Raw genomic sequence first — 243,793 nt, forward strand, 5'->3', positions numbered from 1 at the left:
TAAACAAACTGAATGAATCACCCTTTCTTTCTATTCTCATTGCTGCCTTAGTTTAGGCCTATCTAACTGCAAAGTTCTAATTCCCCCTCTCATTCATTCTCTGTAATACAACCAGAATGATTTTTCCAAAGTGCAAATCTTCTGGGCAAATAGTAATGAAATTGTTGGATCATATATGTTAAGCATCTGTTTAACTTTATAAGCGGTTACACAACTACTTCTGCACAGAAACTAGAAAATCCTAGGACTTCACTAAAAAAACAATGAATTTTACGATATATAAATGTAAGTGAATAAAAAATCTTTAAAAAAATTTTTAAATAAATTCGATGGTACATTCATGCTTGAAGCATTTTAAAGAGGACATCTATGGGGCACCTGGGTGGCTCAGTCGTTGAGTGTCTGACTCTAGATCTCAGCTCAAGTCTTAATCCCACGGTTAGGGGATCAAGCCCTGCAGTCCAGCTGGGCACTAAGTATGCAGCCTGCTTAAGAAATTCTTTCTCTCTTTCTCTTTCTCTTTCTCTCTCTCTCTCTCTCTCTCCCCCCCCCCTGCCCCTCTCCTCCACTCACGCTCTCTCTAAAACAAAAATTAAAAATAAATAAATAAATACTGCCGCTCTAAGAACTCAAATAATCAGAAAAGTCAAAAGACTGAGGACAGGAAATAGCCTATGTATCTCAAATTTCTCTTGGCCTACAGTGGGTAAGATAATACTCTAAAGTTGGTAAGTTTAGACACAGAAACATAAAGTATTTAGATTTATGATAACTATTATACCAGTGACAAAGTAGGGAAGGTCCTTTTACTATCCAACTTAATACCCTTTTCTACCTTTTTTTTTTTTTTTGCTTACTACAGAAAAAATAGTTTTTGCTAATTCAAAAAGTAAAAATTATAAAGAGCCATCTTAAAATTAAAAGGCTCCCTTGAGTCCTAAAGCCGTTGAACATACTGTTCCCACACCCTTCCACTGCCACCCCTCCCTCAACTTCACAGACCACCCAACGTCAACACTAAAGCAAAATTAAGCTGTCCCTCCAGTTCTGCCCCAACTGCAGACATTGCTCCCCTACAAAGCGCTCCCGGCACGGTCCCACAATTATTAGCTTCTGCCACCAGGCTGGCAGCCACTGGGAGCAAGGGCTTTGTAGCCACTGCTGGCACAAAGTAACCGCTCGACCGCTCGATTCATCAACCTGCCAGGTCCGCGAAAGGGTGGGTCACACCAACGCGTCTAGGCTCGGACTCCCCCGCCCCGCCAGCCCGAGGCTCCTTACACTCCGAGGTGCGTGTGAGACACGATCTTTCCGCAGGCAATGGTGGCCGGGCCTGGCTCAAAGCCGAGCGCCTGCAGATACATCCAAAGATGCTCCTTCTCGAAAGAGGTGACCCAGACCGAGCTCATCTTCGCGGTAGGCAGTATTACTGCAAAGGAACTAAGGGCAGGCCCAAACGACTCAGAGGCCCCTCATGCTCCCTCCCTACGGGCAGCCTGAGGTAGTGGCGGCCCCTCCATTGCCACCGTTTGTTCCTCTCTCTCCCGGAGCCATTTCACCTCAAACGGCCGTAAAGTCTCAGGGAAATGAAGAACCTAAAGGTACTACGGTACAACTACCTAAGCGAAGGTAATAGAGACCAAGACTCCCGCGCTTCCGGAAAGGCGGTAAACGCCGGCGCTGCCCGGCTTCCGGGGGAGGAGGGACTTCCTCGGCCGACTATATCTCCCGCCATGCAAAGCGCCCTTCTCTCCCTCCCTTTCCGTCAGGCCCAGACGAAACACTACAAGACCCACACTGCATTGCGCTGCCAGCGAGTCTTTTGCTCTTGGGTAACTGCAAAAAGTATCTTGCAGGGTTGTCCAGCTTCGCGCTTTGTGATTTTTAGTATCTCTCATTCTTTTTGCTCATGTAGGTCTGTTTCATTGGCTAAAAGCCGTAGATTTAGGACTCTGACTCGGTGTAGTGAAAAAGCATTGGGTTCCATTTTCACCTGTCTCACTAGCTGTGAGATCTAAACACATCTAACCACTAAGCCCCAGGTCTATTATTAGTAAAATCTTGTGTGCCCTCAAATGCTAAATGTTCCTTTCTTCTTCCTGCTGTAAGAAATCTGGCTCTCCCCAAGTATACAGCTTCCTCCTGCAACCCTCTCTACTGATGACTGTTTTCTCCCTCACACCCCATATACAACAGTGCCTGGAAATGGGGGGGGGGGGGGGGGATATAATACTTATTTCTTATTATCACCTCTGGCAATTATTGCCTCACTAAAACCAGCTGCTTTGAATTTTATGCTTTCTCCCACAACTCTTGCTTCCAGAGGTCTTGTGTAAGATTGGGTGCTGGACCTCATTTTTTAGATTTAGACTTGCTTGTCTCTCCCACATTACTCTTGGGATAATTTTTGCTGATTTCAGTATCCACTTAGATGACCTTACAGTGTCCTGGCCTCTCAGTTCCTTGAACTCTTCTCAATAATCCGGCCCCTTTTTCTCTTTGCCAGGTTTATCTGGCAGAACCCAAGTCCCTATTGCATCCAGTTTTCTGCCTATCCCACAACTGCAACTTAGCCCCTAAACACAACCATGATGCCTGCTGTCACTGAAAATTCATGACACCTCCAATGGGCTCTTAGGCCTGCCCCTCTCCACCCTATTTACCCCAAACCTCACTCTCCACACAATTGTACATATCTTCTTCCCTTAAATGTCCAATGCTTCCTTTCTCCTCCTCTCGATGATGTCTTTTGTCCTTAGTTAATAGATGCTTCCAGGAAAGACCTTCAATCAACAGTTTACCAACCTGCCTGTATCTTTGCCTATATTAATCTTATTAGTCTGGATGAATCAAGGTGCACCTCCCTAAGATTAGTCCTTTGACTTATTCAACAGGTCGTATTCATTTTCTCCTACTCAAAGAGTTTGCTCCAGCATCTGTCCTTTATTCTCTCCTGCATTACCAATTCTTCCCATAAGTATACAAACATGCTGTGCTTCCATTGTTTAAAAAAAGAAAAATCCATTGACCCCAATGCCTTTCTAGCTACTACTCCACTTCTTATTACAACAAAATTTCTCCCAAAAATTTTCTTTTTCTTTTTTTTAATGTTTATTTATTTTTGTAGGAGAGAGAGACAGAGCATGAGCAGAACAGGAGCAGAGAGAAGGGGAGACACAGAATCCGAAGCAGTCCCCAAGCTGTTAGCACAGAGCCAGACACGGGGCTTGAACTCACAAACTGTGAGATCATGACCCTAGCCAAAGTTGGGCGATTAACCGACTGAGCCACCCAGGCACCCCCTCCCCAAAGTTTTCTATACCCACTTCACTACTAATAGTAACTTTCCAAAGCTACTCGTATCAACTGGCATTCTTCTTTCGTAAGCATCGAAACTGCTTCTGAAGGAGTTTTATTCAATGGGTAATGGGTAGCATAAATAAAGCATGGAAAGGCCAGAGAATTACGTTCAGAAAACAGCAAATTCATGTGCCAATCCACTCAAGATTTACATGCCAGCAATCCAATTTACTTTCTAAAAAAATAGCTTAATGTATTATTGTAGGTGAAGCCCTTGTGACCACCACCAAGGACAAGAAATAAACTTTTCCAGCCATCCCAGAAACCCCTCACTTCCCCAAAAATAAACACTATTCTCACTTTTATAGTAATCACTTCTTTGCATTGTCTTACAGTTTTACCACCTAAGTGTACTTATCTAGACACTATTTGTATTTCCCTTACCTTTTTCTTTTTTTTTTTTTTTTTTCAGTCTTTCACAGGGTTGGGTTCTTTTTAAATAATATCACTTAATATACAGGCTTTCCTCCATCCTCCCCCACTCCTTTTTTTCCTTACAATTTTTTCTTATAATGTTTTCTTACAACTGCATCCTTGCTGCAGTTCAACACGTTCTTCTCTGTCTCTATCTTCTGTATTTCCTTCAAAATGACACCTGGATCCAGAGGATTGATGACATTCAGATATGATCCCTTTGGCAAGTTTAGATGATAGTTGATGTATTTTGTCTCAGGCAGTACATAGCTTCATTTATGCCATTGACAGGCGTTGATGCTAAATGCCTAGGTCTATTAATTCCTTGGGGATTGCAAAATGAAAATTCTAATTTATTGTTTGTTATGAACTGAATGTTTGTGCCTCCCTCTCCCCCCACTCCATTCCTATATTGTAATCCTATTCCTCAATGTGACGGTATTAGAAAGCGGGGTCTCTGGGAGGTAATTAGCATTAAAAGAAGTCATCAGGGTAGAACCCTCCTGAATAGGATTAATCCCTTAGAGGAGTCACAAGAGAGCCTGCTTACTCTCTCTCTCTCTCTCTCTCTCTCTCTCTCTGCGCTTTCTGCCATCAGAGGATACAAAAAGAAGTGGACTCTGCAACCTGGAAGAGACTTCACCAAAACCCAATCGTGCTGAAACATCTCAAACTTACAGCCTTCAGAACTGTGAGAAATAAATGTTTGTTTTTTAAACCACTCAGTCTAGAGGCACCTGGGTGACTCAGTCAGTTAAGCTGACTTTGACTCAGGTCATGATCTGACTCAGTTAAGCTTCTGACTTTGGCTCAGGTCATGATCTCACAGTTTGTGGGTTCGAGCCCCATGTTGGGCTCTGTGCTGACAGCTCAGAGCCTGGAGCCTGCTTCGGATTCTGTCTCCCTCTGTCTCTTTGCTCCTCCCCTGTTTGTACTCTCACTCTTTCTCTCTCTCGCTCTCTCTCAAAAATCAACATTTTAAACCACTTGGTCTAAGGTAGTTTATTATAGCAGTCCACACTGACCAAGATACCATTTTTTATTCTGTTAGTAGCAATACTTTTATGATAGAAATTTTCCCTCATGGTCTAGTTTATCTCATGGTAAAGATACAAGGAAGGATAGACTGTTGATCCTTTCTCTTTATTTTACCAGTTAATTGGTTTGCTATCATCCCCTGAAAGTGACCAATGAAATTGTTTATATGTATAACAATATATTTAGACATTTAATGGGATATATTTAGATATTTAATGGAGTTCATATTTGATTGCAATTATTATCTTCATTGAAGTTCAAATCGTCCTATCTCTAGTCAATGGGAAACCCTTCAAATTGGCTTCCTTGCTATCTGGAATAGCAAGAAGTTCAAGGAGCATCTTGTACATTTTCTGCTTCAAATCTGAAATCAGCCATTTCTCCAAGAAGCCCTGATTTCTTTTAGTGGAAAAAGGTATTTCAGAACCACTATTTTGGGGCACCTGGGTGGCACAATCAATTGAGCATCTGACTTCGGCTCAGGTCATGATCTCATGTTTCGTGAGTTTGAGCCCTGCATTGGGCTCACTGCTGTCAGCACAGAGCCGCCTCGGATCCTTCGTCCCCCTTTCTCTCTGTCCCTCCCCTAGTCACACTCTCAAAAAATCAATAAACATCGGGGCGCCTGGGTGGCGCAGTCGGTTAAGCATCCGACTTCAGCCAGGTCACGATCTCGCAGTCCGTGAGTTCGAGCCCCGCGTCAGGGTCTGGGCTGATGGCTCAGAGCCTGGAGCCTGTTTCCGATTCTGTGTCTCCCTCTCTCTCTGCCCCTCCCCCATTCATGCTCTGTCTGTCTCTGTCCCAAAAATAAATAAACGATGAAAAAAAAAAAAAAGAAAAAAAAAAAACAAAACCAATAAACATTAAAAAAAAAAACCAAAAACTACTATTTGGACACTAGGGACGCTCATAGCTACTGGCCTGACCATAGTTTCTACAATTTATTTAACACTACTCTGTGCCAGGCATTGCTCTAAGCTTTTCACAAATGTTAATTTGTTTATTCTTCATAGCAAACCTATTATTATCATCAAACTAAATCCCGATTTTACAGATGAGGAAGTTGAGGTACAGGGAAATTATGTAAATTGTTTAAAGTCACACGACTCGTAAGTGGCAGAGCCAAGATTAATATCCACAATCTTTACTCATCTTGATATACTTCCTCCCAGTTGACCTGTTTTCAGATGCCCACCCCTAGGCTAGGAGAAGGCAAAAAAAAACCCTGACCTACAGACCCACTAAGACACCCCTATCCTGGGAGGCCAAAAATAAAAACAAATACAAATGTCCATTACATTAGTATATTTAAAAAAAAAAGTCACTAACTCAAGATTATACAGCACCATTTTTATTATAGGCATTTCAATAATTAAATTTTGAAGAATCATATAAAATGATATATGATACAGAACGAGGTTCTCTTACAAAAGTTTAGATCAATCAGTTTCATTACAATTAAGACCAAGCAGCCAAAGAAAAAAAAGAATAGATTAACCCACAATAGATTAATCCCCAAAACCTCAGGAATAAACACGTAAGCAAGCTTGAAGTTTACTGTGACACAAGTTGTGTATTCAGCCAAAAGGAGTATTTTCTTGTTAGTTATTCAACATTTGGCCCTGAGAGGACACGGGGCCATTAGCATGTGAATGATCTGACCCATCCTCCTCTTCCAAAGCAATAATATCTGGAATTTCATCAGTCTCAGATGTCAAGTCTATAGCAGTGAAATCAAATACCTGTAAAAGAAGAATCTTGGATATTAAAACAAACACTAGTGAACTGCACTGTCCTCATGGAGACCCTGATTACTGCATGTGAATGAGCCTCCCTTTCTCCATAGCCATGCTTCCTGAAAGGTGTTTAGTCATATTACCACAGTTCACTCATATTATAAAACTTCTCTTTAAAATGAAACTAACTAGGGGGGAACTTACTAAATGAAAGTTTTCTTGAAAATACAAAATGTAAGGCATTTCCAGTTATTCATCTATTAATCTATTCTCTTAAAATCAGTAGTAATATTCCACTTTTCCAGAAGTCTGACTTACAAATATAACCCTTTTGGGAAACGTCTAGGAACTGAGGAAGGAAAAGGTGTTTTAATAGTTGAAACAGCCATCCCAAAGTCCTATTCTTCTCTGCATAGGAAAGGCTTTTAGGGATAAGAAGTTCTATTAGCTCTTACTTTACATACAATTTTGATAAGCTATGCGATGTTTCTTAGGCGACAGCAGATTAAAAGCAGAAAATTAGTAAGGTATAATAAATTACTAAAGGCTGGAATCTTGATAGCAGAGAAAAAAAGTTAGCTAATTATCTAACAGAGGCAAAACAACAAAAATCCATCAAAATGCAGACAACAGGAGGGAAGAATGAGGAGTTACCGTTTAATAGTTACAGTTTATGCTTGGAATAATGATAAAGTTCTAGAAATAGAAAGTGATAACGATGGCACAACATGGTGAATGTACCTAATGCCATTGAATTGTATGCTTAAGAATGGCTAAAATGGGGGTGCCTGGTTGGCATAGTCAGTTAAGCGTCCGACTTCAGCTCAGGTCATGATTTCACGGTTTATGAGTTTGGGCCCTGCATTGAACTCTGTGCTGACAGCTCAGAGCCGGAAGCCTGCTTCAGATTCTGTGTCTCCCTCTCTCTCTCTGCCCCTCCCCCACTCATGCTGTGTCTCCGTCTCTCAAAAACGAATAAACATTTAAAAAAAAAAAAAAAGAATGGCTAAAATGGTAAATTTGATGCTGTGTACATTTCACAATTAAGAAAGAGTAAAAATGAAACAAGAGGAAAAACAGACAAGAAGAGGGAATCATGTTTATCTTCCCCAAGAACTCAGGTGCTCAGAGAACTGTCTGGCCTGAGGTACAAACTTCTACCATTTATTCTTGAGGCTCTCAGTTTGGGTAGATCAAACTACATTCTAGCTATTTATCAATGTTCGCCTTGCAAAGATTCGATCCAACCTGACATCCACCAAAGCCAGCAATGCTTATACAAATTGATTCAGAGCATCAGTCAGACAAGCCAACTATTGCAATTTGGGCTTTAGTAGGTTAAAAGATACACCTTATTTAGCTCTCTCTTCTAAACTATGTCTGTTAATAGTATGTTTTAACATCCAATATGACTTTGTTTTTAACAAATATAAAATAGAACAGGAAGGTACAACACAAGAAGATACAGGCAGAGAGATTTTCTGGGCCCCAAAGAGGCAAGCTGCAGTTTTCTCTTATCAGAGAGCTAGAGTGCTAGAACAGAAAAAAAAAAAAATGCATGCACTTTGACAACAGTAAGACATCAAACTAAAACCCCATCCTACCACCCACCTCTTCTCAACCTGTCTCCTCACCTCTCACATGAGGAAGATACCTGATTTGGTTACAGATGAAGAATGAAGGTAGAATGAGCCTAACTTATAAAAGGTGCTCAGTAAAGAGTAGCTTTTATTTTCATATGTTCCTTAAATACCATCACACACACACACACACACACACACACACACTACCTCCAAAGTCACCTAACTTGTCCTATCTTTGCGGAAGGTTGGGGATCCCAAACTCAGAATTTTTGGAGAAAAGTTTTCAGCACCACTATCAAAAAAAAAAAAATCTCTAGTACCTGAGATGCTTTACAAGAGTCATGTGAATAATTCCCCTTCCATATATCCAGAATGATCCAGAGTGTATAATGTCCATTAAATTCTTGGCTACCAGTAAAACTACTTGGAGGCTGTGAATAGAGGGTAGGACAACTAAGAGGTAGTCACAATCCATCAAGTTTCCATGGTGAGTTTAATGTAAAATGTAGTGACTGTGCCTGACCATCTTCATGAGAAATGTGGCACAAGAGAAATCATTTCTCACATCTATAAAATAAATCCTTTTTCACTGACATGAGCAAGTGTAGTTTGGACCATTGATGGAGTGTAAGGAGTCTCTTTCAGAGAAAACCCATTCAGGGATAGAGGCCACACTCAAGAATCCGGTACTTACTATGGAATTAATGAGATAATCATAGTCCCCCCCCTCCCCGAAAGGACAGGAAACCATCAACACATGCTTTTCAGGAAACCAAGTGACCATGCTAGGATTCCTGCAACCTGTTGTTCATACAACCTCTGGGGCACCTTTCATAACATAGACTTCATTGATTTGCATATTTATTATAACAACTTTCCAGAAGGTGGCACTATAAAGTGCCATTTTCTAATTTGCCTAACAGTAGGCTAGTGCTTGGTGGCCTGGTGCCCTGGCTAAGGTGAGACTATTACAGAAATAAAAATAACATCTGTGGGAAGGTAACTTGCTAGTAAAGGTGTATATGCAATGCTGATATGACACAGAATCAGGAAAATTGGTTTATTTTGAAATAGAGTAAGTATAGAAGCGCTAATGTAGTGACAAGAAGAAACTGAAATTTAAGTTTGTATAAAAGTAATTCGATTTCTAGGGTTATGAAAGGATCATGCAAGAGGTAGTGAATGACTAGCTCTATCACCAAATACATAAGATAAACCCTGGTGAGAGTTCGATTTAGCACAAACGTCTCACCACCCAGAACAGATTGCATATGCAGCTTGTTTATGTGCTTGTGAGCTACAGAACTCTGTTTTACATGAACACTGTTCTGTTTTACATGAACACTGAGTACCATCCCCTGGTGCACATCACCTTCCCTACTGTAGAAACACCCTCTTGTACCCTGATGCTTTGTCCTCAGCCAACAAGAGTCTGTGGAAGTGATTAGAACTCTTAGCAAAGGGAGCAGGTTGACACCGATCACAAAGTGATCCTTGGTATGTATCCATTGCACAGCATTCAGCTAGTCACTGTTAACTCCTGTGTATTCCATTCGTTTGAGCAGGTAAATCAAGCGTAGGTCTTAGGACACTTTATGGAACCCACACTGGGAGTCTTGTTTGGAAAGAAGGAACTATAGGTAACCCTAGTCCTGTTTCCTTTGCTTCTCTAACAGTATTCAGTGGGTCACCTACAGTAGAATCACTAGGGATGATGCTTTCTATTTTAAGGGATGCTTTGATTTTTTTTTTAAGGGATGCTTTTTTCTTTCTTTTTTTTTTTTTTAATTTTTTTTTTAACGTTTATTTATTTTTGAGACAGAGAGAGACAGAGCATGAATGGGGGAGGGTCAGAGAGAGGGAGACACAGAATCTGAAATAGGCTCCAGGCTCTGAGCTGTCAGCACAGAGCCCGACGCGGGGCTCGAACTTACGGACCGCGAGATCATGACCTGAGCCGAAGTAGGACACTTAATCGACTAAGCCACCCAGGCGCCCCTAAGGGATGCTTTTAAAAACTGCAGATGTCTGGTACTACCACCAGACTAGTAACCAGATTCTCTGGAGGTGGAACCCATGAATCTGCATTTTGTCAATTTCTCCAGTTGATAATCCCTGGCATAGACAAAGAGGGCAGAACACTCCCTGGTGTGCTGTTAACCATGCCAAGAGTTCATTTTATACACGGGAGTCTGCCTGATTGGTCCATTAACTACCTCCTTAGCTGAGTTTTCCTGTGCTCTAGCCTGTGCAGACAAAACAAAAGTTGAAGTGCTTCATTCACACCATTCAACATCTACTCTTATTAACGCTAAGCTTTAATTTAAATGGTTGGATAGGGGGGCCTGGGTGGCTCAGTCAGTTAAGCATCTCAGTTCAGCTCAGCTCAGGATCTGGCAGTTTGGGGTTTTCCAGCCCCACATCGGTCGCTCTGCTGTCAGCATGGAGCCCGCTTCAAATCCTCTGTTCCCCCCTCTCTCTGCCCCTCCCTTCCTTGGTCTCTCTCTCAAAAATAAACATTTTTTAAAACCTTAAAAAAATAAATAAATAAGTGGATGGATGGAATAAAAGCCAAAATACAAGTGTTGGTGAAGATGTGGAGCAAACAGAATCCTCATACCTTGCTGGTGGGCACGTAAAATAGTACAGCCACTTTGGAAAACAGTTTGGCAGTTTCTCAAACAAGTGAACACATGGTGTCTATGACCTACTCTCCATTCCATTCCCACACATATACCCAAGAGACATGAAGACATAATTTAAGTGGTAACTAGTTCTCCAACACTACCTACGTAAAAGTACCATTTAATCTATTCGCTACTTTTGTAAGATGTAGTTAACACTTTCCTTTTTTTTTAGTTTATTTATTTTCAGACAGAGCAAGCATGAGCAAGGGAGGGGCAGAGACACAGAGAGAGAGAGAGAATCCCAAGGCTCTGCACACTGTCCAAGAACTCATGAACCATGAAATCATGACCAGAGTCAAAACCAAGAGTCGGACACTTATTTAACTGACTGAACCATCCAGGCACTCCTTTCCTAAGTTCTAGAAGACATTAGAACGTTTTTTTCCCCTCTCACAGGAAATATCACCTAAGTTAGCATTCCCTTTTGCTTTGGTCAATAAAACTGAAAACTCAAATTGTTGCCCTGCCATTCCTATACTGCCTTATGCTGAAGTGTAATATTTTGCAGGTTAACTTTATAATATGGGTAGGGAATTTTTAAATTGGCAGCCTGGAACAGAGTGAGGGATAAACAATGTCCTATACCAGGATATTACTTGAATGTTCATCAACAAGCTTCCCCTAAGACCATAAAAGTCTCTTGAGCAAAGTTTCTGGTTTTACCATTTTCATCAGGGCAGAATCCATGCCTTATACTACTAGGAACTCAAATACCAAATTAAATCACTTTGTAACGCAGCTACATAGATAGAATAACATAGCCACCTACATCTCATGAAACCATCATCCATGCAGACTCAGTACTAGGTCACTCTTGGAGCTGGGACAGTCCCAAGTCCATGAGAGCACAGGGAGATCAGGGAGATCAGACCGGCAAAAGGCCCTCCTTTCCATACCCCCACATCTGCTCTCCCAGGCATCATTTAGACTCCATTTCCTTAAAGACTGGTGCACAAGTATCTATCCTGCTCTTTATTCCTCCTTCCCTCACCAGCCACCTCTATGAGCTAAATGATATTCTAGAAGAGAGATTTCAGACAGACCAAATTTCAGTTTTTCCCTTCTCAGTTCATTAGCTCTTCAATACCTACACTGCACTTTCATAGTAGATAGATTTTCCTAATCACGTCCTGATATTACACCTGGACTGACAACTTAAAGATGCTGTATGTCACTGCCCCACAGTGGTGTCCCCCTATGGCTCTAGTGCAAAACAGAAAGACATCCCATCCTCAAACATTTCACTTTCATCTGTTGAAGCGTCACTAATTTTACATTACAGGTGAGAATACTAAGGCTAAGAGATGAATGGCTAGCACACCATATTCTTTTGATTTTTTTACCCAGAACTAACCAGAGTCCATGTTATTACAAAGGAAAAAAAACCAAAAAACAAAAAACCTTTGAACACTCAAGCATGCCACGTCAGCCTTCATGCAGCCAAATGTTTAAAAACCGTCCATAGTTAGATATTGTGCTTAATCGGCTTTTTTTCTCACTAGAATTGTCCTCCTTGGGGAAAAGTCTGTTAAACCAAACTGCCAGTTTATGCAACAATAAAGCTGTAAGATGCAAGAGCATGGATTTTGAGACATGTTGACAACAGAATGGAATGCACACGGGCACAAACTTGAGACACAAAGCCAGACAAAACCACAAGTGAGCACAGCTCATGGCAAAAAAATGAGGGCTAGTGCTGTTTTTCTGGAAGCTAAGTAGTCTTGTTCATGAATAGCTTTGAGAATGGTCTCCTTTCCATAAACAATTCAGTTGGCCCTGTAACTTTCATAATGGGAAAACAAGTTTATGTTCAGGGCAAGAAAGTATGTGTATAGCTACGGTATGTAATTTACCAACCAATTAGAACAAACCACAAGATAGGAGCCTTGGAGTTTTGAGGGGGAGGGGCGAGGTCATGTCAAATTAGGATGAAGAAGTTAAAAAATATTTAAGAGTCAGTTGCTCTAGAAAATGCCAGTTCCTGGGACCAGGCAGGCAAGTGAATGGATGGGTTTCCATCCCGGAAGCCCATGGAATTGTGGCAGTCCACCTTCCCAGTAACTAGATACTTCTTGGCTTCAAGTATCTCAGTGAGTCTCTCCCCTCCAATTCATCTCACCTGTTTACGGATTCCTGGAGTTACCTCAAGGGGCAAAACTTAGTTCTGTCACTTTGTAAGCTTTGATGGTCTCATTCACATCAAGGGCACATGCGGTTACGCGCGGCCTCCTTGTTTTCTTGGGGAGAAAGGGGAGGGAGGAACCAGAATATAAAGAGACAAACCTTAGACTTCAGCTCTAAAGAGCAGCCTTGCTATCCTTTTCGTGGGGACAGGCAGAAGTATGTAGCTCTATTTGACAAGTTGTTTTTTAAACAGTTTGGCATCCTGCAGCTTTGTTACAAGGAGATTCATGAGATTTCCTCCCTAGTTGACCAACACTGAGGGACTAGAAGTCTGAACACCCTCAGGTGGAGGTAAGAAGAATCCTTTCCTACAGAAGGATCCAAAGTCTAAAAGTCTTTCTATTTCTAATTATTCCTAAAGGTATCTCCCCAACTATTGTTAGTGACTTTCTCCCAAAGTGACAACATGGCAAGTCAAATTGAGCTGAGACTGGACACTGACTAGTCTCGGTTCAGGGCTCTCGCTTTCAACAGCCCTTTACCAAGAAAGGCATACTGCCTTTACAGGAAACTGATGCCAATTGCTTCCTTTCAGTTTTGATTCCTTTTCAGCCATAAGTAGCCTTCTACTGGCCTAAAACCCCCCTCAGAGGTTGAGTGAATGGGGAGATAAAGGCAACAACTGTCACCTTGTAAAAATTCTGGTATGCACATTAGCTTTTAATTTGTTTAAGACCTGTTGTGAAACCCTCCATTTTTAGCACTAGCCTTCTAATGTTATTACCCTGCCAAGTTCCCCACTGGGCCAGTTGGAATTCACAGATGTGTGTTAATAACCCCATCATGCAGGCCAAGCAGCTCTATGAAAGCAACACACGAAGCACATGGAACACACAGCATAAAATCGATCTATTCTGCAGTGAATTTTATTGAATTCATAGGGGACATTCCTTCATGAAAAATAAAAAACTGAAGTTGTACAGGCATGCTTGGTGAGACCAATCAGTGACAAAGCCTGCTCAGACCAAACCGGAGCAGACACCAGTTCACACCACAGCCCACACGAAGGTGTTTTTATTCAATACAAATAAACAGCAACAAGGCTAACACGCTGAGACCATAAAGCACTGAAACTTTTTGTGAGTTCGACCAATGTATCATCTAGCATTCTTTTCTTACCAGCCAGGTAAACAATAGAACGCGTCTGCTGATGCCAGAAATTTTAAAGCTCTGAATCCAGTTAGAAAAGACTACAACTGGGGACGTTTTTCCTAGCTAGCTGCTTCCCCAATTCCAGGTTGTCTAGCAGGTTAATTTCAACAGAACAGAAAGGATCATCTGGCTGGCTGAACCATCTACTGGTGACAAGGACAGGTTTAATGTGTTTTGTGCTGAGGCTGCTGGGCCTGACTGGTTGTGTCCTTCTCTGCACCTTGGTCCTGAGCATTCTGAGACTCGGTCAGCTGAGGATAAAAGGGACCTACCAGCCAGTTGAGAGGTGTGTTGTTAACAAGATAATCCATCACATCATCTAAAGACTCCTTCATTTTCTGCAGCTGCCCCTTGCTAGAAGTGAGGAGGCTGTCAGACACTTCCTTAAAGGAGGCAGCGTTGCGGAACACTGAGTAGATGTCACCAGCCATCACCCCCACGTGACTGGCCTGATCCTGGATGTTCTGTGGTAACCCCTGGATGTTGGACAGCAGGGTGTGGCACGTGGTCTGGAGCTGCTGAGTCAGGTTGCGGGCAATAGCAAGAGTACGTGACTCAATGTGCTAAAAATAAAGCAAGTTTAAAAATTAGCAGTGAATCCAACAGTGCTATTTAGCAGTCAGTTCAATTACAGTAAACTGGGTATGTGTCTACCACGTATGTGGATTCTTTGACTTTTCAAAATCCTCATTAGCACCCAAGAATACAAGAGCAGTTCTGTCCACTTTTCAGTAGGCATATGAGCTTTGGGAAACCAAAGAACCACTTTTTAGGACTACAGCATGGTATTTCTTCTGTCTGGAACATCCGGGCCTTTACTGCCCTTTCACCTAGTTTATTCACCCATTAGACCTCAACTTAGCACTCCTCTCTTCCAGGAAGCCATCTGACTCACCCATCCTTTCTCTAAGGCTGAGTTACGTTCCTTTCCTATACATTCTCATAGCACCTGTGTTGATGCTAGCAGAAAGCACTGTGGCAATAAAAATGCCATATCACCTGTGAGTCTGTGCCCCTTATGAGGGCAAGGCCTAAGTTTCTCATTTAGTTGTATTCTGATACGGGCAAGACGTGGGTCTGTAGGTTAAATTACTGCACATTTTGCTTTTCTGTCACTGAACAACCTATGTACCCAGTATTGTTCAAACTTGTGATAGAAGACAGTACTCTAAGAGGAATAATGGGAAAATGGAAATGAAAAATAAGAACATCTTCAGAAACTGTACTGGATGACTCTCCCCAGTGTCTCACCTCAGCACAGTGGGATTCATCTGTATCATCATGGCCGATGCTTCTCTTCCATTCCACCCAGGAGAGATAGAACTTGTCCTGAGCACCTTGAATTTTCTGGTTGGCACTCTGCACATTCTTCCTGGCAAATTCAATCTAGAATATGTTGAAATAACACAAAGGAACAAACCAGTCAGACATGCATTCATATTAACCGGTTCTCAGAGGATATAAATCAGACAATATAAAAAACAAGAATTTCCATGAGAGTTTAAGGAGAGTTGTCCCCGCTATCATTGTTATTTATTACCAGTTTTTGTAAATCAACCTAGTAATCATAGTTTTTTACTGCCTCTATTTATTAAACCACTGTCTCCAAATTTACATCCACTTTAGCACAGGTAAGGCAACTCAAATTTAACATGTATTTACATAATACATAAAATTACAAAAGGAAAAGGAATTAAAACCCCCTCTTCCCTGTTGCCAGCTACCTCTTTCCCCTTCCAAGAAGAAACCAGCTTCTAAGGGTAGTACAATACAGACTGTTCTGCAACTTGGCAATCTTTAATGGCTACACAAGTCTTTTATGATGTATCAATTTAATTCGTTTCCGATTAGTTGACAGGCATCGTTTATAGTGTTTTGTAACTCTAAACTTATCTGTGCATCTATAAAGAAACATTTTTTTTTTAAACGTTTATTGTTGGCAGAGAGAGAAAGAGCATGAGCAGGGGAGGGGCAGAGAGAGAGGGAGACACAGAATCCAAAGCAGACTCCAGGCTCCAAGCTTTCAGCGCAGAGCCTGACTTGGGGCTCAAACCCACAAACGCTGAGATCATGACCTGAACCAAAGTGGAACGTTTAACTGACGGAGCCACCCAGGAGCTCCTACAAGGAAACATTTCTAAAAGTAAAACTGCCTAAGGCATAGGTGTGTTTGTAATTTGCCCAGAACAATCCCTCGTATCCCCCAGAAAAACACAAGTACAGGCACACCTCTTTCTCTTCCTCACTGCCCACAGCATCAAATTTTGCCACTGTGATAGGCCAGGGGAAGCATCTGGAACTTGGCCCCTTAGAAGAAGACTAACATCGCTTCATGTATTTCAGCCATTTATCGTTCCTTTTCAGTGAGTTGTCTGTATAACTCTTTGCCCATTTTTCTACTGGGTTGTTCACAAGATTAAAATTCCTGGATGTCATGATTACATTTCTCTCATCCCTCCAGAGGGATGGGCTCACTTTAGCTACCTTTAAATGAAGTTCTACTCACCAGGTTAACAGTGGAATGGAGCTGAGAAATGGTCTCTTGGCTTTTTTGCTTGGCTTCTTTAACCCTGCTGAGAGCCTGCTGGTAGGCACGTGAGCGGAGCTTGGTAGACAGGGATCCCAGCCTAATGTAATAACTTGGCTTCTGAACCGTATCAAACCCTTCAACCTTTTTTGCTTCTTTTTCTGAAATTAGAAATAAAGGAACAAAAATCCTAAGGGATCACACCTAGAAGTGATGAGGCCTGGCCTCTAACCTGGATCTTACCTTGTTGATTCTACCCACCCACCTAGCAATTATGCTCTCATTCCCCCAAGACAGCTCGTGTCTGCTGCTGGGCTTGACCACCCAAAACATACATATTACTGCATCTGACATCTTCATCTACACGTGTCTCAACCCCCCACCCCCCACCCATATCAGTGAGCTTCTTGGGCAACACAGTATCTAGCACATAGGAGGCACTAAATGTTTAATGATTCTGTAAAGCAACCCATTGAAAACAACCCATTTATAGAAAATTTCTCTAAGTTAATTTCTCCCAAAGTTTCCAAACTTACTATGTAGAATTCTATATGAAACAACTCAGAATCAAACAGGTGACTTTTGGTGTACGAAGTAGATCTCAATGAAGCAGTTTTAAAAGACAGATTTAAGATATAAACTATGAGTTCAAGACAAATATCCAATTACCTAGTTCTTTCTCAGTGAGAGGGAGGTACTGGTCTACCAGCAACTCGGATTTGGTGAGTGCATTCTCTACTCCACTGCTAACCAGCTGCATCATCCGACTTCCCAAGACTGTGTTAATGCCGCCATTGACCACAGACTTGGTCTTCTGCACACTGCCAGTCACTGCTCCTTTGGTCTTGTCCATCACCCCAGTGATAGTGCTGGCCATGGTATCCTTGGCTCCAGTCACAGTAGTTGTCACAGCATCTTTTGCCCCAGTCATAGCACCTCTGGCATTGGCAACAACCTACCAGTAAAAAAACAGATTGCTTGGCTGATCAGAAACACAGGCGTAAATATAGAATTATAGTCTTAACGAGGACAGCCTCATTGGAAGTGCTTAACAAGGAATCTGGCCCTTTCACTCTCTAGCTTTAGGTCTTAGGCAAATCGCCAAGAGTTAATAAGCATCAATTTCCTCAGCAGATCTATCTGCCACCACTCAGGCGTTGCTGGAGGAGCCAATAAGGTAAAACGATACAAAATGTGTCAAGGTATTTCATTTGAACTAGGATGAACATGTAATAAGGTACAAAAGATCCTCTAGAGAAGAATGGCATTTTCCATGTTGACATGCTCACAGTGAGAGCAGCAGCCCAGGCACACCTAGGAGCACAGACAGGTGGTACCATGCCCACCTGGCCCTAGAAGCACAGCCCCAGAAGGTCAACACCTGGGCAGAGACGTCAGTTCCCCATCCTAAAGGATGGGCTCTCAGACACCGTGAGAAAAATGTTTATATACCACCTCTTGATTTATCTAATACCATATGGGAATCAGTTATTTGTGACAGCAATATCATCTACAGAGGCAAAGCCACAAATCAATAAAGATCATACTAAAGCATGACAACCAAAGGGGGCAAATTCATCTTGTTCCTTAGAGATAACCTGACAGTAATTCAGCAAGTAAGGGAGTGGCCATCGCTGTTTCAAAAATACATTCAGGAGGAGAATTTATTTCTCCCGTTTATGGCATGTTCATGACACGCACAGCCTGGGCTAACCAGACAGAACATGAAGACGTGTGAGGCAGCAAGCCTTGGCACTCTTGCCCAACCAAGCTCACCTGGTTTGTTGGCTGATTCAGAATAGGCAGTTTCTCCTCAATCCTGTCGAGCCCCTTACAAGCATAGGTATTAGCAACCGCAACTAGAAGAATTACAAATGAAGACAATGTTAAGTGCAGATAAGAACGTATGCTATTATACCTTGGACCTTTGGCATTTTTATTAAAAATTGGAAGAATGTCGATCTTCATTTACAATACAACGCATTGCCTAGTTTCTCTAGCTCAGATGGAAGAGGCTTAGCAGGTTGCTGGCAATTGTCTTCTACAGACGGGGAAATAAGGAAGTGGAAGGGAGCAGCAGGCAGTGGCAACGCCGTGCCAGGTAGGAAGCTGGCTAAGAAGCTTCTTCCTCATCAACTGGTATCTAAGATTAATGCTAAGAGAAGCCAGGCTTCAACTGAACCCTCATTCAGGGAATGAGGTATCTGAAAATTCTAAAAATTAGCACTTCCTGTCCAGTTTAATCCCTACCTACACTTAATTCAGTAAGTGGCACTGTAGTTTGGGTTATTAGCAGGAAAAAGCATGTTAACAGCACCCTGAACGTCACCAACAAAGCACAGATTTTAGTCCAAGCTTCCCTTCCAATGATGGCCAAGCCAAGCACTAGTAACAAATCCATCTGGGAAGAAGCAGAGTTGGAAAATTGGTCCCTAACAGTTCCTTATAATCCCAGAAGGCCATGATTTAACCATTTAGAGGAAGTATCTAAACCTTTACTCAAAAGCAGTTAATAACATGAAAAAATGGAACCCTTCCTACACTACTAGTGGGAATGTAAAACGGTGCAGCTGCTTTGGAAAACAAGCCGGCAGTTCCTCAAAAACTTCAGCAGTTAACATATGACCCAGCAATCCCACTCCTAGGTATATACCCAAGACACCTGAAAACATATATCCACACAAAATCTTGTACACGAACGTTCACAGTAACATTCAAGATTTAGCATCGCCGAGAGGCGCCTGGGTGGCTCAGTCAGTTAAGCGTCCGACTTCAGCTCAGGTTACGATCTCATGGTCCGTGGGTTCGAGCCCCGCGTCAGGCTCTGGGCTGATGGCTTGGAGCCTGGAGCCTGCTTCCGATTCTGTGTCTCCCTCTCTCTCTGCCCCTCCCCATTCATGCTCTGTCTCTCTCTGTCACCAAAATAAACAAACATTAAAAAAAAAATTAAAAAAAAAAAAAAAAAAAAGATTTAGCATCGCCGAAAGTAGAAGGAACCCAAATGTCCATCAACTGATGAATAAGTAAAATACAATCTATCCACACAATGGAAAATGATTCCACAATAAAATAAGGCACTGATACAACACGACATGGATAAACCCCAAAGACATTATGCTAAATGAAAGAAGCCAGTCATGAAAAACATTTTTTATGGTTCCATTTATATTAAATGTTCAGAAAAGAGAAGTCTATAAAGACTGAAAATAGATTAGTAGTTGCCTAAAGGGGTTGGAAGGAGATGGGGAGAGACTGCTAATGGGTGTAAGGTTTCATCCTTTTTTTTTTTTTAATTGTAGCAAAATACAAACATACACTTCACCGTTTTCACTATTTAAAATGAAAATGGTTTTACCTCTGCATAATTCAGAGGCATTAAATTCATTCACAATGGTATGAAATTATCGCATTATTTTCAGAAATTTTTCAACATCCTAAACAGAAACTGGTATGAGGTCCCTTTCTGAGATGATGAAAAGGTTCTAAATGGATTATAGAGATACTTGCACAACTCTGTGAATATACTAAAAACTAGTTAATTGTACACTTTAAGTGGGTGAGTTCTATGGTGTGTTAATGGTACATCAAAAATATGTTACTTTTGACAATAGTTCATGCATATTGTGTGATCCCAAGGAAATCAGTTATTTATTTCACCCACTAGCTCCCCTTGTGATCTCTGCTGACAGAGGCATCACTGGAGGACTGTTTAACTCTCTTGAATATCTGCTATTGTTATGAGGCAGACGCTTTCCATAACAATAAGGGCCACCTGGTAGGGCTTTTTTTTTTTTAAGTTTATTTTTGAGAGAGAAATGGAGAGCAAACAGATAGAGAACAAACGGGGAGGGTCAGAGAGATGGAGACAGTCAGCACTGTCAGCACTGAGCCTGATGTGGGGCTCGAACTCACAAATCGTGAGATCACGACCGGAGCCAAAGTCAAGAGTCAGACACTCAACCGAATGAGCCGCCCCAGTGCCCCTACCCAGCAGTTAGTTTGTACGTAAAGGCAGTATGTACCTAAGGAAAGGCAGAGGGGGTTCCCTGAGGCTGCCTCTAAGTGCTAGGGGTCTAAGGCTGGCTTTCACATATTCTAGACAGTTCCTGGCTCACCCCTGCCCAATCCCTTGGACTGAATCTTGAGGAAGAAATCAGAACTCACTTTGTGGCTCCAGTTTCTGGATGATGGGTAGAGCACTCGTCACAGCCACAGAAGTGATGGTCTTCACACCCTTCTCCGCCATCTCGCACACGGACTTCAAGCAAGGATACTGATCCTTTGTGCTGATGTAAGCCGAGGAGACGAGGTCGTATGTGGAGCTCACCAAGGGTAGGTTAGCTACCCTAGTGACCACACTCTGCAACCAAGGCAGAGGAAATTGTTAATTCCTCAAAACACACGGGAAGGAAAGGAATCAAGAAACTGTATTGAAAGGTCATACCGGTTGTGGATTAACTGCGACTGATGCCATTTTTCCTCCTGAAGAAAGAAATCTGTGGAAGAGAAACTTCTTTCAGGATACCAGGGTAAGACTCTCCCAGACTCAGTCCCCACTCAAGTAAATGTTAATTGCAAGAGAAACAGGCAAGATACAGTAGGTGTGGTCTTCTGCATTTCTCCCCAGCCTCAAGCTGGCAGCTCTCCCCTAGGCAAACACCTTCTGAGGCCTGCTTCCAGAATTTATGGGTAAAATTCCAATAGAAAACAGGGTCCATAGGAAACAGCAAAGTTATTGGGATGTTTGTCTTGTTCTCCACCAGGATATTAGGAATGCCTTTTGAAGAGGAACATCTGTTCACAAAAACTGTGGAACCAAGTTAAAATCCATGATAAAACTATAGAGAGGGGTAATTGGCTGGGTCAGTCAGTACAGCATGCGACTCTTGATCCGGGGTTGTGAGTTCAAGCCCCATGCTGGGTGTAGAAATTACTTAAAAATATTTTTTATTAAAATTTAATGTTTTTCTGTTTTCTTTTTTGAAAGAGAGAGAGAGAAACAGCGCAGGAGGTGCAGAGAGAGAGAGAGAGGCACAGAATCTGAAGCAGGTTCCAGGCTCTGAGCTGTCAGCACAGAGCCCCAGGGGCTGGAATTCACTAACCGGGAGATCATGACCCTGATCTGAGCCGAAGTTGGACGCTTAACCAACTGAGCCAACGTTGGACGCTTAACCAACTGAGCCAACCAGGCACCCCTAAAAGTAAAATATTTTTTAGAAAGATTTCAAGTAGAAGACATCTTTGACAGGACCATCTGTGATAAAATGAGGCACCGATAAATACCTCATTGATAAAATGGAGCACTTTAGGGGAATTTATTCCTTCCTTTGAAGGGACTGCAACTAGTCTAGGGGAGACTAAAGCACGAGAGGGAAGGCGGGCTCCCAGGAATTGAGAAACATTCCAGGAGGCTTTTAAATGTTCATTTAGTTCCTCCAACGACTATACACCCACATAAAACTGCCTCACTGCTAAGCAGCAGACCTGGGAAGGAAGAATCTATCTGCACGGCCCGCTGTCCACCACTTCAGGGCTAGTCAGTCTACCCTCCGGTCGCCGAGGGTCCCAGTGACACAGGAAATGAGTAAGAGCCACCCCGAAGGGGCAAGTCAGGCGCCAGCACCCACAGCCTTGCTGTCGCCGTGAACCCCACAGAGTTGTGCCTGGAGACGATTTGCTAGCACATTTCTTTTCCGATAATGTACTTTCGGGGACAAATGGAAACTGTTACCGCGCAACCAAGCCAAGAAGCTACACCCGCACTGAAGCTGAAAAAAAAAAAAAAAGCAGACTGGAAAGCGCAGGCCCAGGAGACCGTCCCTTCCCAGCCCGGACCCGGAAACCGCCCCGAGGCCGCGAGGCGGGCAGGCTCCGGGACCACCGCCCAGTCCCCTAGCCTGGAGCCCCGCGGGGGACCCGGGCCAGGCCGCGGGTCACAGAGGGGGCGCGCACGTACCAACCGATATTAGCGTAGAGACCAGGGTCCGACGAGTCCCACGCGACGTTCAAAACCTGGCTCTGGCCACCAGGCTATATACCCCGCCGGCCCCGCCCCCCGCGCCCCCGCAGCACGTGACCCGCGGCCCCGACGCGGAGCAGCCGCAGCCCCGCCCGAGGGTCGGGCTCCCGCCTGCGTGGGCGCCCTGCCCGGCGGGTGGCGGAGGTCGTGGTTGCGCCGGCGGCCACGCCGGTTTTGCAAAAGAAGTCGGCGGAGTCGCGTTACGAACGAACCGTAACCTGTTGATTATCGTCAGTCCGCAAAACAGAGCTGCCTTTAAAAGCGGAAGCGACGGCTTCTGGGATTATTTTTAGCGAGTAAATGACTTACAACGTTTGGTGAAATTTTAACCTGATGGCGGTCCTGTAGAGATTGTTTGATTGTTCTTTTGTCTTTAAGGTTAGTTTTTCAAATGTATTTCTCATTTATTTAATTCACAAGAAGGGCTTTAGAATGCCGTCGGTTGGTCTCCTTTTTTTTCCCCAGGAACAGTTATTTCCAAATCACTCCAGGATGGTAGCTGCCTGTGCTTATTATGCAAGATGGTCTGTAAAAAAAAATTGTTATGCTTTTTCAAAGAAAGAAAGGGTATTTACATCGTCAACATTTGCGTCCCAGTTTTTTTCGTCTTAAAAGGCAGGGACTTGAACCAGATTATCTGAGCAAACAAGTTGCAACGGCCCCGGGCAGGGTAGGAGCTCCGTGGACGTGTCCCCGAACAGACCAGCGACAGGGGATCCCCGCGTGATGTCGCCGCCAGCCTTTGCCGCCTCGCGCTCTCTCACGGGGAAGGCAAACAAGGGACAGGTGGAAGGGGAGCTAGCGCCCGGGACAGCTGCCAGGTCATGGCCGCCTCCCGGGGCCTGGCGACTGGCTGTGTCAAGCAGCGGCGTTTCAACTGTGGAAAGCCCTCAAAAGCTCCATTACTTAACTTATGGTGCGTGCACATAGATACTGTGTATCATATCTGCAGCTCCAAAATGACCATTAAAAATGTATCCCGTACATTTTTAATGGGTGGCTGAGTCGGTTGAGCGTCCGACTTCGGTTCAGGTCATGCTCTCCCTGTCCGTGAATTCCAGTCCCGCCTAAGGCTCCGTGCTGACAGCTCAGAGCCTGGAGCCTGTTTCAGATTCTGTCTGTCTGTCTGTCTGTCTGTCTGTCTGTCTGTCTCTCTCTCTCTCTCTCTCTGCCCCTCCCCCACTCATTCTCGCGCTCTCTGTCAACAATAAGTAAACATTAAAAAAAAAAAAAAAGCATCCCTTATACAAGACCGAGGCCTTGCATCTAGAGGCCCTCCGCAAGAGAATACAGTATTTCTCCCTCCCTTCGCACCCTGCGATTCAAAATGAAACACAATACTAAACCATAAGATAAATGTTAGGAAGTCCAAAAAGGTACTGGGTTGGTTTATGTTTTCCCCCACTATGTTGACATTTTCAATGCTTTAAGCAATCAAATTCTTTCTCTCTCCTTTTTTTTTTCTTTTTTCTTTTTGTTGTTCCAGCTTTGTTAGGGCTATCAGCAGAGGTTTGGTGTGTCAGTTGTTAATCGAACCCCTGCTGTGATGTAAGATGGCAGGAATGTATTGAATTTTGGGTAATAAAGAGTTGAGTGGTTTTTTTTTCTTTTTTTACTTCCCTCTAATCTGACCTCTCATTTTGCAACAGAGAACTCTTGCCCTTTCACCTACAATGGCTCCATTTTGTCCTCTTTTGTTTTAAACCCCTGAGTCACTTGTCCTCCGTAAGGCTGAGCATGCTTCCTTTTGCTTTTTTATTTCTGTAAAGGTGAGGGCTCCAGGGACTAATCTTGAATCGGTTAAGCATCTGACTCTTGATTTCATCTCAGGTCCTGATCTCACAGTTTGTGAGTTCACTCTCTTCTCCACCCCTCCCATGCACTCGCGCTCTCTCTCTCCTCTCTCTCTCCAAATAAATAAACTTAAAAAAATTCTTTTTAAAGAATTGTTTTTGTGTAGTGCGGTAGGGAATTAGTGCATTAGAATCGCCTGGGTACTTGTTAAATATTCAGCCTCCTTCCCCAGACCTACTGAATTAGGATCTCCAGGGAGTGAGGCCCAGGAGCCTGCATTTTTAACAACACCCCTTTTGAATATCACCCCTTTACTCTTGACATAGCACATTCACATATTCCTCACATTTGAGCCTCACAACAGTCTGGAAACTCAATGAAATGGGGATTGTTAACTCCCATCTTCTAAATGAAGAACAACTTCAGACAAGTTATGAGATTTGCCCACAGTCTTACGACTTAGCAGCCAGCCAGGCAAGATTAGATCATAAGGGCATGACCTGGACTCCTTACCTGATTTCTCTTTGTCTTAGTTCCCTCATCTATAAAGTGAAAATAATAGTCCTTCATGCTCTAAATAAAGGGTATATAACTGTTCACTGTACTAGTTTTTCAACTTCTGGAGCTTAAGATGTCTCAACATACACAGTAGAGGAAATAATGTAGCAAAGAGAGAAAATGAGCGGGCCTGTCATTACATGCAATGTCGTGTAAATCAAAGAGGCTTCAGACAAGTAATACTGTACAAAACAAATTCAGTGAGCTCTGCTGTTAGAAGTAAGGATGGTAGTTGGTTTGGGGGCTGAGGAGGACTGGTGACTGCATGGGACCACCGAAGGCCCTTTGGGTGCTGCTAATTTTGTTTCTTGTGCTGGGAGCTAGTGACTGTGCTCTTTTTGTGAAAATTTATTGAACTAAAATAAATTTAGCCCCCCCACCCCCACCCCGGGGTGGCTCAGTCAGTTAAGCGTCTGAGTTTGGCTCAGGTCATGATCTCAGTGTTCATGAGTTTGAGCCCATGTTGGGTTCTGTGCTGACAGCTCAGAGCCTGGAGACTGCTTCAGATTTTGTGTCTCCCTCTCTCTCTGGCCCTCCCCATTTGCACTCTGTCTCTCTCTCACACTCAAAAATAAGCATTTTAAAAATTTACATAAATGTATGTTGGTATAATCTTATATAATATTTATTAATATATATAATAAAATATATTAAACTTCTATATATTTTTGTATTTGTTATACTTCTCTAGAAAAGTTTTGAAAAGTTGAGAAAAGGAAAAAATATAGTTGTGCTTACTTCATAAGGTTTTTGCAAGGATTAAGTAAATCAATACACTCAACAGAACAATGTCAGGTGCATAGGAATGGTAGCTATTATTAAGGTTTTCTAACCACACCCAGAGATTTTTTGTCCAAGAAAACCATGCTGGGCATTGGGTGAAGAGAACTCAGCTCACAGAGGAAAAAGAGAAGGGATCCCAAGGGACCAGCAATATCCCAACTCCTGCCCAGCCTTCCTTCCTGGACTGCAAAGTAAGGGAGACCCTGTTGACCGAAGACAACTGTCCTAGAGTTGTAACAACTCAGCCTTCTTTGAGTATCTTATTGATACAAAGCAATAGTGAAATAGGAAGAAAAAAAAAATGTGGCAATGAAGTGTCCTCTGGAAGGGCCAGGGCAACAGGTTTCCTCCCCCACTATTTCTCTTGGCTGACCCATAAGGACTGTGTGCACCAGCTACATCCATCCACACAGGCTCCTCCTACAGGCTTCTCCCCCTCCCCTCCCTTGCTCTTTGGACATACCCTCAGTCTCTTGGTCTGGAATGCCTGCCCATCTGGCAAACTCTATTCACTCTGTGCGACACAGCCCTTCACCTCTGTGAGGCCCTCCTCAACCCCAAAGTCACACACTGGTACATGGCAAGACTGAGCCTCAAACAGGTACGTCAGGCTCCAGTATCTATACTGCTTACCACTACTTGGTATGTGCTCTTAGGCAATGAGTGAACTTGACTCTCATAGGCCTCAGTTCCTGTAACATGAAGGAGTTAGATGGTATCTAGGGTTCCTTCCAGCTGTATTGTCTTAATCCAAAAAATAACAATACCTTACGTTCTTTATGGCTTTATAATGTTCTTTCTATAAACCTTATTCCAAACCACATGGGGGCCTCTTCCTATACCCTTATCATAACACAGACCTGTCCAAACATAGGAAAAATAATACTATGCTCTTCTTTTCATCTAAGCTTGAAATTAGATAAAACTGCTTTTCTCACGGACCAGAGACAAAGATAATGGATCACAAGTAATAAGTAATGAGGCCAGATGATTTCTGTTTTGACCAGTTCAAACTGGTCACCAGCAGGAAAAATTTCTTGGATGACCCAATTAATGTACTTTCCTAATCATGCCCAAACCTGATCCTCTGGCATTCTTCTCTTATTCTCCTACAAATAGTTTGGAGAGAAAACAGCAACTCCTCTTTCACATGGACTTTATCTTAACTTAGTTTCCAAACAAATCAACCTCCTTCTCCTTCTAAAAGAACTCTATAGGGGTGCCTGGGTGGCTCAGTTGGTTGAGTGTTTGACTTCGGCTCAGGTCATGATCTCATGGTTCATGGGTTCAAGCCCCACGTCGGGGTCTGTGCTGAACATTTCAGATTCTGTGTCTCATTCTCTCTCCCCCTCCCCGCTCACACTCTGTCTCACTCTGTCTCTCAAAAATGAATAAATGTAAAATTAAAAAAAAATTTTTTTAAAGACCTTTATATATTTCAGCCTGCCAGGACCCCTTCTCTTCTTTGTTTGAAGTAGGTAACCTCGGGTAGAAGCATACAAAAGATAGATCTCATCAAATTTCAAATCTATTTCTTGTCTGATTCATTACTATTTCTCTCCATCTTGTAGCTAGTTATAAGTTTGAGATTTTATAAACTGAAATTATCATGGACTATCACAACTTCATGTATTTTCTTTTCTGAATTAATGAATGCAATTATTAAATGAGTTCATAATACAGCTTTTTGTTATTTATATCCAGTTTATTCCCTATCACACAGAAAGGACTTAAATTGCCTTATAAAATGCATAGAATAAGAATATATTTTAAATAGGTCAGAAAAATAAGGTAAAGAGTAATTAAAATGAAGCTTACTGTTTGTTTGTTTGTTTTTTAAGTAGGCTCTGTGCCCATTGTGAGGCTCAAATTCACAATCCTGAAATCATGAGTTTCATGTTCCACTGACTGCTCCAGCCAGGTACCCCTGCTTACTGTTTTTATATTGTCATCATCACATTAGGTAATTAATGTTCACAATAGGAGAACCTCTGAAAGGATGAAGAAACAGTTCTTAAAATAGCAATCTATTGTATGAAGATAAAGGTGCCAGCACTAGAGCTTATCAATTATATTAAGTTCTGTAGTTTCTTACTATAGCCTGATACTGTGGCAAAAACAAACAAACAAAAAAAACATTGACTTTGAAACCAGAGTCCCAACTTTTTTTCTCCAGCTTTATTGAGATATACAATAGACATGTCATATTGTTTAAGGTATACAATGTAGTTATTATATATATGTGTTTATATATATATATATATAGAGAGAGAGAGAGAGAGAGAAGGATTACCACAATGAGGTTAGCTATTACATCCATCATGTCACGTAGTTATAATTTGTGCATGTGTATGGATGAGAACTTTTAAAATATACCCCCCTGACAACTTGCAAATCTATAAAATAGTACTGGTAAATATAGTTACCATGCTATACATTACATCCCCAGAACTTATCCTTCTTTTAGCTAGAAGTTTGTACAAAGTTCCAACTTGGAATCTACGCATACTATGCTACTAACAGTAACACCTAGCTCAAAGGATTATTGTGCAGAAAAATAAGACAATGGGTATAAGGCCCCAAACAGCACGAGGCAAATAGGTTCTTAGCCAATGTCATGGCCTTTCTTCTTTTAATTTCACGTTGTTCACAGAAAATAGAGCTAAGTAAAATCCAGGTGATGAACATGAACAGAATTTTAGAGTAGGAAGAGATCCTCATGAGGGTCCTAGCCAGTGAGTCCCTGTGTGCATGACAACTGGCCTGGGGCACTTGTTAAAAATACAGATTCTGGGACCTCATCCCCAGAGATTCTTTTTCACCAGATTTAAGAAATAGTTCAGAAATGTTTAAGGAGCCCAGGTCAGTCTGATGCAGGTAATCAAGAACTACACTTTGAGAAATACTGCATTCAAACCAGACTCTTGTGAGTGATTTGCCTAAGGCACCGCAGATGGCAGAGTTGAAACCAGAACCCGAGATGCCTGACTCCATGGCCTTCCCACATAGTGTACAAAAGTATAACGCAACAGCAGGTCTGTTTCATTGAATCATTTTGACACAAAGAATTGACCTTTAGGCACCTGGGTGGCTCAGTTGGTTGAGCGTCTAACTTCAACTCATGATCTCACAGTTCGTGGGTTCGAGCCCCACGTCAAGCTCTGTGCTGACAGCTCAGTGCCTGGAGCCTGCTTCGGATTCTGTGTCTGCCTCTCTCTCTGCCCCTTCCCCACTCACTCTCTCTCTGTCTCTCAAAAATGAATAAACATTTTAAAAAATTAAAAAAAAAAAAAGAATTGCCCTTTATAGTATATACAGTTGACCCTTAAACAACAAGGGCTTAACTGCATGAGTCCACTTATATACAGATTTTTTTCAATAAGTGCAGTACAGTACTATAAATATATGTTCACTTCCTTATAATTTCCTTAATAACATTTTCTTTTCTCTGGCTTATTTATTGTATGAATACAGTATATAATACATTTAACACAAAATATATGTTAATTGACTTTATATTATAAGGCTTCTCAACAGTAGGCTATTAATAGTTAAGTTTTGGGGGAGTCAAAACTTATATGCAGATTTTTGACTATGCAGGAGGTCAGCATCTCTAACCTCTGTGCTGTTCAAGAGTCAACTGTTTTTATTAATTTAAACTTGAATTTGGGTGCCTCAGTAGCTCAGTTAGTTAAGCATCCCACTCTTGATTTCAGTTCAGGTCATGATCTCATGGTTTGGGAGCTTGAGCCCCACATCAGGCTCTGTGTGGACAGCACAGAGCCTACTTGGGATCGTCACTCTTGCTCTCTCTATACCCCTCCCCCTCTCTCTCTTTCTCTCTCGCTCTCAAAATAAATAATTAAACTTAAAAAGAAATCCAAAAAACTCTAATTCAAGCTTACTGGCTAGCCCCAGTGCTAGAAAGAGAACCAATTCCTAACCTCAAGGCCTAATAACCTAAGAACTTATGATTTGGGGGTTCCTAGAGCATAGCAGTTTGCAAAATGAGTGGCCTTTGTCCTGAGTAACCTAAGCAGCTCCACCTGAAGGTCACAGTCCACTGTGTATCCAGGTCATAACAATCAGGGCTTGACCACAGGAAAATTGAAGTGGGCAAAGTATTTTCTGAGGGCCCCTCACCTATTCATTCAGCCCATTTTCTCTCCTTAAAGAATCTCCCTTTCCCAAGGTGGTTTAATGTTCTTTGTCTGCTTTGAGTCTCTCTACTGAGGTATCCTCTCCCAACACACCCCAATCCTGACAAGCCTGCGCTCTCACCAAAAAAGTCAAATGCACTTTATAGGTGAATTCAAACCAAAATGCTAAAGACAAGTTTATTAGGTCCCCATCCCTAGGGGCATCTACAAATTAACAAATATCTTTCTACTTTTTAAACAATTTGCAAAATACATTCTCACGGGAGTAGCAAGGATATGCTATTCCCATTCTGTGTTCTGACTCAAAGTCACTTGTCCAAGCTTATCAGGTGTGGAAGTGATGGAGTTTGGGTCTCAGATCCTGTCTGCAACCTTCAAAGTCAAATTTCTTTCAGCTATGTCATGCTGTCTCTGAAGAAGAAATGTCTGAAAGTCCCCAGTAAATGTCTGTTGAATGAATATTAAAATAAAGAGCAAGATGGGGAATCTGGGTGGCTCAGTCAGTCAAGTGTCCACCTCTTGACTGCAGTTCACGTCATGATCTCACAGTCATGAGATCAAGCCCCACATCGGGCTCTGCACTGGGGGTGGAGCCTGCTTAAGATTCTCTGTCCCTCTCCCTCTGCCCCATCCCCACACTCTCTCTCTAAAAAATAAAAAATAATAAAAATTAAAAAAATAAAGAGCAAGAGGGAATGAACTAGTAACTAAGAGAAACAAACAAACAAACAAAGGTGAAGGCCATTTCCTTAGACCAGAAAGGAACTGTTCTTGGTAGATAGGGAAGAAGGTTATGTTATGCCCAGAATTCATGATCCCCAAAGACCACCAGGGAGCCGAGTCCGATGCAAAAGCAAAGAGCCTTTATTCGAGCTAGCTTGAGCTCAATCCCCTACCTGCACCAACGCAGCAGTGAGATGCCAGAGGGAGAGAGCGAGTTTCAAAAGCACAAAGGTTTTATTGGGGTCTAGGGGCAGTTGGTGAGGTAATGGCTGTGGCCTCAGCTGATTGGCTGGGGAAGGGTCGTGGCCTCGGCAGATTGGCTGGGGAAGGGTCGGAGTCCCGTTTTGCAGGTTGCCGGGCGTGTTTTGATCGGGAAGTTTGAATGGGTGAGCGGGACGTTACTCAAGGGGAGGAGGCGTGGTCTGAGGTTCCTGTGATTTTGCTGGAAAGGGGGCATGTCGGGGACACAGTCACTCAAGGTGGAGGACACAGAACAAGATGGAGTGGGCCGGCGTAGGTCCGCCCTTTCAGTTACACGAAGTTAAGAAAGTCTGCCCCAAACACACATGCACATACACACACACGCCATCTCCCATACACTACCCATGTGTCAGTCCCCAGGCTTGAACAGTTACCAAAGGACATTGGGCCTGTGGTAACCATGTTTATTTCTTTTTTGCTTTTTCTCAGGAATTAAGAATTATGATCAGGTCATTTTAATTTGGGGCCACAAAGCCCAAATAACCACAGAATTTTGCAGCAGGAAGAAACCCTACTCACTATCTAACCAGTGGGTCTCTCTGTGCTTCTGTGTGCATGAAAATGGGCTGGGGCACAGATCCTCAGCGAAGTGCCTTCTCAGGTGAAGCAATTGTGTCAGAGGCAAAAGCTGTGGTCAGCCACCCTTGGGAACCTGTCATTGTGGCCTGGCTTCATTTTTGTGAAGATGCCTGAGCCTTCCACTTCTGGGGGTCCTCCTATTGGTCAAGAGCAAGGAGGAAGTAGGGGCAGGAGAGGAGTGATCTGTTTTGGGGTTTTGTTTAACTATGTTAATTTTGGAAAGATGACTGAACCAAACATTTCAGGAGTGACTTGGCTGTTATGTTCCCTGTCATTCTACATCCTAGCTCTGGAACGTGATTTGGCAAACATTCTTTTTCCTGGCTTCTGACAGAGCCAAAATTAACGGTCCTTAATGACTCAACAAACAACTGAGAAAGTTAGGGGAAACATGACTTTACGAACCACTGCCAGTGCCATTTCCGGAATTGCCCTGCTCTCTGAGCTACAGAACGAAACCTCCAAGGTCAGGTTCAATTTGCGTCAACCCAGGATGAGTCATTCCTTTTATCCCAGCCAATTAATTCAAGTTCTACATTCGATTTAGTATTTTATTACAGAAAGATCCAAAAGGCTTCAGTAAGTGAAGACAAAGGGATATATCATGATCTCCAAAGTTCAGCAGATATGCAAAAGCACACTGCTGTAAATGCTGTGAAATTCATCCAGATTTCAGAGTTGATCTTCTAAAATTTAAGACCATACTGGGATTGAGTAATCCTGACGTCATTTTAACAGATCTGTAAAAACAAACAAAGCAAAATCAATCTGTCTTAGATAATCTTCAAATGTTAGAACACTGAAATGAAAAAAAAATAGGCATGTAACAAAGTTATGCTTGTGAGAATGGCATCTACGATAACAATGTCGCTCTTCCAAGGCTATAAAAATTTTCACGTTTGGCTTTAGCAAACTAAAATCACTCTACTCTGCTGTTCCAGAAGAAAGGGAAAATCATTCTTCTGAAACTGAGAAATAGATCAGCTAGCCACTATACCTCCCCTCCACCATTTACTCTGATTAAATATAACTAACAGCACAGTAATGGAATATGGACTCAAAGACACATCTCCCCCCACCCCTTTCCACACAAAGGGGCTTTGGGCTGGTTTTACAGGTTGAAAGATGTAATCTTAAAAATGCAAATAATTAAATGCATATGTACCAAGGTAATATACAGCTGAATTAAATTGAATGTCATACATATAATACATGCTGGTGTTTTATTCCTCTTCCCACTCCACTCTTGCAAATTTTCTGCTTCTTAAACCATCCTCTCAGAGTTGAGAGGACACCATATAGCACTTAGTTAGATTAAAGTTTTAGATAAGAAGGAGAGGTATGGGGGGGGGTGGCGCCCAGATGGCTCAGTCGGTTAAACGTCCAACTCTTAGTTTCAGCTCTTCGTGATCTCACATTCGTGAGATTAAGCCCTGTGTCAGCCTCTGTGCTCACAGCGTGGACTGGCTTGGGATTCTCTCTCTCCCCCTCTCTCTGTCCCCACCCTGTTCTGTCTTGCTCTCAAAATAAATAAATAAACTTTTTTTTAAAGGAGAGTTATTGGGAGGGAGAATGTGTTGGAAATAACAATTTCCTTTTTTGAAATATCATTTTATTTTTGATCAATAAAGACTATGATCTTACTGTAAAATAAAATTGTGTTTAATTATAAAAATAATATATGAAAATGTAATCTATGCCTATTGAAGAAAAAAATTAAATGTAAACATGAATAAAATAATAATCACCCATGACTCTATATCACCTAGTGATAAACACTGTTGATATTTTAGATTATAGCATTTCCATATTTTTTCTATGTTAAGTGTATCTATCTAATCTTATACTTTCATAAAACTAGGTTTATGTTATGACTACTATTTGGTAGCTTGCTTTTTCACTAAATATATCCTGAACATTAAATATTCAACAGTTGTGTGTCCAGGTTGGCTGTTTACCCAGTGGCCCACATGACTCCAGTCTGAGTAATGTGACTCTTTAGTTGAATAAGTCTCTTTGGAGACAAAAGACTTATAAACACTGAGGCGGAGAATACAGAACCCAGGTTAAATTTATTTATTTTTTTAATTTCTTTTAATGTTTATTTATTTTTGAGAGAGAGAGAGAGCACTAGCGAGGGAGGGGCAGAGACAGAAAGGGAGACACAGAATCTGAAACAGGCCCCAGGCTCTGAGCTATTAGCACAGAGCCCGATGTGGGGCTCGAACTCAGGAATGGTGAGATCATGACCTGAGCCAAAGTTGTACGCTCAGTCGACTGAGCCACTCAGGTGCCCCAAACCCAGTTTGGATTTGGAGGACAGAAATGTTATAGCCTTTTTTAGATTCAAACTAAAGCAGTGCTAACCAAGGCCCAAGGACTTCAGTCTATAGTTCTAAAGCTCTTTTTTAAACATTATCTTCCTAAAAATGTATGTAAAAAAGAATTCCATTTGAACAGAATGTGTGTTTAAATAACCAAAGCAAACCAATTTTTTATTTGCATGTGAACTTGTAGTTAACACAATGATCTTCATACTTTCATAAAGAAATATCATTGCTCCCAGTGTCTTTATCTAGAAGATAAGGAAACAGGTACGGTATTTAAAACCCCCAAGGTTGTCATTAGGATGAATAAAAATAATTCATGGTCAACTGTTTTTGAAAAATACAAACAATATAGCAATTCTGGAGGGGAAAATAAAAGAAACATCATAGCTATCCCTAGGTTGAAATAAAAGGAGGAAGGAAAACTTCTCATATAACTATAAAATATCTATTTATTGAAAGCTTATTAAAGCATGGGAATTTTATTTTTTTAAGTTTTATTTATCTACTTTTAATGTTTATTTTCAGAGAGAGAGAGCATGAGCAGGGGAGGGGCAGAGAGAGAGGGAGACGGAGAATCCCAAGCAGACTCTGTGCTGTGAGGTCAAAGTCCGACGTGAAGCTCAAACCCCATGAGCCATGAGGTCATGACCTGAACCAAAATCAAGAGTCAGACACTTAAGCGACTGAGCCACCCAGGTGCCCTAAAGTATGGGAATTTTAGAAGGAAATATACAAAAATATTAATTATAGTTATCATTGGGTAGGAGGATTACAGTTCATTTTTTTCATATTGTTTATTCTTTAAAATGAACTATATCACAATAAATAAATAAAACACTTGTGATAGAATAAAAAGGTTTTTTTGTTTTTTTAAGTTTAAAAAAAAATTTTTTTAATGTTTATTTATTTTTGAAAGATACAGACAGAGCGTAACTGGGGGAGGGGCAGAGAGAGAGGGAAATAGAATCTGAAGCAGGCTTCAGGCTCTGAGCTGTCAACACAGAGCCCGACGCGGGGCTTGAACTCATGAAACGTGAGATCATGGCCTGAGCCAAAGTCGGACACTTAACCAACTAAGCCACCCAGGTGCCCCAAGGCTTTTTTTAATGATGATTTTTAAATTTTATTTATTTTAAGAGAGAGAGAGTGAGGGGGATGCAGAAAGAGGAAGGGAGAGAGAATGAGAGAGAGGATCCTGCACTGTGAGCCCAGAGCCTGAGGCAGGGCTTCATCTCATGAACGCTGAGATCATGCCCTGAGCCAAAATCAAGAGTCAGATACTTAACAATTGAGCCACCCAGGTGCCCCTTAATGAAGATTTGTATTAGATCGTACTTAATGCTCCAAAGCTAAACAACTAGCCACAGGAGTCCTTGATGGTTGCTAAATTCTATCTAGCAACTTGATTACAGAAAGCCAGTAACTGGACACAGCTTACCTGTTCTAAAAAACCCAACTGAACTTTACACATGTACTGGAGCCAGGAATTCCTATAGCTGCTTAGAGATGGCCATTTAGGAAGTCTCAAAATTGCAAATCTATTTCATGAACCAAGACATACTCTATCGAACATTCTGAAAAAGTTGGGTGTGGGAGCATACACTGAGCAGGGGCAGCAACAGTAGCACAGGACCCATTCCTAGACCCCTTTTGGGCCTCTGCACCTGCTTTCTCCAAGCAACACACATCCCCAACCAGCTGGCACCAATGTCTGGAACTGATTGGTGGTGGTACATCCCCAAAGGTACAAGGTTTCACTTCCAGGATGGGGTCTTCTAACCAATCACTTCCTTAAGAATTTTCCTTAAGTCTCCCCTCCAGGGGAAATCTAAGATATGGATTCTTCCCTTCATGTATTCATAAGAACTTCAAGGATCCTTGGGCAGAAGCCATACATAGCCCACCATGTTCTGGACAGCTGTCCAACAGGTGAGTGCATATGTGGGTCATAATTCATAACCAGTTACTTTGTTTATAGGTAATTCTCGCTAGGGCATTCTGTAACTGAAGTCAATTTTAACATATCCATGTTAAATAAATGATCTAGCCACCTAGTTCTAGCACAATTTCCCATGAAAGATAAAAATCAAGAACTGGAGAGCATTTCCCAGAAAAAGAGTAGGGGCGATTTTATCACATTTATTCTGTCTCTTTTATACACAACCGTATACACAGCTTGATACCTATACCCCAAACTACCAAGGAATCTCAGTTTGTGACGCATTTTTTTTTTCTTGGTCAGAGATGTGTGCTAAGGCATACACAATCTGCTTCAAAATCACAAAGAATGCCATCTTGAGAGACATACCAAATAACTGGCAATGACAACTTGGGTAAGTGGTTAGAGATTGAAAACACTCCCACTTTTCATATGATATATTTCTTGAAACATATGAAAATGTTTAATGAGCCTGTATTTCTACTTTTGTAAGCATAACAAAATTTAAAAACAAAAAGCATCATAACGTGAGCGATTTGAAGCTTTCCCACAATGATCGGGTACAGGGGAAGGATGTCCCTTCTCACCATTCCCTTTTAACATTCTACTGAAAATCCTAACTAATACATTAAGACAAGAAAAGGCAATAAAAGGTACAGTTTGGAAAGGAAGGAATGAATGGTTTTTGGTCACAGATGACATGATAGTCCATGTAGAAAAGCCTAAAGAATTGAAAAAAGAATTCCTGGAATAAGTGATCATAGCAATGATTATTGCAGAATACGAGGTTAATTAATACACAAAAAGCAGCATGGGTAACGCATATTTCCATCATTAGAGTCACAAAAACTTTCTTTTGAAGTCTGGCCCACCTTTGAGAATCCGTGGAGTCCCTGAGAAGACTTGGCAACTCCTCACCAATCCTCTGAATACATAGGAAATTAGACATATAAATCTTGGGAAAAGTGGAAACCCCCAGGCTTCCTTTTGCTGTGACTCCTCTTGGGTCTGCAGGCACTATCTCCCACCCCCACCCCCCCACCCCCCCGCCATGAGAATGAACAGTTTCCTTTCAGGTCCTTGCCCTTACCCCCCCCCCCCCCCAGCAACCACCACCACCATCACCCATAGCCCTCATCCTCCACTTCTTGTTTGTAATTGATTTCCCAGGCCTCTCATAAAATGGCTAATGGCCATAGGAGTCTAATCTAGTATTGCCTGTTGGCAACCACAGGCCTCATGCTTAGTCAAAGATGTGTGTTAAAACTAAACTGTTACATAGAGTTCTCAAAACGTGTGGACGGAGCATGTTGGAGATGAGGTGAGGAACTTCTGTGCTCTTGGGTATGCAAATCATTTAACACAGTGCATATTGCCCAGGGGGGCCAAGAACACATTCTTCCATGATGCCCAAAAGAACAATACATTGTATTCAAGGAGGCCCCAACTTGCAACCAGTGCAATAAATGGGGAATTCACGACCCCTACGCTTGAAGAGTCCCAAATACAGTTAATGTCTGAAGATTCTGACTGTTGTAAAGAGGCGAGGTATTATCGTTCCTGTGGTTCCTTGTGATTTCTTCACCAAATCAAGTCCTGCTGCTCAAGCTCTCACTTGCCTCTGGCCTTTCTAGCTTTGGCACTCTCCTGTTCTCCAGCCACACTTCCTATCTCTAGGGATATAAGAGCAGGAGGTAAGCATTATAATGCTCAGGTCGGCTGCCTATGAGGGTTGCTTCCACAAGACTGCTTATTGAAGTTGCTCAAAATCCCCTCTACCATCCTTACAATGTAGCCCTTCTTTTTTGTTTTTGATTTTTTTTAATGTTTATTTATTTTTGAGAGACAGAGAGACAGTATCCGAGTGGGGGAGGGGGCAGAGAGAGAAGGAGACACAGAATCTGAAGAAGGCTCCAGGCTCTGAGCTGTCAGTGCAGATCTGACATGGGGCTCAAACCCACAAACTGTGAGATCATGACCTGAGCTGAAGTCAGACGCTCAACCGACTCAACCACCCAGGTGCCCCCACCCTGCCTTTTTAATTTTTTTTTAATGTTTATTTATTGTACCCCTTCTTCTATGCATCCCTTCAGGGCCAACTACTCCCAGAACATTGGCCCCCTAAAGGTTCTTGCTTTCTTTCCTGGCCAAGCGCACTTTAGGAAGCAAGCCCTAATTGTTCTGACAAAACATTCTGTCCATTCAGAAGGAACTCCCAATGGAGTCCTTGGAACTCATGTCAAAGGCCTGCCAGATTGCTGCCAGCCAGTTCCAGGAAGAGCCTAGAAGTAAGAGCCTGCTGATTCCTGTACCTCCTCCCCTACCCCATATTATATGGTGACATGTGCACAGCTTACAATGTCCCCATTCTTCTAGTGACACCATTTTGATAGACTTAAACAGCTTCCTCTTTAGACTAGCATTTGTGGATTTATGACATTCTCTGCCAAACCATAAGGTGACTTCAAATGGTAGTTCTTCTGGCCTGTGTACATTTCTAGAATCTCTAAGTTGGCCAACATAATTACAAACCCCAGAATATTGATAAAGACAATGGGAAGGGAGATGGCGAATGGTAGATAGCAAATTATTACCAAAGAACAGCAACATGTGGCACCTGGCTGGCTCAGTCGGAAGACCACACAACACTTGATCTCGGGGTCATAAGTTCGAGCCCCGGGTTGGGCGTAGAGTTTACTCAAAAATAAAAGAATATGTGAACTCTTAAAAAAAAAAAATAACAACAAAAGAAACCTCGAAGTCTGCATCTAAACTAAACAGAAGCTTTGTGAAACTGAATCTTGTTAAGTTTACATGTGTAATTTAATAGAGCATAGGGGCACCAGCCTGGCTCCGTCAGTGGAGCATGTGACTCTCGATCTCAGGGTTGTGAGTTCAAGCCTCAAGATGGGTGTGGAGCCTACTTAACAAAAAAAAAAAAAAAAATAGTGATTGATCATAATTTAATAAAGCACAATTCCATCTTTAACAAGATAGAATTATTTCAACTTATATGCCTATGTAATATGCCAGACATAATCACATATACATAAATATTTTGAATAATGAAGTATTAAAAATGCAGCAAGCTGGTGGCAAAAAGGATGTGTCCATCTAGTGACTCAAGGTGAAATGAATTTCATGAAAAGAAAGACAATATAGTGCATTGATTAGAAGCACAGCCTAGGGGTTCCTGGGTGGCTCAGTTGGTTAAGCTTCTGACTCTTGATTTCAGTTCAGGTCATGATCCCAGGGTTGTGGGTTCAAATCCCATCTCAGGCTCTGGACTGAGCATGGAGCCTGCTTAGGATTCTCTCTCTCTCCGGGCGCCTGGGTGGCTCAGTTGGTTAAGTGTCTGACTTCAGCTCAGGTCATGATCTCGTGGTTCGTGAGTTTGAGCCCCACGTCGGGCTCTGTGCTGACAGCCTGGAGCCTGCTTCAGATTCTGTGTCTCCCTCTCTCTCTGCCCCTCCCCTGCTCATGCTCTCTCTCTCCCAAAAATAAAAAACATTAGAAAAATTTAAAAAATTTCTCTCTTTCTCTCCCTCTGTCTCTTTCTCTCCCCCTCTCTGCCCCTGTCCCCCACCTCATGCATGTGTGCTTTCTCTCTCTCTCAAAATAAAAGTAAAAAGAAGAAGTAGCACAACTAGAATCACCCAGATCTATGTTAGATGCCAAAACAGTATTCAACTTGCAGGAAATGCCTCTAAGAGAAAGTAGGAGGGAACCAGGAGAGTCTGAGAGAGCCATCAGACTGTAATGCAGGCCTGGGAGTGAAGAAGAGAAGGAAGGAAGGCGGGGGGGGGGGGGGGGGGGTGGAAGCATAATAGTTCAGTGTTTTCTTTTCTTTTTTTCTTTTTTTAATGTTATTTTTGAGGTAGAGGGAGAGAGTGCAAGTGAGGGAGGGGCACAGAGAGAGGGAGACAGAGGATCCAAAGTAGCTTCTATGCTGATGGCAGAGAGCCCGATATGGGGCTCAAACTCACGAACCATGAGATCATGACCTGAGCCAAAGTCGGATGCTTAACTGAATGAGCCACCCAGGTGCCCCAGTTTACAATGTTTTCTGAGGAAATTACAGCAAGGCTGTCAGGGAGCACTCAGGCCACCAGAGAAGTCCTGCGTCTCCAGAGAAGGAGCCTGCCCTCATATCTCTGCTGTACTCCATCACCGGCATGGGCAGCCGTTAGCCTGGCCGCAGCTCAAACACATGGGTGGATTTCAGAACACGGCGGGGCCCTCAGTCAATTGCTCCCTGTGGTTGGAAGGATATCTGAGATATCCCTGGAAAGATATCATGGCCACCACACTTAGCTTCCTCTTCGGTAAGACAGGGCAAAATCCATACTCACCTCCTAGGGCAGTTGTGTCACTCAGAGGAAGCAGTGGTTATGAACACTTTGTAAACAGTCACATATGTAATATGTAAACTATTATTCACACAGGACTATGCCCTAGTCATGAGTGTGGTTCCCATGCCACATCTCTGTCTGCCTCCTTCAATACAAGCCTATAGCTGTGGACTCTACCACCAGTCTGACTCTGAACCCCTCATTCTTCTGGGCTACCCAACCTGGTTACTTCCTGGCCCACCCCCGTCCGGAAGCAGGAATGGAAAATGTAGACCTTTGGCTCATAGTCAAAAACATCCTCAAATAGACAGAGCCAGCTTGTTGCTGTTGGGTTGGTCCGGCCCCATGATGCCCCATTTCATGAAGCTGGACGTTGACTTCTTTGCTTCTGGGCATGGCAAGTTCTGCAATTTAACACTTATTGTACTGAAAGAGGCAGACTCTTAGACTGTGAGAGGTCTACATCTATTTTTATTTTATTTATCTTCAAATAGGTACTATGTACATATAATCTGATGTACAAAACTTGCAAAAGGAAATTCAGTGAGAAGTTTCCCTTCCCTTCTTGACCTCTAGTTACAAACTTCCCCTCCCTGGAGGCCACTAATGTTACTATTTTCTTGTGTATCCCCTCATATATTTTATGTTTATTTATTTATTTATTTATTTATTTATTTATTTATTTATTTTGAGAGAGAGTGCACGCACACACACACACGCATCCAAGCAGGGGAGAGACAGAGAGAGAGGGAGAGAGAATCCCAAGCAGGCTCCATGCTGTCAGCATGGACCACAATGCAAGGCTCGATCCCACAAACTGTGAGATCGTGACCTGAGCTGAAAGCAAGGGTTGAATGCTCGACCAAATCAGCCACCCAGGTGCCCCTATGCTTATAATTTCTAAAACGGCTAAGAGAAAGTCCCTCAGAGGGCACCCACTGTTCAGACTAAGCTAACATTATTTGGATACATCTACTGTATTTATCTCATTTCTACCTTATGGAAACCACGAGAGAGGTAGGAAACATAATTTTTTCAAGGTTTTATTATAAATACTTTCAAATATGCAGGGAAGCTGAAAGAACTGTTCAGTGAACACGTACACGCCCACCGCTTAATAATTTGCTGTCTTTGCTTTAGTTATTGTTTCCGGTATGTTGTGGGGAAACCATCCAGATGGTCTAGGTAATTTACTAGAAGTCTGTTGACAGTGTGTGTTAGTACTTTCTTCATCTCATCACACGACTTTGCTAGGGGGGAAAGGTATTAATGGTTTGTTGCAAAGCCCTCAGATGCCATCTTGCCTCTCACTGACTCCTTTTCTAGTCCAGCATTTCAAGCAAAGTCCAAAGAGATCTAAGTTCCCTTGTGTCTGAATGTGGTCTGCAGATAAGCCCCAGAGAACAAAAGTTCTCTTTTTCCCTCATAATTTCCCTGCCCTTTGGTAGCACGTGGTGCTATGCTTCCCGACCTTAACCTCCCTTGGTTCAAGTCTCCATTCTTTTGAAGAATGAAGAACAGGAGCTTTTCGACATGCGAGAAAAGGAAACCAGTCAGGCCAGCATGCCCATCCATCTTCCTTTACGTCGACAGCCTACGTGGACCACCACCTTGCTACTTAGACTGTGGTTCATGCATGGATCAGCTGTATTACATCATTAAAGTCCAATCTCAGACCCATCCAGACCCAGTGGGTGAAAACCTGCATGTTAATGGTGCCCAGGTGATTCCTATCCATATGTTAGACCCCTACCTTCTCCCTTCAACCAGAGTTAGAAAGGAGACCAAAGTAATTTGCTAGATAAATCCCAGGTGAAGATGAAAATCAATTAATAGCATTTATCTTAAGAAATACATTTCCTCGGGGCGCCTGGGTGGCTCAGTGGGTTGGGCGTCCCACTTCGGCTCAGGTCATGATCTCACGGTTTGTGAGTTTGAGCCCCACGTGGGGCTCTGTGCTGACAGCTTGGAGCCTGGAGCCTGCTTCAGATTCTGTGTCTACCCCTCTCTGTGACCCTCCCCCACTCCTGCTCTCTCTCTCTCTGAAAAAATAAATAAACATAAAAAAAGAGAAATACATTTCCTCTTTTGTTTTATTTATTTTGGGAAAGAGAGAGCTGGCGTGTGCAAGTGTGCGTGTACACGAGCTGGGGAGGGACAAAGAGAGAGGGGGAAAGAGAATCCCACGGAGCTTCTACACTTAGCTTGAGGAGCTCAGCGAGGGCTCAGTCTCACCAATAGTGAAATCATGACCTGAGCCAAAATAAAGTCAGACGCTCAACCGACTGTGCCACCTAAGCCGCCCCCCATTTCCTCTTTTTTTAAAAATCTCCTTTGCCTCTTCACTCCCCTTCTTCACAATCTCCAGTGCCACTTATTGAGCCCCTATTCTGTAACAGACACATTATTTTCCTAACCCTCAGAGCATTTAAAAAGATATTAAGAAAAACATTTTTTTAACACTTATTTATTATTGAAAGACAAAGAGAGTCAGAGCGTGAGCAGGGGAGGGGCAGAGGGAGAGGGGGACACAGAATCTGAAGCAGGCTCCAGGCTCGGAGCTGTCAGCACAAAGCCCAACACGGGGCTCGAACCCACGAACCGCGAGATCATGACCCAAGCTGAAGTCGGATGCTTAACCGACTGAGCCACCCATGTGCCCCTTAAAAAGATATTTTTATTCTTCATGTGCACATAAGGCTCAGAGAGTTAGAAATACAAAGTTAAACAGCTGTAAATGTGCAGCATAGATGTGTCCCTTTCAGAGCCCTGCTGCTCTCTTTCCCCTGCATGACTCTGGCTCTCAAAGCCCTGGCAATTGCCCCTTCCTAGACCTTGCCCATCTGGGCCAGAGGCCTTGTGTTTGCCTGTCACCCAAGGTTTCTGGATTTGTCTCTACCTCTCCACCCCTTTCTCATGTCCCTTTCACTGCTAGCTTACCTGGAACTTGTTCTCTCAGCTCCTAAGCATCAAGCAGCTATTCTTATTATCTGGGAATAGCAGGAAACACCTGTGCCTTGTAACTGTGGTCCTCTATGGGCAGCAGAGGAGGGAGAAGTGAGAACATGACAGGCAGGTGAAGAAGTCCTAGGGCAGGTGGGATGCACTGTGCCAAGGCATGCCCTGTTTCAATCCAGATAAGGAACTCCAGTGACTGCTAGGCATATGGTACCCATGCTGGGTAGAAAGATCCCATAAAATGTGATCCCTGCCCTTAAGGAACATTAATACAGTAGGGGAGCTGGGACCTGGACACATAAAAGCCCACTGAGGGAAGCACCTAGAAGCATAGAGGAGACTGTTTCTGGTGGGTGAAATTCTAGAAGACTCCACAGAGCAAGTAGCATTTGAGGATCACCAAGTGGAAAGGCAGGTTGGGAAGGAAAAAGGGTGACAGGAAAGGGGAGAACATGCGGAAAGAGAGAAGAGAAAACGTCTTTGCAGAGTGGCAGGCTAGAGTCCTGTGTGGCTAAACCATAAAGTATGTTAGAGGCCAGTAGAAGGAGATTAAGGAGGTAGGTTGGGAATGGCTCATGGGAATCACTGAAGTTTGAGAAGTGATATGGTCAGAAGTGGACAATTATGTTACCACTTTGGCACCGAAAATGGATCAAAGCAGAAGCAGACAGTGACCAGCTGAGGGAGGTGACCGATATATACCTAGAATGAACCTCCGAGAACATGTAGATGAGTGGCTTTCAAACTTTTTGGCCATGAAACTGTTTCTGCAAATGAGATCTTGCTCAGCTGTGTAAACGAAATGGATTAAAGTTAAATTGCTCATTCCCTGTCATTCTTTCTCTCTGAGCGGATTCTGCAGGGGCTTCTTTTTTTAAAATCAGTGATCAACAGAAATCAGCAAACTATAACCAAATCCTGCCTGCCTCTTCTTTTTGAAAATAAAACTCTATTGGAAGACAACTATGCCCATTTGACTATATATTGTCTACAGCTGCTTTCATGCTATAATGACAGAGTTGAGTAATGGAGACAGAGGCTATTTGGCCATATACAGAAAAGGTTTGTCAAGCCCTTATCTAGAGACTTGCTACTCAAAATTTGGTCCCCAAACCAGCTACGTCAGCCTGCACTCATTGTCCCTCCATGCACAGAGAGCTCGGGGTAGGGAAGGTTGATTTAGGAGTCATTACCTTGGAGGAAGTAATTGGAGTTAGGAGTTGTGCAATTTGGTGAAGGGTCAAGAAAGAGTCCAGAGAGAAAAGAAAGGAGGGTTTTAAGGAGAAAACCTTAAAGAACACCCAGTTTTAGGGAACTGGCCAAAAGAGTCAGAAGAAATCATGGGGAAAGTGCCAGCTCTCACTGGCACCAGTAAATCTTGACCCATTGACCTTTCTAACGTTTTTGATGAAAAACCAGAACTCTTCCTCTCTCTTCCAAATGCCTTGAAAAGTGTGCATTTTAAGAATCGAGGACAAATGATACAGGATATATATACTCTTGTTTCCCATTGTATAAAATGCCTCTTTACACCTCTCTCTGTACCTTCTTCATGGCAGTGTTTTGAGGGGATTAATATTTAGTCTTCAAATGTAAATTCCTCTCTAAGATGAAATGTACATAATGCTGTGTTTATCAGACATCTGTAGAATATGGTCCATTCCTTGCCTCATTTAAAGGCATATGCTACTTTTTATTTTGACATACACATCAGGAAGATTACCAGACAACTCAGATGCATGAACACATTTTTACAATCCCCGTCTTTATGCACCTTGTCTGCAGACAACCTCTTACTTTCTTTTTTTTTAATTTTTTAAAATGTTTATTTATTTTATTTTATTTTTTTAATTATTTTTTTAATTTTTTTTTAACATTTATTTATTTTTGAGACAGAGAGAGAGAGCATGAACAGGGGAGGGTCAGAGAAAGAGGGAGACACAGAATCTGAAACAGGCTCCAGGCTCTGAGCTGTCAGCACAGAGCCCGACGCGGGGCTCAAACCCACGGACCGCGAGATCATGACCTGAGCCGAAGTCAGACGCTTAACCGACTGAGCCACCCAGGTGCCCCAAAATGTTTATTTATTTTTGAGAGAGAGACAGAGTGTGAGTGGGGGAGGTGCAGAGAGAGGGAGACACAGAATCTGAAGCATTCCAAGTCCTGAGCTGTCAGCACAGAGCCCAACCCAGGGCTCGAACAGTGAGATCATGACCTGAGCCAAAGTCAGACACTTAACCAACTGAGCCACCCAGATCCCCCAATCTCTTTCTTTTCTCCTTCAGGGACTGTACATGACAGACAGAAGGAGCTCAGAGCAAATGGGAAGTCCAGAGTTTCCAGTATTACTGGTTTATAAGAAAAAAATTTACCTGAGCACGCCTCTGAAATTGCTTTTACCAACTTTCATTATCTCTTGATTGAAAGATTTCTTTTTTGAAGGGTCAGGATGATGAACTGAAACTTGTTGGCCTTTTGCTGGGACCAGATTTTTAAGATGAAAGTACATATTTAGTTTACTCTATATACCTTTTTAAAAAAAACTCTATATATCTTGGAAAAGGCCCGCGGAGATCTGCCTTTAACAATCGTTAGTTGCTTTCAAGGCAGAAGATTCTGATTGCTGAGATTTTCCTCAAAGCAATTTTCTAACACATGTTTTACCAACGGCTTCTATTTTTCTCCTTATTTCTCTTCTGTAACCCTGAGTCACTGACCAAGTGTTGAATATTCCAAAGGGAAAGAGTTAACAAATATTTTCCAAGATGGTAGTATCGGTGTTAATCCTAAAGTCCTTGTAAAAATAATTTTTTAATGGTATATGTACTTTATTTGAACTCCACTGATCTTCTTAGATCAATGCTATCTAATAGAGTTTCCTGCAAGCGATGGATAGAAATATTCTATATCTGTGCTAACCATATACTAGCCACTAACCACATGAGTCTATTTAGCACTTAAAATGTGAATAATATGACTAAGGAAGGGAAGTTTACATCTTATTTATTTTTAATTTTTTTAATGTTTATTTATTTTGGGGACAGAGGTAGAGTGTGAGTGGGGGAGGGGCAGAGAGGGAGAGGGAGACACAAAATCCAAAGCAGGCTCCAGGCTCTGAGCTGTCAGCACAGAGCCAGGTGTGGGGCTCGAACCCACGAACCCGCAAGATCACGACCTGAGTCAACGTCAGATGCTTAACCAACTGAGCCACCCAGGCACTCCACATTTTATTTATTTTTAAATAATTTAAACTTAAATAGCCACCATACCGGACGGTGCCACTCTAGAATCTTTCAGCCACACCTAAAAGATACACCTTCATTATGAAAATTAAGGAAGTTGTATCATCTGTTACTTTGACTTACCTCAAAACAAATGACTTAGCAAATATTGCCTGGCATTTCTTTTACTTGTAAGAAATAGACTGTTCAGGGAATTTCCAATGAACATGATCGATGTACCAGCTACTTTAGTAGAACTTGCAGAAGGATGCAGAAATGAAATGGTGTCCTTCACCATTCTCAAGGAGCCTGGAATCTATTGGAGGAGAAAAGATTGTTAACAATTAAATCCACTACAATGAAGATAAGGTAATCTAAATAGAGAATCATGCCCTGAGAACAGAGCTGAAGCTGAAGCTCATTCAAACTGGGGGTGTGGTGCCACTAGGCACCGGGAAGCTCTCAGAAAGGAGGTGGTGTTGAAGCAGGGTCTTCAAGAATGAGTGAAGAACAAGGAAGGGAACCATATTGGCAAAATGCAGGATATATGTGGGGAAAGCTTAGTGTAGTGAGGCTGGGACAGAGGGTACACTGGAGGATGGAAGGAGATGAGGACAGAAAGGTAGATCTGTGAGCTCCTTGGAAAGCATACTAAGGGGCTGATCTAGAACAGAGGTGAGCCACTGCACTTGTGGAAGGGAGTGAAATGAAGGGTATTTGGTGGAGGCGGTGGCAGACAAAGAGGCCGGAAGCAGATCAAGGCTTGCTGCAATGAGCTCAACAGTTTAACCTTTATTCGTACAGTGATGCTGGGGAGTCCTTGAAGGAGATTATATGGTTTCTGGGAGCAGTGTGAAGGATAGATTGCAGCAAGATCACCAGAGGATTCAAGAAATATTTAGAAAGGGGTGTCTGGATGACTCAGTCGTTAAGCGCCTGACTTTGGCTTAGGTCATGATCTCACGGTTTTTGAGTTCGAATCCCACATCGGGTGAGCGCGAGCCCTACATCAGGTGAGATCATGCCCAGCATCAGGAGACCCCAAGCCCCACATTGGGTGAACTCGAGCCCTGCTTGGGATGAGCCCTGCTTCTCTTTCTCTCTCTCTCTCCCTTTCTCTCTCTCTGCCCCTCCTGGGATTATTTCTCTCTCTCTCTCTTTCTCTCTCTCTGCCCCTCACTCACTTGTGCCCTCTCTCTCTCTCTCTCAAAAAAAAATTTTTTTTTCAGGAAGGACAGCTATTTTGAAAGAAGAGCTAGTTTTGTCTGCTTTCATGGAAACCTTGAAGAAGTTTGAAATCTCTAGGAAGCCAGAGGTGGGAAAGCAAGTGTTCCTCAGTCTAAAACTTGTCTATACCTTCCTCATGCTGAATGTCATGGGTAATTCTGAGATCCTTCCTAGAATACAAACTTGTCCCACAACATAGTTTGACTTTCCTTACCAGTGTTTTTGGCCTCTACACAGGACTATGGCGCTCACTGGAACGTTCTTAACTAGCACAGAGCCATTGGTAATAGAACCATTTCCCAGTCAGAGAATCATGACTTTCTGGCACATCACTAGATTGGGTTCCTGGTTGCTCAACTCCACTTTGTCACCATTTGGCTAAGATGGTAGAGAGCAGAGGTGGTGATGGGTAGGAGAGAAAAACAGGAAGAACAGATCAGAAACGGCAGTAGCAGTAAGGCAGATAGAGGGCTTTGTGTCCTAACAAGTTCATGTCCAAGTGGTTAACAGTATGGGCTCCAAAGCTGGACTGCAAGGCTTCCAAATGTTTCCCTGCTGATAGCCATCTGGTGTAGCCTGCAGTGAATACTTAACCTCTGTGTGTTTCAGTTTCCTTGCTTAGAACAGGAAGAGAATGTAATAGAACCCACCTCTTGTGAGTACTACCTAAAGGGCTTACAACAATACCTAGCATATAGTGAGGACTCAATAAATATTATTTATCACTATTACCGCAGAATGAAAAAGATAAGCAAGTGCGGACATTTTTTTTTTTTTTTTGCAAGTGCTGTTTTCTCTGGCTGAGATTGGAAGACTGGTTCTAACTTCAAATGCATGCGCTGATAACATTTATGAAATGTCTGGATGTCTCAAGTATCAATATACAGTATTAAAAAGAATTATTAGGCCCAGGTACAGAACTATTAGTAATTTCAGGGAAACAGGTATCTAGGTGAAAGTTCAGAAAGGAGTACGTGTCATTGCAACACAAACTAGACCAAAGTTCAGAGCTAGATAGAGTTGCTAAGTTATCTGACCCGTTAACCTTTTAGCACCACAAGGTGGATGTAAAACTTAATAGGACGTGACTCAGATCTAAAACAAAGTTAGTCCCGCGCACGATCAAAAGTTGTGCAAGAGAAAAAGGATGAATGTTAAATGTCACGATGATGTGGTGATATATTGCTCAAGATACTGGTGTGCAATCTATCTTGTCAGGAATCACATCATCGTCTCACTTGAAAAAAGTTTTCCACTTCCCCTGGACACTTTCACCCCCCGGGTTATCTCCTGAAGTACATTTGCTTTAAACCAATAAGCAAAGAAAATCTTTCCCAAGTGCTCTGAGTTTATGATTTCCCTTTTCTAGACTCTGTCATCAGGGTCATAGGAGTGTGGATGAGGGTCCCAGATCCCCTGAGGGATTGAGTGTTTATGAACTTAAGAGGTGTTCAGAAGTGATGACACCTGGAGCCTGGAGCCAAGGGTCACAGGGTAAAGACAAACTATTCTCATAAAATTGAGAGGAGTTCAGAAGAATCACCCTCATGAAGCAGTCAACAACATACAGGGAGGCAGTGCGGTGTGGAAGGTAAGTAGCTTTAAGGTCGCATCCATGTAGGTTTTACTATTGGCTGTCACCTTTGCAAATGGTATACTGTATATGCAAGGTGATTCACTGCAGAACGGTTGATAATAACGGGTGACTGGAAATATATGAAGTGCCTACCAATGGGGGATCAATTAAATAAATTATGGTATGACCCCAGAGAAAGTTATCCAAGTGGAAAAACAAATTACAAAGTAGTGGGTCAAGCATGTTACCCTTTGTGAAAAACACAAAAAGGAGGATAGCATTCTCCATTTTATACCTGCTTATTTAAGAAATAGAATATCTCTAGGGGCGCCTGGGTGGCGCAGTCGGTTGAGCGTCCGACTTCGGCCAGGTCACGATCTCGCGGTCCGTGAGTTCGAGCCCCGCGTCGGGCTCTGGGCTGATGGCTCAGAGCCTGGAGCCTGTTTCCGATTCTGTGTCTCCCTCTCTCTCTGCCCCTCCCCCGTTCATGCTCTGTCTCTCTCTGTCCCAAAAATAAATAAACGTTGAAAAAAAAAAAAATTAAAAAAAAAAAAAAAAGAAATAGAATATCTCTGGAAGAATATTCAAGAATAATAAGACTGATTGCCAATGGGAGGGGAAGTGGGTAGCTGAGAAAAAAGATTGGAAGTAAACTATTTTTTAAGTTTATTTATTTATTTTGAGAGAGAGAGAGAGAGAATGCAGAAGGGGCAGAGAGAGAGAATTCCTAGCAGGCTCCGCATTGTCAGCTCAGAGCTCGAGCAGAGCCTGACATGAGGCTTGAACTCACGAACCCTGAGATCATGACCGGAGCCAAAATCAAGAGTGGGATGCTTAACCGACTGAGTCATCCAGACACCCATAAAACAATGGTTTTTAAAGAAGAAGTAAGGGGCTACACCTGGAGATAACAATAGGACCTATCACCTAGGTTTGTGTAGACATTAGATGATCAAATATAAATGTACATTAAAAGATTAAATTTACATTTATGTTAATGGTACTATGTCTGGCACAGGTTATATATATATGGCCTGACCTTCTACAATGGTCTCTTACAGAATCCCACCCCTCACATCCTATTCTATTCCTATTCTATTCTATCAGTGTAATCCTCTGCCCACAGCCCTTAAAGATGGCTCAACTCACTCATAGTAAAATCCAAAGCCTTTGAGACATCATCTGGCTACCTTTGATTTCAACTCCTACTCGTCTCCCCCTTATTGTGTTTGAGTCACACACTGGCCTCCTTGTCATCCCACAAGCATGACAAGCTAGGACATTATAACATATTTCAAAAAATGAGACCTCAGACCAAAAAAAAAACATTTTTAAAGAGTATGAAACTTGTACAACACAAAAACACTTTCTCAAAAGACTGAGAGAGAGAGCTATGAAACCAACAATTAGAGAGAAAGCATACTTTGAAAAGCACACAGGATCATTTAATAAAACTGACAATGTAGTAACCCAAAAAGAAGGTATCCAAAAATAAAAGATCCTAGATCCTCAGATCACAAGACAATAAACTGAAAAATTAATAACAAAAAGATAATTTTAAAATGCAAACCACCCATCCTTATATGGCTTTCTGATTTTCAAAAAAGGCACCAATTTCCTTTCACTCATCATAATTTCAACAAATTATGCTGAAATAACTAAATCTTCATGTGGAAAAATGAATCCCAACCCTTAGTTCACAACACACACACACAAATGTTCTTTTTTAAAACATTTTTTTAACATTTATTTTTGAGAGAGAGAGACTACAAGCAGGGGGAGGGGCAGAGAGAGAAAGGGAGGCACACAATCTGAAGCAGGCTCCAAACTGTCAGCACAGAACCGGATGCAGGGTTCAAACTCATGAACCACGAATTCATAACCTAAGCCGAAGTCGGACACTTACCTGACTGAACCACCCAGGGGCCCCTACACAAAAAAGATTCTAATCACAAACCTAAATGTAATAACTAAACCCATAAAGCTCTTAGAGAGAAACATAAGCATGACTTGAGATTAGGCAGAGGTTTCTTAGGACACAGAAAGCAATGACCACAAAAGAAAAATGAATAAAGTAGACTTAAGGTATTTTAAAGGGTGCCTTGGTGGCTCAGTCGGTTAAGCAGCAGACTCTCTATTTCTGCTCAGGTCATGATCCCAGGGTTGTGGGATCAAACCCCTTATCTGGCTCTGGACTGAGCATGGAGCCTGCTTAGGATTATCTCTCTCTGCCCCTCTCCCCCACTAGCACACTCACACTCTTTCTCTAAAAAAAAAAAAAAGAAAGGAAAGGTATTAAAAATATTTTAAGAAAACCTATTTGTAACTTTCCTCTGAATTTTCTTCCCATTGATCAGTAAACACAGAAAGCAGGCAAAGAGGAAAAATAGAAAAAGTTTTCCAAGGACAGAGTGGTGATACAGAGAGAAAAATAAATAAAGGGAGCAGAGTAAATAGCAGGGGAAAGGTATAGAAGTCAGAGGCAAAATATGAGGGGTAAGATGGGAAAAGGCAGGTTGGAGGAGGCGAATCCAAGCGGAAAGCCGGAAGAAAGCTTAAACAAGGTGATACATAAAGGGCGCAGGATATTGACTGACACAAAGGATACATAGTATCCAAATATATTTATTAACTATAAATCAGCTGGAAAATTAAAAGGCCAAGTATTTTATAACTGTTTATTAAATAAATGTCTAGTTGTTCTGGTGACATATAAAATGAATTGATTGTAAGTATTCTGTGCTAAGTTAGCTTTGCCATTTTTTCCATGATTCTATTCTTATTGTAGCCCACCATTGTTTCAGATCTATCGTTGAGGTAGCAGGAGATATTTAGGATGTAACTGGGTTTCTCTTTTTCTGGTAACAACCCCATGAGAGGCAAGTGAGAGCCTTTTGCTGAAGGGGTTTTTAAATCTTAAAAACGAGAACAATTAAGGGATGCCTGGCTGGCTCAGTCAGTGGAGCTCATAACTCTTGATCTCAGAGTTGTGAGTTCAGGCCCCAAGTTGGGTGTAGAGTTTCCTTAAAGAGAGAGGGAGAGACAGACAGAGAACAATGAAGGAATCCATGTACTTAATTGGCTACATAAAAATTGCAGGGCTGAAATTCAGTCTTTATCTAATGAAACCAAAGTTCACCATTATCACGATTACACTCGAGGTTCCGTACTGAAATGTGGTGTTAGATTAGACTGGAGCATTTCACTTCATGGGAAAGTCCGTGCCTCAGTTTCCCTGTGCTGGTTGTAAAATGCACAACCAATTAAAAATGATTTTAAAGCACTGCTCAGACATAAAAAGCAGCATTCTGAAGAATGAAAGGGGGTGGAGGTGGTGACTACTAGATTTTTTCCCAAGAGAAATATGTCAGAAGACGCCAAGTTGACGATCAAAAAGCCACCTACTGTAAGGTGGTAGGAATTACCCACTTGTCTTGGGGTATAAGTGGGCCTTTGATCACCCACCTGCCAGTTGCCATTCTTAGCACCACCCATCTCTTCTCAGGCCAACATTCCCCTTCCCCAACTCAAGTCTGCTGAAAACGCACTCAAGCTTTCTGTTATTCTTCCTCAACCCCAATCTTTACAGTTTACTAGCCTTGGACCTGTTAATCATTGACTTGGCATGAACTTTTTTACCCCTTGGGTTGCAAAGTGCATGTCCTATGTCAGCCTTAGTAAAGACTTCACTGGAATTTTCTGGAAAGCCCATCTTTGGCTGTCATATGGCAATAAAACAGAACAGAATTAGGGTGCCGGGGTGGCTCAGTTGGTTAAGCATTTGGCTCTTGGTTTCAGCTCAGGTTTGTGAGTTTGAGGCCCTTGTGAGGCTCTGCATTGACAGCATGGAGCCTCCTTGGAATTCTCTCTCTTCCTCTCTCTGCACCTCCTCCTCCTCTCTCTCTCTCTCTCTCAAAATAGGTAAATAAACTTAAAAAAAACAGAACAGGATTGTGACTGAAGGACTTAAATCATTTCTGGAAGTGTTTTATCTATAAATTGCCAGCGTCTTTTTGACTTATGCAACCTCAGCTCTTTTGCACATAAGATCACAAAGATGCTTCTGTGCAAAACGATATGATGAGAGAAAGAGGAATGAACATGCCAGGAACATAAAAATAAAATATACTTAAATAATTTTGTTGGTCACTATTTTCACAAGAAACAGATATAGCTGACAATTCTATATTATTTGAAGGACACATCAAGCCCGAGGCTTTTTATATTATTATAAGGAAATAGAATAAACTCAGTCATACCACGTCATTGGTAATTTGACAACTGAAGTATGTATAGTAAGAATTCTTGCCAAAAACCTAAATGTTTTGTTTTTGTTAAATTAACCCATCTAATACATCAACTTTCAGAGAGACCATTTTTAGTGCAATCAAGAAATGTGTCAACCAAGAAACTGTGTTCTCCAGAGATTTGTGTTGTAAGACACAATGCTTCCTCGTGAGATTCTTTTTAAAGTAAACTATTGTTTAAAAAAAAATGCAGGGGTATCTGGCATGCTCAGCCAGTAGAGCATGCAAATCTTGATCTCGGGGTTGTGAGTTTAAGCCCCAGGTTGGGCATAGCATTTACTTAAAAAAAAATTTAAGGGGCATCTGACTGGCTCAGTTGGTAGAGGGTGTGATTTTCGATCTCAGGATCATGATCAAGCCCCACTCTGGGCATGGAGTCTACTTAAAAAAAAAAAAAAATTAATTCAAATGATACAAAAGAGTATAAGAAGGGATTCTTTTTTTAAAAATTAAAATAAGGGGCGCCTGGGTGGCTCAGTCGGTTAAGCATCCAACTTCAGCTCAGGTCACGATCTCGCGGTCCGTGAGCTTGAGCCCCGCGTCGGGCTCTGGGCTGATGGCTCAGAGCCTGGAGCCTGCTTCCGATTCTGTGTCTCCCTCTCTCTCTGCCCCTCCCCCATTCATGCTCTGTCTCTCTCTGTCTCAAAAATAAATAAAACGTTAAAAAAATTAAAATAAAATTTTCATCCAAGTTAGTTAGCATATAGTGCAATAATGATTTCAGGAGTAGAATCCAGTGATTTATCCCCAACATATAACACCCAGTGCTCATCCCAGCATGTGTCCTCCTTAATGCCCCTTGCCCATTTAGCCCATCCCCCCACCCACAGCCCCTCCAGCAACCCTCAGTTTGTTCTCTGTATTTAAGAGTCTCTTATGTTTTGTCCCCCTCCCTGTTTTTATATTATTTTTGCTTCCCTTCCCTTACGTTCATCTGTGTTGTATCTTAAATTACACATGAGTGAAGTCTTATGACATTTGTCTTTCTCTGACTAATTTTGCTTATCATAATACCCTCCAGTTCCATCCATGTAGTTGCAAATGGCAAGATTTCATTCTTTTTGATTGCAGAGTAACACTCCATTGTGTATATATACTACATCTTCTTTATCCATTCACCCATCAATGAACATTTGGGCTCTTTCCAGACTTTGGCTATTGTTGATAGCGCTGCTATAAATATTGGGGTGCATGTGCCCCTTTGAAACAGAACATCTGTATCCCTTGGATAAATACCTAGTAGTGCAATTGCTGGTCATAGAGTAGTTCTATTTTTTTTTTTCAGTCATATTCATCCTTTTACTCATGTTCATTTACATGCAACATGTGATAGGTGTCGCGACCCGCGCGACAATCACTGAGGTCAGGGTCCTGAGGGTAGGGGAATGCAAGAAAAAAGAGAGAAGAGAAAGTTTGGGAACAGGAGGGTCCCCTGGGCTGATGGCCCAAGTGACGGCTTTATTGTTGCTGTACACAATCTTTTATAATATAAGACTCTTATGGATCAGGTCATTCTAAGAATAAACAGGTTTCACATGATCACTGCCAGCCAAAACATTTAGTTCTGTATACCTTGTGAACCTTGTGAACGGGTCACAAGACCTTGTTGATAGATTGCTAGCAAAACACAGTTCCCATGTTTGTTTCTATCTGACTCGGGGTAGAAAAAGGGAGATAGCATTACTGCCAACACCTGCAGACCACAGGCTTCAGGAATTAACTCTCTCAGCCTTGATAAGACTTTCGTATGCCCTTGAAAGTGGGGGAATGGGAGGGGGAACCACCGGGTTGGCTTGAGTCAATGGGGAACATTGCTCGACCCGGTCTCAGCCTGGCACCGGGGCCCGGCCCCCCACAGATAGGCCAAGCAAGATTCAGAAACAGAGCTCCCACGGCTGCTTCGATTGAGGTTTACAAACACACGTGTACATTTAGGCCCATGGCACCCCGACGGACACTCACACAAACATGCCACAACTGTGCCACGGCTGGTATTCAGAATCCCTCAGCTGTATGCAAAGTCCACCGTCATAGGCGCTGATCTGCCATGTCAGTTGTGTAATGTGACCAATTTTTCCCTTAAGTGTTTTGTCTCTTTTCACTGATGAACAGTTAAGTTCCCATAGGAAGTTATTTTGACAATTCTATTGATGAAAGATTCACAAGAAAAATGAAAATAAAAACTGAAGCACACTTCAAATTGCTGAGTGCAAAATATTGAATCATCTTTACTACCATGAAATTTCCAAGTTACTATTTAGTCCTCTTTTAGTACTCTTCTAAAAGTTGAATTTTCTGGAGTACTTTTTATTTTTATTTTTTATTTTTTTTAATTATATTTTTTATTTTTTAAAATTTACAACCAGATTAGTTAGCATATAGTGCAACAGTGATTTCAGGAGTAGATTCCTTAGTGCCTTTTACTCATTTAGGTTGTCCCCCCCCCCACCCCCTCCAGTAACCCTTTGTTTATTCTCCATGTTTATGAGTCTCTTCTGTTTTGTCCCCCTCCCTGTTTTTATATCATTTTTGTTTCTCTTCCCTTATGTTCATCTGTTTTGTCTCTTAAGGTCCTCATATGGGTGAAGTCATATGATTTTTGTCTTTCTCTGACTAATTTCACTTAGCATAATACCCTCCAGTTCCAATCAGGTAGTTGCAAATGGCAAGATTTCATTCTTTTTGATTGCTGAGTAATACTCCATTATATATATATACTACATCTTCTTTATCCATTCATCCATCGATGGACATTTGGGCTCTTTCCAGACTTTGGCTATTGTTGATAGTGCTGCTATAAACATTGGGGTGCATGTGCCCCTTCGAAACAGCACACCTGTATCCTTTGGATAGATATCTAGTAGTGTAATTGCTGGTCGTAGGGTAGTTCTATTTTTAGTTTTTTGAGGAACCCCCATACTGTTTTCCAAAGTGGCTGCACCAGCTTGCATTCCCATCAACAATGCAAAAGAGATCCTCTTTCTCCACATCCTGGCCAACATCTGTTGTTGCCTGAGTTGTTAATGTTAGCCATTCTGACAGGTGTAAGGTGGTATCTCATTGTGGTTTTGATTTGTATTTCCCTGATGATGAGTGATGTTGAGCATTTTTTCATGTGTCAATGGCCATCTGGATGTCTTCTTTGGAGAAGTGCCTATTCATGTCTTTTGACAATTTCTTCACTATGCTAACTTCACATTTGAATACCCTGAGAAGCCTTGAATAAAATACCAGTGCCTGGGACCTTCTCATCTAATTCACCTGAAATGGGCCCAGGCAACAGTAGTTTTTGTTTTGTTTTTATGTTTATTTATTTTTGAGAGAGAGAGAAAGAGAGAGCAAGCAGGAGAGAGGCAGAGAGAGAGGGAGATGCCAAATCTGAAGCAGGCTCGAAGCTGTCATCACAGATGCGGGGCTCATACTCACAAACCGAGAGATCATGACCTGAGCCAAAGTTGGACGTTTAACCAACTGAGCCACCCAGGTGCCCCTGGGCAACAGTAGTTTTAAAAGCTCTCCAGGTGATTTTAACATGCAACCAAGGCTGAGAACCACTGGTGCAGAATGGAAAGAAAATTCCTCTTCTATCCTTGATCTTTAGCCCCCAATTCTCCTGCTGGATGCAGCCAGCATTACCAGGTTTTTATAGAGCTCTGTATCTCCTACACTGCTACACATACTTGGAGTATAATGATTAAAAGCCTGTCTCCTGAAATCAAGACTACTGGGTTTAAATATCAGTTCTTGTAATTGCTAGCTAGCATTTGGACAAATTATTTAACTTCTCTCTGCCTCAGTTGTATCTGTAATGTGTTGATAATAAATGCCTACTTCCTAGGCGTTTTATGAAGATTAAATGAGAAACTCCACTTTAAAGTACACAATATGGCACAAAAACAGACACTCGGATCAATGGAACAGAATAGAGAACCCAGAAATGGACCCACAAATGTATGGCCAAATAATCTTTGGCAAAGCAGGAAAGAATATCCAATGGAATAAAGACAGTGTCTTCAGCAAACGGTGTTGGGAAAACTGGACAGTGACACGTAGAAAAATGAACCTAGACCACTTTTCTTACACCGTACACAAAAATAAACTCAAAACGGATGAAAGACCTAAATGTAAGACAGGAAACCATCAAAATCCTAGAGGAGAAAGCAGGCAAAAACTTCTTTGACCTTGGCGGCAGCAACTTCTTACTCAACACGTCTCCAGAGGCAAGGGAAACCAAAGCAAAAATGAACTATCGGGGGTGCCTGGGTGGCTCAGGCAGGTAAGCGTCCGACTTGAGCTCAGGTCATGATGTCACGGTTCGGTTCCTGAGTTCGAGCCCTGCATCGGGCTCTGTGCTGTGAGCACCGAGACTGCTTCGGGTCCTGTCCTCCTCTATTTCTGCCTCTCCCCTGCTCGCTCTATCTTAAAAATAAAATAAATAAAACATTAAAAAAATTCATAGTTTAAAAAAATGAACTATTGGGACCTCATCAAAATAAAAAGCTTCTGCACAGCAAAGGAAACAATCAACAAAACTAAAAGGCAACTGACAGAATGGGAGAAAATATTTGCAAATGACATATCAGATAAAGGGTTAGTATCCAAAATGTATAGACAACTTATCAAACTCAACACCCAAAAAACAAATGATCCAGTGAAGAAATGGGCAAAAGACATGAATAGACACTTCTCCAAAGAAGACATCCAGATGGCCAACCAACATATGAAAAAATGCTCAACATCACTCATCATCAGGAAAATACAAATCAAAACCACAATGAGATACTACCTCACACCTGTCAGAATGGCTAACATTAACAACTCAGGCAACAACAGATGTTAGTGAGGGTACAGAGAAAGAGGATCTCTTTTGCATTGTTGATGGGAATGCAAGCTGGTGCAGCCACTTTGGAAAACAGTATGGAGGTTCCTCAAAAAACTAAAAATAGAACTACCCTACGACCAGCAATTGCACTACTAGATATCTATCCAAAGGATACAGGTGTGCTGTTTCGAAGGGGCACATGCACCTCAATGTTTATAGCAGCGCTATCAACAATAGCCAAAGTCTGGAAAGAGCCCAAATGTCCATTGACAGATGAGTGGATAAAGATGTGGATAAAGAAGATGTGGATAAAGAAAATGTATATATATATATATATGTATGTATATGTACATATGCATATACATACATATACATACATATACATACATATACATGTATACACACACACAATGGAGTATTACTTGGCAATCAAAAAGAATGAAATCTTGCCATTTGCAACTACATGGATGGAACTAGAGGGTATTATGCTAAGCAAAATTAGTTACAGAAAGACAAATATCATATGACTTCACACATATGAGGACTTTAAGATACAAAGCAGATGAGCATAAGGGAAGGGAAACAAAAATAATATAAAAACAGGGAGGGAGACAAAACATAAGAGACTCTTAGTGAACAAACAGAGGGTTGCTGGAGGGGTTTGGGGGGGGGGATGGGCTAAACAGGTAAAGGGCATTAAGGAATCTACTCCTGAAATCATTGTTGCACCATATGCTAACTTGATGTAAATTAAAAAGTAAATAAATTATTAATTAAAAAAATAAAGTACTTGATAAATGTTGACTACTACAACTTCTCCCATTTTTCTGCATCTAGCCATTTTCTAATAATATATTTGCAGATAATTTTATGTTGACACCTAAAAATATACTTCTTTCTTTTAGTAGCTGCATGGTAATTCACTGTAAGATGCACAATTTAGGGGCACTTGGGTGGTTCAGTCAGTTGGGTGTCCGATTTCAGCTCAGGTCATGACCTCACGGTTCGTGGGTTCGAGCCCTGCGTCGGGCTCTGTGCTGACAACTCAGAGCCTGGAGCCTGCTTCCAATTCTGTGTCTCTTTCTTTCTCTGCTCCTCCCCTGTTAATGGACATTTAGGTCATTTCTAGTCTTTTGCTACCACAAAGAACTTTGCAGTAAATATCTTCTTATACGGATATTTGCACATGTGTGCAAGTATCATATATCACGAGGAAAAATATCTAGAAGAATTGCTGTGATTTCAAAATCTTTGACAGACATTGCCAAATTGTCTTCTAGAAAGCATAAAACAGTATACACTCCCATTAAGAATGTATGAGAATGCCTGTTATTCTAAACCAAATATAGTATCAAAACTGGATATTTGCCAATCTCCGAAGTGAAAATGGCTTCTCTTTGTAGTTTTATTTATTTATTTATTTATTTACTAATATATTTTTCTTGTGAAGGAGATTCAGAATCTGTTCAGAGATTTGTAGAGAAACACAACTTAAAAGTACTGTGACAAAGATTTTCCTGCAGTGCTCTGGGTTAGGAAAGAGGGTCAGATGAGGCTCCACAGAGGGAGTGGCCTTGAAGGACAAGGAAGAATTCTGCCATGGAGTGCCTTGATCGGGGCACGTAGGAAGTCAAATGCTCACTCACTCTGTGTTGACTGAAACAGCAAAATTAAGACATTTGAAAAACATATTTTCTGGATGGCTGAGGGGATTTGGGGCTCCATACAGCAAGGCACGGATGCACAAGTATGAGTCCATGACTAGGCAAACCACAGATTCAGACCCTGGAAAGGTGTGGGCCCTGGGGGACCTAACAGGGGTTTTAGAATACAAGGCTGGTTTCTTGCACTTCCTGGATGTTGAGCGACACCTAATGGCCAAATATAAAAAAGTCTATATTTCCATTATTTTATTTTCAAGGAAAAGTCCATTGTAACAAAAGCACAATAAAAATAAGTTTACCCTCAGATTTATGGAAAGACGGAAACTTATTTTTTCCCCTGTGAACAGACGTGAAAGCTGAACAAAAATTGATTTGGGGGGTCCAATGCATTGAAGGATATAGAAGGGGGGAGGGAAGGTGTTAAAATTGAAAAAAAACCTTAAACCAGAATCTAAGCTCTTCATTTTATCAATGAGAAAATTTACTTTCAGAGAGAAATAATATACCCATGTAGCTAGTGAATTATTGGAGCTCTGGTATAGTTACGATTTTGGTACAACAAAGAATAGTGAATGTTTACCCATCCATTTGCAAAACAGAAGATGAAACAGATGCTTTTGATTACATTAACACCTGTTAATTCACAATATGGGTGAAGTAGTCAGTTACTGGCCACTAGGCTCTTGCCTTGGGATACTTGAGTTTTCAGACAAGTAGTGGACAAAAGCGGGCAAGTTCCAATGGATGTCAGACTATATTGCAAAAAGTCCAAGTGAAGATTTGACCTCTGTAACCTAAGAGTTTCTTCTCTAATTTTTCTCTTTGCCTTGTACGTGACAACAGGCAAAGTTAGGGCAAGAGATGAGGATCAATCCACATTATTCAATAAACCAACCCCAAAACACGTATTGACCCCTTGTGTATTTGCACCATCACAGGGATTTTGGAGGCCACAACACGGTGCAGAGCAAGAACAAATCACAGTGAAATTCTCCAACCTGTTGATATGACTTAAGTCAAGGACAGCTTGAAGATGGAAAGGGTATAGAACTACTCTACGACCCAGCAGTTGCACTACTAGGTATTTATCCAAAGGATACAAAAATGTTGATTTGAAGGGGCACATGCACCCCAGTGTTTATGGCAGCACTATCAACAATAGCCATATTTTGGAAGGAGCCCACATGTTTATTGACTGATGAATGGATAAAGAAGATGTGGAATATATATACAATGGAATGAAATCTTGCCATTTGCAACAATGTGGATGGAACTGAAGTGTATTATGCTAAGTGAAGTAAGTCAGTCAGAGAAATAAATATCATACAATTTCACTCATATATGGAATTTAAGAAACAAAACAGATGAACATAGAGGAAGGGAAGGAAAAATAAGATAAATAGAGAGACGAACCATAAAAGACTCTTAAATATGGAGAACAAACTGAGGGTTGCTGGAGGGGAGGTGGGTAGGGGGATGGGCTAAATGAGTGATGGGTATTAAGGAGGGCACTTGTTGGCATGAGAACTGGGTGTGATATGTAATTGATGAATCACTAAATTCTACTCCTGAAATCATTACTACATTATATGTTAACTAACTTGGATTTAAATAAAATTTAAAAATTAAAATGAAATGAAGGCAAAATGGAAAACAAAGATCGAAAGGAATTTAAACAGTGCAACCACAACTCTGAAAAATATATTAATTAATTCATCAAATAAATATTTACTGAGCATCCGCTATGTCCTAGTACTAGGGATACTGCACTGATCCAGACCCAAACTTTCATGGAGATAATAACCTTGTAACTTTATGTGCTAACAATTGTGATAAGTACTTCAAAGAAAAGTACAGGTGCCATAATTATAAAACATAGCTAATATTTATTGAGTGCTTGCTGTGTCCCATGCACTATCCTTAGCATTTAATACGCATAAAGTCCCTTAATCCTCACAGCAATCCTATAATAAAAGTTCTTTATCCTCATGTTACAGATGAGAAAATTGACAAACAGAGAATGACTTTTTTTTTTTTTTTTTTTTTAACTTGCCCAAGGTTACACAGATGGGTAAGCATATCCTTGGCTGTGTATCCTTGGGCAAAAAAAGAATGTCAGGAAGATTTAATGCAGGCAGGAGAATTAGGTTGTATGTAAGAAGAAGCAGAATCCCTCCCCATCTTGCCCAGTTAAGGTTGATTGCACACACATCCCGTTCAAAACTCTACTGAGCTCCAGATCCATAAATGCCTTCCTATCAACTCCATCTGGATGTCCCACAGGCACTTCAAAATCAACACATCCAAAATCAAAGTCTTCCCTTCCCCTCAGGCTATTCTTTCTGTTTTCTTATCTCAGTTAACACACCGCTATCTGCTAAGTTACCCAGGCCATCATTGATTTTGGACAATGAATGAGTGTGAAAGTCAACACACAAAATGGGCACGTGAAATCTTTATGTCATTAAGAAACTAGTTTTGATTTTGTAGACCCCCTGAAAATTCTCAGAGACCCCATTCGTCCAGAGACTATACTTTGAAAACTGTTTTAGCTATTAAATCTCCTATTCGTTGTAGATGTTGCAAATTATCTTGCCAGTCTATCATTTGCTCCAGAGTCCAGCGCAATGAACAGGTGACCAATCACCTGACGTGTCCCCAGATCCACTTGTATTAGAATCGCTTCATGGGACGCCTGGGTGGCTCAGTCGGTTGAGCATCCGGTTGAGCGTCTGACTTCGGCTCAGGTCATGATCTCATGGTCCGTGAGTTCGAGCCCCACGTTGGGCTCTGTGCCGACAGCTCGGAGCCTGGAGCCTGCTTCAGATTCTGTGTCTCCCTCTCTCTCTGACCCTCCCCCATTCATGCTCTGTCTCTCTCTGTCTCAAAAATAAATAAACATTTTAAAAAATTAAAAAAAAAAGAATCACTTCAGGAGCTTTAGCAAACGCCTGTCCCAGATTCCATACCATACTTACTTAATTAGAAGGGGGAGAAGGGGGATTTGCATTTTAACAAGCTTCCTGAGTGATTCTTTTTTTTTTTTTTTTTTTTCTTTTTTAACAAATGGGGAAGGGGCAGAGACAGAGGGGGGGAGAGAGAGAGAATTCCAAGCAGTCTCCACACTGTCAGTGAGGAGTCTGATGAGAGGCTCCAACTCATGAATTGTGAGATCATGACCCGAGCTGAAGTCAGACGCTTAACTGACTGAGCCACCCAGGCACCCCTCTTTTATTTATTTTTTATTTTTTATTTTTTATTTTTTTATTTTTATTTATTTATTTATTTATTTATTTTTTTATATTTTTTTTAACATTTATTTATTTTTGAGACAGAGAGAGACAGAGCATGAACGGGGGAGGGTCAGAGAGAGGGAGACACAGAATCTGAAACAGGCTCCAGGATCTGAGCTGTCAGCACAGAGCCCGACGCGGGGCTCGAACTCATGGACCGTGAGATCATGACCTGAGCTGAAGTCGGCCTTATTTATTTTTTAAAATGTTTATTTATTTTTGAGAGAGAGAGAGAGAGAGAGAGAGCACGACTGCGCGCACAAGTGGGGGAGGGGCAGAGAGAGAGAGAGACAGAGGATCTGAAGTGGGCTCAAACTCTTGAACTGTGAGATCATGACCTGATCCGAAGTCGGAAGCTCAACCGACTGAGCCACCCAGGTGCCCCTTCCTGAGTGATTCTTAAACATTTTGGTCCCTTGCTTTCCAAAACCAGTCCTTTCAGAAATGCCTATTTTTAAGGCATTTGTGAAATCTTTTGTCTTTCCTTTCCTTTCCTTTCCTTTCCTTTCCTTTCCTTTCCTTTCCTTTCCCTTCCTTTCCTTTCCTTTTCTTCTGACTGGTCTAAGTGGCTTTATTAGAGAAAGCCAGAATTACAAAGGACTTAAAAGTTGGCTTCAGAGCTCTTCTTGCCAAAAGTGGGCCCAACATTGAGGAAGCACCAGTGTTCCTGCTTTGGCCACTGGTTCAGCCTGTCTTCTGCTTGGCCACCTTGGGAGTCTGACCTCTCATTGCCCCCTTCCCTCACCCACAGCACAGATACAATCAAGGGAGAATGTTGCAGTTTCCTTAGCTCCTACTCTTTCCTTATTTCTTTCTACAGTGACCCACTACACTATCAGAAACGGCATTTTGAGGAGGACAGGGGAAATATGGGAAGTGAGGACAAGGTGACATTAACAACACCCCTCTAACCCAGGACTGCCTCCTTTGGCATTCCCAATGAAGCCTTGTGAACTCTGGTTTCGCTGAGTTAACTTTGTGCATGAAAATGAGTTGAGGTACTTGTTAAAAATCACAGATTACTGGGTCCTTTTCTAGAAATAACGATTCCTAAATCTTGGTGGTTCTATTGTACGTGGCCCTTAGGCCACACTTTGCGAAACAATGACTTAAACCTGACTATTGACAGCTTCAAAAGTCTACAATAGATTACTGACTATTGACAGCTTCGTTTTCCCACCTAGTGAAAATTATCCCTGCTGGAAGGAATGGATTCATTTGGGGAGGAGTGTGTTCACTAATCTCTGAAGCACAGAAAACATTTTTTCCATTCTTGGTGTTCAAACAGACTGCTGGCCTTCTTCAGTGAGGCAGGCCCGGACAAAATCTCAGCAGGCCCTTCCGGGCAGCATTTTTCTGTAGATGAAATTAGGTCAAAGAGAAAATGCAAAGCAATTTGAGAAGGAAAAAAGAAATCTCCAAAATGCAACAGAAAGCTCGAAGGCACCAGTGAGATATCCCACCTGCTTGGTTTGCTCTGGTGAAGGCTGGTGGCTTGTCACATGAATCTCATGCCTTCCTGTTCCCTGCGGCTGGCTTCTGAGTCACTGTGGCGGCTGGGGGAGGGCCCTCTAACTGTCAGGGGGCGCAAAACCAACTCCCTGACCATATAACTTTTAGGTGAGGCCATTGTTCCAGGCCTTTGTGAAAATGAAAGAGCAAGTGTGTTGTTACCTAGGCTCGTTTATTTTAAGAAGTTCTTTAGTCTGGATTTGTCTACAACTGCACATTAGCAGAAGGTCCCCAAAACAAGCGGGTAAGTAGACTTCACATCTGGTAAGCGAGAAATGGTGCCAGTCTTATTATTCACTAAGATCATTTAAGAGTGGAGTGCACCAGCAGGACAAACATTAAACTGAAAACAACACTTCCTCGTAACATTGGGGTTTCCTAAGAAATCCTTAAAATGAAAACCTAGATGTGTAGGCAGGCAAATACTACAGTTAGAAAAGCCAACTTTTACTTTTCTCTTTCTACTGCCCTGCACTGTCACAGAATGGCATTGGGTACTCTATGCCCTGTGGATTAAGATTCTCTACAAAACATGTTTACACTGTAAAAAAAAAAAAATTTTTTTTAATGTTCAGTCTTTTAAACTGAAGCATTTAAGAACCACTCCAAGTGATAGAAGAGCCTTGAGGTATAAAGCATTTGGACTTAGAGTCCTGTCTCTGCCCCTCAGCCCAGTGCTTACATGTAAGAGGTGCTTAATAAAGACCTAACTGTGTGATCAACTTAATAATTGTAGAACAGAGTTATAAGGATTGATGTGCTTCTCTGAGACTCCATTTTTGCTTCTGTGATCAAGGAGGAAATGTCTGCTGCCTACCTTACAGAACTTTTTGGGATCAAATAAAATAAGGTATATTGAAGGGCACTTGGGTGGTTCAGTCAAATCAATCCAACTCTTGATTTCAGCTCAGGTCATGATCTCACAGTTTGTGAGATCTACAATAGTCTACATCAGGCTCTATGCTATGAGCATAGAGCCTGCTTGACGTTCTCTCTTTCCCTCTCTCTCTCTGCCACTCCCCTGCTCATACTCTCTCTCTTTCTCTCTCTCTCTCTCTCTTTCAAAAATAAATAAATACACATTAAAAAAGTAAGGTATATTGAAATATTGCTTTCTTATGTAAGAAAAATGCATTAAAGATCTCTGAAAGGATAGGGGTGCCTGGGTGGCTCAGTCAGTTAAGTGTCCAACATTGGCTCAGGTCATGATCTCATGGTTTGATTCATGAGTTCGAGCCCCACATCAGCTCTCTGTTGTCAGCACAGAGCCCACTTCAGATCCTCTGTCCCCCTCTCTCTCTGTCCCTCCCCCACTCATGCTCTCTTTTTCTCAAAAATAAATAAACATTAAAAAAAAAAATGTCTGGGTGCACCTGGGTAGCTCAGTCAGTTGAGCTGCTGACTTGGGCTCAGGTCATGACCTCACAGCCCGTGGGTTCAAGCCCCGCGTCAGGCTGTGTGCTGACAGCTCGGAGCCTGGAGCCTGCTTCGGATTCTGTGTCTCCCTCTCCCTCTGCCCCTCCCCTGCTCACGGTCTGTCTCTCTCTCAAAAATAAGTAAACATTAAAAAAACATATCTGAAAGGATAGATAAGAAAATGGGACTAGTGTTAATCTCTGGGTAGAGAAACTAAGAGATAGGGGTCATGGATAGGCAAAACATTTTCTTTTCACTGTATGTACAGTACTTTCTACTTTATGGGAAAAAATGCATGTGTAAGAATCATTAGTATGAAATTTAGGCTTCAATAAAATCTTCATGAAAATGCAGAAGCATGTTATTTCATTTACAATCAGATCTGTTATATTGACTGAAATGCCTTGCAACAGAATCTGAACTAAATGTGTTCCACATGAGAACTAAAATTATACAGTAGAGGGGCACTTGGCTGGCTCAGTAGAGCATGTGACTCTTGATCTCGGGGTGGTGGAATCGGGCCCCGCATTAGGTGTAGAGATTACTTAGAAATAAAATCTTAAAATAAATAAATAAATAAATAAATAGTAGAAAACAGCATACTTTGTGCGGTTACATTTGTTATCTGATGAAAGTCAATGCCCTTAAACTACTTCATACAATGGAACCATTAGTTCAGAGACACTTGAAAAGGCAAGACAGGAAGAACAGTTTGGAATTGATATACTGGAATCTGATATAGTACTTATAAACTTAATCATTTTTTATCCTGGAAAAGTCTGAAAGGCAGGATAACAAGACTACATGTAATAACCCGGTAGAAAATATACCATGAGCTTATTGTGTGCCAACAAACGTCAATCACTTAATATTTTGACACAACTAAAATCTCTTTTTTGATTAGCGCTTTGACACTGAAGTGGGTTCACTGAAAAGTAGAACCGTATCAGAGAATTGCATCTGAAATATACAAATCCTCCCGTGGATATTTCAGTACTATGGCAATAACTACCCTATAACCTTCTAAAAAATAATCTGAGTAGAAGTGATGGTGAAATCTCCCCTTGAGGTCCTCTTTCTCAATAAACCATAATTCAGCAAACTTGAATTTTCAGTTTACCCAGAAAATATTAGGTAATAAATGTAATCAAAGAGTAGATAGTCATCACCACTGTCCAAAAGAATATGCACTCCTTGAACAATTCAAGGGGAGACTAAGAAGCAAAAATGCAGGATTTGTTTCCTATAAGCAAGACATAAGAATGTCCATCACCAGGGGTTCCTGGGCGGCTCAGTTGGTTATGTGTCCAACTCGAATTCAGCTCAGATCATGACCCCAGGGTCTTGGGATCGAACCCCGAGTTAGGCTCTGTGCTCAGTGTGGAGCCTGCTTAAGATTCTCTCTCTCCCTGTGCCACTCTCCCTTTCTCTCTCTAAAATATATATATATATATATATATATATATATATATATATATATAACCATTACTGAGCACTAATCATTTGAGAATCTCCTCCCCATTAACCCCAAAAGATTATCATGTTTCTTCCTTAATGTCAGGAGACCTAGAGTTCGGTCCTGGCTCTGTGCCTGTAGTCATAAGCTGATCTTATCTTTAAAACTTTAAAACCCTTGTCTTTATTTTGAAACCAGAATAACAGAGGAGCACAGTGTGATTGTTGCAAAACCACAGAAGCTTGAGCTGAAAGAACCCTAAAGACTATCTCATTACAGTTATTTATTTTTTAGCCGAGCTCTTACTCAAACAAAAATATAAGGAGTATGAGGCAAGCTAAATAGCTTTGGTTGACAGACAGCGGCGACACAGCGCCTGGCTACTGGCCTCCCCATACCCTCCTTGCTGTCCTTCAGGGGAGCCCTACGTTCCACAGCACAACCCATTGCGAACTATTTCACAGATTGGTAGACTAGAGGAACGTTTGGAATTCACCGCAAATTAATAGCAGATTCAGGACACCTTGTTCCATTGTTGTACCCACTGTCATAGCAACAAACATTTATTGAATGACATATTTGGGCTAGGCACTACTCTACATTCCTTACTTCCATTACCTCCTTTATTCCTTACAATAACCCTCTGAGGTATGGGTACTGCTAAGATCAATGTCATCGTGAAGAAAAATAAGGCGGAGGGAAAATAAACAAATTGCCCAAAGTCACACAGTCACCATGGTGTCATCCTAGGCTTCAGTTGTTTCATCTGGAAGGAGCTGGATAAGACAATTTCTGAAATGCACCCTAATATGCAGCTCTAAAACTTTATCACCTTATGATTTCAACTTGTGGGACTTCCACCATGAATCGTTCCTTTAGAACCAATTACATTCCTCTGAGACTTGTAAATATTTGAGGTCTACAGACAGGCATTTTATTTTTTTTTTTAACTTTTTAAATGTTTATTTATTTTTGAGGGAAAGAGAGTGTGTGTGTGCAAGTTGGGGGGGGGGGTGGCGCTGGAGAGAGAGGAAGGCACAGAGTCTGAAGCAGGATCCAGGCTCTGAGCTGTCAGCACACAGCCCAATGTGGGGCTTGAACTCACGAACTGTGAGATCATGACCTGAGCCCAAGTCGAACGCCTAGCCAACTAAGCTACCCAGGTGCCCCTGCAGAGGAGCATTTTAAGATGCAATTGTTTCAATTTATCAACTAGTTGAGTCTGACAACCTTTCACCTGTGAGCAAGTATGCCATTGACCCGGTGTTTATTTATTTTATTTTATTTTTTTTTTAATTTTTTTTTCCAACGTTTATTTATTTTTGGGACAGAGAGAGACAGAGCATGAACGGGGGAGGGGCAGAGAGAGAGGGAGACACAGAATCGGAAACAGGCTCCAGGCTCTGAGCCATCAGCCCAGAGCCTGATGTGGGGCTCGAACTCGCGGACCGCGAGATCGTGACCTGGCTGAAGTCGGACGCTTAACCGACTGCGCCACCCAGGCGCCCCGACCCGGTGTTTATTAACGCAGTAGATGGTATGGTGGTTGATATATTGCTTTGGTCTTGGTCTTTGTGGTCAGAGAACAATGAAGTAGGAAGAGGCAGGATAAAAAGCTTCCTCTGAAATGATTATTTAGCAGTGGAAGCAGCAAAAAGATGCAGACCATGGTGCATAAACAGGACCCTGTAAGAGGAGTTTCGGAACAGGCAAGTGAGGGCAACAACAGGTAATGTGCTCACTGCAAATTTGGAGCAATTTTTTATCACACAAATGAACATAAATCCACTAAGGATACAGAGAATTTTGTTTTATAATCAAGTTGGCTAAGGTCATAACTTTTTGCATCAGAAACAAAACTTATTACCCAAGTAATTCTTCAACTGCTGTGATGACCTTGCAAAGAGGAGAGCAACATTTTTATAAACATAACCAGTTCTTGAACTTTGACCAATGTGTCACATATAAAGATGATTACGTACAACATCAAAGTAGCATAATCATTAACCTTCCGTATTTTATTGTTTCAAATAGTATTTAAACTCAAGGATAGTTCACTACTTCCTTTGGTTTAAATTTCCTGCACACAGGGTTAGAATTCTTATCTCTGTGTGTACGTGCCAACCTGAAGAATGTGTTTTTTTTCGCTCAAAAAGTAAAATCACTGTGATTTTTACAAAAGGAATTATGCTTTTGCTCTGCCTCTGACCTTTTCCTCCCTTCTAGCCTCATCCCCTCCCCGCTTCAGTGTCTCCTCTCCTCTAGTAATTCCCAATTTCTTATAGTTTCCCAGTACACTGGAGTCTGTCACCTTAGTACATGCTGTTCCCTCCCCACCAATTGGAACAGCTTCTCCTCTTTCTATTCCCAATAGGCCTAATTAATTCCTATTCACTGTCTTCCGTTCAGCTCAATTGTCATGTCTTCCTGGGGACTTTTAAAAAACTGCCGTGAATATCCTCGTATATATCTTTGCACATATTTCTGAGTATGCCTTTAGTGAAAATTATTAGAAGTGGATTTATTTTTTTAATGTTTATTTATTTTTGAGAGAGAGAGAGGGAGAGAGGAGGAGGGGCAGAGAGAGAGAGGGAGAGAATCCCAAGCATGGAGCCCCGCATGAGGCTCAATCCCATGACGGTGAGATCACGACCTGAGCCGAAATCAAGAGTTGGACGCTCAATTGACCCAGGCATCCGTAGAGGAGGGTTTATAGTGACAAAGATTATTGACATGCATAAGGGTCTTAGAACACAGAAGAGCTTGTTCTCTTAAAGTAGGAACAGTAAAATGTTTGTAAAGTCAATCAGTTCCTCACTTGCAAAGGACAAACCAGGGGCCGCTTCCGCTTCAGTCCTCTTGCCCCTGAGCTCTCCTTGTGCCGATAAGACTTCCTTTTCCTAAATGTTCCTGTTCCTTTTTCTGGGGGAGCCTGTAAAGATCTGGCCCAGCTCCCTTTCTTGGGTTAGAAACCTCCCCCTCTATCCCTCTATTGCCCTGGAGCTGTCCGCCTCTCCTACCCACCTCCTACCACCCAGCCAGACAGAGGCTCCAGGGTGTAGAATATAGATTACGAAGAGCCAAGTGGTCAAACTTCAGGGACTTCAGGAGGCCCTGGGGCTATGATTTACTGTATCAGCGGCTTTCAAGGTAACACTCTGGGATTTTTCAGTGGTGTTTTATGGGCCTGTAAAGGCAGAAACATGGGGTGCCTGGGTGGCTCAGTCGCTTAAGCGTCCGACTTCCGCTCAGGTCATGATCTCATGGTTCGTGAGTTCGAGCCCTGTGTCGGGCTCTGTGCTGACAGCTCAGAGCCTGGAGCCTGCTTCGTATTCTGTGTCTCCCTCTCTGTGCCCTGCCCCAGCTTGCACTCTGTCTCTATCTCTCTCTCTCAAAATAAATAAAACAGTAAAAAGTTTTTTAAAGTGAGAAACACAAGGAGAGAGAAGGCCAAAGCCAAAGCCCCAGGTGCCTCCTCCTTCACATCGATCAGTGTCCAGTTGGCCCCTTTAAATGTACTGTGTTAGGAGCCTGGGTGGCTCAGTTGGTTGAGCGTCCGACTTCCCCTCAGGTCCCGCCTCATGCTCTCTTTCTCTCAAAAATAAATAAAGATTAAAAAAAAAAATCTCGGGGCGCCTGGGTGGCTTGGTCGGTTAAGCGTCCGACTTCAGCCAGGTCACGATCTCGCGGTCCGTGAGTTCGAGCCCCGCGTCAGGCTCTGTGCTGACAGCTCAGAGCCTGGAGCCTGTTTCAGATTCTGTGTCTCCCTCTCTCTCTGCTCCTCCCCTGTTCATGCTCTGTCTCTCTCTGTCTCAAAAAAATAAATAAAAGTTAAAAAAATTAAAAAAAAAATCTCTAGGGGCGTCTAGGTGGCTCAGTCAGTTGAGCAGCTGACTTGAGCTCAGGTCATGATCTCCCGGCCCGTGGGTTCAAGTCCACGTCGGGCTGTGTGCTGACAGCTCAGAGCCTGGAGCCTGCTTCAGATTCTGTGTCTCCCTCTCTGTCTCTACCCCTCCCTCACTCACACTTTGTCTCCCTCTCTCTCTCTCTCTCTCAAAAACAAATAAACATTTAAAAAATTTTAAGTGTACTGTGCTTGAGTAAGGTTTCATTTGAAGAAGCAACAGAAGAAGAAACAAAAATAAAAACAAGACTCCAAGCCTTAGAAAAAAAAAGTCTTACTATGATTTATGAGTTTATGAGTTTACCAAGATTGAGTGGGGTGGCTTAGGAACCTCACCTCACTATTATGTTTCAACTTTGGTCTCTTTTGGAAAATACATGCATTCATTTACTCTTAAAGTGTCCAATTTACTCTGGTTTGCCTGAGACTTTCTTGGTTTTAGCACTGAAATTTTGTGTCCTGTGAACCCCATTGGTTCCAGGCAATGCCACCTTATTCCATTCATTCTTTCCACCCATTAAAAAAAAAAAGAAAAAGAAAATCACCGAGCAGTTACCATGTGCCAGGCACTGTACTAAACACTGGAGAATAAAGAAAAACTCTGACAAAGTCCTTGACCTTGAGGAACTCACAGAGAGTGGGTTCAGAGGACGCTAATACTGAACAACAACAACAACAAAAACTTGGTAAATGACACTACAGAGAATTCTTTAAAATTGTGTGTCGCCATCATAAAAGCATTGAGCATTCACCCAAATGTATTGTATCTATAAATTATACTCATGTTCCTAATAAGAACTAATGAGTAATAATAAAACTATATGGCACTACTAAGTGCCAAGCATTGTTCTAAACACTTTACAAATGGTGACTCAGTTAATCCTCACAACAACCCGAAGTAAGTACTATTATTATATCCATGGTGCAGAGAGAGAGAGGAAGAGAGACGATCTTAAGCAGGTTTCATGCAGAGTCCAATGTGGGGCTCAATTTCACAACTGTGAGGTCATGACCTGAGCTGAAATCAAGAGTCAAAAGCCTAACCAACGGAGCCACCCAGGTGCCCCATATAGAGGGTGTTTTAAAAATAGCTGCAGGGGTGCCTTAGTGGCTTAGTCGGTTAAGCGTCTGACTTCAGCTCAGGTCATGATCTCATGGTTCTTGAGTTGGAGCCCCACATTGGGCTCTCTACTGTCAACACAGAGCCCACTTCAGATCCTCTGTGTCTCTCTCTTTCTGCCCCTCCCCTGCTCATTCTCTCTCTCTCTCTCTCAAAATAAATAAACTTTAAAATAAAATAAAAGTGGCTGCAAATTCTTTGATATGCCTTTCACCAAGAGGTCTAATTCCTCATCTGTTGAACCTGACCTGAACTCCGTGATTTTCTTGGCTAATAGAATGAAGCAAGAGTGACATTTGGGGACCTCTGAAGTTATGTTATTAAATGCCTTGTTCTGGGGACGTCTGATGTCATGCAAAGAAGCAAGTTGGACACTGGAGAAATACTCGAAAGGCCCCAGCTGTTAAGGCCCTCCTAACTCAGGTATGAGGTACATGAGTGAAGAAACCTACAGAGAATTCCAGCCCCAGTCAACATATGACTGCAACCCTATGAGAGATCCCAAATGAGAACCACCCAGAGTTCAGTTATCCCCCCAAACTTTGGAAGATAATGAAGTATCAAGGCTCCAAGTCTTAGAGAGGTCCGTTTGCAACAATATCTACTTTACAGGTAAGAAAACTGAGACACTGAATGGTTAAGGAACTTGACCAAACCAAAACGAGAGAGAAAGTGGCAGAGAGCCCAGGCAGTGTAGCTTCAGAATCCACTCCAGTGTTCTGCCTTTGGATGAAAAAACTTACACACACACACACACACACACACACACACACACAGACACACACAGAGAGATAATACATTTAGAAGGGCAAGGAAAAAAAGTTCTGATTTTTTTCTTCTGTATCTATTAAGGATCACATGGGTCATTCCCCTGGCATTGCTATAGCTACAGAAAAACAATTATTAAGTCAGTGGGGGACCATCAGGCAGCATCATAGAAGAGGACATCTAAGCTGGATCTTGAAGGATGTCAAAGATTATTGTGCAAAGAATGAGGAAGAAGGCATTGGAAGTGCAATGCATTTAGATTGTGGGGAACAAGGAGAAAGGTGGCAGGGGTTGATGCAGGGAAGGTGTGCTAGCGTAAGGTAGTGAAGAACTTTTGCGCCAAACTGGGAGCAGCATTTAAAGGTTTTTCAACAAAAATATAATGTGCCAGATAAAGGATAATTTGGGTGGCAGCAAGGAGGCAGTTACAGAGGAAAGAAAGAAACCAAATAGGCAAATGCTACAGACCAGGTGCAAGAGGTTGAATACTAAAGAAGTGGGAGAACTAGAAGGAGGCAGGGCTGAGAGATATTTCTAGTGTGGCTCACAAGACCGGGTAGCCAATTAGATGACATAGATATTAGGCCACCCTCCAAAATGTCTCTAGCTTGGCTGACTGGTTGATGCTTCACCCACAACTCAGTAATTCTTCCAGAGTCAGCCTTTTGCCTTCTCGATAAAGACAAATGGGTGTTCAAAGCAAAACAGGTATTGAAAACAAAGATACAGATCAAAGGGGCTAGAGAACCCAATTACTGGTTGGAGCTAAGGCCAAAGCCTCCTCATTAGAATTACTTGAGCTAGCACTTGGGAATTTGTATTTTTATAAAGTTCCCTAGGTAATTCAGCATGGCCAAGCTAAAAAAATTACTGCTCTGAGTGTTCCTCTTAGTCTCTCTGTCCTTTGAAGATTGATGTTTTCCAAAAGGTCTATCCCCAACCTTTTTCTCATCCTATACATCCTGCCTGGCCCATCATATTAGTTTTGATAACTTCAACTATATTCGAATACTAAAGATGTCCAAATGTAACCCAGGTCTTTCTTCTGAGCTTTGTTCTATATTTCTACTCTTGGCCTGAACATCTGTACTGGGTAAGCATTGATATTCTAGGAATAAAAATAAATACACAAAATAAAATCTTAAGAAAAAAAAATTTTTTGTAGATATATAACTCATTCTTCAAATAAGATCTAAGTTGGAAATATAGCATGTGGAACAGATGAAAATATAACGGGAGCTCCTTTGGTTGAGGTCTGAGGAGAAGGAAGCCTTTGCCTCCATATCCAGTCCTCCAAACAAAAACAACTCAGCACAGCCAAGTCTAAGCAGCTTCTTACTGTTCCATGCAACACAGTTTAAACAGTGTGGGGACTCAGCCTACCAGTCTCTGGCAAGGGACAGACACCCCATGGGCTTCTGTTTCCTATCTGTCAGATGAAGGGGTTGAACTAAAACCTCTTAAAAAGCCTCTTCCTGCTCTCAAAGTCTATAATTATGTAGCCCTAAATAACAGCTAACACAAAGGCTAGTATCTATTGGCTTCCAAAATTTTTACCAATCACCCCAGAGCTCAAGGGATTTGAACAGAGATCAAAACAATAACCACCTTTTCCAAACCTATAAAATACTAAAACCAGTAAACTTTAGATGAGAATAGAGAGTAAGGGAAAGGTTTATATCAAAGTCAATGAAATAGTCTGAACAAAGGGCAGCTGTTTTCCATTAATCTTTATTATCTCTTAGATAAAGGTAGTTAATGGCCCATAAATACAAAGGGAGGGTGGCCACATTTCAAGGAGTAGAGCAAAGGGCCTCTACTGAGATGGGAAACTGGCCACTGGTCAGATGGCTGGGGGCAGGCAAACACTTGAAGTTTTAAGAAAAAGAAACTAGTTGAAAAGAAGCGGGGGTGAGCGGAGCAGAAATTTGTGCTGGCTGACGTGTGGCCAAGACAGGCAGAGGCCGCGTTGAAGATAGGACATGGCAGCTTTCACATAGAAGAGCCTCAACGGATCTTCTCCTGGAAAAATGGTCCCGACTCTTCAGTTAGGGTTTGTGCACCAGCAGCATGGGCAACACTAGTGAGTTTATTAGAAACGCAGACTCTCTGGTCCAACCCACACCTATTAAATCACAATCCACATCTTAACAAGACTCCTGGTGATCACGAATTCAAGTTTGGGAGTAGCTGGTGTGCCTGGGTGGTTCGGTTGGTTGAGCTTCCAACTCTTGATTTCAGCTCAGGTCATGATCTCAGGATTCGTGAGATCGAGCCACCATTGTGGCTTCCTCCGCTGAAGATTTTCTGTCTCCCTCTCTCCCTGCTCCTCCCCCACTCAGTTGCCTGTGCGCATGCTCACTCTCTCTCTCAGAAAAAAATGAATGAGTAACTAAATAAATAAAAGATAAAGTTTGGGTGTAGCTAGTATACTAGCTTCACAAAGACGTCAGCCAACCATGCTTGCTATACCTAGTGATAGGGAAAACTCTCAAGCACTCAAACTATTGTATCTGAATTCCATCAACCTTAATAAAGAAAAGGCTAAAAATTAAAAATAAAAACTTCGTGCTGGGGCACCTTGTGTGGCGACTCTTGATTTGATCTCAGCGTCCCAAGTTCAAGCCCCGGGTTGGACTCCACTCTGGGCATGGAGCCTACTTAAAAAAACAAACAAAAACTTTTTGCTAAAAATGATTAAAATCATCCTTCAGTCTTGGGGAAAGTCATTATAAGCATAGATTAATTCTAATTAATTAAAAAAATTTTTTTAACATTTATTTATTATTGAGAGACAGAGAGACACAGAGCGTGAGCAGGGGAGGGGTAGAGAGAGGGGGGAAACACAGAATCTGAAGTAGGCTCCAGGCTCTGAGCTGTCAGCACAGAGCCTGACGCGGGGCTCGAACTCACAAACTGCGAGATCATGACCCGAGTGGAAGTCGGTCGCATAACCGACTGAGCCGCCCAGGTGCCCCAGATTAATTCTAATTAATCCTGAATGTGATAAGTAAAGATGATCTAAGATTAAACAATCCTAAGAATTCTCATCACCAGAAAAAAATTCTTTTTTTCTTCTTTTGCCTCCTCTTTTCATTGTATCTGTATGAGATGATAGAATTTATTGCTATAATCATTTCACAAGATATGTAAGTTGAACCATTCTGCTGTACACCTTAAATTTGTATACTAATGTATGTCAATTATTTCTTAATAAAACTGGGGAAAAATTGATCAATGGAAAAAAAGAAGCTGAATTGTAGTATTTTTACTGTCTAGTAAATCTCCTATAAGATTTGGGTTGGATCTATATGTATTTCATTTACCTAACACATTGCCTTACAAATAACCAACACTCAACACGTATTTGCAAAAATAAATGAAGATACCATTGGTACTTTAAAGGGTAACTATCATGGTAGGTGAATTGTATCTCGAAAACGAAACAAAACAAAAAAACAAGAGATAATTGGTAAGGTGGCATGCCAGGAACATACCAGACTCTAAGCTCTATGAGGGCAGGGTGCATGTCTGGTTTGTTAACCACAACATCCCTGGCACAGATTTAGCATACCCCTACCACTTTGCTGAAGAAATATTTGAGTAAAGGAATAGGTGAATAAGTGAGTGGAAGACCGGTCAATTCTCCATGAACATCTCTAATAATGAAATAGAAAATTAGCTACTGTTGGAGAATCTACCTTTCTTTAGTCCAGGGATTCCCATGAAATCAAAACCAAATTTACCTGACATTGAAAAGGAGAATGAATACTATGTGAGTAGATATCACATGATGCATACCATCATAATTTAATTATTTTCAGTAGAATTTCAATGGTTTAAACTTCACCAGCGGCAGGCAGAGGAAAAAAAATTTTTTTAATCAACAAACTTTACCATAAAATGGGGATAAACTTTAATCTATTATGGGTCTAAGCCTAATATGGGTAATATGAGTCTGTCTTACACATTCTAGTTTTCTAAAATATTTTTAGAAATGCTACTTATATAGCAGCATTATCTATAAAAGAAGTTTCCCTGCATGAATCTCACCGTGGCAGGGCCTAGTAAATACTGGGAAAATAGAATTTTATCTTTGGCCCTTTCAGCATTTTCTTTTTTACACTAAAAAAAAAAACATTTTAGGAGCACCTGGGTGGCTCAGTTGGTTAAACGTTGGACTCATGGTTTCAGCTCAGTTCATGATCTTGTGGTTTGTGAGATCGAGCCTCCCATGGGGCTCTGCACTGAGAGTGCAGAGCCTGCTTGGTATTCTTTCTCCCTGTCTGTCCCTCCTTCTCTCTCTCTCTCAAAATAAATAAAACATTAAAAAAATTTAGTGTAATAATTAATATGTACAAAAGAATATGTGTTTTGCTTAAGAACAAGAACATTATCAACATAGAATATACTTCCTTTGGGGATCTTATATCTATTTTGGAAGGATTCTGGCTTCTAGCTATGAGGCATTAAAGTAAAAAGTCTCAGAAATATATATTCAATAAGGTAGTACTTGCTGAGAATTGCTTTAGATTTTTACCATTCTTGTGTATAAAAATTTTATAGCATTTTTTTCTCATAATAAAAGTGTATGTATTCATTGTAGAAATTTTTGAAAATAGAGAAACATATGAAGAAAATTAAAATAATAATCCCACTATCTCCGGATAATTGTTAGCATTTTGAAATATGTGGGCACACACATAGACACACACTCACATAAGAATACACTATTAGGTGTCTTGTGTTCCTTTCAAGACATAATGATATGAGTCTCTAACAGTGGAATTTCAGGCATTGTGACAGGCTGGTGGGAAACTTATCTGGGATTAAGGTTTTCTCCAATTATACCGAATAAAACATTTGTATTTACAAAAAGATAGCATTATGGTGATACCTCTCAGATACACAGTTATTAGGTAACCCAAACAGCTCTAGGTGCATGAGATGGGCGTTTGTAATTGAAACAAACTGGCATCACGTTCATGTACTCACAATAAGATAAGAGTATTAAGCTAAATTCATGCAAAGGAAGTATATGCCTGATGCCTCATGCATTCACATGTTCACAGATATAAATTTACCCAGACTGACGGGTGGAGGCAGAATCAGAAGAGTTTTAACAGTGAAATGATAACAGAACAGAACTAAGGTGCCAGGAAACCTTAGTTCCTCCTAGTAAACTATCCATGAACCAGACCAAACTGGGCAGGCAAGTGTGTCTGTATCTGGGATTTAAATGAGGAGATGAAAGACAGACAGGTTTCAAGTGTGTATCACATGAATGTCTTTTCTAACTGAGTGATGGCAACTAGTCTAGCAGGTTCTTCTTGTCCCCCTTGGGTAAAAGCCTGTGCAAACAGGTAACTCTTGCACAAGGTTTTTTGGATTAACAGATTTTGGTTTTTATGTGAGGACCCTCCACCTAAGAAGAGATCCTATCTAGAGACTAAAAAAGATGCTTTTCTAGGTGAGCTAATATTTCCCTGTTAGTTTTAGTCTCTGGGACTTAGGGAAACGATCTCAGTTTAAGATGTGTGTAGGTGGAGCTGGGGGGTGTCAGGTTCAGGAATCTGAATTGAGATACAAGCTCAGGATGGAACAAAAGTGAAAAAAACAGGCCAAAGGTAGGATCCAAAGTATGAGAAACCAAATAAATGGAAATTGGAGTCCAAAGCCAAACTCACAAATTACAGCGTCAAGGTAGAAAAGGCCAACAGTAAAATTCAGAATACAAGGAAAGTAGAGGAAGACTGGTGCCAAATAGTAAGCTTCTGTACATTTTTCTAAACAGGGCTAAAAATGTAAACAGTTGTCTACATGAGCAGATCTGGAGAGCTTGGAGGGAGATGAGATTCTAAGGCCAAAAGTTCGTATCTAGCAGCCAACCTTGATACCTGATTATATGGCACGTTATGGATTAAATCAGAAGGCATAAGTATTTAGCAAATAATATTAAGCAAATAAATTAGTATCCCTCACATTTGTTTAAACTGTTATATTGAGAAGTTCCTCAGAACTAATTTTCGGTTGTGATACTTGCAGATAGAAAAGATTGTGTGACTCACTTAAAAGAGGTCATCACTTGCAGATTTGTAAGCCCTAGCAAGCTATTGCCAAAAACCTAAAACTAATAGCCCAATCTTATAAAAGCCACTTGCCTGTTAATCATGTGCTTAATCGCTTTGCTGGGTTTGTTGTTCCTACTAAGGCTTTAGGTTTCAAATTCAGCGTTCTTGTCATTTTTGTTCATTTGGGTTTCATAGCTATAAATTATGCTTAATGTTATCTTGACTAATGTTTTGTTGTCCAAGCAACTGGACTTAAGGAGTAGTAATGGTTGAGAGGTAGATTAATACACATTTCTATGTTACTCTTCTGTCTAATATAAAAATACCTGTAGGGCTATAGCTTAATACTATATTTAGATGATGATACCTCCATCAAGCAAGATTTTATTGAAAACATAGACACAGGCTAAATATAATACTTTCACCATCTTTCAAAATATATCACATTTTGGTTTTATTCCCAGATGGAGTAGAAAGGCTTCTGTCTAACTGATCCTGACTGTAACTCTTTTAAAAAGTCTCCCACCAAGATAGTCCCCACACCTTATGCCAATCTAGTCTCAAAATTCCTCTGGTAACAAGAGCTCAATGAGATTTTTCTCCAGCTTAATGGAGTCCAGACTATTTTCTTGCTACACAAAATTACTTTAAGAGTTAATTGAGGTTTGGTTTTCTTAGTTCCCCCTACCCCCAGATCTGTTTAAGGTCTTTGTCAGTTTCTTCTGACTGCTTTGTTCTCTTTCCACTTGGCTTAAGAATAAAGAGATGATAGTCACAAAGACACATCCTTATACTGACAGAGTAAACTCCAAATCCGCAGGGAGTCGTTTGCTATTCTCTTAAAACAGGAGCAAACCTCCCTTAACCAATAGCAATCCAGCTGTTTGGTTTGCTTTTGTTTCCTTCATGGTTGACTTCTCATTGAAGGTCTTATATTTTAACTTATACCAAAGCACAATTTTCATTAAAACATTTTATAGTTTTTATTAAATGATTGTAATATGTGTTGATTGGAAACACAGTTAAGCAAATTGAAGGAAACAAATTCTCTGCGGCCTCACCAATCTTAGCGGTAGTGTTTTTCTTAGCGGTAGTGTTTCTTCTATCATGTGGATATCCACAGTGATTTACAAAGGAATCATCTGTACATATTGTTTTTTAGTCAGCACTTTTCCATATAAAAATATATTTTTGACGTTATTTTTTTTAATGTTTACTTATTTTGAGAGAGGGAGAGCGTGCTTGGGAGAGGGGCCGAGAGAAAGGGAGAGAGAGAACCCCAAGCAGGCTCTGTGCTGTCAGCACAGAGCCCAACATGAGGCTCGAACTCACAAACAGTGATATCGTGACCTGAGCCGAAATCAAGAGTTGGATGCTTAGCTGGCTGAGCCAACCAGGCGCCCCAAACATCATTCTTAATATGATGCATTACAGTCCATCTCATCGATATTCCACAATTTAGTTGTTGAATATTTGCTATTTTAAACTATGTTTCACTATAGGATTTAAACATTTCTGTAATGGCCTTAACTAAAATTCAATTACGATGTAGCCTCAGTTATTTTCTAGTTAAAATTTCTGCAAATGGACTCACTGGATAAAAAACTATACAGAGTTTTAAGGCATTAAAGAAACATAGTCAAACTACCCTGGCAAAAGTACATATGAATGAACACATCTTAGTTTATAACAATGTTTTTTCCCCAACACCAACACTTCCTCTTTTTTACATTCTTTTTCTTCCCCTCTCCTTGCTCATCTGCTGGATGAAAGGCAGTATCTCACTGTTGTAGTTTGTTTTATTCCCTATTACTAGTAAATGCAAATATTTATTTGCCAGATATTTACTTATATTTGTTTGCCATTTGTATTTTATCTGAATTGTCCTTCTTGTTTTTGTCCATTTTCCCCATGTATCTTATTTTATGTCATTTCTTATGTAAATGGGTTGTTGTGTTTTTACTATTGACTTGAAAGAGCTATTTATAATATATTAATATATTATATTGTATTATAATATACTAATAATGGCAAAACTTCATATATTTATTACAACTTTCTCTGTAATAAAATCTCCCGGGGCGCCTGGGTGGCTCAGTCGGTTGAGCGGCCAACTTCGGCTCAGGTCATGATCTCGCGGTCTGTGAGTTCGAGCCCCGCGTCGGGCTCTGTGCTGACAGCTCAGAGCCTGGAGCCTGTTTCAGATTCTGTGCCTCCTTCTCTCTCTGACCCTCCCCTGTTCATGCTTTGTCTGTCTCTGTCTCAAAAATAAATAAACATTAAAAAAAAATTTAAATAAAAAAAAAAATCTCCCAAACTGGAAAAATCCAGAATATACTTTAATCAGTGACTAATTCAATACATTAACATTCATTCATGTAATAGAATAGACAAGGCAGATGTTAAAGTAGCTCTATGTGTGCTGACAAGGAAAGCATCTCTTTCTCTCTCTTTTTTTTTTTAATGTTTATTTATTTTTGAAAGAGAGCACACGCGGGGGAGGGGCAGAAAGAGAGGGAGACAGAGAATCCCATGTGGGCTCTGCACTGACAGTCAAGAGCTAGATAGAGGACTCAAACTCAAACTGTGAGATCATGACGTGAGCTGACATCTCATGCTTGACCAAGTCACCCAGGTGACCCGCATCTGACTCTTGATCTCCTCTTGGGGTCATGAGTTTAAGCCTCAGGTTGGGCATGGAGCTTACTTTAAAAGAAAAAGAAAAAGAAAAAGGAAAAGAAAAAGGAAAAGAAAAAGAAAAAGGAAAAGGAAAAGAAAAAGGAAAAGAAAAAGAAAAAGGAAAAGAAAAATGCTAATCAAGAAAAATGGAACACATTTTCATTTTTGTGTAACCATATCTTTTCAGGTATGTTTGGTTTTTATCTTTGGCATCAGGTCTAGAAAAATCTTCTTGTGTAAAGATTACATAATTATTGAAAAAAAATTTTACTGTAACATTTTTATAGCTTTACTTTTTGTCATTCGCACCTTTAATCAATCATAATTTATTTTGCTGTGGTATGAGTCACAAAGCAACACTAATCGAAATCCATCTTTCCCCAATTCTTATTGTAAATTATTTTGTCTCCTTGAATCCATCTTTGAGTTAAATATTCTGTTCTACTGATATATCTTTTCAGTTGTACACTGATACCACACCTGTTTTGATCTTTATAACTTAAAATGCAGGTTAATGTCTGATAGAGAAACTAAAGACAATAGGTGATCTGAAGGGAAAATATTTGCCAAATGTAAAATGGAAAAGTAGTAAAGATCTCTAGTATGTCAAGAATTCCTTTGGGGCACCTGGGTGGCTCAGTTAGTTAAGGGTCTGACTTTGGCTCAGGTCATGATCTCCCAGTTCATGGATTCAAGTCCAGTGTTGGGCTCTGTGCTGACAGCTCAGACCCTGGAGCCAGCTTCAGATTCTGTGTTTCCCTCTCTCTCTGTCCCTCCCCTGCTCGCGCTCTGTCTCTCTCTCTCTCAAAAAACAAAACAAAGCAAAACACCCAAAACACTAAAAAAAAAAAAAAAAAAAAAAAAAAAAAAAAAAAAAAAAGAATCCCTTAAGATGCTTTTAGTAGCAAGTACCAGAAACTTACCTAAAACAGCTTTATAAATAAGGCATTTTAGGGGCATCTGGGTGGCTCAGTTGGTTGAGTGTCTGACTTTGGCTCAGGTCATGATCTTGCAGTTCATGGATTTAAGCCCCCATCAGGCTTGCTGCTGTCACCGCAAAGCCAGCTTTGGATCCTCTGTCGATTTCTCTCTGCCCCTCCCCCCCCTTGCATGCACTCTCTCTCTCTCTCTCTCTCTCAAAAATAAATAAACATTAAGAAAAAAATAAGGCATTTTACTGGCTCAGACATATGGAAGTCCAGAGATGAGTGGGGCTTTAGGTTCAGTTCAGCTATATTCTGGATTCATTCCCTGTGATTTTCTCCACTCTTCTCCCATGTGAATTGGCTTTGTCTTCAGACAACTGAATGGCAGGATGGCTTCCAGCAGCCAGTAGAGATTGTTTCCTCCCAAACCTCTCCCCCCAAACCCTTGCCTTCAGTCCAACTGTGCCAATTTAGGTGATTTGCTTAAATATGGGTCAAAAACTGTGTCCAGGGTTAATGGTTTGTGATGATGATTTGGACATAATTACTCTCTGGTGAGAAATAGGTAGCCCTTCCATCCCTGTTTTGAGTTACTTTTCTGTAGAATTCTTAAATCTTGGACACTTTAACTTAGGACACAGCTCTTTTTTCCATGCAGAATTTTTGTGAGAATTCTCTTGTATGCAGAAATAATTTCTCACTGTGGCTTACCTGTTTTGGAAGTCTAGAGAAAAGGCTGATTATGGCCTGGTTTCATGATAGAGCTGCTTTATTTTACTGTAACATTTTTATAACAGTTTCGTTTCTATGGCTAAATTACACTAATGTGATCTACTGACATCAAGAAAGCAGGTATATTTATTAACAATTTCCTTTCATATATTGTGATCTATGTCCAAATAATATTTCCTTACCTAAAGGTCCAAGTTAAGGGCATATCAATTAATATTAGCCGACATACTATAATTTTGAATTCCGAGTTACTATTAAATGAAATTTATTCAGTGTATTACTTGAAATTCATGAGGGGGGGGAGGGAAAACTTCTTAGGCTAACTGAAACCAATTTAGTTAAAAAAACTAATTATAGAATAATTCATTCAATGTTATAATGTTTGTCTATATTCAATAATGGAGCTAATAAACTGTTATTTTTAAAGATTTGATTTATTTCTATTTTTGTTTATTTATTTATTTGCGAGAGAGAGCATGAACAAGGGAGAGGAGAAAAGGCGGAGAGAGAGAGAGAGAGAGAGAGAGAGAATCTTAAGCAGGTTCCACGCTTGGAGCCTGACATGGGGCTTGATCCCACGACTCTGGGATCACTACCTGAGCCAAAATCAAGAATCAGAAACTCACCTGACTGAGCCATCCAAGCACTCTTTTAAGATTTGATTAAAAAAATTTTTTTATGTTTATTTATTTGAGAGAGAGAGAGAGAGATAGAGAGAACCAGCAGGGGAGGGGCAGAGAGAAGGGGAGAAAGATTCCTAAACAGGCTCCATACCATCATTGCAGAGACTGCTGTGGGTCTCAAACTCATGGGCCGCAAGATCATGACCTGAGCCGAGATCAAGAGTCAGACACCTAACCAACTGTGCCACCCAGGCTTACCCCTAAGATTTGATTTTTAAGTAATCTCTACACCCAACATGGGCCTCAAACTCACAACCCTGAGATCAAGAGTTGCATGCTCCACTGATTGAGCCAGCCAGGTGCCCTACAAACTGCTGTTTAATAATGACCTACAAGAGAAAAGATAAATATCTTTATATACCAAAACACTGAGTGATACATAACTCAAAATGAAATAAATTAGAATAGTGATATCAAAGGTGATTTAGGTATAACACTCTTGGGTAATATTATAAAGGCAAAGATCTCTGTTAAATGTGGTTGAGTTTTAGGTTTTTTTGATAGCACTCTGCATGTTCTATTTGAATAGGCTTATGACCAAATATTTTCTGTGATCAGAATGACATATTAAGAATTCTCTTGTGGGGCGCCTGGGTGGCGCAGTCGGTTAAGCGTCCGACTTCAGCCAGGTCACGATCTCGCGGTCCGTGAGTTCGAGCCCCGCGTCGGGCTCTGGGCTGATGGCTCAGAGCCTGGAGCCTGTTTCCGATTCTGTGTCTCCCTCTCTCTCTGCCCCTCCCCCGTTCATGCTCTGTCTCTCTCTGTCCCAAAAATAAATAAACGTTGAAAAAAAAAAAAAAAAAAGAATTCTCTTGTGTGTAAAAACATATTTGTCAGGATTAATGAACATTAATTTGTTAGAGAAATTACAATAAATAATATTTTTAATGCAGGTAGGGAACGGCAACTCTAGGTGTGCAAACTTTGGGTAAATGAGGGTCACTGGAAGTCATCTGCTCAAAATATCGGCTTTCACACAAAATGTACTAAACTCTACCCTAATCTTCTCTTGGCACTATCTTCCACCAGTCTTTAGTCATTTCATATGAAAATGTTCTTCCTTAAGAGAGCAATACTGATAACGAACCAAGGCTCCAGAATCAGATAGACCTGGGATCAAATTTAGGCTCTAAGTTCTCTGTGGACTTAGAGCCAAGTATTGAATCTCTGAATTCCAGATCATTTATCTGTCAAAGGGGGGAGATAATAGTATCTACCTATGGGGGTTCTTATAACTCTCAAATGAGTTAATATATAAAATGCACTTATCAAACCTTCTGGCAGCTATTATAAATTATTATTTATCAAGTTTTTATTCACATATAAAGCAACACAAAATGTTCCAAAAATAGTTGCCCTACGCCTGGGTGGCGCAGTCGGTTAAGCGTCCGACTTCAGCCAGGTCACGATCTCGCGGTCCGGTCCGTGAGTTCGAGCCCCGCATCGGGCTCTGGGCTGATGGCTCAGAGCCTGGAGCCTGTTTCCGATTCTGTGTCTCCCTCTCTCTCTGCCCCTCCCCCGTTCATGCTCTGTCTCTCTCTGTCCCAAAAATAAATAAACGTTGAAAAAAAAAATTAAAAAAAAAAAAAATAGTTGCCCTAATTGATCTTAATATAATCTAGTTTTCTAAAGCCATTCAAATTTTAATCAAAGTTGATATTCACTTATGCAAATTACTTTGATCTTTTCTGTATTTTAAAATCTGCTTGGATGTAAAATATAAATATATGCAAAGAATTTGATACATATTCCTAATAACAAACATTCACGAGGATCAAAGAGTCATGTAAATCAGTCATAAGACCCATATTTTGCTGAAGTTATACACAAAACCCAGCTAATAATCTTGCCACATATATTTACTTCCTGAAAAAAAGGGGAAGCTTCATTTCACATAGGCTTATGTAATTAATGACTTGAACTGATTACAAAGAAGAATCACAGCATTTCTGAGTTTTCCAGATGACAATAGGAAGCCAAGAAAGCTAAGTGACTGATTCAGATTGCATAGGTAGGCAGTGGCTTGTGTAGTTCTCCAAACCCAAAATTCTTACTCAGTTCTTTCCAGGATACTGTGCTAATCTCAAATGGAAAGAAATTCTAAGACGGATTCAATCATCAGTTTGTCTGTAATAGCAAAAACTATGGGAATTTGCTTTCACATGTATTCCATTTCCATAACTCATTAGAATTTACATTTTAAAAAGTTGTTTAGTTTTAATTTATTTTATTTTATTTTATTATTAAAATATTTTTTTTAAATCTTTATTTAGTTTTGGGAGAGAGAAAGAGAGACAGAGCGCGAGCAGGGGAGGAACAGAGAGAGAAGGAGACACAGAATCCCAAGCAGGCTCCAGGCTCTGAGCTGTCAGCACAGAGCCCGACATGGGACTCGAACCTGTGAACTGTATGAGATCATGACCTGAGCCGAAGTCGGATGCTTAACTGACTGAGCCACCCAGGCGCCCCGAGTTTTAATTTTTTTTAGAATTTACATTTTTTTAAAAAATGTGGGGCACCTGGGTGGCTCAGTTGGTTAAGTGTCCAATTTTGGCTCAGGTCATAATCTTGTGGTTTGTGAGTTCAAACCCCAAATTGAGCTCTGTTCTGACAGTATGGAGCCTGCTTCAGACTCTCTGTCTCCCTCTCTCTCTGCCCCTTCCCCATTGAACTCTCTCTCTTTCAAAAATAAATAAATAAACATTAAAAAATGCATCCGACTTGGACAACTACATGCAAAAGAATGAAACTGGACCACTTTCTTATACCATACACAGCAGTAAACTCAAAATGTATTAACGAGCTAAATATGAGATCTGAAGCCATAAAAATCCTAGAAGAGAGCACAGGCAGTAATTCCTCTGACATTGGCTATGGCAACATTTTTCTGGATATGTTTCCTGAGGTAAGGGAAACAAAAGCAAAAATAAACTATTAGGACTACATCAAAATAAAAAGCTTTGGCACAGCAAAGGAAACCACCAACAAAACTAAAAGACAACCTACTGAATGGGAGAAGATATTTGCAAATGACATCTACAATAAAGGGTTAGTATCCAAAATATATAAAGAACTTCTATAAATCAACAGCATGAAAACAAACAATCCAATTTTAAAATGGTTAGAAGACATATTTCTCCAAAGGAGACACACAGCCAACAGACACATGAAAAGATGTTCAATGTCACTCATCATCAGGGAAATGCAAATCAAAACCATGAGATATCACCTTGATATCTGGGTGATATCAAAACCGTGAGATATCACCCATGAGATATCTGTCAGAATGGGTAAAATTAGCAACACAAGAATAAACAATGCTGGTGATGATGAAGAGAAAAAGGAACTCTCGTGCACTGTTGGTGGAAATGCAAACTGGTACAGTACTCTGGAGAACAGTATGGAGGTTCCTCAAATAATTAAAAATGGAATTACCATATGATCTAGTAATTCTACTACTGGGTGTTTACTTAAAGAATATTAAAACATTTATTCAAAAAGATATATGCACCCCTATGTTTATTGCAGCATTATTTATTATAGCCAAATTATGGAAGCTGCCTTCATGTCCATAAATAGATGAATGGATAAAGAAGATATGATATATTGGGGTGCCTGAGTGGCTCAGCCGGTTACACTTCCAACTCTTGATTTTGTCTCAGGTCATGATCTCGTGGTTCGTGAGTTGGAGTCCTGCATCAGGCATGCTCACTCTCTCTCTCTCAAAATAAATAGATAAATCTAAAAAAAAAAAAAAAAAAAAAAAAAGATGTGTACACACACACACACACACACACACACACACACTGGGATATTACTCAGCCATAAAAAGTAATAAAATCTTGTCATTTGCCACAACATTATTGGATCTAGAGGGTACAATGCTAAGTGAAATAAATCAGAGAAAGGCAAATACCAAATGATTTCACTCATATGTAGAATTTAAGAAACCAAGCAAACAAACAAAGAAAAAAAGAAACAAAAAAAACAGACTCTCCTCTTTTTTGTCATTTTGAGAGAGAGAGTGTGTGTGAGTATATGCATGTGTGGGGGAGGGGCAGAAAGACAGAGAGAGAATATTTTTTGTTTTGATGTTTTATTTATTTATTTTGAGAGAGAGAGAGAGAAAGAGAGAGAGAGCGCAAGCAGGGGAGTGGCAGAGAGAGAGGGAGAGAGAGAATTCCAAGCAGGATCCCCACTGTCAGTACAAAATCTCATTAGGGGCTCAAACCCATGAACCCTGAGACCATGACTTGAGTTGAAATCAAGAGCTGGACATTTAACTGACTGAGCCACCTGAGCACCCCCCCCAAACAACATACCCTTAACTGTAGAGAACAAAGTGATGCCAGAGGGGAGGTTGGGGGGGGGGGGAAGGATGGGTGAAATAGGTGAAAAGTACACTTATCTTTTTTTTAAAAAATTTTTTTGAAGTTTATTTATTTATTTGGAGAGCGACACAGAGAGAGAACTAGCTGGGGAGGGGGCAAAGAGAAGGAGAGACAGAATCCCAAGCAGGCACTGTGCTGTCCGCACAGAGCCTGATACAGGGCTCAAACTCACAAACTGTGAGATCACGACCTAAGCCAAGATCAAGAGTCAGACGCTTAACCAACCGCATCACCCAAGTGCCCTGAAGAGTACATTTGTCTTGATGAGCACTGAGTAATGCATAGAATCATTGGATCACTATGTTGTACACCTGAAACTATTATAACAGTGTATGTTAATTTAAAAACATTTATGGCAGTTCTTTCTGTCCACAGGTCCTATCCCTGTGGTTTGATAAAATCACCTTGTTTGGTAAAAATAAATAAATAGATAGATAGATAAAAATTTTTATAATTTCAGTATTTTTTTTTAAATTTTTTTTTAATGTTTATTTTTGAGACAGAGAGAGACAGAGCATGAATGGGGGAGGGGCAGAGAGAGAGGGAGACACAGAATCGGAAGCAGGCTCCAGGCTCTGAGCCATCAGCCCAGAGCCTGACGCGAGGCTCGAACTCACGAACCGTGAGATCGTGACCTGAGCTGAAGTCGGGCGCTCAACCGACTGAGCCACCCAGGCGCCCCAGAAATTTTTATAATTTCAATATATTTCACTAATTAAAAAGCTCCAAAAATGCATCAGACTCAAAATACAAGCAAAAATACTTCTAGTGCTCTCCCCGCCCTTTTTACTTTAATTGAGTAGATAAAAAGCAACTGATAGGGCCAAAGGGTGGTGGAGATAGGGAAGGCTGGGTATGGAATAATGTTCTGTCTATGCATAAGGTCTTAAGTAATCAGATAACTGGGCAAGCTACCACCAGTCCCAACTCCTGTCTCTTGGAAGCCTCGTCAGGCTTCTAGTTAAGTATCTTGTAAGCTTCAAAGCATTTTTTTAAGGTTTATTTATTGTTGAGAGAGCGTACCAAAGGGGGAAGGCCAGAGAGAGAGGGGGACAGAGGATCCTGAGCGGGCTCTGCACTGACAGCAGAGAGCCCAACGCAGGGCTCAAATTCAGGAACGTGAGATCATGACCTGAGCAGAAGTTGGACGCTCAACTCACTGAGTCACCCAGGCGCCCCTACACTCCAAAGCATTTTGAAAAAATCAAGAGCATTCAAAGCTGACTGGAGTCCCTACTAAGAATTACAAATAGCTCATTGGCAAAAGCCCTCTCTCCCCTTACCAGTACAGTTTTTGTCTTATATTTACAACTTTTTACCATATTATATATTTTTCCTATTTATCTTGTTTATTGTCTGTTTTCCCTCACTAGAATATAAGCTTCCCAAAGGCAGGAGTTTTTGTCTGTCTTGTTCTTGCTCCAACCCTAGATGGCTGAGAACAGTGTAGATACCTAGTAGATATTCAATAAATACTTACTGAATGAGTGAAAAATTACCGGTCCTTTGTCTTTCCTTTACTTAACATGAATTGTAATTTAGGCATGTTTTCTGGCTGAATTATATAAATAGTTGTGGCCTTTCTCTGAAACTAAAATGCTTTATAACATATCAGCTCAAAAACTTATTTCCAGGGGTGCCCAGGTGGCTCAGTCGGTTAAGCGTCTGACTCTTGATTTCAGCTCAGGTCATGATCCCATGGTTGTGGGATCAAGCCATGTGCTGGGCACAGAATCTGCTTGGGATTTTCTCTGTCCCCCTCTCTGCTCCTCCCCCTCTCAAAATAAGTAAACTTAAAAAAAACTTATTTTCAGCACATCAGGACAACATCACTAATAGTACTTTGATTTTAGCTGCCTTCTGAGAAAACTAGTTTATAAGTCCAGCTCTAAAATAACTTTCATAGGGGCACCTGGGTGGCTCAGTCGGTTAAGTGTCTGACTTCAGCTCAGGTCATGATCTTGCAGTTTGTGAGTTCAAGCCCCATGTCAGGCTCTATGCTGACAGGTCAGAGCCTGGAGCCTGCTTCGGATTCTGTGTTTCCCTCTCCCTCTGCTCCTCCCCTGCTCATGCTCTGACTCTCTCTGTCTTTCAATAATAAATAAACATTAAAAAAAAATTTTTTTTTAAATGTTTATTTTTGAGAGAGAGACAGAGCATGAGTGGGGGAGGGGCAGAGAGAGAGGGAGACACAGAATCCGAAGCAGGCTCCAGGCTCCGAGCTGTCAGCACAGGGCTCAATGCGGGGCTCGAACCCACAAACCGTGAGATCATGACCTGAGCTGAAGTCGGACGCTTAACCGACTGAGCCACCAAGGCGCCCCTTTTTTCTTTTTTCTTTTTATTTATTATTTTTTAAAATTTTTAAATAACTTTCATATATTTAAAAAATGAAAGAGCTGAAGAATATTAGGATCAAGGCAAACTGGACTGAATCCAAACAGGTAAACTTAAAAATGCTTCTGAGTTTTGTCCCCAGTAGGATGGAATCTTCAGAAAAGTCATCCTGAGATACTGACTCTATGGATATTAAACAAGTTAGGACTCTCCTTAAAAATTCTGGAGATGCCATGACTTGCAAAGTACACAGTAAAAAAGGCTCGTGAACAATGAATGACAAAAAAAAGAAGTGAAAGGAGAATATGCGCTAAAGAGTCAGAACTCCCCTGAAACAACACTAGAGGTGGTTGCTTGTTTCGTTTGTCTGTTTTTAACTTTCCAGAAACCATGGTCCATTTAAATGACTTTCCTACAACTACAAAAATATTTTAAAAGATAGTGCTATCTCGGGGGAAAAAAACCAAGACAACCAAGAAAGCAAAAGCATATCAAAAAACATGACTAAGAACTTCTGACAGTATGGTTTCACTTTCTTTTCTTTTTCTTTTTTTTTCTTTTTAGCCATTATTTCCAAATACCTTTCTGTGTTATGGCCTATTGATTGCCATAATTCCAATAGGTTTAAAGAATGGAAACAACTTCATTGACAGAATTGCTGAATACCTACAATTAAAGCACTGATGTTTAAGACCTGTTCACTTCTGGCCTACAAAATTTACAGGTCAGACCATCAACTTCCACAGGCCACTGATTCTACCAGGACCTGGGCTTCTACCCAAGGTAAAGCAAGTGTATAATATGAATCCTTTGGAAATCGTGAAGCCAGAATATTCCACCATGTTTATCATGCTTGTTATCGTCTTTAGTCACTGTTCAAAATATAAGCACTTTTTGTCATGCCTTTTTGTGCTGCTTATACTTTTTCTTCCTTTTCCCATTCTTTACCTGCCACTGATAGAAAGTGTCTATGGGGCATTAGAGAGCAGATGCAGATCTCCCAAGATCTCCTTCAGTTCACTTCATCCATTCTTGGAATGGATAAGGGACATTTTTTCAACCAGCGAGACTCCTAAGTCCCTTTGTTATTAGACATTCTGCAGCTACCACTGCTTTTACTCTTCCTCTACAAACCTTTCCCCTCTGCTTCCTGAGCTTTTCCATGATAAACAGATTTCTCCTTTACATCCTTAACCTATTCACTGAGCACTTTCACCTGGCTCTCTCCTGAGCACTCATAACTGAATTCTAGCTCTTCCATAAGCACATTGCTTCCCACTTTCATTTGGGAGGCTGCTCATTCTGCAGTAGGCAATGTATCTGGAAGTCACAAATTAGGATTTCTATTCACTTCGATTTCCCCCCCTTTTTTGGTAAGAATCTTTGATCCTTTGGGACTCTAGTCATTTGTGACCCCCTCTCTAGATCTGCTTTTTTTTTTTTTTTTCTTGCCCTCCTGTTTGGATGCATAAGTAAATCAGATTAACTATTGTTGGTCTCCTAGCATATGAGTTGGCAAACTTTTTCTATAAAGGATCAAAGAGCAAATATTTTTGTTTTTGTGGGCCATATTGTCTCTGTCATAACTCTTCAATTCTGCCATTTTAGTGCAAAGGTAGCCATAGACAACAGTTAACAAATGGGCATGGCTGTGTTCCAATAAAACTTAATTTACAAAAACAGGCATCAGGGTAGATTTGGCCGAGGGGCTGTAGTATGCTAACTGCTGTCCATGTATGTGCCGTTCACTATGACAGAGGCTTTACATATATTATCTCAGGGGAAACTATAATGACAATTTCCCTATAGGGGCAGAGTAGTAGACAATGAAGGTTGAGTACCTAGCTTAGGGACTGGATTGATAGGGGCGCTTGGGTGGCTTAGTTGGTTAAGCATCTGACTTTGGCTCAGATCATGATCTCATGGTCTAGTCTGTGAGTTCCAACCCCAGGTCTGGCTCTGTGCTGACAGCTCAGAGCCTGGAGCCTGCTTTGGATTCTGTGTCTCCCTCTCTCTCTGCCCCTCCCCTGCTCATGCTCTGTCTCTCTCTGTCTCAAAAATAAATAAACATTAAAAAAAAAATAAAGAAGGTGCTTGATGAATGGTTGCTGCATATGATAATAATTAATCTTAAATGACTCTGCAAGATAAATATTTTATGCATGAGGAAAGAGGCTCAGGGACATTAAATAACTTGCTCATGGAGTAAGCAAGCATCCAAAAGTCTGTCTGCTCTACTCTTCCCCAATGACTATAATTGGCCTCAATTTGATTTAACTGTGGAAATCTAGGTGAAATGAGTAGTTAAGTCCCAGAAATGGAGTTTAGGGGAGTAGTGGGAATAGATTCAAATTTTCTGCAAAAACCTGCCTTCTCCTTTTAGTTTTCTAATTAATGATCCTCATTAAGAGCTATTAGCACATCAAAAGAGTATTAAAATGGCAATTAACCTTAGTGACTAAAGTAAACACAAAAACAATTTTCCCTTTGATAAGCTCAAAAGAAAATGCTCTAATAATTCTTAATGAAGGCAGCAGGCAGCAGTAAATAAATCATTAGGTTGAGAATTAACATGCCATTCCAATCTGTTAAGACAGGGTCTGCTAACTTGCTGTTGTTCTCTTTTTAGGCATTGTCAGCTAATGACTACTGCTACCATAGAGTTATGCACAACTATTTTTAATGCTCTGGACCCACTCAAAGAACTTTCTTACTTAGACTGCACAGGGAAGAAATAGGATAAGAGTCCCAGAGGCATATGCAGGATCAGAGAGATGGAGGTAGCCAGGTGGGGTTTACCTGGACTAGGGTTTCAGTAAAACCACGAATGGAACAATGACCATAAACATGAAGGCTGAAAATTGGTGATGAGAACAGACGCCTTAAGGGCTGTTAAATTATTTGATTGATTCACCAACAATATTTATGGATTATTACTGCTTTTCTAGCCTCGGATACATTAGTGAATAAAATAAAGTTCCTGTCCTATGGAACTTATATGCTGATATGATAGTAAACACATAAATATCCAGTAAATGTCAGTGACCAGAGTATGGGGAAAACGTAAAACAGGGCAAGATGATATAATGTGACTGTTGTTTTAAATAGGGTAGGCAGGGAACACTGAATTAGCAAATGCTAACCATTGTTCCTACCAGAAATATTTTCCTGAGAGACTTTGCTCACATTTGCTTCAACCAATCAACATATAACCTCATTTTATGTGTGTTTCTGTTTAAAGAAACCTTATTTAATATATATCATTGATTTATTAACATTGAACTCGTGGTCAAAAGCACTGTAAGTCATGCCTGAATACAGCTTATCTAACACATATTTTCTCTGTAAGGTGATGGTTTTATCTCTGCCCAGTCCCTCCCAAAGCTTTCCCTTCTATACCATTACTGTCTTTCTGGGTGTCGAGTCCCTCTGACCTGATCCTGGAAAACTAAAAAAAGCTGTTGTTTACATGCACAATGTGGTTAGGTGTTCAAATCTCAGGATACAGGCTTATATTCTTTTAGTCAAGAGTCACAGGGGTGCTTGGGTGGTTCAGTTAGATGTCCGGCTTTTAATCTCAGCCCAGGTCTAGATCTCAAGGTTGTGAGTTCAAGCCCTTAAAAAAAAAAAAAAAAAAAAAAAAAAAAGAGTCACGGCTATATGCAGGCTGATGCCAATGGAAAGACCACATGCCTCAATGGTCAGACACACAGCTGAGGTGACTGCTTCATTTGATGTCACATAACTGCCTGTTGTGTACCACTAAATGGCAACCAATGGTCTGTAGGCAATGGTCCTTTTGTGGCTCCCCCAGTACTGGCCTCTGAGAGTGCTGGACAGTTCTCCCAATGCTGATGCCAGCTCCATTTCTTCTCTATTTTGCCAAATGACATCTTCCCTAACCCCTAGTTCAAGTGATCCATCTTTGGATCTGGGGGTTGAAGAGGACATCATTTGGCAAAATAGATAGATTGTGGTGCCATATAATGAAATGAGGTAGCTTAAAAAGGAATATTTGGGGGGAGATGCCATGTAGGGAGGGAAATAAGAGTTGTGTTTTGAACATGTAAAATGTTAGATATCATTTAGACACTGGAGGTAGTTTGATGGCTAAGTACATAGCTCAGAGAAATTGGGCTAGAGAACTAGAGTTGGGAGAACAACAAAAAGAGGTTGAAATTATTCTGGTTTAGTGATAGCTTCTAGTATTCAGGTCATTTTCTCCTTTTCTGTGTGAAAGGAGCCATGAAAGTAGGGGAAAATTTGAGTAGGTGTTAAAGGGTATCGGCACCAGATCCCAATTATTTTTTTGCCAGGGCATGTAAAACAATACTGTGCTTATTAAACTCACATTAAATATAAGCTAGAAATTGGCTATTAATTTTGAGATTTTTTAGGCAGTCTCTGATTGTTATGTATTATAGGGTCTTTGATCTGAATAGTGAAACATCCTTAATAATTTTTTTTAAAGTTTGCTTTGAGAGAGAGAACAAGCAGGGGAGGGGCAGAGAGATAGAGAGAGAGACAATCCCAAGCAGGCTCTGCACTGTCAGCACAGAGCCAATGCAGGGCTCAAACTCGCGAAACCGTGAGATCATGACCTGAGAGGAAATCAAGAGTCCGACGCTCAAATGACTGAGCCACCCAGGTGCCCCATAATAAAGTAAAATATTAATTAAAATAATTTTTAGTGATGAGAATGGCCTTGTGCTTATGTTTTTTAAAAAGTCCTTATCTTTTTTTCTTATTTTTTTTTTTTTTTAGAGAGAGAGTCTGTGTGCATGCAAATAGGGCAGGGGTAGAGGAAGAGGGGAGAGAGAATCTCAAGTAGGCCCCACGCCCAGCACAGAACCTGATAAAGGGCTCAATCCCACAACTGTGAGATCATGACCTAAGCAGAAATCAAGAGTCGGCCACTTAACTGATGGAGCCACCCTGACACCCCAAAAAAGTCCTTATTTTTTAGAGCTACCTGCTGAAGTATTTACAGTTGAAATGAAATGTCAAGTATTTGCTTCAAAATACTTGGTGAGGAGAGGGACGTGAGGAAGGGGATACATGAAACCAAGACTAACTATGAGTTGAAGCTGGGTGATAAACACAGAAGAGTTCATCATACTATTAGTTTTGTTTATGTTTGTATTTATTGTTTTATTTTCTTTTGTTTTAAAGTTTATTTTGAGACAGAGAGACAGAGAGAGCGAATAGGCGGGGGAGGGGCAGACAGAGAGGGAGAGACAGAATCTCAGGCAGGCTTCACACTGTCAGTGCAGAGCCCAATGTGGGGCTCAAACCCATGAGATCATGACCTGAACCGAAGTCAGATGCTTAACTCACTGAGCCACGCAGGCACCCCTGTTTTTTTTCTTAATAAAAGTTTTTTTTTTAATTAATCTTTGAAATACAGAATACATATATTTCTTGACCTATGGTCAGGATGATTTGCTATGATGTGAGGAATAAAAGAATTAAGGCTCAGAAAAAGGTAAGCAGGTTAGAGTTGAACTCTAGTCAGGATAGGCAACAGTAAAAGTGGGAAACTAGGAATTTACCTGGATGGATGAATGTAGACGTATGTTAGTTAGGGAGACTAACCATATTTGGAGGTGTTGGGTGCTAGAGTGGTGTTCAAGTGAGCCCAGACACTGTTCCCCAGGAGTGGGGAAAGCCTGAGGGTAGAGGACTATGCCCTCGACTTAAAATCCTGTAGGGAGCCCATGAAATCCAGCCATGGACAGCTGGTCTTGTGTCTCAGATATTCATATAAGGTGTCTTCTTGTCAACCTCTCTACCCATTATTTCTTTCTCTGTTTTTCTCCCTTTGTTAATCCCTACTCTTCTTTATGATGTTAGGACATTGTTCTCAGGATCGTTTACTCCACTTTGACTCAAGACCAAGAGCCTTGTGCTCGTCCTTCACACTGCTAGTCCAGCTATGTTTGGCCCGTAGGCCTAGAAAGAGAATTGGATGAAGAATATGCTGAGTAACTCCAAAAGACTCTCGATGAGGCCATTCTGTGAATGATGATACAGAGTCCACAGCCAGATAAAGATACTGGAGGGGGGCACAAAGAGAGTGTGCTAATGCTCCCTGTGGAGAGTAGGACACACTGGGTCATTTAGATATCATATGAATAATGCAGATCTTGTGTTTGTTGATATCATTCTTACTTAAAACCCTTTCCAGAAGTATATCAGAGTGCCTGTGGGCATGAATCAACAGGCCTTCAAATCCTATGTTTTCAAAAATGAAATGAAGAGTAAGGGGCTGGACCCAAATAACTCGCCAGTGTAGAACATGTGGATTATACATCGGAAAGTAGAGATCAGGATCAGATTTGCATGCTGTGGAGTCTATCCTAGAGAATCGAGAGTTAATTTATTTTGACTGGGAAAATAAAGAGCTAAGAATTTATGAGTTTCTCCTCCATACTCAATTATGAAATCACCAAAGCTGATCTTGCCAGTGCAGAGTCTGATGCTAGGCTTGAACTCACAAACCGAACTGTGAGATCATGACCTGAGCCAAAATCAAGAGTCGGATACTCAACCGACTGAGCCACCCAGGCACCCCGCAAGAAATATTTATCTCACAGTTTCCGTGAGTAAAGAAAGCAGAAGCAGCTTAGTTGGGTGATTCTGGCTCGGGGTCTGTCAGGAGGCTAAAATAGAGGTGTTGGCTGTGGCCACAGTCCTCTCAAGGCTCAACTTGGCAAGGATACACTTCTGAACTCCTTCACAGAGCTGCCTGATGACATGGTAGCTGGCTTCCCCTAGAGTAAGCAATCCAGGAGGATAAGAGAGAAAGAATCCAAGAGTGAAGCCACAGGTTTTTTTAATAGCCTCATCTTGTTAGAGACATCTCATCACTCCTGATGTATTCTGTGTGTTAGAAGCTAGTCAATAAGCCCACCCCACACCCAATGTAAGGAGATTACACAAGGGCATAACGCAGGAGGCAGAGATCATTGTAAGGTACAATGAAAGGCTGCCTATCACATATGCTAAGTATTGATTACTAGACTGGTCTGTTTGACATTATAGCTTATTATAAATTAATAAATGATCTTACTTCTTGTGAATATCATTTTACCCACTTTACACATAAGGAACATTAAGTAACTTGCCAGAGAAGTGAAAGAAAGTGAGGGAACCATGATTTACGTCAGTCATTCATCAAATACTTTTTAAAAGTCTATCATATAATGGGGCACCTGGGTGGCTCAGTTGGTTAAGCCTCTGACTTTGGCTCAGGTCAGGATCTCACGGCTTGTGAGTTCGAACCCCACATCTGGGTCTGTGCTGACAGCTTAGAGCCTGGAGCCTGCTTCTGATTCTGTATCTCCCTTTCTCTCTGCTCCTTCCACACTCATGCTTTGTCTCTCAAAAATCAATAATTAATAATTTTTTTAAAAAAGTCGATCATATGTTGGCTATTCTGAATTTGAAAGAGAATATGACATGTGAGTACACATGTGACATGTGAACCTTGCTCTCACAGGCCTTACAATCTAGTATGGAATTCAGACATTAAGAAATTGCAAAAATAATTAATTACAATAATCAGAGTAAACTGCTAGATTCATAATGCTTCTGTTAAATATGGAGTTGAATAAAACAGATAAAAAGGAGTACAGACGTGTAAAGCTCTTTGAATAGTCTTGTGAAAACCAATGTTTAGAAGTTTTTCAAGGGAACAAACAGGAAGAGGACAATCACTTGGCAAGCTGTAGCACTGAAAAAATTTTGCTTATTTCAAGAAAATTTTCAGCATTTCCATTAAACTCTTTTGCGTTGCTCATCCCCAGAAATCTGCAGTGACCATGCCCAATCAGATGTCTGTATTCTCCTCTTCAATGGGCTGAGCGATTCTCCTATGCATTCCTGCATCTATAAAGGCTCAGCTGAAACCATACTATAAGGATTATAACAATTATGTTGTTATTGGGCTCTCCAGTTCCCCTCCCATGTTTTAGACTCAAGTATTTACATGTTAAAAATTAAAGTGAACTTATTTCAATTCTGGATACAAAAGATTGCAGTTGAGAAGGTCCTTGAATTAAGGACTTTCAGATCCAAGAAAAGCTACTGAAACAAAAATATTGGGCCCAAAGTATACAAGTTCATTCATGAAATTAAAAAAAAAAATATGTTTATTTATTTCCTGAGAGAGAGAGAGACAGAGTATGATCAGGGGAGGGGCAGAGAGGGAAGGAGACATAGAATCTGAAACAGGCTCCAGGCTCTGAGCTGTCAGCACAGGGCTCAAACTCAGGAACTGCTAGATCATGACCTGAGCCGAAGTTGGATGCTTAACCCACTGAGCCACCCAGGTGCCCCCATTCATGAAATTTTAGGTAGACAATGATAATGAAAATCTACTATACATCTATAGGGCAATTAAAATAATGAACAAAGTTAAAACCCACATTGCAAATTGAGAAAAATCTGTCAAATAAATGGAAGAGATACACTGGCTTCTTCCATTTTTTATTTCTGTGGTTGCAAAAACCAAGAAGAAAAAGACTATCTGTGTTAATGAAATCTACCCATTAAGACATCTTGTCTATATTAAATGCTTTTAAACAATTAATTAATATGACTTGAGAAAGTAAGGACAAGAAGTCCATAAGCTAACTGTTCAAGTCCTAGTTGTCCAGATTGTCAAAGATGGGTCCACTGGGCTCAAACTCACTCCAGACTATTACTTAAATTAGCATTATTTCCACTGCTATGCATTTCTACAGAATCAATTTGGACTGCTAATGTAGTTAAGAAAACAGTTTCCGGGTGCCTAGGTGGCTCAGTTAAGCCTCTGACCTCAACTCATGATCTCAGGGATGCTGAGTTCCAGCTCCGCGTGGGGCTCTGTGCTGACAGCTCAGAGCCTGGAGCCTGCTTCGGATTCTGCCTGTCTGTCTGTCTGTCTGTCTCTCTCTCTGCACCTCCCCCACTCACAGTCTCTCTCTCTCTCCCTCAAGAATAAATAAACATTAAAAAAAAAAAAACGGTTTCTGCTATTGGCTGCAAAACTCAAACCATTCGTATATACAATAAACTTCAAAAGTAAACGGACAACAAGGCGCTCATGACCGAGGTCTAATCTTACACTTTTTGGCAAAAGGGCAGATTGAATCAAGAAAGTAATTCTCAGGAAAATGATCATTATATATGTATATACTCATCAGATATACACAAATATTACCAGTTCTAAATTTGACCTGTCATGAAATCTGTGAAATCATTCGCCATTTACTTTTATTTTTTTTGCCAGGAGGTAAAAATCGTTTCAAACCACTTGCTTCTTCCTGAATAACTAATTGTTATTCTTTCTCACTGGAATAACTCCCAAATGTTGTCAAAAATATTTTGCAAAATTTGCATGGAGGCGAAAGGAATTTGCGTGCATCCATGTAGACACGGAGCCTAAATTTAGGAGGCAGGAGAGAACTGGTTAAACAACCCATTTCCACATTCGGAGTCCCCATCCCGAAATCTCGGCCCAGGTAGCGACACGGAGCGCGGCCAAGGACTCTCTTGGGGCGCTGCAGCCGGAAAAGGACTTCGAGAAGCCCCAGTCGGCGGGTCTCTATCCGGCCTCAGAGGCGCCCCCCGTCATGCGTGGAAATTTCAGTTCTCACCCCGGAAAGGAAAACTTCTCGTCCAGAGACGTGAATCCCGCTCAGCATTCTTCTCCCAGGGCTGAGGGACTCGGCGTCCCTTTCCCCGTTTTTGATAAACCCTAGAGGAGCAGCCGCCACCTGCCTGAGGCCGGGGCGATAAACCCACACCACACAGAGTCGGAGCCCCGCAAGAAGGGAAGCAGAGTAGCGCCCTGGGCCCTTCCTTCATTCCCAGCTCCTTTTCGGCGAGGGACCCGCGGAGCGAATGCGGAGGAGGGGCTCCAAGGGGGCCGGGCTGGGACCTCGCGCCCCGCGGGGGTCGCGGCGGGAGGCGGGGGGAGGGGAGCAGTGACCGCGCGGCCTCGGCCCTCCCCGGGGGCGGGACTCTAGCACTGCCCCGCCCCCGCGGCCTCCCTTTTCCACCCCTCCCCCCACGCCCTTTTCCACCCACCCCCGCAGTAGGAAAGGGAGAGGGAGGGGGAAAAGGAAAGTGCTGCTCTGTGGAAAAGGGCGGAAGGAGGGGGAGAAAAAAAGAAAAGGGAACAGGAATATGGCCGTCAGCTGTCGGGGCGGCACTGCAGCCGGCTGCTACTAGGCGACCCGCCGCCCGCACCGCCGGACCCGGGAAAGCCGAGGCGCCCGCGCGAGCTCGCGCTCCCGGCCGTTATCGCTGCATGCGGCGCCCCTCGAGACCGAGCCCGTCAGGCGGCGCAGGCGCAGATCGGGCCGTGGCGGCGGCGGCCGCGGGAGCAAGTCCCCCCGCCCGGCTGTGGCGAGGGCGCGCAGGCCGCGTAGCCGGCGCTTTCATGCCCCAGCAAGGGGCTGTGTCTGGGTGGCACTGAAGGTGGAGCAGGCGGCAGGTGAGTCTGCGGTGGAGGGCCTTTCGCGGACGAACCCTGCGGCGCGCCTCCACTCGGCCCGCGCTCCCGGGCTGAGAGGGCGCCGGACAGGTAGCAACTCGGAGGGTTGAGTTCCGATGGCCCGCCTGCGGGGGGTAGCCAAGGAGGCGGATAGTGGCCAGGGCTGGCGTTCCCGGCCTAGTTTCTCCGCTGTTTCCGGGGGCGGGGAGTCCCTGGAGCCTGCGGGGTGTGATGATGGGGGAGAGGCCGCGCCAGGACGGGCCTCCCCGCGCCGCCCGTCCAGGCTCCAGAGAGCCACTCGCAGGACGCGCGAGGGGTCTGGGCCCTGGGGACCTCCGGGGCGACGGCCGTCTGGGAGGGGGCAGGGCGGGGAGAGGGCGGGGATTGGGGCACAGGGGGCGGGGAGCTGGGGCAGGGGTCTGGGCGCTAGGAGAGACCTGGGGGCCCGGGCAGGTGTCGCAGGTGAATTGAGGGCATTTCCTCCTCTGCATTACCGTGGCTGAACCTCAGGGCTTCCTTGTGGGGAATGACTTTTCGGAGGACTGGTTCCATTCAACTCCGAGTGACTAAACACAAATAAAACCAACTAATGAGCCCCTAGAGCTGACTTGTGTAAAGAGCTGTAACTTTTCTACACCGAGGATGCTGTACTTTCTTTTTTCTTTGGATGTTTCGTGAACCTTTTTCCCTCCCGAGGACCGTCTCATCAGAACAAATAAGGAATGACCCAGTTTTTAAATAGTACCCCCGCCCGGTCCCATTATGTGTGTGTGTGTGTGTGTGTGTGTGTGTGTGTGTGTGTGTTTTTTCCCACACGGGAAAATTTAGGGCAGTTACCGAAGTCACTTGTGCAAATGTGAGGGTTAAGTGTCATCTCCAGTAATGAACTGTGTGTGTTTTTGCCGAAGAGAGATTGTCAAGCACTGTAATCTGGGAATTTGATTTACTGAGACTTTAATCGTGTGCAAACTCGTGTTAAGTCGCTAGACTCCAGTTTACGTGGGGATAGATCTTCCTTTCCGGTTTAGAAGGTGAAGGATATAGTAGAATATAGGAAAGAATTTTAGTGCTAAGACGCCAAGTTTTCTAGAAGTACTTGATCTGAGGCTATGGTGTGAAATGAAGCGCATTGTTTATGATGATCTGTGTGCACATGAGAGCAAAATCACTATCAAAAGGGAAACTATCTTTGAGCATTAAAGATTGCCCGTCAGTTCTTGATCAATATAACCATGAAAAAAAGCCCTTATATTTTATTTTCTGCCCTGTTATTTGTATTACTGTTAAAAAGTTGGTTAACTGTCTTGGTGTGAGACTGGAGACTCAGAAATGAATTTCGATTTGTATCCATGAGGATGATCTGCCTCATACAGGCTTGCTTTGACTCCTTTTTCTAGCAATGGCAAACTCAATCCACACTTTCCCCTACATTGATATCTCCTGTGGCAATTTTGCAAAAGAGTTGATTTTTTGTATTACAGATTTTAGTGAACTGATAATAGGCCAGGTGACTTTGGCCATGGTACCTCACTTAGTGTACTACTGTTTAGACTTGTTAATTTGGATAATAGAAAAGCGATGATGTTAGAAATGTTGAAGTTGTATCTTGGAGTAATTTACTCTTGTATAATTTGTAAATGAGAGCATTCTGTTGTTGAGAGTAAACATAGTATTTTGTAGTATAAACTTGAGTTTCCAAGCTGAAGAAATTGGCAGTAGAGATGGTGTGTGGAGAGTGTTCTTAAAACGCAAATGTTTTAAATTACAAGGAACTGCAGTGATGTGTAGGCTGTAAAAATTCACATTGCCAGACTTAGAAGGTTATTTGGTTGAGGTGCTCTCTATAAAGAAACATGTTAAGTATCTTCAATAAAAGCTAATTTGTAGCTATACACAAGGGATTTTTGCATGATAAAGAAACATAAAGGCACCGTTGCTCTTTATGTCTCTTTCAGTTATGACCAGAACATGTCATATTTTCTTTGGAGTTTCCTGCCTGGATAGTTACTGATTTTGCATTGGCTCTTCTTGCTGCTCAGTTAGAAAGTTAGGTTTCAGTCTTAGTCTATGTACAGGTTGAAAAGAAAAAGAAAGCTGCTGAGTCAGAGGCAGGTTGTCTTATTTGGTCTTTCTGATTTGCAGCAGGGAATTTCTGTTATAATTTCAATTTCCGATATAATATGCTTGCTGAAATTTGGTTAGTGAGGGCAAATAAGCTTTCCTAATACACGAATTAAAATTTCATCTTCTCTCAGCTGGTGCCAGGAGTTTTCTCTCCTCTTGCAGATGGTCGGTTTGACCGACTCAGTAAATGGGATGCCTTGTTGGGATGGAAGATTCCTTTGTAAGGGTTAAAAATTGGGGAAAATTTTACACAGTACAGCGAGCGTAAAAGTGTAGGTTTAGCATCAGATTGTAGGAAATTCCAAAATCAGATAATTTTATTATTTGAAAATTCAAACAGTATATTTTGGGATGAAATTAGGTAGTTTATAAACTTAAAATTTTTTTCTACTTATGGCAGTACGTAATACATATAAATAAGTGTAATAGAGCTTAATGTGCTGCTTGAAAACTTTTTATTGGAAAGAAATATAACATGATTAAAGGAAATTCCAAAGGGAAAAAAATTGATTCTCACATATCTTACATTTTTCTGTATTCTTATTCTATTTGTATAATATATTAATCAGTAAAATATACCAATCCTACCTATACTTGTGTATGATTCTGTGGGTAATATTCATATAGTTGTCTTTTTAAACATCACATTTTCCCCTGGTGCTGCATATTAATATTATTTTATGGTTTTGTAATAGTCCAAAGTTTTACTGTTTCACAGTGGATTTAACTATTTCTATGTGTTTTAGCATTTTACTAATTCCACTTTATTACTCTTAAATGATGTGATAATGAAATCATTTTGCTAATATGATGGTTCAAACCAAATTACTTTTTAAACTTTTGAGGGAGTAAGCATTCTTTGAACTGTTTCATTTGCAGTGGATTATTAGGGCTCCTATAATATAGTATTCAATTGAAAACAGAATTAAAGATGAAAAGCTGTAGATGTGTATGACTTGAATTTATTGAGTACATATCAAAATATAAATTCACAGTTCTCCCTATTACTGACTTACAAGTTTCTATGTCTACTAATTTTACTTTAAAAATATAATAAGTAATATTCTTATAGGAATTCTTTTTTTTTAAGTTTATTTATTTTGAGTGTACATGCATGCAAGTGAGGGAGGGGCAGAGAGAGAGGGAGAGAGAGAGAATTCGAAGCAGCTCCATGCTATCAGCGTAGAGCCCTGACCAGAGGCTCGAATCTGCAAACCACAAGATCATCACCTGAGCCGAAATGAAGAGTTGGAGGCTTTAGTTACTGAGCCACCCAGGCGCCTGCCCCTCTTATAGGAATTCTTTTTTTTTTTTTTTTTTGCAGGAATTAATTTTATTTTATTTTATTTTTTTAATATGAAATTTATTGTCAAATTGGTTTCCATACAACACCCAGTGCTCATCCCAACAGGTGCCCTCCTCAATGCCATCACCCACTTCCCCCCCCCCCCCCCCCCCCCATCAACCCTCAGTTTATTCTCACTTTTTAAGAGTCTCTTATGGTTTGGCTGTCTCCCTCTCTAACTTTTTTTTTCCTTCCCCTCCCCCATGGTCTTCTGTTAAGTTTCTCAGGATCCACATAAGAGTGAAAACATATGGTATCTGTCTTTCTCTGTATGACTTATTTCACTTAACACTCTCCAGTTCCATCCACGTTGCTACAAATGGCCAGATTTCATTCTTTCTCATTGCCAAGTAGTATTCCATTGTGTATATAAATCAATTTCTTTATCCATTCATCAGTTGATGGACATTTAGGCTCTTTCCATAATTTGGCTATTGTTGAAAAGGAATTCTTAATAATTAAAGTAATATTGTGAAAAATAAATAAAATAAAGTAGTATTGTGGGACATAAATGTTTTTCAGTGTATCTTATTTCAACCAAATCTACTGTTTACAAATCTAGATTTAAAATCTTTTGACTTATACAAGAGTAATTTTATAGGATTTTAAAAGTCTTTGTAATATTTTATATGATTCCTTGAATCTGGTTTTTTATTGTGTATATGCAGTTCATATATATCTTAATTTAGGGATTGCTTCTCGGCCTTTTGGCTAAGATCAAGTGTATCTTAATTTAGGGATACTTAGATCCTAAAAGCATAGATGTTATGAGTCTCTTTTTAATTATGGAAAAAAGAATCTGTTAAATAGGTACTGTGCTATCTGCTAGGGATAAAAGATGAATAACATACAGTCTAAATATTAATGGCTAAGGAGCACTTGGGTGGCTTAGTCGTTTAAGCATCCGACTTCCGCTCAGGCCATGATCTCTTCGCCTTTGTGAGTTCTAGCCCCTCGTTGGGCTCTGTGCTGACAGCTCAGCCTGGAGCCTGCTTTGGTTTCTGTGTCTCCCTCTCTCTCTGCCCCTCCCCTGCTCACACACTCTCTCTCCCTCTCTCTCTCTCTCTCAAAAATAAACATTAAAAAAGGTTTTTTTTAAATATTAAAAACTAGTAAGATAAACAGTCTTATAAATAAATATCATAGCTACAACATGACATATCCAGAATAGAGTAGACTTCTCTATAGGAGCAGGGGGAGGTCCCTAAACTGTGTCTGGTGTGGATTAGAGAGTGTAAATTTACATAGAAGGAGGCATTTGATTTAAAACTCAGAGAATGATATGAAAGGTACAAAGTAATGAAAACATGGTGGATTTTATTAAAATACAAGTAATGTAGTGTGGGGGCACAGGTAGTTTGGAGGGAAGTGGAGAGTAAGCTGGAGGGGAAAGCAGGGGCTATGTCATGAAGGGTCGTAAAAGTCAAATAAGAAATTGAGACTGTACGTTGTAGGGAACAGAAAACCATGTAATGATTTTAGGCTGTTAAATATCTTTGGCTCAATTGTATGAAGGATGGATTTGGGAAAGCAGCTTGAGTGAGGCTGCAAGTTCATCAGTCAGAAGATCTTGAGGGCATCCAGGTGAGAATTGAGAACAGCAGTGGTAGGGATGGAAAAAATGAATACATTGAGAACTATCATGTAATACATACATTTACTCTGGCTCAGAAGCCTTGTCTCTAGCCATATCTTCTCCTTGTCTTCTTGTCCAGTGTGTACCTGTCACACCAGCTAACTTTTAGATTCTTTCTCTTAGAGCCCTTGTTTATGCTATTCCATTTACATGTTAGTTTTTCTGAGCTGTTTTTCCTGATCACACTGTCTATTTAGGGGGAAAAGTTATTATCATTCCACTTAGTTATTTTATTCTGTAGAATTTCTTTTCTTACCTGCCTTCATATTTGTTTCCCTTACTAGTTTTGGAGGTTGTATATGATCTGACTCCTTTTTATTTTTTGTAAGTGTGGGTCTATTTCTAGTTTCTTTTTCTGTTCCGTTGGTGTATGTATTTTTTAAATATTTATTTATTTTGAGAGAGCGACAGAGAGAGAGCACGCGAGCGAGCTCATGCGCATGCACATGCAAACAGGGGAGGGGCAGAGAGAGAGGGAGAGAGAGAATCCTAAGGAGGCTCCACACTGGCAGCACAGAGCCCAGTTCAAGGCTTGATGGCAGAAACCTGGAGATCATGACCTGAGCTGAAATCAAGAGTCAGTTGCTCAACTGACTGAATTTACACAGGCGCCTCTCTTGGCCTAGATTCTTATACTAATACTATATTGTCTTTATTTCTTTATAGTAAGCCTTACAGTCAGGTAGCGTATGTCCTTCAACATTGTCTTTTTTCAACATTGCTTTGGTTATTTTGGATCTTTTGCATTTTCATATAAACTATAGACTAAGCTTGTCAGTATTTACGAAAAGTCTGATGAGGAGAATTGACATCTTAATAATATTGAGACTTCTGATATTTTAACATGTTATATCTCTCTATTTATTTAGGTTTCTTTAGTTTTTTTTCTCTGCAATGTTTTTGTGATTTTCCTTTTATAGGCTTTGTATATATTTTGTTCAGTTTATCCTGAAGTATTTAATGTTTTTTGATACTTTCCATTGTTAATGAAACTGTATTTAAAATTTTTTTCTTCAACTTTTGTTGATATTGTAAAAGATACAATTGATTTAGTTGTCTTACTAAATTCCCTTTTTTTAATTCACTTTTTAATTCTAGTAGCTTTCAAGTAGATTCCTTACGATTTTCTTCATACACAGTCATGTCTGCAGAGAAAGCCATTTTTGCTTCTTATTTCCAGCGTATGCCTTTTTTTTCTTCTTGCCTTATTGCCACTGCTAGATCAGTAGTATTCACTAGAAATATAATGTAATTTAGAATTTCTAGTAGCCCCACAATAAGAGGCAACAATAAGTCAGTCATTAAATGTAATACATTTTTTATGTCATTACCTCTAGCATATTATTCACATGTGTAGTAGTTTCCTCAGCACTGTCATAACAAATTACCACAAACCATGTGGTTTAACAGAACAGAAATGTATTCTATCTCAGTTCTGGAAACTAGAGGTCTGAAATCAAGATGTTGGCAGGTACATGCTCCCTCTGAAGGCTCTAAGAAAAATTCTTTCCTTGCCTCCTCGTATTTCTGATGGTTGCAGGCAATCCTTAGATACAGGGCTATTGAGAGTTTCTCTTTCTTCTTATTTCAGTTTTGGTAATTTGTGTGTTAAACATTTTGACCATTTCAAATAAGTTGTTGAATATATTTGTGTGAAAGAAAATATTTATAATATTTCCTTGTGATCTTTTTAACATCTAACAGTATACCTTTCATTCCTCATGTTAGTAATTTCACCTTTCACTTTTTTCTTGATTTAGAGTTATTGATTTTTTTTATTGCTATTGCTTGTCCATTTTCCATTTTATTGATTTCTGCTCTTTTTATTTTTTTCCTCTACCTTTGGTTAATTTGTTTTTCTTTTTTTAGCATCTTAAGGTGGACACTTATATCACTGACTTAAAAACTTTCCTGTTTCCTGGGGCACCTGGGTGTTTGTGAGTTTGAGCCCTGCATCCAGCTCTGTGCTGACAGCAAGGAACCAGCTTGGGGTTCTCTCTTTCCTTCTCTCTCTGCCCGTCCCTTGCTTGCATGCATGTGCACACTCTTTCTGTCTCTCAAAATCAATAAACTTTAAATAAATTAAATAAGTAAGTAAATAAATAAAAATTTCTTTTCTAATATAAGTGCTTAAAGCTATAAACTTCCTTCTAAACATTACTTTAGCTGCATTTTACACGCTAATTTCTGTTATTTTTTTTAATTAAAAAATTTTTAAATATTTTTGAGAGAGGGTCAGAAAGTGATCAGGGAGGGGTAGAGAGAGAGGAGATACAGAATCTGAAGCAGGGTCCAGACTCTGAGCTGTCAGCACAGAGCCTGATGCGGGCTTGAATCCACAAACTGTGAGATCATGACCTGAGCTGAAGTTGGATGCCTAACCGACTGAACCACCTAGGTGCCCCTAAATTTTTTTTTTTATAATTTTAGAGAGCACGAGTGGGGGAGAGGGGCAGAGAGGGACAGAGAGAGAGAGAGAGAGAGAGAGAGAGAGAATCCCAAGCAGGCTCCATGCTCAGCACAGAGCCTAACATGGGGCTCCATCCCATGACCCTGGCATCATGACCTGAGCTGAAACCAGGAGTTGGATGCTCAACTGACTGAGCCACCCAGGTACCCTAATTTCTGTTATTTTCATTCAGCTCAGAATATTTTCTAACTTCTCTTGTGATTTTTTTTTCTTTGACTGATGGATTATTTGGAAGAGTGTCTTTTAATTTCTGAATACTTATGGAATTTTATAAGATGTCTTCCTATCACTGATTCCAAATTTAATTCCACTGTGGTCAGAGAACATGTTGTGTATGATTTATATTTTTTAAAATTTATCCAGACTTGTTTTATGGGCCAGCATCTTGTTTCTCTGAGTGAATGTTCTATGTGCACTTGAAAAGAACTTGTATTTTGCTGTTGTTGGGTGGACTTTTCTATAAATATCATTTATGTCGAGATGATAGTATTCTTCAAATATTATGTATTCTTGCTGATTTTCTGTATGCTTATTCTCATTACTAAGTGAGGAGTGTTGGACTCTCTTTAATTGTGGATCTGTTTATTTCTCCTTTCAATTCTGTCAATTTGCACATGAAAAGATGCTCAACATCACTCATCATCAGGGAAATAAAAATCAGAACTACATTGAGATACCACTTCACACCTGTCAGAATGGCTAAAATTAACAACACAGGAAAGATGTTGGTGAGGATGTGGAGAAAGGGAACCCCCTTAAACTGTTGGGAATGCAAACTGGTGTAGCCACTCTGGACAATAGTATGGACACCCAAAAAGTTAAAAATAGAACTGTCTTATGACCCAGCAATTGCACTAGTAGGTATCTGTCCAAAGGATACAAAATTACTGATTTGAAGGGGCACATGCACCCTGATGTTTATAGCAGTATTATAAAAAGTAGCTAAATTATGGAAAGAACCCAATGTCCACAGACTAATGAATGGATAAAGAATGTGTGGTATGTGTATACATACATATATACATAGATACATGCGATGGATACATACATCAAAAAATGAAATCTTGCCATTTGCAATGACGTTGATGAAGCTAGAGTGTATTATGCTAAGCGAAATAAGTTAGAGAAAGACAAATACCATATGATTTCACTCATATGTGGAAAAAAATGTTTGTAATGTTTATTTTTGAGAGAGACAGTGTGCAAGTGGCGTAGGGGCAGAGGGAGAAGGAGACATAGAATCTGAAGCAGGCTCCAGGCTCTGAGCTGTCAGCACAGAGCCCAACCTGGAGCTTGAACTCATGAACTTCGAGATCATGACCTGAGTCAAAGTCAGTCACTTAACCGACTGAGCCACCTAGGCGCCCCTCATGTGTGGAATTTAAGAAACAAAATAGATAAACATAGGGGAAAGGAAAAATAAAAGGGAGGCAAACCATACGTGACTCTTAACTATAGAGCTTAAAGGTTTGGAAACCTCTGATCTCTTTTTACCGCTTCTGTAGTTTAGCCTTTTCTAGAATGTTATGTAAATGGAATCATGTAGTAGTTAGTCTTTTTATTTTTATTTTTTTTAGTTTGTTTATTTGTTGGGAGGAGGCAGAGGGAGAGGGAGAGAGAGAGAATCTGAAACAGGCTCCATGATGATGTGGGGCTTGATCTCAGGGACTGTGAGATGACTGCCTAAACCGAAATCCAGTCGGAGGCTTAACCAACTGAACCACCCAGGGGCTCCCCCACAGTTCTTTTCAGATTAGCTTCTTTCACTTTGCAGTATGCACTTAAGGTTCCTCCATGTTTTTTTTTGCATGGCTTGAGAACTAATTGCTTTTTTTCACTGAATCATCCGTTGTATGAATGTGTCACAGTTTGTTTATCCATTTATCTATTGAATGACATCTTCTTTGCTTCCCGTTTTTGGTGATCATGAATAAAGCTGCTATAAACATTGTATGTAGGTTTTGCATAGACAAAAGTTTTCAAACACATTGGGTAGATACCTAGGAGGCTGGCTGCTGGATCATATGGTAAGCTTACCTGTAACTTTGTAAGAAACCATTAAACTATCTTCCAAAGTGGCTGTTCCATTTTGCATACCCATGAGCAGTGAATTTCCTGTTTTTTCTATATTCTTATCAGCATCTGGTGTTAGGTCTTCTTTTTTTTTAATTTTAGCTACTCTAATAGAGGTGTATTGGTATCTCTTTTAAGTTTGCATTTCTCCAGTGACACTGAGCATTTTTCATATACATATTTGTCATGTGTATATCATCTTTGGTGAAGTATATGTTCAAATCTTTTCCGTATTTCTTTTTTACTTGTTGGGTTGTTTGCTTTCTTACTGCTGAGTTTTTTGCATATTTTGTGTACCTGTCATTTATCAGATATCTGTTTTGCAAATATTTTCTCACTCTGCAGCTTGTCTTTTTATTCTCTTCACAGTGTCTTTTACAGAGCAGAAGTTTTTAATAGATTCTACCTTACTCATTTCATGGATTGTGGTTTTGCTATCTAAAAACTCATTGCCAGGGACGCCTGGATGTCTCAGTCGGTTAAGGGTCTGACTTTAGCTCAGGTCATGAACTCATGGTTCGGGGATTTGAGCCCCATGTCAGGCTCTGTGCTGATAGCTCAGAGCCTGTAGCCTGCTTTGTATTCTGTGTGTGTCTCTCTCTGTGCCCCTCCCCTGCTCATGCTCTGTCTCTCTCTTAAAAATAAATAAACATTTAAAAAAATAGTAAAAACTCATCGCCAAATCCAAGATCCTACATTTTCTTCTGGAAGAAAGGTCTATGATCTATTTTATTTTACTTACCTGTTCATTTTTATTTATTTATTTTTAGAATATTTATTTATTTTGAGAGAGAGAGAGAAAGAGCATGACCAGGGGAGGGACAGAGAGGGAGAGAGAGAATCCCAAGCAGGTTACGTGCTGTCAGTTCAGAGTTGGTCGTGATGCTTGATCCCACAAACCAGGTAGGTGATCACGACCTGAGCCAAAATCAAGAGTCAGATGCTCAGCCTACTGAACCACCCAGACCCCCCTAGGATCCATTTTAAATGATTTTTTGTAGAAGGTATAAGATCTCAATCTAAATTTGTTTGTTTTGCATATGGAGGTTCAGTTTTCCACCACTATTTGTTGAAAGACTATCCTTTCTCCATTGAATTGCCTTTGCTGTTTTGTCAAAGGTCAGTTGTGTCTTTGTTTAAAACATTTCCTAGAGGTAGCTTAGAGTTGAGTCTTATTTTTGTTAACCCAGTCTAATAATTTCTATCTTTTATTATTTATTTATTTTAAGTGTTTATTTTGAGAGAGAGAGAGAGGGAACGTGCAAGTGCAGGAGGGGCAGAGAGACAGGAGAGAGAAACTCAAGTAGGCTCTGTGCTCAGCCCAGAGCTGAGGAGGGGCTCGATCTCATGACTGTGAGATCCTGACCTGAGTCAAAATCAAGAGTCTGTCGCTCAACCCACTAAGCCACTCAGGCACTACTCTGTTTTTTAATAGGTGTTGTTTGGCCACTTAAAATTAAAAAAAAAATCAGTTTTATTGAGAGATCTAATTTATACATCATAAAATTCACCCATTTAAAAGAAACATTTCAGTGTTTCTTAGTATACTTACAGAGTTTTGCAATCATCAGTGTAATCTATTTTAGAGCAATTTCATCACCCCAGAAAGAAATCTTGTGTTCATTAGCAGTCACTGTCTAATCCCTCACTCCCCAGCCCTAGCCCTTGGCAACCACTAATCTATTTTCTGTCTCAGTAAAATTTGCCTATTCTGGACATTTCATATCAATGAAATCATACAATATGTGATCTTTTGCAACTAGCTTCTCTCATTTAGGATAAGGTTTTTGAGGTTCATTCATGTTGTATAAGTTTTTAATTGTGGCAAAATTGGGGCGTCTGGGTGGTGCAGTCAGTTGAATGTGACTTTTGCTGAGGTCATGATATCACGGTTCGTGATTTCAAGCCCCCATATCAGGCTCGCTGCTGTCAGCACGGAGCCTGCTTTGGATCCTCTGTCCCCCTCTCTCTGCCCCTACTTCACTGTGCTCTCTAAAAAAAATCAATAAACACTTAAAAGAAAAAGACTTCATTGTGGCAAAATTCACATAACATAAAATTCACCATTTAACTGGGTGGGGGATGGGCGAAATCAAATGGGTGGAATGGGCCCAACCCCATTTGGGTCACCCTAAAATGGGTGAAACCCCAATTTCATGGGGGTGAAAAGTACACAGCATAGGGAATATAGTCAGGGGTATTGTAATAGCATTGCATGGTGACGGATAGTAGGTAGACTTGAGGTGAGCAGAGCAGAATGCAGACTTCTGGAATCATTATGTCGGGTACCTAAAACTAATGTAACATTGTTACATGGTATCAACTATAATTTTAAAAAATAGTAAAAAAGTCCCATTTTAACTATTTAAGAATGTACAATTCAGTGGGATGTAGTACATTCACAATGCTATACAACTGTTACCACTATCTAGTTCCAGAATGTTTTCATCACCCCCAAAGGAAACTCCTTTCCTTTTAAGCCATCATTCCCCATGCTCCTCCATCCCCAACCCCTGGCAACCAGTAGTCAACTTGCTTTTTCAATTGGATTTGCCTATTCTGGATATTTCCTATAAATGGAATTATACAATGGGCGCCCGGGTGGCTCAGTTGGTTGAGCGTCTGACTTCGGCTCAGGTCATGATCTTGTGGTCTGATCTGTGAGTTTGAGCCCCACGTTGGGCTCTGTGCTGACAGCTCAGAGCCTGGAGCCTGTTTCAGATTCTGTGTCTCCCTCTTTCTCTGCCCCACCCCTGCTTGTGCTCTCTCTCTGTGTTTCAAAAATGAATAAACATAAAAAAATTTAAAAAAAAGGAATTATACAATATGTGACTTTTTAAAATTGAGGCAAAACTGGCATGCAACATTAGTAGTTTTAGGTGTATAGCATAATAATTCAATTTTTGTGTACATTACCAAGTGATCACCATAATAAGTCTAGTTACCATCTGTTACACTGTGCAGTTGCTCCTCTTCACCCATGTCCCTATCTCCAACCCCCTTCCCTCTGATAACTACTGATCTCTGCTCTGTATCTATGAGTTTTAGTTTTGTTTGCTGGTTTGTTTTGTTTATTAGATTCCACATATAAGTGAAATCATATAGTAATTGTCCTTCTCAGTCTGACTTATTTCACTTAGCATAATACCCTCAAGGTGTGTCCATGTTGTCACAAATGCAAGATTTCCTTCTTTTTATGGCTGAGTAGTATTCCAGTGCATGTGTGGGTGTATACACACACACAGCTTTATCCATTCATCCATCAGTGGACACTTATGTTGTTTCCATGTCTTGAGTATTGTAAATAATGCTGCAATGAACATAGGGGTGAATATTTTTTTTGAACTAATGTTTTTGTTTTCCCAGAAGTGGAATAACTGGATCATATGGTATTTCTATTTTTATTTTAAGGAACCTCCATATTGTTTTCCATAATGGCTACACCAATTTATATTCCCATGGACAGTGGATGATCTCTTTTTTTCCACAGCCTCTCCAACACTTCTTTCTTTTTGATAATAGCCATTCTAACAGGTGTAAGGTAATATATCATTGTGGTTTTGATTTACATTTCCCTGCTAATTACTAATGTTGAACATCTTTTCATGTGCCGGTTGGCCAGTGACCTTTCTGTCTGGCTTCTTTCACTTAGCTTAATACTTTCTAGGTTCATCCATGTTAGACCATGTATCAGTAGTACTTCTTTTTATGCCTGAGTAATGTTCTGTTGCATTGAAATAACACATTTTGTTTATTGATTCTGACTTGATAGGTATTTGGGTTTTTTCTGTTTTGCCTATTTTAAGTAGTGCTGCTATGAATATTTGTGTATGTGTTTATAGGGACATATGTTTTCGTTTGTCATGGTAGACAAATTTAGTGAAATTATTGATAAGGTTGGGTTTGAATCTATTATCTTGCTATTTATTTGTAATTTGTCCTGTCTGTTTGATGTTCCTTTTTGGACTGAATATATTTTAGTATTCTTTTCATCTCCACATTGGCTTGTTAGTGATAGATAGGTTTTTTTTTTTTTTTTTTTAAGTAATTGCCTTAGGGTTTATAAATGCATCTTTAACTTAACCACAGTCTTCCTTCAAATAGTATTATACTATGTTGTATATTACCCAAGACTCCTCCCTTCTTCCTCATCATTAAAAACAGTAATACTAGTTCTACATTATTGGGTTATGAATGTGAAATGAGCTAATGGATGTAAAATACTTTGAACATAGCTCATGCTTTTATTTATATTGCAAATAATAGAAAAAAACTTCATTAGAATTTCTGGAATCTGTAGATTGTTTCTTTTCCAGCCTGCTTTAGCTGCCTACTTCCATGATCACAACCAGGACTGTTGGTTCTCAATTTGACTGTACATTACAGTTAACTGAGCAGCTTAAAAAATATTTATGGTAACATGCCACCCTCAAATTCTTATTTTATTGGTTTGGTATGTATTTTTTAAAGTGTTCCAGCTGGTTCCAATGTGTAGTTAGTGTAGAGAACCATTACCCTGGACTTTATGACCATAATCTTTAACTTAAAGTATTTTAAGCATCTAACTGACTTCCATTTCCTTTTTTGCCAGCTTATCTATTCTGGTACCCTAATTTGACATTTTTTACATTCCATTGAGATCCAGGGCATTAGCCACACCATTTTTTCACTGTTTATTAACCCCCTCATATAGTAATTTCTTTCCTTACCCAATTACATTGATTCAGTGAAAAAAAAAAAATTTAATGCCTATAGGTGTTTTGTACTATTTTGTGAGGTCAAGTTGTCAACTCCCTTGTTCCTCTCTTCCTTACTGTAATCGAGGTACAACTTCAGCCCTGATTAAATTCATTACTTTGCCAACTCTACTTCCTTCAACCTGAGCAGCTGAGTGTCACTAGAGAAAACAAACAACAGTGCTGATTGGTCTCACTTTAATTTATGGCCACAAGTTATCACTTGTGCCCCCACCATTATGTAGTCATTTTCCTGTTCCACTTTCATTACTAAGAAGACCATTTAATCTCTTTTCTTTCTATATTCTTGGCCATTATGTGTGCGTGTGTGTGTATTATGTGTGTATCTATCTATATGTATATATCTTCTTCAAAGAGGTCTTCCTTGATTGCACTACAAGATCAGCCCTTGCATTACCACTTTCTTTCCCTCTGTCTTGCTTTATTTTTCTTCATAGTACTTATGTTTTCTGAAATTATTTATAAAGTTATACTTGTTTACCGATTGTTTCCCAACTATGATATAAGATCCGTACAGAGAGGCATTTGGTGTTTTCACTGCTTTAATTCCCAGCATTTAGAACAATGTCTAAGGCTCAGTCATAGGTTATTAATAAACTAGCAGTGATTGATTAGTAAACATAAGAGCTCTTGCCCATTGGCCACAAAACTATAAAATACTTAGGAATAATCCACTCAAGACCTGGATGAAAGAAACTATGATACTTTGCTTAAAGGCTTAAAAAAAAAAAAAAGACTTGAATAAAATGGAGAGCCATACCATGCTCCTGAGTAGAGAACTTTATATTGTAAAGATGTCCATTCTCCTTAAATACACTGTTTTAGAGCAGTTCTAAAAAAGATCTCAACCACCCTCCCCCCTGAAACTTGATAAGCTTGGATGAATAAGTCTGAAAAATTTAAACTTCCTCTTTACTCTTTTTTTTTATCTGCCAGATCAGAAAATATTTAGAGCTACTATAATTAACTATGGGTGGTATTAGCTTGGAAATTGGCTAATGAAACAAAACAGAGGTTAGATTTTACAGGATTCTATAGGATATTAGTATATGAGAAAGATGAGAAGAGAATTATTCAGTAAGTTAACCTTTCCATAATAAGTAGATGACATGGTTATAAATTTTGTTCTGTACAGCATTTTTAAAGCAGTGATACCCATTTGGTATACTTGAGGTATGTGGACCTCTTTACTCTTACAGTTAGGAATCTAGTTAACTAGGCTTTAATCCTGAGGTCACCTTGTGTTTTATAAAATACTCCCCTCATTCCTTGACAGCTTAATTTTTTGAGCATGTTTACCTCTCTTCCTTTTTTTAAAAATATTTTTATTTCATTTTTTTAAGTTTATTACTTAAGCAATTTCTACACCCAATATGGGACTCGAACTTATGACCCTGAGGCCAAGAGTCACATGCTCTTTGGCTGAGCCCCCACCTCTCTCCCTTCTAATTTGTTACAGTTTCCACTATGTATTTAGTAGTCAAATAAACTTAATAGAATTTCTTATAAACTAACACTAAATAGACTGAATGAGAGACTGAAAGGCATCAAGTACGTATGTTTTACTGGTTTGTGATATCTGTTGTAGATCTTCATGGCTGATAGTGGGCTATATATGAATTGGTGAGGTTGCCAGGTAGTAGAGTTTTTGAAACTTGTGAGGTGTTAATTTATCCCACATTCACTTTATGTTCAGTGAATAAAGTTTAGGAATGATAATCAGCTTTTAAGGAAAACAAAGGGACAAAGTCCAGGGGGGAAAACTTTCAATTTATTGGGTGTTTGTTTTGCATGTCTCTTTCTGTATATGTATATGTATATGTATATGTATATGTATGTATAGACGTATGAGATATTTTAGCAGATTTTATGTTCTACTTTTCCAACTTTAAAATTTTTTTTTTTTCAACGTTTATTTATTTTTGGGACAGAGAGAGACAAAGCATGAACGGGGGAGGGGCAGAGAGAGAGGGAGACACAGAATCGGAAACAGGCTCCAGGCTCTGAGCCATCAGCCCATAGCCTGAGGCGGGGGCTCGAACTCACGGACCGCGAGATCGTAACCTGGCTGAAGTCGGACGCTTAACCGACTGCGCCACCCAGGCGCCCCTACTTTTCCAACTTTATAGAGCGTTGAGTTAAATTGGGAATATTCAGACTGGCAGTTAATGCTTTCCTCCCTACTTCTTGAGTTTATTTACCCTACTTCTTGAGTTTATTTATTTTTTTTTTATTAAAAAAAATTTTTTTTTTCAACGTTTATTTATTTTTTTGGGGACAGAGAGAGACAGAGCATGAACGGGGGAGGGGCAGAGAGAGAGGGAGACACAGAATCGGAAACAGGCTCCAGGCTCCGAGCCATCAGCCCAGAGCCTGACTCGGGGCTCGAACTCACGGACCGCGAGATCGTGACCTGGCTGAAGTCGGACGCTTAACCGACTGCACCACCCAGGCGCCTCCCTACTTCTTGAGTTTAAATCAGTTATTCTACCTTTCCCACTTTCTTCCATATCCCTCTATACTTTTGTTGAAATCTTGAAGGACATGAACTGCTTTTTAAAAAAAAAAATTTTTTTTAAATATTTATTTATTTTTGAGAGACAGAGAGAGACAGAGCCTGAGTGGGTGAGGGGCAGAGAAAGAGTGAGACACAGAATCCGAAGCAGGTTCCGGGCTCTGAGCTGTCAGCCCAGAGCCAGATGCGGGACTCAAACTCATGAGCCGTGAGATCATGACCTGAACCGAAGTTGGACACTTAACCAACTGAGTCACCCAGGTGTTCTGACATGAACTGCTTTTTAAAAAAACCTTTTCATTTTGAAACAAAACTCAGAAAAGTTGAGTCCAACTTTCAGAAAAGTTGGAAGAACATTATAATGAGCTCCCATTATATCCTTCACTTAGATTTGCCAGTTGTTAACATTTTATCACATTAACACTCTGCATAGTGTTATTTTTCTTCTTCTTTTTTTAAGCAAGCTTTATTCCCAGTGTGGGACTTGAACTTACAGCCTCAAGCTCAAGAGTCGTGTGCTGTTTTGACTAAGCCAGCCAGGGTCCCAGTACATAGATGATGATGGTTATTACTATTATTACTGTTTTAATTTTAAAGAGAGAGAGAGATCACGATTGGAGGAGAGGAGGAGGGGGGAAAGAGAGAGAATCTTAAGCAGGTTCTACTTTCAGCAAGGAGCCTGACACGGGGCTCGATCCCACAGCCCTGGGATCATGACCTGAGCTGAAAAACTAAGAGTTGTATGCTCAACTGTCTGAGCCACCCAGGCACCCTGCATAGTATTATTTTTTGATTAAACCATTAAAGCATGTATTTCCTAAGAACAAGGTCATTGTGTTATTCAATACAATGCTCACATTAGGAAACTCAGCTTTGTTATAAAGTTAATATATACTCTACATTGAAATTTCTTGAATACTATTCTTTTTTAAAAAATTTTAAACATTTATTTATTTTTGAGAGACAGGGGAGCAGGGGAAGGGCAGAGAGAGGGAGACACAGAATCTGAAGTAGGCTCCAGGCTCTGAGCTCTCAGCACAGAGCCCCATGTGGGGCTCGAACCCACGAACCACGAGGTCTTTACTTGAGCTGAAGTTGGATGCTTAACCAACTGAGCCACCCAGGCTCCCCTCCAATGCTATTCTTTATAACAATTTTTTGTTTTTCTTTTCCCATATTCATTCTAGGGTCACACATTGTATTTAGTTATCATTTATTTGGTAATTAGTTGGACAGTCGTGTCTGTAATAAGGACATTTTAATTTCTTCTTCTGTCATTTCTATCTTATTTTCTTCCTTCTCTCTTTGGGTTTATTTTGCTATTCCTTTTTTAGGTTCTTAAAATTGAAGTTTGGATTATCAATTTGCTTTTTTTCTGATAAGTACCTAATGATATTTTTCTGTAAGCGCTGCTTTAATTGCATCCCACAAATTTTGGTATGTTTTCTTTTTGTTCAGTTCAAAATATTTTGTAATTTCCTTAAAATTCCTCTTCAACCACGAATTATTTAGTAGTGTGTTTAATTTCTAAGTATTTGGAGATTTTCCTGTTATCTTTCTGTTGTCACTTGTTTCGATGCTCAGATTTTAATCTGTTTTAATCTGGAACAGTATTTGAACCTTTCTCCCTTTCATTACACTGACTTCTTTTTAGAATTTTGCCCTTTAGTTATATTTATGTATTTGTTTATTTGATTCAGTTATAGCTGACATACAATGCTACATTAGTTTCAAGAGTACACAATAGTGATTCCACAGTTCTTTATATTATGCTGTGCTCACCACAAAGTGTAGCTACCGTCTGTCACTATACAACACTATTACAGTGCTATCGACTATAGTCGGTATTACCTATGCTGTGCCTGTCATCTCTGTGACTTATTCATTCCATAACCGGAAGCTGTACCTCCCACTCCCCTTCACACATTTTACCCATCCTATCCTCCCCTGTGGTAACCATCAGTTCTCTGTATTTGTGGGTCTGTTTCTGCTTTTGTTTATTTTGATTCACGTTTTTAGATTCTACATATAAGTGAAATCATATATGTATCTTTCTCTGTCTGACTTATTTCACTTAGCATAATACCTTCCAGGGCAATCCATGTTTTTGTGAATGGCAAGATCTCATTCTTTTTTTATGGCTGAGTAGTATTCCATTGTGTATATATACTGCATCTTTATCGATTCATCTATCAATGGACACTTGGGTTAGTATCTTGGCCATTGTAAATAATGCTGCAGTAAACATAGGGGTGCATATATCTTCTTGAATTAGTGTTTTTCTTTGCTTTGGTTAAATACCCAGTAGTGGAATGATTACATCATGTGGTGTTTCCATTTTGAATTTTTTGAGGAACCTCCATACTGTTTTCCATAGTAGCTGCACTAATTTACATTCCTACCAACAGTGTACAAGAGTTCCTTTTTCTCTCCATCCTTGCCAGTGCTTGTTATTTCTTGTCTTTTTGATACTCCCCATTCTGACTGGTGTGAGGTGATATTTCTTCATGGCTTTGATATGAATTTCCCTGATAATTAGTGATGTTTTCATGTCCCTATTGGCCATCTGTATGTCTTCTTTGGGAAACTGTGTATTCACATCCTCTGCCCTTTTTGAATTGTAGTGTTTGGGTTTGGTTTTTTTTTTTTTTTTTTTTTTTTTTGGTGTTGAGTTGTATAAGTTTATATATTGGATATTAGTCTGTTATTGCTATATCATTTGCAAATATCTTCTCCTATTCATTAGGTTGCTTTGTCATTTTGCTGGTGGTTGCCTTTGCTGTGAAAAGGCTTTTTATTTTCACGTATTCCCAATAGTTTATTTTTTGCTTTTGTTTCCATTGACTAGAATTTTCCCCTTTGGTTTGAGGTTGTCTAACTCCTCGTGATTACATTAAGGTCATGTGTTTTTATTTTTTATTTGTTTATTTATTTTAAAATTTGTTTATTTTGAGAGAGAGAGAAAGAGAGAGTGTGCGCAAGCAGGAGAGGGGAAGAGAGAGGGGGAGAGAATCCCAAGCAGGCTCCACACTGATGCTGACGCAGGATTTGATTCCACAAACCTTGAGATCATGACCTGAACCTAAATCAAGAGTTGAATACTTAACTGACTGAACCACCCAGGTGCTCCAAGACCATGCATTAAAAAAAAATCAGGAATAGTACATAATTAATGCTGTCTGCATGGTGCAGAAGGCATGTAATAATAGTTTGACAATCATTAATGATGTTGATTTTGATTACTTGGTTAAAGTGGCCACCAGCTTTCTCTGGTGATATATTTTATTCATTTGTAATTATTAGTATAACTGGAGAAAGAGCTTGAGATGGTACAAATATTCTATATCCAACAGTCTTCCTCCCAGTGGTTTTAGCATTCACTGATAATTCTTGCTTGGAACTGAATATTGAGATGATTGTAAAATGGTTTTTTTTATCATCCCTTTCATGATTATTGGTTGGCATTCTGAAGAGCCTTCCTTCTTTCCCCTTCATTCATTTATTTTATAATTTCAGTGTGGACTCAAGGCTTGAACTCAAGGCTTGAAAAAAAAATCAATGTGGGGGCGCCTGGATGGCTCAGTCTGTTAAGTGTCTGACTTCAGCTCAGGTCATGATGACATGGTTCCTGAGTTTGAGCCCCGTATTGGGCTCTGTGCACAGTTCAGAGCCTGGAGCATCCTTTGGATTTTGTGTCTCCCTCTCTCTCTGCCCCTTCCCCACTTGTGCTCTTTTTCTGTCTCTCTTTCAAAGATAAATAAACATTAAAAAATAATCCATGTGTTATAATCCATTAGTGTCATTCATTTTGACGCTACAATTATTCCCATTTTGGCCAGTGGGAGACTCTTCAAGCTAGTTCCTGTGCCTTTTTGATAAGGGACCCCTATTAGTTTTTGAGCAGTGCTTTTTTTCTTCTTATATAAGATATTCTAGGTATACCTTGTGTTTTTCCTGGCCAACCTTGGAATTGGTCATTTCTCCAAGAACGTCTAGTATCGTTTAGTTCTTTTTTCATTCCCTTCTATGTGATTATATTATCAATTTGGTGTACAGTTAGGTTTATTGGCTCATATATGATTAATGGTGAAGTTAGGTATTTAACCAGGTGAAAGAATTTTTTGAATGGAATTTAGAAATTGTTCTTTTCTAGACTTTTAATCTTTAGAGTGAATATACCCTGCTTAATGTGTTTTGTTTGAACTTAGCACTGTTTAAGAATTCTGAATCAGTTGCCAATATTTTAAAACTTGGAGATTTACACAAAAACCCTGATTTCTGGCTTCTTTTAAAAAGGCAAAGAAGAAATTCTGGTCCAAGTCCATTTGGCAACAATTGGATGGATTTGACGAGTAGTGGCTGCCTGTGTTCTCTAGTTCCCACGACTCTTCTATCCTGCCTGACCCCTTTAAGGCATTTGTGTTTGCGGCCTTTCTCTACAGCTCTCCTTCTTTACAAAACTTTCAGTGACAGGTGCAGCAGTAGGGAATTACACTGCTTTGTGTTGGAAAACAGGAACTGATTTTGTCCAAAATGACTTATTTTTTCAATTTTGTAGTTCCATGACCCAGCCAGTGGAGCTGATGTTGATAATGCTTTGTAAATGGAATCTCCAAGGCCCTATTTTAAATTGCTTAAATGTAGCAAATAACTTTGATAAAACTGTACTCTCTTTGCGGTTTAAGTGAAATTTACCATTCATTCTGCATGGTTTGGAACACCAAGGAACACACAGATATTTTTGAAACTGTTAGAAATCTTTTTGTTATAGTGAGAGAACTGTGTAAACTACATTTAGCTTTATAAATTGAAGTTATTGACATTTGGTTGATGTCAATAGCATATATTCATTGAAATGTATGCCATTCTAAACAGTAGGGTGAAACTAAATGGATTCTGAAAGATTATTTTAGCAGTAGTGGAATATAAAATATAATTATTAGGCTATATATCTGTTAGTTTAAAAAACGATTTTAATTTTTTTTCAAAAAATTTGAAGCTTTTTCAAAAGCTTTTGTTAATACATAGTAATTTTTACCAGAGATAGAGAAAACCATTTCATAATGATACAGAGGTCAGTTAATCAAAAAGACATAACAATTCTAAATGCTTATGCCCTTAATAATGGAACTTCAAAATACATGAAGCAAAAACTGATAAGAGTTGGAAAGAAAAATAGACAAATCTACAATTATAGTCAAAATTTTAATATTTTAATAATATTTGATATTTTAATATTTTAATAGTATTATCTTCTTAATAATAGAATAAGTGGACAGAAAATCAGCAAGGATATAGTAGACTTGACCAACACTATTAACCTACTTGATTGACATTTGTAGAGGCCTCTGTCCATCAACAGTACACATGCTACAGTGCTAAAGTTCACATGGTATATTTATCAAGATAGGCCATATTCTTAGCCATGAATCCATTTTTAATAAATAAAATAATTCTAGTCATATATAATATATTCTCTGACTACAGTGGAATTAAATTAGAAATTAATAACCAAAGATTCTTGGAAAATTCCCAAGTACCACATTTGGAAACTGAAAAACATAAATAGTCCATTGGTCAAAGAAAATATTTTAGGAAAGGAAAGTTAATAAGTGTTTTGAACTGAATAAAAAGAATACACAACATACATAAATTTGTTAGATGCCACTAAAACATTACTTGGTGGGATTATACCTACAATAGAGAAGAAGAAAGGTCTCAAATCAATGACCTGTTTCTACCTTAGAAACTAGAAAAAAAAGAGCAAATTAAATTCTACATAAACAGAGGAAAGGAAATAATAAACATCAAAATAGAAATCAACGAAATATAAAACAAAAGCAAGAGAAAAATTAATGAAACAAAAAGCTTGTTCTTAAAGAAGATGAATAAAATTGATAAATTTCTAGCCAGACTGGCCAGGAAAAAAAGAAGACACAAATTACTAATACTGGAAATGAGAGAGGTGACATCACTACATATTCTACAGATATTAAAAGTATAATAAGGAAATATGAACAACTTTGTACCAATAAATTTGATAACTTAGATGAAATGGACAAATCCCTCGAAAGACACTGCTATGTAGACTGAATGGTTGTGGCCCCCCACCCCCACCTCATTCTTATGCTGAAACCTAATCCCCAGTGTGATGATATTTGGAGGTGGGGCTTTCGGAGATATTTTGGTCATGAGGGCAAAACCCTCATGAATGGAATTAGTGCCTTTTTGGAAAGGGATCCCAGAGAGATCCCTTGCTCCCTTCTGTCATGTGAAGTTACAGGGAAGTTAACAGCCTTCTATGAACTAGGAAATCAGCGTCAGTAACAATACAATCTGCCAGTGCCTTGATCTTGGACTTCCCAGCCTCAAGAATTACGAGAAATAAATTTCTGTGTTTATAAGTCACTCAGTCTGTGATATTCGTATAGCAGCCTGCATGGACTAAAACAGATGCAAACTAAGAAAGGAAGTAGGTAACCTAAATAGCCCTATATGTGTTAAAGAAATTGAATTTATGGTTAAAAACCTACCTACAAAGAAAACTCCAGACCCATATGATTTTGCAGATGAATTCTGCCAAACATTTAAGGAAGAAATAATACCAATTCTATACAGACTCCTCCAGAAAATTGAAGAAGAAATTCTTCCCAGCTCATTTTATGAGACTATATTACCTTGATAGAGAATCAGTTAAAAACATTACAAGAAAACAACAGACCAATATCCTTCAATTAATGTATATAAAATTTCAAACAAAATTTTAACAAATATAATTCAAGAACATATAAAAGCGATAATATATCATGACCAAGTGGGGTTTATTTCAAGAATGCAGTGATTAGAAACTTGAAAATTAATCATTGTAATTCACTGTATTAAAGATAGAAAAATATATCACCTCAGTAGATGCAGAAAAAGTGTGTTATAAAGTCTAACATATCTTCCTGATAAAAGTGTCAGGAATAGAAAAGAACTTAACTTGATAAAGAGCATTTATGAAAAACCCACAAATAACATCATATTTACTGATAAAAGACTGAATACTTTCCTCATAAGATTAGGAACAAAACGAAGATGTCTACTCCCAACACTTCTCTCCTTTAAAATTTTTTTTTAAATTTATTTAAGTAATGTCTACATCTAACATGGGGCTCAAACTCAAGACCCTGAGATCAGGAGTAATGTGCTCTACTTACTGAACCAGCTAGGTGTGCCTCTTTTTACTTTTTTTTTTTTAATCAAAGAAATGTGTATTAAAACAACCTCCTTATACCAATTTTACTCTAACACAGTAAACAGAACTACAATTATGATACCCCTTGGACTATAGATACATTACTGTTGCCATGGTAAATTGGTATTTTTTTTCAAAAGGCAAGAAGGTAGCATATAATAATTGGTATGCATATGTTTATATACTCTGATCTAGAAAACTGATTTAGGAATTTACTCTGTAACTTAACTGAAGCCCAGATTAATGTGGAGAGATGCTTATTGAAGCATTCTCTTTTTTTTTTAATTGTGGTAAATATACATTACATTTATCATTTTAACCATTTGTAAGTATACACTTCAGTGGCATTAACTACACTGGCAGTGTTGTATAACCATTGTCACTACTATACCCAAATCTTTTCCATCATCTCCAACATAAACTCTATACCCATTAAACAGTAACTCTCCATGCTCCCCTCTCCTAGCCCTGGGTAACCTCTATTTTACTTATGTCTCTATGAATTTATCTATTCAGTGTACCTCATATAAGAGCCATATAATATTTCTCCTCTGTGTCTGGCTTATTTCATTTAGTTTAAGGTTTTTCAGAGTTCATCCATGTTACGGCATTTATCAAAATTCAATTCCTTTTTATGGCTGAATAGAATTCCATTGTATAGATACATTACATTATGTTTATCCATTCATTTTTTTTTAATTTTTTTTTTTACGTTTATTTATTTTTGAGACAGAGAGAGAGCATGAATGGGGGAGGGTCAGAGAGAGAGGGAGACACAGAATCTGAAACAGGTTCTAGGCTCTGAGCACAGAGCCCGACGCGGGGCTCGAACTCACAGACTGCGAGATCATGACCTGAGCCGAAGTCGGATGCCCAACCGACTGAGCCACCCAGGCACCCCTATCCATTCATTTTTTGATGGATATTTGGGTTGTTTTTACCATTTGATTATTGTGAAGAATGCTGCTGTGATTAATGATGCTGAGCACTTTTTCATGTGCTAATTGGTCATTTGTATATCTTCTTTGGTCAGCATTTCTCTTGAACATTGTAGTGGATGTTCTACCTCAGACAGTAAGACAAGAAAAAGAAATAAAAGACATCTATATTGCAAAGAAAGAAGTAAAATTAGTCTCTATTCGTGGACACATTATCTATGTAGAAAACTTGATGGTACCTACAAAACTCTATAACTCGTAAGCAACTGTATGAAGATCAAGATATACTTGGTACAAGATCAAGATATATAAAAAGCAATTATACTTCTATGTAGTAGCAAAGAATAATTGGAAATTGAGTTAAGGAAACAATGTCATTTACAATAGCATTAATTATCATGTACATAAGCAAAGTCTGATGATGTGAAAGACATATGCTACAAACTACAAAACATTGATGAGAGAAATGCGGAGATAAACCTTGTCTGTGGGTTTGAAAACTCAGTATTGACAGCCCTCCTTAAATTGACCTACAGTTTCAACACAATCCCAGTTAAAATCCTAGTAGGCTTTTATTTGGGGTAGAAATGGACCAGCTGATTCTAAAATGCTTACTGAAATGCAAAGGAGCTAGAATAGAATAGTCAAAAGCAATTTTGAAAAAGAACAGAGTTGAAGACTAACATTTCCTGATTTCAAGATTTATTATAAAGCTACAGTAATTGTGGCACCTGGGTGGCTCAGTTGGTAAAGCGTCCAACTCTTGATTTTGGCTCAGGTCATAATCTTGCAGTTCATGAGTTCAAGTCCTTCATCGGGCTCTGCACTGACAGCACAGAGCCTGTTTGGGATTCTCTCTCCCTCTCTCCCTATTCTCCTGCTTGTGCTCTCTCTCTCAAAATAAATTAATAAATAAAGAAAAGCTACAGTAATCAAAATCATGTGGGACTGACAAATAGACAGATAGATCAGTGGAATAAAGAAACCAGAGGTGGGACACCTGGGTGACTCAGTTGGTTGAGCATCTGACTTTGGCTCAGGTCATGATCTCAGGGCTCATGAGTTCGAGCCCCACATCAGGCTCTATGCTGACAGCTCGAAGCCTGGAGCCTGCTTCACCTTCTGTCTCTTTCTCTGCCCTCCCCTACTTGTGTGTGCACTCTCTCTCTCTCAAAAATAAACATTAAAAAAAAAAAGAATCCAGAGATAAATATAAACATGTTGGGCAGGTATTTTTTTAAGTTTATTTATTTATTTTGAGAAAGCGGGAGGGCAATCAGAGGAGGGGCAGGGAGAGAGAGGGAGAGAGAGAATCCCAGGCAGGCCCTGTGCTGTCATTGCAGAGCCTGACGTGGGGCTCCATCCCATGAACCGTGAGATCATGACCTGAGCCTAAATCAAAGAGTCAGATGCTTAACCGACTGAGCCACACAGGCACCCTGGGCATTTGGGTTTTGAATAAAGGTACAAAAGCAATACAGTGGAGAAAAGTTAGTTTTTTCAACCAGTGGTGCTGGAAAAATTGGATATCTGTATGTAAAAAGTGGATCTTGATTCATACTGAACACCATATGTAAAAAATTAACTCAAAATGTATCATAGACCTAAATATGAAACTTGAAATTATAAAACTTTAGAGGAAAACATGGGAGAAAACCTTTGTGACCTTAGACAATGATTTCTTAAATGTCATACCACAAGCATGACCCATAGAAGAATTAGATTGGTAAATGAGACTTCATAAAAAATAAAAACTTCTGCTTTTCAAAAGGCACTATTAGAGTAAAAAGACAAGAAAATACTTGCTAAGTATATGCTTGATAAATGACTTGTCTACAGAATATATAAAGAACTTTTCAAAACTCAAGAATGGCTAACAGCCCAAGTAAAAAACAAGCTAAGATTTGAACAGAAATTTCCCTGAAGAAAATTCATGGATAGAAAATAAACACATGAAAAGGTAGTTAGCATCACTAGTCATTAGAAAGATACAAATTAAAACTATAAAGTTTCACTATAGGCATGTTATAGTGTCTGTTAAAAAGGCTGACCTTATACAACTTTAGAGAGGATGTGGAACGACTGGAACTCTCATAAAATGGTACACTCTAGGAAACTGTTTGGCAGTATTTTAGAATTACATATACCTAGCAGGTGATCCAGTCCTTTCCTCTTAGGAATTGACCTAAGATAAATGAAAGCATTTGTCCATGAGGCTAATATATGGGTGTTTATGATAGCTTTATTTTTTTTAAGTTTATTTATTTATTTTGAGAGAGAGAGAGAGTGTAGGGAAAGAGATGTGTATTTTGAGAGAGAGAGAGAGAGAGAGAGAGAGAGAGAGAGAGAGAAAGAATTCCTAGCAGGCTCCGCACTGTCAGTGCAGAACCCATTGTGGGTCTCAAATTCACAAACCATGAGATCGTGACCTGAAGTGAAACCAAAAGTTGGACACCTAACTGACTGAGCCACCCAGGTGCCCCAGACAGTTTTATTTATAATAATTCCAAACTTAAAATAACCCTATTAAGGTATTAATATTATTAATAAAGATAATATTAATAAAGGTAAATAGATAAACATTGTGGTATACTCAACAGTGGAATACTACTTAGTTATAAATAGCAATGAGGGGTACCTGGCTGGCTCAGTTGGTAGAGCATGTGACTTTGGATCTCAGAGTTGTGGGTTTGAGCCCCATTTTGGTGTAGAGATTAATTAAAAAAATATTTTTTAAATACAAAAAGGAATGAATTATTGATGTAAACACAAACATGAATGAATCTCAAAATAATTATGAAAAAAGCCAGAAAAAAAAAGAATATATACTGTATGATTCCATGTGTATCAGTTCTAAAAACTATATGACAGCAGATAATTCATTGCCTATAGAGGGAGGGATAATTGCCTATAGAGGGATATAGAGGTATAAGAAAATTTGGAGTTTTGATGGGTATGTTTACTATCTTGATTGTTAATGGTTTCACAGGTATATATATTTATGAAAATTTACCAAATTTTACACTTAATATGTACATTTTATTGTGTGTAAATTATACTTAAAGTTTTTATTTTTATTTTTTAATATGAAATTTATTGTCAAATTGGTTTCCATACAACACCCAGTGCTCATCCAACAGGTGCCCTCCTCAATGCCATCACCCACTTCCCCCCCCCCCCACCCCCCATCAACCCTCAGTTTATTCTCAGTTTTTAAGAGTCTCTTATGGTTTGGCTCCCTCCCTCTCTTTTTTTTCTTCCCTTCCCCTCTCCCATGGTCTTCTGTTAAGTTTCTCAGGATCCACATAAGAGTGAAAACATATGGTATCTGTCTTTCTCTGTATGACTTATTTCACTTAGCATAACACTCTCCAGTTCCATCCACGTTGCTACAAATGGCTAGATTTCATTCTTTCTCATTGCCAAGTAGTATTCCATTGTATATATAAACCCAAACTTCTTTTATTTGTTTATTTATTTATTTATTTATTATTTTTTTTTATAATATATGAAATTTATTGTCAAATTGGTTTCCATAAAACACCCAGTGCTCATCCCAAAAGGTGCCCTCCTCAATACCCATCACCCACCCTCTCCTCCCTCCCACCCCCCATCAATCCTCAGTTTGTTCTCAGTTTTTAACAGTCTCTTATGCTTTGGCTCTCTCCCACTCTAACCTCTTTTTTTTTTTTTTTTTTTTTTTTTTCCTCCCCCTCCCCCATGGGTTCCTGTTAGGTTTCTCAGGATCCACATAAGAGTAAAACCATATGGTATCTGTCTTTCTCTGTATGGCTTATTTCACTTAGCATCACACTCTCCAGTTCCATCCACGTTGCTACAAAGGGCCATATTTCATTTTTTCTCATTGCCACGTAGTATTCCATTGTGTATATAAACCACAATTTCTTTATCCATTCATCAGTTGATGGACATTTAGGCTCTTTCCATAATTTGGCTATTGTTGAGAGTGCTGCTATGAACATTGGGGTACAAGTGCCCCTATGCATCAGTACTCCTGTATCCCTTGGATAAATTCCTAGCAGTGCTATTGCTGGGTCATAGGGTAGGTCTATTTTTAATTTTCTGAGGAACCTCCACACTGCTTTCCAGAGCGGCTGCACCAATTTGCATTCCCACCAACAGTGCAAGAGGGTTCCCGTTTCTCCACATCCTCGCCAGCATCTATAGTCTCCTGATTTGTTCATTTTGGCCACTCTGACTGGCGTGAGGTGATACCTGAGTGTGGTTTTGATTTGTATTTCCCTGATAAGGAGCGACGCTGAACATCTTTTCATGTGCCTGTTGGCCATCCGGATGTCTTCTTTAGAGAAGTGTCTATTCATGTTTTCTGCCCATTTCTTCACTGGGTTATTTGTTTTTCCGGTGTGGAGTTTGGTGAGCTCTTTATAGATTCTGGATACTAGCCCTTTGTCCGATATGTCATTTGCAAATATCTTTTCCCATTCCGTTGGTTGCCTTTTAGTTTTGTTGGTTGTTTCCTTTGCTGTGCAGAAGCTTTTTATCTTCATAAGGTCCCAGTAATTCACTTTTGCTTTTAATTCCCTTGCCTTTGGGGATGTGTCGAGTAAGAGATTGCTACGGCTGAGGTCAGAGAGGTCTTTTCCTGCTTTCTCCTCTAAGGTTTTGATGGTTTCCTGTCTCACATTCAGGTCCTTTATCCATTTTGAGTTTATTTTTGTGAATGGTGTGAGAAAGTGGTCTAGTTTCAACCTTCTGCATGTTGCTGTCCAGTTCTCCCAGCACCATTTGTTAAAGAGGCTGTCTTTTTTCCATTGGATGTTCGAACCCAAACTTCTTTATCCATTCATCAATTGAAGGACATTTAGGCTCTTTCCATAATTTGGCTATTGTTGAAAGTGCTGCTATAAACATTGGGGTACAAGTGCCCCTATGCATCAGCACTCCTGTATCCCTTGGGTAAATTCTTAGCAGTGCTATTGCTGGGTCATAAGGTAGATCTATTTTAAATTTTTTGAGGAACCTCCGCACTGTTTTCCAGAGCGGCTACACCAGTTTGCATTCCCACCAACAGTGCAAGAGGGTTCCCATTTATCCACATCCTCTCCAGCATCTATAGTCTCCTGATTTGTTCATTTTAGCCATTCTGACAGGCATGTGGTGGTATCTCAGTGTGGTTTTCATTTGTATTTCCCTGATGAGGAGTGACGTTGAGCATCTTTTCATGTGCCTCTTGGCCATCTGGATGTCTTCTGTAGAGAAGTGTCTATTCATGTCTTCTGCCCATTTCTTCACTGGATTATTTGTTTTTCAGATGTGGAGTTTGGTGAGTTCTTTATATATTTTGGATATATTCTGCATGTTGCTGTCCAGTTCTCCCAGCACCATTTGTTAAAGAGACTGTCTTTTTTCCATCGGATATTCTTTCCTGCTTTGTCAAAGATTAGTTGGCCATACATTTGTGGGTCCAGTTCTGGAGTCTCTATTCCATTGGTCTATGTGTCTGTTTTTGTGCCAATACCATGCTGTCTTGATGATTATAGCTTTGTAGTAGACGCTAAAGTCTGGGATTGTGATGCCACCCGCTTTGGTTTTCTTCTTCAATATTACTTTGGCTATTTGCGGTCTTTTGTGGGTGCATACAAACTTTAGGATTGCTTGTTCTAGCTTCGAGAAGAATGCTGATGCAATTTTGATTGGGATTACATTGAATGTGTAGATTGCTTTGGGTAGTATTGACATTTTAACAATATTTATTCTTCCAATCCATGAGCACAGAATGTTTTTCCATTTCTTTGTATCTTCTTCAATTTCCTTCATAAGCTTTCTATAGTTTTCAGCATACAGATCTTTTACATCTTTGGTTAGGTTTATTCCTAGGTATTTTATGCTTCTTGGTGCAATTGTGAATGGGATTTTCTTTTTGTCTTTCTGTTGCTTCATTATTAGTGTATAAGAATGCAACTGATTTCTGTACATTGATTTTGTATCCTGTGACTTTGCTGAATTTATGTATCAGTTCTAGCAGACTTTTGGTGGAGTCTATTAGGTTTTCCATGTATAGTATCATGTCATCTGCAAAAAGTGAAAGCTTGACTTCATCTTTGCCAATTCTGATGCCTTTGACTTCCTTTTGTTGTCTGATTGCTGATGCTAGAACTTCCAACAGTATGTTAAACAACAGCAGTGAGAGTGGACATCCCTGTCATGTTCCTGATCTCAGTGGGAAAGCTCTCAGTTTTTCCCCATTGAGGATGATATTAGTGGTGAGCTTTTCATAAATGGCTTTTATGATGTTGAAGTATATTCCTTCTAGCCCAACTTTCTCGAGAGTTTTTATTAAGAAAGGATGCTAAATATTGTTAAATGCTTTTTCTGCATCGATTGACAGGATCATATCGTTCTTTTCTTTTATTAATGTGATGTATCACATTGATTGATTTGCAAATATTGAACCAGCCCTGCAGCCCAGGAATGAATCCCACTTGATCATGGTGAATAATTCTTTTTATATGCTGTTGAATTCGATTTGCTAGTATCTTGTTGGGAATTTTTGCTTCCATATTGGATATTGGCCTGTCGTTCTCTTTTTTTTTTTTTTTTTTTTTTTGCTGGGTCTCTGTCTGGTTTGGGAATCAAAGTAATGCTGGCTTCATAGAATGAGTCTGGAAGTTTTCCTTCCCTTTCTATTTTTTGGAACAGCTTGAGAAGGATAGGTATTATCTCTGCTTTCAATGTCTGGTAGAATTCCTCTGGGAAGCCATCTGGTCCTGGACTCTTATTTGTTGGGAGATTTTTGATAACTGATTCAACTTCTTCACTGGTTATGGGTCTGTTCAACTACTCTATTTCTTCCTGTTTGAGTTTTGGAAGCGTGTGGGTGCTTAGGAATTTGTCCATTTCTTCCAGGTTGTCCAGTTTGTTGGCATATAATTTTTCATAGTATTCCCTGATAATTGCTTGTACTTCTGAGGGATTGGTTGTAATAATTCCATTTTTATTCATGATTTTATCTATTTGGGTCCTCTCCCTTTTCTTTTTGAGAAGCCTGGCTACAGGTTTATCAATTTTGTTTATTTTTTCAAAAAACTGACTCTTGGTTTCATTGATCTGCTCTACTGTTTTTTTTAGATTCTATATTGTTTATTTCTGCTCTGATCTTTATTGTTTCTCTTCTTTTGCTGGATTTGGGGTGTCTTTGCTGTGCTGCTTCTGTTTCTTCTAGGTGTGCTGTTAGATTTTGTATTTGGGATTTTTCTTATTTCTTGAGATAGGCCTGGATTGCAGTGTATTTTCCTCTCAAGACTGCCTTCTCTGCATCCTAAAGCATTTGGATTGTTGTATTTTCATTTTCATTTGTTTCCATATATTTTTAAATTTCTTCTCTAATTGCCTGGTTGGCCCATTCATTCTTTAGTAGGGTGTTCTTTAACCTCTAAGCTTTTGGAGGTTTTCCAGACTTTTTCCTGTGGTTGATTTCAAGTTTCGTAGCATTGTGGTCTGAAAGTGTGCATGGTATGATCTCAATTCTTTTATACTTATGAAGGCCTGTTTTGTGACCCAGTATGTGATCTATCTTGGAGAATGTTCCATGTGTACTCAAGAAGAAAGCATATTCTATTGCTTTGGGATGCAGAGTTCTAAATATATCCGTCAAGTCCATCTGATCTAATGTACCATTCAGGGCCCTTATTTATTGATGCTGTGTCTAGTTGATCTGTCCATTGTTGTAAGTGGAGTATTAAAGTCCCCTGCAATTACCACATTCTTATCAATAAGGTTGCTTATGTTTGTGATTAAGTGTTTTATATATTTGGGGGCTCCTGTATTTGGTGCATAGATATTTATAATTAAAAAAATTTTTTTTTCAACGTTTATTTATTTTTGGGACAGAGAGAGACAGAGCATGAACAGGGGAGGGGCAGAGAGAGAGGGAGACACAGAATCGGAAACAGGCTCCAGGCTCTGAGCCATCAGCCCAGAGCCCGACGCGGGGCTCGAACTCACGGACCGCGAGATCGTGACCTGGCTGAAGTCGGACGCTTAACCGACTGCGCCACCCAGGCGCCCCTATTTATAATTTTAAAAAGCACATAAAATCCGTGGAAATACTTAAAACTGCAGAAGCTTAATTTTATTTTTAGAGGTGCCAAATTTAGAGATTATAGAAAGAAGTCTTGACTCAGCGTTCATATTCTTTGGGTTTCTACCATATAGTACCTAAGTCTCAATGTGTGTTTTATATAATTTTGTCTTCTTTGGTTACAGTTTTTTATGCTCTGTTTGGTATTTATATATGAAATATTTAATGATTCCTAAACTTCCTTAGTTTACATGGTGTTTCCAGAAAGTTTCTTAGCCAGAAGGAACAGACCCCTAACTGGAGTAAGAGACTAGTTTGATTATATTTATTACCGTTACCTCTATTTTTTTGTCTTAGATCTTGACTTAATTCATGATGAACTCAATTCATTTGTTTAAATGTGGTTAGCTCTAGGAATTCTGTAACCTAAAAGAGAATGATTTCTGAGGCTCCTGAATGGCTCAGTTGGTTAAGCATCCAACTCTTGGTTTCTGCTCAGGTCATGATCTCACAGTTCGTGAGTTCAAGCCCTGCATCAGGCTCTGTGCTAACAGTGTGCAGTCTGCTTGGAGTTCTTTCTCTCTCCCTGTCTCTGTGCCCTTTCCTCCCTCCCTGTCTCCCGCCCGCCTGCCCGCCCTCTCTCTCTCTCTTTCAAAACAAATAAATAAACATTAAAAAAAAAAGATCTTTCTTAAAAAAAACAACAATGATTTCTTAAATGGTCTGAGTATTGTTCATTAAGTGCATTTTGCTGAAAGCAGAGCACCATAGCCCAACTCTGACACTTTAATAATTCTTAACAGAGCCTCAGCACACGAAAGGATCATAGTTGCCTTGTGAATGAATTGATGTTGTAAACTTGTATTTTATAGGAGGTAAAAACTGACAACATGATACCAAAACAGGCTTCTTCTATAGAATGACAACAATTTGATTATAAATCCAACTGGGAAGTATGCTAGTTGATCACTGTTAACTCAGGAGTATTTTAATTTTAATGAGTCAAGATAAAGTATTTTCTTTAATTGACGTCTTTTTTCCTTTTTTCCTTTTGTAGGAAATACAATAGCAGCCATGATAGAAGACAAAGGGCCAAGAGTGACTGACTACTTTGTTGTGGCAGGTCTCACTGACACATCTACTCTTTTGGATCAAGAAATAAATCGTTTAGATACTAAGTCAACTGGGCCTAAAGCTCCAATTACAGACATTGCAGTTATTAACAAATCTGCTGGGGAGACAGTACCTGAAGGTTACACCTGTGTTGAAGCCACTCCATCAGCTCTCCAAGCAAATTTGAACTATGGAAGTCTGAAAAGCCCCGAACTTTTCCTCTGTTATAAGAGAGCAAGAGACAAACCACCCCTTACCGACATTGGGTATGGTGACTTATTTTCTTTTGCTATAGTGAAGTAAATAACACTATTTAAGGTGCATGGGAATAGACATTTGAATTTTTTGATAGTTCTATTATTTGTTACTTCAGGATCAAGTTAGTAAGATATTACATATCTCTATCCACGCTTACTGAATTTCTCTGCATTGTACTTGAATCATGAGATCATTTCCTTTCAAAAGCATATTGAAATGAAGGCATTAGAGCCTGAAATGTGATTCCATTTCTGTTGTACTTATCAGATAAGCTTATTAATTAAACATAAAAGCACAAGAAGGTATAATAAAAGATTATATTTTTAAGGAGCTACTTGGGTTATGTGGTGAAGTTTTGTGAAGCCCTGAACTCATTTAACAAAGGAGCATTCCTGTTTTAAAAAATGTAATTGTGTTGTGTGGTTTTAAATGCCAGGACGGGGGAGGTATTTACCATTTAGAGTGAGTGTAGTGGTTATGAGGTATTAGTATCTAGTCCACAGCCAGGGAAGTACATTCTTTGTAAAAACTTTTATCCCAAAAATGTCTACATTGACTCTTTTGTAAACAAGCTATGTTTTTAGAATACCTATAATACTTGTCATGTATACATGTCATTTATTAAGCTGTTCTGTTTATTACAATTATCCTCAGTTACTTAAAACATACAGGTATTTGAGAACATCTTAGGAAGTTTGGGATCAGCTTGTCCATTTATGCAAAACATGAAGTCAGAATTTTGGTGGGGATTGCATTTAATCTATAGATCAATTTAGGGAGTACTGCCACTTTTATACCCTAAGCTTTCTAACTTTTGAATGTGAGATCTCTTTCCCTTTATTTAGGTCTTTAATTTCTTTCAGCAGTGTTTTGTAGTTTTTAGTGTATGAGTCTTTCACCTCCTTGATTAATTTTATTCCTACATATTCTTTTGGGTTCCATTAAAAATGGTATTTTTTTTTAAATTTCCTTTTTGGATTATTCATTGCTGTTATATACGAACACAGCTGAATTTTAATTTTATATGTTAATCTTATACCCTACAACTTTGATGAATTTGTTAGCTCTCATAGCTTTCTTTTGGATATTTGGGGATTTTTTTTAATACATAGGATCATTTCATCTGTAAGTAGAGCTAGTTTTTCCTGCTCCCTTTGCAGTTTGTTGTATTTTCTCCCTTGTCTTACTGCTCTGGTTAGAACTTACAGTACAGTGTGGAATAGCAGTAGCGGAAAAGGCACCTATGTCTTATTCCTGATCTAAGGTGGGAAGCTTTCAGTCTTTCACCATTGAATATGGTGTTAGGTGTGGGTTTTTCATAAATGCCACTTATCATGTTAAGAAAGGTTCCTTCTACTTCTGATTTTATGAGAGATTTTATCATGAAAGTGTGTTGCATTTTTTCAGATGCCTTTTCTGTGTTAATTGAGATCATGCAGATCTTTATTTCCTTCTTTCTATTGTGATGTATTACATTGATTTTTTTATGTCAAATCTCTTAATATAATCACAATACCACACCGTAAAAATGATTATTTAATATCATCATACATCCAAATTTCCCTGATTGTCCCATGGAGTTGTTCTTTTTGTTTGTTTGTTTGTTTGTTTTTTAAATGGTTGCTACTTTTTCTGTTAATAGTTGTGCAGATATTAAGAAAGGTAGTGAGCTGTTCCATTTGGCCACTGCTTGGTTGTACTCATCACCTCCTCTACTTTTGCAGTAGAGCTCTGGTGAAATGGTCCTAAGGTCCTCGCTATGTTCAAATTTCCAAAGTCAGAGGATGATTTGTCCTTAACTTACTTGACCTTTATGTAGCATCTGTTTAACTTCTTAGTATTGGCCACCCTGTTTAGCTTCTGTGATTTTCCTTCAAGTCAATACAGTTAGGATGGTGGTCATACAACTTTATATATTAAGCACAGGAGCCAGGTGGTTGAGAAATGATTGGAATTTGATCAATAGAGGCTTTTTTTTTGAAAGCCTGACTTTAAGAGAAGATAGTACTGGGCCTTGCTGTTCAAGATGTAGTCCTTGAACCAGTATCATCTGTAGGGCTTGGGAACATGTTAGAAATTCAGAATCTCAGGCACTTCCCCAGACCTACTGAATCAGAATCTATATTTTCTCAAAATTCCTAGAAGCAGCAGTTGAGGATACCTGGGGGGATGAGGCAATACGGAGTCATGGGCTGTTTTTTACCTTTCTTCCAGGGGATAACCTTGAACATCTTTATTTGAAGGGGAGAAACCAATGGAAAAGAAAGGGTTGAAAATATAGGAATGAGGATATATTAGAATAAAATTCTGAAACAGATTGAAGGGATAATGTCAACAGCATAGGTGATTGGATTAGCCTTTTATGGGAGGGACTTTTGAGAACGGGCAAGGGGGTTAAATGGGTAGAAACATAAGTTATTGGTTCTGGGGGAGTAATTCAGGACATGTAATGGTTTTACTGTCAGTGCTTTTCATTTTCTCTATGATTTTATTAAGATAGGTAATAGCTATAGAAGGATGGGTATAGGGTAAAATTTTGGCAATATTCATGTCAGTTGAAGGGAATCAAGCCAGGGACATAACATGTTTCAGGCCTCACTGTTCACTGTCAGCCAGTTATTCTTAAAGGCCATCTTTTCATATCCTTTTCTTCATACCGGCCCCCCACTCCCATACAATTGTAATTGAAAGGATGTGAATCTTTCAGAGATTGTTGTTGCTTGTGGTTCAGGGGCACAACTTAAAAATAAAATGATGACTTAGATAATTATACTTACATACTTTCAGGTTGCAAGTGGCTCTTTCATACATATCTAGGCTTGTTATGGTAGTTTATTAATCCAGGTTTGCTAGAGTGTAGGTTGAATTGTCTTTTAGTTAATCGTAATTGTAAATTTTTCTTTCCAGATCAAATAATTGTGGGGTGCCTGGGTGGCTCAGTGGGTTTAATGTCCAACTCTTGGTTTCAGCTCAGGTCATCTGTTACTGTGGGCTGAGCATGGAGCCTGCTTGGGATTCTCTCTCTCTCTCTCTCTCTCTCTCTCTCTCTCTCTCTGTCTTTCTCTCTCTCTCTTACTTGCTCTCCTGCCACTCCTCCACCCCCGATATATGTGTGTATGTGTGTGTGTGTGTGTGTGTGTGTGTGTGTGTGTATATATGTTAATATCTGGTGACTGAAATATTTTGACCTGTCTGCCCCACCTTCCATTTAAGCACACTAGTGAGGTTTGGAAAGCCTATGGCCACTACAAAGGCAGGTACCTAGTTCATTCAACTGTTCATTCATTCATTCATGAAATACTGTTGTCAAACTTCTGACCTTTTTGCCTTCTAAAAACTGAGATGAGCTATTTATTAAAACTAATTGTTTTTTTTTCTGGAAAAAATTAAGTTAAAGTATGTAAGATCTGATAATCCCCTGTAATATCAAATACTCTATAAAGTATGATTTAAATAGTACAGTATATTATCTTATGTGTCAGATGTGTGTATTAAGATGAAGAATCACAGACTACTGTATACAGTCCTTATCTTCCTCTACTTATCAGATTCATTGACTTTCAAATGAATTTTTCTCCAGCACTTTTGTTTTTTTTTTTGAAAATTTTCAGACATACAGAAAAGTTAATTGAATATTATAATAAATACCAGTATCCTTTCTTCCTGAATGATAGACTATATAATATAATGAACAGTATACTTTCTACCTAGTTTCAACAAATTCAACAAATTAATGTTTTTCCATATTTTTGCTAAACTACTTGAAAGGAGGCTGGAGATACCATGACAATTCTCCCATGAATGCTTCAGCATGCATCCCTTTAAGACATGCTCCTGTATAACAATGGTATATAGAAAATTAATAATTGTGTCATATTTTCAATATCTGTTCCCTATCCAAATATTCACAATTATCCCAAGAATATCTTTTACAACCTTTAAAAAAAATATTCAGGGTCCTGTCATCGTTTATCCATTGCATTTGGTTATTTATTTATTTATTTATTTATTTTATCCATTGCATTTGGTTATAATGCCTCTTTAGTCTCTTTATCTCCCCAACATTTTAGTATTACGTATTGACATTTTAAAGAGTCTTGGCCAGTTGTCTTATAGAATACCCCCCACACTACTCGGTTGGTTGAGCGTCCATCTCTTGGTTTCAGCTCAGGTCATGACCTCACGGTCTGTGGGTTCGAGCCCTGCCTTGGACTCTGTGCTGGCAGTGCAGAGACTGCTTGGCATTTTCTCTCCCTTTCTCTCTGTCCCTCCCTCACTCACATGCATGCTCTCTCTCTAAAAATAAATATAAAAAAACTTTGAAAAGAAGTTTTAGAATGCCTCACAGTCCAGATTTATCTGATTCTTTCCTCATTATGTTGTTTAATTTGTTACCTTATCATCAGTATTTCCTATCAGTTAGATGTGAGTTTCAAAGCCTAATTTAAATTTATGTTAAATATTTTTGGCAAGAATACTTACAGGTAGTGCTGACACCAGGACAGCAGGTAGTGACAGACTGTCCCATAATTAGTGATATTAAGTTCAGTCACTTAAGTTAAGATGGTAATTGGGGCGCCTAGGTGGCTCAGTCAAGCGTCTGACTTCAGTTCAGGTCATGATCTCGCAGTCCGTGAGTTCGAGCCCCTCGTCGGGCTCTGTGCTGACAGTTCAGAGCCTGGAGCCTGTTTCAGATTCTGTGTCTCCCTCTTTCTCTCTCCTCCCCCGGTCATGCTCTGTCTCTCTCTTCTCAAAAATAAATAAACGTTAAAAAATAATTTAAAAAAAGAGATGGTAATTGCCACATATCTATGGTAAAGGCATTTTTATTTTCTTTGTTATTTGTGGAGTTGTGGGCATTGTTTAAATATCTTGTTCCTTGCTCTTTTACACTTCTCATTTTTTAGCATCCATTGATCATTGTTTGAATTAGATCTTGCATGGGTGGGTTGGTGGGGGATGTAAAATGAGACTTTTCTAATTCTGTCATTTAAAAAATAAATTTTTTAACTCATTTTTCTTGAAGAGCTTGAGTGGAGAGCTTTCTTATTCTCTCGTTTTTTTATTGTTTCGAGAATAATTAAAACTATGGATTTTAATTTATTCCATGTGATAACAATCTATTCCAGTCCTTATTCGGTTTGCTCAAATTGTCCCAGGTTTGGCCAGTGGGATCCCTTTCCAGCTGACTGCTTTGTCAATCAAAATCTAGAGCTGTATGTATTCATTGTTACTGAGGTGTCTATTTTTATCTCTATTTTTTAAATCATGAGTTCATATTAACATTTCAAGATCAAATTTAACATTAAAGAACGTTTTCTTAACTCATTTTGGATTGTATCTTGTTTCTCTTACACCTAAAATCTTGGTTCTTAAATCATAAACATGTTACTTATTGCTTTATCTTATATACATAATTTCAAAATTACAATATCGCTATTACTGCCAATAGTAAACCTGTTTACTGACTTCTTGCCCCTAGAATAAGACCCATCAAGCATTTACAGAGTACTTACTGTGTTAAAAAATTATATGAAATAGTATTTTTTTAAGTTTATTTTTTTATTTTTTATTTTTTTAATTTTTTTTTTTTTTCAACGCTTATTTATTTTTGGGACAGAGAGAGACAGAGCATGAATGGGGGAGGGGCAGAGAGAGAGGGAGACACAGAATCGGAAACAGGTTCCAGGCTCTGAGCCATCAGCCCAGAGCCCGACGCGGGGCTCGAACTCACGGACCGCGAGATCGTGACCTGGCTGAAGTCGGACGCTTAACCGACTGCGCCACCCAGGCGCCCCTTATTTTTTTATTTTGAGAGAGAGGAAGAGAGAGAGAATCCCAAGTAGGCTCCACACTGTCAGCGTGGAGCCCGATGCAGGACTCGAACTCATGAACTGTGAGATCATGACCTGAGCCAAAATCAAGAATCAGATGGATGCATAACCAACTGAGCCACCCAGGTGCCCCATGAAATAGTATTTCTTATATGGTTATGTTACCAATTTGCTATGCAGTTAGGTTCATCTGTTTCTATTTGTGTTTCATTTGTTTAAAAAAATTTTTCTCTTAATATGGAAAATGTAATAGTTCAAAACATGTAAAAAGCTATATTTAGGGAAATAATGCTTCAGTCTTTATTTTCTCTACTTTCTTCTCTATACTTTCTGCCCTCCCTTTCTCTGTTAATGTAGTTTCTGATTTATCCTTTTACTGTGTGTTTTTACAAACATAAAAAGGATTTTTAATTCTTCCTCTTAAACAAAATATAAATACTGTGGTCACTATTTTAAACTTTGTTTTTTTCACCCAGCAGTGTGTTTCCATATCTGAACATGGAGATCTTTCTCATTCTTTTTTTATAGCTCTATAGTACTTATTTCTGTGGATGTATATACTTTGTTCATCCAAACCTCTATTGATGGACATTTGGGTTCTGTCCAGTCTTGTGCTATTACAAGAATGCTTTAGTGAATAACTGTGCATATATTATTACATATTTGTGGAAGTATATTTTCAGGTAGCCCTAAAAGGGAATTGCTGGGATAAAAGATAAATGCATTCATAATTTTGTTAAATGTTCCCAAATTTCTCTCCATTGTGTCCCATCATTTTATTCTCCCACCATCAGTATATGTAAGTGCTGCTTTCCCCACAGTCCCATCCACAAAATACGGGATCAAATTTTTGAATTTTTGTCAGTCTCATAGCCAAGAAATGATGTGTCAGAGTAATTTTAATGAGATTAAGCATTTTTCATATGTTTAAAGACCATATCTTTTTAGAAATGGTTTTGGCTTCTTTTTTGATACATATGTATTTGTTGTTTTTTTTAAAGGACATTTTTATGTATTAGAAAGGTAAACTTTTTGTGAAATAAGTCTCCAAATGTTTTCTCCAAGTTTATAATTTGTCTTTTGACTTGTGTTTTTTGTCATGTAAAGTTTATTTGATGAAGTTTATTACTCCTCTTTATTGCTTCTAGATTTTGAGTCATAGTTACACTTTTCCCACTGCTAGGTTTTCTTTCTTTTTATATTTTATTTTAGAGGTGTGTGTGAGCAGGGAAGAAGGGCAGAGGGGGAGAGAGAGAATCTTCAGCAGGCTCCATGCTCCGTGCAGGGCTGGACATGGGGCTCGATCCCACCTCCCTGGGATCATGGCCTGAACCGAAATCAAGAGTCGGACGCTCAACCAATTGAGCCACCTAGTTTCCCCTGATTTTCTTTTAGTACTGGTATGGTTTCATTCTTGACATTTATCTCTGTGATCCACTGGGAGCTTTTTCTGGTGTACAGTGTGAAGTACAGATAGAATTTTTTTTCCCCAAAATGGCAATTCAGTTATTCAAGCACTGCTTATTAAATTAAAAAAGGTCCATCTTTCCAGCAGTATTTTGAGATGTCACCATTATCATACTAGATTATTTTTGTGTTCATTGTTCTTTCTGTTTAGTGATTTGCTAATACTATCCTGATTTAAATATAGAGGCTTTTTATTTTGATATATAGTTGGGTTCTAACAGCTTCATTGACATATATAATTCAGATATCACACAATTCAACCATCTCAAGTGTAGAATTTATTGGTCTTTAGTATATTCACAGATTTATGCAGCTGTCATCACAGCCAATTTTAGAATATTTCATCACCCTAAAAGGAAACTCCATATTCATTAGTAGTCACTCTCTGCTACCCCTTTCTACTCTCTAGCCCTAGGCAACTATTAGTTTACTTTCTGTCTCTATAGACATGCCTATTCTGCACATTTCCTATAAATGGAATCATACTACATGTGGCCTTTGTTGATAGGGTTCATGGATTTGTGCCACATGTTAGTACTTCATTGCTTTTTATTGCTGGACAATATTCTGTTATATGGGTGTGCCACATTCTATGCATCTATTCCTTAGTTGCTGTTTGATTGTTTCCACTTTTTGGCTGTTATGAATAATGCTGTTAAATGTGTATTTGTGTACCAGTATTTGTGCAGATGTATGTTTTCATTTCTTTTGGGTATATACCTGGGAGTAGAATTGCTGAGTCATACAGAAGCTCCATGTTTAAACCCTTTGAGGAGCTGTCAGACTGTTTTTCAAAGCAGTTGATTCCCACCATCTTGGTATAAGGATTCTACTTTCTCTACACTCTCACCTTACCAATTTGTAATTATCTGTCTTTTTGATTATAGTCTTCCCAGTGTATATGAAGTGTTATCTTATTGTGGCTTTGATTTGTAATTCCCTAATGGCTAATATGGTGAGCATCTGTTCATGTTTTCAGCCGTATCTTCTTTGGGCAAATGCCTATTTAGATTCTTTGCCCACTTAAAAAAAAGAAAAGAAAATGTTTTATTTTAAAATAATTTTAGTTTTACAGAAGAGTTGTTAAGGATAAGACAGAGAATGGGGCGCCTGGGTGGCTTAGTCGGTTAAGAGTCTGACTTCAGCTCAGGTCATGATCTCACAGTTCATGAGTTCGAGCCCTGCATGGGCTCTGTGCTGACAGCTCAGAGCCTGGGGCCTGCTTCGAATTCTGTGTCTCCCTCTCTCTATGCTCCTCCCCCGCTCATGCTCTGTCTCTCTCTGTCTCCTTCAAAAATAAATAAAAACATTAAAAAAAAAAAAAGGATAGTACAGAGAATTTCCATATATTCTTTGTCAGTCCTATATCCATTTTAAATTGTTATTTATCTCTATATTGATTTGTAAGAGTTCTTTACATATTCTGGAAAGATTTCTCTAATTAGATACATGATTTGCAAATATTTTCTCACATTCTGTCCATTGTCTTTTCACTTTCTTGGTGGTATCACTTGTGGCATGGAAGTTTTTTATTTTGATGAAGTCCAGTTTTTTTAAATTTTTTCTTTTGTCACTTGTGCTTTTGGTATCCTATATAAGAAGGCTTTGTAGAATTCAAGGTCACAAATTTTTATTTTTTTTAAATAAATTTTACAGTTTTTTGTCTAACAGTTTTGTCATTCTAGCTCTCACATTTAAGTGTTTGATCCATTTCTTATATGTAGTATAAGGAAGGGATTCAATTTCTTTTTCTTTTGCGTTTGATACCCAGTTGTTCCAGCACCATTTGTTGAAAAGACTGTTTTCTTCCTATTGAATTATCTTGGCACTCTTGTCAGAATCAGTTGACTGTAAATGTATGGGTTTAATTCTGCACTTCCCATGCTATTCCATTGGTCTATATGTTTACCTTTATGGGGGCACCACACTGCTGATGACTAGATTTATAGTAACTTTTGAAATGGGAGAGTGTGAGTCCTCCAACTTTGTTCTTTTTTTTCCAGTTTGCTTTGTCTATACTGAGTCCCTTGCACCTCCATATGAATTTTAGGATCATGTTACCAATTTCTTTAAAAAAATTTTTTTAATGTTTATTTATTTTTGAGAGAGAGAACATGAGCAGGGGAGGGGCAGAAAGGAAGGGAGACACAGAATCCGAAGCAGGCTCCAGGCTCTGAGCTGTCAGCACAGAGCCCGATGCAAGGCTCAAACTCACGAGTTGTGAGATCATGACCTGAGCTGAAGTTGGACGCTCAACTGACTGAGCCACCCAAACACCCCTCACGTTACCAGTTTCTATATAAAAAGGCAGCTGGGATTTAGATAGGAAGGAATTGTATTGATTCTGTAGATCTCTTTGGGAAATATTGACATCATACCAAATATTACGTCTTCTTATCGTGGCTATGGGATGTCTTTTTATTTATTAAATGCTCATGTCTAATTTCTTAAACTGTTTTGTAGTTTTAGTCAAAGGATTTTAAAGGTAAAGTTTTGACAGGAATTATGAAGGAAATTTTGTGGAAACATCTGAATACTTGATCTAGGAATCAACCTTGGGATGTTTGTGGTGTTGCCCCTTTCTTGTTTCATATGTTTCTTGTAATAAGCAATAAAAAAATTAAGTTATTTGATCTTATTTGCTCTTAAAATTATATTCCAGCTTTGAAAAAAATAGTTAAGAGATCTATAATTCCCAAAGTAATGATCTTACTTTTGGTTTACAATTAAGATTTGAGAAACAGTAGAGGAACTCACCCCCCTCCCCATTTTTTTGTTGGTTTGTTTTCGAGAGGAAAGCCAGAATTATGTTTACTTACCTATCTACCTATCTATTTCTCCCCTCCCTGCCATGCAGAGTTTTATATGAAGGTAAAGAAAGGCTTATTCCAGGATGCGAAGTGATCCAAGCCACACCCTATGGTCGCTGTGCCAATGTCAACAATAGTTCAACTACTTCACAAAGAATCTTTATCACTTATCGAAGAGCTCCTCTAATTCGACCCCAGAATTCGTTGGCTGTAACTGATATCTGTGTTATTGTAACCAGTAAAGGAGAAACCCCTCCTCATACTTTCTGCAAGGTTGACAAAAACTTAAATTGTGGAATGGTAAGAATAAAGTTGTTGCATATGTACTGTTAACACCAACCCCCAAGAAGGATAATTTTTGGACTCCTGTTTATTATTGGGTGTATAATTTACTCTGTTTTTATTTTCATGTTTTTTTAAAAAAAATTTTTTTTTTCAACGTTTATTTATTTTTGGGACAGAGAGAGACAGAGCATGAACGGGGGAGGGGCAGAGAGAGAGGGAGACACAGAATCGGAAACAGGCTCCAGGCTCTGAGCCATCAGCCCAGAGCCTGACGCGGGGCTCGAACTCATGGACCGCGAGATCGTGACCTGGCTGAAGTCGGACGCTTAACCGACTGCGCCACCCAGGCGCCCCTATTTTCATGTTTTTTAAAAATTATTTTTATCTCTCTTTTATGATTCATAGTAATTTTTAAGATCCTTAGCTATCTGATTTTTGGAATAATCTCATTGAAAAAATAAATACTTAAAGTCAGGGATTTAAAAAAATTTTTTTGGTATGTGCTAATATTGCCTATGTTACACTAATATAGAGGTTTTGTTAGCTTTTGTGTTTTAGAGGTATCTTTATGGACAGCTCTAGGGAGACTGGATAGAGAACTCCCCTTATATTTATTTATTTTAATTATTGTAGTATTACATGGCTTTTTTTTGGATGCTTTTTTTTTTTTTTTTTTTTTAAAGACAGAGACAGAGCGTGAGCAGAGGAGAGGCAGAGAGAGAGAGATAGGGAGGAGACACAGCATCTGAAGCAGGCTCCAGGCTCTGAGCTGTCAGCACAGAGCCTGACGTGGGGCTTGAACCTACGAACCGTGAGATCATGGCCTGAGCTGAAGTTGGATGCTTAACTGATTGAGTCTCTTAAGCACCTCTGATTTATACTTCTGTGAGACTGAAGTTTACTACTGGGTCAGATTTATTCTGAGAAATATTTTTGGATAAATCTATTACTAGCTTTAATGTGATATAGGCAAAGATGTCTGATGTAGCCATGGCTATTAGTCAAGACAGTTTGCCCCTGGAGGTAATGACATCATAGCTTCTCAGTTACCCCAGTCTTCCTTAGTTTGGGCCCTACAGCCCACTCAACTTTGTGCTGTTTCTTTCAAAGTGTCTGATTACACCATTCTAAACTTTTCAAAACTGTTTTTTTTTTTTAATCAATTTAATTTTTGTGGCAATGTTTTTTTACTCCTTTCTTTTAGTGTTCTGAACTTCATGTTTTGCTATTTTTTTATAGTCTGTAGTCTGTTTGATAAATGTGTGTTTTACATAGACTTCAGTGAATAAATAGAATCTTTAGAAGACATTCAACAGAATCAATTTATTTTCACTCTTCAGTTTTCTTAAAAAATAATTTATATTTTACAGTGGGGTTCCAGTGTATTTCTGTGTTATAAGAAGTCTGTGCCTGCTTCTAATGCAATAGCATACAAAGCTGGTGAGTAAATTTAAAAAAATTTGTTACTGTAGTTATTGTTGTATATTAACATTTGGTTAGTTTCTGTAGTGTAGTGGTCATCACACTCACCTAACATTAACATTTGGTTGGAGGAGACGATGTATGCTCCCTTATGTAGTTTATGGGATTGGTCTATTCCTAAATTGAATTGTCTATAATTTTAGCATGTAAAGGCTGTAAAGGTATAAGTTTTCTTAAATACATTACATATTACAAGATATATTAATATTACACCCCCCCCCCCCCCCCGCAAACATGTTGTTAAGTAGAAATTTTCATCCCAGGTAAGCGTTTGTGAAGTGAACATTCAAGCTTTTAGTCTACACTAAGACATTTAACAGTTCAGTGAAAAACTGCTTACTCTTTCTGACCTTTTATATTTTGGCAATCGGAAAGGTGTCAAACTGCATCTTTACTTCTTACATTTCCTTCTCTTATCTCTGTGTGTCTGATTTGAAACCACATGTTACTTGCCATGAAAGGTGGACTTGCTTCCTTTCTCCTTTGTTGCAAAGAATCAGCTATATGGAGGAGAGGAGGGCCTGAGAAACTTTTCTGCCATGAAGTGTTTGAGAAATCTATCGCCTCATTCTTACTGCACAGTAAAGTGTCAAGGGCTGTAAAGATTTAAGTGTGACCTCTTCATCCCACTGGTATGGTGGGATAAAAACTGAAACTACAGGTATGCTCCAGTTGTAAATAGAAGATACTGGAATACTTCCTTGTGAAAAGAAGCAGTGTCAGTTACTTTTTGATCATGCACAGTTTTTGTTTATTTTATAATTATTATTGTTAATGTTTATTTATTTTGAGAGAGAGAAAGAGAGCGTGTGCAAGCCGGGGAGAGGGGCAGAGGGAGAGGGAGAAAGAGAGAGAGAGAGAGAGAGAGAGAGAGAGAGAGAGAATCTTAAGCAGGCTCCATGCTCAGTGCAGAGCCCAATGTGGGGCTTGATCTAACGACTGTGAGATCATGACCTGAACTGAAATCAAGAGTTGGACACTTAACCAACTGAGCCACCCAGCTGCCACAATTTTTGGAATAAAGTTTTACTTCAGGGAAGTCTGGCAAATCCCATATTATCTTCTTAAAAATCTCAATTGTCTTCTTAAAGACATTCATGCTAATAAACCAGACCATGTAATTTTTAATATAAAAATGAAGGCAGCATCTAATAATTATAAATTTCAGTATCATTTTAAAATGTGATACTGGTAATACAGCTGTAATGTGTTGATTGTATGTGATTTCCTAAATTTGTCTGTGTGTGGGGGGGGGGAGTGGAAAAAGTATCATTTTAAAAAAGAAACCCTTATAGAAACAAGGTTTGTGAAAGTATTTAGGTGTTTGATTAAAGACATGTTTTTAGAACGTAGAGTTTTGCACACTGAATTTTAACTCAGAATTCTGCTACTGACTTTCAAGATTTTAACTTAGAGGTGGTCTGCCTATTAGAGACATCAGAGGCTAATGAACTGATGCTTTATAGCTACTTTATTCTGAAGGGGCTTTGTTATGCTTGCTAGAGTGCCCCCTGCTCTTGCTTTGTTGGTCTCACATACTTTGTATTCAGCCACAAGATTTCTGTCTTGTTTACTTTTCATGTTGAATGCTTTTTATACTGCTTCTCTCTCAAGATGAGTTTAGGGGCTCTGATAATTTCTGTTGCCTTGGCATTATTTCATAACACTTACTCCTTCCCTGAATTTTTTACTGAAGTAGTTAGTAAATTTTCCTTTATGTTCCTTACCACTCTCCATAAGATGTTGTGGTATGTAGAAGAGAATACATTGAGGTTGGTGATCCTGTTGAATAGTTTTAGCTTGTATATTCAATACATTTTAATGTTATAATGAACTATAAGTCCATAATTTTTAAAAAATGGTAAATTTGTTAATTTACTTAAATTTCTGATATGGCAAGAGAAAAATTTATTTTGAAATTTCACACATAAATATTTCCATGAAATTTGCTATTAAAATATCCTATTAATATGTATCAGATATAATTTATGGAAAAGTAACTATTTAAAAATTTATTATTGTCTCTTTCTCCAAAAGGTTTAATTTTTAGATATCCAGAAGATGACTATGAGTCATTTCCACTCTCAGAATCTGTACCTCTCTTCTGCCTTCCAATGGGAGCTACTATTGAATGTTGGGATCCTCAAACCAAATATCCACTTCCAGTTTTTTCAACTTTTGTTCTGACAGGTTCTTCTGCTGAAAAGGTAGATTTTTTTCCTCTTTTATTAAACCTGTTTTGTCCCATGTTTTTAATTCCATAAAACGATTAATCTGATGTAAGTTTATTTGAATGTTAGGATTATTTGGACATGATATATTTTGGGTTAAATTTATACCATAATGCCCAAGGTGAGAAGTCAACATGACAATTGGCATCAGGATGCTGATACCTCTGGAACTTGTACAGAAGCAGATACAAAGTCTTTCTAGAGAGATACCCCCAAAACTCAAGCTTCAAGATAAGATTTAATAAAAGTTAGAAGACGTAAATTCCATAGGAAGAATCAACAAGACACAGTACAAAGCTGGATTAAATCCTGAGGATGCCGAAATGATAGAATGACAATATGAAAAAAAACCCTGAATATACAATTGGACTGATTCAAATGAATCAGAGAAGAACAGTATATTTTGTGAAATGAATAGACAGCCTGAGAACAGAATTAGGTGTCTAGAAATGAAAAATACAGCCCTTAAAATTAAAGATTCAGCAAGTGGTTTGAACAGCAGATAAGACATACATGAAGGGGAAATTAATGAAGTGCAAGATAGGTTACCTCAAATGTGGCACAGAAAAACAGAAAAGAATTTAAAAATGTAGAGGATAGAATCAGAAAGACTAGTGGATATTTAATGAATATCCTGAGGATCAGGATTCTCACTCAGTTGTCACTGAGGATCAGAAGACAAATAATATATTAAAATAGAGGGAGTAAGCAAAGATCGTTTAAACAGCATATAGAAAGTACTAGCCAGACTTCAGGAAAGTTGGCAGAGTAGGAGGATCCTGGGCTCACCTCTTCCCATGGATACAACTAGGTGACACTCATATCAGTGTAAATAACCCAGAAAACAGCTTGCCAGAATAAACTCCACAACTAAATGTTGAGAAGAGACCGCATAGAAGAGGGTAAGAAGGGCAAAGAAGTGGTTGGGAACAAAAGGGACCTATAGGACTGTCTGTGGGAGAGAGGGACATCACCAGCATGGAGAGGGGAGAGACCTCACACCTGGGAGCCTGTGTGGGTAAGATGAAGCCCCATAATATTTGGCTTTGAACACCAGAGGGGCTGAATTTCATGAGTTTCTTATTTCTTGAAAGAAATTTCAAGATTTCTTATAACCAATGGGACTTAAAGCCTGGAACTTTAAAAATCAGCAGGCTGGGTTTTAGGAGAGCAGGGAGAGTGATTGGAAATTGAGTCTCCACCCTTAGAGGGACAGCACAACAAACAGCCTGCAGAGATACTGCATTGAAGCAGCAGTTTGAAAAACGCCTGGGGCGTAGGGGAGGGAGAGTTATCCTGGAGGGATAGGGTTCCCTGAGGGACTTCTCCAGGAACAAAGGAGCTGACTGGTGCCATTTCCCTCCCCACCTCCCAGCATAAACTGCACAGCCACCTATGGGAACTATTCACTATCAAAATTGCTTATACTGCACTCTGCCTTCCCAGGCAGGCCTGCCTCAGCCCTGGTGCCATAAGTCCCTTACCCTAGAAGACCAACACAAGCCTTGCCAACTCCAAGTCTCCTGACACTGCATTTTGTGGGGCTTCGGTCCTGGTGGCAATGGCTGGTTACATCCTATGGAGGATGCACATACTTTGTTAGAACTGAGCACCCTGCCTTTGCAGATCAGCCCCAGCTGGCCCTGGTCTTGGCAGTGCCTACACGTCCCCTGTGGAAGAGGGCTGTTGCAAAACTTACGGGCACTGTGTGCACCACCCTCCCGCCGAACACGTGCTTTGCAGATCACCAGGGCTGGTCTACGGTGGTGGAGGCATGTCCCCTCTGGAAGAGGACCAGTGCGCACCTTGTTAAAACTGCGTGGTCCACCCACTGCTTTCAAGAGCAGGAGACTTAAGTGAGTTTCCTCACACAAATAGACACAGAATTAGACAAAATGAGGAAACAGGAATATGTTCCAAATGAAATGAAAGAACAGGACAAAACCACAGCAAGAGGCCTAAGTGAAACTGAGATAAGTAATAGGCCTGATAGAGAATTTAAAGATTTAAAAAAAAAAATTTTTTTTAACGTTTATTATTGAAAGACAGAGTCAGAGAGTGAGCAGGGGAGGGGCAGAGGGAGAGGGAGACACAGAATCTGAAGCAAGCTCCAGTCTCTGAGCTGTCAGCACAGAGCCCGACGCGGGGCTCGAACTCACAAACCGTGAGATCATGACCTGAGCCAAAGTCTGACGCTTAACCGACTGAGCCACCCAGGCGCCCCGGGCTGATAGAGAATTTAAAGTAATGATCACAAAGATACTCCCTAGCTGTGAGAAAAGAGTGGCTAACATCAGTGAGACTGTTAAAAAAGAACAGTTCAGAGATGAAGAACACAAAAATTGAAATTAAAAATATACGAGGTGGAATAAATAGCAGTCTAGTGGAAGCAGAGGAATGAAATTGTGACCTGGAGGATAGAGTAATGGAAAGTAATCAAGCTGAGCAGGTGAGAGAAAAAAATGCAAAATGAAAATAGACTTATGGAACTCCTCAATGACTCTAAAAGCATAATAACATTCCTGTTATGGTGATACCAGAAGAAGAGAGAGAAGGGGGTAGAAAATTTATTTGAAGAAATAATAGCTGAAAACTTCCTGAATCTGGGGAAAGAAACAGAAATCCAGATCTAGGAGGCACAGAGAAACCCCGACTTAATCAACCCAAGGATGTCCACATTAAGACACATAGTAAAGTGGCAAGAAGTAGTGATAAAGAATTTAAAAGCAGCAAGAGAAGACAGTTATGTGCAAGGGAAACCCTATAGGCTCTCAATGGATTTTTCAGCGAAAATTTGCAGGTCAGAAAGGAGTGGCACGATACATTCAAAGCGCCAAATGGGAAAAATCTGCAGCCAAGAATACTTTACTAGCAAGTCTCTCATTCAGAATAGGATAGATAAAGAGTTTCCCAGACAAACAAAAGTTAAAGGATTTAAAGACCATTAAACCAACCCTACAAGAAATGTTAAATGGGACTCTGAGCAGAAAGGAAAGGCCATAAGTAAAAGTAAGAAAAGTAGGAAGCATAAAAGCAGTAAAAATAAGTATATCTGTAAAAATCAGTCAAGGGACTCATAAAATAAAAGGGTGTAAGGTATGATACCATATTCCTAAAATGTGATGAGGAGAGGAGTAAGGAATAGGATCAAACTTCAGCGACCATCCACTTAATATAGACTGCTATATGCAGAAGCTGTTATATTAAACTTAATCGTAACCACAAATTGTAAACCAGTAATAGATATGCAAAACATAAAGAGAAAGGAATCCATCTGTATTGCCAAAGAAAGAAAACTGTGAGAGAAGAGAGCAAGGGTAAAAAGGAATAGAGAGAACTACAAAAACATCCACAGAGCAAGTAACAAAATGACAATAAATATATACCTGACAATAATTACTTTGAATGTAAGTGGACTAAATGCTCCACTCAAAAGACATAGGGTAACAGAATGAATAAAAAAAGAAGACCAATTTGTATGCTGCCAAGAAGAGAGTCATTTCAGGCCTAAAGACACCTGCAGATGGAAAGTGAAGGAGTGGAGAAGCATTTACCATGCAAATAGATGTCAGAAGAAAGCAGGTGTAGCAATACTTATGTCAAATTAAATAGACTTTAAAACAAAAAGACTGTAACAAGAGACAAAGAAGGGCACTATATAATAATAAAGGGGACAATCCAACAAGAAGATATAACAATTGTAAATATTTATGCATCCAGTATGGGAGCACCCAAATACATAAAACAGGTAATAAACATAAAGGCACTAATCAATAGTAACACGATGATAGTAGGGTACATTAACACCCCACTTACAACAATGGACAGATCATTGAAACAAAATCAGTAAGGACACAGTGGCTTTGAATGAAACATTGGACCAGATGGATTTAACAGATACATGCAGAACATTCTATCCTAAAAGAGCAGAATACACATTCTTTTCAGGTACGCATGGAACATTCTCTGGAAAAGATCACATATTAGGCCACAAAACAAGTCTCAACAAATTCAAAAAGATCAAAGTCATACCATGCATCCCTTTGGACTACAACATAATCAAACTAGAAATTAGCCATCAGAAAAAAACTGGAAAGAGCACAAATACATGCAGTTCAAATAACATGGTACCACTAAACAATGAATGGGTCAACCAAAGAATCAAAGAAGAAATAAAAAAGTGCACAGAAACAAATGAAAACGAAAGCACAACAGTCCAAAATCTTTGGGATGCAGCAAAAGAGGTTCTAAGAGGGAAGTTTAATACCAATACAGATCTTCCTCAAGAAGCAAGAAAAATCTCAAACAACCTAACCTTACACCTAAAGGAGTTAGAAAAAGAACAAACAAAAAACCCCAAACCAGCAGAAGATTAGATTAGATAATAAGATTAGAACAGAAATTGGGGCGCCTGGGTGGCTCAGTCGGTTAAGCGTCAGACTTCAGCTCAGGTCATGATCTCACGGTTCATGGGTTCGAGCCCCGCGTTGGGCTCTGTGCTGACAGCTCAGAGCCTGGAGCCTGTTTCAGATTCTGTGTTTCCCTCTCACTCTGCCCCTCCCCCACTTGCACTCTGTCTCTCTCTGTCTCAAAAATAAATAAACATTAAAAAAAATTAAAAACAAAAAAGATTAGAACAGAAATAAATGATATAGAAACTAAAAAAAAACAGAACAGATCAACGAAACCAGAAGCTGGTCCTTTGAAAAGATCAACAAAATTGTAAATTTCTAGCCAGATTCATTAAAAAAAGAAGAAAAAAGAAGACTCCAGCAAAATCAGAAATGAAAAAGGAGAAATAACAACCAACACCACAGAAATACAAAGAATTATAAGAGAATATTACAAAAAATTATATGCCAACAAACTTGTCAACCAAAAGAAGTGAATAAACTCCTACAAACATATAACCTCCAGAAATGGAATCGGGAAGAAACAGAAAATTTGAACCAACTGATTACAAGCATTTCAATTGAATTGAATCAGTAATCAGAAAACTCTTTAAAAAAAAAATTTTTTTTTTTAACACTTTTTATTTATTTTTGAGACAGAGCATGAACGGGGGAGGGGCAGAGAGAGAGGGAGACACAGAATCGGAAGCAGGCTCCAGGCTCTGAGCCATCAGCCCAGAGCCCGATGCGGGGCTCGAACTCACAGACCGCGAGATCGTGACCTGAGCTGAAGTCGGACGCTTAACCGACTGAGCCACCCAGGCGCCCCAGTAATCAGAAAACTCTTAACAAACAAAAGTCCAGGACCAGATGGTTTCACAGGCACATTCTGCTAAACATTTAAAGAGAGTTAGTATCTATTCTTCTCAAACTTTTCCCAAAAATAGAAGAGGAAGAAGAAGGAAAACTTCCAAATTCGTTCTGTAAGGCCAGTATTACTTTGGTACCAAAACTATATAGATACTACCAATAAAATATATAGGCCAGTATCTCCGATGAACATACATGTAAAAATTCTCAATAAAATATTAGCAAACCAAATCCCACAATACATTAAAAAAATTATTGACCCCAATCAGGTAGGATTTATTCCAGAGATGCAAGGGTGGTTCAATATTTGCAAATCAATCAACATGATATATTACATTAGTAAGAGGAAGGTTAAAAACCACATGATCATTTCAATAGGCGCAAATTACAACATCCATTTGTGATAAAAACCCTCAACAAAGTAGGTTTAGAAGGAGCATACATCACCATAATGAAGGCCCTGTACGAAAAACCCACAGGGAAAAACAGAGCTTTTCCGCCAAGGTCAGTGGACAAGGATGTCCACTATCTCAGCTTATTCAGCATAGTATTTGCAGATCCTAGCTGCAGCAAACACACAACAAAAAGAAATAAAAGGCATCCACATCAGCAAGGAACAAGTAAAGCTTTTACTATTTTCAGATGGCATGACACTATATATATAAAATGGAGATTTCACCAAAACACTACTAGAACTGATAATGGAATTCAGTAAAGTTGAAAGATACAAAATGTGCAGAAATCTGTTGTATTTCTATACACTAAAAAGTAGCAAAAAGAAAAATTAAGAAAATCCCATTTACAAATGCACCAAAAATAATAAAATACTTAGGAATAAGCATAACCAAGGGGTGAAAGACCCGTACTCTGAAAACTATAAACATCGATGAAAGAAATTGAAGGCGACACAAAGAAATGGAAAGACATTCCATGCTCTTGGATTGGAAGAACAAATACTGTTTTTTTCTTAATATTTATGTATTTATTTTGAGAGAGAGAGTATGTACACATACATGTGCAGAGAGAGAGAGAGAATCCCAGGCAGGCTTTGTGCTGACACAAGGTTTGATCCCCCAAACTGAGATCATGACTTGAGCTGATATCAAGAGTCGGATGCTTTAACGGACTGGAGCCACCCAGGCGCCCCAGAACAAATCTTGTTAAAATGTCCATACTACCCCAAACAATCTACAGGTTTAATGCAATTCCTATCAATATACCAACAGAATTTTTCACAGAACTAGAACAAACAGGCCTCACATTTGTATGGAACCATAAAAGACCCTGAATAGCCAAAGCAATCTTGAAATAGAAAAATGAAGTTGGAGATAATCACAGTTCCAGATTTCATGTTATACTACAAAGCTGTAGTAATCAAAAGAGTATGGTACTGATGCAAAAACAGACACACAGATCAATGGAACAGCATAGAAAGCTCAGAAATACACCCACGACTGTATGGTCAATTCCTTGACAAAGGAGGCAAAACTATGCAATGGGAAAAAGTCCCTTTAGCAATTAGTGTAGGGAAAACTGTAGGTATATGCAAAAGAATGAAACTAGATCACTTTCTTAACCATGCATGAAAATAAACTCAAAATGGATTTAAGGACCTAAATGTGAGACCTGAAACCATAAAGATCCTAGAAGAGAGCATAGGCATAATTTCTCTTACATTGGCCATAGCAACATCTTTCTAGATAGGTCTCCTGAGACAAGAGAAACAAAAGTAAAAATAAGCTACTGGGACTACATCAGAATGAAAACTTTTTGTTTTTTATTGTTTCAAAGGAAACAACCAACAAAACTGATAGACAACATACTGAATGAGAGAAGATATTTGCAAATGACATCCGTTAAAGGGTTAGTATCCAAAATATATAAAGAACTTACACAACTCAACAGCAAAAAAAAACAAAAACAAAAAAACAAAACAAAAAAAAGCCCCACAAATAATCCAATTTAAAAATAGGCAGAAGACATGAACAGACATATCTTTGAAGAAGACATACAGATGGCCAATAGGCACATGAAAAGATGCTCAGTATCACTCATCATCAGAGAGATGCAAATCAGAACCACAGGATTTCATCTCACACCTGTCAGAATGGCTAAAATCAAACACAAGAAACAACAAGTGTTGGTGAGGATGTGGAGATAAAGGACCTCTCTTGCACTGTTGGTGGGAATGTACACTGTACAGCCACTGTAGAAAACAGTATGGAGGTTCCTTGGAAAATTAAAAATAGAATTACCTTATAATCCAGTAATCCCATTAGTGAGTTTTTACCTAAGGAGTACGAAAACACTAATTCAAAGGGATGTATGCACCCCTGTGTTCACTGCAGCAGTATTTAAGTAGCTAAATTATTGAAGCAGTCCCAAGTGTCCTTTGATAGATGAGTGGATAAAGAAGTGGTATGTGTGTGTGTGTGTGTATGTGTGTGTACACATTGTACACAGTGCAATGTTGTCCAGCCAGAAAAAGAATGAAATCCTGCCATTTGCAACAACATGATGCATCTAGATCATGATGGATCTAGAGTATAATGCTAAGCGAAATATGTCAGAGAAAGAACAAATACCATATAATTTCACTCATAATGTGGAATTTAAAAAACAAAACAAGTGAACAAAGGGGGAAAAAAAGAGACAAGCCAAAAAACTAGACTCTTATCTGTAGAGAACAAGCAGATGGTTATCAGAGTGGAGGTGGATGGGAGTATAGGTGAAATAGGTAAAGGAAATTAAGAGTTCACTTATCTTGATGAGCAACTGAGTAATATATGGAATTGCTGAATCACTTTATTGTACACCTGAAACTAATATAACATTGTATGTTATATTAAAAAAAAGTACTAGTCATAAAAGATGAATAATTGGACCTCACTGGAATAGAAAAAATTCTTCATAAAACGACAGCATTAAAAAGGTGAAAACGCAGCCACAGACTGGGAGAAAATAATGCAGTGTGTATATATATTCAACAACGGTCTCATACCCAGAGTATATAAAGAACTTCTGCATTATCAGCATGGAAGAGAAAACTCTGTGGCTCAGCAGTTACACTCCTGAGCATGTCCCAAGGGAAGTGAGTGTGTATAATTTCCAAAACACATGCATATGCTTTATTTTTAATAACCAATAATTCAAAACATGTATAAAGCAGTAATAATGACATAAATGATAATTTAAAATAAAAAGATGGCAAGAAACAATATTAGGAAATAAAAAGTAAAACTATGAATATAGTAGAAATGTAAACATTAAAAACTCTCAGGAAATTTGATAAAATAGTTTATTGAAAAGTATAACTAACCAAAGCTGACTCTTGTGGCTCAAACAGGACACATCTGTAGGCTGTAAGTTTAAAACCACTGCATTAATAATGAAGTTTAAGTATCCAGCATAGTGTCTGGAATGTAAGTAAAATATGCACTGAATGAATGCCAATACTCTATTAACTGGGTTGCTTACAACTAAGGTAAGTCTTTAGCTAATAATTATTTACAGTTTATCTCATTGAAAGCAATAAATACAAATGAAGATTTTAAGATCTTCAAATGCGTAAGAGTCACTAAATTTACTTTGATTGAGGGCACCTGGGTGGCGTTGTGGATTAAGTGTCCAACTTCAGCTCAGGTCATGATCTCACGGTTTGTGAGTTTGAGCCCCGTGTCGGGCTTTGTGTTGACAGCTCAGATCCTGAAGCCTGCTTAGATTTTGTGTCTCCTTCTCCCTCTGACCCTGCCCTGATCGTGCTCTGTCTCTCTCTGTCTCAAGAAACGTTAAAAAATAATAATAAATAAATGTTAAAAAAAAATAAATTTACTGTGATTGGTAGAAAACAACAAGGCCTCATTGAGAAGCCTTTGTCATATTGTTTGTAAAAAAAAAAAAAAAAAAAAAAAAAATCTGAGATCATTGGGGCTCCTGGGTGGCTCAGTTGGTTAAGCATCTGACTCTTGATTTGGGCTGAGGTCACGATTTCACAGTTCATGGATTCCAGCCCTGCATCAGGCTCTGCTCTGTGTCAGAATTCTTGGAATTCTCTTTCCCTCTCTCTGTCTGCCCCTACCCCATTTGTTTTCTCTCTAAATAAATAAATAAATAAATAAACTTAAAAAAAAATCTCTGAGATTGAAATAATTGTATCTGGGAGTGTTGTATTTGTAAAGATAAGGGTTAATGCAGTACACACACACTGTATGTGTAGTGATGTGCGTGTATATGTGTGTGTGTGTGTCTGTATGTGTATATATATATGTATGTGTGTGCATGCATATATATATACATATATGTATACACATATACATACACATATACATGGCTATTTATACATATAGTGACTAAATAGTTATAAGATTTATAAAAGAAAAGTATCACTGTTTCCAGAACTTTTTCATTACCTTAAACAGCAGCTTCCTCCACCTTTACCCCTGATTCCTGGTAATCTCTACTCTAATTTCTATGAATTTGCCTGGTTTAGGTAGCTCATATAAATGGAATCATATAATATTTGTCCTTTTGTGTCTGGCTTATTTCACTTAGTATAATATTTCTGAGGTTCATCCATGTTGCAGTATCAGAATTTCATTCCTTTTTAAGGATGAATAACATTCCATCACGTGTATATACCATGTTTTATCCATTCATCTGTTGGTGGACAGTGGGTTGTTTTCACCATTTGGCTATTGTGAATAATGCTGCTGTGAACATTGGTGTGCAAGTATCTGTTTGAGTCCCGGCTTTCAATTCTTTTGGGTACATTCTTACTAGTTGAATTGCTGGATTATATGGTAATTCTTTTTTAAATTTTGGAGAAGTCACCAAACTGTTTTCCACAGCAGCTGTGCCATTTTATATTCCCATCAGCAGTATTTGAGATTTTTCTTATCATTTGTCATATGCCCTCTAAACTAGTGTTTCTTTTGTATTGAGAGATAAAGAGAAATTTTTAAAAGCAAACTCAAATCTTGTAATGGAATTCTGTTTTACTCTGTAGGTATATGGAGCTGCCATCCAGTTTTATGAACCTTATTCTCGGGAACTTCTGACAGAGAAACAGCTTATGCAGCTGGGCCTCTTGACTCCCGTGGAGAGAAAAGTAGTCTCCAAATCCATCAATTCAAACAAATGCATTTGTTTACTCTCACACTGGCCTTTTTTTGAAGCTTTTAGAAAATTTCTCATGTTTATCTACAAACTTTCTGTGTCTGGACCACATCCTCTTCCCATTGAAAAGTATGTATGATGATTAGAAAGATGTCTGGTAGAAAAGCTGGTTGTATATGTGTACATTTCATTGTTTACCTGACTTAAGCAAAAACGTTGAAAGGGAAGAAGAGCCACAGTCACCTTACTTTTTACTTGTTCCCTTCTACACCTGAGTCATTGATTTTAAAACTGAGGAGTGGTAGTTAGAATGATCAAATAATAATCTTTTGAAGATTCAGCTGAGGAGGAACTCATTATACAGTGTATTGTCTGTGTTCTTCCTATTTATTCTCTAATAACGAAGAGAAAAATAACTATTGACACACACACACACACACACAACCCAAACCATATAAATGGCATTCCAGGTTCTAACTATAAAGCGTCTCAAAACTGATATAGAAATTAAGAAATTAAGAAGGGTGAGTTAATTGATGCCAGAAGTGAGGTTTGGGTTTTAGTATTGAGAGACTGTCCTTATTTTCCACTTGATTTGTAATTCCCTTTGTCATGGAAATCTGTTGTAAGCAAGAAGAATATATGTGGAGCCGCTGCCTTTTAAAAACCACATCTTGGGGTGCCTGGGTGGCGCAGTCGGTTAAGCGTCTGACTTCAGCCAGGTCACGATCTCGCGGTCCGTGAGTTCGAGCCCCGCGTCAGGCTCTGGGCTGATGGCTCAGAGCCTGGAGCCTGTTTCCGATTCTGTGTCTCCCTCTCTCTGCCCCTCCCCCATTCATGCTCTGTCTCTCTCTGTCCCAAAAATAAATAAACGTTGAAAAAAAAAATTATAAAAACCACATCTTGGGGCGCCTGACCGGCTCAGTTGGTAGAGCATCCTACTCTTGATCTGGGGGTCATGGGTTCAAGACCCACACTGAGTGCAGAGATTATTTAAAAAAAAAAAAACATCTTTTCAGACTTCTAGTGGCACACTGGCTTTTGTTGATTGTAGTAAATGCTTTATCCTCCTAACAAATCTGGGCATGTTCAGAGCTTGGTGGAAATGTATTATAGTGTGCATAAACATGGATTTTTCATACAATTTCAGAAATTTCACATTACAGCAGAAAGAATATCAGCGAAGGATACTAGGTAGTAGAAGGGTAGGGCAGTTCTCTATAGGTTTTAAAATAATGCTGCTCAAAACGCATCTTAAGAAAGTAGTAAAGTGCTGTGCTTAAACTTACCACAATTTGGTGTAGAAATATGGGTTCAGCTTTCATGCTGTACTCTTGGAATGACAAACTAATAGTTCATAGTTCTAGGTTTAACTTTTAGCTTTCAGATTAACTTAAAATTGTTTGAAATAAAACTTAATGTTAGGGACAAGTTAGCATCCTTTTGAAAAATTGAGGTTCTATGAATAGTTTGAGGAAATAAAATCAGGTTATGTGATCAATATTTTTTTCTCAGTTGCATGTTAGTGGCTCCTAAGAGCTCAAAACTTTGAAGAAACTTAAGCATTATTTGTAGGTGGAGAAATAGAGAGGCAAGTGGTTTGCTCAGAGTTACAGTAAAAGAACTATATTGACTAAATTACTATTTAATTAATATTAATTACTTATTAGGATTAAATTGTATTGTATCAGAATTGCTCACCGTACTGGCACTGGTATCAGAACAATAAAAATAAGCTTCTTTCATGAAAAGTATATTTGTGTTACTCTTATTTTCCTTGCAATATTAAGGTATATTAATATGGACTTTTAATCAGGAAATACATTGTACATTTCAGAAGTTTAGTGGGATGAGTACATTTATTTGCGCTAAGGATATTTATTTAGCATAAGTTTTAGGTCAGTGGCTTTGTCAGATCTAGGATGATATATCTAATAATATATTTAATATACTTAGAATTTGTTAAAATCTAAGCATTTTAGAAAAGTAATTATGATCTGTATTTCACCTTTTTTTTAGGCATATTTCACACTTTATGCAAAACATCCCTTTTCCTTCAGCACAAAGACCAAGAATCCTTGTACAGGTAATCAGAACAAGTCCATTGGAGGAAGATCTGCATTATGTTCATTCTCGTCATTGCAGAGTCAATTCTGTGGCCCCTTGAGTTTGAGGCAGAGCAACATGTGTTCATAAAGGCCTGGAATCTCCTGTATTTTATATTTTATCTGGGTGCACACAATTCGCATAATTATAATCTTTGATTCATGACATTGTCACCATTGGCCTGTGCATGCCATTTATGTAGCTGATTTTAATAATGTAATTAAAATAGAGCAACTAATGAATATTAAATATAAAGTGATTTGTGGTTGGAGGGGAAAAAGTGAAATAGTCTGTAGTGGTCTTCACATTTTCTATGTTAAATGACCAGTTTCTTTTTATTTCCAATCAGTGGCAGACCTATATAAGTATACAGTTTGTTCCATTTGCACCTTACCGTGTGAGACCAGTGTAGACATGAACATGTCTGTACCCTGTCCAGAGACATGAGTCCTCTGATCACATACTTGGATGTGGGAGCAGCGTCTTATTGCTGTAAAAGCTTCTAAATGGCTTGCTCTCCATTTATATACTATCTTTTCCTGGGCCAATTAACAGTTTGCAGACTGACACTTTGAGTATCATTGATACGTAGAGGCAAGCTATTGTAAAATTTTTTCTAAGATGTTATCAACTTTATGTGTGATACGGTGGCGTTAAGTCAAATACTGTTGATCTTGAATGTACTTCAGTTCAGCAAGTATATACTTCAGTTCAGAAAGTATTAATATATAGTAATCAAGCCATATGCTTACCAGTCTGTAGAGTAAATAAACTTCAAGCTTTTAAAAAGCAATTATTCCATAATTTAAAGATAACTATTATAAATAATTAACTGAATCCAAATTCAGTTGAATTAACCATTTAATTTAAAAGACCTAAAATAATACCTCTGAGTAAATACAGCTATTGTTTAATAGCTTACTACATTTCCAAAACTATGTCAGTCTGCCTATTAAACTATTTTCTGTTTTACCTGATGTAAATATTTAGGTTTCAAGATTGGCTTGATTAATTCATCTTTTTTTTTTTTTTTTTTAAGCTTTCAGTCCATGATGCATTAATATTATCACAGCCAGTTTCTACACCTTTACCATTAAGGTAATTATTAATGGTATCTAAAATGATATTCATTCACTTGGAGCAGAATGCTTGCAAATATTTTAATAAAGTTAAGTGTTACCTTTTACATTAGTATAGCCTTCATATTTCTATCTTTGATAGCTGGGTGGATGGTGGGCCATTCACCATTTTAAAAATGGAATATTTAAGAGAGTTGCAAGATTGGGTGTGGGGAATACCTCCCTCTTCCCCATCCCCTCTATCCAGTTTGTAGCTAAATATTCAAAGTGAACTGATTTTATCCTCCCCAAATGTCTCGAATCTCTTATGTTCTGTTTATCTGCATCAGAAGTCCAGGATAGCATGATCTCTCACCTGGACAACTTCATTATTAACCTTTTAACTGGTATCCTTCTGTTCTTCCTTCATTTCTTTATCCACACTGCAGCCAGGTGTTCTTTTGAGAATGTAAATATAATTTGTGTCATTTCTATTTTGACATAATCTTTTGACCCTTCCCTACTATGCTTTAGTCACAATAGGTGTATTTCAATTTTGCAGACATCACGGTAGCTTTTTCTTGCCTCATTGCCTTTGCATGTGTTGGCTTCTCCCCAGCCCCACCTCCAAATGGTAGTTCTTTGGGAAAATCTTCCCTGATAAACTCTCCTCTCATTACTAAAGGTTGAGACTGAAACATTTGCTACTTCTCAGTGATAACTACATCAGGACTTGAAATTAACATTAGACGCTCAGTCTGTTAATATTTAGGAGATAGTTTATAAGCAAATCTTAACATATTTTAGCAAAATAGTTCCTCATCTTTTTTTCTTTTCTCCTAGTGGAGCCAACTTTAGCACCTTGTTAATGAATCTGGGTCCTGAGAATTGTGCAACACTGCTGCTCTTTGTTTTACTTGAGAGTAAGATTCTGCTACATTCTCTTAGGCCAGCTGTGTTGACTGGAGTAGCTGAAGCTGTTGTAGCTGTAAGTATAGAATTTTCCTTATAGTACAGGATTACTGGTGGGACATTTTTACTCTAAAGGGAAATTTCCTTCAATGAAAGCAACTTTGAAATTACCAGTAAAAGTTTAACATAAATACAATAGAGCGGCAAAGAGATATAGTAAGTATAAAGAAATAAAGTGATTTCTGTTAGAGACAAAATTTTAATTTCTGATTTTTCATATATTTAAGTGGTTCAGAGAATCTAAATGATTATAGAATAGTAAACTTGTGAATGAAGCTTATTGTATTAAATGAGAGGCTGTGATCAATTTCATCTGCCCCAAAATTATGCAAATGAATTGCACATTTAATTACTCTCAGTTTTAACTTTTAATCACTGTGAGCCAATAACATAGGAAATTCTAAGTGATTGTGAAATAGGATAATGTACTAATGTTTACCTATTAGGTAAAACATAAATAAAATTAAATCGAGTCCTCTGTGTTTTGATGGCTTCCCATTACAATTAAAGGTCTGATCATATAGGCTTTATAGATCATAGTGTAGAATTTTGGGTGTTCCATTTCTCCAAATTTATTTTCCATTACATATTTAATTTAAAATAGTTGACTGTCCTGTCTTCCATTTTAAGAATGTAACTCTCATGGATAAATACCTAGTCTCTTTATTATCCTTGTGTCCTCAGCACTTACCACAGCTAAATAACAAGGAATAAGCATCCAATAAACACCTGTTAAATCAGCAAATGAGGTATGTCTCTGAGACCTTAATCTGGTCAGAGAAATGCTACTAGGACTGAAAAACATAGTAACCATGTGAGATAGTTTATAGGGGGCATATATCCTCATTGCATATTAATTTTCCAAACCTCCACAGTTGCATATGAAAGCAAAAGCCATTATAACATGAAAATATTTGTTAATAAACTGACCAGTTTTATGAAGTTCCCACTGCTTCTCATAAAACATTAGTGTTTATTTACGTTCCTTTGTCAGAATCTTTGTGGCCTAGTCTCTTGATTGATTTCAGCAATACAGTGCAAGAACAGGTGGAAAAATTGTAATGTGAAATTGGAATTCTTATGCAAAATGCAAGATTGCATGAAATTTGTGTAAGTGATGTTGGAGAACTGCCTGAAATGCATGCAAAACCATTAAAGAGAAAATGGAAAGGAGTGATGAGAGGATAAATTCTTCAAAAGGAGAATGAATATCAAAGAATTAATGGAGCTCCATTTGTAAAAATGCCCCTATTTATGATTGAGCTGTAAAAGGTCAAAGGTGAATACAAGGGTGTCACATTTTGCTGTTAGATAGTTTTGTTGTAAAAAAATTTTTTTGGGGGGCGCCTGAGTGGTGCAGTCAGTTAAGCGTCCGACTTCAGCCAGGTCACGATCTCACGGTCCGTGAGTTTGAGCCCCGCGTCAGGCTCTGGGCTGATGGCTCAGAGCCTGGAGCCTGTTTCCGATTCTGTGTCTCCCTCTCTCTCTGCTCCTCCCCCGTTCATGCTCTGTCTCTCTCTGTCCCAAAAAAAATGTTGAAAAAAAAATTAAAAAAAAAATTTTTTTTTTTAATTTTTTAACGTTTATTTATTTTTGAGACAGAGAGAGAGCATGAACAGGGGAGGGTCAGAGAAAGAGGGAGACACAGAATCTGACATAGGCTCCAGGCTCTGAGCTGTCAGCACAGAGCTTGACGCGGGGCTCAAACCCATGGACCACGAAATCATGACCTGAGCCAAAGTCGGACACTTAACCGACTGAGCCACCAAGGCATCCCTAAAAAATTTTTACATAGTTGCAGGTGTAACATATGTTGAATAGAACATGTTTTTACTGAATGTGTCTGAAGTCCTTGCAAGGTCCTGTGGGAGTGGCTCTCTCTGACTGCTCTCTGATCTCATTTCCTGCTACTCTGCCCCCTTGCTTACTCTGCTTGAGCAAGTAGCTACTCCTGAAGCATGTTAGGCAGGCCCATAACTTAAGGCCTTTGCTCTAGCCGTTCCTTCTCTTGAAAGCACCCTTCTCCTAGATGTCCCATTGGCTGAATCCCATACCTTCTTCAGGTTTAGGCTCAGTTGTCATTTTCTTAATAAGGTTTAACTTGTTTGACCTATTTAATGATACAACCTACTCTCCTCTTTCCTATTATGAACTCTAATGCCCTTAAGTTGGCTTTACTTTTTCTTTTTCCATAGCACTTAGCACTTCCTGATATGGGATATATATACTTTTTTATTTTGTCCTCTGTTGATTTTCTGTCTCTATCTGCTAGACCAGGTGGTGGCAAACTATGGCCCACTGGTCAAATCCTGCTTGCAACCTGTCTTTGTAAATAAAGTTTTACCGGAACATAGGCCATTTATTTACACAATGCCCATGGCTGCTTTCATGCATGGAGACAAAGTTAAATATTTATGAGAGCCCATATGGCTCACAAGGCCTAAAATATTTCCTATCTTTCTTGTACAGAAAAAGTTTGCTGACTTTTTTTCTACACCATAAACCTCACGAGGGCAGCACTCTTTGTTTTACTCAGTGTTCTAGCCCCATCGAGAACAGTGCTTGGCTCAAACTAAGTGCTGGAATATTTGATAAGTAAATAAATGGTTGAAGATAAAATCCTAATTCTAAATAACTATCTGGAATAACTGGCAGATGTAATAAATGCTATAGGCATTTCTTTGGGGTGAGTGATAAGTGGATAAGGTATATAGCAAGGATTTTTATAGTAGAGGAGGAAAAATTTTATCATCAGTGATTAGAATTTTCATATTAGCTGGTAATTAAAATTTTAATCTTTTTTTTTAACTTATCGAAACTTTTTTTTTTTTAAAGCACATATGATACAATTAAAGTATAGCTTTGTAAAAAGCTGATAGATTCTTAAGATATGTTTTATATTGACTGGTATTTTTTTAAGATGCCAAGCTTCATGGAAGTTGAATCATTTTGTGTTTATTTGAGTAGGAAATTTTTTTGTTGAAATTTTTAGCTGACTATTGCCATTTTCAAGAGAATCAATTTAATTTTTTTCAGTCCTTGGAGCTTTTAGTTGGATTTTAGTCAAAGGTTATTTTGAAAATTAGTCGATGGATGAAATGCATAAGAGTTAAAGATCATGAGTTTGTTTTATAAGTTTTGGGGACAGTTTTCTCTCTCTGTTTTGACTTTTTCCAAAAAAATGTTGGATGTGGGTTTTGTATGGCATCAGAAGAATTAACATGCAAAGAGCTGTTAGCATTTTTATTGTGCTTGTGATAATTGTCATGTGTGAGGATTTAATCACATTGGTTCATGGTATTGCTTAGTAATATTTTATAGTCATTTCGTTTTTGGAATGAAGTGTAAGATAAAAGAAACTAGACTGTACTGCTTTTAATGGTCACTTTCAGTAATATTAGTTAATTACATACCTTTTGTTGCAAATTTCAAATTTGGTTAATTTTTTAACGCTTTTTTCCCAGATGATCTTTCCATTTCAGTGGCAGTGCCCGTACATTCCCCTTTGTCCTCTGTCACTGGCGGCAGTGCTTAGTGCACCTTTACCATTTATAGTTGGAGTTGACTCCAGGTATTTTGATCTTCATGACCCACCACAAGATGTTGTTTGCATTGACTTGGATACAAACATGTTATATGTGTAAGTTGATTCTTTTTATATTCTCTCCCATTTGTATCCCTACCCCCCATATGTAGTTGTTGCAGCTCTTTGAAAACATCTAGAAACATGGTATTTTTTAAGATTGATAATAAATTCTCACATTTAGTACAATGATTCTCAATGAAGGCAGGTATCAGAATCCTGGAAAGTTTGAAAAAGAACATGTTCAACATTATAATATTTTGAAAACAGTGTTGGCAGAAAGATGGATTTGAAAAAAAAGGGATAAACACTGCTTTCAGGGCTCAAGAGATGATATGCTTTCTAGCTTTAATTCAAAATCCTTATGTAAGCTTTTAAAAAATGACTTTAGTCAGAATATAGGATAATATTAGGCTGTTTCCTTAGTGGTCAAGATTTGAATTTTTTAAGGATCTATTTTATTGTGGAGAAATCGATTTTTTTTTTAAATGTTTATTTTTGAGAGAGAGAGACAGAGCACAAGTTGGGGAGGGGCAGAGAGAGAGACACGCACACACACACAGAATCCGAAGCAGGCTCCAGGCTCTGAGCTATTAGCGCAAAGCCCGAAACAGGGCTCGAACTCATGAACTGTGAGATCATGACCTGAGCTGAAGTTGGTCACTCGGACAACTGTGAATTATACTACATAGATCTTTTTACATTTTTTTAATAGACTTGGCAGTTTTCTCCATAAAGACTATGCACACCTTTTGTTAGACTTATTAATTCCTAATACGGTGTGTTTTTTCTTGCCACTATAAATGGTATTTTAAATTACATTTTCTGTTAGTTGCTGCAGTATAGAAATGCTGTTGGTTTTCATGTAGTAGTCTGCCTCACAGCAGCTTAATTGAATTCTCTTTTGTCTGTAGATTCTCTTCAGTTTTCTGGCTGTAAACAATCACATCATGTACAATCCTTACATATTTTTGTTTATTGTATTTTTTTTGAGAGAGCAAGCAATTGTGAGTGGAGGCGGGGCAGAGGGAGCAGAAAAGAGAGAATCTGAAGCAGGCTCCATCTTCAGGGCAGATAGAACCCAATGCTGGGCTGGATCTCATGACCGTGAGATCATGACCTGAGCCGAAATCAAGAGTCGGACACTTAACAGACTGAGCCATCTAGGCGCTCCAGTCCTTACATATTTTTAAATTTGTCTTAATTCTCTGGCTAGGATCCTAACGTAGTATTGAATAGAAGTAGTCATAGCTGGTATCTTGTCTCCTTCCTAATTTTAAAAGGAATGCTTTGAGCACTTCGTTATTATTATGATTACTGCTTTAAGCAAGAATTGACATCTGGCCCATGGCCTGTTTGTGTAACTAAAATTACAAAATTCACTCATTTACATATTCTGTGGGGCTGCTTTCATGCTGTAATGATACATTTGAGAAGTTGTGACAGAGGCCCTGTGGTCCTCAAAATACAATATTTAATATCTGACCTTTTATAGAAAAGGTTTGCTAGTCCCATTCTCGGGTTTTGATAGCTTAATAATAAATGAAGGAACTTACACCTCCCACTTGTACATAATGATTAAAAAAAAACCTTTTAAGTAGGTGTTGAATTTTATAACACTTTTGTATAAATATTGAGATATGCATTGTTTCTCCTTTATTTTTTGTGTGGTAAATTACATTATAAATCAATCAATAATGAAGAATCCTTACATTCCTGAAATAAACATCATCTTATATTTTTACATCCTAGCAGATTAAATTTTCTAAGAATTTAAAATGTTTGCATTGTTGTTCATAAATTGCATTGTTGTTCATTGATGTATATAGCCTTTTATCTTTGTGGAGTTTTAAATGATTCTTATTTCTATTAAAATATTTTCAGTCCTGCATTATTTAAAAGTGTTCTTTTGGGGGTGCTTGAGTGGCTCAGTCGGTTGGGTGTCTGAATCTTGATTTTAGGGTCATGATCTCATGGTTCTTGGGAGTGAGCAGTGTGGAGCCTGCTTGGGATTCTCCCTCTCTCCTTCTCTTCTTCTCTCCCTCTCCCTCCCTCTCCCTCCCTCCCCCTCCCTCCCTCTCCCTCTCTCCCTTCCTCTCTCTCCCTTTCTCCCCATCTCTCCCCATCTCTCCCCCTCTCTCCCCCTCTCTCCCCCTCTCTCCCCCTCTCTCCCTCTTTCCCATCTCCCTCTCCCACTTCCCCCTCTCCCCCTCTCCCTCTCCTTCTCCCTCTCCCTCTGTCCTTCCCCTGCTCTTTCTCTCTCTCAAAATAAGTAAATAAATAAACATGAAAAAAATTAGAAAGTGTTCTTTTAAACTTCGAAGGTTTTTTTCCTTAAATGCTAACTAGTTGAATTGTAGTCAGAATATGTTTTATATATTATTCTCTGATGTTTGTTGAGATTTGCTTCTAATAGGTAGTTTGAGGTATCAATTAAGTTTGTCACTTAAAATATTACGATTCTAAAATTTAACTTTTGAAGCAAGACTTCAGTCTTGAATTCATAACTCCAGCCTTTTCTGAAAATCTGTGTTAGAGCATTAGGGTGACACCAAATCTGCATAAGGTTGGTTGAAATGTAAAGAAAATATCCGTGAGGGAGGAGAAGCTAAAATGGCAGAGTACTGGGGGCCCCTGTGGTTGCCTCATCCCTTGTACACAGCTAGATAAATACCAAATCATTCTCCACACACAGGAAATTGAACTGAGGACTGAGAGAACAAACTGCACAACTAGAGGGAGAAAAGAGGCCACATTGTGGAAGCTAACTAGGATATAAATAAAAACTTAAAACAAAGAGCTTCCTTGAAAACCACTTATTTAGACCATCTGTGTCAATTGTAATTTGAACAAAAATAGCCTTTCCATTTTCTTTTTTAGTTTGATATAAGAATTTTGCTAAATAAAAAGAGATTATAACAGATTTTATTATGTTTTTATTTAATAGATCAGATGAAAAGAAGAACATGAATTGGAAGCAGCTTCCCAAAAAGCCATGCAAAAATCTGCTTAGTACCTTAAAGAAGTTGTATCCCCAGCTATCTTCAGGTGAATGTGAGGAAAAAGGAGTATTTTTAATGAAAGAACATATATGAGAATATTCATAAATTTAAGTAAAATTCTGCTCTGCTTAAAAGGAATCTCATTACGAAACAAAATTTCAGTACTAAGATATTAATATTTTGGTTCATGATTTTTGAGCATGTTATGTCCTATCTGCTTGAGTCTCCCTGTTAGCACCTGCCAACTATCCTTTACACGAATGGAGAGAGGAATTTCAGGAAGTCATGAGTTTTATTTTGACGGTTTTCTTAATTATTTAATCAGTACTTGTATTAGATATAAAATGCTATTTTCTCTTCATTTGTCAGTTCACCGAAAAACTCAGGAAAGTTCAGCAATTGAGATGACTCCGATTGAAGCAGATTTCTCTTGGCAAAAAAAGATGACACAACTTGAAATGGAAATTCAAGAGGCATTTTTGCGTTTTATGGCATCCATTTTAAAAGGATATAGAACATATCTCAGACCGATCACAGAGGCTCCTTCAAATAAAGCCACAGCTGTTGATTCATTGTTTGACAGACAGGGTGAGTGGCATTGAAAATATAATTACTTTTTATTGAAATGAAAAATATTTTTTATTTGGTATTGCTCGCCAAAATATTCACGATGCAAGTTCTTAGAAATGTGTACTAAGATACAATAAATTTCTTTGTATTTGTCATCTAGCTCTATGAAGAATTTCTTTTAAATTTTTCCCCCATTTTTCCCTGAGAAATCTGAAACTGGAGATCTTTAATTATGAAAAGTCAAAGATGTTGCTTATGTTTACTATATAGTCAGTTATCTTAGTCGAACAAACCTGATGATTTAGTTTAGGTGGTTCCTCACTCTTGCATAATTCTTCAATTTATATATTCTTGGGTTTACAGTATTATCTAACGATTAGTTTTTAAATTTTTTTTTTAACATTTATTTATTTTTGAGACAGAGAGAGACAGAGCATGAGCAGGGGAGGGGCAGAGAGAGAGGGAGACACAGAATTTGAAACAGGACCAGGCTCTGAGCTGTCAGCACAGAGCCCGACGTGGGGCTCGAACTCATGGACTGCGATACCATGACCTGAGCCGAAGTCGGACGCATAACCGACTGAACCACCCAGGCGCCCCATAACGATTGGTTTTTATAATGAGGCCACCAGTTTTTAAAGTCTTTGAAAAATAGAGTCTTGCTTCAGGGGAAAATACTATACTCCTCTTGTTTTAGTATTTGTTATTTTAGGGAATTGTAAAGATTCTTGTTATTCAACTGCTGTTAAATGTAGTAGCAGCCTTACAGATATGTTAATACTCATATGAAAGTTATTTTATATTTTTGAACTTTTACCCAGCAGTGACTTTATTTTATTTTATTACTATTATTATTTTTTTAATGTTTATTTTTGAGAGAGAGAGAGTGAGCGAGCATGAATGGGGAGGGGTAGAGAGATAGGGAGACAGAGGATCTGAAACAGGCTCTGTGCTGACAGCAGTGAGCCTGATGTGGGGCTCGAACCCATGAACTGTGGGATCACGACCTGAGCCAAAGTCAGATGCTCAACTGACTGAGCCACCCAGGTGCCCCTACTCAGCAGTTACTTTAAAAAAAAATCTCTATTTTTCCAGTCATCTTTTGTCTTTTATCATCTCTCCTTCAGGATAACCTCTCAAATATTTAGTCACCACTTACCAAGTCAGACTAGTTATAATGTAGGGATATAAAGAATATTAAAATCTAGCTCTATGGGATAGTAAATGGAAAATAATCGAAAATACTTTTAAAAATAGAACATGTACTCAAGAGAACAGATTTTACACAATAATTCAGTGAGAATTTCCCAAATGTATAAAAAGGGAACATTCTTACAGATGAATATTTTGTAAAACTTCATGGAGGAGGAGCATGACTTAGAAGAATGAGTAGAATTTAGATAAATGGAGATGAGCAGGAAAGGGTTTCTAAAAAACAATATTCATTAAAAGTCAAATTGGAATAAAATTTCTACTTTGCTATTAATTAAGCCTTCCTTTTTTTTTTTAAATGTTTATTTTATTTTGAGAGAGTGAGAGAGCACATGAGAGCAGGGGAGAAGCAGAGAGAGGAGAGAGAATCCCAAGCAGGCTCCACGTTGTCAGCACAGAGCCTGATGTGGGGCTTGAGCCTGATGTGGGGCTCGATCCCATGAATTGCAAAACCATGGCCTGAGCTGAAATCAAGAGTCGGACACTTAACTGACTGAGCCACCCAGACGCTCCTTTATTAAGCCTTTCTGAGGTTCTGTTTTTTCATTAATAAAATGGGGGTGATACCTACTTCATGCGTGGTTATGAAGATTAAACGTATGTGAAGGAACTAGTAAAATTACAGTACTCAAGATAACAGCTAGTATCATTGATGGTAATAACAGAATGGAAGAAACCTCAAGAACAAATGTAAAAGGCATGTATATTAGTTTGCCATGGCTGCCATAACCAAGTACCATAGATTGGGTGGTTTAAACAAACAGAAATTTATTTTATCACAATTCTAAGGGCTAAAAGTCCAAGATCAGTGTGTTGGCAGGATTGGTTTTCTCTGAGGCCTCTCTCTTTGGCTTGTAAAGATGGCCGTCTTCTCCCTGTGTCTTCACATGGTCTTCCTTTTGGGTGAATCTGTGTCTATATTTCCTCTTCTTATAAGTACATTAGTCATTGGGTTAGAGCCCATGTCTAATTTCTTCATTTTGACTTAATTACTTCTTTAAAGACCCTATTTACAAACACAGTAACATTTAAAAATACTGAGGATTAGGACCTCAACATAAGAATTTGGAGGGGGTACAATATAAGAATTATAGGGTTTAGCCCATAACAGCATATTTGGTACAGTTTGACCAAAGTGAAGAACTTTAGAGGTATTGTGAAGGATAAGGCTAAAAATAAGATTAGAGCTCAGATTATGGATGGTGTTAAATGCCAGTAAGAATATGGAATTTGTAATAGGCAGTAGTGGGCCACTAATTCATTCATGTTCTCCCTCCCTTCCTCCCTCTCTCTCTCTCTCCCCCCCCTCCCTCTCCCTCCCTCCCTCCCTGTCTCTCCCTCTCCCTCTCAGTGGGAGGGTGGCCTTACTAATAGAATTTAGAAAGATATTTAGTTAGTGTCTGATGCCTAAGGCTTTTGTTGTCAACAGGATAATATTTAGTGTCGTGAGGGCTATAGCCATTAGACTATAACACAAATACTAATTACATTTTACTAAGTGTGATGTGAAGGAACATATTGGTTATAGTGAGAGTGCTAAGTCAGGGAAAGTTTCCCCGAAGAAGTAACAATTAAGCTTGGGCTTGAAAAATGAACAGGAATTAACTGTGGATTTTAGGTTAACTTTTTATTAGAGATACTTTCTCAACGTAGATAAAAATAGAATAATATAATGTACTCTTGTATAGCCATCTTCCAACTTCAGCAGTGGCCACAATCAACATTTTGCCATTTTTATTTCATCCTTTCCCCCTGTCTTTCCAGGTTCTAAATAGGACATCATTCTAAATAGGACGCATAAACTTTTAGTTATTCTTCAGAATTTCCTATATTTATATATGCTTTTGGTTGATTGTGTCTGCATGGTGTTATTTAACATGTCTTCCATCATCTGTATTTCCTGTAAACTTGTGGTTGGATTAAGAGATACATTGTCCAATAGAAATGTAATGTGAGAGGCTCCTGGGTGGCTCAGTTGGTTAAGCATCCATTTTCGGCTCAGGGCTTGATCTTGCAGTTGGCGCTGTGTGCTGACAGCTCAGAGCCTGGAACCTGTTTGGATTCTGTGTCTCCCTCTCTCTGCCCCTCCCCCGCTCATGCTCTGTCTCTCAAAAATAAATAAATGTTAAAAAATATATATATAATGTGAACCATACATATAATTTTAAATTTCTGTGGCATTTGGGTGGCTCAATTTAATTTTAGCTCAGGTTATAAACCCAAGGTCATGGGATTGAGCCCCAAGCTGAGCTCTGCACTGAGCCTGGAGCCTGCTTAAGATTCTCTCTCTGCCCCTGTCCCCTGTTTCCGTGCGCTCGCTCAAAAAAAAAAAAAAAAAATTTGTAGTAGCTATAGTTAAAAACTAAGTAATAGGGGAAATTAATTTGCATAATATATTTTTGTAACTTAAAATATCCAAAATGGTATTTCAACATGTAATTAAATTTTAAAAATTGTAATGGTATATTTTACATTTTCCCCCCTATACCAAGGCTTTGAAGTCAGCATGTGTTTTATGTTTACAGCACATCTCAGTTTGGGTCAATCACATTTCAAGTGCTAAATTGTCACGTGTAGGTAGTGGTTACTAAATTAAACAGTGCTGTTCTAGAGCTCGATTAGATTCAGGTTCAATTTTCTTGACAAGCAATGCCAAAAACACTACTTCCTATTACAACCCACATGCATATCTGGTTGTCCCATTTTTAGTGCTCCTAGGATTGATCAGTGTATTTAAATGTTGTCAGCTTCATTAATTCATTATAGTTTTCCCATCAGCCTTTCATGTAATTATTTTAATAGCTTTTGCTAATCGTTGCCTAGATCCATTAGAAGAAAAAAAAGACTTTTTGTTACTACTTGTCAAGAATAATTTATTTAATTTATTTCTATTTTATTTAAGCATTTCTCAACTAATTAGTATGTCAAGGGGATGGTGTGAGGACCACAGCATGTGGAATGTCCTGAAGCATCAAAGAAAGAAAGAAAGGCTGGAGGGGAAAAGTGGCTCAAAAATCATGCCTGAAAATGGTGGGTGTGAGCCAAATCATGTAGGATCTTTTAGGACCATTGAAGGGTTTCAGTCCTTAAGAGTAATTGGAAGCCAGTGAAGGCTATTTACGTAGGTAATAGGATAAGATTTGCATTTTTAATTTTTTTAAAGGTTTATTGTTGAGAGAGAGAGAGAGAGGGAGGGAGAGAGAGAGTGCACGTGCGCTCAGAGAGAGGGGGAGACAGAGGACCCAAAGCAGGGCTCCGTGCTGACAGCAGAGAGCTTGACGCAGGTGTCAAACTCACAATCCGTGAGATCATGACCTGAACTGAAGTCAGACGTTCAACCTACTGAGCCACCCAGATGCCCCAGATTTGCATTTTTAAAAGATCAGTATTTAATTGTTTTTCCTTTGACTTCTATGCAGAGATTGAATTGGAAACATCCAAAGTATGGATCTGCTAGTTAGTTGGTTATCACATTGCTCCAAGTGATCAGTGGGAGTGACCTGGTTTACTTGAGGGTAGTGTGAATAGAAGAGTGAGGAGTGATTGAGGTAGATTGAATAGAACTTGGTGATTGAATATAGGATGTAAGATAGAGGGAGGTGTCAAGAGCAACTTTGAGATTTTTGTCTTTGTCAACCGAGCAGATGGATGGTCGTGCCTTTTATTGAGAAGGGAAATAGCAGAAAGAGGAAGGATCTATTTGTTAAGGAAACTTTGTTTTAAAGTGAGAGAGCCTTGAGTATGCTGACATAGCTAATACAGAGGGGAAATTGTCCTGAGAACACTGAAGGACTGGAACCCCAGGCTCATATGGTGGGTTTGGCCTTAGGTAAGAGGGACATATTCATTGTAAAAAAAAAAAAAGGGGGGGGGGGAAGGAGTAAATGGTAGCTGCAGAAAGTCATAGATTTTGTAGTGAGATAATAACAGTAATTCTCTTAATGATTTTCATTTTCTCTGTGATATAAGGTATATATAAGGTATGATGGAGGAGGGAACATGATAGGAGAGAATTAAAAAATTGGAAATAGTTGTAGAAAACATGGGTAAAGGGAAATTAAGTTGATTCCAGAAATTTAGAAGGGTTGGTAGTCACAGATGAAAGTATAAGTGGTTCTGATCAGCCTAGTTGTAGAATTCCCCCCTCCTCCTTTTAATTTGTGCTCAGTTACATTGTTGTAGATCCAGAGAAAGCAGGCAATTCATTCCTCCAGGGCTAAGTGATACTAGATGAGTTTAACAAAAAAGACAAAAGGACAACAGAATTGAGAGTGTTGATAAGAAAGTAATTGAAATGGTAGACATGGAATCAATGTTGAGTAAGGAGAGAAGTGAAGACAGGAGGGTATAGGTAGAATGGAAAAGGATATGAATGATTGTAGACTTGAACAGCCTTTCCTCCTGCCCCCCATGCTTGGTAGGAGTACTTAAATAAGGAAATCAGACAACGGTAATGGGCAGAGAGTAATATATATGTGTAAATTAGATTTGGGAGTCAGCTGTTTTGAATGTTAGCAAGAAAAGTCCCAGGAGTGCGTGACTGTGTGGAAGTTGGTGACTGAGGGGTATAGAACATAGATCATTGAAATTTAAGGCATTAAGAACTCATTAAAGTGTTGGATGGTTTGTACTTATGGATGTTGAAGAATGATCATGGTAGGAGCTAGAGAAGAGAAGACCTGGAATTAGGTGCCCTAGTCCTCAGTGAATGAAAGAGAGTGTCCCTGAAGTCAGTAGATGACTGTACTGTCAACTGAGCAGAAATGTTTACAGGCTGTTACAGGAGTTGTCTGGTGGCATTGCAGAGGAAGGACATTTGACCTTTGTCACTCAAGACTATGCAGAGTATGAGAGAAATTTCTATTTGAGAGCTGTAGGGCTAAAGATTCCTTATAGCAGATTCAGATTTCAGTGAAAAGATTAATGATACTTAAGTGTTTTATGGTTGAATTAGGCAGAAAGAGCTACAGTTACTAGAATATGGTTACTAAAAGCTTCTATAAACATGGATATATGTACAAGTTTAAAATAATATTTTGTGTGACATCTAGTTCCACTTTAAGTTTTGAATTTAATTGTGGCTTTGATTTTTTCAGGATTTTTAAAAAGTCGAGATCGTGCCTATACAAAATTCTACACCAATTTATCCAAAACACAGATTTTTATTCGTTTCATTGAAGAATGTAGTTTTGTAAGTGATAAAGATACTGGATTGGCATTTTTTGATGACTGCATAGAAAAGGTAAAAGTTTTTCCTGTATATAAGTGTTAAAAGAAAAACAGTTTGGTTGCCTGTATAATCATCATTATTATTATTAGCTCAAATGATCTGAGGGAGATATTCTAGAGGGGTGTGTGTGTGTGTGTGTGTGTGCACGCACACATGTGCAATTGTGTGCAGGTGTCCAGTTCTAGGCTTAATATTAAGAATAATTTTCCTTTGTGATATTTAGTTTCCACCAGACATAGCTAATTCTTCTTGAATCTCACTTTGGTTTTATAACTAGTAAGTACTAAGAACATTTCGCTGAACCTCCTAAATCTTACATTTTTATTTATCTAAGTAAGATATAAGATTTAGTAGTTCATTAAGAAAGTTTAGGGTAATGTAACTCTTGTGTTTTTTTTGTTTTAATAAAGTTGTTGCAGATTCTTTTGCTAAATATATGTTTTTTGTTTTAAGGAAGCATATTTGAAATATGTTAAATATCAAAGTTTTACTTACCCATCCTAAGGAGATTCAAGTTGATTCTTCACAGTGATGACTCCCATTTTTTTCCTCTCATTTTTAACCAGATTTTTGTTTTTGCTAAATGGATCTTGGGGCTGATTTTATATGTAAACCGTATATCATGAAAAAATTTGAGAATGTATCTAAAAAAGGTAGAGTATTATATATGATATTACACTTTTTGTAGTCTCCTTAGAGGACTTGAATGTTTTTTTTCCCATTCTATCAATGTGATCTGAAACTCTGGGGATAAGATTAAAACTATTCAATGTTTTTGTTTACGTATAGAATGGGTAGTCTAACATCATCAAGTTAGAGGGAAGCTTAGATTATATCAATCTCTAATGCAGGGATTTTAATAACAATGAAATTTTTGATTTGAGAAGCCAGATTCCCCCTGTGATTGGCCTTTTTTTGCTTGTGAAGAAGGATTTATGAAAAAACTATTCAAAATAAATTGTTTCTATCCTAATAGAAAAATATCATATGTTAACCTGATAGTATAGGGCCCCCTAAATATATTGTGAAGTGTCTTCTGTCTGTCCAGTATTTTTTAAAAAAAATCTTTTAACATTTATTTTTGAGAGAGAGAGAGAGAGAGAGAGAGGTAGAGCACAAGTAGGGGAGGGGCAGAGAGACAGGGAGACACAGAATCTGAAGCGGGCTCCAGGCTTTGAGCTGTCAGCACAGAGCCTGACGCAGGACTTGAACTCACGAACTGTGAGATCATGACCTGAGCTGAAGACGGACATTTAACTGACTGAGCCATCCAGGTGCCCCTATCTGTCCAGTATTAAAAAAGAAGTTTTTTTATTTAAGAATTTAAGACCATCTCTAATATATTCCCAGTAAACATTTTCACCAAGAATTCTTTTCTTCTTTTGTAGTTGTTTCCTGATAAAGGCACAGAGAAAACAGATAAGGTATATTTTCTTGAGTTTTAAAATTTCAGAACTAGATATTGCTTGAATGCAGATTAATTGGAGAAAATAATTATTTTCAGGTTGATTTTGATTTAGCTGAAGATACCAAATTGATAGAGCTAGATGATTCACAGAAAAGTGAGCACACTGTATTCATAATGCCACCAGAGCCACCTCCTGATGATGGAAAGGATCTGTCACCAAAGTACAGGTAGCAAGAATTTTTTTTAATGCTCTTTGTGTTCAGTTTTAATAATTTATTTTGATCTTTTGTGACTGTTAGTAGATATGTATATTAGTCATTTGTGAGAGTCATTTTCAAAAAATAATTTATTCAGTGAACTAACAGATATGAATATTACATGAAGATGTTATGAGGTATTGTAATTTAAGAATTGGACAGACTTTTTCGAAGGGAAGCCAAATGTGTCTTCAAAAATTTCATTTCTGGAGAAGAATAAATTTACTTTTGTGAGGTTTCTCCTATGTTTGGGTTTTTTTTTTATCAATGTAAAGACTGAAATTCTTATGCATTAGTAAGATACAGAGAAAACTTAAAAGTAGAGGGCCAGGAATCATTATTTATTAAAACAGGTGATGGGGATTAAAGACTGCACTTGTCGTGATGAGCACTGGATGATATATGGCAGTGTTAAATCATTATATTATATGCCTGAAACTGATATAACCCTGTATTAACTACAAAAAACAAAAACAAAAACAAAACAGAAAACAACTTGAAGAATAGGATTTGGATGGGAACCTTTTAAGAAATTAAAATATATTTGTTATTTGTTGTTATAATTATGATAATACACAGTTTAACAAACTTAGAATTATCAAACCAAAAAAGAAAGCTAGCATATCATTTAAGCACCATGCTTAATGTCTCTTAACAACTGTATGTATATCTTTCCTGTTTTTGTGCATAAATTTGCATTTACTATATTAAAACAAATATGAGTTCATATTGTACATATTCTTTGTAACTTGTGTCTGCCTTTAGTGGTCTGGACATATTTCCATGCTAACAAATATTTTTGTGCCATATCATTTTGAATGACCATATTGCATGCATTTATTGTGATTTGTTTAGTCTCTTGTGGATTTTTTTTTTTTTCCTGGTTCTTTATATCCTTGTGTATATACATAGTTTTTTCCTTAGGCTGCATTCCTAAAAGAATATCTGAGGCAAACGGAGTATAAAATAATTGTCTTCCAAAAATATGGAATTAATATCTTACCAGGACTGCATAAGAATGAAGAGTACATATCTGGAATTTAGTGGCTTCATGAAGAAGTACTATTTTGGTTGCATGTTAATTATAGATTTTTTTTTCCTTTGTTTTAATCACTATACATTGGAATCCATGTATTGACAAACAAGGTGAATCAAATAGGGAAGGGCAATATCTCCCAGAAGAAAATTGGCCAAAGGCAATAGGTAGGCAATTTCCAAGAAGAAATCCCAATAATCAATGTGAAAATATATTAAGCTTCTCTAGTATTGAAAGAAATGCAAACCAAAATGGTGAGTAGAAGCATTTTTAACCTGTCAGATTGAGAATAGGTTGTGCTACTATTTAAAGTGTAAGACTGTATGGAACTATAACCTTTCTTGAAATAATTTGATAGTGACTATAATAATTTTAATTTTATTGATAAACATTGACCATAGCAAAAATACAAAGGTATAAATACACAAATATTAATTGCAAAAATTCAGAAATAACCTAAAAATGTCCAACAATAAAGAATGGTGGAATTCTGGTATGTCCCTAAAATAAAAATCTTACGGATTTTTTTCTTGTAAATACCCATGCCAAGATAATTTTATGAAGGAAAACAAAATTGCCAGGTATACTAAATGTTACTTTTAATATGAATTATAATTAAACACATGGATTCTGTTGAAAGTTATTAACCTCTGTCAAGTAAGAGATCAGGGTTTTCTGTTGTCTAGGGATTGGTTGAAAATAATGAATAGGGTGGGGAGGAGGCCAAAGTTTCCATGTAGGTAGTCTGTGTATCTTATTATTACATCTTACATTTTTGAAAAATAATTATTTTTCTATCTCTGGATTGTGGTGAATAATATTGGGTACTATTTAAGATTTAGAAATACTCACCTAAATTCTGGAATAATGTGAAGAATTAATGTATTTTATATCAGCAGCTCTATTTTTGCTTTTTATTTTAGTTACAAATACTTTCCAAGACTGGACCTTAAGCTTTTTGACAGACCACAGGAGTTGAAATTTTGTTTTAGTAGACACCCTACTGGGAATAGCATTACAAACAGTCCAGCTCTCATGGCTAAGAGAACTAAACAGGTCAGATATTCTTTATCTAATACATGTTAATTTAAAATGTAAAATATGTATATGTGATATGCAGCTCATAGTTTAAAATGATCACACATGGCAAACATTTGAAGACCCACTATGATTGTTAATGAAGTCAGCTAGATGTTTTGCAACCCTACTTCTATTGTGGCTGAGGTTTTTGAGTGCTTATATTTATGCTTTAAGAGAATCTTTGGGAACCAAATATACTTTTTAAAAAAGAACCTTATTGAGATATAATTCACATACCACACAATTCACCCATTTAGAGTATGCTCAGTGGCTTTTACTGTGCTCACAGGGTTGAGCAACCACCACCACAGTCAATTCTAGAACATTTTCATCGCCCCAAGAAGAAAGCCTGTGCCCCTTACCTGTTAACCCTCCCATCCATTCCCCGCAGCCCTAGGCAACCACCGATCTATTTTCTGTGCCTATAGTCTTGCCTATTCTGGGCATATCATATAAATGGAATTATTATACAATATGTAGTCTTTTGTTTCTAGCTTCTTTCACACAGTGTAATGTTTTTAAGGCTCATCCACTTTGCAGCATATTTTTATTGCTGAATATTCCATTGTATGGATATGTAGCACATTTTATTTATTCATTCTTGTACATGTGAGTGGTTCCTATTTATGGCTGTTATGCATAGTGTTGCTGTGAACATTTGTGTGTGTTTGTGAGGATATGTGTTTTCATTTCTCTTGGGTAAATGCCTAGAAGTAGAATTGCTGTGTCATATGGTAACTCTATGTATAACCTTACTGTCGGACTGTTTTCCAAAATGGATATAACATTTTAAATTCCTCCCAGCAGTGTATATGGGTTCCAGTTGTGCCACATCCTTGTCAATTCTTGTTATTATCTGTCTTTATAACCATCCTAGTGTGTGAAGTGGTATCTCAGTGTAATTTCAACTTTCAGATCCCTTGTGGTTAATGTAAATATACTCTATGCCAAATACTACATTTAAAGGGAGTGAAAGGGAGCTAATTTAGAGCAAGCTAGACATCTTGCTTTAATACCATATCTGATTTAGGTGGAAAGAGTCATTCTGTGATTAGGTGTGAGTTAAAATGAAACATTTATTGACGTTGTGGTCTACAAAACATGGAAAACTTGAGAATGAAGTTTTTAGTTCAGGTTTTACCAATTCATATACAGCCCCCCAAATCCTAGAGGTAACCTGAGGTGTTCCTTAATATCATACAATACACATTTCTCTCAATGTCTGAAGGGAAGTTGTTGTTGTTGTTGTTGTTGTTGTTTGCTTTTATCAGCTTAATAAAAGCCAGTTTTTAAAATGGGAGCATTTGGTTACTAAATCTTTAAATCTCATTTTCATCAGAATTTTTGTCCCCAAGGCTAGCTGGAAAAGAAAGACCTTCCTATTATAGAAAAACAAGGGACTTTATTTTTAAATATATCTTCAAGCCTAATAGAAATAGAGCTTATAAAAAAATTAATGCACCAGGCATTTTTATTTAGAACAAACCACAGGAGAGGGGTTTTTAGTGCAAGGCACATAGTGGTCGTCTAATATACCTGGAAGGCTCTGTAGTTTCTGGGAGTATATAGTTAGATTAAAGCTCAGCAGGTGGTTTTGATGCCTACTCTTTTCCACCTAAATCAGAATGAAAATCAGAAGTAAGAAAACATCAGTATCAGACTGTTGGGTAGGAAGGTCTGTGATCTTGTCAGACTATGTTGCCTGCAATGGCATATGTCTTTTTAAGGAATCAGTCAATGAAAGAATTAAAGACTGTGGTGAGGGAGGGTAGAAGGAAATCTTGGTAGGAAATAGACTGAGTTATCTGTCAAACATTTTAGTTGGGAGAATGGTAGAAAGACTGTCACTTTTTAAGAATGCCATTGATGAACCTACAAGCTCTGAATGGTTAAATCTCTTTCATTAAACATAGGAGTGCCTTCTATGTGAAGGGCAACTAACTAGCCATTATATTATAAAAATATGAATGATCCCTGCTTTTAAGGGATTTCTAGTCTATTAGGAAAGTCTTGCTTGCCAGCAAATAGTTACTGTGAAATATAAAGTGCTTCTATAGACGAATGTTGAGGAACCATGTTGTACTAAGTAGGAAGCCACTCATGAAAGTAAAACGGTGAAATGCTTGATTTTAGAGTCCAGTTTTACATTACATTCTTCTCTTCTCACTTTTCTCCCCACCCTAATGGATTTTAATAAATACCATACTGGGTTTTCTTGTAAGCTTTTTTTGGTAAGTAATCCCTACTCCCAAGATGGGGCTTGAACCCATGACCCAGAGATCAGGAGTCGCATGCCCTACCGACTGAGCCAGCCAGGTGCCCCAAATACCATAATGTTTTATTTATTCTCTTTCTAGGAGATAAAAACGGCTCATAAGTTGGCGAAGAGATGTTACACAAATCCACCACAATGGGCCAAGTGTCTCTTCAGTCATTGTTACAGCTTATGGTTTATTTGTCTCCCAGCCTATGTTAGAGTTTCTCATCCTAAGGTCAGAGCACTTCAGCAGGCATATGATGTACTTATTAAGATGAGGAAAACAGATGTGGATCCACTAGATGAGGCAAGTATAATAAACTGAGTCATGATTACTAAGACATATTTTTGTATATTTAAGAAAACTAGGTCTTGGCCACTTTAAAGTGCTCTCAAGTATTTTCATTAAGCAACAAAGGTAAAGTTATTTGTTTCATAGAGCTAGTACTTATTATTTATTTTTAAGTACATTTGTTTAAAAATTATTGGTTTGGAATGAAGCAGAGACTGCCTTAGTTAAGTCAGGTTGGTTGCACCTTATAAATAGAAATTAATATTGACTTCATTTTATTCTTAGTATAACTTTATTAGAAAGTAAATACAAAATAGACTTTTAGTAAGTGGCTGTCCACTTAGGCTCTATGTCCTAGGATGAGTTATATAACCTGTTGTTTCACATTATGTATCTGAAAATGTGGCACTGTTGACATTTTGGTCCACATGATTATTTATTGTGGGCCTGTTGTGTGCATTGCAGGATGTTTACCAGCATCCCTGGCCTCTGCATACTGGTTACCAGTAGCACCCTCCCTTCTCCTATGTGGCAATCAGAATGTCTGCAGACATTGCCAGATGTTCTCTGGAGGTCCAAATTGCCCCACTGATGTAGACAATTATAGTTGGTACCATCTTTATAAGGATAACTTGAGGGCTAAATCAATTAATGGACAGATTGTGCCTAGAATAGTGCCTGGCTTATAGTCTAAGCACTGAGTGAATGATATGCTAAAGGTTTTATAGACACCATCTCTCTAAAGCTTTAGAGCCATCCTAAGAGATAGGTCGTGATATTATCCAGTTAATGGTTGAAGAAACTAAATCGCTTATTTAGCCTTTTTCTTTGCTGTTTTTCCCTCTAAAAATAACATTTGGTGTTAAAATAACTGTAAATGATATTTAGAACCAGATTAGGATTTAAAGCAAGGTTGAAATAAAAATTCAGAGTAATGGGTATCTGAGGGGAAAGAGCACAGGGGGATAGAAGAGAAATGGGATTGAAGAGAAGGTGCATCATAGGCTTCAGCAATAATTCTATAGCCTTTCTTCTTAAAAAAGATCTTAAATGAATATAGCATGTATAATATGAAGATTTGATAATGCTTGTGGGTACACTAAAACTCATTTTTCTCTATCAAGTGTATGTTATAAAACCTTTTAAAATAAAAATTATAAAACAAATAATAAAGTATCCATTCTCACGTTTGGTTACATTTTCTTTCATCCGTTAATAAAACTTTGGAAATTAAAAGTGCTTGATCAGAGTGTTTCGTACTTTATGCACTTTAGTGTTTTAAAAAATTTGTTCTAATAGAGTTTTCTATCTAAAATGTGTTTTAAGATGTGTTTTAACTTGTGAAAGACCAAATATTTTTAAAGTGTTTTAAAGTATGCTCTCTGAATTGTTACTGCACTCTAAATTCAAACTACAGTACTTGATAAATTACAAGTTCATAACACATATCATAAATTGCCTGAAAAGTATTTTCCTCTATAGGTATTAAAGTTCACTGGTAGTCTTTGGTACAAATAATTATCTTCTCTTGTTTTCTGACATGCAACAATTATGACTAGTAGACTAAAAATTTTTTTCAGATGATTTCCCTAATAAACACTGTGGTAAGAAGTTTAAAATTTGGAGCTTAATTTGTTGTATTCCTACTTCTAACAAGTTACATTGACAGATTTTTTTTTAGTGCCCTGAAGTCATTACCTCTCCACAACTAGAAGAAAGAAATGTTTATTTTAAAACTTAAGAATATATATTTGCTAGGTATATTTCATACATTTTATCTGTTTATTGATTATATATGGAATAGCATATTTAGTTTTCACAGTATTGTCACATACATTTTTTCCTTTGGTATTCCCAGCAACTCTGTGAGGCAATTTATATATTAGCTACATTTTATAAAGAGAGTAATTTGAAACTTAAATGAAATGACAAACTTATACATAAGACTGCCCAGTTAAGTAGTTTCGAGTTTTAGGTCTATTTCATTAGAACCCACTGTCTCATTCATATACTTTATGTTTTAATTTGACGGCTTTGTGTGCTACATGTTATGTTTGGATTTTAAAATAAAACTCTTAGAAGATCAAGAAATAGCACATGCCACATAGACGAAATTACAATGTGTAATGCATTTTGCTTTTAATACTATTTACAGAATAAAAAAAATTTTTAATGTTTCCTTATTTTTGAGAGAGAGAGAGAGAGAGAGAGAGAGAGACGGAGCACTAGCGGTGAGGGGTGAGAGAGAGGGAGACACAGAATCTGAAGCGGGCTCCAGGCTCCAAGCTGTCAGCACAGAGTCTGATGCGGGGCTCAAACTCACAAGCTGTGAGATCATGACCTAAGCTGAAGTCAGGGGAGTGACAGAGAGAGAGGGAGACAGAATCCTAAGCAGGCTCTGCACTGCCAGCACAAAGCCCGAGGTGGGACCTGAACCCACAAAATGCGAGATCATGACCTGAGCTGAGGTCAAGAGTCAGACCCTTAACTGACTGAACCACCCAGGCACCCCTAGAATTTTTAATGAAAATGAAATATTTGTGTCAAACATATTCCTACACTGTCTTATCAGTCTGTTCACCCAATATTGTAGTACATTGCTGAGTAACAAACCCTCCCAGAACTTAGTGGCTTAAACCAGTGATTTCATTAATTATTATTATTATTATTTATTTATTTATTATTTTTTTTTGCCGAGAATCCAGAAAGGATTCTGGATGATTTTTCAATGCTTCTCATCGCATTAACTGGGATCACTTGATAATAGTTGCTAGTTGATCTGGTCTGGAGGGATCAAGACAGCTGAACTCAGATACCAGCCAGGTGCCTTGGCAAGAGTGATTGTGACGCTGGGCTCAGATGGACCCCTCTCCCTCTCTGTAGGCTCAGGACCTCCCTCTGTGGTACTTGGGCTTTTTCCATGATAGCTTAGAGCTGGAAGAGCATTTGTTTCAAGAGAGAGGAAGTGGAAACTGACAGTTTCTTAAGACTTAAGCCAGGAAACTAGTACAGTGTCCCTTTAGTCATATTCTATTGGTCATGTAGTCTCAGAAGCTCTTCTCCCTCAGTTCAAGGGTAGGGACATAGACCTCTCAGTGGGAGGAGTAGCAAAGAGTGTGTGGTTATCTTTTATCTATTACAGGTATCGAAAAGATATGTTACAGGCAACAACATACTGCATTGGAAAAATTGTGTCTCTGTATTATTACTGTTTCTTTAGTTTGGTCCCTGGCTCTTATCTCTTATGCAGGTAAAACTGGAAGGTTGGGGAATACTTTCCAGACTTCAGAATAAATTCATTGTCTAGAATGGTTGTAGAAAACCAATTTGACATAGAAAGTGACTTACTACTTTATGGCTCACAGAATCTTAAGAATTGATAGGATTTTAAGACATTTTAGTACAACTTGAATCTGAAGCTGAGATGCTCTGTATAAAGTCTGTAACATGGGATCCTGCCTATATTTGAATTGAGTCTAATTATTAGGAAATGTGTATGTGTTTTGTTGAGCTCAGTTCCACCTCCTTATTATTATTATTATTATTTTTGAAATTATACAAATGGTTTACTCCTTCCCTGTGGCTTTTTTGGAAAATTTTCAAACTGTTTACTCTTCAGATATTTGAAGAACCCTCTTGTACCCCATTCTTTTTCCTCCCTTCACACATCTTACCTACTTCCTTCAGTTGTCCTTGATTCCCAGTTCCCTAACACTTCTTTAACCTAGTCTAACAGTTCCTGACCTCCTTCTGCTTCTAAATTATACTCTCCATTTTTAGCTTCAAGTATACATCTTTCTGATCCTTGCCTTTTCATGTCTATTTCATTTGTTCTGTTCTCTTAACTAAAATATCCTTTCTGAAATCGTTTTACTTTCCCCTCTAGTTGAGAGAGCAACTTGGCTTGATGGTACCCGTAGTTGTTTACCAACTCTGTCCTAAAGTACCAAGAAGAGTATCTTCTGTATGTATAGTTCCTTATTCTCAGACTAAGCTGTAACATAGTTTGTGGCTGCGCTGTCGCTGTTCCTGTAAACTGGCTCACCTCTTTGCCAGGAACCTTTGAGATCCCCATTTCATTTTTCATGGTTTCTCTTGTAGTCTTCTAATATGTGAGATTCTAACTTTTAGGAATTTCCAATTCACTGGTCCTCTTGTGATCAGAACAAGCCCTCCTCAGTAAACACATATTCTCAGAAAAGCCTTTGCTAATCAGATGACAGTGTTTTAAAGTTTCTTCTCTTACTTTTCCAAGACATGGGTTTACAGATCTTTTGTTGTTGTTATGTAGGCATTCTGGGGGTGATGTCTTTAATTCCTTTAGCACAGAATATAAAACATGATTTGTGAGAGAGTTATTTTAATCATATTAGATTTTAAAAATGCATTCCTTCTCAAATTATGGGGACTAGTAGTCATTCTCTTTGCGTAAACTTCGTTACTGAAACGATCTTCTAGATCTTATGTGAAATAGTTAATAACACTGGTACTTTCATTAATGAGTAGGCTTCAGAAACAATTTACTGAGACTCAGAAAAAAGGGTAAAGTAGTGCTTAATGACTCTGATAAGAAGAATTGAGTAATTTAAAAATCTTCTGCAAGTCATAGATAGACTGATATGCCAACTACTAATGCTTTGATGTTATTTTCTGTTAGGTGTGCTATCGAGTAGTAATGCAGCTTTGTGGACTTTGGGCTCATCCTGTTTTAGCAGTGAGAGTCTTATTTGAAATGAAAACTGCTAAGATAAAGCCAAATGCTATTACTTATGGTTATTATAATAAGGTAAGTAGGACTAACATTAGACAACATACGCTGCTTAATTAAGACGATACATTTTTGTACCTTTTATTATTCATGAAATTTCTTTTATAGAGGTTTGGGCTATAGTTATTTATGTATATATTATATATGTATGTATCTGTTTAATAAATCAAGTGCTCCTAATAATTATTTTTAACCTTTGTTTTACCTTTAGGTAGTTTTGGAGAGCCCGTGGCCTAGCAGTACCCGCAGTGGTATCTTCTTATGGATGAAGGTACGGAATGTGGTACGTGGCTTGGCACAATTTAGGCAGCCGCTTAAAAAGACTGTGCAAAAGTCACAGGTCTCCTCAATATCAGGTAATACGTGTGATTGGAAAGATACTCTCTTGCTGAACCATAAGCTTTATAAGCATATGAGTTTTTAAGAGTATGAAGTAGGAAACGTAAATGAAATTCTGGTTGATATTTTCACATGCAACTAAAGGTAGAGGTTACATTATTATTTCCCCCCCACAAATTTAGAAAGTGTTCTGCAACTGTAAATGAATTGTGGGGCATTCATGTTTAGTTTCAGAGATTATCAGTGCATGAGTTATTGAACTGCTATTGTCCTTATCTTTAGCTCCTCAGAATGCGACAGGTGGAAGTGATGGGGACACGGTGAGCCACGGTAGCGTGGATAGTTCTAATGATGCTAACAATGGGGAGCACACAGTCTTCGTCAGAGATTTAATCAGGCTTGATTCCACTGATAATCACTTTAGCACAGGTACTAAAATCTGGATTTTACTAACCCTTCACTTACTCTCTTGTTAAGTCTTTCCCTTTTTAAAAAGCTTTTCCCTCCTTTCTTGAGTTTGTGCAATATGAGTACTTTAAAAATACTCTAGAAATAAGGGAAGAAATTAGTCCTCTGATTGCAGATCGCTTCTTTTTATTTCCTGTAGTATAGCATTCTCTTCGAAGTGCTGTGTAGAAGGCTCTAGCACAGTGCTGCTTTGTATTTCTTCATCCTTGATTTGGGAAAGTATATGCTGTAACTGTAGAAATTGTGAACTGAGGAACTTGAATGTTAGGTGACACAACTTGCAGATACTTTTTCTCATTACGTGGAAAGTATTTATTGAGAATTTGAAATTATACATAGTAAATAGGGAAGAAAATAAGTCATACCATGAGAAAAAGTATTCTCTTTGCACAGTCATTATTTTAAATGACAATTTTTAAAATCTGAGAAATGTCTGAAGCTACTTTTACAAACAAAGCCTTGGGCATAACCTCTGTCCTCTGAAGCTGGAAATAAGCGCAATTCAAGTAGCACATTGAGCAAATATATGTGTGTTGCACATCCTTCTTTTTGTGTTGTTTTTCTTTTTTGTTGTTGTTGTTATTGTTAATATCTCAAGCTTTTCTTTAAAATGAATCCTAAGTCTAATTCCTGTGCTTCATCTGATGAACTTGTCTCAATGACTGAAGTTTCCTTTTTTCTGCTCTTTGTCGCTCTGCTTTTTGCTCTGTGCTGTTTCTTGGTGCTGCATTTGTCCTTGGCTGTCATGGTGTGGGGTGCAGACAGACTTATATGACGTGAAGCTATGGATACACGTGTGCGTTAATTCTACCCTTGAATGTTAACCACTTCAGGTAATTTCCCATTTATTAGGTTAAACTTTGCTGACATGCAAGGGTGGGGGAGAAACTTTTTGTTGTATTTAAAGTGTTGTTACAGGTGGAAAACAATGCTAGTTTTCTTGCCTTTTTCTCCTTCAGATAAGTGTAATCATATATGTACCACTGAAAATATCCAACTAACATTTTACGATCATTTTGCAAAGCATATTTGTTATTTTATTTGAAAATGTACTGTGCCTTGCTATAATTCTGATTTTGAGGTTTGTTTGCAGCACCATTGTATCCAATAGTTTTATGGGGATTAAATATTTCAATGTTCTAGCTGTTGAGATGGTTTTTGCTTGCTAAAACTGATCTGCTAAATTCTTGCACTAAAAATTACCCCATAAAAACAGAACCATGTATAAATCATTGAAAGTCAGCGTAGAGCTATAAGTTATAATCCTGTTTATAAAGCTACCTTATTTTATTTCTTCTTATATTTTTTCCTAAAACTTATAGAATATAAATGGATTTCATTTATGAAAAAATTAAGAAAATGTGATATGAAACCATGTCACCAGGAATAATTATAATTTTAAGAATAGTAATAGATACTCTCCTTATTCTTTTAAAATGATCCCCTTTAATGGAAAAAAAAAATCTAGTAATTCTGAGTAACTGGCATAAAGATTCTAATAGTTGGGGAAGAAACTTTAGATCCCTTTTCCATATATATCTTTTCAGTTGCATTTCAGATGGCTAAAGCCCTGTTTGCTGAATTTACAGTGATTTATGTGTCTTTGTAGAGTTTTTGATGATATCATTTGATACTTTTGGAGACTTCCAAACCAGAATTTTAAGTTACTCTTTCATTAAATATTATCTTGTACAGTCTTTCCAGTTGGTACCTGATATGGAGTCACTTAGCTTGTTGGGACAGGTATCTTGGTTTAATCAGTTTTCTTAGTTCCCATTTCATGGCACCATAATGCTTTCTGAGGGGGCCAGTAAAAAATCGACAACTTAATCATTCTAACTAGGGATATTTAGAGAAGTTTGGTTCTTTTGTTAAATGCAAAGTTTGAGTGGCAGTGTAACAAGTGGTAGAAAGTGGAAGGCACTACAGTTAACACCTGAACAACATGGGTTTGAACTGCACGGGTCTACTTACATGCCAATTTTTTTTCAGTAGTTACAGTACTGTAAATGTATTTTCTTTCTTATGATTTTCTTTTTTTCCTTTTTTTATTATTTTTTTTTAAATTTGCGTGTAGTTGATACACGATGTTACATTAGTTTTAGGTGTACAACATAGTGATTCAACTTACCTATACCTTATGCTGTGTTCACCATACGGTAGCTCTCATGTGTCACCAAACAAAACTATCATAGTACTTTCTGATTTTATTAATAACAGTTTTTTATTTTTTTTAATTGTTTTTTTTTTAACGTTTATTTATTTTTGAGACAGAGACAGAGCATGAACAGAGGAGGGTGAGAGAGAGAGGGAGACATAGAATTTGAAGCAGGCTCCAGGCTCTGAGCTGTCAGCACAGAGCCTGACGCGGGGCTCGAACTCACGAACTGTGAGATCATGACCTGAGCCGAAGCCGGACACTCAACCGACTGAGCCACCCAGGCGCCCGTAACAGTTTTTTAAATTTAAGTAATCTTGGGGCGCCTGGGTGGCGCAGTCAGTTAAGCGTCCGACTTCAGCCAGGTCACGATCTCGCGGTCCGTGAGTTCGAGCCCCGCGTCAGGCTCTGGGCTGATGGCTCAGAGCCTGGAGCCTGTTTCCGATTCTGTGTCTCCCTCTCTCTCTGCCCCTCCCCCGTTCATGCTCTGTCTCTCTCTGTCCCAAAAATAAATAAACGTTGAAAAAAAAAATTTAAATTTAAGTAATCTCTACCCCCAGCATGACACTCAAACTCAGGACCCTGAGATCAAGAGTCTCATGCTCTTCTGACTGAGCCAGCCAGGTGCCTCCTTAATAACATTTCTTTTCTCTAGCTTACTTTATTATATACACAAATGACATATAACATGTGTGTTAACTGACTATTTATATTATTGGTAAGGCTGCCAGTCAACAGGCTGGTAGTTAAGTTTTTGGGGCGTCAAAAGTTACATGTGGATTTTTGATTGTGTGGGGTGGGAAGGCCAGCGCCTCTGACCCCTGTGTTGTTCAAGGGTCAGCTGTGTATGTTTTCTTTCATGCCTCGTCGACACACTTTACAGTGACTCTCTAGGAACTAAGTGTCAGTTGTGGTGTAGTTTTACGTTAGTCTTCAGTCTTTGTCTCAGTTTTAAATGATAGAACTTTAAAGCCAGAAAGACTTGTTTAAACCTTTATCTTGAAGTTATTTCACACTTACAGAAATGTTGCAAGTACAGTACAGAGAACCCTCGAATAAATTATATTTAGATTCATTCAATTTTAGCTTGCCATATCTGCTTTATCATTTTCTTTCTGTACACATATGCACATTGTTTTCCTAAGTCATGTGACAGCAGGTTGTAATACATCTTGCCTTTTTACCTTTTGATACTTTGATGGTATTTTTCTCTGATAAAACCATAGTATAGTTACCAAATTTAGGAAAATATTGACATACTACTTGAGTCTGTAGTCTACGTTCCAGTTTTGTCAATTGCTGTAATATCCTTTGTGGCATTCTAGCTCCCTCGTTTAGTCTCCTTTAACCTGGCACAGTTCTTCACCCTTTTCCTTTACCTTTTCGTCTTTGTCTTTTCATGACCCCGCCATTTGGAAGAATTCAGTCCAGTTATTTTGTGGAATGCTCCTTGGTTTGAGTTGGTCCGATGTTTCCTTGTGATTAGATTGGGTTGTACATCCATGGCTCTACTACAAAAGTGATGTTGTGTCCTTCTTAGATTATCACATCTCAGAGGCACACAGTATCTGTCTGCTTCTTATTGGTGATTCTGATTTTGATCACCTTGTCTTAGCATTTGGTTTCTCTTCGTTATTATTCTTGCCCGTGCGGATAATAAGCTACCAGTGAAGAGACTCTGAGAGTATGCAATAATGCCCTCTTTCTCATCACGCTTTTTCTTATGAATTTAGCATACATCAATAATTCTTGAACCAGTCTTTACTATGATGGTTTTAAAGCAGGTGATTTTACCAATGTTATCCTCCCTCCACATTTGTAAGATGATATTCTATTGTATGTCCTTTGGTTTCATCATTTTACTCTGACATATCCCCTATCATGTTTTTGAACACTTCCTTTCTTACACAACAAAATGTTCCTGGCTCATTCTTGTACCTTTCCTGCCTGAGATTTGAAATCAGCCGTTTCTTCAAGGATCCCAGATTCCTTTCAATGGGCAATAGATTCTAGAAGCCAATATCTGGACTCTAGGTATGCTTACTGCTACAGGGTATTACTGCTTCTGGACTTTTTCAGCAGAGACAGAAAATATATATATATATTTGAAAATATGTGTGTATGTATGTTTTAGAAATACTTCCATTTTCTTAAAAAAAATTTTTTTTTAATGTTTAGTTTTGAGAGAGAAAGAGAGAGAGAGAGACAGACAGCACAAGTGGGAGGGGGGCAGAGAGAGAGGGAGACACAGGATCTGAAGCAGTCTCCAGGCTCTGAGCTGTCAGCACACAGCCCGATGTGGGGCTCAAATTCATGAACCACGAGATGATGACCTGAGCTGAAGTCAGATACTTAATCAACCGAGCTACCCAGGCACCCCGAAATACTTCCATTTTCAAATCAACCCCATAAGTTTTTCTTTGCCTTCCTTCATTTCATTTTTTAAAAATCTCTCTTCATCATTATGTTTACTCATTTGTTCAGTCTTGCAGTACACATAAAATAATTTCAGAATTGCTACATCTATTACTCTGTGAGAAACAGACTTTCTAAGGAGTTGAGAATTTGTCAGTATTACCCCCCTGGCTTAGAGTATATACTCAAGATTATGTGTTCAGAAGTTTCTTCAATCAGTCCTTTCCTCCTCCCCCACCATTCCCCATCCTTTCAGTGTGATTATTCATGTGAAATACAGTTGGTCTCATTTGTTTCTGTTTGCATTCAATTTTAGTTACTATTCTCCTCCCAGTTTTGCTGATTTAATTTTTTTGAATATGTAGAAGTTGATGCATTTCCAAAAATAAAAACAACACAGTAAGCTGTATTTAGGGAAGTTTCTTCCCTCTTTATCCTTCCAGCGTATTTTCCTCTACCCCTTGTCATTAACCAGTTTTAATTGTTTTCTGGTTTATTATTTCTGCATTTCTTTTTGCACAAGTAAGCAGGTATGTTTGTTTTATTTCTTCTTCTTTCTTACACAAAGTGTAGCATTCTGTAGACATCCTCCAAAACAAACTTTTCAAAACATCTTGTCCAAATCTATTAATTTACAGATGAGGAAACTAAGGTTCAGTGCTTCTAAATATTTTAGTCTTTGATGTTCCTGTTTTTACTGTTCTTTGCTTCTTATCATTTGTTTAAAATGCTCTGTGTGCTTTGTGAGCTTTCTTGTCTTCCTTTTCTGTAAGTTTAATCGTGTAAATCAATGGAATTCTCTTTTGACATTTTATAGCTGGACTATGAGTATATGAAAACATTTACATGTAAGCTTGCATTCTTTTTAACAGGTGGTCAGTCTGACCAAGGCTATGGGTCTAAGGATGAACTTATAAAGGATGACGCAGAAATTCATATGCCTGAAGAACAAGTAGCAAGAGAATTGATAACTAAAACAAAAGTGCAAACAGAAGGTTGAGTACTGATATTTGCTAGCTTTACTTAGAAAAATACTGTAGTTTTTTTTTTCCTCTTAAGATTTCTTTAGTAATCTTTACACCCAATGTAGGGCTCAAACTCACAACACTGAAATACAGGGTCACATGCTCTACCGACTGAGCTAGCCAGGTGCCCCTGTCTTAATTAAGTCTTATTTGATAATTTTGATGATAATTTCTAGAAAGAAATGTAAGGCCTGGGCTTATACTATGTAATGTTAGCTATGGATAGAATGAGTAGTTTCTGAATTTTAGAATTCAAGAGATCTTTTAGAGACAGTAGGTCAACCCTCAATTTTGTAGGAAAGTGTGATCCATTGACATATTGATTTGCCAAAGTCAAATAGCTATTTTTTTTTTTTTTAACGTTTATTTATTTTTGGGACAGACAGAGACAGAGCATGAACGGGGGAGGGGCAGAGAGAGAGGGAGACACAGAATCGGAAACAGGCTCCAGGCTCTGAGCCATCAGCCCAGAGCCTGACGCGGGGCTCGAACTCACGGACCGCGAGATCGTGACCTGGCTGAAGTTGGACGCTTAACCAACTGCGCCACCCAGGCGCCCCTCAAATAGCTATTTTGTGATAGAACCAAGACTGAACTTGAAGTCCTCAGACTTGTGTTCCAGTGCCTGTTTTATTTTAAAATGCCATTTCACTAGAAGTCCTTCAAATATCTAAGTAGGTATTTTTCATTGGTAGGTTAAATACAGTGTGTGTGGTTTTCCTGTTTGTTTGTTTTTATTTTTTTGTTTTTTAATGGGACTCATTAAGGTAGATATGGTTTGTAGTAATCATTTTATGCAAATGTGGAAGAATTTTCTGGCTTCATGGTAATAAAATGTTCTTCCTATCCTCTTACATAAAAGTATACTTTCCTTCAATGATGTCACTTATTTTATGCTCCAGAGTTATGCAGAAGCAAGCCCCTCTCCTACTTTACAGGTGATGAGAGTATGTTTGAAGTCCAAAGCCTTAATTTATTCACAGGAGTGCTCAAGTTAGCATTATTGATGCTACAATAAAGCATTTATTTCAGTCAATGCTGGCAACATTTCTGGCATAAAGTAAATTAGACACAGTAAATTAGTAATAAAATAGTCATATATTCACCCACACTTGGAGAAAAATATAAAAGAATAAAATATTATAAAAATCAACATACAGTTTCTGTGCAGTATAAGTAGGAATAACATCCAAATATCTTTTTCCCAGAAGTATGTGATGTCTCTGCTGTTGTAGCAAAACAGTCACAACCTAGTGCAGAGTCACAGAGTCCTACTGAGCCTCCTGCATGGGGCAGCAGTATTGTGAAAGTTCCATCTGGTATATTCGATCTCAATGGCAGGAAAAGCAGCACCGGTGAGTCTTTACATAATGATTTCTAAGTATTTAAAATATACTTCTACAGATATATATGTCTTTAATGACATTAAATTGATGACCTAATTGTGATGAACATGCTAAATTTAGAGCCAGAAGTAAGTTTGAATCCTATAAATTGGCTAAAGAAGTTGTTACTTAAAATGTTTAGTGTTTAAAAGGAGGGGTATTTATTGTGTCCAGTTGTTACTGGGAATACATTTTATTGTTGCAGTGCCTGTTCTCAGTTTGGTCTCTCTTTCTCATGGTAGATAATTAGGACTGCAGGGCCTCCTATACTCATTAAGAGCAAAGAGGCAGAGATGTTACTAAATTCCAAAGGGGTTTTGTATGGCAATGGAAAGGCAATGGAAGAAAAAGATTCATATCACTATGCTTTACTACACAAAAATACCAGTGGGTTTTTAATTTGGCCAGTTTTTATAGGTATCCTGAGCCACTTATTTGTGATTAAGTATTTGTTTTTTTGTTTTTATGTTTTTTTATAAATTTTTTTTAACGTTTATTTATTATTGAGTTACAGAGACAGACAGAGCATGAGCATGAGAGGGTCAGAGAGAGGGGGAGACACAGAATCTGAAGCAGGCTCCAGGCTCTGAGCTGTAGCACAGAGCCCAACATGGGACTCGAACTCACAAACCGCGAGATCATGACCTGAGCCGAAGTCAGATGCTTTACCAACTGAGCCACCCAGACGCCCCTGTTTTTATGTTTTTTTAATGTTTACTTATTTTTGAGAGAGAGAGAGAGAGGGAGACACAAATTTCGAAGCAGGCTCCAGGCTCTAAGCTGTCATCACAGAGCCCGATGCAGGGCACGAATTCATGGACCACGAGATCATGACCTGAGCCTAAGTCAGACGCTTAACCGACTGAGCCACCCAGGTGCCCCTGGTTTTTTGTGTTTTTTTTTTTAAGTTTATTTATTTATTTTGAGAGAAGAGAGCACGAGTGGGGGAGGGGCAGAGAGAGAGGGAGAGAGAGAATCCCAAGCAGACTTCGAACTGTCAGTATGGAGCCCAACCCAGGGCTCAAACCCATGAACCATGAGATCATTACCTGAGCCAAAATCAACCATGGGACGCTTAACTGACTGGGCCACCGGGGCTCCCCAGAATATATTTTTTAAATTGAGTGTAGAACTCTTAAAATGTAAAATATATTTATAGGTCTGTATTTGTTGATAGGTTTTAGTGAACAATACAGGAATACACAGCATACATTGCTTGATTGTTAAATGTGTATATGTATGCATAGAGGATGAAAGGCAGATAATACATTACAATGTTATTTCTGGGAGGCAGGATTGAATGGAGGCCTTTTGTTGTTCTTTTTTTGTGTACTTTCTTTGTACCTTCTAAACTTTCTGAATCTTACTGTATGTGTCGCTTTTCAAAAACCAGAAAAGACACTTTCGTAAAAGTTATATCGGAAAATAGAGTTTCGTTTTTAATATTGTACCTTCCCTTTTAGGTAGTACATCAAATGTGCCATTTTCTACTCAAGATCCAGTTGAAGATGCAGTCTTTGGCGAAGCTACTAATCCCAAGAAGAATGGTGATAGAGGAGATAAAAGGCAAAAGCATTTCCCAGAGAGGAGTTGTAGTTTCAGTTCTGAAAGTCGAGCTGGAATGTTGCTTAAGAAGAGCAGTTTGGATCTGAATTCAAGTGAAGTGGCTATTATGATGGGAGCAGATGCCAAGATTCTCACAGCCGCACTGGCCTGTCCTAAGACTTCTCCACTCCGTGTTGCGAGCACCCACAGCTTTGAGACTGCTAACAGTTGTCATCTAGTTGATACTAGGACTCGTGTGTCTGAAAGCACTTGGGATTCCGAGCACAGGTCTTCTTCGGTATTAGAGATGCTTGAAGAGAGCCAAGAGCTCCTGGAACCTGTGATTGAGGACAGTGCAGCGAAAACTACTATGAAAAAGGACACATGTGACAGTCTCCAGAATGATAGTAATCAGCCCAGAGACTTGAAAGTAGAACCCAAAGATGTAATAAATAAGAGGAGTAGTTTACATGGTGTTGTTAAAGCTGTTGAGAGGGAGGATGTTGAAACTGGACTAGATCCTTTGTCTCTTTTGGCCACTGAATGTACTGGAGTAAAATCTCAAGATTCTGAAGATAAGATGTCTTCTCCAGTTATTGCACGCAATCTGGCTGATGAAATTGAAAGCTATATGAACCTAAAGAGTCCTTTGGGTAGCAAGTCTGCTAGTATGGAATTACACGGAGAGGGAAGCAGAGAGTCTGGCACCATCACTGCATGTATTCACTCTCTAGAGAGGCGATCAAGCCTACCTTTAGAGCACGGTCCAGCAGCACAGGAAGTTCCTGAAAGTGAAAAGAGCTCTCCTGCAGAATCTAGGTCTAAAGCTTTCACTGGGCGTTTCAAGCAGCAGACTCCCTCTCGCGCTCACAAAGAACGTTCACCTTCTCTGTCAGCACTAGTGCGGTCTTCACCACATGGCTCGTTGGGCTCTGTGGTAAACTCTTTGTCAGGACTAAAGCTAGATAATATACTCTCAGGACCCAAGATCGATGTCCTCAAATCTGGCATGAAACAAGCAGCTACGGTAGCCAGTAAGATGTGGGTAGCTGTAGCGTCTGCCTATAGCTACTCAGATGATGAGGTAAGAGTGTTTTATGTGTGTGGTCTATCTGATACTGGCATGTTTCTCATATTTTTTTATATGTAAATTATTATTCAGAGATTGCTGGTAACTTTGGTGTTTAAACTTGAGGCATATGTTACTTCTTCCTTGAAATGACCTGAATGTGAGGAAATTAATAATAAAGAAATAGAATATCAGGACTACTTTATAATTCCATAGATCAGTCTGAACTAACACGTTGTTTCTTTGAAAGTACTGATGATTAATACTTAATAATGCCATGTTATGTTTGCATAGCGCTTCACTCTTTTTTTTTTTTTAATTTTTTTTTTTTAACGTTTATTTATTTTTGAGACAGAGAGAGACAGACATGAACGGGGGAGGGGCAGAGAGAGAGGGAGACACAGAATCGGAAGCAGGCTCCAGGCTCTGAGCCATTAGCCCAGAGCCCGATGCGGGGCTCGAACTCACGGACTGCGAGATCGTGACCTGAGCTGAAGTCGGACGCTTAACTGACTGAGCCACCCAGGCGCCCCATAGCGCTTCACTCTTAAATAACTTTTATCTATGTTAGCTCTTACATATATGTGAAATCACTCTGCAACTTAGCCTACATATTTCATACTGCATCACAAAAACTGCTAATTCTTTTGAAAATTATTGTAAAGAGAATTAGTCATTAGACCTTTTTATGAAGTAGAAGTGGGGAAATTTTGCTTATTTGTTTTATAGAAAAAATTTAATTAAAATTTCACCTTTGTGTTTACAGAATTATATAGTACTTAGGCACTTTAGTAGAAAAGACAAACATTTATAAGTGTTACCACTATGTCACAGGTACTCTCGTAAGCTATATATCTATTTTGATAATTTTCATAGTAACCCCACACATCGGTACTGTTGGCATCCCTGTTTTATAGATGAGGTATCTAAGAGTTAGAGAGGTTAATTAATTTCTCCAGGTCCACACAACTAGTGAGAGGCAGAACTAGAATTTGAACTCTGGGAGGTTGACTCTAGAGTCCATGCTTTTAAACTACTGTAGTAGCAAAGAAGAAAGCAATATCTTAGAAGGGGTTCCAGTAGGGGGCTGTCCAAAAAGAGCAAAGCAGGTGATATGTAAGTTGGGTTTGGGTGGATAAATTTGAAATTTTGGGTTAGTCAAAGTGATAAGGTGGTACAAGGTGTATCTGAGAGAATAATGTGAAAAAGCATGGAGGCATAAAACATGCATTTACAAGATAATACACAATCCATCTCAGATTGCTAAAGTTCTAAATAGGAAGCTAGAGACATAGGAAATGAAATTGGACAAATAAGATTTATATACCATTTGAAAGAAAACTTTATTCTATAGGCAAACTATTAATTGAATCAAAAGTACAATACTGAGTACTATAAGACACAGTTGCATTTTATTGCATTTTAAAGAGCTTACAAGGTCAGTGAAGGAAAGGCCAAATAAACTAGTTTCAAAAGTATCTTAACCTTGCTTTGTGTTAAAGTAAACTAACCAAATGAGCCACTTGAGTTTTGAAATTTTATCTAACAGTGTTAATAATAATAAAACCTTTCTACAGAGTAATTTGACTTGGAATGTGTGACTATAAATTCTAGGTGGTCACAGACCTTAATCTTTCTTTTCTTTTTACTGCTATGGCCCTGGTACTAGAGCCTGACAAAGGCAAATAGGTTATACCTAGTAAATATTTTCAAATGAAGGCATGGATACAAAGTCCATAAAAAATGTTTATAACTTTTATCCAGAATTTAATCTAAGGAAATAATTATGTGTAAAAATAACTCGAAAGAATTCATCAGTGTAACTTATATAAAATTTAAGAGCATTCTGAATATTTAAGCAATAGAGATTTACTAAATGCATAACAGTACATCAGTAAACTGGATTAGGTTTCAGGGGTTTAAATAATGTAGATTTACTGACATTAAAATACATTATATGAGAATAAGTTAAAAAATAATATCCTATTTTGTAAAAATGTATTATATATGCATATTTTAAAATGACTAGAAGGACATACATCAAGATTTTGATTATGCTGTGTAGTGTTGGTAATATAAATGCTTTTTTTTTTTTTTTGAGAGAGAGAGAGTACGGGAAAGGGGGAGAGAATGAGAGGAGAAAAATAAGAATCTCAAGCTGGGCTCCATCTCACGACCATGAGATCATGACTTGAGCCAAAATCAAGAGTCAGACACCTAACTGACGGAGCTACCCAAGCACCCCACTATTAGGTGCTTTTATTTCCTGTTTTGCATGTCTGTTTAAGTTTTATATCATTTAACATGGTTTTATAACAAGACACAAGTCTTCTTTAAAGCAAAAATCAAAAAGGAGGGGCTCCTGGGTAGCTTATTTAGTTAAGTGTCTGACTCTTGATTTTAGCTCAGGTCATGATCTCATGATTTGTGAGATTGAGCCCTGCATCGAGCTCTGCGCTAACAGCACGGAGACCACTTGGAATTCTTTCTCTCCTCTCTCTGCCCTTTCCCTGCTCACGCTGTCTCTCTCTCTCTGTCTCTCTCTCTCTCTCAAAATAAATAAACATTTAAAAAAATCAAAAAGGAAACTGCTTATTGAAATGTTTTCTATCTAAAGTGTCAACAGTCACTTGCAGGAGTTCAGAACTACAGTGTTTGGAACTTTATTCATATTTTATGCCTCTAATATTGATGGTTGTTGTCTGAAAATTATATTGACAGATGAAATTCTCACAACAACCATATTTTAAAGGACTCCTGTTATCCATATTTTTCAGATGATATAATTAAAAGTTGGAGTAGTTAAATAATTTCTGCAAGGTCATATACATAATATATGATGGGGAGCCAAGACCACAGTCTGGCTGACTGACTTTAAAGCCCTTACTGTGCTTGTGCTGGGGTGCCCAATTCCAATGGAGACAGTGGGCTCCTGGAGTTACTTCATTTTATGATATTGATTATTTAAAAAAAAGTTTTTTTTTTTAATGTTTTATTTATTTTTGAGACAGGGAGAGACAGAGCATGAACAGGGGAGGGTCAGAGAGAGGGAGACACAGAATCCGAAACAGGCTCCAGGCTCTGAGCTGTCAGCACAGAGCCCGACGCGGGGCTCGAACTCACGGACCGAGAGATCATGACCTGAGCCGAAGTTGGACGCTTAACCGACTGAGCCACCCAGGCGCCCCATATGATATTGATTATTGAGAGACACTTCAACATACACCAGGGGCACAACAAAATCTCAAAGTGTTGTAGGTCATTACTCGAATATCTTAGAGTGTGGAAAGGAAATTCCCAATAATGCTGAGAAGAGTTCATGGTTTTGAAAAATAAGGGGATGATAATTTACATAAGAATTCCAGAGAAGTTTAATTCCATAAAGGGTGGAATGAATATATTCTCATTGGAGAAGGTATTATTTATGTATGTGGGGTTTTATTCTTTTCAATTAAAGGAGGAAACTAACAGAGATTACAGCTTCCCCGCTGGCCTTGAAGACCATATTTTGGGGGAGAATATGTCACCTAACACGAGTGTCTCAGGGTTGGTTCCCAGCGAACTTACCCAGAGCAACACAAGCCTTGGCAGTAGCAGCAGCAGTGGAGATGTAGGAAAACTGCAATACTCAACAGGTATGGAAAGGATTGCCGTCTGCTACAAGTTATATGCCCGTACCTTTCCCTGCCACTATTGCATGTGCAATAAGCCCCATTTGTTGAGATGAGCTGACAGATTTTTTATATGACCACACCATACTATCACTTATTTTATATGATCTCTAAGTAGTATAGACCTAAGTTTATTTTTAGTTGTGTTTGTGGAGTATATCATTAGTTTTCAAACTTTAGTGTGTGTCAGAATCACATGGGGGATTAGTTTAAAAATATATACAAATGTCCAAGCTCTAGGCTAAAGCTTTTGAGACTGTATCTGTGGGACGGGGGGCCTTAGGAATATGTATTTTTAACTAGTGCTGTAGGTAAATAGAATGTATACCAGAGTTTGAGACTCCCTAGGCAATGTCACTGTCATTTCTTAGTATTTAATTATTTTTTTTAAGTCTGTTTTTTCCAACGTTCTATTATGAGAAATTTCAAATGTCCTGAATAGTTGAAAGAATCATATAGTGAACAATCATATATAGATTCTCCACCTAGACTTAACTATTGTTAACTTTAGATATATATATATATATATATATATATATATATATATATATATAGAAATTTTTATACTGAACCATTTGAAAATAAATTGCAGACGTCATCATACTCCCCCTTAAATGCTTTAGTATGCATTTCCAAAGAATAAGGGCATTCTCACACATAGTGTGTTATGACATTTACTTCTCTCTAGGTGAACCTCCATTTCCAAGAAGTGTAAAAGGGCAGGACTTTGAAAAATCAGACCATGGTTCTTCTCAAAACACCAGCATGTCTAGCATCTATCAGAATTGTGCAATGGAGGTAAAAGTTCTGCCTTCTTCGCGTGATAACGTGGCTGTACATATTTTTATTTCAGAATGGTATTTAGCAGAATTCTTTGATGCCATTGTGGGCAGAAGAGTAAATCATTTTGTTGAATTTGCTTCCTGTCTTATGTAAGTAAGGCCATAAACTGGTAGCATTATCTGTAAAGTGATTGAACTATTCAGTCCAAATTTGATCAGCAAAATAAATAAAATTCTGTGTCCCCAGAAGATGGCCTGTTAAGATGACTTTTTGCTGTGGAGGTTCTCAGTGTTTGCACTTTTCTACTCTTAGGTTTTGATGTCAAGTTGTTCACAATGCAGAGCTTGTGGAGCGTTAGTTTATGATGAAGAAATTATGGCTGGATGGACGGCAGATGATTCAAATTTGAATACAACCTGTCCATTCTGTAAAAGCAACTTCTTGCCTCTTCTCAATATAGAATTTAAAGACTTGAGAGGCTCTGCAAGGTTAGTATTGTCAAAGCTCCCTTAAGAGGTGAGTGTCCTCCCAGAAGGCATGACTCCTAGGAGAAAAGTAAAATAGTTATGGTACACTCCAGGTGTCCCTTTCCTTTCTCTCCTTCACTTTCAGTATTTGGTGGAAAATACTAGCACTACAGGAGACTGCTTTTCCATTTTATTTAACATATGATTACCAGTAGTAGTTAATTCTTAGAGCTGAACTGTATAGATAATTCAAAACTTTAATATTTATCATTATTTTAAACTTTCTGTCTCAGCTGTCTTACATCTTCTAGAAGAAAAAATGAAGGTGTAGGGGACGGGTTTTTTTTTTTTTTTTGACTCTTCTAACGTGTTGCCTCTTTATGGTAGTGCTCTGTGTGGCATAATGACCGAATTCTAGGCAATAGAAAGACTAGCTGATCTAGTAATTAAGTAATTGGGAGTTTGGTAACTGCTTACCTAAGTAATTATACTTAATATTCTATTTGTTTTATGGAACAGACGAACTTACCTTTCTCCCTTTAGCTGCTTTTAAAAAAATTCTCCAGTTGTACAGGTATTTCTTCTTAGCTTAATTTTTCCTTTTAGCTTCAGGTGTGGAGCTGAGTGGAATCATACTCTAATTCCTGATGCACTATCATCATTGGTTTGTGCAAGGGCCCTCTTTTATTAGCTCTACCCCCCAGCCCCTGCCATCCCCATTCTCATTCCTTTATCCAACAAAGACATTGCCTCTACGGTGTGTGATGTCTCTTTGAATATATATCCTTATGAAATACATTGTTTTTCACAATTATGCATTTTTAACTTACATAATTAGAATACTGTTGAACATATCTATTTTTATTATTAAGTTTAAAATCTGAGTTGCTATATGTACATCTAATTTATTCCTTTTTCTCCTGTAGGAAGTTAATATCTCATTTTAGTCATCCAATATCCTGTTGTTGTTTCAGTTGCTTCCAGTATTGTGTTACTATAAATATCACTGCAGTGATGCAGTGCACTGTAAAATATATCTCTCTCTAAACTTGTGAAGAATAGTAGTCTTAGGAGTGAAGTCATTAGGTCATTTTCATGCATGATTTGAATAAACAGTGGAAGATTGCTTACCACATGACAACACCCCCACTGTTAGTGCCCAAGAATTCTCATTTCTGTATATCCTTACCAGCATTTGGTATTATCATTTCTTCTGGTCTTTGTCTTCTAATGAGTATAAAGTGGTATCTTGTTTTTGTTGGATTTTTTCTGAATATTAGTGAGTTTATCTCTTCATATACTTGTGAATTATTCCAGCATTTTCTTTTATTTTTTTTAAAGTTTATTTATTTATTTTGAGAGAGAGCAGGGGAGGGGCAGAGAGACGGGGGAGAGAGAGGATCCCAAGCAGGTTCCTGCTATCAGTACAGAGCCTGACATGGGGCTCAATCTCACATACAATGAGATCGTGACTTGAGCTGAAATCAAGAATCGGATGCTTTACTGACTGAGCCGCCCAGACACTCCTCCAGCATTTTCTATGAATTACCTGTTTATACCTTGTCCATTTTTATATTAGCTTTCTTTTTCTTGTTGATGTCTGTCTCGAATATTCTTGATATTAATTCCTTAAAATAATGTGTTTTGATGTCATTATCCATTAATTTTCCACCTTATGATTTGTGCTTTTGGAGCCTTGTTTTTGTTTTTTTGTTTTTTAAATGCTTTATTTATTTATTAGAGAGAGAGAGAGAGAGAGACAGACAGACAGACAGAGTACGAGCAGGGGAGGGGCAGAGAGAGAGAGGGAGACAGAATCCACAAAGCAGGCTCCAGGCTGTGAGCTGTCAGCACAGAGCCTGACATGGGGCTTGAACCCGTGAACCACGAGATCATGACCTGAACTGAAGTCGGACGCTTAACCAACTGAACCACCCAGGCGCCCCATTTTGGAGCCTTGTTTTAAAAGTTGTTTGCCATCTGTAGGACATGAAGATTTTCTTTTAAAGTTTCTTTTGTTAGCTGTATATTTTACCTCTGATATTTAGGTCTTTAATCCATCTGGAGTCCACCTTTGTGTTTGTGTATGATGGTAGGGATACAACTTTCTTTTTCTCCATGTAATGAGCTGGTTTTCCATCCTTTCTTCATTGATAGGTAGCAGCACCTTTATCACATTTCAAGTTCCCATGCACACCTCACCCTGGTTCTGTGTTCCCTGTTCTTTTTTGTCGATACTGTTTGTGTCATGTCTGATTGATAAGGGAAACTCCCCATCATGGAGTTTTAATTATTTATTTTGCTTAGAGCAACTTTAGTTTCCCCTCCTCCCCGAAAAAGTCCCAGCTGGAGTTTTCACTGGGATTGCAGCATTAGCTGTATAGATTTATTTGGGGGAAAATGGACGTTTTTAGTGTTATTCTCTTATCTTTGAGCATGGTATGCATATATCTCCATTTTTTTAGATTATCCTTTGTGTCCTTTTAATAGGGTCTTAAATTATTCTCCCTAATCTTATACTTTTTTGTTGTGTTAATTGTGCTTCTTAAACTATTGTGTTAAGTACCTTATTTTATATTTTCTAAGTGAGTGTAAAGGAGCATTATTGATTTCCACCCCCAAATATGTCATTATGGAAAATTTCAAACTTGCTGTGAAGTTAAAAGACTTTTTTTTATAGTGACACCCAAATATCCATCTCTGTATTACTATTTTATTGTACTTTCTTTATCAACTGTCTATCCCTCCATCGATCCACCAATTTTTCTTATGTTTTTATTCATTTGAAAGAAGGTGTAGACATTATTAATACACTTCTCCCCCAAAGACTTGAGCATACATATTAACTAAAGTTCAATATTTGTTTACAGTTTTTTCTTTTGCAATAAAGTTGTATATAAGAAAATCTACAAATTTAAAACGTACCATTTGAAAATTGAATGTGGGGGAACCTGGGTGGCTCAGTTGGTTGAGCATCCGACTTTGGCTTGGGTCATGATCTCGCAGTCCATGAGTTCAAGCCCCACATTGGGCTCGCTGCTGTCAGCACAGAGCCCGCTTTGGATTCTCTATCCGTGCACCCTCCTCCCACCTCTCTCTCTGTCCCCCTCCTGCACACACTCTTTCTCTCTCTCTCTGTCTCCCTCAAAAATAAATAAACATTTAAAACAATTAAAAAGAAAATTGAATGTATACGTTTGTGCACACCAAACCTTTATCAAATACAGAATATTACTACAGCCTCAGGAAGTTCTCTTAATGTCCCTTGCAAGGCCCAACACTCACCCCATCCCCACCCGGAAAGAGATGGATAGAGATAAGATGAGAAGACGAAAACAAAATAATGAATAAAGGGGGAAGAAATGACTAGAGACAAAATGGATATTTATGGGGGGAGGGTATTATAAACAATTGTAGGTTAATACGTGATAAAATGCCATTGCTGCTCTTTTTCTTCTTTAACTCAGAAAATTAATGAAATATTTTGTTTTCCATCTTCCTTCATAGCTTTCTTTAATGGTTCTCAAATCTGAAAGGATGTTGCATTGAACTGTAATGACTTTGAGACCTTTTTCATTTAAAAAAGTTTACAACAAGAGAGGAAGAGAGAATGGGGAGGGAGCTGTGTGTGTGTGTTTGAAATAGATGGTACTTCTATGGATTGTAAAATTCCTCAGTGACTCCTTTACCATAAAGTGATTCTAAATACGAAATTTAGAGGATTCTAGGATTTTTAAAGACTTTTTCTGGATTGCTCCCTATTTAGCTTTTTCCTGAAACCAAGCACCTCTGGTGACAGTTTACAAAGTGGCAGCATTCCATTGGCAAGCGAACCTTCAGAGCACAAACCTGTGTCCGCTTCAGCAGAACCTGACTTGATCAACTTTATGGATTTCCCCAAACAAAACCAGACCATAACTGAAGAGACAACCTCTGCAATTGAATCAAGGTACTCTAGGGTACAGAGAGCTCTTCATTATAAATTCGGTACCCTTGTAAAAATTCCATCTTTAAAGACAGCCTTATGTAGGCGTAAGTTCTGGCACTTTATTTATTTAATTTATTTTTAAGTTTTTATTTATTTATTCATTTAAGTAATCTCTACACCCAACTTGGGGCTCAAACTCATGACCCCAAGATCAAGAGCTGCACACTATACTGACTGAGCCAGCTAGGAGCCCCAAAGTTCTGGCGTTTAAAAAATTTAATATTAACTTTTTACTGCAATACATTGTTTAAGTATCTAATAAACAAATGTGATGATCAATCGTTTTTGAAACTATGTTTAATGTTTTACAGTGTCCTTTTACAGAATGAACTTCTCTGTAGTAAAAAGTGTTCAGTACCAGTTTCCAGAGACATATTTTCTTTACTGTGAAATATACCGCTTCCTCTTAAATACTGATTGAATCAGACGTTTATTCAGAGCCTGTTGTATGCTGAGCATTATGCTAAGCACTAAAAATAAAAAAGTAAGATCTAGTTTCTGCCCTTAGGTGGATCTTGGCCTGGTAGAGGTTAAATACTCATCTGTAATATCTAGTTGGACGCAGGATAATTCTAGGTGATTTTGTTTAATAAAGAGGAAATAATGTTTGAATAAAGCAACTGTGAATGGGCACTTAATCTTTTAAAAAGAATATCTATTGTCTACCCTTTGTCCTCTTCTTCCCATCTGTCACCAGAATTATCCATCCCATCCTGTTCTCCTGACTACTTTTACAGAAATGCCTGAAGAAAATTTAATCTTATAAGGTGGTACTGATTCTTCTCCGATATATTCAGTTAGACTCAGAGTTCACGGTAGAAAATACTCTAGGTATACAAATTGAGATTGTATTACAGCACAAATACAGCATTTCTTCCTCATGTTTTTTAAGTGATGAAATAAAGAAAGCCGGTGGAGAAGTCCAAACCATGAAAATTTCATCTGTGCCTAATAGTTTATCAAAGCGAAATGTATCTTTGACGCGAAGTCACAGTGTTGGGGGTCCCTTGCAAAACATTGACTTTTCCCAGCGACCTTTTCATGGCATTTCAACAGTCAGTCTTCCCAACAGTCTGCAGGAAGTTGTGGTAAGTAACAATATCATAATTCTCTGTGTGTTCATGAAAGTATTTATTAGAATAGCACATAATCCATCTTTAGTAACTTTTCTTTAACCATAAGTGATAAGATAAAAAGACTAAGAACTTTTTATTTTTTGATTGATTGATTTTTATTTATTTAAATTTTTATTTATTTTGAGAGAGAGAGAATGAGAGAATGGGGGGCGGGTTACGGGCAGAGAGAGAGGGAAAGAAAGAATCCCAAGCAGGCTCCGCGCAGAGCTGCATGCCAGGCTCAATCTCACAAACTGTGAGACCATGACCTGAGCCAAAACCAAGAGTCAGATGCTCAACTGACTGAACCACCCAGGTGCCCCTAGACTAACAGCTTTTTAAGATTTCAAGTACATTCAAAAATAAAAGGAGTATACGGAGTCCCTTTGACCCATCATCTGGCTTCAGTAATTTTCAACTTACGGCCATTCTTCTTTTATGTATATCCACTTTATTCACTTCTTTCCTAGATTATTCTGAAATAAATTTCAAATATCATATATTCCATTTGTAAATATTTCAGTATGTAGTTCCTAAGAGATAAGGACTCTGAAAAATACATGCCACTATACAACCAAAAAAATCAAATTATTCAATCTCTGTTCAAATTTCTATTTTAAAAATGTGAAGTATGTGTGTCTTCTGTAGTTTGAAGAATGAGGATCAAATAACATCTATGCATTACCAATTGGTTGATCTGTTTTTTAGTCATTTTACATCTGTAGACCCTCTTTTTTAGCCTTGCAACTGTATTTGTTGATTATGACGCTATAAATTGGTAATTATATCTAGAAGCTTGATCACATTCAGGTTTTTGTTTGGTTGTTTATTTTTGTAAGACAATTGCAGTGGTAGAATGTCCCTCAATAGAAGACATGAACTTTCTTTGTGATGCTAGTAGCGATTAATGCCTCATTGCCTACATGAGATTATTCATTTCCAGCTTTCAAGGCTGGTAGTCTAATTGTCTTTATATATGTTGGATACATCTGTAAAGAGAAACATCCTCCATGTTTTCTGTTTGCTTTTCCAAAAATGCAGTTTATTTTGGAAAGGTGGGACAAATATTTTTCCTTTTATTTACCAGTTTTCAAAATAACAGGTTGGATTCCTAGCATCCTCTAAGGTGATGAATTAATTTGGAGGAATAGAGTATCATTATGAGCTCACTAATTTAAATAGGTTTACATCCATTGCTGTTGTTATCCTTATTAATATATCATCCATCTTTGATCAGCTAGAAGCCTCTACAGGTTGGTGTTTTAGTTCTTTTGACACATCTCTAGCAGCCTTTTTCTAATTTTTTTACAAAGCTTCTTTGCTTTCTTATATGACAAGATGTTTCATGCTCATGTTAATATTTCTCTAGACCTAGAATCAGCCATTTCTCTAAGAAGCTCTGGTTCATTTTTGAGGAAATGGTATTTGGAGACCACAGCCTGGGCACTAGGGGTACCCATTAATGAGTTGGTCATAAGCATTTTATTCTGATTATAATTTGCACAACTTAGAAGGTCTGAATTGGCATCATTTTCCTTTGTTTGTAAGACTGCTCTTTAGCTGTTGCAATCAAATGTGAAAGCACATTAGATATAATTCTAAAAGGAGTCATCAAATAATATTAACGCAAAAATTGCCCCATCTATTTAGATTGTAGGAAGAAGATAGAGTCAACTTTTTTTTTTTTTGGAATAATCATAAATATATGAAATGTAGTATTTCTTTCTGTTTTGTTTTTGAGAGAGAGCATGTGTGTGCAAGAACACACACTAGCAGGAGAGCAGCAGAGGGAAAGAGAGAATCCCAAGCAGGCTCCATGCTCAACACAGAGCCTGATGCAGAGCTCAGTCTCACAACCATGAAAACCATGACCTGAACTGAAATCAAGAATCGGATGCTTAACCGACTGAGCCACCCAGGCATCCCTGAAATGTAGTATTTTTTTTTGTAAAAGTTGAAAAGGAAAAAAAATCAATCTGATAGAGAAACTCTGTATGTTTAGGGTCTGTCTCTGGATTATTTTCTTCTGTAATCATTTAACGTAAGGGCATTTATGATTAAGTACTTTCTTTTCTTTTTTTAGGTTTTCATTAGCATATACTGCATGTAGCAATGGTTCTGAAGTAACTGATTTTGAAAGGATAGAGCATAATCTCCTTGAGAAGTACTCTTAAACATACACAGAATAGATAATATTCACTTCTTTCTGTATTTTTATTTTTTAAAGGATCCTTTAGGAAAAAGACCCAATCCTCCCCCTGTTTCTGTGCCCTACTTGAGTCCTCTAGTGCTTCGTAAAGAACTTGAATCTTTGCTAGAAAATGAAGGTGATCAAGTGATTCACACATCCTCTTTCATCAATAAACATCCAATCATTTTCTGGAACCTCGTTTGGTATTTCAGACGTTTGGACCTTCCTAGTAACTTGCCAGGACTTATCCTCACATCTGAACATTGTAATGGAGGTGTACAGGTAGGGTACCAACTTCTATACTTGTACTACGTTGGTGTTGGTTAGAATGAGGCTTAACTTCAGAGTAACAAGTGTACAACAACAGTGCCTTAACGAGATGTACGTTATTTCTCTCTCACGTCAAAGTTTGGGAAGGTGGTCCTGGGATGATGTAGTCTTAGGGACCTGAGATCCTTCTGTCTTTTTGGTCAGCTGTGTATAACCTCCATTTCCAAGTTCTATACCTGGTCCCGGATGGCCTCTCTATTTCTAGCCATCATGTCCATATTCCAGCCAGCAGTAAGGATAAAAATGAATGGAGAAGAATGTGTCTTCTTTCTGTAGGCATGGTTCCTGGAGTTGTACATAACATTTCTCTATGTATCTGTTTGGCCTAAACTTAGTTATACGGTCATACCTAGTTTGCAAGGGTGGCTAGAAAAGGTAGCTTTTATTCTGAACTATCATATCACCAGTTGACCTTCTCACAACAACTTTATTTTAAAGGACTCCTCTTATGCGTGTTTTTCAGATGATATAATTAAAAGTTGGAGAAGTTAAGTAATTTCCACAGGGTCACACACCTGCTACGTGACGGGGAGCCAAGACCACAGTCTGGCTGTCTGACTTTAAAGCCCTTACTGTACTTGGGCTGGGGTGCCCGATTCCATTGGAGATAGTGGGCTCCTAGAGTTCCTTCATTTATAATATTGATTAGAGACACCCCAACACACACCAGGGGCACAAGAAAATATTTTCTTAAAGTATTACACTCTTATTTTGACTCATTTTAAGTAACAGCACAAGATAGTAGAAACTATTGTACTTTCTCTACCTTAAAATTTGTTCTAATGGTGACTAATCTTTCATGTGGCCACTGTGCCAATTACCAAGTTGTCTTTGCAATCTGTGGAAGTAGGAATGAAAAATCTGCACCTCAGAAAGTAGGAATATGTATCAATACAAATAAAAATCAAAATTTTTTGCTTAGAATTTTAGGTCCACAGTTTCAAAAGAACGCTTTTATTTTATATAACCAAGCTTTGCTAGATCCACTGGTAATTATTATGCTTAGGGTACTAATACTTTCTATTGATCTCTTTTAGCTTCCTCTGTCATCTCTGTCCCAGGATAGCAAACTTGTGTATATTCAGCTATTATGGGATAATATCAACCTTCATCAGGAACCAGGAGAACCTTTGTATGTCTCATGGAGGAATTTTAGTAAGTAAATTAGAATTAAAGACATAAAAGACTCAAACTGGAAATAACCCATATATCTTTTCATAGGTGAATAAATAAACAAATTGTGGTACAATCCATACAGTAAAATACTATTTAACAATAACGAAGAATAATGGGTGCCTGGGTGGATCAGTCGTTTAAGCGTCCGACTTCAGCTCAGGTCATGATCTTGCAGTCCATGAGTTTGAGCCCCACGTTAGGCTCTGTACTGACAGCTCAAAGCCTGGAGCCTGCTTCAGATTCTGTGTCTCCCTCTCTCCCATTCATGCGGTGTCCCTGTCAAAAATAAAAATAAACATTAAAAAATTTTAAAAATAATAAAGAAGAATAGACTACTGAGGTAAAAAATTGAGATGAGAGAAACAAATTATTCTGCTTTACTTTAAAATTTTTCATATGTTTTTATTATTTCTTTCAAAAATCTTGCCACTTTAGATCAAATTGATTTGCTCTTGTACTGACCCATTTAACTGCATCAGGGAGTTGAAGAGTGTTTTGTGATTTTTCTGTCAAATGCCAGTTGGTTAGGTATTTGGAGAGTAAATTCTTTTTTTTTTTTTTTAATTTATTTTGAGAGAGTGAATGAGCAAGTGCATGTGTGAGTAGGGGAGAGGCAGAGAGAGAGGGAGAGAGAGAATCCCAAGCAGGTTCTGCACTGTGAGCGCGGAGCCTGACACCAGGCTCAAACTCACAAACTGTGAGATCATAACCTGAGCTGAAATCAAGAGTTGAATCCTTAACCTACTGAGCCACCAAGGTGCCCTGGAGAGTAAATTCTATATAGTTTAAGAGTAATTTGGATGTGTTGGTATAAGATCATAATTTTAATTACATGGATACTAACCTCAAAGATTCTGGTTTCATTTTCAGTCTTTTGTATTTAGAACATATTTTTACAGAGCATTTAAAAAGTTGTATCATTCACTGTTCCATAGTCCTTTAAGTCAATAAGACGACACAACCCAGGAGATGAATGAACAAATGACATCAGTAGGCAGTTCATGGAAGAAACGTTGCATAGTTTATATTAGTTTGCCAGGGCTACTGTAACAATACCACAGACTGGGTGGCTTCAGCAACAGAAATTCATTCCTCACAGTCTGGAACTGGTGTGAGCAAGGTTGGTTTCTCCCAGGGCCTCCCTCCTTGGCTTGCAGTTGGCCTTTTCTCTGTGTACATGTGCATCCCTCTGGTGTCTTTTTCTCTTCTTATGAGGACACCAGTTATGTTGGATTAGGTTCCCACTCTATGACCTCATTTAACCTTAATTACCTCTTTAAAGACCCTACCTTCAAATATAGCCACATTGGGGGTTAGAGCTTCAAACATATGAATTTTGAGGAGATATAATTCAGTTCCTAACACAAATATGAAAAAATGCTCAATCTCTTTAATGAAATATCAAGTTCTTTTGTTAAAAAAGGAAAAATACAAACTTAGTTACATCAGGATGGCAAAAGATCGTAATAATTAAAATCCAGTCTTTTTGAGGATATGAAGGAAAAGAACACTTTGATACACTGTTAGAAGTGCAAATGATATACTTCTGGAGAACAATGTGGACTATATTATCCATATTTAATATGTGGATATCCTTAAACTCAGCAATCACAGTAAGACAGCTCTGTTCTATAGAAAGCATATGCAAAGCTTTCTGTACAGTGATGCTTACTGTATGATAATTTGTTTTAAAAACTTCACATAAATACCTAACAGGAGAATTGAGATAAATCCATACTATGAAATGTTGGCAGCCAAGAAAAAGTATAAGGGTCATTTGCATACAGGTGTCTGAAAGGATGGATGCCCATCATATATTGAGTGAAAAAGGGCAGGTTTCAGAACAGTATATGATCTTTCTTTTTTTTCTTTGGAAAAATCAACCCCAAAATATATATCTGTGTTTTGAATATATGCAAATAAAAAGGTCTAAAACTACTAACAGTGGCTCCTTGCAAGAGAAAGGGAACAGTTCACTTTTAATCTTTTATTAGATTGTCCTTTTCAAAAACTCTATTAATATTTTGCTATTTGGATTGTTTCCCTTGAAAATGCTAGTCATAAAATTATAGTTAAGTACATTATAAGCTGTTTTTGTCATTTTTGTTGTTGTGGTTTCAGTTCAGATATTTTTATGTTTTTTTTAAACAGCCAAGTAGCCTTGAAATTTCATGTTAGAAAACGATAGCGTTGCTATTTCTTTAGTTATTTCCCACCTCTCTTGAAATGCACAAGTGTTTCAAAATATTCTATAATTTATGATGAGAATAAAATTTAGCATTTTCAAGAATGGCCTTATTTCTCAAGAATGCCTTGATTGGCTGCTTTAAATGAAGAATTGGCATGTAAATGACATTAAAAGAGAACAATTAAGTGGGTGATGACTTTTAGAATGGTACGACTGCTCGATGACTTCTGGAAGAGGATTTTCAGAGACCCGCTTCCTAGCAAAACAACCATAATTGGTGAAAATTATTAAAGAAAAAGGAGGGAAGATGGTTGAGTAGACGGATCTTGAGTTTACTTTGTCCCACAGACAAATTGAAGCAACAGCTACATCTGTTGAACTAACTGAAAATGACCTGGAGACTGGTGAAACAGATCTTCCAAAGCTAGTTATAGAGAGAAGTCCATATCAAAAAGGGGCAGCAGGGCAGTCGGGAACCATACTTCCAGTACAACTAACTACAAGTGGGAGGAGCATCATAAGCATGGGGGAGGAAGGAGGGGATCGGACCCCATACTAGGTACCTGCACTGAGAAGCAAAGTCCCCATAACTTCTGGCGTTGAACATCAGCAGCACTTAACTCCAGGAGAGCCAGAGGATGATAGGAAGCTGAGTCCCCACCTTTAAAGAGCCAGCATGCTAAGTAACTTGCTGGGGACACAGCAAAGCAGCAGCAGTTTGAAAAGTGCCTGGGGTATATGTGAAGGAGATTTGTTGACTAATTTTAGGACATGTACCAAAGGGGCAGAGATCTGCAGACTTCTCTGGGAACAAAAGTGCTGGCAGGCACTGTTTTTCTTCTCCTCCCCTAGCCTAGATAGCTGGACACTTGGGGGAGCCAATATTAACACTCTCCATGTACCCCATGGTAGTCACAAATCAAACACCTATAATACAAAAAAAAAAAAAAAAAAAGAGAAAGGAATCTAAGCATAAAAACTAAAGAAAACTCTCAAACCACAAGGAAGAGAGCCAGAAAAGAAGAAAGGAATAGAGAACTATGAAAACAACCAGAAAACAATTAAAAGGGCAGTAAGTACATACCTGTCAATAATGACTTTAAATGTAAATGGACTAAACGCCCTAACCAAAAGGAGAGGATGACAGAATGGATAAAAAAAAAAAAAAAAAAAGAGAGAGAGACCCATCTCCCTGCTGCCTACAAGAGACTCATTTTAGGGGGCCTGGGTGTCGCAGTCGGTTAGGCGTCCGACTTCAGCCAGGTCACGATCTTGCGGTCCGTGAGTTCGAGCCCCGCATCAGGCTCTGGGCTGATGGCTCAGAGCCTGAAGCCTGTTTCCGATTCTGTGTCTCCCTCTCTCTCTGCCCCTCCCCCGTTCATGCTCTGTCTATCTCTGTCCCAAAAATGAATAAACGTTGAAAAAAAAAAAAAATTAAAAAAAAAAAAAAAAAAAGAGACTCATTTTAGACCTAAAGATAAACAGAGAATGAAAGTGAAGGGCTGGAAAAAGATATGTGTGCAAATGGAAACAAACAAAACAAAAGCAAATAGGGTAGCAATACTTATGTTAGACAAAAAAATAATACTCTGGTTTCTCTTCAGATTGTATAAATCTTTCGCCTTTTACTTCTATCAGACAGAAAATAGACATTAAAACAAAAGAGTGTGGAAAGAGACAAAGAAAGGCATTATATAATGATAAAGGGATCAATCCAACAATAGGCTAAAACAGACCTAAAGAATAGTCTAAGACCTAAAGAATAGTCTTTCCAACAAGTGGTGCTGGGACCACTGGAGCAACATGCAAAACAAAAAAAAAAAAGGCAAAGATGGATCACTTCCTCAAATTATACATAAAAATGAACTCAAAATGGATTATAGATCTAAATGTAAGAGCTAAAACTGTAGAAGTCTTAGAATAGGAGTAAATATTCATGACCTTGTAGAACACAGGCCTTTTTAGATATACCACCACCAAAAGCACAAGTGAGAAAAGGAAAAGTAGATTAAGTAGACAATTAAAATCAAAAACTTCTGTGCTGAAAAATAAACCATCAAAAATGTCAACCCATGGACTAGGGGAAAGATATGTACAAATAATACATCTTAAAAAGGATTTAAAGTCAAAACATACAAAGAACTCTTACAACTCAACAATAAAAAAACAACCCACTTTAGGGGCGCCTGGGTGGCGCAGTTGGTTAAGCGTCCGGCTTCAGCCAGGTCACGATCTCACGGTCCGTGAGTTCGAGCCCCGCGTCGGGCTCTGGGCTGATGGCTCAGAGCCTGGAGCCTGTTTCCGATTCTGTGTCTCCCTCTCTCTCTGCCCCTCCCCCGTTCATGCTCTGTCTCTCTCTGTCCCAAAAATAAATAAACGTTGAAAAAAAAACAAAAAACAAAAAACAACCCACTTTAAAACTGGGCAAAGGATCTTAGTCCATTCTGGCTACTGTAACAAAATACCAAAGACTGGGTGGCTTATAAACAGTAGAAATGTATTTCTCACAGTTCTGTGGGTCCAAGATCAGGGTGCCAACACAGTCAGTTCAGGGCCCTCTTCCAGGTTGCAGATTTCTCATTAGATCCTTTCATATGAGGGAACTCTGGTACCACCCCCCCTCCTAAATTTTATAGGCACTAATCCAGTCATGAGGACTCTGCCCTCATGACCTAATTGCCTCCCAAAGGCCTCACCTCCTAATGCCATTACATTTGATATGAGGTCTTTCAACATAAGAATTTTGGGGAGACACATTCAGACCATAGTAGGATCTGAATAGGCAGTTCTTCAGAGATGTTATACAAATGGCCAAAAGCAAATGAAAAGATGTTCGATATCATTAGACCTCAAGGACATGCAAACCAAAACCACAAAGAGAGACACTTCCCACTCAGTAGGTAGGCCATAATCTAAAGGATCAGACACTAACAAGTGTTGGTGTTGGTGAGGATATAGAGAAATTGGAACCCTCATACACTGCTGAGTGGAATAAAGAATAGTGGAGCTACTTTGGAAAACAGTTTCGCAGGTCCTCAAAATAGTAGAGTATTCATAAGACACAGCAGTTGCACTCTTGAGTATATACCAAGAAATGAAAACATACCTATGTATAAAAATTTGTGCACTGTGCTTAGCATTTTCTTAATAGCCAAATAATGGAAACCACCTAAATGTCCATCCACTGATAAATGGATAAAATATGGCATATCCATACAGTGGAATATTATTTAAAAATAAAAGTATTGTTTTTAGGGCTGAGGGGTTTGGGAGATAGAGGAGGGACTGCTAATAGGAGATTTCTTTGGGGGTGATAATATGATGATTGTACAGCTTAATATACTGAGAACCACTGAATTGTACACTTTAAATGGGTGTATTGAATGGTTTGGGAATTATATCTCGAAGTGTTAATTAAACTAAATGAGAAACAGTGAAGTTGCAGATTATATTTGGGTTAGGTTCTAAAATCACAGCATAGCATAAAAATCAAATATATTCAAAGGTCATCATGTGGCAGGTAGAAGAGCTAGAATCAAAGCCCGTAAGAGCCAGTATTTCCCCTTGTAATAGAGAGCTTTGCTGTTTCTTTGTTTGAACACAAATGAAGTACTACTAGTTACCTTTACTAAGGGGCTGTGTTGTATGAAAAATACAACAGCTGGTTTTATGATGGATTCTCAATGAGACTGACTAGGGAGCTACTGGATACATATTCCCATCTCAACTCACATGGGTATAAATAAAATTGTACGGCTGCTGGAATTACCTGCAGTATTAGTTTTCCTTTTATTCTGGGCCAAGCACACTTCATTGATTTTGTATACTTTGAATGTCAGCATGATTCAATTCCAGTACAATACTGAAGCACTTTTATAATCTATGAAATCTGTATGTTTGTTGTTAATAATTCTAGAATTGCCTTTGTATCAATTAGGATTATACTCGGCTATATTTAATGGCAAATAACAGAAGTTTAAACAGGTAAAGATTATTCTCTCCCATAGAGAAGTTATGAAGTGGACACTCCTGGACTGATAGGCAACTCCTCTGTCATCAGGGACCCAGGCTCCTTGTGTTGTGTCTTACTTGTGTCTTGCGTTTCCATCAGTTAAGGTTGCTCTATGGTTATAAGATTGCTGCTGGAGTACAAACTATCACATCCCAGCCTGAAGCAGGAACCCCTGTGTTCAGAGAACAGGCAAAGGGACAAGCCTTTCCTATCTGAAGAAAGCAGGAAAAACATTTTGTAGCTGGTCACATTGACACAGAAGTTTACTCTTAAGGGGGAGGTGGTGTTGAATAGAAAACTAGAAAATGCTACAGTTCTGGAAAAAAGTCTTTTAAAAGTAATTATTCTTACTTCCTGTGTTCTTCTTATTAGATTCTGAAAAGAAATTGTCTCTCCTGTCAGAGGAACAAGAAGCAACAAGCACTTTAGTAGAAACCATCAGGCAGAGTATTCAACATAATGATGTTCTGAAACCCATCAACCTACTTTCACAGCTAATAAAGCCAGACATGAAAAGACAAAGGTAATAATCATTTTTGCTTCTTGCCACTCAATTTCATGTTTAAGTATTATTTAAAAAATATCTATAATTGTAAAAGAAGCATACCTGTTTTGAAAAGTGCTACCCAGAGTTTCCTTTCATACCTGAGCAAACCTAACAAAAGTTCTGGTGTAGAGGAATATATTAAATTTTAGGAGGTGATTCATGAATGTCTAAACTGTACTGCGTCTTTGGGAACCACTGCTGTTATTCACTGGAAAGCTTTGATGAATTTGTTAACAGTGATGTTATTATACATGTGTACTGCTTGTTCAGGCCCTGTCAACCTGCACATCTTATATTTTATTTTCTTGTGGGATAGTTAAAAAAAAAAAAAAAAAAACCTATTTAGGAATAGAAACAATTTAGGAATGTAATGGAAACAGTGAATTACAAAGGATAAGAAGCTTTCCTGCTTCTGCTAACATGCTTAGATCAGTACTCACTCCAGCCTCTACGTAAGTAAATTTTGCAGTGGAAACTTCAGGAAAGTGGCATCATAAATTCTACCAATCATTAACAGTTTCCAGGTACTCTACAAGTTTCTTTGGTTGTGGCATCTTTGAAGATAACTTCAGAAGTGATAGAGCATGAATTGATTATGAAAATGATGGGTCCTTTTGTAATCTAAACAGTTGAGATAGAGATGACCTTCACAGTCTAAAGAGCAGCTAGTTTCAAGCATCTGTAGTTTAAGGGCAAGGAAGGAAAATTAGAAATGACAGGTTATGGCTTCTGAACCTTTTAAACAAAGCTATATGATGAAGCTTTATCAGAGTCAACATTACTCTGCAATTTTTTTCTATGTTAAAATATTCAGGAATCACTTCATTTCTTAAGCTTTCCTTCATTTTTAAGGTTTGGCTTTTGACAGTATTATGTTCACAGACCAAATAAATCTGGTTCATCCTTTATTGGTAGATTAAATAGTAGAGACCACACCACCTTTCACACTGTGTCCAAGGGTCTTGGACCCCGAACTTACTTAAAAATTAACATTACTTTGTCAAGTGGCAAAAGATGAGAGAAGACCCTGCTTTTGCAAATTTTAATTGGAAAGTAGAGTTAAATTGACCCCTTGACCCCCCCACCATGGAATTGATAATCTGTGTATAATTTTGGACTACCCCAAAACTTAATAGCCTACTCTTGACCAGACGCCTTACCTATAGCATAAACAGTTAACACATTTTGTATGTTGTATTATATACTGTGTTTCTACAATAAAGTTACTAAAGAAAATGTTACTAAAAAATTATAAGGAAAATACCTTTATAGGACTCTGCTGTATTGAAAAGCAAAACAAAAACAGTGTGGGGGTGCCTGAGTGGCTCAGTCTGTTAAGTATCTGACTTCAGCTCAGGTTGTGATGTCACAGTTCACAAGTTTGAGCCCCATATCCAGCTCTGTGCTGACAGCTCAGAGCCTGGAGCCTGCTTTGTTTGGATTCTGTCTCCCCCCCACCCCTCCCTCAAAAATAAACATTAAAAAAAAGTGTAGGTGGACCCATAGAACTCAAACCCATATTGTTCAAGGGTGAAACTGTGTATTGTTAAAATGTTAATAATGAAGGTAAGCCATTTAAAAGTTTTTGGTGTGAAGCCTTATGCCCATAACTTTTTAATTTGAAATAGAAATTCAGTATTGCAAAAGGTGACATAACTGTGGAGAGATATCAAAACCAGTGGATACATTGCTGTTAACTATAGAGCTTAATCATTGCTCACCATTTTAAAAAACCGCCATGTGTTTTTATGTTCTTTGCCCATTAACTTTAAAAATACTTGTTTTATAGGAGTTTATACCGAGAAATCCTCTTCTTATCATTAGTGTCTCTTGGAAGAGAGAATATTGATATTGGTAAGTTGGTTAATGATTACTAAAGCAGGTTTTTTCATTTTCTGAAGTAATTTACACAATTGCAATTGGTATGGGTAAATACTCCTCTTAGTTTTGAAAAGATTTCTGCTTTTAAATATGCAGTTTATATATTTACTTGACTACCATTTTCCTATTTATGGCTTTTGTTTCACAAATTACAACCCCATTTTTGAAAATGTCTTTCAGAGGCTTTCGACAATGAATATGGACTTGCATACAATAATTTGTCTTCAGAGATTCTTGAGAAGTTACAGAAAATTGATGCTCCACCAAGTATCAGTGTGGAATGGTGTAGGAAGTGTTTTGGAGCGCCTCTCATTTAAGTAAGAGGTTCACTAGATTTTTTGATGCACAAAGCTTGAGGGTAAATAGATTCAGTTGGCAAACATGTAAGGTTTGTTCCAAATGCTAACGATTGATGAAAGTGAAATGAAGTTAACTCTTGGGACAGTATATAATGAAATGTAGCTTATACTGAATCCTCTTGCAACATAAAAATGCCATTAAAATGTCCCAGGGTTCATGTCTGAAGGTTTGCAACTTCTGAATGGTTTTATCTGCCTCCGCTTGAAAACTGTTTTTTGGATTTCTCAGTGTATGTAGGTTGATGAGAAATATTAATTCTTGGCATTTTGTTTATATTTGAAGCTATTGGGTTTGGGGAATAGTAGTTTAATGTAAACTTGCCTAACCCCCAAACAAATGAAATCTCAATTATAAGAGCAACTATTTGTGTATGTGTGTATATGTGTGGCTGTGTAGGTATTTGTATGTACAGCCATATTATATTTATTAAAATTCTTAGACTGCATGTTGCAATACAGTTCTCTGAAAGGGGTCTGCAGCTATTAAATGACTACTACTAAACTCCTCTGTAGTCATTAATCAAAATTACCTTAAAGTCTGATGACAACCGTCTTGCCTCTATTTCTTCATCCATATTATGTATTTTCTTCCTTAATGGATTATCTTGAATACCCACATTACTTTTCATCCTCTTCCCAATACCATTAATTTGCAACAGCTTTAAGATTGGAATAAATGAGCCAATCATGTAGTTTAAATGAAATTAAATTAGCCTCATAATTTACAAAATTGGAATAGGTTTAAAATGCTCCTCTTTATTCTTTGGACCTGAAATTGTTCAGGTACATGAATTGTTGCTATTGGTCACTTTTAAAAACCTGTGGGATAAACTTGCACTGCACACAGAAATTTTATTCTTGTATAATAGATTTCTATGCTTATTTTTTGTGCATTTGTAAATACTGTTTTTTTAGGATCGATCAGTAAGTCTTAAAACATTAAAGCTTATTAGGCTTGTTGCCAGTAGGTTCAAGAAAATCATGACCTCACATGCCTGACATTTATCATGCCTTTCATTAAAAATGTCCCTTAGGAATAGTAATGTTTGCCTTAACTCTGCATGGTTTAAAAAGCCAATGGTTGATATGTGTGCTTTTATAGTAATTATGCGGATGACTAGATCAACTGATTAAAAAATTATTTCCATTACAAATCTCCCACCTGGTGTAATCTTTAAGAACTTGTTACTGTACCAGTCTTCCAACATTTCAGGGTTAATCTGACCTATGCAGATTTCATTTCAATTTATTGTGAAAGTGCTAAGTGGAAGAACTTGTCAGAAATTATGCACAACTCTCATTACCTTAAAGTGGATCGTTTGCACTGTCTCAGAGTATATATTTTTGCAATTTAACACTGCCCCATCAAGTTTGGAATTACCTTGCAAATAAAAACCCCAGGTTGAATAAAATGTAAAATTCTTAAGCTTGCTGTGCTGTTCTGTCACATCTTCAAAGCTCCTGAAATGTGGACAATTCTAACCCTTTTGACTTTTAGAATTCCAGTACTGTTTAAGCCTTAACTTGAACTAAATTACCCCAAAAGCACTTCCTACTAAGAAGTGTAATGAACATCTCCTTATACATTTAAGATTTGGCCATATTTGTACCAAAGTATGCATTTTCTAGTAACTTTCTGTAACATTCTAAATGACTCATCCATTTTACATTGGAAACCTTAGCCTGCTGCTGTCAAGAAATAGGGATCAATTTACTAAAAGCACATAAAGGCCTTTTCTAGCACCTACCATAGAAAGTGGACCACTACAAACTGCAAAGGAAAACCAAAAAACCAGATATACAATTATTATCCATAGATTTAGAGATGTTTACAATGAGTTGTAGCAATGTATAAAACGTAAAAGCCTGAGAACTTCTGCAAATAATCTTTCAAATTAGTGCAGATTGCTTTTTAACATTACCTAAATGCTAAACCTTTAACATATGGAGTGGACAGTCTGATACAACTTTAGCTGCATTTTGTAGGTTAATTATAGCAACCCGCTTTGTTAGGGTTAACTGTGTTCAAAGTCTCTTAATATTGGGATATTCAATTGTTGCTCTTTTCATTTTTGGTGCAAACTAGAAATGCAGGATACAACATTCTTAATGTTGAAATATTCTCCAACATCCTCTTTTAAAAAGTAGTTCTCAATCTTAAATCTGCTGGGATTAATAAACTAGTCTAACCCAAGTATTATCTGTCCACTTTAGTGACTGTACTCCTTAATATGAGAAAGCAGGGTGATGGTTCTCATGTTTCACACATTGGAATCAACCAAGTACTGGTTAATACAAACTCTGGGCTGTATACCAGACTTGACTTCTGGCCTTTATGTGACACCCCCCCCCCCCCCAAGACTGCAGTGTTACTCCTTTTTGGTTTGGGTCATTTTAAAATGCTTCATTTTCCTTTTCTGCCTTTTTAGTTTGACTTCAATTTACAAAATATCAATTGCCAATCAAGACTTCCCCTTTTATGTAACATTTTAGTACCCTGTATGAAGAGCAATGGGGATCTCACTTTTGCCTAAGAATCTTCTATCTGGTCCAGTCTAGGGGATGGCATTACTGGTATTAGCCTGAAACTTGCAAGTAATGTAGAATCTCAGGCCCCAAACTTCTGAATCACTGCACATTTTGTGAAGCACTGCTCCTCTGTTTAAAAGCAGTTTGAAAATTTTACTCACCTGTGGTTAAAAAAAAAATGTATAATCCAGCAAATAAGGAACTCCTGTTCTTCACCCTTAAAGCCTAACGTGCCTTTTAATGATCCTTCTAGTCTGTAAAAGGTTGGTTCTAACTGCAATTACTACAGGAACTAGACAGGCTACATTAGAAAAAGCATGCTCCTTTCTCTTTGTGCATCTTTCATCGATGCAAGGAGTGTTTCTTAAAGGCACACTGAAACCATAAAAAGGATGAATATAACAATTCACTAGAGGTGAAAAGCTTTTTGTTAATACAACTTGCACTGGTTTTAAAAGCTTTGTGAACTGTTTTAAAATGGTATCCGTTAACTATGCTTTTAACAAGGTATCTTTTTTTTTTTTTTTTTACTTACGTATGACAGATGTCCATCTTCATAAGGGCACTTTTCATGTATTATGTATAGATCTTTAAAACTGTATTCTTCAAAATAAAGTATACAAAAGATTAATAGTCTGTCCTTTATTTCCCCCAAGTTGTTCCATGACTCACTGAAAAAGCAGCGGACATTCTGCTCAGAATCCTTTCCTGAGCTATCCACCCATTCTCCCCAGAACCCTGTCCTGGCCATCTCTACCCCTGTCCCAGTGTGGTCTCAGCCTCTCCACTTGAAGGGATCTCCTGCACACTTCCTTTTCTGTGACCAGAATTTGTTTCTTATGAATGAAGAAAATCAATAAAGGTAGTTTGACGTCTGATCTTATTTATTTGTTCCTCTTACAACAATCTCATTTTTGACTGGACTCAGACTTTGAGGTAGAAGCTCTCAGAGAAGACAGCCTCCGTCTCTTGGCAATCTGTTCCTGGCGCTTTTCTTTGGCCTCCTAAACAAAACAAAAAAGCAGTTATAGCTTATCTGAGTTAAAAATGTAAATCCAAAGTAAGGCCTGACTTTTTCTACTTTTCTTACTTTTTCTACTTTTCTACTTTTTCTTACCTTCATTCTCTTGGCCAAAAGCTTAGCGTATTCTGCAGCCTCTTCCTTGTTTTTCTTCGTGCGCTGCTTCTTCAAAGCAATGCGCCGACGTTTGTGTTGGAGGACACGTGGAGTAACAAGACGCTGTATCTTGGGTGCTTTGGTTCGAGGTTTCTTACCTGAAAATTCAGACAAGAATTCCATCACTTCTCAAGAATACCCTTGTTCATCAGAATCCACATCTACATTTTAAAAACATTACTAACAGTAATACATAGGAAAACTTAGCTGTATGAGGCCTTAAGCTGAATCTGAACTATTGTATAATTTAAAACACTACCCTGTCAAACAAAAAGACAAGATGGGCTAAATATTCTCAAAATATAAGTAGCTGATTAAGTCCTTCTGCAAGGTGAACAGACTTTGTCTACTAGATGCCAGGGTTTTCCTGCGTAGTGCATTTAATCCTAAGAGAGCCTGTTACACATTAGTACTTTGAATGTCAAGTTCAAGAATGTATGTAGATTCATGTTACTCTGCCTGGAGAAAGCCCTATCCCAAGCTTTTTCCTACTCCATTTTGATTTCCCTTCCACAGTTAGATGGTCTTTGTAAGGTATTCTACATCTGTACTGTAAGACACAGGAGCATTATTTTCAAACCGTATTAACTGTATGTTTAACTCATCTATGAAAACTAAGTACAACTCTTATCTGCACCAATATCCTAACCACACTTTGAAATCCCATTTGTGCTTGAGTCTAGTATTTGCCAAGGCAGATCCTGCCAATCTGGGGAATGAAACCACGTACGTTAGAATGGACAACACACTGTGCTTAGAGTATCTTCATTTGTCGTCTGTGAATCCCAAATCCTAATCTGCTTTGGAGCAAAAGCCTTTTCAGATGTAATCATTTGAGTCTGTGGACAACTAGTGCAATTAACAAATAGCTAAGGCAAATATTCTAAAAGGAAATGCTCAATTGTTCAGGTTCTGCTGCTACAAGTCAAACAATCCCTTAATTTTAAAGATGTTAAGAACCTGTATTACAAGCCTGTTAACCAGAACACTGGCTACACTGGCAGTATTTCCAGGGGTGTGGTTATGGGGCAACTGCCACGTACCTGCCTTTTCTTTCTAACTGTGAACTTCAGGAGAACAACTTGTTCTTTTATACTATATCCTCTACACTTAAAATAGTACCTGGCACACAGGCGTTCAGATATTTTGGACTGACCCATAAGCACTCACTATATGCCAGGAGCCACATTTTTCCAGATTTGTCAGGAAAACCCAACCAGGACTGACATGCTCTTTATTCCACGTAATGTAAAATACTCCTACACTTTACTACACACATACCTTACTACAGACATTAATGTTACAGAAAACAGGTGCTACAGACCTCACTGGTAATGGATGTTACCTAACAAACTATGTATCTAGTATATACCATCTTAACATATAAAAGCTCCAAAAACCCAAACACCTGGACCTAGTATTTTGAATAAAGTTGTTTTTCTTCTAATGGCCACAATTCCTACTATTGCCACCCACAGCTAAGACTGAGAAAATAAGGGCCAGGGGTGCGTGGATGGCTCAGCTGGTTAAGTGTCAAGACTCTTAGTTCAGCTCAGGGCATGGTCTCAACAGTTCATGGGATCACGCCCCAAGTAGGACTCTGCACTGACAGTGCAGAACCTGCTTGGGATTCTCTCTCCCCCTTGCCTGCTTGCACTTGCTTTCTATCAAAAACAACAAACATTAAAAAATTTTGACTTAAAAAGGGGGGAGGGGTGGGCAGAAGTTAAAGCAACTTCAGTTGATATAAGTATAAATTCTTCTATAAACAAACAATAGAAACGCTAATATGTAAAGAAACCAAAATTATGGGGGGGGGGGATGTGAGAGCACGTTCAATCCTAGTCCCAGAATTTTTCAATTTTTTTTGACTCCTAACCCCAAAGCCATGAACTTCACACATCTGATAGAAGTCATCTTCAGATAAACTTATACATCAATGACTCAAAGCAAAATTCCAAATATGCTTCTAGAGAATCATCAGATATGACAAGGATTAATACCAACTGGCTATATTGACCCTCTCCCCCAGTTTTCCTAAAAAACTTAAACCCCAAGCAAATACATAGTGGGCAGACCTTACTTTCTAGTATGCCCACAACATGCTACAGACAAATGGAGTAAACTCTAAATTGCAAAACCTCCCCTACCTTCTTTATTTAGGGGCTTTCTCACAACATACTGGCGGACATCATCTTCCTTTGAGAGATTGAAAAGCTTGCGGATTCTGCTAGCTCTCTTGGGCCCCAGGCGACGAGGCACAGTAGTATCAGTGAGTCCGGGAATATCCTTCTCCCCTGAAAGGAAAAAGTGATCAAAGACCTTTTTAATCCCACAACTTTCTTACAAACAAAAATCCTAATTACTCTTTATGCATTGGTAAAGAAACAAGTCCACTGGTCAAACTGTGGACACTGCAAATAAAAAACACTCGGGTAATCAACTTTTAAATCAATGTCAACAAAAACTGAACTCAAGAACACAAAGAAACCTCACCTTTTTTCACAATGACCAAGTTGAGAACACTGAGATTGGCATCCACGATGCAACCCCGAACAGATTTGCGCTTTCTTTCTCCAGTCCTCCGTGGTCGGTAGCAGGAATGCCCCTTACTCAGCAGTAGGCGGACACGGCCATGGGTCAGGACACCCTGCTTCATGGGGAAGCCTTGTTTGTCATTGCCACCACTGATTCGTACCACGTAACCCTGTAACATACAATGACACGTTGCAAAATAAAAGATTATGGCCCTTATGAAGTATACCCCAAATCCTAGAAGTATGCTAAAACCAATTTGAAACTTGGTTATGAAGTTTTCTTTATTTTTCAGTTTGCCAAGATCAATTAGCAAATTCCTATCAATCAAGCCCTCTTTCTAACCTATATATTTTTGTACTAGATGTTAACAAGTTCTAGGAAAGGAAAGATTATGTGAAGAAAACACAAGAGAACAAACAAGTGAACCAGAAACAACCCTGTTGGCACTTTTTAAAGATACTCTTTGGAGATTATCAGCTTGCAGGGCAAGAACTTTAGGTATTTCCCTATGTGACCTACAAAACCCTGCAAGGTGATAACGCTACCCGAAAAAGGTACACTTGCAAGGAACCAGCCTAAGGTCAGAAGACAGAACCCGGAGTTTGAACCGCACTACATACACCAATTACCAACTACGTTTACTACCTCTTACACAGCTTCAACAATTTAATAGTCAACTTTTACCTTCCATTCTTCCCCTAAAGCATCAGCAGCAACTTCTGTGGCCATTCGCTTCTCATAAAAGGTACGAAGTTTGCGTTCATCGTCCACTTCAATGAGTTTCTGGCAGCCAGTAGCTGGGAAAGAGATGTTCAGCTAAGGATTAAGGGGGAGGGGGGGAGAGCTTTAGAGAACCAATGAATTTACAAAGGTAATTCCATTGCCACAAGCCTTTTATGTAACAGACAACGAGCAGAAATGCTGAAATATATTTTACTAGCTAAAACGTGTGTATAGAATAACGCGGAAGCACCCCCCCTAAAACCCGGGCTAATTTTTCCTCAAGCATCGCGGAATGACCCCGACGCGAAGGGCCCTCCGTAGCCGTGTAGCCTACCAGAGCAAGGAGCCCGAGTTACGGGCCGCAACTAGGCAGCAGGGTCATTATCTGTCCTGCCGGGCGTGAGGACGCCACCATGGCCCTCCCCGCCGGCGCGGCTCCAGCTGTAATCGCTCGCCATCCGCTCTCCCAAGAACCCGTGGCCCCAAAAATGGAGAGCTTTCTCCCGCCTCAGACTCTCCTCAGCCTACAGCTAGGATTTTGGAGAGCTAGGACTGCGGTAATGCAGCGTCCTGGGGCACGATTCACGTACCCCAAGCCTAGTCCAAAACCCTCCACCGCTTCCTACCTTCATGGCGAGGCTGCCTACCGCCTCCGAAGCGCCACGAAAAAAGAGGCCCGACTTCCGCTTAGCCCACGTCTCATAGGCACTTCTAGTTCTCGCGAGGTTAGAGGACGTCTGGGATAGCGGAAGTGAGCATAGGTGGGCGGCACTTCCGGCGCCGGGTTTAATTAGTGTAGAAGGGTTAGTTCCGCGAGCTATCTGTGCCATTCTCGCCGTGACGTTTTTTTTTGTTCGTTTTTGGTTTTTTGTTTTTTGTTTCTGAAGGTTAGCATGTCCGCTGCTCACCCTCCTGGGCCAGAGCGGGGTCCCACCTCCGTCTTGGCCACTCTGCATCTGCTGCTACCACAGAAGGAAGGCAGGAGCGAAGTTCAACTCTCTTGGCCTTTCCTGTACCTTAGTGTCCGAAGATTTTTAGTTCCTTTTGGTTCGGAAGCTTGCTCTGCCCTGGTTCCGGCTGTTCACAGCAGGATGACTCGAAAGCCGTGGTTTGTTTTTGTGCATGTTCTCTAACCAGTCGCCCTGCAGTCATCGTTTTCTGTCGCAGAATAACACCTTTCCTTTCGCGCAAGCCATTAACCGCAGTTACCCTCAGTCCAGGCCACCATCGGTGCGTCCCGAATAGTCTTCCTGGTTCTCTCTTGCCTCTAGAATCTACAACGCCAAATTCTATCATTCCCTTGCTGGAAATGTGCCATTTACTTTCCACTGCAGTTAAATGCTTTCCCATCTCTTGTTCTGGCCTCAAACTTCCCACAAATTCCTCTATTGCCATTCGTTAATGCCATGCAGGTCTTTCGGATTAGATGTCATTCCCAAGACAAACCCTTCCTGACCATCCTACCTAAAATAGTACCCCTCTTTTTATCTCTGTTTTTCTTTCTCATACTTAATCATGATTAAGTCTGTGTCCGCTACTAGGTGATAAATGAGGCCAGGGATCCTATCTTAACTTCACTGTGGGACACTTAGGGCACAGCCCAGTGCATGGCACATGTAAGTGCTCAGTAAATATTTGTTAAATTATAACCCTAGCCCTTGTATGTATTAACGTATTGCAGTGTGGTAGCATGGAACCAGCCAGCAGAGGGAGAATAAGTGAATGTGTTATAGTAAATCTTGAATCTGCAGTGATGCAACTCTTAATAGTATAAAAGATGGGAGAAAGATACAGTGCATTTGATAGTGCTCCAGAACATTCCTGGGAAGACAAGCATGGGAACCCAGGTAGTGTAACTCGGAAATCCACACTTGGAATCAGTATCCTGAAGGAAGGAATGTTTATTGCCTATTACATATTTATTCCATATTTATTCTTCGAGAAATAAAAACTCCTGTATTTCAGGTAAACAATAATTTACTTTCCAAGATTATTACATCCCATCTTCCACTTCAGTATCGCAAAGATTTTAGTTTAGGCCTGTTTTACATTCAAAGTTGAAATGTTCTACCAAATCCTGTTTGATCATTTAGTTTTAATGTCTAGAAGGTTTGTGAAATGATGCATTTAAAACGTGTAATTTTTTCTGTAATGAGGTGAAAATGATGTAACAGAATTAATCATTTTTAAGTAAACAATTCATTGACATTTAGTACACTGACAGTTTTACCCATCCACTATTTCCATCTAGTTCCAGGAGGAAACCCTGTACTTATTCAACAGTTGCTCTCCATTCCCCTTCTCTAGCAGCCATGGGCAACCATGATTGTGTTCTGTCTCTATGGATTTAGGTCTTCTGTATATTTCATATAAATGGAATTATATGTCTGGCTTCTAATGTCTCTGAAATTCGTCTACGTTGTAGCATTTATCAATACTTCATTCGTTTTATTAAGTTTTGAAAATTTTATTTTTTTCATTGTTTTTATTTTAGAGGAGAGAGTGTACTGGAGTGGGGAGAGGGGCTGAGGGGAAGGGGGAGAGGGAGAGAGGGAGGGAATCTTAAGCAGGCTCCACGCTCAGCGTGGACCCAGATGCAGGGCTTGATCCCATCACACTGGGATCATGACCTGAGCCGAAATCAAAAGTTGGATGCTCAACAGATTTGTTTATCCATTCATTCATCCACTGATGGGCATTTGGGCTGTTTCCAACTTGTAACCTGTGAGTAGTGCTGGTATGTTTGAGTACCCGTTTTCAAATCTTTGGGTTACATACCTAAAAGTGGAATCAATGGGTCATATGTTAATTCTGTGTTTAATTCCTGCAAGAACTGCCAAACTGTTTCACAGCTGCTGAGCCATTTTACATTTCCACCAGCAATTTATGAGGGTTCCAATTTCTCCACATCCTAGGCAACACTTGTTATTTTGTTATTTTCTTTTTTTTTTTTTTTTTTTAATTATAGCCATCCTAGTGGGTGTGAAGTGATACCTCATTGTGGTTTTGATGTGCATTTTCCTAATGAGTAATGATGTTGAGCATCTTTTCACTTACCTGTTGGCCTTTTGTATATCTTCTTTGGAGAATAGAAAACTAAAAAAACATAATTGGGCGGTACTTGAATAAATTTTTTTAATGTTCAGAGCCGGATGCGGGGCTCAAACCCACAAACCATGAGATCATGACCTGAGCTGAAGTTGGATGCTAAACCAACTGAGCCACCCAGGCGTCCCTCCAATTATGTTTCTTAGCTCTAATTGTTTTCATTGAAGTAGTGGTGGTGAGTTAACATGAGGCCAAGAGTGTCTTTCCGCTTTCTTGTTAATGTCTTTTGATGTACAATAGTTTTTAATTTTGATGAAGTCCATTTTTTTCTTTACATTCATGCTTTTGGTGCTGTATCTGAGACAAATCGATTGCCAAATCCAAAGTCATGATGATTTACACTTATATGTTATTAAATAAAATTTTAAAATTTAATCTCTACATCCAGCGTGGGGCTTGAACTCACGACCATGAGATCGAGAGCACCACACTCCCCTGACTGTGCCAGGTAGGCGTCCCTACCCCTATATTTTCTTTCAAGAATTGCATGGCTTGAGTTCTTATATTTAGGCCACTGATCCATTTTGAGTTGATTTGTTAATATTGCATGAGGTAGTGAGTCCAACTTTATTCTTTTGCATGTAGATATCCAGTTGGCCCACCAGCATTTGTTAATGAGACTATTCTTTCCCTCATTGAATGATCTTGGCACCCTTGTTGAAAATCAGTTGGCCATAGATCTATGAGTCTGCACTCTCAATTGTTTTCCATTGGTCAGTATGTCAATCCTTATGCTAGTACCATGCTGTTTTGATTTGTGGGAAGTTTCAGAAATCAGAAAGTGTGAGTCCTTGATTTAGTTCTTCTTTTCCAAGATTCTCTTAGCTTTTTGGGATCCTTGTAATTCCATATGAATTGTATGCCACTTATGCAAAATATGCCCTTGGAATTTTGATAGGGATTACATTAAATCTATAGATCAACTTTATCATCTTTACAACATGGAGTCTTCCAGTTCATGAACACAGAATGTCTTTCCATTTATTTAGGTCTTCTTTAAATTATTTCAGTGATGTTTTGTGGTTTTCAGCTTGCAAGTCTTTTACCTCCTTGATTCATTTTAATCCTACGTTATTTTATTCTTTTAGAATGTTTTCTTAATTGCCTTTTCAGATTGTTCATTGCTGGTGTATAGAAACACAACTGATATTTGTGGGTTCATCTTATTTCCTAAAACTGCTGAATTTGTTTATTAGCTTTCTTGTGAATTCTTTGGGATCTTCTATATATATGATCATGTCATCTGTGAATAGAGATAGGTTGACTTCTTTTCAGTTTGAATGCTATTCATTTATCCATTCATTTATACTTAATTGCTCTGGCAAGACCTTCCAGTACAATGTCAAATAGCAGCATTGAAAGGCACCCTGTGTATCAGTTTTAGAATCACCTGAAAACTTTTGAGGAGTAGAAACAGTAGCCAGGATTCCAACTCTATTCTTTTAATTTAATTTTTTTTTAATTTACATCCAAATTAGTTATCATATAGTGCAACAGTGATTTCAGGAGTAGATTCCTTAGTGCCCCTTACCCATTTAGCCCATCCCCCCTCCCACAACCCCTCCAATAACCCTGTTTGTTCTCCGTATTTATGAGTCTTTTCTGTTTTGTTTCCCCTCCCTGTTTTTATATTATTTTTATTTCCCTTCCCTTGTGTTCATCTGTTTTGCCTCTTAAAGTCCTCATATGAGTGAAGTCATATTTGTCTTTCTCTAATTTCACTTAGCATAATACCCTCCAGTACCATCCACATAGTTGCAAATGGCAAGATTTCATGCTCTTTGAGTGCCAAGTAATACTCCATTGTATATATATACACCACATCTTCTTTATCCATTCATCCATCGATGGACATTTGGGCTCTTTACGTACTTTGGCTATTGTTCATAGTGCTGCTATAAACATGGGGGTGCATGTGCCCCTTCGAAACAGCACCCCTATATCCCGTGGATAAATACTTAGTAGTGCAATTGTTGGGTCGTAGGGTAGTTCTATTTCTAATTTTTTGAGGAACCTCCATACTGTTTTCCAGAGTGGCTGCACCAGTTTGCATTCCCACCAACTCTATTTTGTATTTGGTCTTTTTTTCTTCATTAGTAAAGCTGGAATTATAAAAGCTTCTCTTACAAGTCAGCTGAAAGCTTTGAACTGATAAATGTCTAGTGCCTCTGTCCTTCCTGATGCATAAATGGCTCACACTAACCTTTGCCCTGAAATTTGTCATTGCTCCCCAAAGACTTGGCTGTGTCTACTACATTTAATTGCACTGTCTGGTATATGACAGGCCATCATTCACATAAATGGCAACTTTTTGTTTTAATACGACATCACAATAATTTTAAGCACATGGAAATTTTAAGCATTGGAAACAAATAGCAATCCAAAGTATGCAGAATTGAACTTCATATGATGCTGCTCTTTCAAGTATTTCACTTGCATTAAGAAGCAAATGAAGGGGCGCCTGGGTGGCGCAGTCGGTTAAGCGTCCGACTTCAGCCAGGTCACGATCTCGCGGTCCGGGAGTTCGAGCCCCGCGTCAGGCTCTGGGCTGATGGCTCAGAGCCTGGAGCCTGTTTCCGATTCTGTGTCTCCCTCTCTCTCTGCCCCTCCCCCGTTCATGCTCTGTCTCTCTCTGTCCCAAAAATAAATAAACGTTGAAAAAAAAAATTAAAAAAAAAAAAAAAAGAAGCAAATGAATAGGGAACTGCACAGGAGAAAACTGTGACAACTTCTCTCTCTGCCTTGTGGCTGGTAGATTCATTTGGCACCGATTTAAGACTGGTTTTGGTGTTGAAATGCTGAAATAGAAAGGAATGTGAGTCTTAGAATTAAGGAAACATGGTATGTTGCAGTAAAAAGAATGGCGACTATCTCTAGGACATAATATAGACGGGTTTTCCAGATATATTTTTGAGAAAAGCAAGTTACTTTTTTAATAAGGGAATAAAATGAACACATCTCGATTTGTTAATTGACCACCTAATTAAATTGATTACCAAGTGGCAATAGGGTGGAGGGAACAGTAATGAAAATAGGACATCCTTGTCTGTGGAAGCATGGATTGGCTTGTCTCCTATCAGGTCCCTGGGTGGGCTGGATTGCTGTGTGACCATGGCTGGAGGGGTCAGAGCCATGTATAGGGTCCTTTCAAGATCTCCAGGTGACAGATGGGAGTATCTCCTGCCAGGTCCTCGTGCCAGCAGGAGTTCACAGACTGCTGCTGGGATGGGCTAGAGTCCAGTTCCAGGGCTGTTTCAAAATCTGCAGTTTGACCAAGTTTGGCAGGCTTACTTTCGGGGGCTGCTGGATCCCAGCCAAGAGTGTCTTGGAGACAGTTCACTGGCCACCTCGGTGTCTGCAGCCAGGACTGGGATCCGTATGCCTATTACCCAGTGCATGTGTAGGTGTGACTCCTCCCAAGTTCTTTAGCATGTAGTGCTGGTGACAGAACCAAAGCCAAATGGGGCTGTAGCCAAGTCCTCAGGGTACAGAGCTGTTTCTGCATCTGTAGCCATGACCACGGTTGGTGAATCAGCAGCCTGGGCACAGGCTTGCCTTCTCACAACAGCTCTCCTTGGTTTTGGACTGCATCAGGGTTTCACAATCTACCTGGATCTCAAAGCTCCCTCAAAGACCCTTTTGTCCCTGGATGGATGCCAGATTATTGTGTGTGGGAGGTGGCAGATATGAGCAAGGAGTGTCTTGTTTGGCCATCTTGCTAACATTAGTACTTTGAGTATTCCTTTTATAAAGTTTTGACTTCTATATGAATGTAAATATTTTAAAAAATAAAAGGATTTTTTAAAAAATCACAAAATTTAAGATAAACAAATTAACTGAATTTCAAATTAAAATATAGTCAGATTAAAATTTTCAAGAAACTTGAGGGGCATCTGGGTGGCTCAGTCGGGTAGACATCCGACTTCGGCTCAGGTCATGATCTCTTGGTTCAGGAGTTCGAGCCCCACCTTGGGCCCTGTGCTGACAGCTCGGAGCCTGGAGCCTTCTTCCGATTCTGTGTCTCCCTCTCTCTGGCCCTACCCTGTTCACACTCTTTCTCTCTCTCTCTCAAAAACAAATAAACATTACAGAAGAAAATTTTAAAAACTTCAAGAAACTTGAATACAATATTCAGACAATATATTCCTGGTGAGAGACATATTCTAAGGACCAAAAGAAGCACAAAAGATCTTAAATTTTACTTAGTAAGTTTGCTAATGATAGATGTAGTAGTCTCATAACTCTGAAACTATTTTGTATATATTGTAAGATCTAGAGCAATTGTATCTATTGATGTCTTGGGAACTAGGGCTTACATTGTGGGATACATACATGTAGAGAAAACATAGAATCTTGTGGCATTAGATTTGAATTGGAGGTATCTGTATGTACTCATGTTAAATGTATATATGGTGTGGGGCGCCTGGGTGGCTCAGTTGGTTGGGCGACTGGCTTCGGCTCAGTTAACGATCTTGCAGTCTATGAGTTCGAGCCCCACATCGGGCTCTGTGCTGACAGCTCAGAGCCTGGAGCCTGCTTCAGATTCTGTGTCTCCCCCTCTCTCTACCCCTCCCCTGCTCACGCTCTGTGTCTGTCAATAATAAATAAATGTTAAAGAAAAAAAATTTTTTTTTAATGTATATATGGTGTGTGAAAGAATGGGGAAGGGAAAAGAAAGGAGAAGGGAAAGAAGATATTTGGGGACAACTGGTAAAATTTAAATATGGATAGTATATTAAAATGTATTACTTAAATGTTAAGTTCTAGGTACAGTAGTGATATTGAGGCTATGTGGCAAGGATACCTTTATTAAAAAGTGCGTGCTGAAATATTCAGAGGTGAAATACCATGGTGTTTGTAATGGAGTTTCAAATGGCTCAGGAAAAAAAAAATAATATATACTATTATATATATAGTATGTATACACAGAATAGTATGTAAAAATAGTATATATGGGGAAGTGGAAACAAATATAGAAAATATTAAATAATTTAGTGAGGCATATACAGGTATTCATTATATTCTTTCAATTTTTCTTTGGGTTTGACATTTTTCTTTCTTTCTTTTTTTTTTCTTTTTTTTTTTTTTTTTAAGTTTTTAATGTTTTATTTATTTCTGAGAGAGCTCAAGCAGGGGCAGGGCAAAGAGAGCAGGAGACAGAGGATCCGAAGCGGCCTCTGTACTGACCGCGGTGAGCCGGATGTGGGGCTCGAACTCACGAACCACGAGATCATGACTGAGCCACCCAGGTGTCCCTGGGTTTGACATCTTTCAGTGCAAACAAAAAGTTAAGAAATGAGGAGATTCAAGAGGTAGAATGGACAGAACTTTATATCTGATAGAAGTGGGAATGGAGGGACAGCTGAGGCAAGAATGGCACATAGATTTCTGGTTTGTCCCCGTCACTGAGATGGGGAGCTCTGGAGGAAGGGCAGGCAGAGGCTTCTGCTTTGGACACACTGCGTGTGAAGTGTCTGCGGGGTACCCAGTCCAGTGGGCTGTTGAACATACAGGTTTGGAGGCTGAGTGACCCAGTAAAGAGGTGACTGTAGAGTTGGGGGTGTGTGTTAATTTGCTAGGGCTGTCATAACAAAATACCACAAACTAGGTGGTTAAATGGCAGAAATTAATTTTCTTACAATTCTGGAGCTAGAAGTCTGAGACAAAGGCGTTGGGAGGATTGGTTTGTTCCGGGGCCTCTCTGCTTGGCTAAATGGCCTCCTCTCTGTGTCTTCAGATGGTCCTTCCTTCGTGTGTGCCTGTGTGCTGATCTCCAGTCGTATTAAATTAGGGCCCATCTGAAAGACCTCATTTTAACTGAATTACCTCATTAAAGACCTTATCTAAAACTAGCCACATTCTGAAGTACCTGGGTTAGGGCTTCAACTTAATAATTTGGGGGAGGGGCACAATTCAGCCCATAACAGGGCTTTCAGGTGGTTCTCAACCAGGAGAAACCTGATGAAACAGAACACTTTTTTATATTCAATAGCGTTAAGTTCAAGTAATCCCAAGAGCAGTAAGTAAAAGTAAAATTTCCCCTAACTCGCTCGTAAATGAGTTTTTCAAGTGTGTTTGGGAAAAGGGAGATTTTCCAAAGGGAGGCATGAATATGGAAAGGAAGAGAAGTAGTAAGGGAGGAAATGAGTTTATGCATTTAGGTCTCATATTTGGCCCAAGTCAAGGAAGCAGGGGGAAAAAAAAACTCACGTTAGACACAAATCTGAATTTCAAGGGCAAATTTCTGCTTGTAGAAAGAAACTAATTTTAAACATGCCCCAGTGTGTTTGGGAAAGGAAGTGAAATCAAAGAAATGAAGCTAGGAAAACTCGTTGGCATTATTTCTGTAACTATATCCAGGAGCAAGAATTACAATGGATTCTTCACCCATTGGGTCAGGGACTAAGGGATGTTTTTGCAGAGTTGTGGCAAATAAGCTCTGGCATATATTTATGAAATATTTGGTGGTAGGCAGGAAGGAACAGGAATGACAGGAAAAGTACAAGAATAAACCCGTCTTTTTGTTTGTTTGATTGTTTGAATCAAATCAACTTGCTATATTAGGGCAATCTTCTTTTTGTCCCATGTGTTTTCATTCCTTAATAGCTATGTGACCTTGGACAACTTACTTGCTCTCTCTCTGCCTTAGTTTCCCCAACTGAAAATGGTGGTAATACCTTCCTCATAGAGTTCTTGTCAGGGTTAAATGAATCAACACGTGAAAAAGTTCAACAGTTCTTGGTGCACAGCAGACTGTCAATGAATGTCAGCAACCCTCGTCATCCCTACACCGTGTCATCACGGTCATTAGCGACGTCCCACTAATCTTGTTTGTGTCATTCCCGCTGTCAGCAAGGCCTTCCTTTCTCCTCTTCATCTGGTTGAAGTTGTGCTGCTTTTGGGGAGTCTTTCCTGAGGATTTGAACCCACACTGACCTGACTACAGGGAGGAGATGCAAGTCTGAACTTGGGGCTGAGATGTTACGGACAGATTCAGATGGTGGACAGCCATGGGAGGGTTTTCAATAACATCACTCAACACACATGTGCTGAGCACCTAACTGTATGTCAGAAACAGGCGAGGTGCAGGAGATACAGAGACGGGAAGGTATGGTACTCCTTTTCAGGGAACTTTTTATCTAATGGAAAAAGAAATACTTAAAAGGCTCAGTAAAATACGGGCACCTGGGTGGCTCAGTCATTGAGAGTCCATCTTCAGCTCAGGTCACGATGTCATGGTTTGTGGGTTCAAGCTGTCCGCTCAGAGCCTGGAGCCTGCTTCAGATTCTGTCTCCCTCTCTCTGCCCCTCTTCCACTCACACTGTCTCTCTCTCTCTCTCTCTCTCAAAAAATAAACATTAAAAATTTTATTTTTAAAAAAGGTTTAGTAATATAGCAAAAGGCATGATACAATCTAAGTGTCTGGATCATCTCCATCAGCCTGAAAACACACTGAATGTCCCCTATCTTTAGTAAAAAAAAAAAAAAAAGACTCTCATTTTGACCCTACAGTGCCCTCTGGCTACCATTTTTTTGCAGAGCCCCCAGCCCCTCCTTATTAGAAAACCATAAATAATTGTGCTATAGATTAAATGTTTGTGTCCTCCTAAAATTCATATGTTGAAATCCCACCCCTCAGAGTGATGGGATTGAGAGGTGGAGCCCTTATGAACAGGATCAGTGTTCTTATAATAGAAGCTCTGAGGAAACACTTGCCCCATTGGCCAGTGAGGACACAGCAACAAGGCTACGAGAAAGTGGGCTCTCACCAGACACTGACTCTGCCAGTGCCTGCATCCTGGACCTCCTGGCCTCAAGAACTGTAGGAAATTTCTCTTGTTTATAAGCCTCTTGGTCTATGGTATTTTTGTTATAGCACCTCACACAGACTATATAGATAGATTGCTAAGCTTATTGTTTCCACTTTCTCCCCTCACATCCCTTCTTTGCTAAAAAAAAAAAAAAAAAAAAAAATGCTTAAAATTTCAAGAATGATGAAAAGGTCTACCGTTTTCTCACCCCACCTTCTAGCTCCACCTCGCATCATCCAGGTATCTCGTATTAGTTTGTTTATACATTCAGATACTGGTTTTTTGGTTGGTACAAATATAGTCTATCTTCCTTTTTAACATAAGTGGCAACACACCATATCTGTCGTGCTGCCCCTTTTATTTTCCCCTTAACAACACATCACAGGGAACTTTCTTTTTAAAATTTTTTTTAATGTTTATTCATTTTTGAGAGAGACAGAGTGAGTGGGGGAGGGGCAGAGAGAGAGGGAGACCTAGAATCCAAAGCAGACAGACTCCAGGCTCCAAGCTGTCAGCACAGAGCCCCATGTGGGGCTCGAACCCACCAACCGCGAGATCGTGGCCTGAGCCCAAGTCAGATGCTGAACTGACTGAGCCACCCAGGCACCCTGGGAACTTTCTCTTAATACAAAAAGAGCCTCCTCATTACCTTTATTCGTCTCTTCCTGACATTTAAGTTGTTCCCAGTTCATTGCTATTACAAAGAAAGCTGCAATTATATAATGACCCTGCATGTGAGTCATTTCCCATGTCTGGAAGAAAAAGTGTTAAATGACTAGGAGTAGATATGCCTGGTCTAAGTGTATGGCATTTGTAATTTTGATAGCTCCTGCTAAATTTTTCTCCAGAGGGTTGTTGCAGTTCACACACCCACTAACCATTAGGAGAATGCCTGTTCCCCTGAAGTCTTGGTGAGTGTTCTTGCACCTTGTGGACTGCAGGCGGGGAGGAGCTGGGGGGCTCGCTAGAGCACATGCCCTTGCCCCGTCGAGCTCCTAACCCCCTTTTCTCCGAAGGCAACGGGACAACACTGCACAGCCTTCTTCCAACTTCCAGTGTTCCATACTCCCTGGCCAAAGGCTCCCTGACTTCTTTTTCCCTCTGCCTCCCCGCTTTCCTCCCCAGCTGCCTCTATTTCCCTAAGGAAGGGTTCCCCACTCCCCAACATACTGTAATGATGTGCAAGCGGGCAGGGCAGGTGGCAGAGTTTTCCAAGAAATGACCTCACCCAGATGTCTGGGGACAGGCAGAGATCTGATGATGAGGGCTGCAGCACCAGCCACGGTGGTTCAGATGAGGACCAGCGAGAGCCAGCTGCTCTAAAACCTGAAGAAGAAAGAAAACCTTCTGCCACCCAGCAGAACAAACACCCCAAAATCTCTAGCAAAACCACTGCGAAGTTATCCACTAGTGCTGAAAGAATTCAGAGTGAACCTGGCCGAAAGAGCCCTTGATTCTCCTTCTAACTGTGGCATTGGGCCTAAGGGAGACAACATTATGAACGGAGACCGACTACACTTGGCCCACCAGGTTCTGAGTTTTTTCTGGACATCTCATTTTCATCTGATGATCCATTTAAGTCTATTTTCTGCACCAGAATCTGTGCAACATCAACAATCAGGGAGTCATCAGCCTGGGCATCCTTAAAGACGCCTGGAGTCCTGCTTTGACTATCTCGAAGGGTTTGTTGTCGGTTTGTTCTCACTGGCATCCTGCACACCTCTGGATCCTCTGGTTGGAAGCAGAGCCGCTCAGTATTTGACCAACAGAGCAGAATGTGACGGGATTAGCCACACACTGGAACAAGAGAGAGGCAGCATAATTCATACTTTGTGTGTGGTGTGAAGGAAAGGGCATCTTCTCACTGTGCTGCAAATTGTATGGCTTTTACAGCCCAGACTTCTGGGTATAGGTTGTACTGATTCCAGTCTCTGCTTTTATCCTTTGGGCACTGGAAGACTCCCCCAGAAGGTAAATGCTACTAGGCGTAGAACTTTGTAGCTGTAGATTAGCTACGTTTAAAACACCTACTTGCAAGTCTTGCTTCTTTGGAATGTCAGAATATATTTCGTGTGATGGGACTGAGGATAGTGATCCTGAAGTCTAACGAATAGTATAGTGCCTTTTACCTAATTCATTATCTGTATAAAGTCATAAAAGCAGCCATAGATGACTAGGAATTGTGTCATTTGCATAAAACCCAGACCTATTTCTAACTATGGGGTTCATGCTGTGGCGAAAAGGGTTTTCCCTTTTCCCTTCGTCAGTTTGTAATGAGAGAGTTTCCTTTTACCTGGCGTAGTTCAGAGAGCACCCGACAGATCATCTCAAACACAACAGACATGCTCCCGGGGGAAAAAAAAAAAAAGTTTTGGCAAACATTATCACACTTTGGGAGTTTGTCAGTCTGATAGAGGACATAAATGTTATTTTTTTTTATTGTTTATCTTGAGAGAGAGTGAGCAGGGGAGGGGCAGAGAGAGAGAATCCCAAGCAGGCTCCACATTGTCAGCAAAGAGCCCAATGCGGGATTCGAATCTATGAACATGGAGATCCTTCAGACCATGACCCGAGCTGAAATCAAGAGCCAGAAGCTCAACTGACTGGGCCACCGGGCCCTCCGAAATCAATGTTATTTTAATGTAGTTATAATTTATAGCTCTATTACTATGAATGAACCATCTTTTTATATATTCTTCTGTTCCATTTTTTCCCTGTTGGATTATTAACTCTTTATATATAAGGGAAATTATCCCTGGATGAAAGTTCCACGGGTTTTTCCTAGTGTGTATCATTTTCTTTTTTCTCCCTCCCTCCCCTCTTCCCTTTTTAAAACAGCTTTATTGAAATGTAATTCACATACTATATGATTCATCAATTTAAAGTAATATTTTTAAAAAATATATCCCACGGTTCTGTCACTATCACCACAATCTAATTTTCAAGTATTTTTCTCACCCCCCCCCGAGACACCCCATACCCAGTAGTAATTTCCCACCCCTATTTTTCTAAACTATCCCCCCACCCCCACCCCCACCCCAGGCAACCACTAATCCATTTCTGTCTCTGTAGATTGGCCTGTTCTGACATTTCTTATCAATGGAATCACACAATATGTGGCTTTGGCAACTTGCTTCTTTCACTTTGTTCCTATTCTTTCTCACACCTGTTCCAGTCTGGATTTTATGTTCACTTACACTATCCTTTAAAAGGTCATTAACTATAG

At 39.0% G+C, this 243,793-nt stretch overlaps 5 protein-coding genes, 1 long non-coding RNA gene and 1 pseudogene across 14 annotated transcripts in view; 2 read left to right on the plus strand and 5 right to left on the minus strand.

The window, feature by feature from the left end:
• HAUS6 (HAUS augmin like complex subunit 6) overlaps positions 1–1,737 on the minus strand; it is a 36,758-nt gene extending 35,021 nt beyond the window's left edge. Inside the window, exon 1 of the mRNA XM_045469154.1 lies at positions 1,282–1,737. Within this exon, the coding sequence (XP_045325110.1) occupies positions 1,282–1,409 (128 nt within the window). The 5' untranslated portion in view covers positions 1,410–1,737. The remainder of the gene's footprint in view (positions 1–1,281) is intronic.
• A 4,410-nt stretch (positions 1,738–6,147) lies between these two features.
• PLIN2 (perilipin 2) lies at positions 6,148–22,789 on the minus strand. 3 transcript variants are annotated; one of them, XM_045469155.1, is made up of 9 exons: positions 22,638–22,789; positions 21,126–21,177; positions 20,846–21,041; positions 18,458–18,540; positions 17,351–17,636; positions 16,661–16,842; positions 15,406–15,540; positions 14,427–14,717; positions 6,148–6,554 (listed from the first exon to the last, which is right to left on the minus strand). In XM_045469155.1, exons 2-9 carry the CDS (start codon positions 21,153–21,155, stop codon positions 6,414–6,416), a joined length of 1,344 nt encoding a protein of 447 aa, XP_045325111.1. In that variant the 5' UTR covers positions 21,156–21,177; positions 22,638–22,789; the 3' UTR covers positions 6,148–6,413. The 3 variants fall into 3 exon arrangements, with proteins under 3 accessions (XP_045325111.1, XP_045325112.1, XP_045325113.1); XM_045469156.1 differs by having other exon boundaries at positions 22,642–22,712; XM_045469157.1 differs by lacking the exon at positions 6,148–6,554 and having other exon boundaries at positions 13,853–14,717; positions 22,642–22,743.
• A 9,306-nt stretch (positions 22,790–32,095) lies between these two features.
• LOC123593402 lies at positions 32,096–46,670 on the minus strand. The gene is made up of 2 exons (XR_006710302.1): positions 46,503–46,670; positions 32,096–32,298 (listed from the first exon to the last, which is right to left on the minus strand). It is a non-coding gene; the product is annotated as an uncharacterized LOC123593402 (long non-coding RNA).
• A 47,789-nt stretch (positions 46,671–94,459) lies between these two features.
• Positions 94,460–102,216, minus strand: LOC123592708 (basic proline-rich protein-like). The gene is made up of 3 exons (XM_045468059.1): positions 100,884–102,216; positions 94,574–94,858; positions 94,460–94,540 (listed from the first exon to the last, which is right to left on the minus strand). Exon 1 carries the CDS (start codon positions 102,214–102,216, stop codon positions 101,530–101,532), a length of 687 nt encoding a protein of 228 aa, XP_045324015.1. The 3' UTR covers positions 94,460–94,540; positions 94,574–94,858; positions 100,884–101,529.
• DENND4C (DENN domain containing 4C) lies at positions 101,624–225,841 on the plus strand. Of its 7 annotated transcripts, none has more exons than XM_045469357.1 (33): positions 101,624–101,725; positions 135,940–136,261; positions 146,412–146,664; positions 148,020–148,089; positions 150,169–150,338; positions 160,629–160,867; positions 162,758–162,824; positions 163,884–163,942; positions 164,746–164,890; positions 168,339–168,514; positions 171,405–171,511; positions 171,829–172,047; positions 178,338–178,483; positions 179,860–179,895; positions 179,976–180,106; positions 182,096–182,228; positions 184,610–184,816; positions 189,459–189,587; positions 189,781–189,925; positions 190,191–190,337; positions 195,822–195,944; positions 197,183–197,329; positions 198,823–199,988; positions 203,431–203,608; positions 204,333–204,442; positions 204,740–204,915; positions 208,661–208,843; positions 209,775–209,970; positions 212,225–212,470; positions 213,556–213,673; positions 220,267–220,417; positions 222,231–222,295; positions 222,503–225,841. In XM_045469357.1, the coding sequence occupies exons 2-33, from the start codon at positions 135,957–135,959 to the stop codon at positions 222,637–222,639; spliced, it is 5,880 nt and encodes a 1,959-aa protein (XP_045325313.1). In that variant the 5' UTR covers positions 101,624–101,725; positions 135,940–135,956; the 3' UTR covers positions 222,640–225,841. The 7 variants fall into 7 exon arrangements, with proteins under 7 accessions (XP_045325313.1, XP_045325314.1, XP_045325315.1 ...); XM_045469358.1 differs by having other exon boundaries at positions 197,186–197,329; XM_045469359.1 differs by having other exon boundaries at positions 171,405–171,505.
• A 235-nt stretch (positions 225,842–226,076) lies between these two features.
• Positions 226,077–233,146, minus strand: RPS6 (ribosomal protein S6). The gene is made up of 6 exons (XM_045469365.1): positions 230,275–233,146; positions 229,610–229,741; positions 228,884–229,094; positions 228,538–228,684; positions 226,328–226,485; positions 226,077–226,214 (listed from the first exon to the last, which is right to left on the minus strand). The coding sequence occupies exons 1-6, from the start codon at positions 230,602–230,604 to the stop codon at positions 226,119–226,121; spliced, it is 1,074 nt and encodes a 357-aa protein (XP_045325321.1). The 5' UTR covers positions 230,605–233,146; the 3' UTR covers positions 226,077–226,118.
• A 7,972-nt stretch (positions 233,147–241,118) lies between these two features.
• On the plus strand, positions 241,119–242,527 carry LOC123593237 (annotated as a pseudogene).
• Positions 242,528–243,793: the final 1,266 nt, after the last annotated feature.

The sequence above is a fragment of the Leopardus geoffroyi genome, chromosome D4 (assembly GCF_018350155.1).
Source record: "Leopardus geoffroyi isolate Oge1 chromosome D4, O.geoffroyi_Oge1_pat1.0, whole genome shotgun sequence".
Lineage (NCBI taxonomy): Eukaryota > Metazoa > Chordata > Mammalia > Carnivora > Felidae > Leopardus > Leopardus geoffroyi.

Bases quoted from the DNA above. Each gene is read 5' to 3' on its own strand.
- DENND4C (XM_045469357.1), top strand. From the start codon at position 135,957: ATGATAGAAGACAAAGGGCCAAGAGTGACTGACTACTTTGTTGTGGCA. The intron at 184,817-189,458 runs GCAAGTATAATA...ATTTTCTGTTAG, and splicing joins ATGTGGATCCACTAGATGAG to GTGTGCTATCGAGTAGTAAT. The intron at 204,916-208,660 runs GTTAGTATTGTC...CTCCCTATTTAG, and splicing joins GACTTGAGAGGCTCTGCAAG to CTTTTTCCTGAAACCAAGCA.
- RPS6 (XM_045469365.1), bottom strand. From the start codon at position 230,604: ATGCAGAGTGGCCAAGACGGAGGTGGGACCCCGCTCTGGCCCAGGAGG. The intron at 228,685-228,883 runs GTGAGGTTTCTT...TTTTCCTTTCAG, and splicing joins CTTGGTCATTGTGAAAAAAG to GGGAGAAGGATATTCCCGGA. The intron at 226,215-226,327 runs GTAAGAAAAAGT...TGTTTTGTTTAG, and splicing joins TTTTGGCCAAGAGAATGAAG to GAGGCCAAAGAAAAGCGCCA.
- PLIN2 (XM_045469155.1), bottom strand. From the start codon at position 21,155: ATGGCATCAGTCGCAGTTAATCCACAACCG. The intron at 16,843-17,350 runs GTAATTGGATAT...TTCTAATTTCAG, and splicing joins TCTCACTGAGAAAGAACTAG to AAAAAGAAGCAAAAAAGGTT. The intron at 6,555-14,426 runs GTAGGTCCCTTT...CTTCTTTTACAG, and splicing joins ACACACCTCTCAACTGGCTG to GTATTTGATTTCACTGCTAT.
- LOC123592708 (XM_045468059.1), bottom strand. From the start codon at position 102,216: ATGCAGAGGAGGAAATGCCCTCAATTCACCTGCGACACCTGCCCGGGC.